The following is a 221,619-nucleotide window of genomic DNA, read 5'->3' as shown; positions in this document are numbered from 1 at the left end:
GTATAAGAAAAGAACCCAAAGATCTGGATTTTATCTAAAAACTAATAACTATAAAATATAACATGTGACAATTTAGAACATGGTTTATGGTTAATAGCAAGAAAGAAAAGATACTCTATAAATTTGGCGCGTTTCATACACACTGTCTTTAAATTCACCATGGGTTTAAATGTTGCGTTTAGCATTGATTATTATAGTCAGCACCATGGGTTTATATGTTGCGTTTAGCATTTCATACTCTAAATACAGCATTGGTTTATACACCTATTTTAATAAACGTTGTCAGCGGGGATGGCAGTTGCCAAATGGCAGTTGGCAGGAGGTGGTAAATGAACTCAAGTAATGCCAGTAGCATTTATTAATAACATTTGATTGAAAGTCGTATCTTTTAATTATATATATTTTTTAATTTGGAGCAAATATTTTAGGATCCAGTCTTTTTCGCCATTTGCACTGACGTTAATTGAAATAGGTGTATGTTGCGTTTAGCATTAATTATTATAGTCAGCAAGCATCCGATCAGTGACTGTTATTGTCTGGTTTTGGTGAAAAAAAAAAAGAGAGAACCAATTAAGAACCAAAACAGCCTGATTTGTCAAAAGGTACATCTATTTTTAGGAATGATAGCAAGAAAGAAAAGATCTCTTCACAAATGTTAGGCGCATTCACAGCCTGATTTGTCAAAAGGTACCGCGATTTATAAGATTGATATATGAATTAAAATTGGTGTCACACAATAAGTCCAGTCCTTATCTCAGTAACGAGAACAGACTGATGACGTGGGAGTGGCATAACCAATAGCAGGTCTACCTCGCGTGGGTCATGTGTAGTACGTCATAACCAATAGCACGTCTACCTCGCGTGGATCATGTGCAGTACGTCAAAACCAATAGCACGTCTACCTCGCGTGGATCATGTGTAGTACGTCATAACCAATAGCACGTCTACCTCGCGTGGATCATGTGCAGTACGTCATAACCAATAGCACGTCTACCTCGCGTGGATCATGTGCAGTACGTCATAACCAATAGCACGTCTACCTCGCGTGGATCATGTGTAGTACGTCATAATCAATAGCAGGTCTACCTCGCGTGGATCATGTGCAGTACGTCATAACCAATAGCACGTCTACCTCGCGTGGATCATGTGCAGTACGTCATAACCAATAGCACGTCTACCACGCGTGGATCATGTGCAGTACGTCATAACCAATAGCACGTCTACCTCGCGTGGATCATGTGCAGTACGTCATAACCAATAGCACGTCTACCTCGCGTGGGTCATGTGTAGTACGTCATAACCAATAGCAGGTCTACCTCGCGTGGATCATGTGCAGTACGTCATAACCAATAGCACGTCTACCTCGCGTGGATCATGTGCAGTACGTCATAACCAATAGCAGGTCTACCTCGCGTGGATCATGTGCAGTACGTCATAACCAATAGCACGTCTACCTCGCGTGGATCATGTGCATTACGTCATAACCAATAGCAGGTCTACCTCGCGTGGATCATGTGCAGTACGTCATAACCAATAGCACGTCTACCTCGCGTGGATCATGTGCAGTACGTCATAACCAATAGCACGTCTACCTCGCTTGGATCATGTGCAGTACGTCATAACCAATAGCACGTCTACCTCGCGTGGATCATGTGCAGTACGTCATAACCAAAAGCAGGTCTACCTCGCGTGGATCATGTGTAGTACGTCATAACCAATAGCAGGTCTACCTCGCGTGGATCATGTGCAGTACGTCATAACCAATAGCACGTCTACCTCGCGTGGATCATGTGCAGTACGTCATAACCAATAGCAGGTCTACCTCGCGTGGATCATGTGCAGTACGTCATAACCAATAGCACGTCTACCTCGCGTGGGTCATGTGCAGTACGTCATAACCAATAGCACGTCTACCTCGCGTGGATCATGTGTAGTACGTCATAACCAATAGCACGTCTACCTCGCGTGGATCATGTGCAGTACGTCATAACCAATAGCACGTCTACCTCGCGTGGGTCATGTGTAGTACGTCATAACCAATAGCACGTCTACCTCGCGTGGATCATGTGCAGTACGTCATAACCAATAGCACGTCTACCTCGCGTGGGTCATGTGCAGTACGTCATAACCAATAGCACGTCTACCTCGCGTGGATCATGTGCAGTACGTCATAACCAATAGCACGTCTACCTCGCGTGGATCATGTGCAGTACGTCATAACCAATAGCACGTCTACCTCGCGTGGATCATGTGCAGTACGTCATAACCAATAGCACGTCTACCTCGCGTGGATCATGTGTAGTACGTCATAACCAATAGCACGTCTACCTCGCGTGGATCATGTGCAGTACGTCATAACCAATAGCAGGTCTACCTCGCGTGGATCATGTGCAGTACGTCATAACCAATAGCACGTCTACCTCGCGTGGATCATGTGTAGTACGTCATAACCAATAGCAGGTCTACCTCGCGTGGATCATGTGCAGTACGTCATAACCAATAGCACGTCTACCTCGCGTGGATCATGTGCAGTACGTCATAACCAATAGCAGGTCTACCTCGCGTGGATCATGTGCAGTACGTCATAACCAATAGCAGGTCTACCTCGCGTGGATCATGTGCAGTACGTCATAACCAATAGCACGTCTACCTCGCGTGGATCATGTGCAGTACGTCATAACCAATAGCACGTCTACCTCGCTTGGATCATGTGCAGTACGTCATAACCAATAGCACGTCTACCTCGCGTGGATCATGTGCAGTACGTCATAACCAATAGCACGTCTACCTCGCGTGGATCATGTGCAGTACGTCATAACCAATAGCACGTCTACCTCGCGTGGGTCATGTGTAGTACGTCATAACCAATAGCAGGTCTACCTCGCGTGGATCATGTGCAGTACGTCATAACCAATAGCAGGTCTACCTCGCGTGGATCATGTGCAGTACGTCATAACCAATAGCAGGTCTACCTCGCGTGGGTCATGTGTAGTACGTCATAACCAATAGCACGTCTACCTCGCGTGGGTCATGTGTAGTACGTCATAACCAATAGCACGTCTACCTCGCGTGGATCATGTGCAGTACGTCATAACCAATAGCACGTCTACCTCGCGTGGATCATGTGCAGTACGTCATAACCAATAGCACGTCTACCTCGCGTGGATCATGTGCAGTACGTCATAACCAATAGCACGTCTACCTCGCGTGGGTCATGTGTAGTACGTCATAACCAATAGCAGGTCTACCTCGCGTGGATCATGTGCAGTACGTCATAACCAATAGCACGTCTACCTCGCGTGGATCATGTGCAGTACGTCATAACCAATAGCAGGTCTACCTCGCGTGGATCATGTGCAGTACGTCATAACCAATAGCAGGTCTACCTCGCGTGGGTCATGTGTAGTACGTCATAACCAATAGCACGTCTACCTCGCGTGGGTCATGTGTAGTACGTCATAACCAATAGCACGTCTACCTCGCGTGGATCATGTGCAGTACGTCATAACCAATAGCACGTCTACCTCGCGTGGATCATGTGCAGTACGTCATAACCAATAGCACGTCTACCTCGCGTGGATCATGTGCAGTACGTCATAGCCAATAGCACGTCTACCTCGCGTGGATCATGTGCAGTACGTGACTTCTTATCTAAGGCAAAAAGACGTCATCATGAAAATAAGACTTTTCTAGGATTTTATTTTTTACTTGCCGGGTTTTATTTATTTATTATCTATATTTTTTTATTTGCCGGGTTTTTATTCATTAATTTCTTCTTTTCTTTGAGGGGAAGATTTATTTTCGCACCATTCTATTCGAGGGTCTTATTGCACGTTTTTACTAACGGCATAGTGGCAAAAGGGTTGATATACCTAGTTTTGCATAATTAGTGATCAACCATGCGATGAATTTATCGCATTCTATATTCAACAAAACAAACTCATTTACTCTTACTCATTACTATAGAGATATAGTTTATTTGTATTAGCGCGAGGGGTATTTGACTATGATAACTAGTTCTTCTTATTCTTCCGTGAGAGCTAGTCGTCTGTGGTGGTATTCGTTATGTGCGACCGATATTCGAATAAGTGCGATAGAGTTTATCCGTGTTATTATTTACGGTTTGTGTTTGCGATATCGCGGTATTGTTCAATATTTCGTATCGCGCCTTTGCCTCTGGGCTCGGATTCTATCCGTGTTTACGTCACCCCTCCATTGGCGAGCTATAGCAGCAATTGCGCTTAAAGCTTTAGCCCTTCGTCGGAGCAAGAAAAGCCATCCTCCCCTGACCCTTGACGGCTGGGCGCACGGCTGGGCACCATGTCCGTGACGTCAAAACATAACTGAGATAATAAGCATGATGTGAGGCTCAAAGGGGGTCCGCCAATGTGCATATGTCTGTTAAATAATTGATGTGGGCATTTCGCGAAAAAGGTTAGTGAATAGTCTAGTAGTGTTCATTAGATCCCGAGCCATACCGAACTCAAAACTATTTGTTGACAATTCTGAAAAGCGTTTGGGGGCATTCAAAGGGGGTTGAAATGGCCCCTTAGTTCCAGCAAGGAAACGAGGCTAAAAAAAAATGGGCATATCTTTATCCAACAAATTCCTATATTTGCTCACAATACTACAAAGAGGTTCAATAAGGGGTGAAGGCGTATAAATCGAACTTTGATGTTTGAGTTTGTTATTTGGTTGTCTGATACGCAATTATGCCCAACAGATGAACAATAATGCACCTGGTTCCCTTGTTGGTGTTTGCCGTACCAAAAAATATGGTATGCAACTAAAGACTAGTCATTTTTTATTTTATTTTATAAAAATAACTGTTTATCTATTTTTGTTTTAGGCTTGTGTGTCAGAGATGAAAGCAGGAAAAGAAAGAGGATTTCCGCCAGCCAGGAGTTATTGAGACAGTCCGGGATGAGCTAACATAACGGCACCCAAAGTCTTTTCTCATGGTACAACATGAAAACATGGATGTCACCTTTCACTTGTCACTTCCACCATATGGCCCCAAGAGCAGAAATCTTGGTGATCAGAGCACTCAGCCAATGATTGGATTTAAGTCTGTGGATTTATTCTCGTCCTCCACTACTCTTATAATCAACTAAGATTCCGGCTCTGGTTTGGAGTCGGACAATGACATGTCAACCTATAGCCTTTGCAATGCTGGCCCCAAACAAGACAAATGTCACATTTCTCTGAAAGGATTTGGCGAAGCAAATCAGAGATGCCTTGATTCAGTTGTTAGGAGGGGGGAATTAGTTAATTGCTAATTTGATATAAGAAAAAACACCCTTGGTTTCCTAGGCGAAACACCTTATAGGGCCATAAAGCTGTCAATGACTATTGAAGTGGTTTATACCAATCTTTGATTGTTGACAATGTAACATCAAGAGAAGTTTCAGTCATGTGTCTCATTCTCATCCAAGTCCAAGTCAAGTCGCCAATATTCACGACTATGTGAAAAGTACATAAGCAATGAATTTGCACAGTAGGTGAAGTCGGTGCAAGGGCTTTGGCAGCTTTACTTGATGGTAGTAGGACAGGTCCTACCATTGTCATAACCAGTCTGTGGCAATATACCAGGGACTGATATCTGCTTTTTATAGTCCAACAGTATAGAAAGAACTTACAGAAGGAAGCAAATCAAAGCCATGAACAGCTCAATGTATGATGTACCAAATACCATATATTAAGAAAAAAAAACATAGTCAAGTCTATATTTGTTTTAGTTGTATTTGTCTAGCTTTAGTAACTATTACCACCATATTTGTGGTAATTTTGATATTATATACATACATGTAGCATTGTAGATATATTTATATACAAATGCTGCTATACATTTAATTCATTTGTTTGTTTTTCTATCATTATAATAACATTAAAATAGCTTGAATAGTTTGTTTCTTCTTAAAATATAAATCGAGAGCAAAATAAGGGTATTAGAAAAATTAATGCACATTACGTTATCCCCAATAAAAGTTTCAAGGGAATTATCAGCAAAGAATTACTGCATTTTAAAGATGTTACTCCTTAATTTTAAAGCAGAATGTGATGTTATTTGAAATCATAAACAAAAATGTGCATTGCTCAATTCAGTGAAAAATCCTAGACATCTTTATATATTCTTAGGTGTCTATTTTAGGTATGCGTCTTTGAAAGTGCATTTTTGAGAAAATGCTCTGGATATACCCCAGTTTACATCAGAAAAACTGGAATGTTCTGCTGTAAACATTTCTTATGAGCAAAGGGATTTTTTTTTCAAAATAAAGACCCTAAAGCCGGTTATGCGGGGGCCTGATATCAATGACGATGGCTCGGTGTGGTGGGTCTCGCACGAGCGAGAGTCTCTGAGGGCAAACGCAGTGTTGCCACTGGTGCTCGAGATGGTAGACCCCGACCAGCGTTACAGACTCTTCACGGTCGTTGGTAAGGCCCCCGCAGAGCAATTGGCGCCAATCACGGAGGAGGAAGGGCGCTCGGAGCACAAGATTGGTGGGTCATTAGTCAAAAGAGGAGACCAAATCGCAGTCGGAGCCCTGGAAGGTATCGATGCGGGTATTTGGGAGAAAGGGCGAGAGTACCTTGTTTACGTGAGATACGAGCTTCGCCCTTTACCTGAGCAAAATGGGGAGCCTGGGCCAATGTTTGAGCGAAAGGGGAGTGACGCCTTCGCTAACTGTGTTGTGAGCTATGTTGCCGACTTCTTGAGGAATCGCGACACCTCGCGCTCCCTCGGTCTAACCAAGACACGAGGCAAGATCCTCGAGCGATTTGACAAGAATCTGGATGCACCAAAGGAGACTTCTTTGAGATGGAAAAGAAGCTCGAGATAAAGCTAGTAGCCGTGGACGCCCTGGGCAACGTTATGTGGGACTCGGGGAAGTACAAGACTAAGGCGAGGGTCACTATCCCTTGCCACAATAACCACGCCTGGGCGGAGCTTTCGACTGAACCACCTGCAATCACGAGCGTCCACGGCCTAGACTTCGAGGCTGAGGGGGAGCTTCGTTCGTTATGTCAGGAGAAGGCTCTAACCAGTGCCACCACAAAAACGCGCGAGGCAAAAGTGCGAGAGGTGCTCATTCGCTTTATAAACAGGGCGATCCCCAGAAGCACGAGGATCTGGCTGTGCGGGCGCGTTATAGTCACGCACGAAGGCAAACTGTACCAATCGGGACAGGACAGAGCGGCTATCGACAGGGCGTTTACAGACGAGACAGGACATGATCCTCAATGGCTCCCTGATGATCACCCAGCCTACCAAGGGTACAACGAAGCTACGCACTCGATGGGCGGCGCAATAGGGTATCGTTTCAAGAAGTGGATCCAAAGAGAGAACATCAGGCCAACGCCTCTTAAATACAGGGACGTCTGGCAAGCTGCACAGGTTGAGTTTAAAGTGTGGAAGCAAGGAAAACTTAGGGGCGCAGCCTCATGCGCACATCGACATGCGTGCGGCGTACCTAGGATGCGAGGACAGTCTCTCCGGCGGCGCCTCGGACGCCATTGAAGTGGTACGGGAATACGGCTTCCCTACGAACGTGTATCGTATCGCGGATGTTGTGGGACGGCCATTGAGCGAGGTTCTTCAACTAACCGGGGTCATACAGCTGACCGAGTGGGAGTTCTGTGAGGCCTCGATCTATGGAGGCTGAGCCCTTGGAAAGCTTGGAATGCAGAGCGGTCAATCCCTAGGAAGCCACCTTTGGCGTAGTATATAGGACGAAGGAACGCATCGAGTTCTTCGTCAGACATACGCTTTGCCGCCATTATGTGTCGGCAATGTACTGCAACAGGTGTATCAGTCTCCAAGAGGCGGTTGCTGTCTGCTCGGGTAGTGCCGAGGCGGTCTTTCTGAGGTCGGTAGGCCCTCGGAGAACGACATTGGCAAATCTCTTAACGCACTCCCTGTCTGCGCGCTACAACTCGAGGCTTCGGTTAGCAGTGTCACCAAAGTTACATAATCCACCCATCGACGACACCTTCGGTGTCATCGACTTGTCTCGCTTAGCAGCGGCTGCTACCTCGTGCATATCACTCCACAACGGTCTGCAATCATCTTATACGTATACGTATACGCGCAGTATGGAAAAAGGCCGCCTAGATGCAGCAAAGCTGCATCACAGCAAGCGGCTAGCTGTGTAGCCGATGGCGAGAGCGCCGGTGCAAATGTACGTCGACTTGGCGTTTTTCTGCGTTTTGCTGGGGATGTAGTAGCCGGACAGCTCAGGAGCCCGCATCGACTCCAGGGATTGTTTTGGTCGGGTCAGGTTGTAGAGTTTGAGCGCGTAGTCAGTGTCGGTGAAGTTTTGCTTTGCGAGGGCCCCTCTATCGCGACTTTGCGCTTGCCAATCTAGGATTTTTTGTCGCCGCTGTTGGTAGCGTCCATAGTCTCGTTGGTATTTCTCGAGGGCCTTGCCGTGCCTCTCCTTCTCAGCTGAGGCAGGGCTCTCATCGTTCGACAGGAACTTTGCGAGGTAGTTGCCACCAACGAATGCAGTCGCGTTTAGGACGGCGCCATCAACCAAAATTGCGATGTAGGCCATCGAGTAGTGTGTGATGCTGTGTACGTGAACACGAGTCTAATACGTGGCCTACACGAGACTACATGGGCAGGATCTTCTGGTCCTCAAGGTAACCCTTCAAAGCGACAGCACCCGCAACAGCGGCAGTCATTTTTGAGTAGTTCATGGCGTTCGAGGAGGGGTCTTTGGTGAAGTCTTCGCGCAAGACCTTGCGCCCAACCCAGCCAATACCGGCCACGGGCCGGTTATGACTGCGGCGTCAGTGATGGTCTTTGTAATCTTGCTTTGCTGCGTCGTCGACATTGCGATGCACGGACGTGCGGATATGGGTGGGGCCCTTTTGTTTAAATGTCTGCTTACTCCATGGCTAACAGCCGAGATTTGCATAGTCCGGGTCGGCTCGCCGGGACGGCAAGCGGTGGTTGCTGTGCATTTGCGGGCGGAGTCACGTCGTCGGTACCTTCGGTAGCTGCTGGTGTACGAGTGAACGCGGCAGCTAGCTCCCGCCTACGTGTGTAGAGGCCGATCAATGACACTAGAAAACCAGCGACCCCGAAAACCAAGCTGGCCGACCAAGCGGAGTTGCTCTCCGGGACTGGTGTGTGTATGCCTTTGGCATGATAGCCCTCGCGTCCCTGCGACTCGCTAGCGACCGGCGACTCAACGTGTTGCACAGCTTTCTTAAGTCGTTCTTCGCTCTGCTAAGTCGTTTCCACTCTGCCAAGCGCCTTCCAGCTTCGACTTGTCCAGGGTGTTAGGATTCTCTCCACCAACGCCGAAGGCGTACGTGCAGGTTCATGAGCAGTTTCTTCCGCAGCTTGTTTGTCAGGTTCCGCGAGATGCTGAGCACTAGTACTTCCTTGAGGTTCCTCCATTTGTGATGCAACTATTTCGTTGCTGGAGAAGTGGCAAGCTTTCAAATGGGCGTCTACTCTAAAGTCGTCGTGGCAGACTCGCCATCTTATGAGTCCGCGACTGCTACCTCGTGTTGACACCGCGTGTCAGCGGCGTTGGTGTTCACGGCTAAAGCCATCAAACGACCGCAGCGTAGAGACAGGCTTCCGCACAATGTGCGGAGCTCGTTGTTGATGATGTCGGGCACGAGGTCGTTGTGAAGATCGACCACGCAGTCTATCGGCAGCGTCATGCCTACTAGCTTGGTCATAAGCTTCAGGAAGCTGTCTGCCAGGGCGTCTGTAGTCCTGCTGGCTAGAGCGGTCTCGTATCGCTTCTCGTACTTCCTCACCTCCTCGGCGCTCATGCGTTTGACGTCGTCGTGAGTCAGGGCCTTGCCTACCATCTCTCTTGACTTCCCCGAGGCTACGAGAATCGCGATCTTCTCCCTCGCGTCTGCTATCTCAGTTTGCTTACCTCCGGTAGCTGGCTGCGCCGAGCAGTCCAACGACTCGACAGCCGGGAGGCCGGCGGCGCCCCCCTCAAGAAGACTCTCGTAGTATTCGTCGCTCATCATGGTACACGTGTGTTGTCAAGTGTGATCAATGCGTTTTCGTGGGCGGTGATTCACTGCGCTTACCGTTCAACTAGGGCGATGGTATAAGGGTGACGCAAACAAAACTCTGAGAACTTTTTCGTCTTGAGGGCCTTCATGTACTCTTTCATCTTCTCTTCTGAGAGCTCCGCGCCGAAGTCATGCTGGATAGCCTTCATGTCCGCCTTGCTCGGGGTATAGAAGACCACCAAGGCCGCGATGTTCTCACGGAACGGCTTCGTGATGCTGGTGAGCTGCTGCGTGATCACCCACACGCTAATATCCACGTGGCGCGCGCTGAACGCCAAGTTGACGAGCTGGTCAGAGAGCCTCTTTACGTCTTTTGAGGCCGCACAGTCGTCGAGTATGATAAGAGCAGCCGGTACACTATGAATCGGGTCTTCCCGCATGACGTCGGGCCCACGATGAGAGCGTTAAATGGGATGTTTTTTGGGTCCATACCGCGCTGCCGCTGACACTTCGTGTCTGTGCTCAGTATTGTATGGACTCTAGCTGTCCGTTCATAAGGTTCATTTGGGCGTCGGCCACCATGAACACGTGACAGTTTACGGTACCCGTGCCGCTTGCCGTGCGTTTTATCTCGAGATGCACACCGTCGCGGGTGTTGACCAATCTGACACCACCCCCATGGATAACACTGTCGTCCGTCGTTCGAAGGTCGACCCACAGAACAAACTTGTTATCGCCATAGAACGACTCGGGGCTGACACTAGGCGCTCCGCTGTGCCCCCCCCCCCCCCCCCCCCGGGGGTTTACTTGCTCGTAGAAGAACGTTGTGCCGTTTTGGTAGGCGGCGGCTGCAGACCGGGCGAGGTTGTCTTCCCTCAGGCTTTCGTATTCCAGCTCTAGATTCTTGATGCCTTAGGATAATTTGGTAGCATCGCTTCCGACTACTATCTGGTCAACCGTTGCGAGCGTGATCTCGAAGAGCAGCGCCTCGGAGAGCGCCCTTGGGTACAGTACGCCTTGGTCCGTCAGCAGAGAATGGTCTAGCGGGATGGTGTACTTCGCCCCGTGGGCGGCGTTTAGAGCGTTCTCCTTGGCGTTACTAGTCGCTTTATCGCCAGCCTTGGAGCGAAGCTTGTGCATGTTTTCTGACTGTTTGCCCTGCTCCAGGCGGTCCTCTCTCTCGACCTTGGACAGGTAAAGCTCCTCCGTCTTAAGGATATCGTAGCGGTTGGTGTCCTGAACGTTTCTCCTGCAAACGTGATTTTCAGGCGGCTCACGAGATTTCGGCCGACGTTGTTCACGACGGTATTATTTGCTTGGCCTGAGATGGAGAGATCGCAACCGACCCTCAAGGAGCCAGGCACGAGCGTGACGCCTTCCGATAGCTTTGGGACCGCCACATATAGCGTCTAGCCGGGGGAAGCCGTCGACGGGTTGAGAGTGACCCGGTGAACAGTTCTCTCGGCTTTCAACCCCAGAGAAGTTCTGGGTGTTCGTTCGGGGTCAAGTTTATCGCTGACGGACATTCCTAGTAGTACAAAGTCACCTGGCTATGGTGCTGACTGTTAGACATGTCTAATATAGCGTAGCATGAGCTATGCGCACGCATCATGGATAATGTTGACGTTGACATTGACGATACCTTGCCGGGTGCGTCCGCCGAAGGCAGGGACGACGAGACGACGCCCCTTATCCCGTTTGACCCCAACGATGGGGAGTCGATCCCAATGACGAGCACGTCATCGCGGGGGGCGGACGCAAACAACCGCTGAAACCTCGTTCACCACAGAGGGTGCAGCGACAAGACTCGGTCTCCAGTCCCTCAGGGAGAAATACCCAGACCTTAACGAGAATCTGATACGGTTCCAGTCAGACCGGAGGGGAAAGACGCTAATACAGCTTCGCAACCTGGACAAAGGAGGTTGGACTAAACCAAGACAGCTGTTCAATGAGAACGGGGGAGTTCGACAGGACGTTGCAAAGCTGAAAGGCTTCAAGCTGACCATGGGGTCCGTGGCAGAGATAGACGCGGTCATCCAGGAGAACACAAAACGAGTCCAAGAGCTGCAAGGGGTGGTAGCCACAGACAGGGAGTCGCCGCCAAGAGGCCCGTGAGCGCAACGAGGAGAGGCTATCCGAGATTGACGAACTAGAACGCAAAAACCGAGAGCTCGAGAACCAAAAGCCGCTAAGAGAGCGCATCAAAGCCATCTTCAAAACGTACGGCTTTACCGTCACCGCTATCGGGTTGACCGTAGCGACGACGATCGCGGCCATTGTGACGTCGCTCAGCAAGTCGCTCTCCTCCGTGGCCAGAGGGGTCGGTAACGGGCTTAAGGCTATCGAGAAAAAGCTAGGCGAGCTTCTCCCTGGGCTAGTAGGCAGCATCGCGAACTTCGTGTTTAAGGCTGCAGGGGAAGCGGTGAAATTCCTTGGCGAAAATGCGTGGCTGCTCATTCTAGCCGTAGCCGCGTTCTTGGTTCGCCGAATGCAAAACAATCATCGAAACAAGTAATACGCCGCGGCCACCGCGAGTGCCGACAACCCCGCCTTTAAAGCGGTGTGGTCACTTTTTTCGCCCGGTCCGGGCGGTGTCATGCTGCGCATACGTGAAGAGGGGGCAGGCGCCGCGCCCTCTGCGTGCACTTTCGCAGGTGCAAAAGCCTTGCTTTCTGCAGTTTATTGTTGTAGCCCACGACGCTTTGCGTGTTTATCACCAGATCGCTAGGCATCAGCCACACTCCTGGTGCGACCGCAAGACTCAGTCTCACCTTGGCCTCCTGCACGGCTAACTGGTACCTTTGCACGCTTTGAGCGATGTCTTTTTCTATGATCGCGTCCTCAAGCAGCTTCGCGAACTCCGCCTGCGCCCCCATGGCCGGCCCACCGGCCCCCGCGATAGAGGAACGGACGTTTACCTGCGCGCCAAGCACTGTGTGGACGAACGCCTCGACCGAGCGATCGAGTCTTCCTAGCCCTGCTTTTCTCAGCCCCTCACCTTTGGGAGGCGCAAACCAGCTATATTGCACACCCCCGTGGTCGTCGTTGCGTATGAAACCCACCTGCTTCCCACTATTGTACGTCCCACCTTCATCGCTAAACAGATTGAGGTGGCTCGGGTACTCGTCCGCCGCCGTGTCGCAGCCACGGATCACGTGCACGTTGCGATACCCCTCCCACGGGTAGAACACAAACACATCGCCTAGCCCGTGGTTCCGCCCGCCTTTCCATCGGAAGTCCGGCTTGCGCGGCAAACCGAACTCTATACATAGACGCAAGAAAGCGGCTTTCTTGTAGGGGTTACCTTTTTGCGTGAACGGGCTGTCGCCAGGCAGGGGGCGCCGAGCTCGTAGAGTGTCCTCCGCGTGGTAAAGTAGACGTGAAACCTTAGAAATCCCCTGATAACAGAGGGGAGCGTGGCGAAAGCGGGGTCGGTTAGGGACACCCCGCATCCGAAGGTTGCGCACCAGACCGCAAAGTTGAGTTGCTGTGGCCAGTACCCATAAGAAGGCTCCGATAGCCACCGGCGAGACTCCTTGGCGGACTTGTGCGTGACTACTGTCTCTTTGAATATGTCTCGGACCCTAGTCGTGAATGATTTGTCCTCAGCCACGTGTATCTCTAGCTGCGTGAGTAGTGGGGTGATGTCTGAGGCCGTGCTCTCCGCGGGGGTCGCGGGCACGGCGTAGAGCAGCTTTTGCGCGAGGGTCAGAGACCTAGGGAAACCGGGTTTTGCGTGTTTGACTTGTTCGGCGGCCGATAAGGCGCCCACGCTTCGTGGCGCTCCGGCAGTGCTCGCTATTTAACAGCTGGTATAATCTCGAGCGGGAGCATCAGATAACGACTATAGCCGCCCTCCCGTCCATCGCTACTCTGCCAGCCGGGTACCACATGGCCGAGTACATCGTGGAAACGATCAACCGCGCTGAAAGCAAGATTCTGACCGCGGAGCTGGTCCCCCTCACCGGGAAGATCGCGCTTATGTCCAGTGGCGTTGCGTTCCTGAATGCCGAGCTTTGCGCACTGTTTGGCCTAGAGACTAAAGGCAATCAGTTGGGGGAGCGGGGCCTCGCACTGCCCTTGGGGGGACCCCCACTTAAGGTGGCTTTGCCGAAAATAGAGGCCCTCTACATCTGCTGCGATATCGTAGATCGCGCGCAATGCCTCTCCTTAGGCAGGCCTTCAAACGTTCTCGCTTGCCTAGGAACCCGCGGGAGACCGCACGAGAAAGTCGTCTATGGACCCGACATCCCCGTTTGCGTCGCAGCAACTTCCTCTGAGTTCGTCTCGAGTATCCAAATATGGGTAAGGGATGACTGCGGTAGACGGGTGGACTTTAAGGGCAAGCTTGTTCGCCTTGTATTAGAGCTAACCTAGCTTCGACGTAACAGACATGGCAAACAGCGACGTTAGCGGTGGTGCCATATACCCCTCGCTTCCCAGTGTCTGCCCGCAAACGCACATGACGCAGGGCGTCGGCGGCGACGTGCATAGCTTCCGACTCCAGAAAATATGTGACACTCAGGCGGTTCTAGACAACGAGATAACGCATCATCGACAGGTGTGGAAAAAGTATAAGCGCGCCTTTGCCGTTACCTATGCTGTGTCTGTGGCATCAGGCATCTCTGCAGGGGCGCTTTCCAGCGCCGGGGTAGGGGTCTCTTTGAGTGGGCTAGGGGTTCTGGTCGGCGGTCCGCTGGCAGGGGTCGCTGGGCTGGTCGGTGTCGTGGGCGCAGGGGTAGTCTCTAGGGGTCTTACGAGCAAGGTGGCTAAACACGAAGACACGATGGTTTTAGCGGAGAGTAAGAAAAACTCGATCAACGAGCTGGTCTCTAAGGCTCTGCAAGACGGGCATATCTCAGACGAAGAGTTTCAGCTAATACTTCGGGAACAAGAGAGATACTACGCGCTCAAGGCCGCTATCAGAGCTCGACACGGCCTCGCATCGCGTGAGAAAAAAAGCAAGAAAGGGCCCTCCCTGGAGACACGCGAAAAGATGAAAAAGAGACTGCGAGAAATTCGCGAGGAGTTCGGGAGCGAGGTGTTCGAGTAAAGCTCAGGTTTAAACGCCACGCCAGCGGCTTTGAATTTACGGCCGAAAAACGGTCATTCCCCGCTCCGTAGGGTGGCGGCCCAACCCAATGCTCGGTATACTACAGGACAGACGGGGGTCTAATTGCAAGGTTCCCACATGTTACCACACAAGGGGGGGCAGCCACCCCCTTTTAGGCTCGCCTAAAGCGAGGCGCTTTAAGCAAACGCTTTAAGAGACCCCTCTCCCACGAGGCCCCCAGACGGTATACCCCAGGCGTTGGGCATGCCCTAGGGCATACAAAAAACAACGGAGAACGGGCTGGGGGCGCGGCGGGGGCGCGGCGCGGGTCCCTCTCGTTTCTATGAAAGCCCCTGCCCGACCTTCCTACCCGAACCCCGCCCGACGTAGATTGGCAATTGCCAATTTCTTTTCTACCCGGACTCCGCCCGGCCATGGAAGACGGGCTGGGGGGCGCGGCGGGGCGCCGCGCGGGTCCCTCTCGTTTCTATGAAAGTCCCCAGTCCCGCCGTAGATTAATGATTGCCAATTGTTTATCTACCCGAACCCCGCCCGACGTAGATTAACAATTGGCAATTGTTTATCTACCAGAACCCCGCCTGACGTAGATAAACAATTGCCAATTGTTAATCTACGCGGGGCCTCATCTGCATGAGACGGGGCTGGGGGGCTCGGCGGGGCGCGGCGCGCCTCCCAGCCCGTTCTATGAAATGACCCAATCCCCCCCCCCCCCCCCTATACATGTTCTCACTAGGAAATATCGATAGAGTCATAAGGTATTTTGGCGTACCTACTTATAAATCTCGTACCTACTCCTTTCTCACCTCAGCGGGCGGCGTCTATTCGTTCTCTTCTCTTTGGCTCATTCTCCTTCTTTAGCTGATCCCCTCTACCTTGCGTTCTGTCTTTCTTCAACGCAGAATGATAACTTCACTATACAAAACAAAAAAATAACTGAATGCCGAAGGATTAAGCGAATATCTGTGGCCGGTTCCTAGAAGGCCAGATAAGAGTTTTCTATAGATAAATGCTTATCCAACGGATAAATCCTTAACAAATCCTATACAATAGATAACTTTTGTCCGTGGATAACACCGGCCCCTGGACAAGAAATGAGTCAAGCACAACTCTATCCACGTGGTCTATACGAGGCGTGATATGCCTTCTGGGTAATCTCTTATTATCGCGGGCTCATCAGTCGCTCAGTCTCCCTCGACCAAGATGGCGGGTCTCGGAGATCTCGCTTCGCTCTCTGTAATTGGTAATTAACAGATTTAAACTAACTCTGTTGTAGCTATTTCCATTCAAGTTTTGTGCTGCACCACTAGCATGATGTAATAGATCTCGCATAATGTAATAGATTTCCTTGTAGAGAAAGACTCGAATGGTGATGTGCTGTGGACCTGGTGTTTTCCCGCGGTCACCCCTGCCTTCCGGCAGATAGTGATGCGGAAATGCTGTCTGAATTCTGAGAAAGGACAGGAGTTGGTATCCTTTTGCTATGGGCAGCTTCAAAGAAAGTGGTATTACCTATATACTACTGACGTGAAGAACTCGAGTGTTATGCCTAAGGTGCGGACAAAACAGCAGCACTGTACAGGGCCCGGAATGATTCCGGGACCTGAAACGGTCCCAGGACCCGAAATGGTCCCCAAAAGTTCCCCAACTGATCTTTTAGGGGGGGAAGGGGGTTGTTGTTTCATTGAATACCCAGATCATAGCACCAAAGAATTTCAAACACTGTCAGGCATTTCAAATTAAGAAAATATTATCAGAATCAATACTCAATTGGAAAATACTGTACCTGTCACAAAAGTGTGAACATCTACAGTATGTCCCCATGTGCTGCAGGATCCCTTGCTAAACTTATGAATACCTCAAAACAGGATTTCGTTCCTTTGTATTAATGCCTTATTCTTTTAAAAAAGGGTGTGAAGTTCTTTTGTAGAACAATTTTTCTGGAGTATTCTGAGGTTGTTCCAGATACCTTTTTCACTACACACATGGAACCTCTCATATGAGCAAATAATATATATATCCCCTACAAAACACAGGGATTGGCTATCGGTTGCCACATCCACCCGAACCTCTCTTTTGCTGTTCTGGCCAAAGTGAACTGACTGCATCATGGTGTGTTTTTATTCCAGGTAACTCATGTCACAGTTGTCTTATTGGCGAAGGTGGGTTATTGGAATGAGTCAGTTAATAAAATGGGCTAGATTAATAAAGATCTTAAAGTGTTTACCTTCCATAATCCAGATGATTAGGGTTAGGGTCACTGGCAGCCAGTACTAAGGAATGACTCTCTATTAGGGTCAGTGAAGGCAAGCTGTCACCCGCATTAGGCAGGTATCAAAGATTTTGGACCTCATTACAAGCCTAATTTTTGCAAGAATGTTCCTACATTCTCTGTATTCACCCACATTAGCCCTCTTGGGTCTTTTCACATATTAACTGTATTTCACTCGATTTCACAAGATTACTGTCCAAGCTGGTGGTCAGCTATTGGGAAGGGCAGTATCATTTGGTGAAAGATTTCGGTCTAAAGGGTGGCAAACTTAGATGTGTTAAAATCATTGAAGAGTTAGATAGTAGAATAAGCTTTATAGGGTTAAAAAGATCCAGGATTAAATGACAGGCCTCACCTTGCATGAAAAGTGTTATCTGTTGAGCCTTATGGAAAACCCTGGATCTAACACCCAAAATTTTGGTCAGGCTCAGTGGAACAGTTCAGACTTGGAATTTTTGTTCTTTTCTTTAACCCCTTTTTATGCTTATTATCTAGTTTGCCCGGCCCCTACCCCTTTTATTGTATAGTATCTACAAACCTAACTGGTTTTGCCACTTATAAGATTTCTAGCTTCAGAAAACAAATTTTCTATTGGGCTCAGAGTTATTACCAACTTTAGAAAAGCCAGTTTTAGATATGATTTAATATCAAAACTTGTATTGTATCTTTGCTAGGATTTCCATCCTGAGAAGTACAGGAGCCTCACTAGACTCTTGAGCTCTGGACTCCTTGATACTGGTAACCCTGCTGAAATGCTGGAGCAGTATCTGTCTGTCTTGACTAAAGGTATCTGCTCTGATAGTGAGGATGGCAGCATGTTTAACCTCAAAGAGTACAATCCAAGGGCTGCATTTTTAGAAAAGTCTCTAAAAGGTGGGTACACATGCAACATGATATAGCAGCAGAATGAACAAGGGTGTGTGCACATTAGTCATCAACTAAAGTAATTGTACTCACAATCCAGTCAGAACATTAAGTAAGGTTTAAATTGTGTCATCTGTGTTTTATGAAATTTAAGACATAAGTGTGGGAGCATGAAAATTACCATCAAACCAGTTCAAGCGTGCCTCCTAGAGTCCCTCTAAGTCCATTATTTGAAATTGCATTTGATTATTTGCAGAGAAGTTTCCAATTTTGAAACGAGTATTCAAATTTTCAAAATAGACTCACTTCTCTTTCTGTTAGTTGCATTATATTGGTGTACGTAATTCTACTTTCTAAATCTTAGTGTAGTAGTGAATACATTAATTGAATTGTGATACTGCCTTATTTATCTTTTCAGATGTTGTTAACATCTTTGGAGTAGAGACAATTCTGGTCTACACGGCCTTGCTTTTAAAGAAAAGGGTTGCTGTCTACACTCCAAGATTGCCGACACTCCTGGACATTACAAGGTCAGCTCTCTTAAGGAGATTCGATACAGTTTCCCGAATTCCCAACCATCCTGTCAATCACAACTCGTATCTTTTGCTACAGGGATCGGATCAACAAACTATTTGGCCATGCCATGTAGCTAGGGATGAACTAATGTAACATGTGATTGCATTGCTATTTCTATGGCAAGGGAACAGTGAACCCATTAAATTCACAATTCGCGAAATTTTGTTGGCTACAGCTAAAATTCTTAACAAATAAGCTATAGGATATTGTACATCAGACATTGGTCGACACTTAGAGGAAGTTTTATTAAAATCTATAAGAGGAATTCTGAGATATTGGCATGTTTTTATTTTCAGTCACTCTGTTATTTATCTACTTTGAAATTTGCCCCTGAAAAAAATCCATACGCAAGCAAGGATTTTATTTTTACCATTGTAATTAGCTACCTCTTATTTCTTATAGCCTACCAAAAATGAAAGCAATCTCTTTTGTTGATTGTTAGTTTTAGGGGCCATTCCGGGGACTATTTAATACTTTCAAAATGAAGAAATTGAACTTTTTTGTTTTTTTTAGCCGCCATGTAAAATTTCGCTGATTAATTTTTTTGTCGTTTTCGTAGAATAAAATTAAGATATTGAGAAACATTCGGGTTAACTTTGAGCTCCATTGAAGGGTTGTAAGAAAGCGATTAGATTTTTTGAAAGTAGGCATTTCAAGCGCTATATGGATTTCTGACACATGGCTTTCTGGCAGGCCAAAAGGGAGTTTAAACCACCTAAACCCTATCCCCCTAGGTTCGCTACTGCCACTTTTCTACCCCCTCTCCTTTAGCTGCTACCTTTTGGTTGCATTTCTTCTCTCACTTTCCTAATCCTATGAATTATTTAATTAGAACTCTACCAGTACTTGTGTGGCATAGGCAAAACTGGTCCATTTTGCACCCATATGTGGATTTAGAGGAGGATGAAATTGAGGAGCTTAAGTCTTCAGTTACTTACATCGCTGGTTTCACTGATGCATCCATAGAGAATAGAACAGATCTTTACGACTTACTCATGAATGGTAAAGTATACAAATTAATGCTCAAACAACGTCCAATACACATTATTTTACAGTAGACCTTTGAGACTTCTCTCACGATAATCACCCCTTTGGAACAAGATAAAATACATAGAAAAGCCGATAATATAGGAGAGTGAGACTAGGTGAAAAGTGTTTCTGTGGGTTGTCCAAAGTGCTCACTCTACTGGACAAGTTTTGGAAGTGATATTATTATTGGAAATATTAGCATTATTAGTTATTATAGAGTATTGTGTTATATCTAATAACTGAATGCTGATGTGACAGCTTATCAAAAGAACTTTGATTTTTTATTTGTTTTTGGGAGAATAATTATCATTTACATTAACCCAAGCTATATTTACCGAGTCCTTATTTGGCTCTGTCAGAAGTCTTTAAGGTCAACAGGCTTATTATTTTTAATTCCCTTTCCCAGTGGCAACTGGTGAAGTCACCATTCCTACCCACGCTAAAGGTGAGGCCTAATGTAAATGTTTAAAATTGCTTGATAGGAAGACTCCTTCCCCCATCTTAAATGTCTTATACTCAGGTAAAGCACAATACTAATAATACGTTTAATATTTGAAGAAAAACTGCATATTTTCCCAAGGGTTCCATTAGGTCCCGGCGGCCGGCGGAAGCGCCAGCTATTTTTCACCGAGCGCCGGCCACTTAAAAAAAAGTCGACTTAAGTTTTTTTAACTAAAAAGATAAAATAACTTCCACCCCCTTCTTATCAATCTCCACCGCCTACTCTGAAAGTTAATGAAAGCCCTGTTTTCCTCACAACGTGTAAAGACAATCTGGTTTTATTTGATTACTTTGTTACTGTGATCACTGGTAAATGGTAATTCTATGTCTACCATGTTTTTAGAGACCTTCCAGATGGGTAAGGTGCACAAAGACATCGCAATGTTCATGGTGGAAGCCAGTAAGAATGAAGAAATGTCCGACCAAGCATTTATTAAGGTACATGCCTATATTCATCAAGATATTAACCCACATGTAGGCGCTTTCTCGCGAAAAAAAACCCTCTTATAGTGTCTACACAACGCCGGCGAAAATCATGTTCCGTGACGTCGCTGCTTTTGCAACAAAAGATATGATAAGAATTTTGGTTGACTCAGATAGAACGTGCAAGGCTCTTGGGCGGTTCGAAAGATTTTGTACGGCGGAAGACACAAAAACGACCATTTACCTATTCTTTATAAATCTATATTAATGTCAGGCTTAAAAGACATTCTGTGGACAAGACTTAAACTTTTACATAATTTTCTTTATATGAAATCAGCTGAATAGACGTGTGAATTGCAGAGGAAACACTGCATTCTCCGCTTACCTCCCCATTGCAGGAATTAACAAACAAAACGAAAGACCTCGTGAACAACCTTCAGAAACTCGGCGTGGATACGGAGGATGGCAAGCCGCCAAAGATCACTTTAGATGGACTCAGGCAGCGCAAGCTGACAGCAATCATGGAGAACTTCCTCTTTAATCTTGCTGCTGCGGAAGGCCTTGTGTAGTCATTTCCTGTCCCGGGAATATTGCATCGTCACTTCCTGTCCCGGGAATATTGCACCGGCGCATGGTAAAGGCGTGTCTACACATTTGTTACGTCAATACAGATTATTTTTGATTGAATTGAAAGATCTAGGAAGGCATAGCTGGGTGTCCATGGCCAAGTGAAGTGAAGCTTTACTAATTTGTGCGACTCGTCACAAGTAAATGAATCTTTAAAGAGTGTGAGATAAAATCGTCAATCATTTTATTTACTTCCTGGTAATTTAATTAGCTAATAAATGAGAAAACTCGCTAGATAATGCTAATAAATGAGACAATTCGCTAGATAATGCTAATAAATGAGACAATTCGCTAGATAATGCTAATAAATGAGACAACTCGCTAGATAATGCTCATAAATTAGACAACTCGCTAGATAATGCTCATAAATTAGACAACTCGGAGTAGTAATTCACTGACCACGGGTCAATAAAGCTCAATCGGCTCTGTTGATAGTTCACTAAATCCGTCTAGAAACTTTTTCCATCCTTATACACACATAGAATTAACCGTTTTCTTCACTACCAACAACAGGGTTAACCGGAGTCCAACTCATGTCGTCATTTTATTGTGCAATAAGCGGCAATTTCAAGATGTACAAATCGTAAGCTTTGGCAAGAGGCTCTAACCCTCCCCCATCCCCCCTTTCCTTTAAAGTTTTCTGTGATTTGTGTATAACCTCGAAATGTCTAAATATAAGAACTAAGGCAGCAAGAGTAAAATTAGCTTTTATATTTGCATTGGAATCAAACTTTTTGTTTCAAAAGTATTCAAAATTGGGAAAACATTTTAAAGGGTGTGTCCCTTTTATCATTACTTCTTTCCAAATATTCCTAATAGCTGCTTGGTAGAGTCGTAGATCTCACAGTCGCAGCATGAGCGAATCGACAGGGTCGTCTCCTTCCATTTCTGCACCAGCACGCTCTTGCCCATTCTCTTGCTTAACACAGGGTCTTCCTTGTAGCCTTCCAGAATGAGACCAGCGCTCTTGATAATCTTCTGTGCACAGTATCCAGCATTCGCGAAACAAAATGGCGTCTCACCCTTCTGTCCACCTGACGCATGTGCGGCCAGTGAGTGACGGCACACGGCTTCATTGAGATATCGCGGGAACTGGTTTGAGGGAAGCGTCGAGATGATGTGACACGTGCTGCACGTGTGATAGCGATTATTCCCCAAAACCCTTGTGCCCTTGCCATAACAGCCCTGCACGCGCTCGCCAGCCATCCGCCTAACACGTGCCTCGCGTCTTCTTTTGCCAGCCCAAGGTACCGTCAGCTCCGGATGGTCGGTTTCTTCTAAAGGCCATTCCATAGTCTTCTTTGCATGTCTGAGAGCCTTGGCGGCTGGAGTTGGTTTTAGCAATTTTGAGTGTTCTCTGATCGGTTTGGTATGGTTGTTTTCAATGTACGGTTGTGGAGTTGGAGTAAACTTCACTTGGTAGCAGGGATGGCCGGGCAAATAGTAACTCTTACCGCATCTACTTTTTATCAAGCTCGGGAGACGCTTCCTCGCGGGGAGGGTCGTCTTTTGGAAGTAGTAGTTAGAGGGGTCCTCGAAGGTTAGTGCTTCGTACAGATTTGCTGCCACATATCGCGGGTTGTACCCACCCACGTCCTTTAGCTTCCTGGTGAGGAATTCCTCAGTGTCGTTCACACAGACCAAACCTTCAAGGCGCGGCAATTCCTTCTCCAAGCAGTCGTACATGACGTAGCTTGTGCACTTGTTGGGCTGCACGATCCTCGCGGACGATGATGCGCGGGCAACCAGGAGACCAAGCAGGAGAACAAGGGCAGTCAGCATAATCGCCTGGGGATAATAATGCAGTACTTAGAAAACACAGTCCAGAAACCATATGTCTGTTTTTTCCCTCAGTCTGCCCTTCGTGTACCAAGCAATTAGTCAAGTTTGAAAAGAAAGGAATATATCTAAGGTTTTATAAAAGAAAGGAATATATCTAAGGTTTTATAAAAGAAAGGAATATATCTAAGGTTTTATAAAAGAAAGGAATATATCTAAGGTTTTATTAAAGGGAAGTAGAAGCAAGCAAGGAAAGTTAACTATAGAAGCACGCAAATAGAGATGTTAGTTTAAAAAAATCATTTTCGTTATTTTAGAAATTGGAAAAAAATACAAGGCTTGTCCATCGTGAGCGGTCGTTTACCTTCATGCTGAGTTGCGTTCTCACCAATCACACCAGTCTTGTTCACCTGAAAAGAAATGCTTATGATAAGACGATTAAATATATCACAGGGGCCACAGAGCAGGATGGCGCGTGGTGTCGGGGGGGGGGGGGGGGGGGGGACTGGACTGGACTGGACTGGACTGGACTGGACTGGACTGGAGAGGCTAAAGTCCTCCTTTTGCGGTTTGATGGATACCGGACCCCGAAAAAAATAAATTGTCGTTTTTAATGAAAACACTACAAAAGCAGTCGAGCGTGTATTTGATTTTAAAATGCTTGGCATTTTTGCATATACTTTTAAAACTTATTTGTCAAATACCATAAATAGAATAGTTATCTTTCTCGCTGCATGGGAAACTGCTTTTCCTAGTGTTCAGTGTTCGGATTTCATCTAGTTAAATATATTTATTCCTTTATTATCAATTTTTCTAACACATCGTTATATTCATTCATCAAACTTCTTCATGGAAACGAAGATATCTTATTTATTTGAGATTTTGTTCAATAATTTGTAAGGAGAAATATTTCTTGATTTCGACACAAGTTCTATCTTTTTTAAAAGTCTGTAGAACAGAAAAGTACGGGCAACTATGAACGACACGCCTTTAAATCACAGTCTTTGAAAGTCTCGGCCACCCACCTTTAGTTTATTTAGGCCTATCGACGTATCGTTAAATGCAGAAAAGCAGCTGATACTTGTATAGTTATAGACCTTTTACCTCGGAGACACAAGACGGGAAATTGTTTTTGTAAGCGGAAAAACCACCGAAGAGTGAAGCACTCAATAAGTGGGTTCAAATTTCTAAAGCCAAGTGAACAATGAGATTAAAGGTCTACAGCCAAGTGACCAATGAGATTAAAGGTCTAAAGCCAAGTGACCAATGAGATTCTTTATGTTCAAACAAATAGTAGTGATCGTGCCTTAAATGTTTTTAGATTCGTCTTCAGCTTACTTAGATAAACAACATTTTGGAGCTAGCAATACTTATCATACGCTTGAATTCCTCTTAACCAGACTTGTTTTGAATAACGTTTTAGACAGAACCACGATTGGCCCTTAGAGGTGTATCTATTCATTTCTAGTTTTTAAGCCTCTAATTTACCACTACTCGATCCAGATCTGTTCTATACTATCCTTTTTTTACTATAAGATTTTAGTATTTACTGAACACCTCCCTTACCCCTCTACTTTACCTTACTCCCTTACTGTGCCCTTCCCTTACCCCTCTACTTTACCTTACTCCCTTACTGTGCCCCTCCCTTACCCCTCTACTTTACCTTACTCCCTTACTGTGCCCCTCCCTTACCCCTCTACTTTACCTTACTCCCTTACTGTGCCCCTCCCTTACCCCTCTACTTTACCTTACTCCCTTACTGTGCCCCTCCCTTACCCCTCTACTTTACCTTACTCCCTTACTGTGCCCCTCCCTTTCCCCTCTACTTTACCTTACTCCCTTACTGTGCCCCTCCCTTACCCCTCTACTTTACCTTACTCCCTTACTGTGCCCCTCCCTTACCCCTCTACTTTACCTTACTCCCTTACTGTGCCCCTCCCTTACCCCTCTACTTTACCTTACTCCCTTACTGTGCCCCTCCCTTACCCCTCTACTTTACCTTACTCCCTTACTGTGCCCCTCCCTTACCCCTCTACTTTACCTTACTCCCTTACTGTGCCCCTCTCTTACCCCTCTACTTTACCTTACTCCCTTACTGTGCCCCTCCCTTACCCCTCTACTTTACCTTACTCCCTTACTGTGCCCCTCCCTTACCCCTCTACTTTACCTTACTCCCTTACTGTGCCCCTCCCTTACCCCTCTACTTTACCTTACTCCCTTACTGTGCCCCTCTCTTACCCCTCTACTTTACCTTACTCCCTTACTGTGCCCCTCCCTTACCCCTCTACTTTACCTTACTCCCTTACTGTGCCCCTCCCTTACCCCTCTACTTTACCTTACTCCCTTACTGTGCCCCACCCTTACCCCTCTACTTTACCTTACTGCCTTACTGTGCCCCTCCCTTACCCCTCTACTTTACCTTACTCCCTTACTGTGCCCCTCTCTTACCCCTCTACTTTACCTTACTCCCTTACTTTACTGTGCCCCTCCCTTACCCCTCTACTTTACCTTACTCCCTTACTTTACTGTGCCCCTCCCTTACCCCTCTACTTTACCTGACTTTCTTACTGTGCCCCTCCCTTACCCCTCTACTTTACCTTACTCCCTTACTGTGCCCCACCCTTACCCCTCTACTTTACCTTACTCCCTTACTGTGCCCCTCCCTTACCCCTCTACTGAAACCCTTCCTTGTACCTTGTTCTGTAATATGAGACGAAAAAACATCATACTGTTGAATCGTATATTTAGAAATTATGTTTTATTCTCAAAATGTTTTAGTCTGAACCTTTACATTATTCCAAATAGGGCACGACTTTATTACAAATGTGGCAAAACCTCATTACAAATGTGGCAAAACCTTATTACAAATGTGGTATGACCTTATTACAAATGTGGTATGACCTTATTACAAAGGTGGTATGACCTTAATACAAATATGGCACGACCTTATTACAAATGTGGCGCGACCTTATTACAAATGTGGTAGGACTTTATTACAAATGTGGCACGACCTTATTACAAATGTGGCACGACCTTATTACAAATGTGGCACGACCTTATAACATTTGCCACGACTTTATTACAAATGTGGTACGACCTTATTACAAATGTGGCACGACCTTATTACAAATGTGGCCTGACCTTATTACAAATGTGGCACGACCTTATTACAAATGTGGCACGACCTTATTACAAATGTGGCACGACCTTATTACAAATGTGGTAGGACCTTATTACAAATGTGGCCTGACCTTATTACAAATGTGGCGCGACCTTATTACAAAGGTGGTAGGACCTTATTACAAATGTGGCACGACCTTATTACAAATGTGGTATGACCTTATTACAAATGTGGCGCGACCTTATTACAAAGGTGGTATGACCTTATTACAAATGTGGCAAAACCTTATTACAAATGTGGTATGACCTTATTACAAATGTGGCACGACCTTATTACAAATGTGGCACGACCTTATTACAAATGTGGCGCGACCTTATTACTCATGTGGCACGACCTTATTACAAAGGTGGTAGGACCTTATTACAAATATGGCAAAACTTTAATGCAAATGTGTTAACCATCTTGCTTCCAACCCATGCAAAAAGTAGTTCAGCAAGTGACCCACTTGTTCGCACGATTTTGTTGCTTATTCACAGTCCGTTTATAAAATTCATCATAGCTAACATGTTGCCATACATCTCACAATCACAGCACGACCTGATGTTCAGAGTAGTCGTCTCCCACTTCGGCTTATAGATATTGTTTCCCAAATCAGGAGCCGGCTCATATCCCGTGAAGATCAATCCCTCGAGCTTCAGAACCTTTTGGCTGCACTCTCCAGCATTTGCGACGCAGAACTGATCCGACGCCACGGCCCCTGAGGCCGCGCCCAGTGAGTGCCGACACACGACTTCGTTAATATATCGCGGGAACTGACCGTCTGGAAGCTGTGTGATCCTATGGCAGAAAGTGCACATATGATACCTACTACTTCCTTGTGTTTGTGTGCCCTTCTCCCAGCAGTCCCCTGCGCCTCCAATCATTCGCTTCATTCGATGACGTCCATCCGTTGAGTCTGGATGGATGATTCGCTTGGGGCCTTCCAAAGGCCATCTAAAACGGCGGCTTATTGGCTGCTGGCCTTCCAAAGGTGGACCGGTTGTGGTTGTGTAGGTCCAACCGGATGGGTCCTCAAACTTGAGCGCTTCGTACAGGTTAGCGGCCATATAACGCGGATTGTAACCTCCCGCATTTTTGAGCTGATCTTTTAGCATCTGCTCGGTGAAATTCAAGCAGATGATAGTTCCTTTTAGGTTGGGTTTCTCCTTCTCATAACAATCGTACATGATGGAATGCGTGCAATCTTTTGGTTGGATGAGGTACTTCGACTTACGCGCCGGCTCGCCTGTAGTCATGTGAGCCAGCCACGCAAGCACCACAACAGTATAAAGCATCGCAGGGAACTGTATCGAGAAAGAACAGTTATAACATGCACTTTTTTCGATAGACCCTCTCTCACCTATTGTCAGGAAACAAGCATGGTGAGCACATTATAAGCTAGTTCAAATGAGGTTGCACCAGGGAATCCATGTGTCATAGCCCGCACTGGCTCATGGGGGCGTTTAAATAGCTTATCCTTATCCTTGAAAACAGGTATAGGAACATAAACGCTACTTCATAACTAGAATTTTTTTAATTTAGGCTTATTTGAGAATTTAATTGACACCAAAGAAGCACTGCGGGATACTTGGATTCTCCAAGTGCAACCTTATTTGGAATAAGTGAATACAGGCGTTACTTTTGCTAGCATTGGCTAGCATATTGCGTAAGGTTGGTGGTATTTATTAGCACTTCTTTCCCATTGGCTAGCATATTGCGTAAGGTTGGTGGTATTTATTAGCACTTCTTCCCCATTGGCTAGCATATTGCGTAAGGTTGGTGGTATTTATTAGCACTTCTTCCCCATTGGCTAGCATATTGCGTAAGGTTGGTGGTATTTATTAGCACTTCTTCCCCATTGGCTAGCATATTGCGTAAGGTTGGTGGTATTTATTAGCACTTCTTCCCTAAATCTAGCGCAGATAATGGTGTAGAGTTCATAGAAACTCAGCACTTTATACATTAGAGGAATATTACTAAACTCGTCTTGATCGTTCAGTAGTGTGAGTCTCTAAGCGTATAATGGATGGTGTTTGAAGTTGTTCTGCATGCGCAAACAACAGACATTTTAGAGATAATAATGATTCATTAAAATGCATTCTCTGTTCCGCAAGCCACAATTAGCCTGCCAAGGCTGACCCGCATCGATGCATTGTGCCATAAAAGCGCAGATTCCAGATTCCCAAGTTTTGCCTAAATTTTAATACTAAGAGAACATTTTATTACATGAGGTGGAATAGGCCTGGAATGAAGATATAGATTAAGAAATTGTTTAGGAAAAAGTAAACTTAAAGTAAAATCAATGAGAACTAGAAGCTATGCAGTAAGTGCTGAATTTAGAAGTTGAGTCATTAATTTTCATAAAGCGAGAAAATATGGCAGTCAACCCGCAATTATGCAAGGGCTTTCTAATACACCACAAGAAAAAAGGCACTTACAATGCTTCCATGGCTACAAGTCTTCGATCTGAGATTGAAATTCTATATATTGGCATGTCTAGGCTCGCAGCTACAGGGATGCGAATAGGGGGTAACACCATTTAAATCAGGATTAGTCGGATATATGGAAGAACTTTGCCTCTGCCCCTCTGTGGAATATTAAAGGGCTGACGACAATGGCTCATTTTTTGTGAAACATATTTAAGTATACAAAAGCAATGGTAACACGCTCTAATGCACATTCTAAATCGGTTTTAAAAAATGTCTCTAAGCAAAGTAAAAAGTACATAAAACTATAAATAGCCTACCTGTTACTTTTTCAAGCCTCAAAAACCAGGTTTTGCCCTTTTGTCTGTAATTTGCTTGGACTAGAATAGAAAATAAACAAAGTGTCTTTGGCATTCAATGAGGCAAGCCTTCTACGATGCGGAAAAAATAGCGTGTAGATATGGTTGAGATAGCAAGAAAAGCACAAGTTATACTAATCAGCCAATCAATGGCGTGGATTTATCCAAAGGTTAGTATTAATACTTAGCCTTTAGTGGATCAATAAAAATCAACAGCAAAGAAACCCGGAAAGAGGTCTTGAAGAAAGATATGAATGCAAATTGACTATTTATTATATTAATTGAGTTTTTGAGCATTAGGGAGCGGTCATTAATTACTGGGAGGGGGCTACGTTTTTGGGGGCTGTCATTAAAGGGGGGGTCACTGGTTTTAATATAATACTGAGCAAGACAGTCATTGTTGAAATGAACATTTTATTCAGTTCACATGTTTCCTACTACTATTGTATATCTAGTTCCATAATTTTCAGGTACCAAATCTTGTCTTTATATAAATAAATTTTGAGAAACCCTCTCATGGTTCAACAGACAAAGCTGCCCGTTCAAATCAGTTAAACAAAACGAATGCTTTAAAATGTTTCAAATGTCTTTGTTAAAATTGTCGACGACGTCGTTTTCTAGCGACACCAATATTTGTTGTTTATCTCTGTGCCACTCTTAAACTAGCGAAAGTAAAGATTCATATCTAAATTAAATAGGACAAAATTGACATGCTAGTTGATCTATATTTTAGTAAAGGTTATATTCAGTTACACTCAGTATGCATATCAAGTCTCTGTGGTTTTAAAGAGATATAATTATTGAATATAAAAATGTGGTGGGGGTGGTGCAAATTTTTGGGCGGCCGGTCTAGGGGGGGTCACGATTTTCTGGGCTTGTATTTAAGTGGGGGCCAAAATTATTGAGCCCAGGGTTTTGCGAAATAGCCGCCCCCCGCCCCCCAGTAATTAATGACCGCGTCCTTAGCTTTGTCAGGAGACGTATATGGTCACGTTATGCGTGACGTCATCGATGACGTCTTTTTAAGCAAAACTATCCCGATGTCATATCTATATTCATCTCTTAAAGGAAACATTATATGACAACCAAACTGGGTATGTGTCATGTTTGTGTCAAGGGGGGTGCAAAAATATGGTCAGGTTATCGCTTTTAGGCAATGCCTAAATCTATATTTTATCATTGTATGACGGACCACGCATTGTGTGTCCGTGTGATGTCTCCAGACGCAATCAATAACACTAGTCTCGCCCTGTAAGCGCACGTCATATGTCTTTCTCAAATCCTACGGTGGTTATTACATTATTAACACCTTCTATAGCTAAAATTCTTTGAGTATTCTCAGTAGCTAGTTTCCTTTTCCTTTCTTTAATGTTGAGGAAGCGAGTGATACGTGACGAGTGAAATCTCTGCAAAGGAGGTCATTACTGTACTGAGGTGTGTTAAAACACCACCATTCTTGTTTTTTGTTTATCATACTCACAAGTATCCCAAGATTCCCATTTCTCTGAGGGCAATTACACTCGACAGAGGGAGAAGAGCTCCAAATGATCGCGTTGTGGGTAGAAAAATAGTCGAATATTGATCGTTGGGGGAAGAAAAGCGTTTTTCATGGTCGCGATCACAGTTCCAGCACCTTGTTATGCTGAAAACAAGAACTACTCTGAAAATTAATAACACGCTGCAAGGAAGGCTACTACATTTGTTCTAGTACTTTTCCCTCCTTCCATCCTTTGGTTGTTTGAATATATTTCTTGCAATCCCAGAATCCCCTGAGCCCGCGATTTTCGTTGCAACTAACCACTGACAGGGGCTGTCTGGGGATGGGTTTGTATTGGATGTTCAAAGAGCTCGCGCTTTTACAGCTGGCATAATTGACATGACTATCAAATGGATTCTATTGTCGATAATATTGGCCTTGCGCTTATTTATAGATTTTTCAACGGCGGCATAGCATTAGTATTTGGCTTCTCTATAGAAGGAAACTCACTTGAAAAAGGATCAGGAAAGGCGAACAAAGCTTAATGTGCTTATCAGCTTCCCTGCAAACTGTCTCAAATATCGGTACGAAATCTAATCGCATCTTTTAGAAAGGTGACTTTAAAATATGTTAATCTCTTGGTATACATGGCTTCAACTCTAAGAAAAAAAACGTTGAAAAAAGTAATCGTGAAAACAGAGAAACATTTACTGTATTTTTAATATACTTCTTTGTTTGTAAAGCCTAGTTTGTATTCAAAAAGTGTTTGTAATTTATGCAAACCGCGCATTTCGATTCATTTCTCGAGATCCCATAGTATAAATAGAAAGGGAAAAGACAGAAAGACACGAAGGAGATTGAATAAAAAACAGAACTATTTCATCTATTATAGAAGTGACGGTTTATAAAAAAATAGGGCCTTTTCTATGTTTGGAGAGGTGATTTATGCAGCGCTGGATGAAAAGCTCTGTCTCACTTTTAGACCCAAGGATATACACAAGTAAACATGCCTTAATAATTCATCGCTTTCAAATAAAATCCAAGAGTCCGAAATGTATTTGTATTTAACTGCATTGGCAGTGTCACTCCTGATTGTTATCGTCAGGTTTCGACGGATCGTAGAAAATTATAACCGTCGACCTCTTCAGTGCTCGTTTCACCATTCTACCAGGCTACACGACTATTTGCGAATTATGCTTGAGGATACGTCAGATTATTGACGAAATAGCCTTCGCGGTCTGTCAAAATTGCTTCTTTAGCAAACAGCAACAAGAAACAGTTTTGGACAGGTAGATCATTTTTTCCATCGGAAATGTAATTCATTCTATAATCACTATTTTACGGCGTTAAGGGTAAACGAGTAAATGCGATAAAGAATACACATTTATCCCTGTTCACCCAGCTTTCACCCTCTCTTCGCAGGCCACTTTAAACAGTGGCTACGTCCCCCGTGTGGATATCCATCGAGCAATAACCACTCCGCAAAAGACGACCATCGCTAGTCACCGCGATAAATCTCATTTTCTAAAGTCTATGTGTCTATTCCATTCCGCACAAGGAGCACAACTCTTGGTTGGAATGCGTTGGAAAGCTCCCCGCGATTTGTGCTAACGCTAAGTTTTTTCTCCACACACCTCAGCGCAAAGAGTCTTGGCATTTTCCGCGAGGACGCTGCAGTCTTTAGCATGTTCCGTCGCGTCCGGATTTCCCTTTTGACAATCGCACTCTATTTTTGCGAATGCATTTCTTCGTCCTTGTCTCGTGCAGTTTAAAAATTCAGACTTTTCGGAGTCTTCATTTGCTTTCGTTTCCACGACCGATGCCATGTTACTCCTTCACACACCTGTGACTTGCGGTTTAACTGCGAGCTCGATGTCTTACTTATTCTATTTCTTTCTCGTACAGTTAGTATTTTATTACCAATACAGGCACAGAACCGCGGCTTGCCAGTCAAAACTTGCTTTACTCATAAGCTGAGGTTATCGCAGAACGGTACGCATACGGAGTCCCACGCCGCCTTGCATGCATTTTCGGAAGCACGCTATCCTCCGACCTGGCAAGTAGAGTAGTTGAAGCTTGCCGAAGTTTTAAGCCACCACTGTTTGTTTGCACTTTTCCTTCTGTGAATATCGATACCGGGGTCAGTGGCATTGATCTCTTGATAACTTATCACGCATTAAGTTTCGGGTCCTCTTTTTCTGCGTAGCTGAAACCTTCAAATTATCAAAACGCCAACACACAGGATTTCTCGATTGTTCCGGTTGAATTTCCAAGGAGGCCAACAAAGTGCGCTAGTTGTCTTCGGGTCTCGGGATAGACTCGCACCTGTCAACACCACTCGTTCCGTGTACGCTAGGTGACGTCACCGTCGTCAAGTCAACCGCAAGCTCACACAGACAAAAAGTAATTGAAATTTTGAGATGTAAACTGCGATGTTAGTACTCGTGACTATAGTTTAGAAATAGCAAAAATACCTTAGATCAAAAGATTTGGACATAACGATTTAAAGACTAATTATTTTGGAGAAATACAGAGCGATACTTTATTTAAGAAAATGCAAAACGCTAAAGTTTAATGTTAGGAGACAAAAAAAATCTAATATCATTTTTCACATCTAATAAGCATATTTAGACCATATCCACATGTAAATCCTATTTAATTAGCTATTTTCTTTTCTGATATGAACAGATTTCAATTCAATCGCCACGGGCAATTGAGATAGTTCTATGGCAGTGCGCCAAGGTTTTACAACAGGAGACACCAACAAGAAAACCAACAAACAAAACAACAAACAACGTTAAATAATAAACACACACAAAGCGTCAGTTGAACTGTGGATATGCACAGACTTTCGTAGATAAGTGTTTAAAAGTGTTAAAAATAACATAAAAAAGTGTTTATATTCAATAATATATAAGAGATACGTATTGACTGGGCTCGGCTTTGCAGGCTGTGGGGACAAACACTTAGAGCTTAATGCTAAGAACCGAGCCTGTGCTTTTACCCTCGGTAACTAGTGTTACTAAGGAAGTTACTAGTTTCCAGGGGTAGCCAGGGGGGTGGCCTAGGCCCCCCCTTTTAGCAGCCAAAAATAAAGTAAATGTATGAGAAATTATCTAAAATACAGGAGAAAATGCCTTGAAAGTCCCTTCTGGGCCCCCTCCTATTATAAGTCCTGGCTACGCCGCTGTGTACCATGGTAAATAGCACTTGCCTGCTTGCGCACGCCTCTTTTCTTTGTACTTCGCTGGGCTGGCGTCCGTACTAGTGACTACATACGTGTGCTACTTACTATTAGTATACAGTACAGAAACTAGTAACCGCTCTTTGCGCCCTCTAGAAATTGTATCATTTTAAATACGTATAAAAAGGAGAAGAAAAGATATGTACGTATAAAAAGGAGAAGAAAATAAACTATTTTCATTGAATAATCATGCCGCAAGGTCTCGAAATATGAGGGTTGCATAACCCTTTTGTGTATAGGGGGGGGGCTGAGTGGTTTCATAGAAAAGCAATTGTCATTGCCAATTGTTAATCTACGTCGGGCGGGGTTCTGGTATATAAACAATTGGTAATGTTAATCTACGTCGGGCGGGGTTCTGGTAGATAAACAATTGGCAATTGCTAATCTACGTCGGGCGGGGTTCGGGTACGCGACTCTTTGGGGCGAAAAAGCGCTGGCCCCCCTTGTGTGGTAACATGTGGGAACCTTGCAATTAGACCCTCGTCTGTCCTGCTCAAGTATATTAAGGCCTGGGTAGATTGCTTTTAGCATCGAATATAACTTTTTGCCATAAACTTTGTTAACATCGCCTTAAATTCGTTCTTTTTGGCAAGATGATTAAAGTCGACGGCCTTAACATTTTCGTAATGTTTTCTTGCTGGTGATGACGTCACACAATAGATCACGTGACAAAATAGTTTTTTTGCCTTTCCGCCAGTAAGGAAAACAGCTTGGACAAAGATGTTTACTAAATATGTGTTGACTTTATGTGTGTCATATGATAGCGTTTTAGCATCCATAATTTTCTCTGCCGTTAACAAGATATTAATTATTTTGTTAAGTCACGTGACCCGCTGCGAATTAAAATGTTGATTTGTGACCGAAAGGCTAAACTTTTCTTGCAGGTTAAGACATCATTGTGCAGATGTGTTTCAAAGGAACATAAAAACATGCAATGTTTTCTTTTTCATAGCGTATCCACCAGCGGAGAATATTTTGAAATATTGATTTGCAAAAGTCACGTGATCGGCTGGATGACGTCATCACTCAAAATAAAATATTACTAATCAGCGAACATTGCCGAGTTTGATGTTTTGACCAAAAATGGTGCATTTAAGGCAATGTTAACCTACTTTAAGGGAACTTTTAAAATTTCAACTGTTTTAGCTTAAGATCCAAGCCCTAATACACTTGAGTGTAGTATACCGAGCATTCGAAGGATGAAGTGCGGAAAAGATTACTGCGGGTGACTAAAGGTCGGCCATGCAAACACGTGTGACCAGAGGTGCATGGACACCTACTGCAAGGTGTACCTCCAAAGGCTACGTAAGGGCAGCCCCCTCCCCGTGCCGTGCGGGATCTGCGGCATAGGGACGCAGTCGGAGACGCGGTTGTGCCGCCCCTGCGGAGCGCATCGTGTAGGGCAGAGGATGAGCGCACTCGTCCTGTCTGACATCGTAGCCCGCGACAGGGGCAATAAGAGACTGGGTGGCACAAGGCATACCCAAACACTCGTCCTGTCTGATACCGTAGCCCGCGATACGGGCAATTAGAGACTGGGTGGCACAAGGCGTACCCAAACATGGACGCTTACATGACGGGGCTTGTCGAGCGGTGGTTGCTGTGCATTTGCGGGCGGAGCCACGTCCTCGGTACCTTCGATAGCTGTGGGTGTACGAGTGAACGCGGCAGCTAGCTCTCGCCTACGTGTGTAGAGGCCGATCAATGACACTAGAAGACCAGCGACCCCGATGACCGAGCTAGCCGACCAAGCGGAGTTGCTTTCCGGGACTGGTGTGTGTGCCTTCGGCATGATAGCCCTCGCGTCCCTGCGACTCGCTAGCGACCGGCGGCTCAACATGTTGCACAGCTTTTTTCCTCGCTCTGTTAAGTCGGTTCCACTTTGCCAAGCGCCTTCCAGCTTCGACTCGTCCAGGGTGTTTAGGTCGGGTCGCGGGTGGTTCGGGGCTCGTGATTCGCTCCACTAACGCCGAAGGCGTACGTGCAGGTTCACGAGCAGTTTGTTTGTCAGGTTCCGCGAGATGCTGAGCACTAGTACTTCCTTGAGGTTCCTCCATTTGTGATGCAACTATTTGGTTGCTGAAGAAGTGGCAAGCTTTCAAATGAGCGTCTACTCTAAAGCCGTCATGGCAGACTCGCCATCTGGTGAGTCCGCGACTGCTACCTCGTGTTGACACCGCGTGTCAGCGCCGTTGGTGTTCACGGCTAAAGCCATCAAACGACCGCAGCGTAGAGACAGGCTTCCGCACAATGTGCGGAGCTCGTTGTTGATGATGTAGTCGGACACGAGGTCGTTGTGAAGATCGACCACACTGTCTATCGGCAGCGTCATGCCTACTAGCTTGGTCGTAAGCTCCAGGAAGCTGTCTGCCAGGGCGTCTGTAGTCCGGCTGGCTAGAGCGGTCTCGTATCGCTTCTCGTACTTCTTTACCTCCTCGGCGCTCATGCGTTTGACGTCGTCGTGAGTCAGGGCCTTGCCTACCATCTCTCTTGACTTCCCCGAAGCTACGAGAATCGCGAGTTTCTCCCTCGCGTCTGCTATCTCAGTTTGCTTACCTCCGGTAGCCGGCTGCGTCGAGCAGTCCAACGACTCGATATCTGCGGCGCCCTCCTCAAGAAGACTCTCGAAGTATTCGTCGCTCATCATAGTACACGTGTGTTGTCAAGTGTGACCAATGCGTTTTCGTGGGGCGGTGACCTACAGCGCTTATTGCTCAACTAGGGCGATGGTATAAGGATGACGCAAGCGAAACTCTAACTTCGAGAACTTTTTCGTCTTGAGGGCCTTCATGTACTCTTTCATCCTCTCTTGAGAGCTCCGCGAGGTAGTCATGCAGGATGGCTTTCATGTCCGCCTTGCTCGGGGTGTAGAAGACCAACAAGGCCGCGATGTTCTCACTTAACGGCTTCGTGATGCTGGTGAGCTGCTGCCTGATCACCCACACGCTTATACCCACGTGGCGCGCGCTGAACGCCAAGTTGACGAGCTGATCAGAGCGCCTCTTTACGTCTTTTGAGGCCGCACAGTCGTCGAGTATAATTAGCGTATTAGTGCCTTCGAAGACAGCGGAGACAAACCTCAGCAGTATGTCGATCTGGCCCGCCTCAGGTGTGACGACAAACAGACGATCGTCGCCCTCGCCGAAGCCTTCGTATGTTTTGTTGTAGACAAAGGTAGAGCACACGAGTACGATGTAGTCAAACTTGCCCCGAAAAGGGCCGCGCAGTTGGTCCACTATGAATCGGGTCTTTCCGCATGACGTCGGGCCCACGATGAGAGCGTTAAATGGGATCTTTTTCGGGTCCATACCGTACTACTGTGCTCAGTATTGTATGGACTCTAGCTGTCCGTTTATAAGGTTCATTTGGGCGTCGGCCACCATAAACACGTGACAGTTTACGGTACCCATGCCGCTTGCCGTGCGTTTTATCTCGAGATGCACACCGTCGCGGGTGTTGACCAATCGGAGGCCACCCCCATGGATAGCACTGTCGTCCGTCGTTCGAAAATCGATCCACAAAGCAAACTAGAACGACTCGGGGCTGACACTAGGCGCTCCGCTGCCACTGACGAACTGCCTCTTCGCCTTCCTCCAGAAATCCGTGAGGCGTAGTCCCTGGCTGAAGACCTTGTTTGGCATGCCGTCGATTGTAACGCGGACGCTTTTGATGTCGGGGTACACGAACTTCTCAGAGTCGCGAGCCCCTGCCGTGTATGGCTCCACAAAGAGGAGCAACAGACCACTCATAGACCTTCGCGGCAGGTGGACACTCTCGTTGATTATGCTGTCCGCCCCTTTGCTCATCACGAAGGTCTTGTGGAGGTTCACTTTGTAGAAGAACGTTGTGCCGTTTTGGTAGGCGGCGGCTGCAGACCGGGCGAGGTTGTCGTCCCTCAGGCTTTCGTATTCCAGCTCTAGATTTTTCATGCCGTAGGATAATTTGGTAGCATCGCTTCCGACGACTACCTGATCAACCATTGCGAGCGTGATCTCGAAGAGCAGCGCCTCGGAGAGCGCCCTTGGGTACAATACGCCGTGGGCCGTCAGCAGCCCGGTGGGCGGCGTTTAGAGCGTTTTCCTAGGCGTTACTAGTCGCTTTATCGCCAGCCTTGGAGCGAAGCTTGCGCATTTTTTCTGACTGTACGCCCTGCTCCAGGCGGTCCTCTCTCTCGACCTTGGACAGGTAAAGCTCCTCATATGTTTTGAAGACATCGTAGCGGTTGGTGTCCTGGAGCGTTTCTCCTGCAAACGTGATTTTCAGGCGGCTCACGAGATTTCGGCCGACGTTGTTTGCGACGGAATTATTCGCTTGGCCCGAGATGGAAAGATCGAAACTGACCCTCAAGGAGCCAGGCACAATCATGACGCCTTCCGATAGCTTTGGAACCGCCACATATAGCGTCTCGCCGGGGGAAGCCGTCGACGGGTTGAGAGTGACCCGGTGGACAGTTCTCTCGGCTTTCAACCCCAGAGGAGTTTTGGGTGTTCGTTGGGGGTCAAGTTTATCGCAGTTTTAAGCTATCGTGTTTAAGGCTGCAGGAGAAGCGGTGAAATTCCTTAGCGAAAATGCGGGGCTGCTCATTCTAGCCGTAGCCGCGTTCCTGGTCCGTCGAACGCAAAGCAATCATCGGAACAAGCAATACGCCGCGGCCACCGCGAGTGCCGACAACCCCGCCTTGAGGGCGGTGTGGTCACGTTTTTCGCCCGGTCCGGGCGGTGTCATGCTGCGCATACGCGAAGAGGGGGCAGGCGCCGCGCCCTCTGCTTACACTACGGCCTTGCTTCGCACCTCGCGGTCGATCCTCGGATTAGTCTCTTGTTGCACCCTAGGATGCCCACCAGCCATGTTATGAGCACCGACTGGCTTTGTCTCGGTGTTGATCTCGTTTGCGCCGAGCGTCATGGAGTCTGTGGCTTTCTGCAGTTTATTGTTGTAGCCCACGACGCTTTGAGTGTTTATCACCAGATCGCTCGGCATCAGCCACACTCCTGGTGCAACCGCAAGACTCAGTCTCACCTTGGCCCCCTGCACGGCTAACTGGTACCTTTGCACGCTTTGAGCGACGTCGTTTTCTATGATCGCGTCTTCAAGCAGCTCCGTGAACTCCGCCTGCGCCTCCATGGCCGGCCCGCCGGCCCTGCGATGGAGAAACGGACGTTCACCTGCGCGCCAAGCACTGTGTAGACGAACGCCTCGACCGAGCGATCGAGTCTTCCTAGCCCTGCTTTTGAATGTGGACTTATTCAAAACTTTCGTACATTTGTTGGCTGTTTGTCAAGCCCTAATTTGGACTTATTTAAAACCCTTTTACACTTGTTGGCTTGTTTGTCAAGCCCTAATTTGGACATTCAAAACTTTCGTACACTTGTTGGCTTGTTTGTCAAGCCCTAATTTTCTTACGTTCTAAACTCTCGTACATTTGTTGGCTTGTTTGTCAAGCTCTAATGTTAGCTTTTACAACTCTCGTATACTCGTTGGTCGCTTGTTTGTCAAGCCTAATGTTGACTTACTCGAAACTCTCGTACACTTTGTATTACTTGTTTGTCAAGAGCCCTTATGTTTGCTTTATTCTCGTATGCTCGTTGGCTTGTATATCAAATTCTAATTTTTACTTTCACAATTTTCGTATGCTCGTTTGGTTTGTTTGCCTAGCTCTAAGTTTTACTTTCACAACTCTCGTGTTGGATTGTTTGTCAAGCCCAATTCGAACTTATCCTAGCTTTCGTATACTTGTAGCATGGCTTGTTTTGTCAAGCCCTAATTTGGACTTATTCAAAATTCTCTATTATTTGTCGGCTTGTTTTACAAGCCTCAATTTGGATTTATTTTTAACTATCGTAGGCTTGCTAGCTTGTTTGTCAAGTCCAATTCGGACTTATTCAAACTCTGTCATACTTGTCGGCTTGTTTGACAAGCCATATTTTGTACTTATTCCTAGTGTCGTGTACCATTCCTGGTTTGCTTACTTATCAAGTCTCATATTGGACTTATTCAAATTCGTATATACTTTGTTTACTTGTTTGTCAAACCCTTATTTTGAGTTATTATAACACATGATTTATACCTATTTACTGGCCAAGAGCCACGGGCCTAGAATATTACCATAAACTCTTTTAAGAGATCCATATTTGCACCATAAGGGTCGTAAGGTCCTGGAGCCCATATTTCCCATACCGCAGGGAGCCCATGTGTAGAGGCCCAAGAGTTTAATCTATACCCCCCTTGCCGTCTCTTCCAGCTTGAAGATATCCGTATCAATGAAATGTACCAGGCCATCGCCCGAGCCACCAAAAAAAGCTTAACCCAAGTCAAACTAACAGCCGCCTTAAGACAAGAAATCGCCTGCTGGCGCTTCCTAGACAATTGGCAGGGATGTTTATCATGGAGAGACGAAACTCACCTGCAGGTGCATTTGTACTCAGATGCCTCAAATTTTAAATGGGGCGGTTGCCTTTTTGTGCCTGGGATGCCTAAAGCGGAAACCAGGGGTTATTGGGACGAAAGCGAGCGAAAGCGACCAATCGCCGAAAAGGAAGCTCTAGCTCTCCTTCGAACCCTAAAGAACTTGCTGGGTCCATACAGAAACACCAGAGTAGATGTGTTTTCAGATAACCTTGTGTTGGTTAACAGCTGGGGCAGACAGGTTTCCAGATCCCTTAAGATCTCGGACGAAGGATATCTTCGAGATCTCCGCCGGGAAAAACCTTTCGATCTCGTTACAGTACATTGCTTCAGAAGCCAACCCAGCCGACGCCCCCTCACGCACCCTCTCGGATCTAGACACCATTTTAAGCCCACAAGCTTCAGTAGAAGCGTCAGTAGAAACAGCTTTTGGCCCCATACCGACGACCTGATGTCCCTACCAGAAAACGCGATGTTCGACCTATCGGGCCGCCGTCTGAGGTTCTTCTCTCCATTCCCATGCGCAGAAGCCGAAGAAACCAATGTTTTCTCGCAAAACCTCGGGAAACCCTGGGAAAACGCGTACGTTTTTCCCCCTTTCACACTTGTTGGCCCTCCCGTCAGATACCTCAAAGCCTCGCAGCTGCGTACTTACACCCTTATCGCCCTGGACATTCCCCCAAGAAAGTACTGGTGGCCCCTCGTTACGCAAAATTCCACTGCAGCCTTTAAACTCGGCACCAAGGGCAACAAACACACCCTCCTGTTCCCGTCCAAATCAAGTAACGCTGCGTAGATCTAGAAGCCTTTACAATGGGATTTGTGGGTTTTCCGCTTTGTGCAAATGTAAGTTCACCGGCTTTCCACACGCCGTAGACAATCATTGACAATGTTTGAATATCCCATTTATTTGCCGTTAACAATAAATTTCTAGCAACAGGCATATTACTTTGTGTTCTTTTTATTTTTAATTGCGCAACTCACACGATTCACACCCCCCTTCTCCACTTAGGTCCTGCCCCTCGTACCCAGAATGTGGGTCCAGGCGGTTCAATGCCCCGAGTGTAGCTACCCCAACGATGAGATATTCGCCTTTTGTCAGCGCTGTGGCTGCAGAAGAGACTGAGCAAGATGAAAGCAAAATGACAAAAGTCCCCTTAAATCTCGAAGCCATTGAAAACAGACTCGACGATCTGCGAGGGAAGATCCGCAAAAAGCCATATCAGAAACAAAAATCAAGCCTCCAAGTAGAATTTGAGCGTTTTTTGTACTCTCTCCCCTCTCAAAAAAAACTCTCACATCTGCCTCTCCCTCGGACATAACGAGATTTCTTGTCTATAAAGATCGTAAGGGGAGGACCAAGGTACACACTCCAAAGTGCAATTACTTTGGATCTACAAGTAAAAGTCACTGCGCATGCCCTAACAGATTAGCAGCAGGTACAGTAGACAGCACTATAGGGAAGTTAAGGTCCATCTTCATCGAAGCAGGAAGGGGGGGGGGGGGGGGCGAATGGAACAACATGCTCGGAGTAGCTAACACAGCCGCACACCACTCTGTAAAACAGTACCTTTCCTCCGTTCGCGAAGAACAAGCTAGCGCATTAATTAATCTTCCCAAAACAGGCTGTTCCAATATTCTTTGACAAGATGGCTCAACTGTGCGCATACCTTAAATCTCCAGTGTTTTCCCCGAGCTGCACCGCGCCCCAACGTTACACTTATGTGCGCGATATGGCTTTTTTTTGCCTAGACTTTTATACTGGGGATAGGGGCTCAGACTTAGGCAGGGTATTCACGAAAGAAGTCGCACTACTCCCGGACAAGCAAGGTTTTTTGTTCCGTCACACTTTTGGAAAGACACTAAGGGGTGGTGGGAAATCCAACACCTTCCAGATAAAAAAAGTGTTCAGACAACAAGGTATGCCCCGTGGCAAACCTAACCGTCTATATAAAACTATGTGATTTGATGGGCATCAACTTGAGGTATGGTTATCTGTTTCGAGTTCTATCCAAAAAGAAGTATCAGACGATCCCTTCGTGGGTTCAGCCATAGCAAACAGACTCTCTTTACACCTCAAGTCGGCTGGTATTCATAATGGTGAAACGATGCATAGCTTTCGTAGCGGATGCTCCATCACTCTCTTACTACTTGGAGTACCTTACGAGGAAATAGCTCGACATGTTGGTTGGTCGTCAGTCGTAACAGCGGAGTACTACACCCAAAAAGACAAAGTAATGAACGCCGGCACGACAGCCTCAGCACTAGCAGCTAGCACCACCCCTTCCATTGGCGAGGCGCCTGCTGCCTCCACATTAACCCGAATATTCTCTGAGAAAAACGAGCTCACGGGCCTCTCCTTGGCTTTCCCCTAAACGTTCCGCTCAATATCATTCTCTAGGGGATAGGGTTTGATTTTCTGAGTTTTTGGGAAAGTATCCTCTCTTTTTCGGTTCTTTCAGCCCTTAGTTTAATAAACGTTAAGCTGTAGGTAGCGTCATCCGAGGTCAACTCATTTCCCATAACTCAACCCCCTATGATCGAGACAATGAGCGGCCTGGTTACTTCAATAAAAATCATTCACTATTTTCATTGAATAATCATGCCGCAAGGTCTCGAAATACGAGGGTTGCATAACCCTTTTGTGTATCTTGGTATTTGTTTATTAAAGAAGCATTCCTTTGACAAGTCTCGTCTTATTTAAAGAAATTTTAACATCGAATCTTCGCCTTTTCACTGAGAAGATACGTAAGCCGGTAAGTCGCTAGTAGATTTCGACCCACCCACCTCCCCTTCGGCGACGCAGCAAACACCGCGTACTGCCGTCCGCCTCCATCCACTCATTACCGAGGTCAACTCATTTCCCATAACTCAACCCCCTATGATCGAGACAATGAGCGGCCTGGTCACTTCAATAAAAATCATTCACTATTTAAAAGCAAAGACCTGCAATGAAATGAATGTATATCAAGTGATTATACCATCACGTCCATGGCATTCTTTTGTTTGTTTTCCATAAAGTCCATGGCATTTTTTGTTTGTTTTCCAAGGAACTCGAACGTTTCCACAAAGGATCGAGCTATAGGGGCAAAACTGAGTGTAAGGTGAGCAAATACCCATAATTCTCGACATGGTCGCGCAACTGTTTATTCAATTATAAACACTGCATTTATTACATACGATTTATACACAATTATTCATAATTCTCATGTATTTGACTGTACAATTCTAGTTATTTATAAGGTTGCCACAGATATTTAATTTGCGTGATGTGTGGAAATCTGAGATTGCTGAAGGTTCGCCACAAGTTCGTCGAATATCGGCAGGCATTCCTCGTAACTACTTAGCTGAACATCGAGATCGTCCTGTAAATAGGGGTGTAAAGATTTTACAAAAAACAAACAACAACACATATCAAGGTCTTCGTAACAAAGACAGGGGTGTCAAGATTTACAAAAAGAAAGCAATGAAATAAAAATAAAAACTGTTTATCATCAAGCTCGCCATTACTGACAAGAAACAATGATAGCAAACAACATGACGCAAAACAACTAAACATAAAACAGCAATAATAATGAAAAGAACCAACAAGATACAAAACAAAAATTTAACATAACAACAACAACAACAACCAGAAAATCTGCACATAAAAAGACATCAGTGCAAAACCAACAGCAATATGTATCCAAGGCCTGATTTTTTTAGCACACAACCATGAAAGAGTGAGGTCTCTGCCTTGCTGGAATAAGTTACATAAGGGGAGGTAGCCATACCATGATATTGCCGAGGGTGAGGTCCCTGCCTTGCTGGAATAAGTTACAAAAGGGGAGGAAGCCATACCATGATATTGCCAAGGGTGAGGTCCCTGCCTTGCTGGAATAAGTTACATAAGGGGAGGTAGCCATACCATGATATTGCCAAGGGTGAGGTCCATGCCTTGCTGGAATAAGTTACATAAGGGGGGGTAGCCATACCATGATATTGCCACGGGTGAGGTCCCTGCCTTGCTGGAATAAGTTACATAAGGGGAGGTAGCCATACCATGATATTGCCGAGGGTGAGGTCCATGCCTTGCTGGAATAAGTTACATAAGGGGAGGTAGCCATACCATGATATTGCCAAGGGTGAGGTCCATGCCTTGCTGGAATAAGTTACATAAGGGGGGGTAGCCATACCATGATATTGCCAAGGGTGAGGTCCCTGCCTTGCTGGAATAAGTTAAGGGGAGGTGCTGCCTGACATTCACGGAAGAAACTTCCCAAGTCCCCGTCCACAGCAGAGTTACAGGCAAATGCTGGCTTCTACACAATAAAGAGAAAATACATAAAAGCATAAGTGCAAAAGATGCACAGTAATACAGACAGAAAATACAAACAGGCAAAAGTTTAATAGCAGATAGACCTTACCAGTTCTACCATGACAAAGTCATCATCCGCTGCCCAGAGACCAGGAGAGGCGTTTGACTGGGGAGGTCTACCATCAACCGACTCTGATGAGCTGTCCTATGATACGACAACAAACTCTGATGAGCTGTTCTATGATATGACAACAGACTCTGATGAGCTGTTCTATGATATGACAACAGACTCTGATGAGCTGTTCTATGATATGACAACAGACTCTGATGAGTTGTTCTATGATATGACAACAGACTCTGATGAGCTGTTCTATGATATGACAACAGACTCTGATGAGCTGTTCTATGATATGACAACAGACTCTGATGAGCTGTTCTATGATATGACAACAGACTCTGATGAGCTGTCCTATGATATGACAACAGACTCTGATGAACTGTTCTATGATATGACAACAGACTCTGATGAGCTGTTCTATGATATGACAACCGACTCTGATGAGCTGTTCTATGATATGACAACAGACTCTGATGAGCTGTTCTATGATATGACAACAGACTCTGATGAGCTGTCCTATATGACAACAGACTCTGATGAGCTGTTCTATGATATGACAACAGACTCTGATGAGCTGTTCTATGATACGACAACCGACTCTGATGAGCTGTCCTATGATATGACAACAGACTCTGATGAGCTGTCCTATGATATGACAACAGACTCTGATGAGCTGTTCTATGATATGACAACAGACTCTGATGAGCTGTCCTTTGATATGACAATCGACTCTGATGAGCTGTCCTATGATATGACAACAGACTCTGATGAGCTGTTCTATGATATGACAACAGACTCTGATGAGCTGTCCTTTGATATGACAATCGACTCTGATGAGCTGTCCTATGATATGACAACCGACTCTGATGAGCTGTCCTATGATATGACAACAGACTCTGATGAGCTGTCCTATGATATGACAACAGACTCTGATGAGCTGTTCTATGATATAATAACAGACTCTGATGAGCTGTTCTATATGACAACAGACTCTGATGAGCTGTTCTATGATATGACAACAGACTCTGATGAGCTGTTCTATGATATGACAAGCGACTCTGATGAGCTGTTCTATGATATGACAACAGACTCTGATGAGCTGTTCTATGATATGACAACAGACTCTGATGAGCTGTTCTATGATATGACAACAGACTCTGATGAGCTGTTCTATGATATGACAACAGACTCTGATGAGCTGTTCTATGATATGACAGCAGACTCTGATGAGCTGTTCTATGATATGACAACAGACTCTGATAAGCTGTTCTATGATATGACAACAGACTCTGATGAGCTGTTCTATGATATGACAACAGACTCTGATGAGCTGTTCTATGATATGACAACAGACTCTGATGAGCTGTTCTATGATATGACAACAGACTCTGATGAGTTGTTCTATGATATGACAACAGACTCTGATGAGCTGTTCTATGATATGACAACAGACTCTGATGAGCTGTCCTTTGATATGACAATCGACTCTGATGAGCTGTCCTATGATATGACAACAGACTCTGATGAGCTGTCCTATGATATGACAACAGACTCTGATGAGCTGTCCTATGATATGACAACAGACTCTGATGAGCTGTCCTATGATATGACAACAGACTCTGATGAGCTGTTCTATGATATGACAACCGACTCTGATGAGCTGTTCTATGATATGACAACCGACTCTGATGAGCTGTTCTATGATATGACAACAGACTCTGATGAGTTGTTCTATGATATGACAACAGACTCTGATGAGCTGTTCTATGATATGACAACAGACTCTGATGAGCTGTTCTATGATATGACAACAGACTCTGATGAGCTGTTCTATGATATGACAGCAGACTCTGATGAGCTGTTCTATGATATGACAACAGACTCTGATAGGCTGTTCTATGATATGACAACAGACTCTGATGAGCTGTTCTATGATATGACAACAGACTCTGATGAGCAAACCACCACCTCCTTACATTTTAATCCTTTACAATTTAGCATATGAAATAATAGATAATAATAATAGTTTATTTAACCACGTAAAAACACCTATATGTAATTAATCACAAACATCTCTGTGTTGTCAAAACTAGATTCTTGACACAATTTAACTAATAACAAGAGAAAACACTTGTTATAATAAAAATCACCTATACTTCGGCTGTGTACAACAGCCTTCTATAGGCTGACTGAAGCTAGCAACTGCACTTACATGTGATAAAGATAATGGCAAGTACTAACAATAACAAATACAAAACAACGGAAATGTTATATGCGCGCATAAGAAGACACTGTCTGGAAACATGTCTAGATTAACTATGTGCCTGCCCTTGCAGAGTTATGGTTTGGATTCTATATCCCAATTGCCCCTCCCTGTCCCGCAAGCTACTCTCATCTCCGTGGACTCTATCAATTATCTGGACCGACAAGTCCGCTAAGATCAGTGGCTGAGAGGGAGACCGATGACCTGGTGTACAGGCACTGAACTCGGATGGACATAGGGGATTAGCAGACTAATATAGAAATTTTTTTTATGTATTTAACAAATTTCCCATAGTTTTCCATGGTATGTACTCTCATACACAAAGATATTCGTCACCGTTTTGATCAAAATGTTGTGGAGTCAAGAGGCGGAAGCACAAACAACGAAAACAGTATTTTGCAAATCAAAACAGTGCACGCTCATTTGAAATGGGGTGTTTTCTAGTGTGTGCGCGAGCGCACCTAATCGGTGTTTGCAGCACAGGCAGATCAATGATGGAAAACTTTAGCTTCAAAACCCTGCAGTCTTCGTTACTTTTAGTGTCCTTTTTAAGGATGGAAAATACATTTACTAGAAAAGATTGAGAACCAAATTTCTCGAATCTGAATCAAGTTTTTTCGTCTCTTTTACTTCAAGTGGACCTGCAAGGATTGTGTGAATGAGGAATCCCGCGGTATGCCCTCTGATTTACTATAGCTAACAACCAATCAGAAAGAGAGATTATGCGCTAAGTGTTGTAGAAATTAACTATTCTAACTAAGATATGATCATAATTGAAAAACCCTTTAAAAAACCTAAAAAAAACAGATAGATAACAAGACTACAGCCAACCCACTTTTCTTTGTAAATAAGATGAGCTTTTCCGCTGTGATGATCCTGAGCTGCGAGTTGAACTGTCTGGTGTGACAGTCTGCTTTGGGCTATCACGGTCACACAATAGTGATGCGAATGGAGGTGTTGACGATAAGACAGGCAATGACTGGAAAATAGAAGACATTTGATAATGAATTTGAGTCTATCACAGTCACATAGTCATATAAAAGTGATTGCTGCTGAAACTGATCGTTACAAACTTTAGTCTTTAGATATACTAGTAATCAAATTAGTAGTGGCTTTCATGTAAGGAACAAGTATCAAGTCAGCACATATTGCATGGTTGGCATGGTTCCATTGTCAGTGACGTTGCTCATGAATTAAATGCTTGATTTCCTTGCAAGGATTTGTTTGTTGGCTAATGATTCAAGTAAAATCAATTGAGCAAGTCATGAAGTTGATGACTAAGTGAGATGCAGCTTGTTACAATAAGCAAAAGTTGTCACAATAAACAAAACTTGTTAAACAAATATTGTGGCCAACTAAATAAACACATCTTGTGTTAACTAAACAATAAACAATCCACAATCACCACACCACCATCACTGCCAGCATCAACATTCACCACCTCCTTCAACACAGAGAGAACTTACCCGGCCATGGCTTACAGGAGATCCTGCAAATGCCCCCTTGGCATGGTGGGTGTTTGGGTTATTAAATGCTTGAGGAATAGTCTTAGACCTTTGAAAACAAATGGAGGACAATTCGTTTAGCTATTCTTGCAATTATAAACTAGTACCACAGTTAGTAATATATGCTGTTCAATAATCATAAAAGTCATACATTGCAATAAAGATTGACTATCTGCCATGCTGTTTTTGCTGTGAATAATACATATAGACTAAAGTTGCAAAATGAGGCATACCTCATGCTCGCTTGGCATGTTTGCGAGGGGTGTGCACAATGCACTGCAGGCCTAGGGTGAGGCTCAGTCACCTCAGTGGCTGTTGCACTTGCAATTTCCTCAGCAATGTTGATCCTATTAACAAGGAGAAATAAGAACAGGTGCTACATACCTCTATCAAGTGGCCACCTCTGGGACTGGGAAAAGTGACAGCATAAAAGATGAAGGTAAATACAGTACTTAAGTTAGAAACTGATGTTTTGGGACTACTAAGGGAGGTAGCTTTATAACATTGTAGAGTACATAAAATAGACTAGACAAATAAAGAACACAAACAAGTATGTTTAATGGCAGTGGACACTTAGTTTAAGTATGTACATTGGGACCAATACTTCAGGACGTCGGAGAAAGACTGCTTGATAGAGGCACCAATGGTAGGCTCTCACCTGCCAGTAGTAGCCACATCAGGCATAGTCCAGGCACCGCAAGGCGTTGTTGGTTCAGGGGTAACCTGGGTGTGCTCCTGGACACTGTAGTGATCACTCTTCAGAGGCATAACAGGAGTCCTGTAAACAAAGCAATGGATTCACACCGCAGCCTCACAAGCAAGCAATGAATTCCCACCACAGCCTTACAAGCAAGCAATGAATTCACACCACAGCCTTACAAGCAAGATATGGATTCACACCACAGCCTTACAAGCATGATATGGATTCACACCACAGCTTTACAAGCAAGATATGGGTTCACACCACAGCCTTACAAGCAAGATATGGATTCACACCACAGCCTTACAAGCATGACATGGATTCACACCACAGCTTTACAAGCAAAATATGGATTCACACAACAGCCTTACAAGCAAGATATAGATTCATACAACAGCCTTACAAGCAAGATATGGGTTCACACCACAGCCTTATAAGCAAGCAATGAATTCACACCACAGCCTTACAAGCATGATATGGATTCACACCACAGCTTTACAAGCAAGATATGGGTTCACACCACAGCCTTATAAGCAAGCAATGAATTCCCACCACAGCCTTACAAGCAAGTAAGAAATTCACGCCACAGCCTTACAAGCAAGATATAGATTCACACAACAGCCTTACAAGCAATATATGAATTCACACAACAGCCTTTCAAGCAAGATATGAATTCACACCACGGCCTTACAAGCAAGATATGAATTCACACCACGGCCTTACAAGCAAGATATGGATTCACACCACAGCCTTACAAACATATGAATTCACACCACAGCCTTACAAGCAAGCAATGGATTCACACCACAGCCTTACAAGATATGAATTCACACCACAGCCTTACAAGCAAGCAATGAATTCACACCACAGCCTTACAAGCAAGCAATGGATTCACACCGCAGCCTTACAAGCAAGATATGGATTCACACCACGGCCTTACAAGCAAGCAATGAATTCACACCACAGCCTTACAAGCAAGTAATAAATTCACGCCACAAGCCTTACAAGCAAGATATAGATTCACACAACAGCCTTACAAGCAATATATGAATTCACACAACAGCCTTACGAGCACGATATGAATTCACACCACGGCCTTACAAGCAAGATATGAATTCACACCACAGCCTTACAAGCAAGATATGGATTCACACCACAGCCTTACAAGCAAGCAATGAATTCACACCACAGCCTTACAAGCAAGATATGAATTCCCACCACCGCCTTACAAGCAAGATATGAATTGACACCACGGCCTTACAAACAAGATATGAATTCACACCACAGCCTTCATGAATCCACACCACAGCCTTACAAGCACGATATGGATTCACACCACAGCCTTACAAGCAAGCAATGCATTCACACCACAGCCTTACAAGCAAGCAATGGATTCACACCGCAGCCTTACAAGCAAGATATGGGTTCCCACCACAGCCTTACAAGCAAGATATGGTTCACACCACGGCCTTACAAGCAGGATATGGATTTACACCGCAGCCATGCAAAAAGAAAGGACAATCTTCTTATGCCAGAAAAAATGTTAAAATATTTTCCCTCACCTGTCAGCCATGGTAAGGTTAGTGCGATAAGCGGCTGACAATGTAATGGAACCAACTGGTGTTCCCACAGAGCCGACATGAATGGTCTGAAACCCTGGAATTCAGTGCAAGGGACATGATTGATGTGAGAGTACAGTAGTTGGTTATTAGTGACACCGTAACCTCTGGGTTTCAAGCCCTCCTGAATTAATCTGGGTCTTCCTAAGATTATTGAAAATCCTGAATCCCGATAATGCAACCAAGATCGGGACAGAAAAATCACAAAAAAAAGTGTTAGGGGAATTATCACAATATTTTAAAACACAATTGTAGCGCAAACACTGCGTTGCACTGTGTTGGGAGCTTGGTAATTTCCTTATCTCATCTCTCTACCATTAATATAGATGTACCTTCTCCAAGCTCTTTGACACGCACATCACCAAAGTAGACTCTGAGAACAAAAAGAGAAAATATCATTAGATAAAAAATATTGTTAATGTAAATATGAGGAAAACAGCACTTTTCAGGGCACTGCCAGGGACGGCTTTTTTGCCAAAGGAAACAAGTTTGACTTATCAGCAATAAAGGGTAGCTACGGTGTATGTTCACTTTATATGTTAAGAGTTTGACTTATCAGCAATAAAGGGTGGCTACGGTGTATGTTCACTTTATATGTTAAGAGTTTGACTTATCAGCAATAAAGGGTAGCTACGGTGTATGTTCACTGTATATGTTAAGAGTTTGACTTATCAGCAATAAAGGGTAGCTACGGTGTATGTTCAAAGTATATGTTAAGAGTTTGACTTATCAGCAATAAAGGGTAGCTACGGTGTATGTTCACTGTATATGTTAAGAGTTTGACTTATCAGCAATAAAGGGTAGCTACGGTGTATGTTCACTGTATATGTTAAGAGTTTGACTTATCAGCAATAAAGGGTAGCTACGGTGTATGTTCACTGTATATGTTAAGAGTTTGACTTATCAGCAATAAAGGGTAGCTACGGTGTATGTTCACTGTATATGTTAAGAGTTTGACTTATCAGCAATAAAGGGTAGCTACGGTGTATGTTCACTGTATATGTTAAGAGTTTGACTTATCAGCAATAAAGGGTAGCTATGGTGTATGTTCACTGTATATGTTAAGAGTTTGACTTATCAGCAATAAAGGGTAGCTACGGTGTATGTTCACTGTATATGTTAAGAGTTTGACTTATCAGCAATAAAGTGAGTTCACCTGTAACACATGACATAATCCAGTCCTTGTTTCCTGGCCAGTCGATATGCTGGTGTTACCCTGGTGACTGATAGAAGTGACTTGAGCAGCATTCCCATGCGGTTGTACACTGTGTAGGTGATCTTTGCATGTGCATCTTGTCTGATAGCAGTTCATGGGATAGATTTTGAGATAACAAAATTAAAATGTGCATTTGCAAAACATGCATTTTTACAGCCCCTGTAAGTACAATTTACAACTCATGATGAACACCATTAGAACGCACCTTTGGTTCATGCCTAGACACCAGTTCTCCAAGACCATTGAATCTCCCTTATACAAGACAAAAACAACATTATATTAAACAACAAAATACAATGAAGCAGTAAATAAGTATTGAATTATTAATTATATATACATATTAATATGTAAAAAGAGCAATATAAATAAACATTATTATTTTCAAATAATAAATGGGGGTTACGGAAAGTACACTTAAGCATTTTGTACAAAGCATGGATAAATTATAAAATATCATTTATACTACATCAACAGCATGGCTTTGAAACCCTTTTGTGTATCACATATCCTGACAAAAACCTTAAACATATGTAATGTCTGACCTCGTTGGTCTTGAGTGATATCTCAATGCACATTGGTACATCCACAGATGTCAATCTACCAGACATCGCTTTCTTAGTCTCATCAGTGATCTCCGGAATATCATCAATGGCCAGATTAAACTACACAAGAACAACAAAAAAATGTTAGATGAGGACAATCTCTAGGGATGAGATGTAATGTCTTTTATCCTTTATCATAGGTGCTAATTATTTTATATGACTTTTATTTGTACACATTTCAAATGTGTTGAGTTGCTCTACTATAAAAAAAGGTACTAGGGTGAGATGGTTTATTAAAGCAAAGCGTATCTTACTCACCCAGTCTTGACCCATAGCATTAGGTTTGGATCTTGTGTGAACCTTGTCGCCAAGTCTTGACTGGACAATGACTTGGACAGTCTACCAATCAAACAATTAATCATTTGAGAGCAGAAACAAATGGTAGAAATAACTTTATGTGGACTTCAAAACAATAACTGAAGAAACCTCTAATCTAATTCTACACTTAAGCAAAAAAGGAAGAAAAACAGCCTTCACAAGGTTTGGGCTTTAAACTAGCAAGCTCAATTTCATTGAAAGTTGGGGGCAACTACAGAATACCCTGTCACAATTGTTCTACAAAAGAACTTCACACCTTAATTTCTAAAGAACAAGGCATTAATACAATGGAACAAAATTATGTGGCGGGGTATCCTGCAATTTAACCGCAAGGGTTACAAAGAATAACAAAGTTCTTGAGGCGGCAGTTGCTTCATGGCATAGTAGATTGTTTTGCATTTATAATTATGTGTTTCATATTTCTGCTATATAACAAAACACTTCAAGGGTACTCCCTTGGAAAATGCAGTTTCCCAAAAAAATTTAGACTTCTTTCAATATAATCGCGGGAAACAAAACTGGCTTCTCCTAAGAGCCCTTGTAAGATGAAGTGTATTGAGCAGGTTCACCCATGAAAGGTATACTATAAATAACTAAAAAATAAATGAATTTATCACCCCCCCCCCCCCCCCCCTAGTATAAATCTTTTCTTTATTGGGTAGATGACTTCAGATGTGTTAGAGGTATAATATGAATTTGCCCAACTTCCGCATTAATTCCAAACTTGAAAACGTGAAACGCCAACAGGAGATCTGAAAGACTTGTATAGCTGTCAACTCTCCTGCATTAGGCGGAAGTCTTAAGATTTTGAACCTTTTCTCAAGCCTTATTACCTTGAAAATATCCATACATTTACTGTATTCTCCCGCATTAGCAATCTTGGTACTTCTGATATATTCACTGTATTTCTCAAGATTTTTCCTAAAGCGAGGTTGTCAGCTATACTTGTCATTAAAAATATAGGGGGACCTTCTTCTCTCAGTCTATCTTTAATATAGTCAAGCCAAAATACCAATTTTCTACAAGCGTTTACGTTTGTTTTGGTTTACAACTTTTTAACGATGCCATTTTTCTCGCCTACCTTTAGCGACAAGAACTTCAGGAATTTTTGCAGATCTTTCTGTTCCTGAGGAGCTAAAATACCACTCATATTTACAATATCCCTCTAAATGTCTACATCTCATAATTTTTTTTTTGTTTTGAGAGGTAGAAGTGACTAATTTAGTAAATATTTCGATCGTCTTTTCGCTCTCTCTGTTGCCGTCATGGCCGCCATGTTGACAAATCTCGCTTTAGTCCACTACACGGCGTTATCCAGCACAGGTACACCATCAAGATGGAAATGACAGGAAGGTTATTTTTTGTATCCATCATGCGTTGGTTTTGCTTTGAAATGCAAGCTAGAATTAGGCTGTCGGTAAAGGTGGATTTAGAAATTCATGTTGAAGAATAGAAAAGTGAAAGAGTGGAAGAAACACAACATTAGAAAAAAGAAAAAAAACATATTTGCATATTTCGACAATCCAATTCCTACCAATTGTGGGGGATTGGAGCACTTTCGCGACTGACAAACCCATACGGCTGCAAAGGAGACTAATCTAATGGTCGTGGATCCAGATTCTCCTAAGGGAGGTGGGGTACACCATAAGATAGGTAGTGCCATATGTAAGGCACAGGCGGTTGATTAGTAATTTTAACTCCATCCCATTCATTCTCAAATTTCCGTCTGGAGCCTGGGAGCTTTATTCAGGGGTCAAGGCATAATGTGCACATGCGTGGCATGAAAATGTTTCCCACATACTGTACCATTATTATTATCATTATTGACATTATTATTATTAATCCAAAAAGCATAAGCACTTAGTGCTTTTATTAAAATAAAAGTCTGTGGCAACGTTTGGAAGTGCATGAGAGATCATTTAATCTGCATTTAAAAAAACAAATAATACTCTCTTTTATTATGTTGAATTTGATTTTAACACTAACTTGGGTTAATTTTAACCCACAACTTGAGGGCTAATTGTGACATGTTTTATTTGTCCTCCTCTAACTATCTCAATGTCCAATGTTTCCCCCTTCTTTACAAACTCATAGACCTCCTTGGATGTTTTAATGCTGTCATTGTTTATTTTGACGATAACATCCCCAGATTTTAAACCAGATCTAAACAAAAAAAATCACAATTAGCAAAAGTAATTAGTAATAAAGGAACTCACAATATCACACAATGTTTTTTTCCCCAGTCAGTACATACATAGAGTAGTAGCTTTTCCCAGTCAGTACATACATAGAGTAGTAGCTTTTCCCAGTCAGTACATACATAGAGTAGTAGCTTTTCCCAGTCAGTACATACATACAGTAGTAGCTTTTCCCAGTCAGTTTATACATAGAGTAGTAGATTTTCCCAGTCAGTACATACATAGAGTAGCAGCTTTTCCCAGTCAGTACATACATAGGGTAGTAGCTTTTCCCATTCAGTACATATATAGAGTAGTAGCTTTTCCCAGTCAGTACATACATAGAGTAGTAGCTTTTCAAAGTCAGTACATACATAGAGTAGTAGCTTTCACCAGTTAGTACATACATAGAGTAGTAGCTTTTTCCAGTTAGTACATACATAGAGTAGTAGCTTTTCCAGTCAGTACATACATTGTAGCTTTTCCCAGTCAATACATACATAGAGAAGTAGCATTTCCCAGTCAGTACATACAGAGAGTAGTAGCTTTCCCCAGTCAGTACATACATAGAGTAGTAGCTTTTCCCAGTCAGTACATAGTCGCCTGAGTTAACAGACCCCCACTCAAAATGTGGTCACTAGCCAACATGATGTACCTGTTAAGCGGTCATACTTTAGGGGGTACTATAGAAAGTCCCCAAATGCAAATCTTCTATTTGGTATGTACATTTCTCATAGCAGTACTAAAAAAGCAAATTGGAGGCAAATTCTATTGACAAACATCAGAGATAGCTAGGATTATCTGCCTGTGAGAATGGATAAAAAATGGAAGAATCAATTTGGAATAAACATAGTGATGTGAAAAAGGGTCCGTCTAATTTTTACTTTTAACATTATTGAATAGGCATACAAAGAGAATCCAAAACTTGTTAAAAATAACACAGATAACAAAACAATTAAATAAACAAAAATAACAACACTTACTTGTGAGCAGGTGATTCAAAGTTAACCTCTGCAACAAAGACGCCACCATTGATGTCCTCAAAACGTGAATCTCGTCTCTGCAGCTCTTCAAGTATCTGGGGGGTCAGGCTAAGCATACTGATTCCAATATACCATCGCTGACGAGGACCCAGCCTTCTTGGGCTAATCCCACCACTTTTTAAACCCCTTCTTTCTGGGATTCCCTTCAGGAAATCTTTAGCAGCATCAATAGGTATAGCAAATGATATTCCAGCAGCAAACTTGACAGTTATCACATTGATGCCAATTACTTCTCCATCCTAATAAAATCAAAATGAAAATAATTTAAGAAAATTTCCAATAAAGTATTGAGTAATTTCCATCAAGGGGTTTTAGAAATTCCGTAACAATTCTGTAACTTTTCCCTGTAGCTTTGGTTTAGTGCCATTTTGTAGATATGTCTAAATCTTGCTATTAGATAACTATTACAGCCTCTGCACTTACTTATCACTCTCCAAATTAACAACTCCCCCCCCCTTATTATAATAGAACAAGTTGCACTCACCAAATTAACAAGTGTCCCCTCCAGAATTATAACACAGTAGAACAAGTTGTACTCACCAAATTAACAAGTGTCCCCTCCAGAATTATAACACAGTAGAACAAATTGCACTCACCAAATTAACAAGTGTCCCCTCCAGAATTATAACACAGTAGAACAAATTGCACTCACCAAATTAACAAGTGTCCCCTCCATAATTATAACACAGTAGAACAAGTTGTACTCACCAAATTAACAAGTGTCCCCTCCATAATTATAACACAGTAAAACAAGTTGTACTCACCAAATTAACAAGTGTCCCCTCCATAATTATAACACAGTAGAACAAGTTGTACTCACCAAATTAACAAGTGTCCCCTCCATAATTATAACACAGTAGAACAAGTTGTACTCACCAAATTAACAAGTGTCCCCTCCATAATTATAACACAGTAGAACAAGTTGTACTCACCAAATTAACAAGTGTCCCCTCCATAATTATAACACAGTAGAACAAATTGCACTCACCAAATTAACAAGTGTCCCCTCCAGAACTATAACACAGTAGAACTAATTGCACTCACCAAATTAACAAGTGTCCCCTCCATAATTATAACACAGTAGAACAAGTTGTACTCACCAAATTAACAAGTGTCCCCTCCAGAATTATAACACAGTAGAACAAGTTGCACTCACCAAATTAACAAGTGTCCCCTCCATAATTATAACACAGTAGAACAAGTTGTACTCACCAAATTAACAAGTGTCCCCTCCATAATTATAACACAGTAGAACAAATTGCACTCACCAAATTAACAAGTGTCCCCTCCAGAATTATAACACAGTAGAACAAGTTGCACTCACCAAATTAACAAGTGTCCCCTCCATAATTATAACACAGTAGAACAAATTGCACTCACCAAATTAACAAGTGTCCCCTCCAGAATTATAACACAGTAGAACAAGTTGTACTCACCAAATTAACAAGTGTCCCCTCCATAATTATAACACAGTAGAACAAGTTGCACTCACCAAATTAACAAGTGTCCCCTCCATAATTATAACACAGTAGAACAAGTTGTACTCACCAAATTAACAAGTGTCCCCTCCAGAATTATAACACAATAGAACAAGTTGTACTCACCAAATTAACAAGTGTCCCCTCCATAATTATAACACAGTAGAACAAGTTGCACTCACCAAATTAACAAGTGTCCCCTCCATAATTATAACACAGTAGAACAAGTTGTACTCACCAAATTAACAAGTGTCCCCTCCATAATTATAACACAGTAGAACAATTGCACTCACCAAATTAACAAGTGTCCCCTCCATAATTATAACACAGTAGAACAAGTTGCACTCACCAAATTAACAAGTGTCCCCTCCATAATTATAACACAGTAGAACAAGTTGTACTCACCAAATTAACAAGTGTCCCCTCCATAATTATAACACAGTAGAACAAATTGCACTCACCAAATTAACAAGTGTCCCCTCCAGAATTATAACACAGTAGAACAAGTTGCACTCACCAAATTAACAAGTGTCCCCTCCATAATTATAACACAGTAGAACAAATTGCACTCACCAAATTAACAAGTGTCAACTCCAGAATTATAACACAGTAGAACAAGTTGTACTCCCCAAATTAACAAGTGTCCCCTCCATAATTATAACACAGTAGAACAAGTTGCACTCACCAAATTAACAAGTGTCCCCTCCAGAACTATAACACATTAGAACAAATTGCACTCACCAAATTAACAAGTGTCCCCTCCATAATTATAACACAATAGAACAAATTGCACTCACCAAATTAACAAGTGTCCCCTCCAGAACTATAACACAGTAGAACTAATTGCACTCACCAAATTAACAAGTGTCCCCTCCATAATTATAACACAGTAGAACAAGTTGTACTCACCAAATTAACAAGTGTCCCCTCCAGAATTATAACACAGTAGAACAAGTTGCACTCACCAAATTAACAAGTGTCCCCTCCATAATTATAACACAGTAGAACAAGTTGTACTCACCAAATTAACAAGTGTCCCCTCCATAATTATAACACAGTAGAACAAATTGCACTCACCAAATTAACAAGTGTCCCCTCCAGAATTATAACACAGTAGAACAAGTTGCACTCACCAAATTAACAAGTGTCCCCTCCATAATTATAACACAGTAGAACAAATTGCACTCACCAAATTAACAAGTGTCCCCTCCAGAATTATAACACAGTAGAACAAGTTGTACTCACCAAATTAACAAGTGTCCCCTCCATAATTATAACACAGTAGAACAAGTTGCACTCACCAAATTAACAAGTGTCCCCTCCATAATTATAACACAGTAGAACAAGTTGTACTCACCAAATTAACAAGTGTCCCCTCCAGAATTATAACACAATAGAACAAGTTGTACTCACCAAATTAACAAGTGTCCCCTCCATAATTATAACACAGTAGAACAAGTTGCACTCACCAAATTAACAAGTGTCCCCTCCATAATTATAACACAGTAGAACAAGTTGTACTCACCAAATTAACAAGTGTCCCCTCCATAATTATAACACAGTAGAACAAATTGCACTCACCAAATTAACAAGTGTCCCCTCCATAATTATAACACAGTAGAACAAGTTGCACTCACCAAATTAACAAGTGTCCCCTCCATAATTATAACACAGTAGAACAAGTTGTACTCACCAAATTAACAAGTGTCCCCTCCATAATTATAACACAGTAGAACAAATTGCACTCACCAAATTAACAAGTGTCCCCTCCAGAATTATAACACAGTAGAACAAGTTGCACTCACCAAATTAACAAGTGTCCCCTCCATAATTATAACACAGTAGAACAAATTGCACTCACCAAATTAACAAGTGTCAACTCCAGAATTATAACACAGTAGAACAAGTTGTACTCCCCAAATTAACAAGTGTCCCCTCCATAATTATAACACAGTAGAACAAGTTGCACTCACCAAATTAACAAGTGTCCCCTCCAGAACTATAACACATTAGAACAAATTGCACTCACCAAATTAACAAGTGTCCCCTCCATAATTATAACACAATAGAACAAGTTGTACTCACCAAATTAACAAGTGTCCCCTCCATAATTATAACACAGTAGAACAAGTTGTACTCACCAAATTAACAAGTCTCCCCTCCATAATTATAACACAGTAGAACAAGTTGTACTCACCAAATTAACAAGTGTCCCCTCCATAATTATAACACAGTAGAACAAGTTGTACTCACAAAATTAACAATTGTCCCCTCCATAATTATAATACAGTAGAACAAGTTGCACTTACCAAATTAACAAGTGTCCCCTCCATAATTATAACACAGTAGAACAAGTTGTACTCACCAAATTAACAAGTGTCCCCTCCATAATTATAACACAGTAGAACAAGTTGCACTTTCCAAATTAACAAGTGTCCCCTCCATAATTATAACACAGTAGAACAAGTTGTACTCACCAAATTAACAAGTGGTCCACCTGAATTACCCACATTGATGGGAGCATCAGTTTGGATGTACTCCATCTCACGGTTAGGCAGACCAAGCTCTCCCCCTCCTCTGTGTACAGTGCTAATGATTCCTGATGTCACCGTGTTGCTAAGCATCAAAGGACTACCCATAGCGACCACCCATTCACCAGGCCTGAGCAATGAAGACGACCCCAGCTTGATGGTTGGAAACTTTATTTGCTGGATAAATAGTGTTGGACATGGGTTATTTGAGCAAGTCAGAATTAAATTAAAGAGAAATGAAAATATCACAAAACTGCCTCTAATCAAACTAATATTGATTTATTACACTGTCATATATGTTAAGGGGAAGAGATTGGTATAATATTGAGGACATCATTGCACCAAGTTAATTAGTTGGATAATTAGTTAGTTAGGTATGTAATTTCTTACACACTTTACTGCTTTCCAGAAAAAGAAAAAAGGGAAAGCGATTGTAAAATCTCATCATGGTAGCTTACTAGAGGGAGCAAGGAGGGGTAGGGTGGGGAGAGCTGTAGAGTGAGACAAGAAATCATCTGGCCAATCAAAAACAGATGTCTGACGATTGCCTCCCTCCAAAACAACCGTTTCTATGTGAAGCTATGGGAACGCCTGGTCATCTTAAGAATGTTTACGTGACATACTTACTTGCCCATTAATTGACTTTAGTTTGATTGCTGCCAAATCCTTTACAGGATCTAGGTCTAGCAACTCCCCACGGAACTCCTGCCCATCCTTAAGCTTAACAGTGACATCTGTGGCGTTCTCCAACACGTGAGCGTTAGTCAGCACCAAGCCATCCTCGCTAACAATAAACCCTGATCCTAAACTACTCGGCCCCCTGTGTCCCCTCATGTAATAACCCGACATTCTTCTATCGGTCACTTCAATGCGCACAACTGCCGGAGCCGCCGTTTCCACTGCATCAGCAATAAAGTTGAATCGCTTGGAAGGCGGGAGTGATCCATTACCTGGGTCTGATCTAGCGTGCACCTCAGAAAGAATGCTTATTTCTTCGATTTCTTTCTGATTGAAGAAGTTTCTTAGTTGGTAGCCTACAAAACTACCGAATATAAGGGAGCCAATATAGGGCCATGTCGTCTTAAACTCCCGTACGTAAGCGCTGTTATTACTAGTCTTTGAGAATAGAGAGCATTGCTGTTGAGCGAAGAAGACTCTTCTCGTCGATTGGAGAAAATACATAGAACGGGAAATTTCCCCGAGTCTCTTGGTGGCGGCCGCCATCTTGTCTATCCGACTCAACACACAGGGAACCCATAGTGGTTTCAACACACACGAGCCCATTTTGGAAGGTAATTACAAAAATACTAGTCTTTATACAAGTATATCACAACATCATGACGCCATAAATTTGAATCCATCAAGTCATCTTTTGATTTACAGGAGAGGCGGTGGAGTCCAAAGTGGCGGTGGATGTGTTTGTACCGCAAAATAATACAAAACGTTTAAAATGTGTAATGTCGTCATCAAGCAATAGATTTATACATGTAACGCTCGATTCATATTTAGGTATGTTAACCGCGCTTTTATGTAGAAAACAAAATACACATACCCGGTAGTAAGGGGAACAAGCAACAATTTGGAATAAACGTAGTGATTTGAAATAGCGTCTGCCAAATTTCTACTTTTAACATTATTGAATAGGCATACAAAGAGAATCAAAACCTGTTTACTATAACACAAATAACAAAACAATTAAATAAACAAAAATAACAACACTTACGTGTGAGCAGGGAATCCAAAATTAACTTATATGCTATCCAACCTTCCGCGCATTTATAGGAAAAAAACCCGATAGTGGTAGCATGTGCCCTCCTGACCCTTTCCGTCCGTCCGCCCCCCTTCCCTGCCCTCCTGACCCTTTCCGTCCGTCCGCCCCCCTTCCCTGCCCTCCTGACCCTTTCCGTCCGTCGTCCGCCCCCCTTCCCTGCCCTCCGTTAAAAAAACATCTTTAGTGTGAACCGGCAATTGTTTATTATTGTGTTCATTTCGTGTTGTCTGGAAAGCTTACTTCAATACTGTAGTTATATCCAAGTCATTAAACTAAGCTCTTTAAAGAGACCAACTTCGTCGTTTTATTTAAAAAAGGCATAATTTACCAAAGGATCAGCTCCGATATAACGACCACTATTTTACACTACTGAAGTGGTTGCCTACAGCAAAACAAGAAGTTGGTCAATGACATATGTCAAGTAAACCGGATAAACTCATCTAGAACACTTGTTTTATATTTCCTTTTACGTCGGTTGATTTTATCACCCAACCAGTGTTGTCGGGGTGCAGTATTTGTGGCTGATTGACGCCCGCAGGGTTTCTCTCTCTACAACTACAATGAGACGTTTTATTCCTGAAAGGTTCTGTTATACCTGTTCGGTCGGGTGAGGGTATATTGGCTTTGGTATGTCCTGCATACGTCATGATTTTATGAAGTATATTCAGTATCTTTAAAAGGCGCAACGTTCTCTAGTATAATCACACTCCTAACTGATCCAGTAAAAGAATGAATGGCAAAACATTACCACGCGTTTTTAAACAAACAATGCTCAGACTAAATGCAATAATGTGCCTCCTCCTTGTATACCCTGCCTGTATGTCTTGCCACTACAAATTGAGCGTTTGTTTTGATAAACCTAGTTGTGAAGAGTTTAGTCTCTAAAAGACACCCGCCTTCTGATTTTATTGTTGTTGTTGTTTTCATCCTCTGAACAGCTGTTGAAAATTTTACTGTATATATTATACTTAACTATATAGCTGAAAAAAGCTTATCTGCCACTCCTGTGAATGGAGTAATGAAAGAAGATCGGTGCCAGTAAAACAAGCTTTCTCAAAAGTTGTTCAGAACTCTATTTTGAGCATCCTTTTGACCTAGGTTGACGCAGCGACCGGAAGCGGGATTGCGCGAAGACAAAAGAAAGAGGGAAAAAGGACGTCTTTTCCAACTTTATGATGTCCGTGTCGCCCTGTGTCCCCGAGGATGTAACAATACCTTTACTTCAAGTTAACCATTTGCATGAAATTTGGCGCTAGGACACCAGATCGTGTATAGCAAAAGTGTTTTGTTATTTTCATTTTTTATTCATTCATCCATTCACTTCTGTAAAATAATTCCTGAACGTGCTTGTTGATATAATGGCAGGTACAACAAGGTAGTGCGGTGTTCCTTTTTGTGTTTCTTTTCTGAATACTTGAACCTTAATATTAAGTGAAAAAATATACTCATAGACCAAATTGATCCCTGAGACTGTCTCCTGCCACATTCACCTGTAAACAAGAGGTGCTTTAAATCACGTGACTCGAGTGTTTTCACGCATGCGTAATTTTAATATTTTCACTCAACGTTCGGAGTCGTGGCGAGAAAGAGTTGTGATGGAGGGAAGATGGTTGTTCGTCTTTTCGAATTTTTACTCTTGTTACCCTTTTTGTTTCCGAAGAATGGTGTAATAGCATTGAAGCTTAGTCATCCAGGTATAGTTTGGTTGAGGTTTTATAATTTTAGACCTAAGCATTATAATCTTTGAGACAATTTTCTGAGCTTCGGTTGTAATGTTTTGTTTCTCTCTTTCGGCAGTGAGTGAATTGGCGTACGCTGGTTCGTACAGTCAAAATGACATGGAAATACCTGAGTTTTACCGTAATAATCGCCACGAGAACGACCCCAGAGACACAGAGCTACGTAGGATATATCTATCGCCAAATAAGAATTCTAGAACACTTGTTCTACGCAGAATTCTAAACTCGAAAACATCGGAAGATCGCATTAAAATCCGCGATGTTGTTTCGAACCTGTCGGAAAGAAGAAAGAATATTACTTCCAAAAAGACTGGGAAAATTATGGAGGATGTTCCACGGAGATATGTTATAGTCTTGGTAAGGATTTGAGTTATACAGAGTACATAAATAAACTCTGATATAACTTTTTGTAATGTTGTATCCGGCACGACCATCAAACTGTCGTGTCTTCTTAGTGAGAAAATGTTTACTGTGTAGGTTGTTTTTATTCAATATCCTGCCCGTTTTTCGTCCCTTAACGTAAGTTTAGGTCATTACAATGGAGATTTGAAGGGTTGATATCATTTGCGAATAAAACTTCCGCTTTTTTTTAGAAAAAAAATTACCAAAAAATATTTTTAGCAACGCTCTGGCACTTGTATGATCTTTCGTCAGATTTTCCTTTTATAAATTTGATCAGGTTGCGCGATCATAAATCGACTATTTTGTGGTTATCTCAAAGGTTCATTTTTTTTGTTTTGTTTACAGCTGTAATATAAGCACCGTATCAAAAAAACTCTTCGAGTTTTACGTTGGTTTGAAATATTTTTGCGACTTCCCGCTAAACTGCTCTAGCCATAGGCGCTCTGGGGATTTGTTATCATAAAGTTTATTATTAACGAAACATCTCCCATTGTTGTGTTAAATTATTTTGTGGCGTGATATGTGCAAACTTTTTTTTTCAAGTCGCTAAGCCAAGGCCATAATGTAAATTCTTTCTTTACATAAGATAAAAAAGGGAATAAGTTCAGGGAAAGCGGACATTTTGGAATATCCTTCTGTGTATTCTCAACTTTAAAATAATTGTTGCATTTTGCCACCCACCCTCTGAGATGTCATTAACTTTGCTTCTATGGTGATTTGATACCGTATGATGCTTAAAATGATTATGTTTCCTGTCCCAGTTGATATAATTATGTAGATGAGTACTTTTAAAAATGAAATCATTTATCCAAAATATAAAGTCGGTATTTTGCCATAATTCATTTGATGATACCGTACTGATACAAGATTACTGAAGTAATGTTATTATAATGTTAGCCATTTGTTACAAGGAAGTGTCATAAAACATAGCAAAATCCAATATTGAACACTTTCTCTCATTTGCCATAAAAAATCTTGTACCAAAGTTTGAACCGTATGGTATAACTAGATAGACTACAGACAAGCTGTAGAAAAACTAGATGGCAGACATGGTGTAGACAAGCTATAAATCAACACAAGGTTGAAAAGTTCATTATGTACTAACAGAGTAGAAGAGGCATTCAAAATTCTTTTCAACCTTGTGTTGAAACATGTCAGTAATTGTGTAATGACATGCTTTTGTTAGAAAATTCCAATAGAAGCTATTTTAATTTCTTCTGACACCATTTTTGTTTAGAGTCTTTTGACACTAAATGTTACAGTATTTAGTTTGGTGCATATAGTGCCAATTTAATTTCATCGTATATTTAAATCTTTGTGAAAGAATGCGAATTATCTTGATAGTCATTTTTTTTTGGCCATGGATTGCTCTGTCATTAACTCCTTCTATTGAGAATTATTTTCATGGTTAAAGAAATCTGACTTATTTGGTTCTATGGAAGTACATTCTTTTTGTGTCATTTGAAAAAAAAAATGCATTTCTTAGTTGACTATTAACAGCATTCATCCTTTGCAAAGAAAAGCCAATTGAATTTAAAAAAGAAGACCAAAAATATTCTATAATTAACTGAGAATTCTATCAGTGCTATTTACAAAGTTTAGAGACGTGCATACATTTCAAGTTCTATTTTTTAAAGAGTTACAAAAAGGCAGCATCACTTCATAAACATACCTGTTTACAAAATTTGTTGTGTCCAGGCTTAAATGATGATCACATGTAGACCAGTATCACACTGTAAATAAATAAAAAAACTTTCTCTTCAAAGAATAATTTATAATATGTGCAGAATTTAAAGGCACCATTCTTACTTTGCTAAAAATATGCAGCTCTTGATAATTATTTTTTGTATAATTTACTTTGAAGCATTTACATTTTTAATGATTAAAACACCCCAGCTGGAAGGTGAAAAGAGAAGAGACTCTACTCACAGAGTATTAGCTTTTCAAGTACAGAAGTCAATCACCAGTTTTCTAAAATGTGAGGCCACAATTTGTTCTAATTAATCTTGCACACTGTAAAAGCATTGCATTTAAACGCTTGTTAATTGAATCATTGTGAGATAGTATTAGATGACTTAGAGATACATCAAAAGATATGTTTAATATCTACAACATTTCTTTTTCCCACAAGAGATATCATTTATGATTTTGGAAATTAATTTTAACCACATATTCTTTTTATTTACTGCTGTTGCTCAAAAATTGTTTCCTCTGTAGGGAGTTACTGTAGGTTATTGGAGATAATTATCTTGTTTTGAGGCTAAATGTGTTTATTCAAGCTGTTCTATCATCCTGATTAAACATTCTTAACTTTTCTTATAGAAATCAATCTCAAACCATTTGTTTAGAGTCACATGTGTTTAATGTAGGGTTCAATATCCATTATGAAGGTGACATATTCTGGCAGTCTGATAACAGTGTCAAGAACCTAGATTACTTAATTACTTTTGAGGTGAAGCTTTACCTATCTTACAATTCAGTGCTGTTTTTAGTGAATTAAGTACATTCAAGCTTTGTTATTACTGGTTATCTACTTAGAAACTTGACTTTGGGATTTGTGAGATGTTTTGATAATACAAAGGATCATCTAAATTTGCTTGCTTGAATTGTTGGAAAAGACTTACAGAGATGGAGAACCCAGTCATGATTTCTTTTCTAAAGGGACTTCAGCTGCCTGGAAAATGTCAACAGAGGTCATGTTAGCTAGGGATATCCTCAAAAAGCTCAATTTTAAGGCTTCTGAATGTTGTATGGAATACTTACAGTGATTTAAATATGTCAAACAAGTGCTAAGCATCTGAATTTTGGTTTGTTATGTGATAAAGATAATGATCTTTAAATGTCAAAATACCCCAAGTCTGATCCACATTCTTAAAAAAACTTCACGAAACTGGTAGTTAGCTTTGCTATTCGAGGCAGGAGGCTTGTATACTAGACTATAAAAACTCTCTGAGTAAATGATTGAGTCTAGATGACCCAATTATTTTCCTCCCACAGAATATTGGTACCAACCAGAAAGAGTTTTCATTATACCAAGAAAAAGCATTCAGTTCAAAACTATCTCAAAGCCTGAAGAGGTATTTCTTTCCTGGTGCTTACTGCAAAATACTCCACAACACCCCGGTAAGTCAAGGATGGAACCCCAAGGGGGGGGGGGATGTTAGCCATAAAAATTTTAGTTATCTTTTAGGTTATAAAATCCTAAAAACTGCTATCCCTTGGGGGATATTAAAATAGTTTTTTGATTCTGCTATCCCTTAGGGAATAATGAAAAGTTTTTTTTAATTTAATTTGGTTTCCCTTAGAGGGTCTAAACCCAATGGTAACCCTCAGCGGTTGAAACTTTTCAATAAACCACAAATCAAGTACTAAGCAGTTTATAATTATGGCTTTATCGAGTTACAAGCTAATGGTAAAGCAATCTTCTAGAATTTAAAATTGCTTTGACCATGCAGAATATAATCTGGTTTTATGGTAGTCCTCCCCCCCGTTATCCCCCGTAAAATGGTAATTAATAATTATTTGGTGAGGCAAGTATGAAGAAATAGCTTATAGCAAGCCCCCTTGCCCACCCCACCCTCCCAAAAAAAGGAAACCTTGTTTTACATTAAAAAATACTATGTGATACTCATATTTTTAGGGGAGAAGGATGGTGGTGAAGTTACTGTGGGTGCCCTTTGTTTGGATGATGAAGGATATCATTGTAATACATATGTTTGATGCTAACATCCCAAAAATTGAATTTTTTCAGATAAGTCTTTCTAAAGTCCAGCTGGAGGTGTACTGCAAATCAACCAGAGAAGTTTCTCTTCCAAACTTTATCCCAGCACCAGATGTCACACGATCTCTAGACACCTTTGAAATGCGGCCCTTTCTAAAGCAGTTCAATGTCACTGCATATGGAATAAAGGTGAACTGCTGATCATTACGTAAAGTCCATAGAATCGATTTGTGTCCCAATGCTGTTTCCTTTTAGTTGCATCCTGCAAATAAAACAAAAGATATAGAAAATATGCCCATGCCCATCCTCGGAGACCCAGGGGTATTTTCCTCTAACGTTTCACTCACGAGAAAAATAACCCCTGGGGAACAGTGGCAAAAAAGCCGTCACGGTGCCTGGGTCCCTTGGGGATTTAAAAAAAAACATGTCTAAAGCTGTCATCGATCAATTGGAGACAAATCACTGTGGGAAATCTTACGCGTTTAGATATATTTTGCCGTTTCGCCAGCTCTGTCTTTTGTTATTTAAGGAAGAAAAAATGGGTTAGCCTTCTCTACTCAGAAATGTAAGGTAATCGGGAATTATTGCCGTGTTTGCGGGGAAACAGTCTCAGATAATAAAAAATGCACGAGCTATTCAGATCGCATTTGCTTGGAGAACAACTCTCCTCGATTACTGGAAGGAATGTATCACAAAAGATGGTTTTACGGACTTTATTTGCACATTTTTTAAGCCAAGGATCTACTACATCCTCTCTGTAAGCTTAAACTTTGGTGCCAAGTAAAATAGATTCACCGCTTCACTGCCGAATGACTCGTGACTACCAAGCATGATCCTTGCTTTTCCCTTGACTAGAATGTCATTGTCCTTTGGGTTGGAAAAAAAAAGCGGTACGTATCCCGATTGAGTTCAGATGGCGAACTGGTCACGGATTATCTACTGGAGAAGACAAGTTTCAAAAACTATCGGGTTCCCTCACACATTTTCAGCATGGCTTGAAAAATCTAACTCTTTCCAAACCCTGTAGAGGTAGTTGAGCAAAAACATCCTGTCGTTTGTAAAACCCCTCTAGGACCCAAAGCTGTTCTGGCTTCAATGAAGACGCTCTAAACATGTTTTTTACCGCTGAAGTGATGTCGGGAATTAGCCGTTCGAATAAGAAGTTGTTCACGCTAGAAGTCATATTTGATCTCTAGCCAACACAGAACAATTTATGTAAATTTTTGGTGCATTGTTTGGGAAGCGCGCCTGTGATTGGTCGACCTCGGGAGGTCGGCCAATCACAGCTCACCATAGGCCTAGATTTTTTTGCCAAGTTTGTTCCTTACTGTTCCCCAGGGGTTATTTTTCTCGCGTGTGAAAAGCTAGAGGAAAATACCCCTGGGTCTCCGAGGATGGCCCATGCCGAGTCACTTATAGGCCAAACATTCCTATGATAGTCATTACCCATTCATGATTAATTAATCATTGCAAGTATGCCTTATTTGGATTTACCCCATTGAAGGAGTCCCCAGAGATGGATCTTGCTGTTTACCAAGAGATGTGGTTTCCTGTGGCAGTGGTAGCAGGGATGAGTGTCCTTCTTATCATCTTGGCCATTGTCTGCCTGGTAAGTATTACTTTAACGAACTCTTTCCAGGCACATTCTGGGTATAAATGCCTTATCATCTTGGCCATTGTCTGCCTGGTAAGTATTAAGGGACTCTTTCAAGGCACATACTGGGTATAAATGCCCTATCATCTTGGCCATTATCTTCCTGGTAAGTATTACTTAAAGGAACTCTTTCCAGGCACATACTGGGTAAAAGTGCCTTATCATTTTGGCCATTGTCTGCCTGGTAAGTATTACTTTAAGGAACTCTTTCTAGGCACATACTGGTAAGTGCCTTATCATCTTGGCCATTGTTTGCCTATTACATTTTAATTTAAAGTTGTTTCAGGCCCATACTGGGTATAAGTCAGGGGTTCTTCCCATCTCAACCTGATAGGGATGCTCATAATTTTTTTACAGGTCAAAATCGGGCCTTTTGAGCGTAGCTTTTTTGGTCATGTAGGTATTTTCAGGGGTATTTTTCTAATTTCCTGACGAGCATCGCTATGTCTTTTACCCTGAAACCTTGCTATGTATTTTTCCCTGAAGACCTCCCTACAGGTGTAAGTGCCCTATCATCTTAGTCATTGTCTGCCGCCTGGTATGTTCCTCTGTGTAATGAACTCTTTCCAGGCTCATACTGGGTATGAGAGCTCTGTCATCTTAGCCATTGCCTGGGTTTTCATAGAATTACTCAATTTCAAAAAATTTTACTTAGCAATCCAAAGTGTTTATTGAAGGAACATCAAGGGTAGAGGGGTAAAGTATATTAAACACACAGTAAAATTCAAGATTTCAGTTTGAAAGGGTGTAAATGGGGGACTGTCCCCTTCCCCATACCTATTTTTATCCACTGGGCACTAGAGAGTTCACCCTTTGGATAAGCATGGGTTGATGTATCTGTGGGTTTTCTATGTGCAGCTTGTGTGTCGCCGGCGCATGTCATCCAGCGCTGAGGAGGAGCTCAAGCAGACAAAGCAGGTGGACCCAGAGAAGCTGCTGTACCCTGCAGTCCACCCAATCAAGACCATGTCTGCCAGTATGATCCAACCAGAGGCTGGGCGAGTGTATACCATTGCTGGCATGCCACCCAAGCCTAGAAAATGGACAGGCTCACATCTCTCATTATCTGATAGGTAAACTCTTGCCTTATTGTACTTATTATACCAGGACAGAAGCCTGTTAGCTCACCTATGTATTCTTATATCTTTAGTTTATTGTGCCTTGTAAAGTGCCGTAAATTATTTGTTATTTGTTTTTTTTCTAGACGTGGTTCTAAAGCATCCCTGGTTCTTGACCTGACATCTTCGTCTACTGACCTTGGCCCGGGTTCACCTGCACCTAGTATACGAGAAAGGTGAGTTTAACCCCTGGCTTGAGTTTGTAGATCATTCCACAACGTGGAAGCTTTGTATTTAAAATTTGCCTTCATTTGTCCTTGTTGCCAGCATCTCTGCTAAAACTCCCTAAAGCGTCAATTTTTAAGAGAATTATCCTGCAAAAGTGGTCTGCTTACTGGAAATATATCAATACTTGTTTATGTTGCAGTCCTGTTGAGGAAAAGCTTTCAGCAAAATCCAAACTGATTACCTTTGAAGAACTTGGAGAATGTGTTGACAATACAAAGCAATTATATGCAGAATTTTGGGTGAGTACTTTAGAGAATAAAGCCCTAAGTATTTAGTAGAAAACAAACAAACAAATATCCATAGGCGCTAGAAAACCTGGGCTAAACTAGCTCCTGGAAGTAATGGTGTTTGAAAAATCAGTCAGTCACCAATTCTGTATTTACATTGAAAAAAAAAACATACAAAATATCAGATGTTTAGATGATTATCTCTTTACATGATTTGTCTTTCAATTTTGAACAAAACCATTAATAAAGATTTGGCCATGGTTTTACAATTGTGCTGTTATTTTCTCAGGAAATTCCAATGAATCACCCTCCAGCAGAGGAGAGATTACCAGGATCGAGTTATCGCAATAGATATCCATCAATCCTACCAAGTGAGTACCTTACCTGAGTTGTGGATTGAGAATTTAGAGGGAATTTTGTGGATGATTATATAATTTACCCCAACAAACTCTGTTCCTCCTCCCCTTGTGCTTACCAGACGCATTCTCAGGATTGACCATGGGTGGGGTGCGCAGTCATAGGTATCATATGGGAAAAGCAAAGTATTTGAAGATTCCTTAATAACAAATGACCCACTTTTTGGCCGCCAAGGGGGGTGTGCGCGCACTGCCCTGTGTACACACCTGTTTACTGCGCATGTTAAAATCTACATAAAGGAGACACCACCATAGAAGGAAGAAGTGGAGTGGTTTCTTTTACGCTATCTTTTTCCTGGTTCCCTACTGTTTGTGTTATTTTCACACATCCATAATCACACGCTCCTTGTCTTCATATCCTTCCCAAGGAAAGGCCAGCTTCAAGGTGGTTTCAGCTCTTAAATAGAATATACAACAATTTATTATTGATTAATTATACATTCAGTCTAAAACTTGCATTGCAATTCACAGATTCGAGGACAAGGGTGTCCCTGCCACAAATTCCAGATGATCCGTTATCTTCCTATATAAACGCAAATGTTTTAAAGGTGAGATATCTGGGCTCTTTATCAGGCACGAGTCACACAGACAGCTGATAATTGTTTGTTCTATTGTTTGCAGGGCTATGGAGAAGAGATAAATGCATTCATAGCGACTCAAGGACCACTTTCCTGTACTGTGAACGACTTCTGGCGGATGATATGGTACCACCACTGTCCAATTATCGTCATGATTACCAAACTAAAAGAGAGAAATGAGGTAGGCTTTCCAGTAGAAGAACTCCCAGCATTTCAGCCATCCTGATCATTTTTTTCGATCGCACATTTTTCTATGATTTTTACTGGATGTTGTGTTGTGTGTACTGATTGAATGTTTTGCCATGGCAGACCAAGTGCGAGCGATACTGGCCCGACCCTACGTTTAGAATGCAAGAGAAGTATGGCGATATTGTTGTTACATTCGACTCTGCTCTTGGTCGAGACGGCTACCAGATCACCTCACTCTACATAAGCCATTCGCAGGTACATATTATGCAAGGCCTTTGACTGCTATTTAAACATCGTTATTTAAAGCCAACTCTCTCTGTTGTGTACATTTTAGCACTTTCAATCTTCGCGAAAAAATCCCGAACTTGGACTGGAGTTTGGACTTTTGAGCTTGTTGGACTGTTTGGACTGTTCAGCTTCACAAATGCTTCCATTTTTGTGACAGCAGCACCGGACATCGTCTGGAAATTAAACCTGTCTCCAAGTGTAATATATTTTTATTGCCTTGACAGTCTTTAGAGTCCCCGCGGCGACTGTACCACTACTGGTACACGGCGTGGCCTGACCATGGGGTGCCAGACTCGCCACGTCAGCTGCTGCAGCTAGTGGACGAGGTGCACCTCGCACAAGACCGAGACGACGGCAAGACAGGGCCTGTCGTGGTGCACTGTAGGTAAGTGCGTGGCATAGTAACACATTCCGGGCATGACATAGTAACACATTCCTGACGTGACACAAAGACCCAGGTGACGGTGCACTGTAAGAGTGCGTGACATGTAACACATTCCGGGCATGACATAGTAACACATTCCTGACGTTTTTGAAGGTTTTAATCAGTATGAATGCATAAAGTGAATAATATGTGCAGAACTTACTCAAAATCCTTTCTCCTCCCAGCGCTGGAATAGGAAGAACTGGATGCTTCGTTGCCACCAGTATCGGCATCAAACAAATTCAAGTAAGTTTCCCCCTTTCTTGGGTCATTCTGCTTGAGCGAACGCTCATTTCTCGCATTTGATAATAAGATTACCTGCTACCTTGACAACACCTTAGAAGCTTCAGGATTCAAGAAACGTACTGGTTCTGTGCGCTACAGAATATGACGGCGCAAGAATAAAAAGAAATGGAGTTCGCCGTCCGTCAAAACCGCTATTCTGTCACGCTGATTGTTTGACTTCTATCGGAGCCCAGTATAGCAAATGTCTCGAACAGGCTACCGAGGGGGTTCTCAGAAAGCAGGGCCTGACAAGGCTAGACCTTTCTTACGACTTTTAAATATTGAGGCTGAAATGACGGAAAAACATGACATGACGCTTCAAATAAGCCCATTTCACATCTAATAAGGAGGAAAATTTCTCTAAGTACTTAGTGAGTAATAGCAAACAAAATATCAAATGCGACTTTTTTAAATTGATGCGACTTTTTGTTAAGTGGCATTGAAATTTGAGCTATTCGTCCCTGATATTTTTTCCTTGATCATCCTTGCGCTGTGTATGGGATACACAGCGCAAGGATGATCAAGGAAAAAATATCTTAAAAAGTCAAAAACTGGGAATATGCATTTCGGTCTCACGTTATTTGTATTTTGAAAATCAAGAAACCGATGGCCATTGTTGGAAATTGTGTCTTCCTTCCCTATCTAGAATTGCGTATTTTTCAGGTTTTTCCGTCGTGGCTAAAAACCACAAAGTTCCTTCCAGCCATTAAGTTCTTCCCCTAATCTTTTCTCCTATTTGCAGAAAGAAAATAAAGTTGATATTTTAAAGATTGTATGCGGCATGCGAATGGAAAGGTACGTTCTTCGTAGAGCTGAGATGAACGTCGTGTCACGTGTTCTTATATTGAATACATGATTACCTTGCATGATCCGCGATCCTCTTTATATTTAATTTTTCTTATCTTGAATACATGAATGTCTTGTAGGGGAGGTATGGTGGAGACAGACTCTCAGTACGAATTCGTCTACCGCGCACTTTATCATCACTGGCGGCAGCTACGCACTTCAGGAGGACGACGCAGTACAGCGGGAGATGTAGTACTAGAAGCCATGTTCGATGACAAGTAATCTCCTACTTCACGCAACTCCGTCCAGCAATGAACACTACTTTGCACTCAAGAGATTTTGTTGCCTGTTACTTGAAATCCATGAATCTGCTCTCATACCGCATTGTGGTTAATACTATTCTGCTCTCTCTATATGAAGTCGTCTGTTACTTGGAATCCATTTTCAAGCACAAGTGATCTACTCATTATACTCCTGAGTGATAAACGCTATTCTGTACTCAAGGATTTTCTCATAGGAAACCTGGATCATAGACTAGCTTAAATTTTCGTGACAAAGCGTATGAACACCTGACTGTCCCACCAGCGTGAACTACAATATCTGTCACGTGATGGTATCACTTGTCATTCGAACATCAGCAAACTTCCTTAGCCATGTCATCGCTTGCTATCAGGTGATCGTATTGCACTTTGTCATGTGATCATCAGAACCCATCACTTGATTGACTTCAACAGGTAACCAGACTACCTTGACCATTACAAGGTCCAATGTTTGGCGCTTTTCCTCGCCAAATTCTTCAGCTAAATGGACCAAGGATGGATAACTGTGAAACACCACATACATGAGCTACAGGCTGCACTTACCTCAAAGCCATATCACACGTGCTACTTACTTATTTTAGAATGGTTATAACGTGTCTTATTTATCAGACCGTGAAGCATACGATTTCCGCCTACCGTCTAAAAATCGGGTTTTGCTGCGTTTGATCAGCTCTAAATGCAGAACTCATAATTTCTGTACTTTAAATTTTGCAAGACATTTTGGCTTATTCTAGTACAATGCTGTTGAGTGGCATCCCAATTTTAAATATTCCTAATATGTTGTACTCTATCAATCTCTACAGGATATATTGATCTTTTATTCACATTTTTAGCCTGGAATCCGCGCTGGTCGCAGAGTCCCAGTTGTAAATGATGGGCGTAACGTGACGTTTCATCATGTTCAAGAAATTATTATTCAAATTATTTATCGCTTGCATGTTTTCGCTTTTTCTCGTATTTAACAGGACATCCATTGTATTGAACTTCCAGTAAATTGCTCAATGTATTTTTCGGAGACAAAGGGGGCACATGCACCCCCACATCTAGGGTAACGCCCATGTTCTGACTCGTTTGAAAGACGCAAATGAAATAATACTTTTAAAATGTAGCTAGACTTGATCACGAGCTTAGGTAAAATATTACTCAAATGCATTTTTGATACTATTTTACTCTTTTTGAAAAGAGCACCTTTCTATTAGAAAACAGAGCGGTTAGTTTTCTCATTGCTACTGTCGTTAATAATTGTTAGATTTAGGCCGTACTGTATGATGCAAATCGTGCGGTTCTTGGGTTGAGTTATTTAATTATCCGTGGCACGACTGGGAGGAATATTATAACGCCCGATTTATACGTTGCGCTCTTGCCATGGCGAATCTAATTGTCTATTAGTATAAACACAAATGCATTAAGTTCAACGTTGATTCAGAAATTGCGCTCAATAGGTTGCAAGTGCTCAATGTTGAATCTGGGGTGGAACTTCTGTTTCACAAAATCAAAATTAATATGCTATTTCATATGACACATCAGCAGTTCGATGTATTAATAGGTGTCGACGTTTGACTGGTGCGGTCGTTCCCAGAACCATGCCGAACTTAACGTGTTAACAATCCAAACAAATGGATTCGGCACGGCAGGAGCGCGACGTATGAATCGGGCCTTAGCCATCTCAAATCGTCCACTAGATATTTATATAGTGGAAAATGATATCTTAAAATCGTAGTAAAACAACAAAATATTATTTCAAAAGACATAAATACAGGAGTTGTATAAAAAGAACTGCGGCAGGAAAAAGCGAAACCTATACTGACCCCTCTGGAAGCAACGATGCACCAGAACGTGAAGGAAACCTCTTCGGAAGTTTTTGTCAATCGTAGCAGTCGTTTCTCGCATCATTATTGACTCACTTTCTTGAACCTTGATTTCTGGTGGCCATGGAAGGTGTGTTCTCGTGGATGACACGTTACCGCAAGAATAACACATTTCAAAAGATAGGCCGGAAAACAGAAGACGTGCTAAGTCATTAGAACCATTCCTATGAAGCTTTTTGCTGTACCGCCGTTCTCCCGTACCAACTCCCGATAGCGTATTTTAGCACAAAAATGGCTATATATAAACAATTTGTCACAAAGGTATTTTATTTTAATCAATTGTACATTTATTGGAGATCCAATCTCCGTCCGGAAAGGAACAAATGTGTATAGGAATGTTTCTCAAGGCAATAAACGAATGTTGTGAAAAGGCTTTAATGCATTTAGTGTAAATGGGACCACTGGAACAGGGTTAATAAGAAGGATAAAGGAGAAACTAGTTATAGGGGGACCCTTTGTCTTTTTTCCAAGATCCCATGACCACCTCGATCTTGTCCGGGACCATGACCACCTCGATCTTGTCCGTGACCATGACCACCTCGATCTTGTCCGGGACCATGGCCACCTCGATCTTGTCCGGGACCATGACCACCTCGATCTTGTCCGGGACCATGACCACCTCGATCTTGTCCGTGACCATGACCACCTCGATCTTGTCCGTGACCCTGACCACCTCGATCTTGACCAATTTCGTCGCACTCGAGATATAAGTGATCGCCTGCTTTATATTATATGTACGTGAGTTTGTCTTTTCGTGGTCGCCCGCTTGCTATTATATCTACGTGAGTTTCTTTTCGTGATCGCCCGCTTGCTATTATATCTACGTGAGTTTCTCACTTCATGATCGCCCAAGTGAGTTTCTCTTTTTGCGTCTCCCAAGAATTCTTATCGACAGCACTCTATCTCGTCGGGAACCTTATAACAGCACTAGTAATCTTTATTGGGAGGCAAATCCTCCCTACCGCCTCCATGAATATCTAGTTGACCTTACGGTGCCCAATCAAGCTGAATGAAATCATTTGTTCTGTGAAAAATATAGTTTATTTGATTACAAAAAAGCCCACCGCCAAATTCGATCAATATTTTCTCCTTCCCTGAGTACACTTCTTAGAATTTTGTCTGAAATTCCTTTAAGTGTGCATGCGCACTGGTTATCGCTTGATTTAGCGGTCCCAGGGCCCCTCGTCCCCCACACTTCGCTTGTAATGCACATAGTCCAAGCCCATCTTCTCCCCCGCGTGGACAAGCACTATCTCGGTCTTAGCGATTATATCTTTGACCGCTTTCTCAGCCGTAGTGCCGCGATGATTTAGTGCCGCCGCCTTCTCCGCGAGTGCGACATACTGCTTTGCTGCCTTCAGGTCGTTACGCGCTTTGTTAAGTTTGGATCTTAGCTCGTTTGGCAATGATTTAAACTTCGTTGTTTTGTCGGCTCTCTTATTTGCTTCTGCTGTCTCGATCTGGGTTAGGCTACTCCCTGAAAAAGATAGCTTTGTTTGAATGTCCTTCGCGGAAAGAAATAGGTTACTTGGCGCAGAAATTTACTAAACCCCCACCATCACCCACCCATTCCTGAGCCACCCTTTCTTCTATTCTAATGTTTCAGATGAGTAAGAAAAGGTTATTCACATAAAGCCAACCAAGTGCAACTTCAGATTATCCTTCATAGCTACGTTGAAACGCGGCTTTTATTGACTGCCGTATACATTTGGACTTTAAATCCCCCCCCCCCCCCCCCCCCCCAAGATACACAACCCAACTCAAATACAGCCTACTATGTCCTGCAAAGCACAGTAGTGTTTAAAAGACGAACCACTGTATTTTCTTGGCGGGCAATCAAGCATCCCCGTCCAGAATAGATCTCCGAGTTTAAGGGCAAAGAAGAAGTTACTAAAATATAAGCTTCGGGTATTTTAACTTGCTTCGCGCGAAGGAAAGGTTTCCGCAAATAGGGAGAAACTGTTTTGTGTAGTCTTTCACAGAGCTCAAATTTGCCGCTCAATATAAACACGCGAAAAACGCAAAAAGAACTGCGAGATTCCTTAATCTCAATGAAACCTTTAAGAACGTCATATGGATAAACACACGGATTTTTTTTCTTGAGAAAACACGTTAATCAATGTTATGTAAACTATATGCAGTGATAATAAAACAATTGATACCATGTAATAATTAGTTAGTCTCTAACACAAAATTATCTCTAAAAAAGGTGACCCATAACAACGGCCCTTAAATACTAACCTTGCTGTTGTGGTTTTATCAGGGCGAACTTCGCGAATACTATCACGCCAAAAAGCACAAATAATGAGGAGTTCATTATCGCGTTCAATAAATACACTCCCAACTCAAGACAAACTCCGAAATTATGGAGCTTATCGAAAAACTCCGAAACTATCGAGCTGTGGTGTGTGCGCGAAAAGAAAAGGGTAAATAGATGAATCTGGTGAAAGTGTTTATATCATTGATTATTTAGGCAGTGTGAAGCAATGTAGCTGATGCGTAACAAAAATCTCTAAAAGGTCACAGGTGTGCGAGACGTATTGAACGACCAGTTGTTTATGGTCAATGTCTGACATACTAGCTGTCACAAGTACTCTATCACAATAACTCTATATATTTATATATTGTTTTCGTGAGATTCTTGTGTATAGTAAGCTCTTGTATAGTCCTACTACCCTCGTAAATATCATAAATGGATTCGCCCCCACCCCTTACCCCCTTAGTGTGAAATAGTTTAGGATTAATTCCCTGGCAACGAGATGCCTGTGAATGCAAATTTGGCGTTAGTTCATCTCCGCTTTACGGAGGAAGTAAGCAGTAACACGCAGTGTCTAAAATACAAGGAAAACACACTCTAATTTAAAGTCTTCTTCGGAGTAGGAGTTTAATTATAGAACTCCTTATCAGAGCAATCGAACAAAAGAAAAAAGATCGATCTATTTGGTGGAGTCACAGACGAGATTATTGGGCTGTGGTTGGATCTTGCATAATATTGAGTTTGACTTCGTCACAGCTTACTACAAGAGATGGATCTCACAAATCGCCCTGGGGTACCTAATAGTCAAGACTCAGAAATAACCAATCCAGGACAGAATGGGAATAATTCTGACACAAGTTTGTGGGAATCGAACGTCAGTGACTTGGTGAATGCAGCTGCGTTCTGCATCGTCATCTTGTTCACAGTATGCGGGAGTCTTCTTATCTTGCTCTCCATCGCTAGAAGCAAACACGTTAAACTACGCATTATAAGACAGTGTTACACCGCTAGCCTTGCACTCGGTAATTTGCTCATGGCTTGTGTCGTTATGCCCGTCAGAATCATCAGTTTCGTTAACAAGCCATTGTGGATGTCAAGTACAAGTTTGTGCGGGGTGTACAGCAGTGTTTTTGTGTTCTGTTGTACCGTGACAGTTCTATCTCTCACTGTTATGAGCATTGATAGGTTTTTCTCGATTCCTAGGTCCGCCAAATATCAGAAATTCCTTTCGAAAGGTCGGGTTATTGCTATTTCCATAGCGCTATGGCTTCTTGCAGCTGTGGTCTCCTTTACAACAGCTGATTTGACTTCAAGCAAAATTCGACCGAGCTGGGACTGTAAGCTGAACCATATATACAACCACATCTTTGTTTATCTGTTTGTGAGCATTGAAGTTCTAACACCAGTGTTGTTAATGCTTGCGGTTCATTGCCGTATCACCAAGGCAACAATGAATCACATGTGCACAGTCGACATCAGCGGCCGCAAGGTGAAGAACCTCGACTACTCTGATGTCCCAACCTTGAAACAGGAATCTGCCTGGGCAAGAGTGGTGATCAAAATCACCCTCAGTTTTATAATCTTCTGGATTCCTCGTTGCATCTTCCTGCTTCTAGATAACAGTAAACATGGCAGCATACATGAAATTGCAGATGGCTCTACAGAAATTCTCACATATTGCTTTGGCGCCTCGCTTGCTATTCTTCTTGCTTCTTGTTCTGAGGAGTACAAGAATGAGATGATGTTGATGGTATGCCCATTTAGCTGGTATCAGCGTAAACAGCACCAAAAAAAGTACACACTGCCTTCCTCCTCCAAAAGGATAAGCCCTGCTGATGTTACTCCCTCTAATTTGTACAGGACATTCTCAAATGATTCATTTCAACTAAGGGAAATTTCAAGATCACAGAGTACAACTGAGACTGATGAACAATCAATGTGTTAAATTCGATTCATAGATCAAATACTCCCCTCCTTTTTTGTTGTGTACCCAAATCCTTTGAGAATTCCTGGATTATCTCTCTTTTATGGCATTGAGTTTGCTAATGGGGTACATAGGCATATTTTTTATTTAAAAAATCTACAATTTGGCAAATATCTTGAATTAAAACTGCTTTTTGGCAGCGGGGTGCTTTTCCTTCCTACACAACCATCTTATCAAAGTTACCACCTAAAAATTGTAAATAGTGTACATGCAAGCAAAGCTATGAAGTAAGTAATCATAATTAATCATTTATTGATGGTGACTGATTATTCTTTATGTTATTGATGGCTTTGAGAAATAGTAGATTTATATAATTATTACAGCAAACCCAAAATCCTTGTCTCATTTGAGAATAGCGCGTAGTCCAACACAAGCGTTTGGGGTCGGTTTGTCTGGTTTGATTGACTATACGTGCTATTCCAAAACAAAGAAAGGAATTTGGGTTTCTGTCAGGTCACGCAACAAGGAATTTGGCTATAAAGAGTTGTATAAAAACATAGTTAAAAGCATGTTGTTGTTAAAAAAATTGGGAATGCAAGATAAGGCCGTCCTCTGTAAGTAACAGTATCAACAGGGACGGCTGAGAGTGAGAGAGACTGGGTCCCATTGCTTGGTTATATTATTTATCACACACCATAATAAAGTGAATAAAAAGTGATGATCAGTTTGAGCCAGTTTGTGTACTATATTGTTCCAGAGTCGCGAATGTCTCTCTTGTCTGTAACGAGAGAGATGCTCAAGGCTCTGGAACCTGGGTAGCTACGTTTCTGTGTGTGTAATAATAACAAATAAAAAGGAAAATAAGAAGAAATATCATAACAAGTTTTAGATGGTTTGACCTCTCCCACCCAATTTTTAGGGCAGTCAAATTTCGCCCTAAAAACACAAAGAAACGCTTGCTACGCAGACTACAGCCAGGGTAAAGTTGTGAGAATTTACTTACCACTTTTGGGGGTTGCTTGCTTGTGATAAAATATGTTCGTTAATCTTGACAGGAAATCTCGCTGGGTACCCTGTCCACTCGACTCGCCCTAGTCTCCTACGGGTAAAATTCAAACCAACATGGACGCCATGTCCGCCTTATGTCCGCCTTACTCACTAAGAACTTAGAAAGTTCACGTGACCTACTGATTTGTGGCCAAAATGGAATAAGGTTGCAACATTGGAATTATGGCAGATGAATTTATCGAAACATATGAGCTACAGACAATAGTCCGTGACTTTCTCAGGATTATTTCTCGTGCAGAGAATGTATCGGAGTTTGCAGAATGTTTGGAGAGAGCATTTGGAAATCTGACAGAGGCCGCTACCATTTCTGGTGTTCGATTCAAGATAGAGTTCCTAGATCGCCATTATGTCCCGTTCATCGAAAGTTTATTGCGTTCAACAACTGTTGGCTTTTACTCGACTTTGGATCAAAAGAAGAAAGCGATTTTTGAAGCGTTCTTTCTCGATGGGATTCCCTCTCAAAGCCTTGCAGTCCTCTTGTCTTCACTGGAAAGACTCTCTAAGTCTGATGATCTTTTATCGGTTACAGCGATACTAGAAAGGTTCATAACCTCATCAAAGCTGGTTGACATCTTCACATACTTCTGCATTGACGGGAATGCTGCGGTAACACAGCAAAGGAAAATCGAGCTCCATCGTAAACAAATAATAACGTTAATTGTCTCTATTCCTGAACGGGTTGCAAACAAACAAGGGCGTAACGCGAAGTTATTGTTTCTGCCTAATGAATTTTCATCAAGAATTGTAGCAGATGTACTTGATGCTTTGACTAAAATACACAACACTGTTGTATCCACATCTTGCCATTTTTCTTTGAGGTTTATGAGTGAACTCCTGGGCAGACTTTCAATGGCTGGCCTTGGTGTAAAACTAATTTCAAAGATATTACCAACTTTAGAGAAACTTATGTCAACCAGCCCCTTTTGGCATAAACTATGTAGTGACTTGGTCACTGGCGTACCAGATCATACCATGGAACCTGTTGTAGAATCCTTAGTAAAACAAGTGAGGCAACAGGAAACACTTACAAAGTTCTTTGGTGAGAGCATTGAAAGTAGACCAAGACTAAAGTACTTACTGACAACCAAATTTCTTTTACTTAGGTACCATGCAGATTCTAATGTTTTGGCAAATATTATTGGGTATTTAGCAAGTTTGGAAAGTCACCAGACTCTAGTTGATACTACTAAAGTGTTATTTGACAACTGGAGCAATAAGAGTGCCCTCAAACATACTCCTTATAATCACCATTTGTTTATCAGTTGTGGCCTAGTGCATGCTGTTGGATATCTTACTCAAGAAGAGAAGGCTGCTCTCAGACAGTCATTGCTTGGGAGTCTACTAAATGGTGTCCAGATTCACCTAGAGAACCCAGTCGCCAGGGTGCGAGAACTTGGCATGGTGGTAGCAGAGGTTCTCACCAGTGCTTTAGATACAGAAGGAGACAAACTTTCATTTGATTATAAAGAAAGTAGTGATAGCAAACTTATAAAAGAGTTTGCAAAGGGCAAAGATGCCATATTTAATAAAGCAAATCTCAAAAATACCCCTGAGGAAATTGCTAATGATTCTGAAGCAGATATTTTTGAGATGACAGAAAGAACAAGCAAGCTTGGAGTTAGTCATGAGCATCATGATGCAGATGATGATGACCTAGAACCCTATGAAATTGAAGAAGAATTCACTGAAGAGCAAAAGGCTCCAAGACATCTGCGTGACTGCATAGATGGCCTACTGGAGAGTGACAAGCCAGAAAAAACAGAAGCTGCACTGCAAGCTTTAGACAAGCTAGTGTGCTCAAATCCAGATGACTTGCCTGATGTCTGTGTTGAGCTTGTTAAGATCCTACTTCATCTACAAGACAAGTTTTCAACAGAAAACTTTATTCTGTTACGTCACAATGCAATGGTTGCTGTGGCTGTTAGGTTTCCTAAAGAGATTGCTGGCTACTTGACTGAGGAATTTTTTGCTGCTAACTATAATATCAGCCAACGTCTTGATATGCTAAGTGTACTTACAGCTACTGCACAATTCCTCTCTGAGCCTCAAGAAATCCAGAATGAAAAGAACATCCCCAAGAGATTTCCTCTACCTAACCTACAGGACTTAGTTCTTGACAAAACACCACATTGGCAGAAGATTGTACAAGAGAGAATAGAATCCAAGACCAAGCGCTTTGCAAAAGGCCCATCAAAGGCTCCACTTAAACAGGTTATGAACAAGTTCTCTAATGTAGCTGGCCACTTTTTCTACCCCCTCATGAAAAACTTTGATCACAAACTGAAAACTCTGGATCTCCTAGGAGAAGACAGCTTTGCCCTTGGAAGACTAGTGCATACTCTAGGTATAGTGATGTACTCTGCTCGCGGAACTCTCGGGGCACGCAACATGGCTGCCACTCTGATTGAATTCACTTGGGCTCTGAGATACCACCCAGAAGCATATATTCGCAGGATGCTTGTCTTCTCTCAGATCATGGTGCTTGTAAGCGTACCTATCACTGTGCTGCTTGAAGACTGTACTAGTGAGCTTCTGGAAATCCAGGAATGGTTGAAAGACTTGGTTCAGAGGGATTCTGACACAGAGGTTAGAGAGATTGCACTTCAAGGATTGTCCGTAATGGAAAGGATTTTCAAGGATGAATGTGCTGGGACCTCAGGATAGTGGAGAGTCTAGTCATTGCAGTTGCTCTCAGGTTGAAGTTCATACTAGTTTAGGAGGGAAAGGCCAGACACTAATTTAACTTAGTAATGGAAGTATGATGTTAAAGAATTTAAGCCTTAAGTGTGGCACCCTCTTACCAACCCCCTTACTGAAGTGTATGCATAGATGAGTTTGAGCCGTGAAAATTGTTATTGCATATAGCCTTGCCTATAGGACCAGCTATATGGTATCTTATTGGCCTATAATGATTTTTTTTTCTCAAAAAAAAAAAAAAAAAATGTCCAAGCCAAGTAACCTGAGAGTATTATTAATCAAGGTCTGACATCAAATTGTCATTCCCTAACTAACACTTTGTGACGTAGACATTGACTTAAGTTTGTGAAGTTATGCCTGGTGACATAACGATCAAAATCCTGGCTACGGGTCTAGTGTGCACCAGGTATTGGTGAAGGAAGGAGTTCAATAAAAGTTGAATAGATTGTGTTGAAAGAAATCAATGTATTGTTTTTTTGCACTTATTCTCGACATTTTTGATGGGTGGAAAAGGGGATAGTCTTAGGAAATTTCTTTTAAGTAAAGATAAAGTATCATGACACTAGTAAGGCTTATGCCTGGAGTAAAGTTGACGCCTAATGTCTCTAGTACCTAGTGTATTCCCTTCCTCCTATTTATATGTTCAAAGTGGCTACAACTCTGATCTCAGAAAAGCTTTCTAATTACTATTCAAAATCCTAGTAATATTCAGAATTCTATTGAAAAGTATCGTATTTTTTTGCGCCTTCCTTCGGCAATCCCGCAGAATCCCGCGAGCTTCGGGCGTCGAGGGATGGGCTCGAAGGCATCTGCGCTTGCGCGAGTCATGATCCAACATGGCGTCCAAGGTGGAGGGTGTTTTTCTTCCTACATGAATTGTTTAGTAGAGAAATGTCGCGTCTTGCCGACTACTTTGCCATAGTCGGAATCGACAAAGACACAAGCTATGGTTAGAATATGACTTTCTCTGTTGGTTTATTTGTGGATAATTTAACTTAAATTTCTCTATTTCTGGGTTGATGTGTAAACTTGACTTCTGCGACTCGATGAAGCTCACTCGTGGTTGTTTCAGGTGAAGGGTTGAAAGGCAAGGTTTTGCAAAGATTTCCACCTCAAGACCGCAAAGATGTCGCTTTTCCGGAGGGTATTGAGCTGGTAAGATAATCTCCATGACTGAGTAGACCCAAGGTTTTCCCGCAATTCGCGAAGCCTTCCTGTACTAAGCCATCCTGTTCATTGTGTAATTGCTTGCGATTGGTTTGCAAGACATTGAATTGAGCAAGCCACAATAAATGGAGGTTAGGTGTATTACGTTCTTAGCTAGCAGTTTTTGATACTTCATATGAAACTTGTGGAGATTGTGCTATTATTTTATTGCAAAATATCCCGTCGTTTAGAGTTTTTTTGGATCAAACCAGACAACCTGATAAGTTTCTTGTGCAAGTCGAAACCGTAAAGAAATCACACTAAAAACAAAAATGAATTCCTGAAGTGAATTAAATTCTTCTCTATTACCGCCAGATTCTTGTTTTAATACGAATGTTTTACTAGCGCAAAATAGATCTTAGCCAAAGATAGTGGCTCAATTTAGCGCGCTCTATCCGATCGGAGAAGTGTATAATTGTGAACTCACATGTTTGGGCAGGTTGCCTACCCGTATGACTCTACAATCTTCAGGGATCACTTGTTTCTAATACGAATAAAAGTACCATGTAATATGCTAACATTTAAACGGTTTATGAGACACCATTGTATATAGTTTCGAATTTGAAAGCTACTGTAATTTACCTTTGGAAACATTATCCTACTATCGTAAATTCATATATTGGTTCTTATAATGAATATATGGAGCTTTTACTGTCGGCTCTACTGATGTAGAGGTTGCGCATTTAAAACTTATGATAAGCGTTTTACATATAACTGACTTTCTTGAAGAAAGCACATCTAATTTGTTTTCAATGAGGGTGTGAAATAATTATTTTACTGCCAGGGTTTTCTGATTTATTTTGTTTGTTACATTTGGCTCAACTTTCTTTGGTCTTCTATTGAACTAGTGAAATGCAGTATAGTTGTAACAAAGCTCATGTCAAATTATCCATATTTAGTCTCTTTATCACCTCTTCACACACACAAAAAGAATTATTGCTTGTGTCAGGTCACCAAAAGGTGATGATGATAGAATGAACACCAGACCACAAACTTTGCAGCTATGAAAGTCAATTGAATTAACAAATTCACTTATTGTTTGAATCCCACATGATTTACAAGACGACTAAATTCTGCCCAAACATACATATTAACAGATCATTGAAATGATCATGAAATGATTCTACTAACATTATGTAAGCACCCTTACTTAATAGAAAGGTCATTATTACTTTCAGTTGGGTATATGCGTTAGCAATAATACTTGTTTATGATTGCATGTTTTTCAGTTCTGTCAACCAACAGGATGGAAAACCAGCTACTACTGTAGGCCGCAGACCTTTTTTGTCTCCGTTCTCACCGACATGGAAGGCGATCACAAATACCTTGCTTGCTTCACATTCTATGAACCGTACTTACCAGTATCTGCTAGGTCCAAGGGGTCACGTGCAAGCTTGTCTGATACCTCGTCAGTAAAAACAGCCACAGATGGCCAGCCTGGGATCACTGTGACAAATGAGGATCTTAGTCTGGAGTCTTATGTACCTAAGACTCTATGTCTTGTTTCAGCAGTCACATACTTTGAGATTCTCAAGGTAGGGTGCTGTAGATCACTGTTTTCCAGGGGGGGGGGGGGGGGGGATGGAAAGCTCAGATATATTAGCATGATGGCAAGTTGGATAAATGTTTTATTTTGCAGGAAGGGAGTGTTATTGGGATATTCTATAGGTGAAAATTGTAGAGAATATATTGCTAGAGGGTCCAACCTGTAGACTTTTGAAATTGTGATTTTGAGCCTCTACCCCCCTCCCCTGTAATAACAATGATAAATGACATTCGTGGCCAATTTTTTGTGTTATTGCCTTGTGCTAAAAGTCATAGAATACGTAGAGTAAAACATCAAATGTAAAAGGCATTGAATAGGTAGTTTTTTTTTTAAGAAGTTGAGAAAATATATCGTTTGCCTTTTAGTTTTGTTAAAAAAAAAAAAAACAACAACAAGATAATACTTATAGCCCACACTGCTATTTTGGGATTTTCTTACCGCAATTGTTGTTGCATTAGGATTTATAATTTTCAATTAAAGTTGGTGTAGCTCCATGAAATTGAAATGATATTACCAAAAAAAATACTTTTACATGAATCTATTTGATTGCTAGAATTGTTTGACCACAATCTACCTGGCATTCATGGCTGGAAATGAAGAGTTGCTGGAGAAGCTTGTCGGCTCCATCCTCGGCCTTGTGAGAGTACCACCTCCTGGCGGCCCGAAACTTGCATTCTCTATCGGCGCTGGGGATAGGCAGACGTTATGCCCCCCTCTGTGTGACACCATACCTGTGACGGGTGTGTCTGTGTCTACCGTTTTCCATCAAATAGGTACTGGAGCCCAAAGTCTACTCCTCTTATCGAATCACAGGTGGCCTAATTTGTTAGTAAACCACCATATAGGGTGGCTTACCTCTACTGAATTGGGTTTGATTCTCAGTTGAGACATGTGTCTTCATGTTTCTGTGACCTGAATTTGACTTGTTGAATGTTTGTAAACTTACTAGAAGCTTGTTTTCCTCGATTCCAGGATGGGCTATTCTTAATACTTGTTAGGATTGTTAGGATTTTGAAATGTGAAATGTAAGAACATGGTTGATACCAAGCGTTACGGTATATATGAATACTGTTCTTTTTACAATACACGTAAGCCAGTACATGACATTTAAATAATTAGCGAATACTCCCCAAATAATTCCCACATGTTTTGCTCTCTAGGCATTCACAACATGCTGTCACTGTTCTGTGCCGCTGTCACAGAGAACAAGATCCTGTTCATATCCAGCAGCTTTGTCCAGTTGACGACAGTTACTAGAGCCATGCTTGCTCTCATGTACCCTCTCAAATTCAGGTAAAGCCCTTATGACAAACATTGAAACGCATTGCTTGAGTGCCAAATTTTATGTCCTTTACTTTTAGAAGGTGTCACCATTTCCAAGGGTGCTTAGTGTCACCATTTCCAAGAGTGCTTAGTGTCACCATTTCCAAGAGTGCTTAGTGTCACCATTTCCAAGGGTGTTTAGTGTCACCATTTCCATGGGTGCTTAATGTCACCATTTCCAAGAGTGCTTAGTGTCACCATTTTCAAGGGTGCTTAGTGTTACCATTTTCCAAGGGTGTTGAGTGTCACCGTTTCCAAGGGTGCTTAGTGTCACCATTTCCAAGAGTGCTTAGTGTCACCATTTCCAAGAGTGCTTAGTGTCACCATTTCCAAGAGTGCTTAGTGTCACCATTTCCAAGGGTGTTTAGTGTCACCATTTCCAAGAGTGCTTAGTGTCACCATTCCCAAAGGTGCTTAGTGTCACCATTTCCAAGGGTGTTTAGTGTCACCATTTCCAAGGGTGCTTAGTGTCACCATTCCCAAAGGTGCTTAGTGTCACCATTTCCAAGAGTGCTTAGTGCCACCATTTCCGAGAGTGCTTAGTGTCACCATTTCCAAGGGTGCTTAGTGTCACCATTTCCAAGGGTGTTTAGTGTCACCATTTCCAAGGGTGCTTAATGTCACCATTTTCAAGGGTGCTTAGTGTCACCATTTCCAAGGGTGCTTAGTGTCACCATTTCCAAGAGTGCTTAGTGTCACCATTTCCAAGAGTGCTTAGTGTTACCATTTCCAAGAGTGCTTAGTGTCACCATTTCCAAGAGTGCTTAGTGTCACCATAAATGCATACCTGATTTATGCATCATCTTTGCACATTTTGTTGTAGCTATGTGTACATCCCTATTCTACCATCCATGAAAGCATACCTGATTTATGCATCATCTTTGCACATTTTGTTGTAGCTATGTGTACATCCCTATTCTACCAGCTGCTCTGCTAGACTTCCTAAGTGCCCCTACACCATTCATCATGGGTGTGCATGAGAGCTACAAGGACAATATTCCAGACACGGTGAGTCTAAAAGGACAATATTCCAGACACGATGAGTCTGCCAGGACAATATTCCAGACACGGTGAGTCTGCCAGGACAATATTCCAGACACAGTGAGTCTGCCAGGACAATATTCCAGACACGGTGAGTCTGCCAGGACAATATTCCAGACACGGTGAGTCTGCCAGGACAATATTCCAGACAGGGTGAGTCAGCCAGGACAATATTCCAGACAGGGTGAGTCAGCCAGGACAATATTCCAGACACGGTGAGTCTGCCAGGACAATAATCCAGACACAGTGAGTCTGCAAGGACAATATTCCAGACACAGTGAGTCTTCCAGGACAATATTCCAGACACAGTGAGTCAGCCAGGACAATATTCCAGACACAGTGAGTCAGCCAGGAAAATATTCCAGACACGGTGAGTCTGCCAGGACAATATTCCAGACACGGTGAGTCTGCCAGGACAATATTCCAGACACGATGAGTCTAAAAGGACTTTATTCCAGACACAGTGAGTCTGCTAGGACAATATTCCAGACACGGTGAGTATGCCAGGACAATATTCCAGACACGGTGAGTCTGCCAGGACAATATTCCAGACAGGGTGAGTCTGCGAGGACAATATTCCAGACACAGTGAGTCTGCCAGGACAATATTCCAGCCATGGTAAGTCTACAAGGACAATATTCCAGACATTGTGATTCTGCCAGGACAATATTCCAGACATGGTGAGTCTGCAATGACAATATTACAGACACGGTGAGTCTGCAATGACAATATTCCAGACACGGTGAGTCTACAAGGACAATATTCCAGACACAGTATGTCAGCAGCCTGTATCTGATCTCTGTTGTCCTCCTTTCAAAGGCATTACTGTCTACCTCTGTGGCAGTTGTGTAATACCTGGAGGGAAATTAAATGAGTTCTGTAGACTCACTATGGTTAGCTGGTGGGCTCCTTCAGAATAACTGAATCTCAGAACTACAGTTGCAGTATTTTCCTAAAAGAACGCAAATGCCAAAACCGATAGGAAAACATACCCAGTTACACCATTTTGCTTTTTTTGTTGTTGCTGTTGCTGTTTTTTATAGAAGCTTAAAACATACCATTTCAACTTTGTGTTGATTTTATTCCTTGACTCTGCGATGCTTCTGCAGACCAACTAGTCATACTACAGCTTGTCTGTATGTATGTATGTATGTGTGTTTGAATGTTGTTCAGGATTTGACATTGTTTATTGTTTACACAGTCTGATGTCATCCTTGTGGATATAGATGGTGGACACCTCTCCATACCAGACAGCGTGAATCTGGCTATATTACCTGAGCCGTTAATGAGCAGAGCTCGCAGGGAGCTTTGTCTGGTAATGCAGTGCTGTCCAGTTGGTTTTATCTATATGAGATAACATGCCAAATAAATGCTTACTGTTTTATATCTCAGGTGATGAACCCACATCTCATATCAGCAGATTATGTCTTCCAGCAGCCACCTCCAAAATCTGCTCTTCCTCTACAGGTCTGTCTGTCTATCTGTTTGTGTCTGTCTGTTTGCCCACCTCTGTCTTTTCGCCTGTTCCTGTCTGACTGTCCCTCTGTCTCTCTGTCCCTCTGAACCTCTCTATCTGTTTGTTTGTTCTGACCCTCTGTCTGCCGGACAGGCTCCTCCTTTCAAAGGCATTATTGTGTAATAACTGGAATATGTTCTGTTGATCCTGTAGCTTCTGTATGCACTTTACAATGGTTGGATCACAGAAGAAACAGTTTTTTTTATGCATACTTGCATTCCTCTCCATCTATCCAATCTGTTCATTGATATTTCTGTTGTTTTTATTTAGGACAAGGAAATCAGAGCTATTTTCCTGAGGATCTTAGCCCAGACATTTGCAGGGTATAGGTCATGCTTGACATTGATCAGAATTCACCCAAAACCTGTCATCACCTTCCACAAGGTAATGCTTTCAAATCACAAACCATGAAATAAAAATTGCAGGCAGACCACAAGGATTACTAAAGGTTACTTAGGGGTCATCCACAGTAAACATATTCAAATGTATCCGGATTCATTTCGCTTAAAATGCATCACTTGATCACTTCATTTTTATTCACTTTCAACAGCGTGTCTGGATTTGCTGGATCTGACCCCTGTGTTAGTGGTGTTGACAGAAGGCCTAGACGTAACAGAAAGTATACAAATTCAAACAAAAACTAAAACATAAACTATTTTTGCTATTATTGTATTTTCAGGCACGATTCCTGGAGCAAAGAGGGATGATAGGGGATGACTTTTTTTCAAAGGTTTGTTGATAATTGATTGTTGAGAATATTACTGAATCTGATCTTCAATTTACAGTACAAGGAATTATGTAATTGAATTCATTTTTGCAGGTGCTGGAGAGCATGTCCTTTTCACAGTTTGTCGCCACTAGGGGACCCCCATACAGAACCTGTGATCTGTTTGACCAGGTACAAAACTATTGCAGCAAGAGTACTCTTTAATCTCACAAGGGTACTTACAGTGATGACTAAAACTATTGCAACATTTTCCGAGGCAAAACCGCAGCAACCGTGTCCAGGATTTTTCCGCAAACCGTGTTTCTGCCGTGGTCGGCCGTGTTGTGCCCTGTTTGGTTATATTTATAAAACCGCGGCCGAAATCAGCAGCTAAGCACCGTGTAAGAGCTGAATGTACATAAGGAGTGATTTGAATTGTATATCAAGAAAAGTCAGTTTGATTTTCAGTTGTTCTGCACAGGCGAGGCAGTAACTTTACTAACTGAATGATTTGAACTTCAAACCCAACAACAGATAACAGCTAAATGTGTAACTTTACTAACTGAATGATTTGAACTTCAAACCCAACAACAGATAACAGCTAAATGTGTAAGCAGCTGCTTCTGAATTGTCACCCAAGCTAGAAAGACTTTAGAAATAGTTAGGAATAAAACGTTTCCTAAGTATATCCTAGTATTTGTGTATGAGGAAACTATAAAAGATTTGATGACTTTCAAATAAGAGTCGAATTTAAGAAATCATTTAGGATTACCCATTATTTCTTTAAATGTTGATCAGAATTTGCGTGTTTCCGTCAACATTCGCATGTTTAGCGATCATTATTTTTTTGTTTATAATCTTTACAACAACAAATTAATCCTCTAGAAAACAAGTTGTCGCACTTTTCACACATTCACATATTTAGCGATTATTTTTGGCATTCAAAAATTCCTTCACATGTGAAAGCGATTATTTTTGGCATTCTGACATTCTTTCTAGAAAATAGTCATTCAGAACTTTATTTCTAATCTTTACAACAAACAACAAATGGATCCCCGTTAAGACAACTTGTCTGAGGTTTTTCACATTTGCGTGTTTAACGAATAGACTTCTCAAGATAGTTTTGTTCAACATTTCGGACATGTTTAGCCGTTATTTTTAGCATTCGAAAATTCTTTCGCCAAAATTAGCTTTCCGAACTTTATCTACAATCTTACATGTAACATCAACAAATGAATCCCTGTGAAGACAAGTGTCAGACTTTTCACACGTTCGCTTAGCTATCAATAGTTTCTTCATGCAAACAGTCTTTCCAAGATATTTGTAGTCTTTACATACAAAGAAATGGATTCCTCAATATAGTTTTGTTCAACATTCACGTGTCTAGTGATTATTTTTAGTATTTGAATATTCTTGAATAAAATCTTACCAAAATTTCTATTTACAAATTGTTTCCCGCGCAGGCAAATTTATCTGACTTTTCACACATTCATGTGTCAAGTAAACATTTAGCGATTGAAAGTTTCTTCACAACAGTCTTCCCAATCTATTTTTAGTCTTTACATACAGAGAAATAGACTCCTCAAGATAATTTTGTTCAACATTTCACTCATTCACATGTTTAGCGATTATTTTTGGCATTCAAACATCCTTTCATGAAAATAATCTTTCCAAACTTTATTTACAATCTTACATTCACAAATGAATCCGGGAAATAACCTTTCCAACCTCTATTTCTTATCTTTACAAAAACAAATGGATTCTAGTAAAGATAAGTTATCTGACTTCACACAATCAAGTGTTTAGCATATACATATTTAGAGATCAAACATTCCTTCTCCCGAAGAATGTCTTTCGAAATAACATTTCTAATCTTTCTAAAATTTCATAGAAGCAGCAATCTAACATTCCTTCCAAAAAAAAATAACACCATTTTTTTTTCCTTTTTAGAGATTGAACTACGCATAAAACTCCATTGTTATCGCAAATTAACCTGTAAAAAAATATCCTATGTTTATTAACAGAAACTGAAATACTCAACTTGCTTGCTAAGCTTGTTGTCCGATTATTTCTATTCATTTAGATAGACAAACAATTTTGTCCTTCCAGAAAGAAACGTTCACAGAAAACCTTTGAGATTAGCAATTGCTTGCATATCAATTAGAATGCTGTTCTAATTGAAACTATGTTTTCCATAAGGCAGACTTTTTTGCTGATGTTACAGCATCCGACCGCAGAGTTGTGACCGTGGTTACCTTGTTTTTGTTTTTTTTTTACGGTGGTTACCCCAGTGAAATGTTGCAATAGTTATAGTCATCACAGCTGTAGATACAAGAGTGACATTGATGGTGTCAAAAAAGTTTGCCATTTTTTTTTTTGGGGGGGGGCTAGAAAGCTGTGGGATATTTTTTGGTTTTGTTTTCTGGGCTGAGCATTTAACCCAGCATTGATAAATTCTATTATTAAAACTTAAAATAAACGAAAATGGTGTCAAGGGAATGTTAACTCATTAAAATCAGGGAATTTATAAAGAGGAGTATGTAATTGAGTATGATTTTTTTTATTCTGGGTATTTTTAGGGATGAAATTGTGATCTCTCTTAGAACCCCTTCCCCTTTTATATAGAAAGCCAAGTAGCCTTTTTGCATTTGATTTTGATGTAATTTACGTCTTTGTTTCTACTTTTTTTGCTTGTAGTGACTTAAGTTGTTCCCTTGTTCTCTCCGCAGCTCACAGCTGAAGTGGAAACAATGATAACAAGTGAATGTGACAATGATGGGGAAATACTGGCAAACATTCAGCAGATAGCTCAACAGTTATTTGAGAATGTAAGTATCCTTTAAATTACATGTTTGTTTGTTGGTTTATGCAGGGCTTCTAGAATTTCGCGGAAAAAACTCAAAATTACGTGAGATTCTTGGCTAAATTACGTGCTAAATTACGCGGAAAATCTATCATTACGCGCTAAATTACGCAAGATTTTGCAATCCATTTTTCTTTAAAAATCTAAATTTTGTGGGATTCTTTACTGAATTACGCGCTAAATTACACGGAATATCAACTGTTACGCCCAAACAACATTTTGTACCGAAGGAAAGCACGAAATAACTTGAAAAGGTTAATTTTTTGCGTGAAAATATCATAGGCGAGTTTTCATTGGCTCCTAGCCACCAGCCAATTAAAAAAAAGTATTTTATTATTAGTCCTAGGCTCTCGTGGTTTAGCAAAGAATGCCTAGTCATTTTATTTGTTTTTGGAAATTCAGTTCGAAATATCGCACTCTTACGAAGAATATTTCTCTTTTTTCACGAGAAATAGAGGTAACAACCCTAAAAGGACAAATCAGATGTGCAATTAAATGTTTTGTCTTTCAAAATTTAGCCAAATTACGCGGGGTTACGCGGAAATTTGTGGATTATGCCGAAAAAGCCAAATTACGCGGGATTACGCGGAAATTTGTGGATTACGCGGAAAAAGCCAAATTACGCGCTTCCGCACAAGCACGTAATTCCAGCCCTGTTTATGATAACATATGGTTTTATATTGGAACAATTCAGTAAGCATTTTTTTTTATAATTTCATGTGTGTGTATTCTACCTACATTCTTCCTACCTAGTGTTTCTACATCTTGTCTGTAGATTTTCTAGTCATACTGTACCATTCTTTCCTGTGATATGACAAGATATACAGGACAAGAATCAAGAACCATCCAGTAGTCAGTCTAATGGGGCAGTCCCTACATCCATACTTGGACTTCAATTCTAGAAGAAATAATTGGGGGGTAGAGGGGGGGTGTAAAATCCAAGTTCCCCCCACCAAATGAATACATAGCACTGCCCCGTCCTCCCTTACTATGTTTTTCCATGACATGATCCCTTGTAATCAATCATTTACCTTATCTACCAAGTAACACACTATGGTTTTACATGACATGATCCCTTGTAATCAATCATTTACCATATGTACCAAGTAACACACTATGGTTTTACATGACATGATCCCTTGTAATCAATCATTTACCATATGTACCAAGTAAAACACTATGCTTTTACATGACATGATCCCTTGTAATCAATCATTTACCTTATCTACCAAGTAACACACTATGGTTTTACATGACATGATCCCTTGTAATCAATCATTTACCTTATGTACCAAGTAAAACACTGTGCTTTTACATGACATGATCCCTTGTAATCAATCATTTACCTTATGTACCAAGTAAAACACCATGGTTTTACATGATATGATCCCTTGTAATCAATCATTTACCTTATGTACCAAGTAAAACACTATGGTTTTACATGACATGATCCCTTGTAATCAATCATTTACCATATATACCAAGTAACACACCATGGTTTAACATGACATGATCCCTTGTAATCAATCATTTACCTTATGTACCAAGTAACACACTATGGTTTTATATGACATGATCCCTTGTAATCAATCATTTACCTTATGTACCAAGTAACACACCATGTTTACATGACATGATCCCTTGTAATCAATCATTTACCTTATGTACCAAGTAAAACACCATGGTTTTACATGACAAGACCCCTTGTAGTCAATCATTTACCTTATGTACCAAGTAACACACTATGGTTTTACATGACATGATCCCTTGTAATCAATCATTTACCTTATGTACCAAGTAACACACTGTGTTTTTACATGACAGGAGCCATCTAGTGATCAACTGGATGACAACCTGCAGAAAAGTCTGAATACCTTGACTCTAGCCAGAGAAGCAGATGGTGCAAGGAGAGAGTTTTTTCCTGCACTTGATGCCTCTATTATTGACCAGTTCATCAAAGAAGAAGGAAATCAGGAGGAATTCACCATTGTCCGACCTGACCCAGAAATTGTGCCTTGTGGGCGGGGATTCACCAGTCGGCAACAGCACTACATGGCAGGGCGAAAGCTTGAGGTTCTCAAGGACTGTGTGTCATACATTTTTGACAACAAGATATCAGAAGCCAGAAAGGTTAGCCCTTGAAGAGTGCACCCCTCTCATTTAGACCACTAGGTCTTGTTGTTAGGGCAAACCAGCGGCTTAGCCATGATTTTTAACAGGAGGGGGCCCAAAAGGCCCTTTCAAGACATTTTCTCCTGTATTTTATATAATGTCTCATACATTTACTGTATTTTTGGCTGCTTGGGGGAGGGATGTGGCTTGGCCGCCCCCCCTGGCCACGCCCTGCAAGCTTTAGAATCCACCATGATTATGAGTTATAGCCCAAGCTGGCTTGTGGATTCACAGGTGGCCAAAGTGTTAAGTGTGTCATTGTAGGAGACCTTTGACTGCTAACATACATGGATACATGGATAGCATCTTTGCTTTTCAGTTTGAATTTTCCCTGTTGAAAACAGATCATTTATGTAGCAAGCTTATTACCAATAAGGGACTTGCACCAAGAGATCACATGACCTTTCTGGGTAGCAAATTCAAAACGAAATAATCAAACAAACAAAATCAGAAATGACTGTGCCCATCACACCAGAAAATGACTAAAAAATAAAATCTTCAAATAAAACTAAACTAAACTAAACTAAAACTAAACCCTTTCTGAAAAAATAAGAATTCTGGCTTTTTTCATAAGCAGTAAATAAGTTGCTTTTTGTTGATGTTATTTTGCAGCTAAAAGGCTGAGCGCACACTAGTTTGCCACCCTTAAAGTCATGTGATCTCTTAGCGCAAGGCCCCATATTGGGCATTTTATTTCCCTCCTTTCAAAGGCATTACTGTCTAATTTATATGTCAGTTGTGTAATAACAGGAGGTACATCAAATAAGCTCTGTTGATTCAGTAGCCACTGTTTACTACTGTATATGCTGTCTTTGAATCACAGATCAACACCAATATTATTTTTATTCTTTCATTTTTTTATACTTGTAATGATGTGATTGTGATAAAATATGCAAAAGTGCGAAAGACAAAGATTAAAAGAAAGTTATTAAAAATAGTGTATTTTTTGTCCAAATATTCATATTCATGAATCTTGTCCATGTTTTCTTGTACTGTATTTTTTCTTGTACTGTATTCAGGGTTGTTTAACATCTGAAAGCGCCTATTGTTTCTGTCCTTTAAAGCTTGCTAGGTTTCCTAACCTGTCTCCTCTATCTCCTCTATCTGTTATTAGAATAATAATGCCTTAAATTGGTGATTTCTTTTTTCCCAAGGCGTTGCCCTCTGTGCTGAGGTCCTTAAAGTCCAAAGGGGCGCAGCTGGCCCTTTGCCATGAGCTGTCATTACGAGCCAAGCAAAACAGGTCTGTCCTTGAACATGACCAGTTTGACTTGGTGGTCCGACTGATGAATAACGCCCTGCAAGAGGATGCAAGCATGGATAACACCGCAGTTGCTGCAGCCTTGTTGCCCTTGACATCTACGTTCTGCAGGGTATGTAGAGGATGAAGCTATTGATGGAGTGACCTGTTACTAGTACCGTATGGAACTTATAGTATTCTAGGTATTCTAAAAAAAGTAATAGTGAATTTAGAGTGTTTTCCTAGTACTATGTTTTAAAAAGTTTTATTATTTTATGCTAAATGTAAATGTAAATGTTTGTATCAGAAACTAGCAACAGGCTGCATGCAGTTTGCCTACACATGTGTGCAAGACCACCCCATTTGGGAAAAGCAGCAGTTTTGGGAGGAAGCCTTTTACACGGATGTTCAGACCCAGATCAAGCAACTGTACATTGTGGAAGAGGCACCACGAGCTGTTGCCGAGGACACCCTAGAAAAACCCGACCGGTCATCGCGCAGCAGCCTGACTCCCTCAGCAAAGCACAGGAGCTTTACTGGCAAGGAGAATATGCTCAGCAAAGAATCAAGAGATTCTTCAGATAGTGAGAGTAAGGTTACTCTTAAACCGCCCAAGTCACCGCCATTTAAGGCGGCACCTAACGCATTGGACATTGCTGCAGAGCAGGTAATTGAGAAGTAATGATTAATTTGATTCCCTCGGAGATCTCAGATGTTTTCTTGGCACCACTAGACTCCTTATAGTATCTGGTTTATCTGTTACGATGATTCCATTCTCAAATGCAACTACTGTATGCTAAGTAGCTTGAGTTTACACCGACCTTGACTTGTCATTAACTGAGAGACGTGAAGCTCTGGGGACAAAACCAAGAGCAGTCTTGTTGAATTGGAATTGCTCAGTAGGGGGTAATTGCTTGGATATATTTAAAAAACACTGCTTATAATAAGCCTATTTTCAGATAAAAAAATGGGCAACTATGAAGCAAGAGGAACGAGATAACCTGATCTCAAGCGAGGAGAGCATAGTCTACAGCCAGGCCATACATTATGCCAACCGCATGGTCTACATGAGAATTCCTCTTAATGCATGTGAGATGATGCCTTCCAAAACGCCAAACACTCAGCCACCCCACAGTGCCGGGGGGTTGAGTACATCTATGGCAGGTGAGAGCCCTTTTTAGTACTAGTTCAGGGAATCACAGGGGGCACGTTTGATGTGATGGTTTCTTGCATATCACAGGGGGCACGTTTGATGTGAGGGTCTCTTGCATATCACAGGGGGCACGTTTGATGTGAGGGTCTCTTGCATATCACAGGGGGCACGTTTGATGTTAGGGTCTCTTGCATATCACAGGGGGCACGTTTGATGTGAGGGTCTCTTGCATATCACAGGGGGCACGTTTGATTTGAGGGTCTCTTGCATATCACAGGGGGCACGTTTGATGTTAGGATCTCTTGCATATCACAGGGGGCACGTTTGATGTTAGGGTCTCTTGCATATCACAGGGGGCACGTTTGATGTTAGGGTCTCTTGCATATCACAGGGGGCACGTTTGATGTTAGGGTCTCTTGCATATCACAGGGGGCACGTTTGATGTTAGGGTCTCTTGCATATCACAGGGGGCACGTTTGATGTTTGGGTCTCTTGTATATCACAGGGGGCACGTTTGATGTTAGGTTCTCTTGCATATCACAGGGGGCACGTTTGATGTTAAGATCTCTTGCATATCACAGGGGGCACGTTTGATGTTAAGATCTCTTGCATATCACAGGGGGCACGTTTGATGTTAGGGTCTCTTGCATATCACAGGGGGCACGTTTGATTTGAGGGTCTCTTGTATATCACAGGGGGCACGTTTGATGTTAGGGTCTCTTGCATATCACAGGGGGCACGTTTGATGTTAAGATCTCTTGCATATCACAGGGGGCACGTTTCATGTTAAGATCTCTTTCATATAACAGGGGGCACGTTTGATGTTAGGGTCTCTTGCATAACACAGGGGGCACGTTTGATGTTAAGATCTCTTGCATATCACAGGGGGCACATTTGATGTGAGGGTCTCTTGCATATCACAGGGGGCACGTTTGATGTTAGGGTCTCTTGCATATCACAGGGGGCACGTTTGATGTGAGGGTCTCTTGCATATCACAAGGGGCATGTTTGATGTTAGGGTCTCTTGCATATCACAGGGGGCACGTTTGATGTTAGGGTCTCTTGCATATCACAGGGGGCACGTTTGATGTTAGGGTCTCTTGCATATCACAGGGGGCATGTTTGATGTTAGGGTCTCTTGCATATCACAGGGGGCACGTTTGATGTGAGGGTCTCTTGCATGTCACAGGGGGCACGTTTGATGTTAGGGTCTCTTGCATATCACAGGGGGCACGTTTGATGTTAGGGTCTCTTGCATATCACAGGGGGCACGTTTGATGTTAGGGTCTCTTGCATATCACAGGGGGCACGTTTGATGTGAGGTTCTCTTACATATCACAGGAGGCACGTTTGATGTTAAGATCTCTTGCATATCACAGGGGGCACGTTTGATGTTAAGATCTCTTGCATATCACAGGGGGCACGTTTGATGTTAAGATCTCTTGCATATCACAGGGGGCACGTTTGATGTGAGGGTCTCTTACATATCACAGGGGGCACGTTTGATGTTAGGGTCTCTTGCATATCACAGGGGGCACGTTTGATGTGAGGGTCTCTTGCATATCACAGGGGGCATGTTTGATGTTAGGGTCTCTTGCATATCACAGGGGGCACGTTTGATGTTAGGGTCTCTTGCATATCACAGGGGGCACGTTTGATGTTAGTGTCTCTTGCATATCACAGGGGGCATGTTTGATGTTAGGGTCTCTTGCATATCACAGGGGGCACGTTTGATGTGAGGGTCTCTTGCATGTCACAGGGGGCACGTTTGATGTTAGGGTCTCTTGCATATCACAGGGGGCACGTTTGATGTTAGGGTCTCTTGCATATCACAGGGGGCACGTTTGATGTTAGGGTCTCTTGCATATCACAGGGGGCACGTTTGATGTGAGGTTCTCTTACATATCACAGGAGGCACGTTTGATGTTAAGATCTCTTGCATATCACAGGGGGCACGTTTGATGTTAAGATCTCTTGCATATCACAGGGGGCACGTTTGATGTTAAGATCTCTTGCATATCACAGGGGGCACGTTTGATGTGAGGGTCTCTTACATATCACAGGGGGCACGTTTGATGTTAAGATCTCTTGCATATCACAGGGGGCATGTTTGATGTTAAGATCTCTTGCATATCACAGGGGGCATGTTTGATGTTAAGATCTCTTGCATATCACAGGGGGCACGTTTGATGTTAGGGTCTCTTGCATATCACAGGGGGCACGTTTGATTTGAGGGTCTCTTGTATATCACAGGGGGCACGTTTGATGTTAGGGTCTCTTGCATATCACAGGGGGCACGTTTGATGTTAGGGTCTCTTGCATATCACAGGGGGCACGTTTGATGTTAGGGTCTCTTGCATATCACAGGGGGCACGTTTGATGTGAGGGTCTCTTGCATATCACAGGGGGCACGTTTGATGTTAGGGTCTCTTGTATATCACAGGGGGCACGTTTGATGTTAGGTTCTCTTGCATATCACAGGGGGCACGTTTGATGTTAAGATCTCTTGCATATCACAGGGGGCACGTTTGATGTTAAGATCTCTTGCATATCACAAGGGGCATGTTTCATGTTAAGATCTCTTGCATATCACAGGGGGCACGTTTGATGTTAAGATCTCTTGCATATCACAGGGGGCACGTTTGATGTTAAGATCTCTTGCATATAACAGGGGGCACGTTTGATGTTAGGGTCTCTTGCATATCACAGGGGGCACGTTTGATGTTAGGGTCTCTTGCATATCACAGGGGGCACGTTTGATGTTAAGATCTCTTGCATATCACAGGGGGCACGTTTGATGTTAAGATCTCTTGCATATCACAGGGGGCACGTTTGATGTTAGGGTCTCTTGCATATCACAGGGGGCACGTTTGATGTTAGGGTCTCTTGCATATCACAGGGGGCACGTTTGATGTTAAGATCTCTTGCATATCACAGGGGGCACGTTTGATGTTAAGGTCTCTTGCATGTCACAGGGGGCACGTTTGATGTTAGGGTCTCTTGCATATCACAGGGGGCACGTTTGATGTTAAGATCTCTTGCATATCACAGGGGGCACGTTTGATGTGAGGGTCTCTTGCATATCACAGGGGGCACGTTTGATGTTAGGGTCTCTTGCATATCACAGGGGGCACGTTTGATGTTAGGGTCTCTTGCATATCACAGGGGGCACGTTTGATGTTAAGATCTCTTGCATATCACAGGGGGCACGTTTGATGTTAAGGTCTCTTGCATGTCACAGGGGGCACGTTTGATGTGAGGGTCCCTTGCATATCACAGGGGGCACGTTTGATGTGAGGGTCTCTTACATATCACAGGGGGCACGTTTGATGTGAGGGTCTCTTACATATCACAGGGGGCACGTTTGATGTGAGGGTCTCTTACATATCACAGGGGGCACGTTTGATGTGAGGGTCTCTTGCATATCACAGGTGGCATGTTTGATGTTAAGGTCTCTTGCATATCACAGGTGGCACGTTTGATGTTAGGGTCTCTTGCATATCACAGGGGGCACGTTTGATGTGAGGGTCTCTTGCATATCACAGGGGGCACGTTTGATGTGAGGGTCTCTTGCATATGCTTAAATAAGTTTGATTCACAATCGTGACATGTTGTGCTAGTTCAGGGAATCACAGGGGGCACGTTTGATGTGAGGGTCTCTTGCATATGCTTAAATAAGTTTGATTCACAATCGAGACATGTTGTGCTCAGTATCGGACTTGTTGGATTTATTTGTGTTACTAGAAGCTTTTGCCCCCCCCCCCCCCCCCCCCACCCCCCGTTTCGCCATGTATGATCACTAGGTACTGTAATGTGCATCTTGGTTAAGACCGAAGTCAATTAACAGAGTTGAACCTTCTCATCAGAGAATAAGGCTAACATGCAAAACGCCTGTTTCCAGAGTGGTGTATACAATATCCTTCAAACTTCAATAGACTTCTAGCCCTGTGATGTATTGTTCGTATACAATATAAGACTTCAAACACTGTGTTGTATTTTTTTTTTTTTGCCCTAACTAATGTCTGTTCTTTCACAGGATCCATAGCTGGTGGGCGTGGTGAAGTCGAGGGCTCTTCACTCGCTGTGGATAAACAGAATGGTGGAGGTAAAGACTTGATTCTGCCATTAGGGAGTTTTCATTAAATATCCAAGGGCAAAGGGGTGATCTCAGCACACCTTAAAGTTTTAGAGCCCCCCCTCCCCCCTGAAAGAAGCATTCAAATATTGGGTATATGAAATAATGGCATGTGTATAAAAAATAATGGCGTGTTTTTCCTAACTCCAGATGATTTGTTTATCCTTAGAGAGTGTAAGCATAAGTGTAACTGACAGTGGCTGGGATAGTTTCCATGATGAAGACGAGAGAGACACTATAGCAGACAGTGTCACAAGATTTGTTGTCCGCTTTGTGGACCGTGTTGGCACGGAAGCCGGGATCCACACAGAGCACATGAAGTCGCTGTACGCCATGATCCCTGGTGAGCTATTACTGGGTTACACAACTTTTGTTATTATTATTTTTCATGTTCACAACAGAAGCTTGCTGTTGTCACCTTGTGCATACAAAACATTCTATTTAACTAAGAAAGGAATCTGGCTAATCTGCAGCTCTGCTTTTCAATTTTTCCGGAGCTCTGCACTCGGATGTGGTCTAGCGGGTATGATGACTTGGACCAGGTCCACAGTCTGCACATTTTATACTGCATGTCAGTCTAAAGCCTTAGCTCCCATCTCTTATTGCACTTCCTCAATTTGGGAACACAAAAAAGTGCTAAACTTAAACATAACTGTGTGAAGCAGTTCCCATCAACACTGACGTGTCACGCGATGTTAAATTGCTTCATACAAACACTTAACATTTACAATCACCAACATCCCTCTCTATATACTTATCAACACCATCGCCTATTTTATCCACAGACATTAATGCAGTCATCAACACCACAGACATTAATGCAGTCATCAACACCCCCTATGTTCATACTAATCAACAACATCACCTATTTTATCCACAGACATTAATGCAGTCATCAACACCCCCTATGTTCATACTAATCAACACCATCACCTATTTTATCCACAGACATTAATGCAGTCATCAACACCCCCTATGTTCATACTAATCAACACCATCACCTATTTTATCCACAGACATTATGCAGTCATCAACACCCCCTATGTTCATACTAATCAACAACATCACCTATTTTATCCACAGACATTAATGCAGTCATCAACACCCCCTATGTTCATACTAATCAACACCATCACCTATTCTATCCACAGACATTAATGCAGTCATCAACACCCCCTATGTTCATACTTATCAACACCATCACTTATTTCATCCGCAGGTGTTGTTGCTATGCACATTGAATCCCTTGAGCCTGTGAATGCCCAGTACAAGCGGCTTGCTCCTCAACGCAAGGTAGGCTTGGCTCTGCTTGTCTACATCCAGTTGATTAGCACTAAAATGCTAATAAGTAATTAAATTTGATGAAAAAAATGTTCTGTTAACTAAAAAACCCTGTGTTTTCAGAGAAGCATTCAACATAAACACTGTGTTGATTTATCTCTTTTCTGTTAATTCAGTTGATATCTAATTCCCTAAAAGGTTTAAAATGTACATATAGTAAGTTTATATAATGAGTAGAAATTTATAATTAATAAAAAACTTAAAGTAAGTAATAACTATCTGATGATTTATAAATGCTACTTGACATTGTAGTACATTTCAGATGCGTCACTCCATAGCTTGCAAGATGGTTGTAGGCAGTGTCATGGTTTACACGGGTACCATAGCGAAACATGTCCAATGGCGTCTATAGCCCAAAAACAATTAGAGCTCTTTTATGTTTGAGAAAATGTTCGTGCCAGCATGGATAAAAAAATAAGATGTTTAAAGTAGATCTCCTGGCTTAATAAACATGGATACGTTCACCACTACTCACATGTTTTTTTAATGCCAACCATTAAAACACCAATAATCCATTTGAACTTATAGCCGATAAACTTAAAGCATTAAAGTAAGACTGTCAGAATAAAAAGTTGCTTTGTTATTATCCATAACCTGTTCATCGAAATGTTTAAACTGCTTTTATGATGAATGCATGATTTCTATACCACATTGGCTGCCTGTGTACTGCATGCATGTTGACCCCAGACCACTGGGCCTGCTGTGCATTGAGGGTGACCGATGTTTCGTTGGTTATTTTATTGGTCAGGAGTGCTGACAGGGTAGGAGCGTGGCTGGCGTGACACTCCCCTAGTATGACGTGACACTGGGCAGTGCGTGACAATCTCTTCCATTGTTTGCCGACAGATCAAGATTATGCGGCCTGCCTTGCTGCCTGGGGAGGAGATGCTGTGTAACGGATTACGGTGCTACCTGGTCCCTGACGGCAGAGAGCTGGGGCGAGGAGGGGAAGTGGGGGGGCCCACGCTATTGCCTGCTGAAGGGGCGGCTTTTTTGACGAATTACAGGGTCATATTTAAAGGAACGCCTGTGGACCAATTCGGTGAGATTCTTTTTACACAAACTCAACCAGTATACCTTGATTCGCATTTAGTTGATTTGCCTAGGTGGGTTTGGGTCGCCCTTTGAAAACAAGGGATGTAGGTGATAGTCTTGCCATCATGTATTAGCTCTTTAATTTACAAATCAGCTGTTCTGATATTTCTTTAAAACCTGCATGGTATAATCCCATGCGTTCTATTCAGCTTCTGAGATGATCGTGACGAGGAGCTTCCCAGTGGGCTCAGTGGTTCGCGAGAAGAAAATCAACGTTCACTACATGCAGCACCTTGAGCAATGGCTGCACGAGTGTGTCCAGCTCAGGTCCAGCACATTCCAGGTATGCCAGGACATTCCAGGGTATTCTAGAACATTCCAGGGTATTCTAGCCCTTTCTAGGTATGCCAGGACATTCCAGGGTATTCTAGTACATTCCAGGGTATTCTAGCACATACCATGTATACCAGGACATTCCAGGGTATTCTAGAACATTTCAGGGTGGGAGAGTCGAATACCAGTTTTTGTTGCATTCTAAAACATTCCAGGGTACTCTAGCGCATATTCCAGGGTATTCTAGCACATTCCAAAGTGTTCTAGAATATTCAAGGGTATTCTAGCATATTTAAGATAGAGGTCACCCTTTTAAGGGTGACTTTTTAAAAGAAGTCTTATTAAAGACTTCCAGTTTGTGGTGTATTGTACTTAATCTTCTGGTTCACGAACACGACTATTTGGGATTTTTTATTTACTAGCATATTCCAGGGTATTCTAGCATATTCCGTGGTGTTCTAGAATATTCAAGGGTATTCTAGCATATTCCTGGATTTCTAGCTTATCCAAAATATCTGACTATCCTTAACATTCGTGTTTCTTTTAGCTGATGAAGCTTGTATTCGATGAGGAGGTGGGTGCAGACGCAGTTCTGATGTTCACCAAGCGAATCAAGAAACTGCGTAGTCCTCTTACTGTGTTCAGCTCCTTCGCCTTTATCGGCAAGGGTCTTGGACGAACCCCAACTGTCGTTATTCAGAAACAAATGGAGCGCAAAGGGACGCTTAGAAAAACGCGCAAGCGCTTTGTAGACCTTACCCACTCAAAGCGCGGCGGGAGCTTTGGGTCTCATCTTAAAGGATCGATGAGAAAACGGAGATATCACGTCAAAGGTTCAAACGATGTACGGAAACGTTCGGGATCTCCAAGTGGCTCGATCACGACCGATGATGAGTCAGTGGTCGACCTTAATGATATTAATGACCTGCAGTTGTATGATGAGCCCAACGCGGTGCAGGGCGTGGATAGACTCAGTAGTATGCCATGCTGCCAGGATTACTCGCGGTTAGGGTTTGGGAACATTCTACGTGCCTCAGCAGGTGGGCCCTGGAGGATATCCATGGTCAACTACACCTACACGGTCTGTAGAAGGTAATACAAAAGTGAAAAAAAAAACACACTTTGGTTTGGTGCGTTGGAAGTGAGTCTCTGCCACCCGCCAATTTGTTATCCTAGTAGTGTACCAAGTGTGAGACAGCATCCATTTCTGTCGCCTGATGTGGGAAGTTGTTGCGATATTTTCAAATTAATTTTGTAAACAAACAAACAGGCTTCAAATTGAGGTAGTTATTTTGATATCTCTTCTTGTAATTTGCCTCACAATATTGGGTGAAAACAATAAAAAAGGCTTACCTGACAAGGGCTGTTTGAGAAGGCTTCTGCTCTCAAATTTAGCAAAAAAAGATAACCTAGCTCTCCTGATGATTAAAGTTTGTCAAGTCCCGTGACTTGCAAAAACTCGAACCTTGGCCCAGTACGCCCCATTTTAGACTTTCTAAATAGGCTGAAGACTTTCTCGATAAGAGCTGTTAATTGGCAGATTGTGTGAAATCGCATTTGCTTCATTCATTTCTCCTAGCTACCCAGCTGTAGTGGTTGTTCCGCAGAGCATCTCAGACGACACTGTCTTGAGAGTGGCTAAGAACCATCGCCAAAACCGCTTCCCTGTGGCCATCTGGAAACACCCCAAGAACAAGGCTACCCTAGTGCGGGCCGGGGGAATTGAGAGGAGCAGCGTGGCGTCCATGATCCGATCCGGGATGGGAGTGGGGGGTAGCATGTCTGGTAACTCTATCCCGTCATCTTCGGTGGAGCAGGAGAAGCTATTCGCAGCTGTCGGTGCGTAGATAATAAACAGAACGCATTGACATCATGTTGATACCAAAAAGGCTGACATTTGAGAACTGCCTGAACTGTTTTGACCAGAGTTGTAGCCTGAAAAAAAACAAAATTCCTCTTGGTACTCTTAGTAATCTGCCTGATATATTGTATAATGCATACCTTGTGTCTCATCCTTGGGTGCTAACTTGTTAAATATTCGGGATCGAAAGATACCGCTAATTGCTTCGATGGATAATGTAGAACAAACTCCAGTCTAGAGAAGGAGTATAGAGAAATTTTAACGATCAGAACGCAAACTACACACCCAAGGTTGTATTCAAGCTAATTGCAATCGTTGATAGCTAAAGCGATCACGATTTATTGTGTGTTTTGTATTAGAAGTCAATCTTGTTGTTTTCCTGCAGTCTCGGCCACTCCATTGTCCAAGAACAAGTCAGTCGCACGGCAAAACTCCCTTCACCATGGTGTTATCCTGAACACCGAGGGGTACTTTAACCAGGACAAGCGCGACGAGACGGACCGCGGCCAATTGGTGGAGGCCACCCTGAAGAAGAAGGGCTGGGAGCCAGCTGCACTCTATGTGCTGGGTGACAAGGCACACCTAAGGAATGTCAAGCAAGAAGCCTATCCCAAATGCGAGTTTGTGCCAGTGGAACTTCCAGACGTCCGTGCAGTGCGTGCATGCTTCAAGAAGTTTCTACGGGCTTGCTGCCCAGCCACTGACAGCCCCATAAGCTTTGTGCAGCAGGTCAACGAGTCTGAGTGGCTGCACCAGCTTTCTGCGGTGATGAACGTGTCTAATGTGCTGGTGGATCTTATTGACATTCAGGGCTCGTCTGTGATGGTTTGTTTTGAGGATGGCTGGGACGTCACCGCACAAGTCGTGTGTTTAGCTGAGATTTGCCTTGATTCTCATTATCGCTCCATCGAGGGATTTAAGACTCTGATTGAGAAGGAATGGTTAGGGTTTGGGCACCGTTTCACTCAGCGTTGTAACCAGGTTGAGTCTGCACAGAGTGGATTCACGCCGGTATTTCTGCAGTTCCTTGATGCTGTGCATCAGGTAAGAAAGGAATATCTTCGGTCATCTCACATCACGTAACGGATTTAGAGCTAGTTTCTTAATTTACAGTACAAAAAAAATAAGGCAAAATTCGGCGCGCGCACGCACCTTATCATGTGTTCTTATATGACTCTGTTCTTATGTAATCATATGTCCTTATGTGATGAAGTGTTCTTACTGTATGTGATGAAGTGTTCTTATGTGATCTATGGTGATATTTTCAGATCATGCGTCAGTACCCGCTCTCCTTCGAGTTCAATCATCATTTCCTGTGCACTCTGGCCTATCACCACGTGTCCATGCGTTTCCGCACATTCCTGATGGACTCTGAGCACGAGCGCTACCAGGCCGGATGGATGATCGAGGAGGAGGGTAAAAGGCGGGGAAAATCACTCTGGGATTACATCGATGCTCAGAATCAAAGGTCGCCGGCCTTTTACAACTTCATGTACTCCCCGGACAACCAGAAGGTTAGGCTGGGAATACGGAAAACATCCGCATCTCTTCAATCTCCTCGTTATCTATACTATATATAATAGGCTAAGGAATGGACTGTGCTCCACCTTTCACGGAAAAACGGCTGAGCTAGCAAACTCAGAAACCATTTCCAGACATTACCAGAGAAGAGGTGTGCAAAATGTTTTTTATTTCAATATTATATCGAATAGAAAAGTTCTAACTCACGCGTTTTTGTAAGCGAGAAGATCACACTCGTAAAGGCGCCATTTTCAAGATTTCACAGAAGCACTAAAATAATTTATTTCCCGAAATAGGACTAATGATCTTCAGACCTCCGTGTCTCTCCAGAAAACACACTAAAAGTATGCAGTAATAATTCTATCTCCAAAAATCTTATAGGAGAAATCTTATTCTAGACAATTTTGGAAGATGTGTAAACAAACCTTCGAGCGCGCGGAAAATCAAATCTGAAAAAGAATTCGAATATTTGCCGTAGTTTTATTGCATAGATAAATTAATTATAGCTAAAACACAACCGTCTTTATATCGTTATTTAGAAAGGCATTATTCCTACCTCAAAAAGAAAGTAGTTTCTTTAGCTCTATCGCGCATAAACAAAACAGTTCGCAAACAAGAAAACGGCAGAAAAGAGCTTTTATTTACAACTGCAAGACTTTTGACTTTTGAACAACTTCAATTCAATCCATTAAAGGACGGTGCATAAACGCTTATTTAATCAGATTGAGATGGTGCACAACACTTCTTGTTTTATCAGATCAATCTCGATATAAGAAGTAAGTACTCTTCGATTTTCTTATATAAGCAAAAGGTTTGTTTATTACAAATAGTTTGCGGTCATTTTTTTTGTTTTTAGCCCACATATCTTTTATGTCACATCGATTTTCATTAAAAAGTATGGAATCGAACACCAAATAACACACCATCGAGGCCAACGAAGCGAGGATAAACGATCCACTCTCTAATTCACAAAACCCAAAAAAGAACGTGCGAATTGGCATGGTTTGAATTTGGTTGTCCATCATACACAGGGTTCCCAAGACGGATGTACGAAAACGTGGAATACTGAAATACGGGCGGTATTTTATAGAAAGCGCCTTTTCACATTTTTATAAGATAAATTAAATATGAGATCAATATATTGGGGACTCAAAAGGGAGGCATTTGTTTAATTAATGTTTACGACGACGCATATTATTCCCTTAAAGCACCAGGAAGCCCAATACGTTAAAGGATTAAAATATACCATAAAAAGTTTTGTACAACAAAGAATTGCTTTTCGTGAATATAACCACTAGTAAATTCTTATTTCACTCACGTAACTGACGTCTCCATTCTTATTTCATAGTCTTTTCCTTACACAGGTGCTCAGGCCGTTTTGCCGAATCTCCAATCTCGTTGTATGGAAATACTACTTGACAGAGAACTTGTCGACGGGCCCTCCTTTCGACGCTGAGCTCATCAATGAAGTTGAGACCACAGTAGAAGACCAGCAGTCTCCTGAACACAAACATGACTATTTCCGACGGTGTATGACTGGTTGCTATGGTGACGTTACACAATTTGCACGTGACCAATGCACGTGGTTCCTTCAGGAGCTGAGTAGGCTAGACGAGGAGGCAGATCATAAGCCCGAGACGTGGAGAGAACTATGGAACAAGCTGGAGTACCCACCTCCGACCCGAATGGTGAGGAGCAAAGGAATATAGCGTGAACTATGAAAAGAGACGTTTTTACAAGGCGTTGGATCATTCAGAAAATGCTGAGAAAGAGAACTTGTTCTTTCTTGTTCCAGGTCACCACTCAAAACACTCGCTGGGCCAAGCAACAGGCTCTCATGCAGCACAAGCGAAGTACCATGGAAGTCATCCTTAGGGTAAGGAGTATGATAAAGTACCATGGAAGTCATCCTTAGGGTAAGGAGTATGATAAAGTATCATGGAAGTCATCCTTGGGTAAGGAGTATAATAAAGTACCATGGAATTCATCCTTAGGAGTATGATAAAGTACTATGGAAGTCATCCTAGGGTAAGGAGTATGATAAAGTACCATGGAAGTTATCCTTAGGGTAAGGAGTATGGTAAAGTACCATGGAAGTCATCCTTAGGGTAAGGAGTATGATAAAGTACCATGGAAGTCATCCTTAGGGTAAGGAGTATGATAAAGTGCCATGGAAGTCATCCTTAGGGTAAGGAGTATGATAAAGTACCATGGAGGTCATCCTTAGGGTAAGGAGTATGATAAAGTACCATGGAAGGATTCCTTAGGGTAAGGAGTATGATAAAGTACCATGGAGGTCATCCTTAGGGTAAGGAGTATGATAAAGTACCATGGAAGTCATCCTTAGGGTAAGGGGTATGATAAAAGTACTATGGAGGTCATCCTTAGAGTAAGGAGTATGATAAAGTTTGTTCTTTTGTTTTCTCAAATAATTGGGTATTTAAGTGTTCCTTGTCCGAAAATTAGGGAACTATTTCATATGAAATGAATATGAATATGTTTGGATGACTGTTTCGTTTTCATTCAGGGTAAACTACAAGAAGAAGACCGAGGTGCGCAGGGTTTCTCTCAGCCGCACAACTTCGTCAAGCACATGTTTTTGACTCCATCCAATTGTGATTACTGCCTGCAGCTGATCATCGGCTTCGTCAGTAAAGGTAATTCGTCAGTAAAGGTAATTCGTCAGTAAAGGTAATTTGTCAGTGAAGGTAATTTGTCAGTGAAGGTAATTCGTCATTGAAGTTAATTCGTCAGTGAAGGTAATTCGTCATTGAAGTTAATTCGTCAGTGAAGGTAATTCGTCAGTGAAGTTAATTCGTCAGTAAAGGTAATTCGTCATTGAAATTAATTCGTCAGTAAAGGTAATTCGTCAGTGAAGCTAATTCGTCAGTAAAGGTAATTCATCAGTAAGGCTCATTGAACTGACCGCTTATAAGAGGTGTAAATATTGTTGGATTTTTTTCTTTTGGATATTCGGAAGAGGCCGTGCGATAAACAAATAGTTGACTGTTATTACGATCGCTGAACGTTTGTGTTGTGTCATCAGGTCTCAAATGCATAGTAAGTACTTCATGTAGGGTTAGGGAGATACTTTTCTATGAAGCACTAACCTAAGTGTTGCGCCGTCAGGTCTCAAATGCACAGAGTGCGGTTACAACTGTCACGAGAAGTGCCAGTCCCAGGTCCCCTGGCAGTGCAAGAAGCGTGATTTGGCCGAGCAGCCTGGGACCTCGCTAGCCAAAAGCACGATCAGTTTGCCTGAGGTAACGAGCATTGACTTAGCGAAATGACCCGAGGATCAGTTGGGGTACTTTTGGGGATCATTTCGGGTCCTGGGATCGTTTCGGGTCCTGTACAGACCACTTTAAGTTATAGCCTGCGTTTCTTGGCATTGATCAAGTCTAACCAAATAGAAGCCATGCTCAGTTTAAGCAAGGCAATTGAACTTTGATTTACATAACCGTTATTCCTATGTAGTTTGCTTTTTAAGCCGAGCGGGAGGGTGGGGGGGGGGGGGGCGTTCGATACAAACTTGTAAGCTTAGGGGGGGCGTTCATTAGATAGGAGGCGTTCTTTAGAAAGGGGCGTCGCCGCCACTTTTCTCTCTCGCTCAATACTGAGTCGCAAAAAGCATTTATTTCCATCGGCTAATTCAAACGAGATACTGTTTCAAATATTTGCCATTTTTTACGTTGCGAGGGGATTAGGGCGAGTTGATAAGCGAATAGCGTGCTAGGGCGATTTTGGGGACGCAATTCACAAACTTGATGTCATACTGAATAAAAGCTAAAAAAAAAATCCACAAACACCTTCCTATATCCACACTAAGCAATTTAGAGACAAAGACGAGAATAACAAGTGTGTCGCAGCCGCGCGTCTACTGTTCATTCCCTTGTATTTACTTCTTCTATGTCTACGGGTCATTCCCTTGTATTACCTTCTATGTCTACGGGTCATTCCCTTGTATTCCCTTTTATGTCTACGGGTCATTCCCTTGTATTCCCTTCTATGTCTACGGGTCATTCCCTTGTATTCCCTTCTATGTCTACGGGTCATTCCCTTGTATTACCTTCTATGTCTACGGGTCATTCCCTTGTATTTCCTTCTATGTCTACGGGTAATTCCCTTGTATTTCCTTCTATGTCTACGGGTCATTCCCTTGTATTACCTTCTATGTCTACGGGTCATTCCCTTGTATTTCATTCTATGTCTACGGGTCATTCCCTTGTATTTCCTTCTATGTCTACGGGTCATTCCCTTGTATTTCATTCTATGTCTACGGGTCATTCCCTTGTATTTCCTTCTATGTCTACGGGCCATTCCCTTGTATTTCATTCTATGTCTACGGGTCATTCCCTTGTATTTCCTTCTATGTCTACGGGTCATTTCCCTGTATTTCCTTCTATGTCTACGGGCCATTCCCTTGTATTGACCGGTGTTCTCTTGCAGAGCGAAGCGCCGAACAAACAGTTACATTGCGGGTACCTTCACAAGAGAGGCCACTTGTTCAAGCAATGGAAGTCCCGCTGGTTTGTACTGGATACGCAGCGTAATCAGCTTCGCTATTATGAGACCCGCGACGACCCCCACTGTGCTGGCTTTATTGACCTTGGCGAGATGATCGCCGTAGTCCCTGGCAACCCGCTCCCAGGTAAACAACATCATAAATAACGTGTAGGTTATTCTAGAGGGCTCGTGTGTAACCGTGTACACAAGGTGAGGTGAGGAAATGTTACGTGACCTTGGATGGCGGATCTCCAAGTCCTTTTTATTTATTCATTTTTGGGGGGTGGGGGAGGGCGGAGCCGTGTTCGGTTTTTCAAACATGATTCGTATTGTGACATGTGTCTGTCACGTATTTGTTACAATACACTTACGGAAAAGCGGGTTGTTTTTAATTTTGTCCACATTTTAAAATACAACTGTTCATTTGCAAAGCGTTTTGCTTCCTGATAATATAGTACTGACCAATCGGGTGTCATTTTTTGAACACGTGATTGGGTCTTTAGACCCGGCAATACATCCAACAAGTCTAAAGCCGGGGTTTGGGTGTGGAACGGAGGGAGGGGAGGGGGATAGAAATAACACCCGAGAAAACACTCGTGTTTTGATTGGTACCAAAGCTGCTCAATGTTTTACCATTTTGCAGATTACTTTATAGTTTGCGTCTAATTTTTTAATGCTAAAAATTTCCAAAAACTCAGCTGAACTTGACAATATTCTGTTTTACGAACTGAGTTGCTGATGTTGCTTTTCTAGGTGCACCTAAAGGAGCCGAGAAAGGAGCATTCTTTGATGTGAGTATCTTTATGGTTTTCCTTCAAAACTCGTTAATCTTGCCTGTTTTTCCGTAACTCAATTTTGAAAGAGGGCAGATTGATAAACTGATGATGGTTGACTATTTCAGCCGCGTACGACCAAACGCGTGTTTACTAATGATGGTTGACTATTTCAGCTGCATACGACCAAACGCGTGTTAACCAATGATGGTTGACTATTTCAGCCGCGTACGACCAAACGCGTGTTAACTAATGATGGTTGACTATTTCAGCCGCGTACGACCAAACGCGTGTTAACTAATGATGGTTAACTATTTCATCTGCGTACGACCAAACGCGTGTTAACTAATGATGGTTAACTATTTCATCTGCGTACGACCAAACGCGTGTTAACTAATGATGGTTAACTATTTCAGCTGCATACGACCAAACGCGTGTTAACTAATGATGGTTGACTATTTCAGCCGCGTACGACCAAACGCGTGTTAACTAATGATGGTTAACTATTTCAGCTGCGTACGACCAAACGCGTGTTAACTAATGATGGTTGACTATTTCAGCCGCGTACGACCAAACGCGTGTTAACTAATGATGGTTGACTATTTCAGCCGCGTACGACCAAACGCGTCTTAACTAATGATGGTTGACTATTTCAGCTGCATACGACCAAACGCGTGTTAACTAATGATGGTTGACTATTTCAGCCGCGTACGACCAAACGCGTGTTAACTAATGATGGTTGACTATTTCAGCCGCGTACGACCAAACGCGTCTTAACTAATGATGGTTAACTGTTTCAGCTGCGTACGACCAAACGCGTGTTAACTAATGATGGTTAACTGTTTCAGCTGCGTACGACCAAACGCGTGTTAACTAATGATGGTTAACTGTTTCAGCCGCGTACGACCAAACGCGTCTTAACTAATGATGGTTGACTATTTCAGCTGCGTACGACCAAACGCGTGTTGACTAATGATGGTTAACTGTTTCAGCTGCGTACGACCAAACGCGTGTACAACTTACTTGCCGAGGACCAAGAAGCGACTCAAGAATGGATCGAGAAATTACAGAGTATGAATATCTGAGATCAATGCAGGTACTATGGGCCAATACTGCGGCAACCTTGGGCCAATGTTAATCCAGTCCTGTGGTACTCGGACAGAGGGAAACAGCGCTGGACAATATTGGTCCAATGTGGGCCATAAGTCTTGACCGCTCTTGATTGGACCCTGGATCAAGGGTTACAATATTGGACCAGCCATTGCCTGATATGGGCATCAGACCTGAGAACAATACGAGTCCGATATGGGCCAGTACTGGGTTTTTAATGAGAGCAGCAATATTGAACCAATATGGGTCAAACAGACCATTGAGACATAAAGACCTGGAAAGGGGTAACAATGCTGGGTTAGTACTTCATGTAATACCCATACCCTAACCCTACATGCAGATCGTGGGGTATTACATGAAGTGCTGACCCAATGCTGAACCTTTGCTGAAGCCCTGGCAACGCTAGTATCATTGGGGCCCTCATCGTTCGCCAAGGAATTGAAACCAATGCAACTCTGTGCGTCGCTATCCAGACGTTCACCTCTATGTGGTGATCGATAATGCATCGCCAAGCCCTCGTGGGTCGCTATCCAGACGTTCACCTCTATGTGGTGATCGATAATGCATCGTCAAGCCCTCGTGGGTCGCTAACCAGACGTTCATCTCTATGTGGTGATCGATAATGCATCGTGAAGCCCTCGTGGGTTGCTATCCAGACGTCCACGTGGTGATCGATAATGCATTGTCAAGCCCTTGTGGGTCGCTATTCATCAGGCTGGGTCCTTACTGGATCCTTCTTACCAATTGCTTGCGAATAAGGATGGTTTTCGGTACTGCTGAAGACTTTTCCGATTCGAGGAACGTTATCTTTGATCCTCGGAGTATCGGGGATTTTTAATTCAAGAATGCAGATATGCATTTACAGCTGTAAATACGCTTAGGTCTTCCATGCCTATCAGATGGACGGGAGACGTTTTATTCGGGACACGGATACAACAGAACTCGATAATAATCTTATGAAGGTCGCTACCGGAAGTACCGATCGCTGCTGTCGCGATACGCAACGCTTTCAGGTGTATCAAATCAATAACTGTAGCGGAAAATTTTTAAGTAATATATTTACGGGCTACTCAGTTGATGGCAAAGGCTCTTGAAGGTGGTAATCAGCCTTCTCTAGATTCTTCCGCATGCGTTGTGATAGCGACTGCTCTGCCGGGAGAGCGCATTCCTTTTTATTACCACGTGACCAGTCATGTGATTTTTACGTAACTAAGGACGATTCTCGCTACGTACAAGCTAGGGCCCTTCATACGCAAATTGTGTTAGCCATTACCATTAAACTTTTTTGTATTACGAGTCCATTTGATAATGATAAGGCTGAATATACAAGCAAAAGAAAATATTGAATAATTATAAGTGGTAATGCCACTATTAATATTAACAGATGATTTTTCTATTTATTTAATTCGTTGAGCCACACACTGATTCGTGATAAACATTTTGATATTACTTGCCTTTTTGTCTCAGGTATTTCTCGCTTCTCTGTTTATATACAGTAACGCATCATTTGCCGATATTAAGTGGTAACTTAACATCTATAAGTGGCAATTTCCCGGACCCTAGTGGTACTGGCTTACAAAATATACAGCCCTAGGGCTAGAGGAGGGGAGGTAAGGGGGGGGGGGGGGGGGGGGGGTAACTATTGATATTTCGTAAAAAAAAAGTTGGACTAGAGCCCACACAGTTTTCTTGTTAGGGTTCGCTTGACGTAGCTTGATGTTCACTTAGCCCTTTCTTATGTTTGCGTTCTCTCAACAGAGCCATAGGGGGGAACAGTTTTAGTAGTGTTTTTAAATATAGGTCTTTATGTCGCTCTAGTAATATTTTTGCTAAAACAAGTTACGTTTGAAATTCAATAAAGACCATTTTACCCAGACAACGTTGCCGCCGTAGTCGTTTCTATCATTCCTATCCGAACAGCGGTTCTCTCTTGCAATTCAACGTGCATAACCCTTCCCCAGTGATCTGCTATGGGTCAATCTTGCTCCAAACTGAGTTTATCCGAGTCTTTATCCCGATTTGAATACTAAAGCCGGCTGAGTTTATCCTGTGTTTTTTCGGATAAAGCACATAATATGCTGTATACTCTTCGAAGTTGAAGATCCACATGTTATTTAAACTCTATCAATGCTACCGCATCGTTCCCATTGATATGCTTAATCCCGTACCAAATTATTGTTTAGGCATGCGCAGGTTTTCCTTGAACCTACATACGTTTACCATTCGGAACGCATTCGTGCCATGAATTGTTTGTAAACAACTTGAGACTTCCTGGTACAAACAAGTAAAAGATACCGTCACAGCAAATAGTGCAGCAAAAAGCCTCATGTCTTTTGAACTTGGAAGATTACCTTGTAACTACGCCCAGTGGAATAACTGCCCCCATATTTCCTCTAGAGTTGCATCAGTCGTACTTATCTGTCACTTTACCTACAACTGTCGAAGCTCAAAATAATCTTGAGAATACCTGAACAGAAAAGAAAGCATTTTATACGACAAAGTAACGCATGTAAATCTCGTTGGTTTAACTGCGCCCATGTGTACTCTCGCGTTGCATCAGTCGTATTTTTCCTTAGCCTTTTACCTACAACAGGTGGCTCCATTGATGCTTTCCGACCCAGAACACACACAACCCGCTGAGACAGCGCGCAACGGTTCGACTTTTGTTACGTTGATTCAAAACGTTACACCAAAATTAACCTCTGACTGTCACAAAACACTTCCAAGTGTCTCCTCGGCCCTCGAGAATTAAGGCTACGGAAACTGCAATGCTTTGAGACGCGGTAAGTCTTGAACCAGTGTAATATTTACCCATTTGTTATTGTTTTCGGGGCGTTGGCTATTGTATTTCTTTATTCTTTAAAAGGTTTGGCGTTTTTGTTATAATAAATACTGTAATAGGGGGCTATTCATGAATAATCGCTGAAGCGGAAAGAGCGAAAAATTTCGCGATTGTGAAAAATTGCGAGAACACTCAATGGAGTATATTAGAGCGGATCCCCTTATATATTGTCTTCCTATTTTAAACATAAAATAACGCTTTGAAATAAAATCTATCAACCGATTTTAACGAGTACGATAGAACGTTTGGGATAATTCCCAGTTCGTAGCCTAGCCGCTCTGTACGAACGGCGGGGGGGACTGTGTTCTATGTAACCCTCGATCTTTACATTGTGCTTGAATTACTCGAATTCTCGTATATTCTGACAGTTCTGATTTTGTTTTGTTTAGATTGAAGCTTGAGCGCGAGACAGAACATGGTCTGTGTAACTACGCTACTGCCTTTTTGCGTTGTGGTCGTCTTAATGGCGCAGACTATCGCGAATGGTAAGTTACGGCTTTCTATATTCAGACAATCATGATAATAATTCATATTTATTCACTTTACCTCACGCAGTCTTTCGACTGATTCAAACATTTCAGAGACGCCTTCAGGCTTGAGGCCTTCAAACCATATATGTTTTTATTTATTTTATTATTTCTTGTAAATTTACGGCGATGTTATGAAGCACGCCATGTTTCCATAGGTCAGCGGCACAATAAAGAACACTAGACATATGCGTAAAGCTGTGAGGAGATGATGCACTGTTTGCACATTCGACAACACGAGTAGAGTGAATCTCACCCTTTTAACCGCGCCTTTTCTAATGGTTTTTCTGTATCATGCTTGCAGGTGATACCGAATTCAGCGTAGAACTTGATCGCCTCATCCGCGATGCCAAAGAGGAAAGCAACAGTTTAGCCGCCGAGATCAATAGCTGGACTGTGGAGCAGACTGACCGGTTATTATCACGTGATATCACAGAAGCCGCGACAGGCCGTAGGCCGAGACGTTCAGTGGAGGACACACTAGAATCGGTGAAGAGAAGCGCTAAGAAAACGAGTAGGAAGGCTAACAAAGGGAAGACCTTGGAGAGTAAGGACGGTGATAAAACAGTCAGTGACGCTATGCTGGATTTAATGAAGGGTCCCATGCGGACGGAGCACGCGCAGGAGGTCACAGCCGAGAACAAGAAGCCCACAAAAGACGAGAAGACGCGCAAGGTACTCAAAAGCAAACTTGATAAGGTTGAGAAGAAGAAGTCGAAGCTAGGCAAGAGCAAGGAAGCAAAAAATTCGAAGAAATCTGTTGTGGGGAAGAAAAAACATGAGAAGAAGGCGGAATCGAAAAAAGCTGACAAAAAAGTCAGCAAAAAGGTTGTACTTATGAAAGGAGTGCAAACTGTTACTATTGATCATAAGACTATGAAGATAATAAAAAAGATCCCGAAATCTTTGCTTCATAAGCTGCTTAAGAAGAGCAAACTTGACAAATACCTTAAGCTTGCGTCGTTCCTCTCAATCGAAGGCAACGTAAAGAAAATGAAGAAAGGTAGCAAGCAGGCTAAGGACTCCGCGAAGAGAAAGACGACAGTTGTCACTAGTGCTGGTGTAATAAAGAAACCAATTAAGTTGGCCAAAGTCATGAAGATGATAAGAGCACACAAACTCACTCCTGCAAAACCCGTCAACAAAAAGAAAAATGACAAGAAAGAACAGACACAGCAGAAAGAAAAAAAGAATAAAATTAATAATGACGTGAAGTCTAAGAGCAAAAGTAAAATTGTTAAGATATTGAAATCGTCTAAAAAGCTGAAAAAGGATGGCAGAAAAGCTAAAAATCTGAAAGACAGTAAAGTTAACATCGAAAAGGCGAAAAACAGCACAGAAGACAAGGGCTCAATAGCGGAGATTGCTCACTTGAAGGAGCAAGTGAAGAGAGCCAACTCCCTGAAGTTCAAAGTCGCCAAAGCGCTGCTTGCTCACTGCGAGACGCAGAACAAGCTAAAGAAAGTGTTTGAAAAGGTGAACGCATCGCTGATGAACGCAGCCAAGCTGGCGAAGGTGATTGGTAACAAGTACGGCATAAAACAGAAAGATGTTGAGAAGATTACCACACTGCATACACAGAGTGCTGTGGAGGAATTCCTTCAGAAGATTTTCTGAGAACTGGAATAGCCCGTCTGACATTCTCGAGCCCAGTCTTCTCTTTTACAGGTCAGAGAAAGTCGGGAGAGGCTTGGCCATAGAGGAGGGCGTGAAAACTCACCGGACGGATTTGCCATCTTGAAGAAAAGACGGTTATTTTATAGAAAAAACGGGGGTAATAATATGAAGCAATAATATACGATTGACAATGGTTTGGGGATCTTTAATCAAAGAAAATTCGATTTTACCTTAATAGTATGTCGACGTACTTTAGAAGCAGAGTATTGACAAGACTTTTTAAATTCCTATTTATTAAGTTTTTTAATATGATTTTTTTGTGGTGTTTGGGTCAAAACGAAGAAAAATAACGTGTAAATATAAACATTTCTCTGGTATAAATAAAGGTCGTGATGCAGATTGCGATTCTTAAATCATTCTTCTTCTTGGCAAACCAAGAGCTCACTCTTTTTTTTTTATATATAGATAGATCTTTAGAGTGAGCAAATGTATTTGTTTTTTCGTACGACCACCAAAATATTGAATGTTAGCTTGATAAAGTTGAGAATGAGTAAGAGAGTTACACAAGATTCCTTCTCTTCAATTTTCTGAGCTTTACATGTTACTACGTTATGCTATCCCGTTCATTTCTATCCATAAAAAAAAACATTTGCTGCTTTAGACAGAAAACGTGCATCTCGATATATCTATCTGGCTCTCATTCGGGGTGATTCGGAAATGATTTCATTCCGAATATTGGAAATCCTTTGGCGCTCGCGGAGGCCGAAGTGAGCTGGGGCGAGGGTGCACCCCACAGGATTCCCGGCTAGCAGGCTAAATTTGTTCATCCGTAAGATACAGTTTTGAGAGTTTACCTCTTCACCGCGCATGCGCACAAAGCCGTCTGGTAGTACCCAGTCGTGTGCAGGTGGCTTGTGCATAACTAATTAGCGCTACCCCAAACAAACACACAAATCCGGCGCTAATTTGATGGACATACAAACAACTCTAGTCATTGGTATTCTAGGAGAGTGTAACATGGGCTGAACCTCGTGGGCGGGCTATTGCTTCCTTGCCTCGGTGACTATGGTGTGGGTGCGGTGTAGGTTGAAGGAGAGAGTCCGGCTTGTAGTGCTTGCCTTGTTTGTTTCTCTACAGTTTGCCGATGTTAAAGGTAAGGCGTCCTTTCTTAGTATCCCGTCGTTATTGTCGATCGTCTTAGTAATCTTTCTAATCATATATTCTATAAATATCCTACTTAGACCACACGTTCGAGCAGTCTAACTTCGTCTGTCAGATCATCATCATTTCATGTTGTCTTTAATTTCGATGATACTTTTGTCATCAGCATAATCATTTGTTTTTGTTTAATCATATTTAAAAAGTCAACTTTGAGCACACTGCACACTGCATGGGAATCTGCTAGTATTTGTAGACTCGAGTATGTCATTCACAAATGAGGAAATTTTTCTAAGACGTCTTTAGAATTCCCGAGTCAGATTACGACGCCGACCACCAAGATAAAATTTCAAAAAGTTGACCAATTGTTGACGAATTTCATGAACAAGCTTTCTTCGTGTTTTATTACTCCCTAAAGCTTTTCTGTGTCAGACATGTGACTAGTGAAGTCTATGCAAATCGGGCATTACGTTCTCGTATCCATATTGGCGGACTTCCTGAAGTTGTCAAGGCGACACGAAAGCGCGGGTCCCATTATAAGACTAAGGATCAATTATTTCCCTCTTCCACTGACCCATACTGTCTTACTTCTCTTTGTTATGTATCCTTGGTTACCAGGGCCTCCACTCTTCCACTGACCCATACGGTCTTACTTCTCATTGTTATGTATCCTTGGTTACCAGGGGCTCCGCTCCGGCAGCCGCGTGACCTTCTTCAGATGCTGAAGGATGCTGGGAATGCCGTAAAGCGTGCGGGCGAGAAAGTGTTGCGAGCTATCTTGCCCAAAGTCATGAACTCCGGCCTGATTCCGGGAACTAAGACCGAGTCCCAGAAAACCACTCAACCTAACGGTCCAAAAATACCGCTGAACACAATCAGCGAACACTCTGTGAACCCCGTTATTCCTTCCAAGAAAAATGAGATTCCTGGAAAGTCTCAAAGCATCACGGACAAAACGATGTTAGAGAAATCATTCATAAGCGCCTTGTCCAAGAACTCTAATCTCGATTCCAAAAAAAACACTCAAGCGCAATCGGATGATCCAAATAACTTAGTTGCAGGACTTCTCAGTTCTGTTCTTGGAGGAAAATCGACTAGAACCAGCACGGTAACAAACGGTGTGAACTCTTCTAGTAAGAGCGCTAAGACAAATGACAGTGTGAACCCCTCTAGTAAGAGCGCTACTGGGACTGAGAACATGGTCGGCGGATTAATCAACTCGGTGCTAAACAAAAAACCAGCCAATATTGAAACAACCCTGGAAAACGAAGCTGTGAAGGAAATAGAGAAGGGAGTCCAACATTTCTTTTACACGTGATTAAAGTATCTCGCGTCTCCAAATCTAATACATAAAATTAATACTTTTTCACAAAGATCCTGGGTTCCAGCCTGGGTGTGTTAAAATTATAACTCAATCGTGATATCAGCAATGTCCTACCACCAATGTCCGGCCACGTTAAGAAAAAAAAAAGTGGTCCAGATAAAAGCAAATGGTCCAAACGATAACAGTATATGTATAGTGCTATGACTGCAGAAATATACTTTTAGTTCTTTACGATTCAAGTCTTCAAGTGTATAGCAGCGCAAGAAATCGGGCATTTCCTAGAACGATCAACGGGACCTGTCGTCGTTGTAGTCGTGTCGCTTATGGTTCGAGAAGATGTTAGGCGGTAGACCAAGGCAAAATATACCTGCTGCTCATTCACAAAAACATTTTTGTTTGTTTGGCTTTCAAAACCAAGAGCAAAATGTTTATTTTCATTGCATCATTGGGATCATGTCTAGCTCATGGCAGGTTGGTTTCATTATAATTAAATTAGCAAAATTCAAAATAAAAATATTTTTGAGATACTATTTCTTACTCTTGAAATTTGAGTGGTTTTTGTTCACGTGTTAATAAGAATTGTTTCTCAAATCGCCTCCATCTTTAGTCAGTCGCTAAAATAACAACAGGTGTTTCCTTGGTCGTTTTAAAACGCTTTCAAACTCGCCCAACGGGTCAATGACTCACAGATGAGAAGGGAACTCTCCGTCGACCCACCGAGCGCTGTGATTGGTTGATTCCGGAAGATGACCTTATCGACTTAGGTGAGAATCAGAAAGACGTCGCGAAAAGGTTTCACGAAAATGGCGTAAAGACAAGAGAAAATTATAAATTATCGTAACGAAACTGAAGCTTGGAAGCGCTTCAAGATTTGGGATTCTCCATTCATCATTGTTTTGGATATGTTTAGGATTTGAGGGAATCCTTTGACAGGTACGTTGTGATATCAAGATCAATGACCCGCGCTCCGACAAACTTGCGACTTTGCCCCCATGTAACCTTGATCACTGAGTCCAGTCAATCTCACTGGAGATGGATACTGATAAATTAAGCTTGTTACTTGCTGGATTGGGCTCCTTACTTTTGTGATGCCTTCTATAGGGATATGACATCGTCCGTAATGACCCAGTGATCATCAATATATGACAATCGTATCCAAAAAAATACCGCCCATTATTTAAAAAAAAAAAAAACAGAAAGTAACCGTAATAAATTTCATTTTTTTATATTGCATACTTATTATTTGAAAAAATATAAACTACAATATATATAATACTGAATATTTTCTTGCGCCAAAATTAAAGATCTTCCCACTGGTGTTAGTGCCACAAAGCGTGCAAATTACATTTTTTACAACCTACGTTATGCTCACGACTAAGAAAGAACTCTAAAGAGGACTAATGGCTGACTTCGTGTCGTCCGCGATGTGTATTACGACATAATTCCATCTGTGGGAATGATTTATAATTCGAGTACGTTCGTTAGTGCTCCCTTGTTATGGATTCTGCGCGTTGAAATACTTCCCTTCTCGTAAGGTGAGTAGATTGAGGTTGTGGGTCGTACATACAATCGTCGAGCGTAACGCCACAAGGAAAGAAGCGGACAAATACCCATAATCCAAAATTCGAACTTTACTGGATATATTATCCTTATCGGGTGTATTTATTAATCCTAGTTGCCATACAGTTCTATTAGGATTTGTATCAAGAGAGAAATAAGATAGTTCACGATGTTTTAAATCATCTGTTTTGGTATCGTGCTTCGATGCGTTTGTTTTAAGTAAAAGGGCAAACCCCTGTAGTTTTAAATTGTTTCGATTTATAAACATTGTCTCGTTTGAAAAGACAAAATGAAACTATTGATGTTATTTTTTGGGAAAGGATTAGTGACATCATCCTGTAATAACTTCGTTTGAAAGTCTCTGTCGGCCGGGGTTTGTAAGTTGGACTCGTCTCTCTCTCTCTCTCTCTCAAGCTTTCACTTGAACTAAGAGTGCATCCTAATACTGCGTATTCGTTAAACCAAGCACGACAAACATATGTAATTTAGCAGTTACTACTGACAACAGAACAGAACTGACTGTGACTTGTACGAAAGGTGTTGACGAGTTATAACACGTACAAAAACGAGAATTTGTAAGTAAGTTATATCTTAATTGGGATTATAGTTCTTCGAAACTGCCTATAGTTTCCAGGAAACGATATTAGCCGGATGCGGGGACATTTCATTGACAGCCTCAAAATGCCTACAAGTTCCTGTCTTTATGATATTTTGACAAGTCTCAATAAAAAAAAACTCCTAATGGTGCGACACTCATGTAAAGAACGATGACACTATTACAATTCATCGTAGTTTCTGTACATTATCGTTAGGCCCTGAAAACAACTACACTTTGACGAAAGTAGTAAAGTATGGCTGGTTTTATGATAGAAGAACGGTGGGTATCATTATGTGTTCCGAGGATGAGGTTCTTTATTTTTCCTTGTATCGCTCTGTCAGGTATTGCATGTCTTCGGTGCCTTTTCACAGCCTTCATTTTTGTCCTGTCAAGTGTTGCTTTGCTTTTGTCGTTGTTTTGTCGTAGTCCTAGGTGTGTTTGTAAAAGCATTCAAGAATGCCCTTCATGTCCTATCGTGCATCTCATGCATCCCCTGTTGTCGCAGGTGTACAAATGGTGCGCGTGGGTCCCACATGGACGAAACTCTTCTTCGTCCTTTTGAGTCTGCTCGTCACCACACACCAACAAGGTATGTCGTCACGCAATCTCCCACAATGTCACATAATACTTTTCGACAACAAAACTTCGCTGTCGATAGCTAGTGTATTGGGCTCTTCTCCACGTGGAATGACCTTAAGTTCGGGCAGACGTTTTTAGTCGTTACTTTATAAAAGCAATCAATAACCAGGGTCCTGATTAGTCGAGTGTCATGAGAACTTGGTTTCACGGTATTTGTATTTTTTACGACAGAATTGTTTGAGGACTCGGTTGACCTTGAGAATGCCGTGCCAGATTTCGAGACGAGTTTTGTGTCGCCCGTTGAGGAGTACGATATCCCGGATGATGGTGCCATCCGTCAAGAGCAGTCCCTTGAGAAAGGTACGGTGAATTCTCTGGATACTAGCCTGTGTAGCTGAAAGTTTTGTTTGGTCATGGAGCAGGTTTTTTGTCCTAAAATTCGTTACATTTATCCGTTAGTTGTTCGATGACCCGATTTTCTGTCTTTCTTCTTCCTCGACCCCTACCCGCTTCCAAGGGGCGTCTGGGATTATAACGTATTGGCCCTGTAATTCAAAACTAGTTAGCAAAGCGAACTAAAGGGCCTGCCACACCTACATGTTTTTATTGCAGCTTGTCTCGCTAAAAAAAGAAGGTTGTTTGACAAAAAATAATGACAAAAAATAATGACAAAAACTATTTCTCATTATGGAGAAATGTATAAATCGACCATGGGCAGCCTTTCCGTGCCCTTTGCACCCTATTCGAACACCTTCTTGATTTTCTGTAACTAGCGTTTGTTTTTATAAAAAAAAAAAAGTAACTGATTATTTTGCTGTTTTTTTGAAAAAGCTGTTTCTACTTATTATCATCAGCCCCTTTCAACAATGACCAGGAGGAAGAGGGCAGTGCTGGCGAGATAACATTGGATCAGCCCGTACCACAATTCAAAAATAACGACGACGATGGAGCTGCTCAGCAAAGTGCAAAAGCCGATGAACAACCATCTACAGACGCCACGGAGAGTGCGGAAAATTCACAGGATGAGGAAGTGGCTACAAACGCAAGTGGAATGCCATCATTAAAAGGCGAGGGCGGGGCTCTTACCAAGGTGGCAGACGGCCCGACTGGGGAGGTTGGGAATGAATCACAGACAAAGGGGAGCTCTTTAAAAGACGATTTGTTATATCCCTTAAAGGACGAATCTGCCGACAGAAGACATTCTATTGCGGGAAAACGCAATGTTGAATCGTTTTCTAAAAAAGGCAAAGTGCTTAGAAAAGCAACTAAACCAGGAATTATACTTGAAGTGAAAAGTAAGGGCACATTATCTGTCAGCAACACTGCGAAGGTCACAGGGACCAATTACAAACCAAAGGCTAGACAAGTTGAGAAAGATGTGGCTAAACAGTCTGTGAAGAAAGCGGGATCTGTCAAAATAAGCAAAGCGGCAAATGTTGGATCGACAAATAACACTATTGGTCAGATGCTGAACATGACGACGACAGCAGGTCAGAAACAAGCAGATCGCAAAAAAAGACAACTCAATCAGGGTAAGGGCAAAATATAAGGCAAAGCTGTGCAAAAACGCGATTATTTTTACGTGTATAGAACAAGTAGATAAAAAGAGTTTTGTGTGATTCCTAAATAAGACATGGAGCCCCAGAGCGAAGAAGCGCGAGGCGAAAGAACTTTTTCGACGTCGTCAGGTATTTTCAACAGCAAAATGCATTAAATGAGTCTTTTCGGCTCAAAGTAAATAGAACCCGCAAGATCGTACTCGGATCTCCAACCCCAACTAAGTCGAGCTAGTTTTAGCTCCCCTTCAAAGTTCGAGACCTTTCAGCCAAATAAATTATGTCTTGATTTGTTGATCTTATTTCCACAGATGACAAAGTTGCGCAAGCTAAAGCCAAACTTCAGCATGCTGAGAAAGCCTCGGATGTTCTTACGAGCATGGAGAAGGAGATGGGACTTGACCCCAGTACTGCTGAGGAAAAGACAAAGAACCTCACTTCAGTACTTAAAGACGAGATGAGCAAGTTCAAGGATCTTATCAACAAACAAGACGACAGCGTCAAAAAAGAGAAGTTTGAAAAACTCGAGAAACTTGCTGAAGAGGATGTCAAAGGGACCAATGATGTAATGAAGTTGATAGTAGAGCTAGAAGTGGCCAAGTACTTCGCGAAACAACGAGCTAGACAAAAACTCGAGCTGGCTGTTAGAGACCGTATAAATAATCCTCCTTCTCGGCCATACGCGAGTCAATTTGCGGACGCACCGCCTGTGTCACCGTACGGCCCAATGATGGGGTATATGCCGCAATATCAACATCAGTATAACATGCCATATTCACCTCAAATGCCTCTTGTCACTCAGCCGCCTCAGCCTTACCTTGATCTTCCACCGGCAAACCCCCAAAACATGGAGTTCAACGACGCTATGCCTCCACAAACAGAACAACCTCCTCCCCCTCCTCCTCCATCACAACCACCACCGCAACAATTTATTCCATCGCCACAGTTCCCCGAACAAGCCCTGCAGTTTACAAATCAACCTGCGGCACCGGTGATGAATGCGCCTTTTGCTGACATGAGTCACCCCTCGGCGCCCTACTTCAATTCTTTCCAGGCCAGACCCATGCCTCAGTACAACATGTATAGATACGGAGGACAAATTACTCCTAATCCTAACCCTATGATGCAGCAACAGCCCCTGCAGTATGGACCGGCGCCGAACAAGTACAGACCGGCACCACAGCCATATAGACCGGCACCCGAACCATACAGACCAGCGCCTTTTAGACCAGCGCAAGTCAAAAAGGTTCACGCAAAGACAGCTTCAGTACACGCGAAGGTGAAGACACGACCTGCCAAATACTACAGCAAGCCCGTAAAATCTCATGATAAACCCGCCAAGAGTTCCAGGAAGCCTGCAAAGGCCTACAAGACGAAGGCTGCTAAGCGTTTGAATTATCATCCAATTAAACCTCCGGTGATGCCAGAACCAGAGCCGTATATTCCCAACGTAATGCAAGCGCAACCTACCTATTATGCGGCCTACATGCAAAACGGATTCAAAGCATCGCCAGGCTTTGGTTGGTACGACGAGTATAGCAGACCACAGCCAGCCCAACAGTACTCTTCCCAAGGGCTACCACCACAGGCACCCCAGCAATACTCTTGGCAAGGACCGCCACCACAGGCAGCCAAGCAGTATTATTCGCAAGAACCACCACCACAGGCAGCCCAGCAATACTCTTCGCAAGGACCGCCACCACAAGCAGCCGAACAGTACTCTTCGCAAGAACCACCACCACAGGCAGCCCAGCAATACTTTTCGCAAGGACTACCACCACAGGAAGCCCAGCAGTATAATTCTAAAGAACTACTACCACAGGCAGCTCAGTATTATTCGCAGTCGTCTCCAGCAGCACAGCTATCACAACCTGCAGAGAGCAAGGTGCCTGATATCTACCACGGAGACTTTGTCGAAAATAAGCGACCGCCCCCCCTTGACCTGAAGAAGATGATGCACACCTTGTTCCAGCTCCACTCGAATCCCGCTCTGTTTCAGCAACGACTGAACGCTGCATATAAACCAGTTGCGTCAAAACCTGTTGAAGTTGAAACCAAACCTGCTGAACCGGAACACGCTGCTTATAAACCGGATGAGCCGGAACAAGCTTTTTTCACACCTGAGTCTGCTTCGCAGATGAACGCACAGTTCAACGATCAGCCAAATCTGGCTCCTTACGAGCCGTTTGCGCGACCGCAACAACCACCCGCCCCTATGCCGCCCCAACAGCAATTGCCATATCAACCGCCTGCTCCTACCATGCAACAGCCTCAACTCCAAGCCTTTGCACCATTCAGCCCACAACCGTCTCAACCCTACATTAACCCTGATGCTTTCCACAACACCTCACCGTTTACGCCAGAGGACACGAGCAAGGGTGATGACGAACAGTACCATGACCAGCCTGCTGCTGTGCCGCCTCCATTCTCCAGTCAGTTTGCAGCGCCATGGCCTCCCATGCAGCCATACGGTAGCTATGACATGTGGGGTCGGTTTGCTATGTCTGGACCTCAACAGCAACAGCAGCAAGCGTTGGCGTGGCAACAAGACCAGTATGGGCCGCAACGGGTCAACTATCAGATGTGTAAGTTAACTGGAACTGAAACCTAGCCTTTAGTTAATCGTCATATTATCGGATATGAACTTGAGGCTTTATGGCGTAATCTAGGCATTACTCACGGTATCCGCCATTATCGGATATGATGATATGTCTGGCGTAATGTATGTCTTTGGGGTATTATTCACGGTCAAGAAAACAGCTCTTAATATTAATCAAGTATTTAACCAAAATAATTCTAAAGATTGGGATTCATATCTTATGAGTAAAAAACAATTGTTCCTATTGAATTCTCCTGTCGGCCAAGTTTAAACCTCAGCCAAAGCTTTCTGTGCTCCAATCGTCACTTTTCTATTTTGAACAAGTTGTGGTAAACAAGTTGTGGTAAACTTGTTTTTCACACAAAGCACATGTGTCCCAACCCATCGCTGTTTTTTGCGTGTGAAATTCAATATCATTATCACCTTTCATGTCCTTTCTATTTTCATGCAGTGGACCCACTTTTGATCCAAGCGCTGACAAAGGTTAAGAACACTCAAAAGGCCGCAGAAGTCGTGAAGAAAATCGAAGATAAGATCGGACTATCGCCACCATCCGTCAATCATATCATTGATGACGTTGAGACGGAGACAAAGAAAGAAAGAGACCAAACTGACCAAGCGATCAGGGATGAGGAGGCTGTACTTGAGAAGCAGGCCAAAGCCTTGAATGATGGTAGCAACAGCACTAAAACATCAAGCCAGGATCTAGAGAAGAAGAAGATGAAATTAGAGGAGGATAGAAAAAGAAATGAGATAGCCAAGCAGAAGTTAGCGTCCATTAGAAAGATAGAAAAGATATTGACCTTCATAGAAACAGCCAGGTGGTCAGCAATCAAACGTGCCAAAGAGCATGTCAAAAGTCTTCAGAAAGGAGGTTTGGAAATCAAGAAACGCGATCTTCACGAATCAGAGAATGAAATAGAGAAGAGGCGTCGTAGAAATAATATCAATATTTGGCTTAAGGGCTCTCGGAATAGCATTAACACGAGTAGATTTTTTGAAGGCGCAAGGAAGCGTAACAAAAATAGCACCCATGCCAGTACATGGCCAAATAGCTTCAAAGACGACTCAAATTCAGAAGGTAGTGCCTCTCGAAGTTCTCCTACCCCGACTGGTAGCTCAGTCATCAAACGAAATCACATTGCTAAGAAGTCGAAGATCGGGGTTCTTTTACTGAAGAAGCTGTTGCAAAGAGTGGATAACTTATATGATATGCAGTCAAAGATCCTTACTCAGCTAATCAAAAATAATGGGAACAAACGACGGAAGAGAAGCGCACTACGGCACCATCACCGTCACAGGCATCGTCACCATCAGCGGAAATAATTACAACGGAGAGACATTTGAGCATACCACCGTCATGGCCATCGGTAATAGAAATACGACAGTTAAAGTGTAGCTCAGCACTCGTTACTCATCGTCATCGTCACCATCAGCGGAAAGGTGTACAGATAGACACATTTATCGTCATCATCATTGCCATCACAATCATTACTGCCATTTATATGTCACAGACACGCTATCAGTCTGTATCACTGTCATATCATTATGGTTATTATCAACGTTATGTTGATACAGTTCTTCCGCCATTAGTTTCGTCGGGGTAACTATAACGCCAAACAAAGCGTTGGTAGCGCGTTGATGACGAAAAAGAAATTAAAGCCACACCAACGTCATATTCGCGTTTAAGTGGTCATACAAATATCATTTTTGGGTTTGGAATGTTGAGTTATAACAACGAAGAAGAGCTTCTCTGTCAATTCGGCGACCACATCGAAATGGTGGAAATTTTTTTAGTTTCTTGGTAATATCATGTACTCTCACAATGTATGAAAGAAATGTTTGAAAGCACCTCCATTATCATTATTACCAATATTAGTCATAGACAATGAAGGGCAGATATGAATAGGATAGACAGTGTATAAATACATCCTTGTTAGAATAATGAACAAAACAGTAACCAAGTTAACACCTAGCTTGGTCGATTTAGAATATTAATTGTTTATTCTAGAAAATAATCCTAGATGACAGTCTCTGGTAAATAAAGCCTTTACGAATTGTATGCGTCGTCAGAGGAGATATAATGCTTTTCTTGTAGTAATGTACACTTTGGGAAAAAAGAATAAAATTTTATAGTCAATGTTACGAACATAAAGCCATGTAAATATCCATGTAAATAAAGAATCATGCATTAAGTATCCAAGTTTTTGCTATTATTGAGCATTTGCTGGCTTTAGTTGCCAGTATACCTCACCCCTAGCAGATTTTTAAACTTTGCGTCATTGCAACATCCCTCTGCCTCCTTGGATCTTAAGTTCCCTAACAACATCACGTGTTGCTCGAAAGTGACGTTATCGGAACCAAACGAAATTGTTAGTTTGATTGTTTATCCATTTGATTAATTTGCACTTACCGTCCAGTAAATTAAAGGTATGTACAATTGCACTCATTCTTACTGAATTAAACTTCTGCGATCAACATTTTTTTTTATGTTTTTAATTTGTCAAGTACATTTACGGGTTGGCTCACGGAGCCCTTTAAAAATTATAAATTCTGCTGAGTCACGTCAAGTGGCAAGTTCTTTAAAATGTCAAAATCTGCAATTTAGCCAAAAATGTAATTGTTCCGTTTAGTTCAGTTCAACTGTTGACGAAGCAAATAGTGGACGAGCTACTTAGCGATAGCTATAAAGCACAGCGACCCGTAGAAAAATCTCACTCACGGCACCTGCTCCGGCATTTCGAGTTACTTGATCGGTTAAAACTTCCAGTAATTACTCCTAAGACGCACTCCAGGGCTTTCTCCGGCAAGTGGCGTTGTTCCGGGGTGATTGTTCGGTCGTGTATTTGATGGTTTATAGGGATAGCAATTAACGCGAAATGAGACGATTCGCGCTGCTTCTGCTTGTTCTGATTAGTTCTGGCTTGGTTACTTGTCATGGTGAGTTTTCAAATGTGATAAGCTTGTTTATCAAATAAGTGGTTACAGAAACAACAGCAGCACTTATAATTGCTGCTTTATTGTTACTATATCAATTTTATTGTGGCTTGTTTTGATCATCTTGTTGTTGTTAAATTCGAGGTAATATTGCTGGTAAAATTAACCGAATCCTATTGTGTCATTATCGAAATGTTTTACTGTGGATTATCAGATACAAATTAAGTTTGCATGAAAAAAGCTATGAAAATAACATTGCATGTTATTTGAAAGTCCGACGAATAGTCAACAATGGTACTTGACAAGCGAAGCACTGAACGATCGGAACGGTAACTAGCGAAACATCTATTATTGATCTTGAATCTCAATTACCTCCTCGGGTCGTTGATGTGCTTACCTGTCTATATATTTGTCACTTTAATTATACCGTTCCCCATGTTTTTAACCGCTGTCTGGATTTTGAGAAGGCAGCCGGTTAACTGGGCGAACACAGGCTTGAAATGAAAGCAGTAGCTTCTACTTTTGTTAATTCCTTATTAAATCGTTACTATTTCATAGATCACAAAAGCTCCCACAAACAACACACAGTCAACGGAAAGTACCGCAGCATAAAAAAGCACAGCAAGACCATTGATGAAGGTCCACCCCCCGACGAAGTTCATGATATAGCGACGGCTCAAGTGAATTCAGGCGGGCAGTCAGCCACAGCACTTGGAAGCAACTCTGCCCAGGTTAGCAACATGGCGAAGGGAGGGCTAGCGGTACAAGGCGGACAAATGAATCAGATGAGACAAGGCGGACAAATGAATCAGATGGGACAAGGCGGACAAATGAATCAGATGGGACAAGGCGGACCAATGAATCAGATGGGACAAGGCGGACAAATGAATCAGATGGGACAAGGAGGTCAGATGAATCCGTTCGGACAAGGAGGTCAGATACAACCACAGATGGGAGGAAATCAGAACAACCCGTATAATCCATATGGCTCCAGCCCGTATAACCATGGCGTTAACAACATGGGAAACCAGTACATGCCTTACAATAGCATGAACGGAATGAAGCAGGGGGCGATGAACTATGGCGGGCAACTTCAAGCACCTCAACAACAACAACATCAACTACAACAACAACAGAAGCCAGAGGAAAATAAGAAAGCCAAAGGCAAATATGAACCAAAACAGCCTAACACACAACCAATGATGGCCAACAGCCCATACCCTAGTAATGGCTACCCTGGAAACGGTTATCAAAGCAACGGACAAAACCAGTGGAGGATGAGCCCTTATGAACAGCAGATGATGCAGCAGAACATGATGGAGATGGAGCAAATGATGAACGAGCCTATGCCAGACATGGGCATGGACTGCGATATGGAGAACATGATGAGCTCGATGACGCCCACTGACATGGAAAATATGATGAAAACACCGTGTCCAGGTCCTGGAAAATCTGGTGTAAAAGTATCCAAACCTGCTCCTGGTGTGACAGTGGTCACGATCAATCCAGCAGATGCACAAATAAGCCCTAGCCCTAAAAACACAGCTGCGGCCCAGTCGACGCCTTTATGTAACAGCCCTGGTGCCAAGAACACAGCTTTAAATACTGCTCAGTCATCGCCAAAAAGTAGCAGTGCAGGTTCCGGAAACACAGTCATCCAAACAGGGCAGTCGAAGGACAAGAAAGTACCAGCGGCAGACAGCCCGATAACAATTCCTTCGAAGGAAGATAAAGTATCATCTGCAGACGATACTATGACAATTCCCGCAAAAACACAACACATAAATAGCTCATCATCTAGCAAGGAGTTAAATACAGAAAGTCCTAAGACAGCGCTAAAAGTACCACAATTGTCTGACAGCACTGCGGACAATGGGAAATTAAACTCGGCATCAGGCGAAGCAGCAAGTACTCCCACAATTGACAGCGCCAAGCTAGGAAGCCTCAAGAAACAAGAAGAGGCTAAGGATGAGGCGCCAGCTGGAGGCGCCATAATCGATTTCTCGGGCTCGCGCAAGTCATTGTTGAACAAAATCCGAACAAAACTCCGCAAAGCAATGGCTAAGATGGCTAAGCACCGGAAAAGCAGCGGCTAAAACTGCTGGGACTGGTTTGGGACTTGGCACAACACGTGTGGTTTAGCGCAAAATGATTCTTTAACCATTCTTTTCAGGACTATTTGTGACAATGGATTCTCTAATACTCTCTAAGTAACCTGACTAAAGCATACGCAGAGGTAATACGGGCACATAGTTATGTGTTTTCCTGACAATGCGTGGCATGTTTGCTCTGCTTGAGTGTGTGACATGGTGTCATACCGAGTAGCCTGGAGTGCGTGACATGGCATTAAACCAAATAGATAGAATTGAAGGCTTAGCTTATTAAACCAGGCACTGCCTGTACGCGAACCAACAAAGTTACCTACCTTAGGCCTAAGTCAATCGGCGTGTCAGCTTCGCACAATTCTTGTTAGGTTAAGGTCCGACCATAGATCGGTCACACAGTAAATGTGAGGTCAAGATGCTTATTAATCCGATTTCGTTCGGAATTAACTTGCGTGCTAACGTCACGTTATCTGTCGAACCTTTCTAGGGCAGCACGGTGATGAGACTCTGGCATGCTGTCGATACTGCTGGAACAAACAATTGGCATGTTTTGCTTCTAAAGCAACATGCGATCTACGCCATGTAGCTTAAGAAGCGTATTCAGGTCTGTCGATGAATTAGAATGTAAATTGTAAAGCTTTCTCTTGGCTATAATCAAAACGGTTCAGATCTGCAGAGGAGAGAAAAAGTACACTTTGTCGAAGAGCTTAGACAGATAGCGAGTAACATGCTAAAATATGACATTTTCTACTAGTTAAATTTTTCGATTTCCAAAATTTTAAGCCTTCTTTAATAATTATTGTAATTTTATTGAACAAACTGAACATATATATATAAGATAAGAGTATCATAAGCTTATTCAATAAAAACATTGAATTTTTTTATGAATACTTTTGGAATTGGTAGAGTTCTATTAAACATTCCGTTCTTGCGTACTTAATTACACATCAAAGTTGTAGCACAGGCCGCATGCCAAAGAGGGTTCGGGCCTCCCGAGCCACACACCCCTACCCCCCCCCCCCCCCCCCCAGACTGCAAGGTCCGCTCTAATTAAGGAAGAAAAATTAAATACCACTTTGAGCTAGCTACGGGCATGCAGGGGGAAACCAAGAATGCCTGCAGGTGGATACATTTGGTGGAGACCTTTCTGCGAACCTTGTCATTTATCTGAACCAAAGAGTTGGGATAAAAAAAAGTTCATGTATCGATTCTTAAGGTAAGTCTACTCGCATCTAGTCGCAAGCTTAAACACCATAGTGCATTCCTTTTAATAGAACGCCTTTTATTGGCAGTAAAAGACAAGGAAGGAATGATGAACAAGGACATGCATAACAAGGAAAGTTTGATGGAGATCAATGGATGAAGATTACGAGTTTAACAAGTGATGGACTCCGTGAAAGACAGGTGATTACTCCCTGTCGGCCAGGACTGACCGGAAATGGGACGTATTAATGATCGTTTATTATCCACTTTGCAGTATGTACACTGAATTACAGTTGCGTTCAGAAAACACTCTTATAACATTAATAGCATTATGCATATCGCACAGTGGCAAGATTGTTGAATCTATTTGTGCGCCCTTTGGGCATTTGAGGGCGCTGCGGCCCTGATCTAAGGGAGTAAGGGAGTATTAAGGAATACTCCGGGGCTAATGGGTATCCACAACAGACCACACCCTTTTGCCAAAAACAAACTAATTGCCAGTGCCAACACAAATATGCAACACAACTGCCCAGAACAGACCCCACGCCACTGCCCAGAACAGACCCCACACTACTGTCCATTACAGGCTCCAAACACTGTTCAAAACAGACCCTACACCACTGTCAATAACAGATCTCACACCACTGTCCAGAAAAAAACCCACACCACTGTCCAGAAAAAAACCCACACCACTGTCCAGAACAGACCCCACACAACTGTCCAGAACATACCCCACACCACTGTCCAGAACAGACCCCACGTCACTGTCCAGAACAGACCCCACGCCACTGTCCAGAACAGACCCCACACTACTGTCCAGAACAAACCCCAACAACTGTCTATACCAGACCCCACAACACTGTCCAAAACAGACCCCACACCACTGTCCAGAACAGACCTCACACCACTGTCCAGAACAGACCCCACACCACTGTCCAGAACAGACCACACACCACTGTCCAGAACAGACCCCACACCACTGTCCAGAACAGACCACACACCACTGTCAAGAACAGACCCCACACCACTGTCCAGAACAGACCACACACCACTGTCAAGAACAGACCCAACACAACTGTCCAGAACAGACCACACACAGCTTTCCAGGTCAAACAATGTTATCAAAACTGGCCAAGTATCATATCGATAATGAGCCAGTACTCCCCAAGTGAACATGCACTTTCCATTTCTGAGTAGCACAAGAGCAATCAAGTGGAAGAAAATATAGATTACGATTAAAACAAAGCAAACTCGATGTATAGAAACCAACACACCGAGTCCCTATGGGAGTAGCTAAGAGTATGGGAATAGCGAGATAGCAATTGCAGGATAGCGTTACATCGCTGTTTTTTAACACATGCAGAAAAAATACTCGTGCGCTCACTTCACGTATAAGATTTTGACAGAAATATGTAGAACATTTGCTTTTATAATTAACTAAAAGTGCTAATCATAAAACTGTCAATACTAATGCCTTAAAATACCTTAACCGTGTTTCAATAAATCTATGACTCCCATATATGACTATGACAGATGAAAATAGCGAGTGCGCCCAGCGACCGCAAACCAGACTGGTCAGTGGTGATTTAGGCCTTGGAAGTAGTAAGTTTAATCAATTCGATATTAATGTATATCAGTATATCTTCCTAATCTTTTAAAATCATTAACAAAGATTAAGTTAAGATCGAGTTAAGATCGAGTTATCTTGTAACGATAAAATAAAACAAACAAACAAACGGCGTTGAACTATGACCTCATGTGGGCGTGGGGTGCGTCACTGTCATGACTCTTCATTCTTAGCCTCACTGGACACACTGACCCGTTAAACTTGGACAAGTGTCACCTGCCAATTACAAGTTTTGGACAGGTTGTCCGCGAATCCTGACAGAGCGTCTGCTTTGATTGATTCAGGGATCACTTGATTCTCCGAACTTTGTTTGTGGTTTTCATTTTTGGAAAAATGATGGGGTCAAGTGCTTTCAGGAACTGAGTCAGAAGCCAAATTTAGCGTGAAGAACCCCGACGTGAATCAAGATCAATGGTGGACAGTGTTTCTCGTTAGCGGGCTCGACATCGAAAAAAAGTTTACTGCTTGGAGTTGTGTCTAGAGTTGCGGTCATTTGTGTTTGTTTTTGATGGTTAACAAGAAACAAGATTAACAAAGTTTAATCGTGAAGTTTGACGATGCGTGGATACTGGATTCTGTGTCTTCTTGTTGGAAAGCTCTTCTGGTCCCAGGGTAAGTAAGGGAAACTTTGCACGATGTGGAAGAGATTGAAACTACAGAAAAGTGGGCGAGATAAATAGAATAACAGTAAGATGACCTGAGACTCTCTCTTAATAAAGCTACCTTACTAGTAGTTACCCTACTAGTTACTGCAATCAAAGTTTCTGTCAGGATAGAATGGCCTGCAATTTTGTCAGAATTTTATCTTATTTTGTCCTCTGTTGTTAAACTGCATTTGTTTATTGTTATTTTTAAAGGTGTCCACGCAAAACCCGGCTTATTTCCTTTGAGTGACTCTCCCGCCCTTGACATCACGTCACCTCAAGACGATTACGAATCTGATGTCTACAAGCGGTCTCTTCTTATAGACGCGGATAAGAGATTTGCCTTCGCGCGAAATCCTGACACTATTTACTCTGAAAACTTAGGAGAGTATCCCAGTTATTTACAAGACGAGGACGACGACCAGTTCGACGATGGACCAGATACTGATCTCCCAAATGTGTGGGAAGATGGTGATAGCCAAAATGTGGAACAATACCAAATCGGCCATGAAGGTGTCAATGAACATGGCGGGGAAAATGACAAACGCAAAATTGACCCGGGTGCCTCAGGAAGTGGTGTTGGAGAAATTAATGAAAACACAAGTCTGGAAGAAAACAGTAGCAATGCTGTCATGACGATTCAAACAGTTGCGAAAGAGAAACGCAAACACGACCAAGGTAACGAAAATCTTGCGAGTCATCGATTAAATGAAAGTCGCGAGAGACACCAAGTAATTTCTAACAATGCCGAAGGCGATGATCCAGGAAGCGGTTCGGGAGATACAATCATGAAAACGAGTGACAGTGGAGATACGATAGCCGATCACACGAACCACAAGCACAGGGAAGGGAGTGATATTACTCACGAGAAACACACAGATACGATAGCCGATCACACGAACCACAAGCACAGGGAAGGGAGTGATATTACTCACGAGAAACACACAGATACGATAGCCGATCACACGAACCACAAGCACAGGGAAGGGAGTGATATTACTCACGAGAAACACACAGGTGGAGACGGCTCAGGCGAGCACGTGAGCGAGGAGGACGCGGCTGCTGAGGACCACAAGAAGAGCCAAGAAAGCGAGGAAGGTAACATCAGCAGCAAGAGTGAGGACAGGTTTACTAAAGATGGGTCTGGCGAGGGCAACAAAAACAGCAATAGCGATGATACTGAAGAAAACGATGATGACATTGAAGAAGGGAGGACGGATGACAGTAAAGACGATAGTGTGAAATTCGGAGAAGATAATAAAGAGAGACCAGATGCCAACAAGGACGATAGCCTAAAATCAAGAGACAACAAGAAAGGGAGAACAGATGACAGTAAGAACGATAGTCTGAGATCAAGAGATGACAAGAAAGAGAGACCAGTTGTCAATAGGGACGATAGTCAAAGTTCAATAGATGACAAGGAAAAGAGACCAGATGTCAATAAAGACGAAAGTCAGAGATCAAGAGATGACAAGGAAAAGAGACCAGATATCAATAAGGACGATAGTCAGAGATCAAGAGATGACAAGGAAAAGAGACCAGATGTCAATAAGGACGATAGTCAAAGTTCAATAGATGACAAGGAAAAGAGACCAGATGTCAATAAAGACGATAGTCAGAGATCAAGAGATGACAAGGAAAAGAGACCAGATATCAATAAGGACGATAGTCAGAGATCAAGAGATGACAAGGAAAAGAGACCAGATGTCAATAAGGACGATAGTCAAAGTTCAATAGATGACAAGGAAAAGAGACCAGATGTCAATAAGCAAAAAAACGAGAAATATATGAATGTAGCATCTAAGGATCACTACATGAATAAGGATAAAGAGGAAAATCGTGCAAACTCGGACGATGACGGGAACGATGAAAGTGGGAACGAAAAAACGAATAGTGACAAAAAGGACGGCAATGATGAAGGTTTGTCAAGTAAGAATAACGATGAGAAGTATGGTGAAGGGAACAAGCATGAAGACACAGAGTTGAAAAGCAATAAAGATGACAAGAAAGATGAAGATACAGCAACCAAGGATGATAGAATTGAGAATAAAAAACCTACGAACGACTATGAAAAACTAGATGAAGAAGACAATCGGTCGAATTCTGGAGTGAACAACAAAGATTGGCAAGAAATACATGAATATGACAAAACGGTGCCGAAGAAAGGTGAAGAAGACAAGATTGATGAGCACAGGGAAGGGACATCCGACAACATCAAGTCAAATCACGGAAAAGAAAAAGATCGTGCACAACTAGACTTGACAGGCAATGATAACAAAAATAAGAATAAAGAATCTAAGAAATACGATGAACAAGGAGACAGTCGCCCAGTCTCAGACATGAGCAATAAAGATCGGCATCAGAACCAAAAGAAAACGGGTGATGAAGAAATCGAAGATGAGACTGATGCTTCAGACAAGGGTGGCGCTAGTGATCAAACCAACAATGTTAATGAGGGATTTGATGCCCCGAATGGTCCAGGGGTGTTGATGACTGATGAGAAAAACCGAGGGAAAGAGAAGGAGCGGAGCGACGCCGGAAGTGCCAGCCCAATGGGTTTTTACGTTCTAAATGGCCCTTGGGGCGTTACAAAAAACGGTGGTGACTCCAATAAAAAAGCTGAAAATGCAGTCAACACTACTTCAAAGGCGACCAAAAGCGAGCATAGCTCGGTTGGCATAAAAAAAGTGACTAAGAGTCATAATAACAAAGAGTCAAGCGATAAGTACGGGCCTGGCGCCGAACAGACGAATAAGCACAATCAAGACACAGTGGACGAGACGAGTGATCATGATAATAATGCCAACCATAAAGGCAACCAATCCCCTGGAGAAAACAAACAAGGAGCCACGACAAGCCAAACCCAGACGACAATACTTAGAAAACCAAAGACAGACGGAAAGAAGGACGAAGACAAGCAATCACCCAGACAAAAAAGTCGAACGGACAATTCCCAACAGGCGGCAAAAGGACATTTAAAGGTAGAAATCAAGAGTAGTAAAGACCAACAGTCACCAGGAAATCTTAAAGAAGGATACAAATCTGAGAAGAAACAAAACGACAACAGTAAAAATAGTATGCATCCGGAAATAGTAGACTTTCTTAAGCTTAATAAGGAGCAAATTGAAAGTGAACGAAATGGAGGATCGAATCAGATAAACCAAGTCAGCGCGAGCAAAGAAGAGTCGGAAGACAACAACGGAGTAAACAGGGATGGTGATGATGATGATGATGTTGATGACGATGATGATGATGATGGCGAGAAGGTGTCGAGTCTTGTCAAAAACAAACACACCGGAAACTTGCTGAACGAGACTAAAAGGCATAGAAAAGCTGGCAAAAATACGCCTGATGACGGTTCTCGACAGAGTTTTTCAAACAAAAAGGCTTCTGGAAGTGCAACTAAATTGGATAGTATGAACACTACAATAACTCAGAAGTTGACAAAGGCGAATCAAACTATCAGCACTTCAAGCAACAAGGGAGAGTCTACTCTAAACAACAACCTTAATGCTTTAGAATCTCCAGAAAACAAATACAAACTCCATGGGCCATCTGTTGACAAAACCGACCATAACACTACCAATAGCGGTAATAGTGGTAAGGAAAATGTTCAGATGTCTGTGTTGGTCCAGAAACTACAAACAAGCAAATCACCCAAACCGGTGATGAAGATCGTGGTGGATAAAAAAGATGAGAACAAAGGAACGAAGCTGCATTCGACTACGATCCACCCTTACACCAAATCAAGTCGAAAGATAAACGACAAAAGTAAAGAGTCTAAAGATGTTTCTGATAGAGTACGTGAGAAGGCTGCTGAGTTGATGTATCTGATCGAGAGAGGCTCAAAGCATCACAAACCACACAAGGTCTCTAAAAATTACAAAAACAAAGCAAAGAAAAATCATCCATCTTCAAAAATCAGCGACAAGTTGAGAGAAGACGCCCCTGGTGGCCCTCCTCCTGTGGCAACACATTTGAAAGGACCACCTGTTGTCTCTGGAATAGCACAAAACACAATGACTGGACACTCGGGAAATCTTGGATCTTCACGTGTACCGTCCACTGGATACGGTGCCAATCCTTACAACAAGCCATATAGCGGGTATGGCCATTATACCGGCTATCAGCAATCTACGGGGTTTGGTTTCCGTCCTTCTCCGTATAATTCAGCTGCGTATCTTGCCTACAAGAATCGTTTGAATACCATGATGAGAGTACGTGCAGCAAGAATAGCGGAGTACAATCGTTATATTGAAAGGATGAAGTACAAAAAGATGCAAGATTTGGCCAGATATCGGGCTGTGTTAAAACAGAAGGGGTATCGTGGGTATCAGACGGCTTATCCGAGCAAAGAGTATTGGGGCTCTATAAGGCAAAGTAAAAATAAAGGCTTTTACGGAAACAAGAATGTAGACAGTACGAGCAACGATTACCTTAATAACCAGGCGTACCAAGGAAGCGGGTATCAAGGAAGCAACAACGCGTATTCAAATAACGGTTACCAAGGATACAGCAATGCTAATATAAATAACCAAGGAAACATTAATTCTTATCAAAGCAACGGTTACCAAGGGAATAACAATATGTACGGTTACGGAGGAAACAATAATGCGTATATGAATAATGGTTACCAAGGAAATAATCTTTATACAACAAACAGTTACCAAGGAAATAATTATTATCAAAATAAAGGATACCAAAATGGGTACAGATACCCCGCCCGCTATGGTAACCCTTACGACGTCCAGAATCTGATGAAGATGGACGAAGGGGAAATGCAGCAGATGATGAAAGAGATGGACATCCCCATGGACGACGACGCGAGCGTGGAAACAATGCCTGCTCCCGCTGACAAACCGGTCAGCGCCATGTATGGCAATACCAGTCCCCAGACCCCTGTGTCCCCTTACAATGCTTTTCCTAATATGGCGACGCAGCCACAGGAAGGCCAATCACAGCAAACTGCCGCTCTCGCCAGTTTCCAAGATTCCCAGAATTCCAAGAAACACGTCGCCCAGGAGCCTTCTCAAAATGTGTCATATGAAGATCTGGAGCATTCTGCTGAGGGAAGCGCCATTAAACCTGGTGATGGGAAGACAGAACAAGAGCCGAAGCATTTGGAGGAAGTCCAACAGGATTCATTGAATCTTACATCAGAAGCGAAAAACTCAGACCATGTTAACAGCAGCGAGCAAAACCCTTCTAACGATTCGTCATACGAAAAAGCACTAAACATAATGAAAAACATGAATCAAGTTCCTCAAGAACCGAAAACGGAGAATAATATATCTACAAACTCCGAAAAGAAGCATTCTGAAACTAACAAGCAATCCGATCTCTGGTCAGACAAAACCTCGATGCCTTCTTGGAAAAATAAACCAATATTCCATCCTCAAGGAGTGGTAGATAATTTCTTCATGAATTCGCCTGTTCTTTTCAAATCCAAAGAAGCGAAGTCTTTCCCGATAAAATCAGATGAAAAGAAGAAACTTGTCGAGACAGTCGCTTTGCTGCACAATATCCATAAACAAGATGAAATGAATGTTGCACCTAACCTGAAGAAGCAAAGCTCCAGAGAAGAAAATGGTGGAAAAAAAGAAAGTGTTATTTCTCTCAAGACATTAAATGGAGGAAGTAAGAAAAGACAGAGATCAAAGAGCAAGGGAAAGTTTGAGACCGTCGGATATTTTGGACCGCATCTATCATATACAGAATCAGTTGTACCCATGCAAAAGCTACTCAAAGAGCTGGACGCGGATTATTTAAAACAAGGGTTCTTCGGGAATGAGAAATCCCGAGTAGTGACAAAAAAGGGTAAAGCGATGAGTGAACGCCTTTTTGAGGCTGCAAGCATGGTACAAAACAGCGTTTATGGGAAGTCGACGCAGGGAATTCACGCACGCCCAACAGAACCCTGGTACCCGAGAGTGCAGCCGACGTATAAAGGAGTTAAGCCTCGCAAAGGTACTGTATACCCAAGTGTTCATGATTTTTTGGCAATTAGGTTAAGGAAGCGGTATACTTTTGCGGATATGACTCTTCTAACAAAAAAGCATTGAAAGCCACTCCATAAATAAGATGCGATTTAACTTTTTTTACCAGTGTCAACTTAGTAGGAGCCACTCTGTGCCAAATGAGCTCTGGCGCAAGATACCCAAAAGTACGGTACCCTTACTCTCCTTTCACGTAAACACTCTTGCCCTACTTAGGCCAGGCCATACACTAACTCTCGTTAGCAATAGTGTTCATTTTCAGGAAGAATTTTTTACCATCTATCATCAAAGAAAAACATCTGCCTTTGGCTCTAGCGAGAGAAATAGGGCTGGGCAGCTGATCTCGTTCAAGTTTCCACCCTTGGTCTTCATTACCCTTTTTCTTTCCAGGTCTATTTGGAGATGTTGATGAAGACACCGTAGAGAAATGTAAGAGCATTGGCAAAGCAGGTAATCAATGCTTATGCTCGTAATAATATTTTGGAGGCTTTTTATAATCTTTGAAGTTTATGCTTAAACAATGATTTCCACTTTGTTCCATAGAGTTTCGGACCAAATGCCCTAAAGGATGGGTAGCGCATAACGAGTTCTGCTACGGCATTTTCACGTCCAAGTCGAAGTTTGAGGTATTTCCGCGAGAATGTGCCAAGTACAACGCCATTCTTGCAATGCCTAAGACGGAAGAAGAGCTAGGCTTCCTCCATAGCCACCTTAAGTCACGCAAAATGAACCACAAGGCATTCCACCTGGGTCTGACGAGGAGGAGCGACTCCTGGTCGTGGGCAGATGATAGCCCTTTTGTCATGAGTCAGTCGTTTAGCGATGTATTCACGGACAAGTCTAGAAAGGGCGTCAGCTGTGGAGTTCTGCGTAATGGAAGGATCCGAAGCGAACGGTGTGAAGCACGTAGACCGTTCATCTGTGAGGTCAAACGAGGTACATACTAAACGGAAAAACGTAGAGACTTACTTTAACACTTGGTACGATGGTACAAACTTAATAACCCTGTTGGCCAATTGCTCAACAATGAAGATCCCTATTTTGGGTGGTATTTGTACTTGCTTCTTACCCTCTTAATGGAAAGCGGAATCGAGGAGAAACCTCTCCAGCCCATATTTATTGGCTGGACGGTATTTTCCTCGCTTTTGCCTCTTTGTCTATGTTGCAACAAAACAAAACTGTTTTCATAGAGGCGTATAATATACCATTTCAACCTTATGTTGATTTATTTTGAATCCACTTTTTAAGACTACCCAGATCACCTAATTTTAATTAAAATTCTTCAGCTTGTCTATAGTTTTTCTAGGCTTAAGAAAATGAACGGTTTTATGAATATCAGGTATGGAGGCTGTGCGCATACTCGCATTCGGTGACAGCCTTACTAAAGGCTTCTACGGGGGAAGTGGCTCCTACCACCCATACACCAGCAAGCTCGAGTTTCTATTAAACAAAGACTCCCATAAGTGCTACATCATCGATAATCAGGGCAAGGACCAGGAGACTGCGGCAAGCATGACTAAGAGACTTAAGCACTACTTGAACAAAGGTATGTCAGCCATGAGCATTTTGACGGAGAAGTACTTTAACAAAGGTATGTCAGCCATGAGCATTATGACGGAGAAGTACTGGAACAAAGGTATGTCAGCCATGAGCATTATGACGGAGAAGTACTCGAACAAAGGTATGTCAGCCATGAGCATTTTGACGGAGAAGTACTCGAACAAAGGTATGTCAGCCATGAGCATTATGACGGAGAAGTACTTGAACAAACTATTTATGCATCTATTTACCTAGGGGTGGTAGAGTGGTTTTCAAAAATCCGTGAAATACTATTTAGTTTATTTAGTACTAATACACTGTAATGTCTTTGTTCTCATGTGCTCTGGTATGCATATTACACTTAAACAATTACATTTTGTTGCACGGGATTTTGAAAACCACTTTAATTGGTGATTTAACACTATTTGTGCATTTAGTTACCAAGTGGTACTCATGGGTAATCATCCTTGGAGGAACTAATGACATCATCCACGACAAACGCGACTCAACCGAGAAGAACTGGGACAAAATAGTACATGACATCATCGCAGCTCATCGCGAGGCACACAAACGAGGCTTCAACACCGTAGTGGTCACCATACCGGAAACGGATTGCGAGGAAACTGTCAACGAGTATTGCCACAAGACACGTGAGGAGAGGAAATACGTCAACGAGCGGCTGCGGCGGTATGCTGTGGAAACAGGCGCGGCTGTGCTTAGCGACCTGGCCATTATGCTGCCAAGGTATTCCATGGGGAACGAGAAGAGAAATTTCTTCTGGGAGACTGGGCTCCACTTGAGACCGCAGGGCTATGACCGCATGGCGGAGATTATTTATGATGATCTTGTGCGTAATCTCCTGGAGTGACGGGTTTCCTGTGGTTAAAGATTGTTCGACTACTATTAGACTAAGACATTGAGTAAAGCTTCAGAACTAAGCTCGATTATATACTAGATTATAATATGAGAAAAATTATTGAAAGGAAACTTACACCAAACGATTGATGGAATAATCATGAAGAATTTGGCGATTAATAAGGACAATTAGTCAGACGACTTTTCAAACGATTGATTGAAAATCATGAAATAATTATCGTTTCGCTTTGCATGATAAAAATGTACTCGGAACAAAACCTAAGCTTTTCGTATGAAAAGAGTTTGCAAACGTAACGTTTTCACGTTAAAAAGTTTATTATTTATTAATTGAATCATGGAATATTAGATAGGAAAGTAAGTAAACATAACAATTTAATTCCCGTCTGTTGTTTTTATTTTTGACCTACCATGTAAACGAATTTTGCATTTCGTATGCTGGATAATTTATCTAGGGTCGAATACCGAAAGTCCATGTTTTGTCAGATTTCGTATCGAAACCTTTGGTAATTACCTTTCGGTAACCCTTGGCGTGGTTATATCAAGCCCTGACCTATCTAGAGCACGTCAAAATGTACCAAAATCATACCCCATCATGCAGAGCCTAGAGCGAAGCTAACTTTCGAGATATCCGCCATTTTGAAAGTGCTTTGTGGCCAGGCAACCTACCAAAGGTTACCCGTGAAATCATGCCCGACCAACGTAAAGCTAACAAACCAAAGAAGACACTGATGAGACAAATTTTGTGAAAAAATGCATAGTTGTTGTAGATGACCTGTTCGTTGAAGGGCTGTCAGAATGTGGCGATGGGTCCATTCGGGGGTGACCGATGAACTGGTGGTTTGCGTGTGGTCTTATGATGTCACAAGCGAGACCAAGCCAGCCGCGTGTGCTTGCACTGTGGAAACAAAGAACAAAAAGAAGAAAATGGCGAATATTACATAGATATACCATCAAACATATACGAATATTTGGTTCACGGTTTTATAAACTCCATGTTTAGTACACTGAAGCCGGTACTCAAGTGATATTTGGTGAGTAAGGAATAAACGATTTCACAAACACAATATTATAGCAACTTTTGAATGTTGATGTTTTGAAAGGGTAAAAAATAACAAGTTCTAGAATATATCCATATTAGCAATGTCTGTTTTTTGTTGAGTTAACCCTGCTAAAAATTTCTCGCCTTTAACCGTATTCACAACCTCTATCAGTTATGGTAGCTCTTACAACAGGTGTTAGACACCTATGATCCCTGTTTGTTTTTAGCTTCTTTAACTGTCACGAATCAATCGCGAAAATATGCATTTTGAAACGGCGAAAAAACTGTATCCATTCTTGCATAAATAGATTAAAATGGCCGCATTTATCACTTCTGTTTTCGGCTTGAGTCGCTTCGTTGTATTTTGTGTTCTTTTTATTACCAAGGTGCTGTAAAGAACTATCTGACAAGTTTTTGCCAGTTCTTTTTGTAGTGAAGGAAGTTATTTTAACCATATTACTACATTGAAACGATGCAATGTGTTCAATGCCTCTGTTCTTCTATCAGGCTTACCCCATAATGCAACTGGCTAGCATCGTGTTCCTAGGATGTCTGTGGCAAGCCGTAGAAGGAGGTCAGTCAACTTACCATAGCGTCACCATAGCAACAATAGCAGCTATTATTATTATTTTCAACGTCATCGTCGTTATCATCGTAACCATCACCATCACCACCATCTTCATCATTATCATCACCATCAACACCACCACCGTCATCATCTTCTCCATCTCCTTCCTGCTCTTTCACGATGATGAGACCTTTGATCATAAACTTTGCTTTTTTAACGACAGTTGAGGTGTACAGCGCAGGGCCTGACGGGAAGCCAAAATGGCAGGAAGATAAGAGTGGATGGAGGGATAAATCAAGTAAGTTGGGCTGAACTTACACGTGACTGTTATCACACCCCCCCTTAAACTGAGAAACAAAGTGTGATAGTCAAACTGTAGTAAAAGTCAAGAAAGCGCAAGTAGAAGAAAGACATGAAAGGTTATAAATGTTTAATCAGCTAATACTTATGCAAACCGCTATTATTATTTTGATAATTATCAATACATCATCATCACATCAAATCACACCTTTTTTACAATTCTAAAACTTTAGGGACTTTTATAGCCGTAAAAATATAAGCAAAGAAAAGAAGCATTATTTTTTAAATTATTTTAGTAAATATTCATTTCAGTAACAGCATTTTCTTGCCTTGTGACAGTTGTGCCGAGACCATCTAAGGAATCTATAGAATCGTACACAAGATCGCGTAGTAAGTACTGCGACCATCTAAAGAATCCATATAATCTTATACAAGATCTCGTAGTAAGTACCGCGTTCATCTAAAGAAACCATAGAATCTTACACAAGATCTCGTAGTGAGTACCGCGTTCATCTAAAGAAACCATAGAATCTTACACAAGATCTCGTAGTGAGTACCGCGTTCATCTAAAGAAACCATAGAATCTTACACAAGATCTCGTAGTGAGTAGCGCGTTCATCTAAAGAAACCATAGCATCTTACACAAGATCTCGTAGTGAGTACCGCGTTCATCTAAAGAAACCATAGCATCTTACACAAGATCTCGTAGTAAGTACCGCTTTCATCAAAAGAAGCCATAGAATCTTACACAAGATGTCGTAGTAAGTACCGCGTTCATCTAAAGAAGCCATAGAATCTTACACAAGATCTCGTAGTGAGTACCGCGTTCATCTAAAGAAGCCATAGAATCTTACACAAGATCTCGTAGTGAGTACCGCGTTCATCTAGAGAAGCCATAGAATCTTACACAAGATCTCGTAGTGAGTACCGCGTTCATCTTAAGAAGCCATAGCATCTTACACAAGATCTCGTAGTGAGTAGCGCGTTCATCTAAAGAAACCATAGAATCTTACACAAGATCTCGTAGTGAGTACCGCGTTCATCTAAAGAAGCCATAGAATCTTACACAAGATCTCGTAGTGAGTACCGCGTTCATCTAAAGAAACCATAGAATCTTACACAAGATCTCGTAGTGAGTACCGCGTTCATCTAAAGAAGCCATAGAATCTTACACAAGATCTCGTAGTGAGTACCGCGTTTATCTAAAGAAACCATAGAATCTTACACAAGATCTCGTAGTGAGTACCGCGTTCATCTAAAGAAGCCATAGAATCTCCCGTTAATGTGTCCCAAGCAGATACTGAACCCTGAACTCTGTACACTGTACCCTTAACTAATCGAACGCGACTGTTTCCAGTTCCTGTTCCAGCGCCTCAGCTTGTCAAGCATATCTATGTAAAGATGCCGCTGACCGACGGCTCAGGTACTGTTTATTCCTTACCTCGTTTCCAGAGCACGTACCTTAGTGGCATGCGCGATTTTGCACACATACGTGCAAATACATTTCGTTTCTGTGCTTCTGCGCATAGTCGACTAAGACCATTTGAATGTGGACAACTATTGCCTGTTATTTTAGCGTATGTGCATCCATTCGTGCTTATGTAGATATCCAACCTGCAAGTTTTGTTTTCTGTCCTTTTCCAGACAAGAGATCCGCGGTACCACATAAATCTTCCAAAAAGAACATCATAGAAAAAAGTACGTATCTGACATTAATAATAGATAAATAAATAAAACTACAGCGTTCACCATGTAACAATCGTTTTTTACCTTTTTCCAGTATTTTTCACTCTGCCTATCGGAGGACAATTTCCAATCTACTTCTCTTCGAGGGTACCACGCGGTATGTTGCTTTCAAATACAATTCGTAAAATTGGAAACCAGTTGTTTTGAGGTCCAATTCGTTATTGGATTGCCGTTTGTATCATTTTGTTTGTTTCAGGTAAAGGACACAAGAAGAGTCAAATATTAACTCCAGGTAGAACACATTTCGTGAGCCTTAACCTGACCTGGGTACCGATAAACCACAAATGCTCGTCTTCTCGCCCTGGGCGCTTATTTAATGGTGTGGGTGGCGAAGGGGGCAGTTATTAGAAGGGGGCGGTTATTAGAAGGGGAAAGTTATTAGAAGGGGGCGGTTATTAGAAGGGGACGGTTATTAGAAGGGGACGGTTATTAGAAGGGGACAGTTATTAGAAGGGGGCGATTATTAGAAGGGCGCGGTTATTAGAAGGGGGCGGTTATTAGAAGGAGGCGGTTATTAGGAGGCGGTTATTACAAGGGGACGGTTATTAGAAGGGGGAGGTTATAAGGAGGCGGTTATTACTAGGGGACGGTTATTGGAAGAGGGCGGTTATTAGAAGGGGGCGGTTATTAGAAGGAGATGGTTATTAGAAGGGGGCGGTTATTAGAAGGGGCACGGTTATTAGAAGGGGGGAGGTTATTAGGAGGCGGTTATTACAAGGGGACGGTTATTAGAAGGGCGAGGTTATTTGGAGGCGGTTATTACAAGGGGACGGTTATTAGAAGGAGGCGGTTATTAGAAGGAGGCGGTTATTAGAAGGAGGAGGTTATTAGGAGGCGGTTATTACAAGAGGACGGTTATTAGAAGGAGGAGGTTATTAGAAGGGGGCGGTTATTAGAAGGGGGCGGTTATTAGAAGGGGGAGGTTATTAGGAGGCGGTTATTAGAAGGGGGCGGTTATTAAAAGGGGGCGGTTATTAGAAGGGGGCGGTTATTAGAAGGGGGCGATTATTAGAAGGGGGCGATTATTAGAAGGGGGCGGTTATAAGAAGGAGGAGGTTATAAGGAGGCGGTTATTACTAGGGGACGGTTATTGGAAGAGGGCGGTTATTAGAAGGGGGCGGTTATTAGAAGGAGATGGTTATTAGAAGGGGGCGGTTATTAGAAGGGGCACGGTTATTAGAAGGGGGGAGGTTATTAGGAGGCGGTTATTACAAGGGGACGGTTATTAGAAGGGCGAGGTTATTTGGAGGCGGTTATTACAAGGGGACGGTTATTAGAAGGAGGCGGTTATTAGAAGGAGGCGGTTATTAGAAGGAGGAGGTTATTAGGAGGCGGTTATTACAAGAGGACGGTTATTAGAAGGGGGCGGTTATTAGAAGGGGGCGGTTATTAGAAGGGGGCGGTTATTAGAAGGGGGAGGTTATTAGGAGGCGGTTATTAGAAGGGGGCGGTTATTAAAAGGGGGCGGTTATTAGAAGGGGGCGGTTATTAGAAGGGGGCGATTATTAGAAGGGGGCGGTTATTAAAAGGAGGCGGTTATTAGAAGGGGGAGGTTATTAGGAGGCGGTTATTAGAAGGGGGCGGTTATTAGAAGGGGGCGGTTATTAGAAGGGGGCGGTTATTAGAAGGGGGCGGTTATTAGAAGGGAGCGATTATTAGAAGGGGGCGGCTATTAGAAGGGGGCGGTTATTAAAAGGAGATGGTTATTAGAAGGGGGCGGTTATTAGAAGGGGCACGGTTATTAGAAGGGGGGAGGTTATTAGGAGGCGGTTATTACAAGGGGACGGTTATTAGAAGAGGGAGGTTATTAGGAGGCGGTTATTAAAAGGGGACGGTTATTAGAAGGAGGAGGTTATTAGAAGGGGGCGGTTATTAGAAGGGGGAGGTTATTAGGAGGCGGTTATTAGAAGGGGGCGGTTATTAGAAGGGGGCGGTTATTAGAAGGGGGAGGTTATTAGGAGGCGGTTATTAGAAGGGGGCGGTTATTAGAAGGGGGAGGTTATTAGGAGGCGGTTATTAGAAGGGGGCGGTTATTACAAGGGGACAGTTATTAAAAGGGGGCGCTCATTTCCATATTCAGACGTCAGCTCTGTATCAATGATAGTTATGTCTTTGCTTATTTTATATTTTCCGTCTTAGATGGGGGGGGCGCTTTTTGAAAGTTGGACGCTAAATCGAGCACGGTATACACAAAGTAAATTAATCATGACTACCCTTTTACTTGTTCTAATAACACGATCACCGCAACCTAATAAATGTGCTTAACATCTAATACGCATTTTAGTCAGACGTATTTTTTCTATTGGTTAAATCACGCGGTCACGTTGTTATATAGGGTTAAGGGTTAGGGTAAAGGGCGCGCGCGTCGCGTTCGAGGGCGGGAAAACATAAGTTTCGAATTATTTCTGTAAAGTCCTTGATTCCCCACTTAATCTAACCACGATTCTTCGTGTCAGTAGCATCATTGCCTAGTCAGGCTGGAATTTTCTCGAGATCTTTTTGGTTTCCATTCTTCCTTCCGTAGAACGTAGGTTTCCAAAAAGACCTTATCTATGGAGACGGCCATTTTATCGTCAGCCTTTTAAATACGGAAGAGCATGGCTCAGGCGACGAACCTACACACCTCAGCAACAAGTACCCTTACGAAGAGGTGACCGACACATGCTAATGATGCTAATTGACACAATAATTCGTTGTTTTTCTTAAATGGTCTAAAAGACCATCTTCTGACATAATTAGAATCGTTTTATCAGATCTTCGTCAGGAGATAACAACAATAGAATAAACAAGAGAACTATACAAAAACCTGCAAATTTACGCGTTTTAACCTAGATGAGACACCGATTGGGTGGAGAAACCGACCATAAAATGATTTGTAAAGAACTGTTTGCTTGATGTGTATACAATGAGTGTTGCTTAGCCATTCTTTATATATAAATAAAAAACAATGCTCGGTGTGTATAACAGTACTAGAACGAGTGTTATTTAGCCATGGTTAATTTGTAGATCAAATAATGAGCTCCAATAGGATGGCTGAGGGTTATTCGCCAAACCCATTAAGATATGCTCCAGTGTACGGACGAGTAGCGCGACCATACTATGGCTACAGGAACATTATCAGCAGAGGTACCGTAACACTAATAAGATGTCTTGGAGATGGGGGTTAATGCACAAAGGAGAGTCATTTGTGGACTCTGGCTTTCGAAGGGGGCCTAAAAGAGATGGGGAGCTTTGACGATACTTAATTGAGCTTAACCCTTATCCCAGACACGATAAGCAGGCTGTACAAGTAAATCGTGGTTATGGACACAGGGACATCGGAGAGGGAGACTATGGGATGATCAACACATGAAACGATACTAGAACCATCTTAATTATTCCAAGGCAGCTGATTAATTATTACTCCGTGTTTACTAGTACTGGAAGATTCGCTGAGAGTTTCTTTCATTTTTTGTCAACACAGCAAATTAATTTTTAATTTTTCTCTAGGTCCTCTACAATATAAACCGTACAACAACAGACAACTAAGAAGTCTCAAAAGATCTATACGCACAAAGCAGAGAAAAAAAACTAAGAGTCCAGGTATTATTCAGTTCTGACTAGAACGCAAGCGCGTACTTAGACGCATGCCACCGCGCCAAGTAAGATGCACAGGTAGCCCGAGCCCTCATAAGAATGTAAATACATAATGGCGGGGGGTCATGAAATGGAGGCAAATGTTATCTGAACAATTGTAAAGTCTTAGTGAATTTTGATTAATATTTCGGTAGCGATTGCGGTCTAGCAGAAACCAGCCTTGACTGGATATGCATCAAATCGTGAAAAAAAATCGTAATAGAGATAAACAGCTTTTACATGGTATCATAGTGAGATTTCCGTGAAAGAAAAATAGCTTTTACATGGTAACACGGTCAGCTTTTCTTTGTAAAAAATCCCCTTACAGACTAAGCATGTTTTATAGCAAGTGGTTTTTCTTCTTCAGATAACTCTCCATCAAGAAAAGCAGTAATTATAAAAGGTAATTAATGACCTGTTATTCTTCGTCATAATCTCGTATTTTATCAGATGATAAATGGGTTAGGTAGGACATCAGGTAGGTTAGTACTTTATATAAGACCCAATGAAATGGCTCTTCCCCCAATCCTAACCAATCCTGAAGTACAGACCTTCTAGTACATAAACCACCTTCTGCAAGCAATTCTTGATTACCTTAATTAAGTTTTGTTTTTATAATGTCTCTAAATAGTACATGAATGAATGAATGAAATTATAATAGAAAAGTATCTGAATAAATAGATGAAGAATACCCCCTCTATCAATTGATCGGTTTTTCTTGTTGTAACTATAGTAACCGACATCTGATTGACATTTGGTTTGATTGACAGCCCCTGACGCATATAGGTCTGGCTTACCTCAAGGTAGGCATTCATGACGCAAACGTCGAAAACAAAATGGCGATCTCTTATTGGCTAGGCATTCATGACGCAAACGTCTAAAAAGGATGATATCTTATTGGCTAACGCAGATATAAGATGTTTACTTCTGATTGGTTAATAATCACCATGACGTAATTAAACCCCACGCATGTTTCATGATTGCATGTTTTTCTTGTCTAATGGCAGATAAATTAAAGACTGTACAAAATGACGGCCAAGAGAGAAACGTCACCTTAAATGAACTCATAGAGAATGTGATCACAAAAATCATGATACTGTTTTGAACATAAATATTGCTATGATGGAAACCAGTTTTATATTTTATGTAAAAAGTTTATACATTTACAGAAAACTATTTTACATTCGATGTGTAACATTGTTCTTTTTCTATTTGAAAACCTGACAGGTGAAAGTTTTGAAGACATAATGGGTAAACTGAGGCCGCGAAAGAAATCTGAAGTTTTAGTAGCTTGATTTGAAATGCAATGGCATATAATGGCTTGTTAGGACATGAAAAAGAAGGAAACATGGGATAATTAGACATCACAGAGGTCCTAATTATTCTTTTGAAAGTACACTGGTAATTCTCTTGCATGTAGTTTTTTACTTGTAGTATTATATGAAAATATGAATAACTCGCACATTTGGAGAATAGTTGTAGATTTGTATTAGTTATATGACGAAAGTAATTTGTAATAAAATGTTTTGGTAAAGTTACATTCTGCAGAGTTTGTTACTGAAGTGAAGATTTGAGGATTAGGACTGAGGGGAGGGGGGTTAGTTGCCTCAATCTGGAACAACAAGTTACCAATATATATATCTTCGTCTCTAACTAAAACTTACCAAAAGCAATTTCCATCCCAACCGACCTTGTTCCTTTCACTTGAATTTCCACTTCTTCGTGCCAAATTCATAAGCTTAACTTATTTTCTATGATTGGTGTCGGGGACACGCCAATATATGACGTCACCCGGTACAACCCTGACAAGAAGTCCATGACAAATAAAATCATTGCCACGGTCCCATCCATGGTTACCATGGTTTCCGCGGACGGTCACGAGACAAAAGGGTAACGTCATTTGATCCGGCAAGCATGTGCGAAGATCATCCACCAGTAAGAGTCGACGCTCACATACGGGTACCTGAACTATACAATACGTCACCGGCACATGTTATCAAAATACCTTTGGCAACAAAGGAGCGGTGATCAAACTGTGCGATCTTCCGGTGATATTTCGGGAGGAATTTTCCATTAAAGGTGAGTACAAAAGGGAGATCAGCAATAATTCTCCCTGCAATCATTATCTTATTCCATCTTGCCTTTATCTTAAAAAAGAAACCCACAATCTTTTGTACCTGTTATATCTTGTTTTAAATCTTGCCTTGGTCTCTTGTTGTTAAAATCTTTATTTGACTTTGTTTTTTATATAGCCTGTGAAAAAACAGTTTTGTTATATCAAAAAGGAAGGATATATTCGGAAGGATTTATTTCACGTTAAAAAGTGAACCTTAAGATTCCCTTGCGAGAAAGGGGGCGTCTATATACTCTACGAAAAGCGTGATTCAAATATTGATTTGGACATTCGTTCACACGTAGTGTCACATACTTTTAAGTGTAATTTTTTCTTCTTCTCATTTGTCCCAGTTACATAATATCAATTGGAAAAGGATTGATGGCTAACAGAGACACAAGTCTGTATCTCCGGGGAGTCTTGGTGGTTTATTGATAAATTTTCCATGTTTCACACACATACCATTACACCTGTTGCGATTTTGTGGAGCGTGGCGCAACCGGAAATAACGATCACGGCATAACCGTCACACACCTACATCCATCCATCACACACCTACATCCATCCATCAAATACCTATATCCGTCCATCACATACCTATATCCGTCCATCACGCACCTATATCCATCCATCGCATACCTATATCCATCCATCACATACCTATATCCATCCATCACATACCTATATCCGTCCAAAACAAACCTACAGCTCTCCAAAAAATCACTAGCGAAAACAGCGAAGTAGATGGAAGCAGAGACATAGCGCGCGCGAAAGTTACATTGAGACGGGGAGGTGATGAAAAAAGAGTTGCTTTTAGGAGAAATGGAAATAATATCCATCCCATAATATCACCCCTCTATTTGGCAGCAGTATTTGTCTCATTGGGTGACGTTTTTTCACAGCTCTTCAGAAATTCAAATTTAAAGATAGGCGGTACTTGCTGCATTCTACCCCTCAGATCAATATGCGAGGGTATTTATCGTTGCTGTGTCTTGGCGCACACTTCGCCGCGTCCAGTGGTAAGTACGAAGCATCAGATAGAGCGGGTAGGATAGTGTGACCTTGGAGGAAGCTTGGAGGGACCTTGGAGTAGATAGGATAGGATATCTACTCGAGGAGTAGATAGGATAGGGTGGGGTGGGGTGGAGGCAACATTAGACGAAGTAGAGGAAGCGACGGGTGGAGTGAGTAAGGATGGTGTCGACGGAATCGACGGGTAGAGAGAATAGAATGGGACTTTTGATTGACAAATAAGTCTCGGAAGATGAGATGCGGGAAGCCTGTGGTAGCCTAGCAGGTACACCCTGCAATGGATCAGCTGAATTCAAGTGAACTGTTATACACATATCAGTTAAATCATTCCTCATGGATACTTTGAAGTTTCTTGCATCATCCGTCATTACTGGTTTTGCTGTATCATCCGTCATTACTGATTTTGATGTATCACCCGTCATTACTGATTTTGCTGTATCATCCGTCATTACTGATTTCGCTGTATCACCCGTCATTACTGATTTCGCTGTATCACCCGTCATTACTGATATTGCTGTATCATCCGTCATTACTGATATTGCTGTATCACCCGTCATTACTGATTTTGCTGTATCACCCGTCATTACGGATTTTGCTGTATCACCCGTCATTACTGATATTGCTGTATCATATGTCATTACTGATTTCGCTGTATCACCCGTCATTACTGATATTGCTGTATCATCCGTCATTACTCATTTTGCTGTATAATCCGTCATTACTGATTTTGCTGTATCATCCGTCATTGCTGATTTCGCTGTATAAACCCGTCATTACTGATTTGCTGTATCACCGTCATTACTGATTTTGCTGTATCACCGTCATTACTGATTTTGCTGTATCATCCGTCATTACTGGTTTTGGTGTATCACCCGTCATTACTGATTTTGCTGTATCACCGTCATTACTGATTTTGCTGTATCACCCGTCATTACTGATTTTGCTGTATCACCCGTCATTACTGATTCCGCTGTATCACCCGTCATTACTGATTTTGCTGTATCACCCGTCATTACTGGTTTTGCTGTATCACCGTCATTACTGATTTTGCTGTATCACCCGTCATTACTGATTTTGCTGTATCACCCGTCATTACTGATTCCGCTGTATCACCCGTCATTACTGATTCCGCTGTATCACCCGTCATTACTGATTCCGCTGTATCACCCGTCATTACTGATTTTGCTGTATCACCGTCATTACTGATTTTGCTGTATCACCCGTCATTACTGATTTTGCTGTATCACCGTCATTACTGATTTTGCTGTATCACCGTCATTACTGATTTTGCTGTATAATCCATCATTACTGATATTGCTGTATCATTCGTCATTACTGATTTTGCTGTATCACCCGTCATTACTGATTTTGCTGTATCACCCGTCATTACTGATTTTGCTGTATCACCCGTCATTACTGATTTTGCTGTATCACCCGTCATTACTGATTTTGCTGTATCACCCGTCATTACTGATTTTGCTGTATCACCGTCATTACTGATTTTGCTGTATCACCCGTCATTACTGATTTTGCTGTATCACCGTCATTACTGATTTTGCTGTATCACCCGTCATTACTCATTTTGCTGTATCACCGTCATTACTGATTTTGCTGTATCACCCGTCATTACTGATTTTGCTGTATCACCCGTCATTACTGATATTGCTGTATCATCCGTCATTACTGGTTTTGCTGTATAATCCGTCATTACTGATTTTGCTGTATAATCCGTAATTACTGATTTGCTGTATCACCCGTCATTATTGATTTTGCTGTATCACCCGTCATTACTCGTTTTGCTGTATCACCCGTCATTACTGATTTTGCTGTATCACCCGTCATTACTGATTTTGCTGTATAAACCGTCATTACTGATTTTGCTGTATCACCCGTCATTACTGATTTTGCTGTATCACCCGTCATTACTGATTTACGCGGTATCACCCGTCATTACTGATTTCGCTGTATCACCGTCATTACTGATTCCGCTGTAACACCGTCATTACTGATTTACGCGGTATCACCCGTCATTACTGATTTACGCGGTATCACCCGTCATTACTGATTTCGCTGTATCACCGTCATTACTGATTCCGCTGTATCACCTATCATTACTGATTTTGCTGTATCACTCGTCGCCAGCGATTTACAGGAGCGCCGTGATTGGCGCAGAGCCGTACAATGAGCCCGAACTACCTGGAGGAAGACATCCCAACGACGACAAGCGATATACGATCCGTGAGTATCGACATATCGACAAGCGATATACGATTTCTTGGTAAAAAGCGACATTCGTTAGGTTCATGAGACAAGCGAAAACGTCTTAACTAAATGGCAATCTATAATAAAACACGATAATTTACAAACTTGTTTTTTCCCCCAGAGCAACTAAACCTCGCTGCTAGACATCGTAACGTGTATTTCGACAGAGCTGGCGCCGACCCGTATGGTACGTCGATTGTTAAGACTGCATTATTAGGGTAGTTTTATATTGTTCTGTTTTTATATTCTTCTGATGGCAAATAAAATGACGTAGTGACTGCGAAGACAGTAATGGAGATGGAAATGATATTGAGAAGAATGGAAATAACTATCTTGATTTGATATGAAGTGTACAGGGTGGATCAAAAGTTTTTTAAATTGGGTTAAAAAACACGTTTTTCAAAACAGCAGCATGACAAGTGTTGCATAAGATGACAATACTTTATTGTAGTGTGTGAATATAAAAAAATCCATAGTGGCCGCGCTTATTTTTATTATACTTTTTATGCGCTTGGGCATAGAGTGAAAACGTCCTTGAAATGTATCCAGTGTATCTACTGATACATTTCGCCAAGAACGGAGGTGCCTAAATAGTTATTTTATCGTCGGATGTGGATCAGTTAAAGTTTCTTGTCCAAAATGCCCCCAAAACTTTCTGACGCCTCATGGAAGGATTATTGGCTGGTCATTTGTCATTTGTTCTATGAAATTTGGCAAGTTTTGTTGTCAGCATTTGATTAGAGTGGCATTAGCTGTGTGAACATGAGTTCCGTTTTGTAATAATGTCATCCCTCGATTCGCATTGAACACCTTAGTTTTAGTAGGATGTTGGGGATGGGAATTCCTCGAATCTCCTCTCTTGTATATTGCTCTGATAATCGCATTTTGGCCGACTTTTGTCAGAACTCTTGTTGTCCCCCACTAAGCTTTGTCAACAAAATCTTACTATGAACACCACCTTTTCGCGCAGCGCTGCGTCTTTTGTAGAAGATTGGCTATTTATGTGCTAGATGACCAGCCTGGTGACCTTAACATTGCTGCAAGGGCTGTAGGATAGTTCATTTTCCTTCTTTACGTGTACCGACGCTCCTAGCTCTTGAAACAACATCGACAATAAAAACATTGTGAAATGTGCATTTATGACTTCGGTGCATGCGTGCAACTTTTGACGGGAAAAAAGTCTTCAAGATCTTAGTGCTTCTTAAGGAAAATTAACCAACATTCGTTACTTTTTAAAACTGGAAATAAGGTTTGTGGTCAAATATTCAAATTTGAAATCGAATAAAATCAACGCGATTTAAAAACTGCACGAACTTTTGCGCCACCCTGTTAATAGCGTAACAATGCTGGATATGGATGTCAATCATGATGATGTCGGTAATTATGATGCTCATGCTACTGTCGGCGATCATTATACGGTTATAATTACTATATGATGATAATAAAATGGTGTCGACAATGGTTATGATGATTATAATGGTGATTATGATATCAATGATATTTGAATGATTTGATATCGTTGACTATAATGATAAAGATTGTGGTTGTGGTAAGAATGATGCTTATAGTAATGGTGGTTGTGATGATGCTTATAGTAATGGTGGTTGTGATGATGCTTATAGTAATGGTGGTTGTGATGATGTTAATAGTAGTGGTGGTTGTGATGATGATGCTTATAATAGTGGTGGTTGTGATGATGATGATGCTTATAGTAGTGGTGGTTGTGATGATGATGATGCTTATAGTAGTGGTGGTTGTGATGATGATGATGCTTATGGTAGTGGTGGTTGTGATGATGATGATGCTTATAGTAATGGTGGTTGTGATGATGCTTTTATTAGTGGTGGTTGTGATGATGCTTATAGTAATAGTGGTTGTGATGATGATGGTGCTTATAGTAGTAGTGGTTGTGATGATGATGATGCTTATAGTGATGATGATGATGCTTATAGTAATGGTGGTTGTGATGATGCTTTTATTAGTGGTGGTTGTGATGATGCTTATAGTAATAGTGGTTGGGATGATGATGATGCTTATAGTAGTGGTGGTTGTGATAAAGATGGTGCTTATAGTAGTGGTGGTTGTGATGATGATGATGCTTATAGTGATGATGATGATGCTTATAGTAGTGGTGGTTGTGATGATGATGATGATGATGATGATGCTTATAGTAGTGGTGGTTGTGATGATGCTTATAGTAGTGGTGGTTGTGATGATTATATTTACTTGTTTGGGGCGCGGTTTATGCTCTGTCAATAGCGTAATTGTGCGTCTACAGGTATTGGCAGTCCTATCATCTCCAGCAGGGGAAAGCGATCCGTTCAACAGTACCCATGTAAATATTCACCGGACTCATTGATATAAACTACCAATGACTTTAATGAGCTACCAAAACACTTTTATGAGCTACCAAAACACTTTGTTTTAATTTTTCATTATTAATAGCGTTATAATGTAAAAAAAAAATCACTTTGATGACGAGCTACCAAAGACTTGATGAGATTTTCGAACACTCTCTCTCACTTTATCTTAAACGTCTAATCTCTGTCGCTTGGACAACAAATTTTGCTCGTTCCCTGAATGGTCTGGGAGGTGTCTAAATACTTAATTGTTAGAATCTTGCCTTGTATGACATTGCAGCGATGCAGACTTATCAAGGATACAACCCTAACGTCAACCAAAAGAGGGATTATATCGGTAGGTATTTATAAAAAAAAAACGGCGGCAACAAGTACTCATTACTTTCAATATTTTTTGCCTCCAAAACATTAACAGCGGCAATAATAAAAAAATAATAACAATAACAACAACAACAATAAGCAACACCATGAATAAGAATTGCCTTTTTTCTACAGCGAAGCTTAACTACGCCGCCCGCCACAGAAATGTGTATCTTGATAACGTCGGCGGCGACCCATACGGTAAAGCCATGTCGGTCACATATTTGTGTATTCTTTATTAATTGCACTAAGAATCAACGGGACTTTTTGGGCGAAAACACCGCGCGCAACATATTCAGCGCTCACGAATAAACCAGAAAGAACTGTTGCTAATTAAATTTTAATGTCAAAAATTAAAAATGTATTCAATGGTTAGGTGGAAGCAGTCCGGTCATCAACGCTCGATCGCGGATTCCCCATCGCCATGGGAGATCCCTGGACCAGGAGAAGAAGTGAGTACGCGCCAGTTGACCCTTTCTTAGTATACTCCGTGGAAAATAAGTTTTTCACATCTTCAGGAAGAAAGGACGTAGAGTTTGGAAACAGCTACAGGGGGATGAAGCCTTTTCTTAGGCCTCTCAACCCAGATCACTCGGCCGTAGGTCCTAGAGGGTTAATACCCCAAAGGACTGATGATTTGCTCATCTGTAGACTATCTAACAGATGCTTTTGCTTTTTTTAAGGAAAACTATCAAGGCAAGACTGGGACTATGTAAGGGATGCTGTTGTTAAACTGGGTTTATAGCAATAAATATGGTTTTAAATTCTAGCGTGTGATTGTGTTTAATTATACTACTATATTACATTTTCATTATTTTTATTAGTATTGAATTCAGGTGTTTGGACTATCCCTATTATGGATATAGACCTGCAAATGGTTCAGAAAGACATCGTCAAAGGGAAGTTATGCGTGAAATCTGTTGGTGCTGAGGGTGGCGGGGTTGTTGAGTAACGCTGACAGTGGGAGGAATAAACTCCTTTTCAAACCATTAAGTATATCCTTCCTCTGAAAAGATGGTTAGGGAACGAGCCATAAAAAGTTTTGACTGATTATACAATATCAATTTAAAACTTTAATAGCAAACTACTTATTTTAACGACATGGTTAATAATAGAACGAACTTTAAGTTGAACCCGAGTTAAATTTTGGTATCATTTTTAAATGATTTATGTTTATACAAAATCCAGAGCCTGTACATTCTTGTACCTGTATATATATATGTATGTATACATTGCTTATTATTATGGTGTTTTCTTGGGGATATTCATCTCGAGGCATCTTTATCATCAATTTTCAGGGAAAGAGATTTCTTGCTTACTAAGCACGTTATAGTTACTGAAGGCTGTGGAAATAAAAGTAAAAAATATCAACAAAACAGAGACTAAGATCCCAAGATTTTTCTCCATTCTAAATCTCATGGTTACCCACTCGCGATCCCAAAATATACCCATGGCGTGACCCATTTCCAAGATCTTACTCATGGCGTGACCCAATTCCAAGATCTTACCCATCGCGTTTCCCATTCCGATGATCTTACTCATGGCGTTACCCATTCAAGATCTTACCTATGGCGTTTCCCATTCCGATGATCTTACTCATGGCGTGACCCATTTCCAAGATCTTACCCATGGCGTGACCCATTTCCAAGATCTTACCCATGGCGTGACCCATTTCCAAGATCTTACTCATGGCGTGACCCATTCCCAAGATCATATCCATGGCATTACCCATTCCGATGATCTTACTCATGGCGTTACCCATTCAAGATCTTAGCCGTGGCGTTACCCGTTCCCAAAATCTTACCCATGGCGTGACCTATTCCCAAAATCTACCAGTGCCATTACCCATTCCGATGATCTTACCCATGGCGTTACCCATTCCCAAGATCTTACCCATGGCGTTACCCATGCCCAAGATCTTACCCATGGCGTTACCCATTCCCAAGATCTTACCCATGGAGTCACCACCAACGACATCAAATATGACATTACGGCGCACAGCAAACCTATTTTGGGAGGCTGCAAAAGTAAATAAAGAACCATTAGTAAGTTATTCTCACGATGGCAAAGTTAAGGAAAGTATCCACCCCTGCTTTAGTAATAGGTGAGCGGAGGGTAATAAGCCACCAGGGAAGTGCGTGGGAGGGCAACTGAGTGACTGACTGAGTGACTGACTGAGTGACTGACTGAGTGACTGACTGAGTGACTGACTGACTGACTGACTGAGTGACTGACTGACTGACTGACTGACTGACTGACTGACTGACTGACTGACTGACTGACTGACTGACTGACTGACTGACTGACTGATAGGAGCGTTCCGTGACACTCCAATTATTTATTCAGTGAGAGCGCTGCACCTTCAATAGTATATGTACCTTGTAACAAAAAAAGGCCCAAAATCTGGATTCCCCCTCTGACGAATTCGTAACAATCGTGACGAAATTTTTTTTAAAGTCGATTACCAGCATTTGGTATATCTTATGTAAGTTATGATACCTAGGTACTTATCGCTGAAGCCATATTCTTCAACTTGCTTCTTTGCATCTTTGGATGGTTTTGTTGTCATATCTGAGCGACGCGCTGTGGTCGCTGTTGTAGCTTGAATAGTCGTTTCCTGTTTAAGAGTCACTTCCGGTTTGACAGTCGCTTCCGGTTTAAGGGTCATTTCATCCTTGGAAAAGTTCGGAGGAGTAGGCACTGGAGGATTGGGATGAGACTCATGAACTATTTTCACATCACTATCTTTTTTGCTGGACTTATCTTTGGAGGTTTCTGCAAAGCCAAAGAAAAGGTTTTAAGTCTCCATGATAGGACTACGATGCCTGATGATAGATAAACAAAAAACCCAAACCGAAAAATAAAAACAAGGGTCACATCCCGTCAATTCTAACCGATCATTGAAATGAAGGATCCCATCGCATCAAATCTAAAAGGGATAACTTGAACCGATCAATGAAATGAAGGGTTCAATCCAATCAATCCTAAAAGGGATAACTCGAACCAATCGATGGAATGAAGGATCCCTTCCCGTCAATCCTTAAAAGGATAACTTGAACCGATCAATGAAATGAAGGGTTGAATCCAATCAATCCTAAAAGGGATAACTCGAACGATCAATGAAATGAAGGGTTCAATCCAATCAATCCTAAAAGGGATAACTCGAACCAATCGATGGAATGAAGGATCCCTTCCCGTCAATCCTTAAAAGGATAACTTGAACCGATCAATGAAATGAAGGGTTGAATCCAATCAATCCTAAAAGGGATAACTCGAACGATCAATGAAATGAAGGGTTCAATCCAATCAACCCTAAAAGGGATAACTCGAACCAATCAATGGAATGAAGGATCCCTTCCCGTCAATCCTTAAAAGGATAACTTGAACCGATCAATGAAATGAAGGGTCAGTTTATCACGTGATAACACACCTCATGGATTTGTCATATCATGTGACACAGTTCATCACGTGATAACACACCTCATGGATTTGTCATATCATGTGACATAGTTTATCGCGTGATAACGCACGTGATGGATTTGTCATATCATGTGACACAGTTTATCACGTGATAACGCACGTGATGGATTTGTCATATCATGTGACACAGTTTATCACGTGATAACGCACCTGGTGTTGTCGTCGTCGTCGCTGTCGTGACAGGGATGGCAGTAGTGGTCAAGTTGTATTTCGCTGACAAGTTTACCGGAAGTGCTAAAGCAAAAGAAAAATAAATAAAACAAAATGAAATAAATGTGACATGTAATTGACTCGTTAGGTGAGCACCGCAAAACATGAGAAAAATCATTAAATGGGAGTCATATGACTCGCTAACACGAAGTCCTGCTGACACACACGAATAGCCTCACCTATTGGCGGCACATCCCGCCTGACCAAACTTCGGGCTTCTCCTGTAAAAATAAATATATATATGTAGAATGACGTATCGTTATGCAAGACTGGTGAATGGCAGGAGGCAAGAACGAGAAATAACTGGCAAAATGACTCAACCTAGTTGATTTATTAGAAATAACTAGCAAAATGACTCAATCTAGTTGATTTATAAACCCGGTTTGGAGGGGGACTCTCCATAAAAGTAAAACAAAAGACGGGGATTATCGTTGTATCTTCGGGGTGAAAAACTCTACCAACTGCTATCCCTTGGGATTCTCTCGATTCTGCTAAACTAAAATTCCGCCTGTAGCTAATAGTTGTGCCTACGCCAAATGCGCCATCTCTTAGGGGTAATGCGCCATCTCTTAGGGGTAATGCGCCATCTCTTAGGGGTAATGCGCCATCTCTTAGGGGTAATGCGCCATCTCTTAGGGGTAATGCGCCATCTCTTAGGGGTAATGCGCCATCTCTTAGGGGTAATGCGCCATCTCTTAGGGGTAATGCGCCATCTCTTAGGGGTAATGCGCCATCTCTTAGGGGTAATGTGCCATCTCTTAGGGGTAATGCGCCATCTCTTAGGGGTAATGTGCCATCTCTTAGGGGTAATGTGCCATCTCTTAGGGGTAATGTGCCATCTCTTAGGGGTAATGCGCCATCTCTTAGGGGTAATGTGCCATCTCTTAGGGGTAATGTGCCATCTCTTAGGGGTAATGTGCCATCTCTTAGGGGTAAGAATTGCTGTTGACCACACCCAAATTGCTATCCCTTTCATTTTGCAAACGACCATCCCCGTCTATTTTTAAAGGAGTGTCCCCCTCCGGGTTAACTAAGTAAGTAAATCACACATACAGTATCAAAGCCTTTTGATATAGTTCTAGTGAATCATACATATTTTACTCACCGAGGTACAATGGAAGGGAAAGACACACGAAAGCAAAAGTTCCAATAATGACGTTCATGTTTGCCTGCCAGCGCCTATTGACAGTGAAAGTTAAATTGATGAAAGGGCGGCATTTCAGTCAGTCAGTCAAACGCTTTTGCATGTGGGTTATTTTAACTAAATTAGTTGCTTTTTGTTGTTGTTTTGCCGCCAAAAGCCAGAGCGCGCGAGTTTGTCACTCAAAAGTCAAGTGATGTCTGCAAGTTCCCTATTTCTTTGAAGGAAAAACGCGCGCATACGAATGAACCTAAAAGAGCTAGAAACAGCTTGAATAGCCATGCTGACATTATCACCTAACGTCACTTTTATGTCTGCAAGTAAAAAATCCTGGGCGATCCTATGCGAGAATTGATTTTTTTTTCAGCATGTAAACCGAGCATGTTCGAGGTACCATTTGGCTTGTCAAGTAACGAGGAGGGGTATAAAAAGATCGTTCTGGTTATTATGGTCTGTCTCCACCAGCAGCTTTCAACTTTTACTACTCGACCAGCAGGTCCTTTGAAATAAACACGGGAGACTTGTCGTCTCCCGTATGGAACTGTCGAGGATTTTTGTTGGTGAGAACTGTTTTTGAGAACTGTTATTAGCAGTCATTCACTAAGAAAAGAGAAAAATGCAATTTTTTTCGTCTCTTACTCTCTTTATAACTCTCAAGCGCAAAAGCATCATGCTACGCGACACATAATGAGATCTTACCGTTGTGTGATGATAAGAGTTTAGTTTTTTATTCTTCAGAGGAATCTCTAAGCCAAAGACGGGTGATGATACGTCGATATTTTGCGCGACTTTTGGCTCGCGCGACAAGTGGTCAACTTGGAGACCTGTCCTCCCTTGAAAGGCGCTTTATTGGAACCCATTCAACTATGACAGAAACCATTAGCATTCAGTAACACCTGTTGATCGTTAAATCTCCAACCCAGCCTAGCGCGGACAAAGGAAAACAGGAAACCCGTATCAAGGGGGCCAACAAAAATTTTAGCATTTCAATTTGGTTCATTTACCTGTTCTATGAAGGTTGTGTGGGGGTCTAGAGTAGACCCTCAAAATCTAGTTATCCGGAAACAGTTTTTGTGGAATATGAATATGTCGATCTCAATCGTTAATCAAATATCTCGGAATTACGTGTCCAGATTTTTTGAGGACTTCTCCCGAATCCTCCCCCCGCTACTAACACACAAAGGCTCAAACCATGTTTCCCGAAAGAAATCATCCCTAATTTTCTCTAATCCCTAATTTTCTCCTTCAATTCCAGTATAATTGCAAAAAACATTGCATCCCGAAAAGCGGGCATTCCTGCGTATTCCCGTATACCCTTCTATAACATAGCAACGCGCTTTTAGCTATGGCACTTGCTATTTTTGACAATACTCAAATTTTCTAAAAAAAAAAGGTCCTTAACAAAATAGATAAAAAAGGCAAATTTTATATTCGGACAGCAAGGTTGAATGTCATTCCCGTTATAAAAACGATTCATAAATTTCCTTTGCCATCAACCACGTAGAGCGAGCATTTTTACACGTCAAATTCAACAAGAGGTCGTCTCCGTAGGAAGGACACCACGAAATGACAAATCGTGTTATTTTTGTTATTTTTTGATAATTATGAGCATCTGACGTTGAGATGTCTAGCAATAGAGTGTGAAAATTTGGCATTTTAATAAAAAATAAAGGTATTCTTTTTAAGATAATTACACGAAGACTTTTACAATATTAAATTGGGACACTAAATCATAAATATTCTTGACAAACTTCGCATGGTTCGCCTCAACAAAAATAGCTTTTCTATTCAATTGAATGTCAAATGTTTATCTTTTTTCGTACTATGGATATTCATTTAGCTTGATAACCTTGCACTGTGAGACACACAAACAACAGCATTTACAAAATGTTAATCATATTAGAATTCGCTTATCTTGGCCTTTTTTCTGTTTGTTTGCTAGCTAGGTAGCTAACAGCCACAGGTTATTTGTATAAGTTTAATATCATATCTACACTAGCTAGTTCATTTTGTGGATTTTCACACGTGCGATTCTGCTTAGCAATTTACAGTCCATCCTGGCTCAATACCGAATGACGATTACGCATCTGTCAAAGACTCGCGCTCAAGAGACCTATATCCGGCGATAAGTATACTGGTTTATCGCCAAAGAATGAGTGAAATTTCCCAAAAATAAACATTCTTTCTACTTCTGTCTAACCTCACTTCTGTTTTAGAATTTTTGCGGAGGTAATCTAGCGCGATAACGTCTGGAGCGAAAATCTGAATTTCTAATCGCAGTTTAGTGGTACGTGTAGCAGCTGGGTCTCTGTTTTGATATGTAGTGCTTGTGAAGCTTGCCTTTTGAATTGCGCACGGTCTTCGACGCGTTCGACTGCGTGCTGCGTAAGCTATTCCACTTTGTGCAGACGACTCTATAAGAGATAGCATCGCTGATTACTCGTGCTTGCCCGCCGAGCAGATATTTTCTTTGTGTTAAAATTTGCTAGAGTACTTTAGCTGGTTCTAGCCGTGCGTCAAAATAATCTCGGTTTGGCTGATTATGTCACGGTAACTTCACTAATTTCCTCCTCTTCCATGATCGCCGACAAGTCTAGGCTACCTACCAAACCAGAGCTGGGCCTTTTGTGTATAGCTTCCTGCCTTCTTGCGTGCTCACATCGTAACGGTTCATTGGAGCCGTTTGTTTGCCCAAACAGCGACTTTTCAGAATTTCTATCAGCATTTCTCCTTTCCGAGGTTTCGTCGTAATCATTCAGCGTAGATTTAGAGCGTTCTATTGCGCGAACATGCGCTTCCTTAGCCGCTAAAGACGGACGCGATGTGTGCTGTTTTCTAAGACAGCAGTAAAACGCGCCAGCAAACATCACCAGTCCGACTGTAGCAACGACGCCTAGGACTGCAGGACTGAAGTTTGGATCACGAACTGGAAATGTCTTTCTTGTCTGGCAGAAACTGTTTATGCAGGTCTTGTTTGCAGCGCAATCCGCGTCTCTGTCGCATTCTTGTTTGTCCCCGCGCTCGGTGATACACGGCTCACGGACGCATCTACAGCGACTTTTAATACATTCCTCACCGTAATCCTGATCACAATCCATATGAGCCGAGCACGAGCCGTCGCAGCTTAGCCGCGCTAGGCATACGTTTTCGCAGCATTTCTTCGCTAAGCCACAGTCGCTATAGACGAGGCAATTCCTCTTTAGTGCAGACCCACAGCAACACAGAGTTGAGGTAATAACCAAGATGTACACAACTCCTCTCGCCATGGCTGCTTCAAACTAACAAGCACCGAGCTCATAACACTTGTATTTAAAGCCACTGACAGGCTACCATGCCGGCTTTTTAGTTCTGGCTCCCGACAGGTGCTATCTACTGAATTATCGGATATAAACGAAATGCAAATAACCGAACTGTCACTCCGGCAACCTCTGTTTCTCTTTTCCTTTCCTCAGGTCTCTAAATGGCCAAAGTATACTTTCATTCGGATATTTGGGAGAGCAGGGAAGAAAAAGAAGTCTTCGTGAGCGCGGTAAACACAATCTAACGTCGCCCACATCTGGCTAACTTGACCAGTGTTACTCTGTTTGTCACGATGTCACACAACCTTGTGGCTACGCAACCGTACGTGCTCATCAATATTTGATTGCGCATAGTACTCATGTGGAATAATTTAGACAGATGTCTATGTGTCTGTTGGATTTTCCATGAATTTTCTTATAAGAAAATGGAAAGACCCCAGTCACCTGGGGATAGCCCTTTTGACGATGGAAAATAAAAATATTTGCTGTTAAATTCGTTTAGCAATTATCCAATTGTCTCAGAATAATAAAGCTTTTCTTAATTGTGCATGTCATTCTTTAATCGTTTTTCTTTCCCTCGTTGGCTTTACTTGCTATTGGTCGATTAGGCACGTGAGCAATGCGACGCGAAGAAAAGAACACAAGCGAGTGGCCATTTTACGTCTGTGTTGAAAACCAATACTTTTTTTTTCATCTAACGACAAAATTTTTCAGAAATGTTCTTGAAACAATCTTAGTTAAATCTGAATGTGCGAATAATCTTTAAAATTTCACTGCTTTTATTTTGAGTATTGAACATTGTCTTAGCAAGGGGTAAGATCATTAATCGATTAGTGTGAGATTTCTTAGTTGTTATATAATTGCCCTTAATCGTTTTTTTGTAGGAGGGTTTCCGTGACTTGGGGGCTGTCAGACCGTGAGGTCAAGGGGCGGGATGACGACTTGGTTGATAATTAGTTTTGTAAAGAAGTAGAGGCTTACAAGCGATTAATGAACTAACTACCGTATAAAAAAACGTTTTCGCGAATATAAGGGGTTTTGACTGAGCCGCAATCAAACGCAAAAAAAAGCTTATAACATAAAATCTCTTATTTTTTCTCAATGATACAACACAGGGCTGGGCTGAAGCCTATGATTTGTGTTCGTTATGCGAAAGCACCTATTTCAAACAAGCTTGCACGCGAGATTCCATTTGTCTTAAACCGTAGTGCTTCATCAAGGGTATAAATGCCTGCCAAGGTGTCATAAAGAAAATAGCGTAATAACTCGAATAGCGCCCCCCTTTTAATAAGTCCCCCACCCTAATAAACCTCCCCTCTCCAATAAGACCTGAAAAATTAAATAGACGCCCCGGGTGGTTATTCGAATCATTACGGTAGGTGTGAAAGAGAAATGTCATGAGGTGGTTATTGATACGACTCTCATCCATCATATTTGTTTGTGGCTGGGGAGACTTGGGAACGGGTTTTAAATAGCACGACAGGAGACTTAACTACGGTAGAACCACTACGATAGAGTCACTCCGTACCTGTGCTGTTTTGTTTTTAAGCAATTGCTTTTCGTTCTCTTTGAGCAAACAATATTGTGTGGTAAGCCTCTCAAAGCGCAACAAAGAAAATGTCAATTGTTAGATTATTTATTATTTTAAAAACAACCCTAGGGGAGGTGAGATAAACAAAGAGTGACGCACTCTGTTTGGCCAATCGAAATGATATCACGGCACGACGAGACTCTGTCTCAAAACATACAACAACTTCTCCAAGGGTGGGAGAATAACGCGTTGAACAAACCATTTATACTGGTTAATAGAGATCAACACTCAACACACATGCTATTCTGTATTCCTCAGTACACGCACGCACATGCTTCAACATTCGAGTGGTTGTTACTTGTACGACCGGGCTAATAGCTATTATTTCGGAAAAAAATTCTAACAAAAGTAAATACACTCTCTCTGATAGTCTTCGGTAAAAAGCTTTCAAGTGGTTAGAGAATTCTAGACCTAGTGAGGGAAGACTGGGCCGACCTAGTCTATGGATATTATTCATCGGGTCTAGGGACAGCAAGCTAAGAACACATGGCTTTTTTCACCTCTTTTTTTGAAGAATTGTTGAATAAATAAAATATTAAGTAAACGACTGATGTCATTTCACAGGGAGTTGAGAATATTGTGATTTGATTTTTACGCATGATTTTTGTGTGTAGCTATAAGGCCAAGGGAATATGATAATGCCAGATTCAATGGGTGCATTATATCGTTATTTTTGTTCTGTTATGGTTGTTTCAGAGGGTCACGAGATTGAAGTGTTGTGTGAGCGTGTATTTAAGTGTCACGGAAGACGAGCATTGCGTTAAACGCGCGCCTAGAGTCGTGTGTTCTGTTACTACCTCTAGGCTTTCGTTAAGGCTTCTGAGCTCGGCAGATGATACTTCCTGAAGTCATGGCCTTCTGAAGGCATGACATTCGATCAAAGACGCACATGGAATAATGTATGGAAAAAGAATAAACTTTAAAGCAGACTCGCCGGATGCGATTCCATAAACAGACAAGCCATGTTCAACTCCGTAGAACACCATGGAAAGAGACAAAAGCAACCGGACTATTATACAAGAGATAACGCCGAATTACGACTCATTTACACAGAACTCCAGTCCTCCTGACATCGAAGAATCATCTGAGATTACTGTGGGGACTCTTGTGGCTGTTGCCATATTCATAATCGTCATTTACTTCTATATCAAGAGGCTGCAACAATTGCCGCGACGAAGACGCCGAAGAGGGTTCGGGAGGCCGACAAGTACCCGAAGAGGGGTAGCTAATGGTTCGGGAATGCCGAGACAGCTCGATAATACCAATGAGTTTACTGGCATAACTATGAGTTCTCTGATAAATATTGATAACAATTACGATGTGGCGATAACACCGCCGTCTTATGAAAGTGTGTTGAACCAAGATAGGGAACTGCCACCTTATGACCTTCCGCCCACTTATGAAGAGGCGACGCTGCAGGCGCACACCTAATGTGAACGACAACTATTTCACAAAGAAAATGAAGGTTTCCTGCAGAGCGAAAGGCCTATTCTATGGACTTTATAGACTTTATACATATACACAAGGCGACCGCGTTCAAGATACCTTATTAGATAAAGAAACTTGATTCTTCTGGTTCAAAATACAGGCCTAATCAGGAGAATATCTGTGAAGAGGGATACAAGAGTCCGGAGTCTCTAATTCAGGGGTAAATAAAGGACCTTACTCTTTAAAGAGGTGCCAAGTGCATCTGCAGGAGAATGCCTACTATTCAGGGGTTGTTTACTTTATTGACTATACAGGAAAAGAGGGTTCTTCCTTAAGGGTAAAGCGTCTTATTTCAGGGATGAAAGAACTGCCTTTGAGAGGTCCTGCCTCGTGAGAATGCCTTTTCTAAGGTCTACATGCTTACTCTGGTGGGAGATATATGTGGAGAGATGGACTCGTTTAGTCTGAAGGGCCAAGAGGAGATTTCCAACTTTGAAAGTTATCTACTTTAGCGGGGTTGCAGTGTCAGAATGTATTCCTAAGGATCAAGATCGTCCAGTTAGGGGGGCTTCAGGCTGACTAGAGTTTCTACTTCCTATAGGTGTCATGTCAAGAGCACTTACTGAAAGAAAAACGTCTTTCTTAAGTTATACCCAAGCCTAAGGAAAAAAATATTTGCTATTCAGAAAATCCCATTTTATCGTTTCGATTATATATAAAATGAACCGTACATATAAGTGGTCTAGTATTTAGACCAAGGTGTTGATGACTGCCCACGTCAACCCAAGTGGCTCAGAAGATGAACGAAATGGAAGTGCCTATTCAAGGAGGAGTTTCTATCAAGGAGAAAAGGCTTATTCGAGCTTAGGGTATTCTGATCGGTGCTTGCTTCAGAGGAGATTTCTAAAGTTGGTTAGTTGAGCTAAGACTTAGTGTCTTGGACAGGCGACGGAGAGTTCTGCAACTGAGTTCTGCAAAGAATGTCAAAACAGGAGGGATCAAAAAGAGTTTTGGGAGCGCTCCAGCAGGCCCGTAGCCATGGGAGGGGGGGGGGGGGGTGCCACCCCACTGGACTAGAAGGTCGGCTCAAATGAAGGAAATCGAGTACCACTGCGAGCTAGGGCGAGTTATCTAAGAGAAAATGGTCCGCTATATGGGTAAACGAACCCCTCCCCCCCCCCCCCCCCCCCCCCTCAAAATCATGGCTACGGGCGGGCCTGTCCGGAGAAAAAGAGTTTTGGGAGACCTCCGTTTCCTTATCACCGGGTTCTAGCTCAAAATGTGTTGGACCCTATGTAAGGATTGTCTGCCCCACGTATTTGTTGAAGCTAAGGGGGGGGGGGGGGGGGGAGGAAAGAGGCGGACGATATCATATTTTACTTGGGCAAACAACGACGTGTCTTCCTTTACAACAAGGGGGGTGTTTTGCATCAGCTGGGATTTCTTACTAAAAAGACCTCTATAGAGCGTTATCTTTATTGGTTTCTAGAAGCTGTCTACCTGTAAAGTTTCTTTTTTTTAAAAGAGCACAAAAGGATAAGAAATGTGATATCAAAAGAGCGAGTTTATACCTAACACAAATGAGTATTTGGTCGTGGAAAGGGTATCTGAGTGAGGAAAGGAAAGTATCTACAACAGTGAGTATGCTTAGAACATACGATTAACATTGTTTATCTTAAGGGGACAAGAAAAGACACATGACAACGAGTCTTCCTAGATAGTGAGGATTTATATTACGGAGCTATCCTAATCAAAATTCTTAACGAGGGAGAGTCTGTCATCAAATCCCGATATTTTACAAAAGTCTACTAAAGAAAACTGCCAACTTCAAATCCTCTGTAATGAAAATGAAAAATCCATAGAGCAGAGGGAAGAATACAGGGATAAAAAGTTCATACCTCATGCTATACGTTGGTCCGCACTGACTATCAGATTCTCAGAATTCTCTTTTAAACGTTTCAGAGTACTGGCGCCTGGTTTGTGCACAATGTTTGTTGATGGGGCTTAAACGTCTTTTTTAGTGGGCAACAAAGAAGGGGCACGTTGACATTCTAGTTAATGCCCGTCGTCCGGAAAAAAGACGCACATGGGGTAGACCAAGAATCAATAAAACAAAATATTACTCTGTGGGCACGAAAATTTAAAATGCACCAAACCAGTGTCTTTTGGACTTATGTGTATGCTTATAAATAAACTACAGCTTATTTGATGACAAGTTTCACCTCTGTTTTCCTATGCTTAAGCCAAACGTAACCAAACGTAACCAAAACCAAAATCTTACTTGAAATGGAAATTATCAATGATTAAAGCTTATGCCAACAAATGCTACTAAGATAAGAAGGCTATTTAGTAACATGGAGCTAGTTCTAAATGACCAAGGCTGGTAAGTCTAAACCTTATGATAAACTTGCACTTTAAGCGCGTGTCATCTTGGAGAGGTGACGTCCAGGAACGACATCTTAATAAGAATTGATAATGCCCTGTTTACAATTCCCGGAGATATTTCAAAAGATTACGACTATGACGTAACCGCCAAAACTTTTATGCCCTTAGCGCCCGTAGATATATCTCTTTTTAAGCGATCTGAATTTGGACGATACCGTTAGCTAATTAGCTTTAAGAGTCTATTAGATGGCCAGAAATGCTAAAATGCTAGTACCGCGACGTTGAAAGTCGTGGTGGCGTATAAAAGTGTACAGATGAAGACTATAGAAAATGCCATTTCTTAAAGTGCGATGTAAATGAATTATGATGTTAGGAGAAACACCTGCTGATTCAATTTTAAGTATTCTTAAGTATAGGCTTTAAACATATTTTCGCTTTAGTTATGAAACCTTCAACATGACTATTAATTGTTTATGGAGGCAATATAGGAATGCTTCCAAAGTTGTCAGTTATTTTTTAGCTTTTTTGTCGCAGGCCACAGTTCTTTGTGGCACCCGCTATTATTAAAATACATTCATTATCACTATAAAAAGAAAAAAAGCTAATTAAACTAGAAGGTCGCTTTATTTATAGAGACAATCTGTTGTTATTTCCCACGTTAAGACAATATGCGTCTCTTGTTAAATATTAAAGCGTGGTATTTTCTTGGCGAGATTTGATTGAATGAAATTTGAATATCTCTGCATTTGTTTGGGCTTTGATCCATGGAAGATGAGCTAGGCTGGGAATTGATGCAAGGCGTAATGTACGAACAGCCACTCCAATACGTGTAAATATGAGTGTTTACCCTTTCCCCCAAATGTGATCGATATTAAAACATCTCCTCACTAAATCCATCATTAACAAAGTAATTCTTGTAATGAGAATTTGTATGAAGATTTCGAAAATTAAACTTGTTTTCTATTGGATTCTCCCAATGATACCAATGGCAAGCATATAACTCAGTATTGAGAATCGCGATTTTGATGAATATTTAAATGAATAGGGTGTGCATCTCTACTCTTCTTCCATCGGTTTTCCTTTGATTTTAAACTAATTCTAATCTTAGATATCAAATCTCTTCAAACATTCCAATCGCATTTTAGCGATTCATTGATAACGGCAACATTTCCACCGTCTGCTCTACGTAAAAGAGAGAGTAGAATACATTCATTTGAAAATCAAAAATTACCAAATGCTTCGTTCTCACCAAAATATATAACTTTACACCTAAACAACTTTAATCCTGGCTGGGTTGAAACTATTGAATGGGTCAGACATGGTGGTTACATTATTATTCAACATCACTGATCAAATCTCAGTGGGATCCCTCTTTGAAAATGAAATGAAATGCGGTTTTGAAACAAGCTGGTAATGGAGAAATGCGATAATACCACTTCTTTTTTTCTTTTCTTTAATATTTAGGCTTACAGCGTCTCCAGTGTCTGTCTGTCGCATCGCTAGCAATAGTAATTCTGCTCCTGGTTCATCACACTTTTTATATATACTTTATAAAAAACGATTCTCATTTCTACATGATGTAAATGCGTTTTGAAATATATCGCGCGCTTCTTTGCTTTGATTAACGCTGTGTTTTGTAAACGCGCAAATGAAGGACAAAGAGATTTTCTCGGGGCATCAGAACACGCGATCTTAAAATAACTCGGTGACTTCTCGTCTCAGAATTCAATATCTTGTTTAAATTAAGGAACATAACAGAGAGTCATACTCCGCAAGCAAGCGCGTTAGTCACGTGACCCGCGCTTTGTCACAGTGAATGACCTTTGAAGGGCTATCCAAGTCGTAGAATCTGATCTTTGTTGAACATTAGATCAGGAGAGCTGCTTCTGATTCTCTTGTAAATGCCGTAATATTGCATTCTGTGACTTCTAAATACCGCATTCATCAGAGTGCATTGCGTCACTGTGTTTTGATTACACGGTTTTATCGAAAAGTAATAGGTTTCACTTGTTTTAAGGGAAATTGCCGCGAAATATCATTCGTGACAAATTTGATTCGGATCAGGGGGAAGCAAATTGCTATGGGTGAACAGTAGAGTGATCTTACGAACTTTTTTACCGGTAACCTTCTCTAGTCTTTTCGGTGTTTACAAATCAAAGTTAAAACAAGATTTACTTTAGAGCCAGTGATTAGGAAAAAACACAAGCCCGAGCATTCTTTGATAATTGAAACACATCTGAAAACTAGACCGCGCGTGGAATTCGACAAAAACCATACCATTCATTATCGAGGAATTAATTTTTTACATTTTGACAACCACAGTTCTTCCCCGAAGAAAAACGAATTGATCTCAAGTGCTAAGCTGTTACTTTATAGTCCTTACTTTTCATATGCGCGCCTCGCTTGTTTGAAAATTAACCATAGAATTAGTGTCAGGGTCGCCTGGGATTTGCTGAATTTCTAATGCAGATAAACTTTAGGAGTTGTGCATTACTAAGTGTGCCACACATCCCAGCTATTGGCTCATAAGACTTTGATTTGAGAAGGGAGAACATCAAAACGACTATTCCCAACACAACATTCTCTTAAGGCAGGAATTATCGAGTAGACACGGCTCAGATACTCTTCCGCTCTCTCCGTAATTATAACACGCTTTTATAGAAATCTCGGCAGAAACGACTTGGACTGGATCCCAGGAATCCCAGCCTTATCTAGCACTTGAGACATGCGCGACTTGAACTGGACGGGTCGACCGAGAAGTCTCGATAGTCGAGGAGCGCATTTGCTAAGATGTTTTTCCGAGTGTTGACTCGATGCGTACAGCTGGTTCATCGTTTTATTTGATAACCATCGGCTGACTCGACTCACACAACCAACGGCATCCAGCTTCTTTCGATCGGATTAACTTTTGCGGCTTGCCTCGTGGATACACGTTCTCAGGGCTGACATTCTGATAGCTCATCACCGTTAGTTTGACCCAAATTGAAGATATGTACCAAGATAGTTGCCTTAAATATGTATGCCGCCAGAGGAGCAGTAAATTATTGAGCGTGTGCAAGATCTCATCGTCAGCGATGTATCATCCAGATGGTTTGTAAATCGTGGCTCGTAAACTCTCGTTATTTCTCTTCTCGAGAGCACACTTGCTGGTGGCATGACCGATCACGGTGTGCCGACGTTATACTGGGGAACTTTGTTAGCGACGATGGTAACATTCGCTTTGTCTTCGTCCTCGAGTACAAATCTTGTACCGTGTGCTGGTATTCTGGAATGTTTGAGTGCCGAAAATACAAGTTCATCGAACGTTTCCTTGGTGTGTTGTAGAGGATTTTGCGTTGAGAACCTGGCGTGCGATGAGTTAAATCCAAAAAATTCAACGATCACAAATAGCACAAGAACAAACGACAGAGACAATACAACTAACACAGCCGTTGTGATTATAAGTAGGAATGGTACAAAGGCGAATAGGAGCCGGGACCACACTAGTAATATTTCTCTACTTAACACGACAGTTCTCGTGTGTCGGACCTCTAAAGATTGTGGATCTTCCATGTTCTGCTTATCGCTGAGCTGCGCAGGTAATACTCCTTCTGCGAAAACATTCGAAAAGTGTTCTTGTGTTGATCTTGAATGTCAAGATGGAAAATGTTATAAACAGTTACCAGCATTTACGCCTCTCCAATATATGCTATTATTTGGTACGATGGGGGAAATAATTGTTGTGATTGTAATAATATTCTTCGTGAAGACTTTTACGGATAGAAGAAGACGGAGATATTTATTAAAATATGGCGTTTGGCCGGAACCTGAAGAGGATAAGGAGAAAGAGAATGGAGAGTCCCAGCCGAGAGATGGTGGGACCAGTAAAAAACTTGAAGTCCCAACTATTACAGTGGAGACGCCGGTTGCTTCAGTTGCAAACGATAGAAAACATAAGCCCGACGTTGAGCCCGATGCTGAGGAAATTAAACCCAATACTACTGAAGAGAGGGACAATCAGAAAGGTGCACATGTTGCAGAGAATGTTAAAAACGCCAAGGGCGATACTGAACAAAACAAGAGCCCTCCCGAACCTGGCGGCAAAACCACCGATAGTCCAATTACGAATTCGACTTTCATGCCTATAGAAAACGAAACAATAAAACCGGACAATAAAGGGTCACCCATATTACGGAACAGGGATTTTCGTGTACCAGATTCCCCCAAGCAGAGATTTAACGTTTATCGCAAAGGTAAAGATTCGCCAAAAAGAATATTGGCTAATGGGAGCCCTGAGAAAATGGGCTCGTTAGGTAAGAAAGGCTCCCCTCCTGCGCAACTTGTAGAGCCTGAGAACTTCAGCGATTATGGGATGTAACTTAGCAGTAATCTTATTGCTGATTGGTTAAGACAAGCGCCTGCTCAGGGCTAACCCACAAGTTCGCGTCACCTCTCTGGTGGCTGCTGGAGCTAATTGTCGTTCGAAGGGTTTCAACTAATAGAACTGCTGAGGGCTGATTGGATGGGCAGATTATAATCAATGAATATCTCAGCATAGAATGCTGTGATGGTATGTGGAAAAGGAATAGCTTGTGGCAAGTCTTGTGTCACCATCGCTATAAGCTTACCTCGATCGCGCTCGATCGAAAAGATCGATGGTAGTAAACCACAATTCCTTTTAACAAAACATAAGTTTGGAATTCGCATCTCAAACACGTGATAGAAACCTAGAGGACCCCCTAATGTGCTAGCAACCGGGCGGGATTTCCTTCGACGAGATTTAAAACAGACAAATTATTCCATTTACGGGAGAGTTTTATGCATGCGAAAAAAGGAGGTTTTAACAGGGCTTTGATGGATACAAAAAGGGTCGAGATATCGATAAAGATATCGTGACACTCTACTCCAGTTTAGATGCACCTGGTATTTAACAGCTTTTCCTGATAAAAGCATACAGGGGAGAAAATTGAAACAAGAACATCATAAAATATACATTAAGTGGGTGTGAATTTGGCGCACCTGTGTTGTGGATGGCCAGGGGAGAGCTGCTGTTTTCACGAGGGCGCGTATCCTCCCAATTCCTGACATGTGTGCGCCGCACGAACAGCATGTAGAACGAGAAAAGAGGAATCGCAGATCACGAATATATGCATTTTCGGCAATGTCAAAGATCAGAGAAATTAATAGCAATAGAGACTAAGAGAATAGCCAAAAATGAGTCGGAATAGATACTTTACTTGTAAATCTTTATTGCACAAGTAAATTTAATCTTTTTTTTACAGATATTTCTGTTTATAAGGAGGGTTATAATTACCCTTTCCATGAAGTTGATACCTGTATTGTGAATCCTTCGTTTTACGTTCGTTTTAGGTTCTGTACAAAAGTCCTCATTGTCTTATTGTTTTCTTTTATTTAATAGTCCGGAGGTTATGTGAAGGAGTCAGTGTTTACAGACGATTTCAATTCATATGGGACTTGCTTTGATTTGTTTAACGTCAACAAACTTATTGCACAGAGCCCTGAAGCATCATTGCCGCACACATATTGTGTTATGCAAAGTATAAGTTTTTTGAATATGCCTTTTGGAATTTTGTAAATAAATCACCTAGGACAGATAGAATAGAGGGGTTTAAGTCAATTTTTCTCTTCAAGAATGTTTCACAATGCACGCTCAGAGTTCCCTTACTAAATTATTGATTGAACGTGACTACTTTGACAAAACACACTTAATCTTCCATTTTGACTTGTGGAATAGCGCACTGTGAAAAACAATTACTTAACGTAATTCATGGGGAAAATTCCATTACAATGGACGCTGAGTCGGTAGTACCACAGGCTAGAAGTACGGGTTAAAATCTTGTTTGTATTTCTAGTGCTATTTATGAGATTGAATAGTAAAACCTAGGGGCTTCTAGAATCCAGTATTTAAATTTTGAGATTATATGTAGTATTTAATATTTATGATTGCTTTACAAATATGCGATTTTCTTACGATCTCAAGATAATATTATGCGAAACAACAAGTAGTTGAAATTTCGTAAATGGACAGTTTGTAATAAAACTGACCTGGACTATAAAAGGGAAATATGGCTACACAATCAGAGGAATAAAACAATTTTGTTTGCTTCCCTGTGTGTTTATTTTTGTTTTTATTATCATTATCTTTCATCACTAAAGCCCTAAAAACTCTGGAAGGAAATTCTTCAATTCAAATTCGTATGATTATAATGGTTTTCTAGAGGATCTGTAAGTTTCTCCCAGTAAAAAGAAAGAGCCTGCAATATCATCAAACTACTAAAGATCTGTCTTAGACTTTCTAACGCAACCTACACATATTCCCTGCTTTATTTTTATTAACATTTAGTATAATCCACAGTAAAAGATACATCTTTTTACCAGCATGGCCCGGTTTTGAATATAAAAATGCTGCTACTACTTTAGTAAAAATTGTCAATTGCATACTACTAAATCCCGATAAAAACATAAATTGCAGGTTAAATGTCATCTGGTTCATGGGATGAGATAAAAATAAATAAAATACAAATAACAGAATGACGGCCGGCAGTGACGAGACCAGCGCTTTACCCCCTGACCTATTAGTTAGTAACTTCTATGGCGACAGTACAATACATACACTACGATTTCATTGTAACCAATACAATTTACATTGGTAACCAAGGTTACTTTACTTAGTAACTTAAACATTGACAATTAATCATAGGCGACTTTAAGCGACTTTAGAACATTAGCCAAGATTTTCTTGTGCAACTATGGGCGACTTCAAGCGACTAAAGGCGACTTTAGAAAATTAGCCAAGATTTTCTTGTGTAACTATTGGCGACTTCAAGCGACTATAGGACCCAGAGTAGGCATTCAGGTAGAATGTGGTGTTGTAGTTCTTGAGATGCAGGTGTGTCCTCACGGTCTACAGAAAGATGATGAGAGGTTTCTATTCGAGAGGACAAGCAGATGGACGTGTGTGGCGAAAGCAGTTCAATAACTCAGTTGGCGGGTATCTTTCCCGGGTAAGGTCCAGGGCCTCACGGTAGAGTTGGGGAGTAGCATGGTTCAAGCTGTCGGTTGGTTCATCGCGTGTAATGTTTCATATCTATGGGCTGTTTGAGAGGTATTTAGGCATCAAGGATAACGGCTTCCAAGTTCACAAGTTCCTCAGGTGTAATGTGGAGGTGTTCAAGTTCTTGAGATGCAGGTGTGTCCTCACGGTCTACAGAAAGATGATGAGAGGTTTCTGTTCAAGAGGACAAGCAGATGGACGTGTGTGGAGAAAGCAGTGCAATGTTCAGTTGTGGGTGAGGCTTAAAGATGTCGAGTTGATGTCGAGTCGTACAAGCAATTCAATAATTATTTTAGGTCGATACTAGTGATAAAGTTTTCCTGTATTCCCCGCGCAACTAAAACACGAGCCATAGTTCCCTCTCAACTCTCACGGGCATTTGGAAGTTGAACTGCATTTTTGGGCTTTTATTCCTTAGTCCAATTTGCTTTATGGAGGTCTAAATTTGTATAAAAATTCGGCTGTTATTACTTTAAGTTAAATCATGGTAATTGGGATTCTCAATCCCAATTTAAAAAAAAAACATTGCAGTTTTTGATGTTATCTGGGATGGGTAAGTAAAAGAAATTATGAAAAAGGCGTGTAAAAATTGAGCGGCAGCAGTCGCTACCAAGTTCACAAGTTCCTCAGGTGTAATGTGGAGGTGTTCAAAGTTCTTGAGATGCAGGTGTGTGCTAACGATCTACAGAAAGGAGATGAGGGGTTTCTGTTGGAGAGGACAAGCAGAAAGACGTGTGTGGAGAAAGAAGGGCAATGTTCAGTTGTGGGTGAGGCTTAAATATGTCAAATTGATGATCGCACAAGCCTTTTAATCATATCTGCTTGATATTCGATAATGTTGTCCTCTATTCCCTGCGCAACCAAAGCACGAGCCATTGTTCCCTCTCAACTCTCACGGGCAAAACTGGAAGTTGAACTGCATATTTCTTCTTTTTTTGGCTTTTATCCATTAGTCGAATTTGCTTTATCGAGCTCTGTTTTTAATAAAAAAAACCGGCTGTCATTACTTTTAGTAAAAGCAAGGTTATTTTGAATACTCAATCCCAATTTATAAAATATACATTGCAGTTTTGAATGTCATCTTGAATGGGTAAGTTAAAGAAATTATGAAAAAGGCGAGTATAAAAGTTGAGCGGCAACAGTGACTTGAACTCTGAACTTCTAACTTACGAGACAAGAGCTTTAACGCCTTACCTACAAGGGCCTGTTCGCCTTGTGCTTACGTAACAAGACAACTATCGTGTGATGATGCGCCTCTTGGGACACTCCGCTTGGGTGGCTACGACTAAAACTATAGCGCACAGATATCTCGCTCTGCTCTTTCATAAGCAGTTCAATAGCTCAGTTGGTAGAGCGCCGGGTATCTTTCCCGGGGTAGTTCCAGGGCCTCACGGTAGAGTTGGGGAGTAGCATGGTTCACGCTGTCGGTTGGTTCATCGCGTGTAATGTTTCATATCTATGGGCCGTTTGTGAGGTATTTAGGTATCAGAGGTAACGGCTTCCAAGTTCACAGGTTCCTCAGGTGTAATGTGGAGGTGTTCAAAGTTCTTGAGATGCAGGTGTGTATTTACCGTCTTCAGAAAGGAGATGAGGAGGTTCTGTTCGAGAGGTCAAGCAGAAAGACGTGTGTGGAGAAAGCAGTGCAATGTTCAGTTGTGGGTGAGGCTTAAATATGTCAAATTGATGATCGCACAAGCAATTCAACAAATTCAGGTCGATACTAGCGATAATGTTGTCCTGTATTCCCCGCGAAACCAAAGCACGTATTTCACACTCAACTCTGATAAGCATTACTGAAAGTTGAACTGCTTTTTTTTTTAGTCGAATTTGCTTTATTGTTTCCGAAAGGCCCAGTTTTGAATTTAAAAATCGGATGTTATTTTTTTAGGTAAAATCATGGTAATTGGCATACTAAATCCCAATCAAAAATGCAAATTCAATATGTTTTGGATGTCATCTGGGGTGGGTAAGTAAAAAAAGGCGTGTAAAAATATAAGCCGTAGCACTGACTTGAACGCTGAACTTCTGATTTACCAGACAAGCGCTTAAACGCCTTACCCACAAGGGCCTGTTCGCATGTTCGCCTTGTGTTTGTAACAAGACAACTATCGTGTGATGATGAGCCTCTTGGGACACTCCGCTTGGGTGGCTACGAATAAAACTATAGCGTACAGATGTCTCGCTCCTCTCTTCCGTAAGCAGTTCAATAGCTCAGTTGGTAGAGCGCCGGGTATCTTTCCCGGGGTAGTTCCAGGGCCTCACGGTAGAGTTGGGAAGTAGCATGGTTCACGCTGTCGGTTGGTTCATCGCGCGTAATGTTTAATATCTATGGGCCGTTTGTGAGGTATTTAAGGCATCAAGGGTATAACGGCTTCCAAGTTCACAAGTTCCTCAGGTGTAATGTGGAGGTGTTCAAGTTCTTGAGATGCAGGTGTGTGCTTACCGTCTTCAGAAAGGAGATGAGAGGTTTCTGTTCGAGAGGTCAAGCAGAAAGACGTGTGTGGAGAAAGCAGTGCAATGTTCATTTGTGGGTTAGGCTTAAATATGTCAAATTGATGGTCGCACAAGCATTTCAATCATATCTGCTCGATATTCGATAATGTTGTCCTCTATTCCCTGCGCAACCAAAGCACGAGCCATTGTTCCCTCTCAACTCTCACGGGCAAAACAGGAAGTTGAACTGCATATTTCTTCTTTTTTTTGGCTTTTATCCCTTAGTCGAATTTGCTTTATCGAGTTCTGTTTTTTAATAAAGAAACGGCTGTCATTACTTTTAGTAAAAGCAAGGTTATTTTGAATACTCAATCCCAATTTATAAAATATACATTGTAGTTTTGAATGTCATCTTGAATGGGTAAGTTAAAGAAATTATGAAAAAGGCGAGTATAAAAATTGAGCGGCAACAGTGACATGAACTCTAAACTTCTAACTTACGAGACAAGAGCTTTAACGCCTTACCTACAAGGGCCTGTTCGCCTTGTGCTTACGTAACAAGACAACTATCGTGTGATGATGCGCCTCTTGGGACACTCCGCTTGGGTGGCTACGGATAAAACTATAGCGCACAGATATCTCGCTCCTCTCTTTCGTAAGCAGTTCAATAGCTCAGTTGGTAGAGCGCCGGGTATCTTTCCCGGGGTAGTTCCAGGGCCTCACGGTAAAGTTGGGGAGTAGCATGGCTCAAGCTGTCGGTTGGTTCATCGCGCGTAATGTTTCATATCTATGGGCCGTGTGTAAGGTATTTAGGTATCCGAGGTAACGGCTTCCAAGTTCACAAGTTCCTCAGGTGTAATGTGGAGGTGTTCAAGTTCTTGAGATGCAGGTGTGTACTTACCGTCTTCAGAAAGGAGATGAGAGGTTTCTGTTCAAAAGGTCAAGCAGAAAGACGTGTGTGGAGAAAGCAGTGCAATGTTCATTTGTGGGTTAGGCTGAAATATGTCAAATTGATGGTCGCACAAGCATTTCAATCATATCTGCTCGATATTCGATAATGTTGTCCTCTATTCCCTGCGCAACCAAAGCACGAGCCATTGTTCCCTCTCAACTCTCACGGGCAAAACTGGAAGTTGAACTGCATATTTCTTCTTTTTTTTTGGCTTTTATCCCTTAGTCGAATTTGCTTTATCGAGTTCTGTTTTTTAATAAAGAAACGGCTGTCATTACTTTTAGTAAAAGCAAGGTTGTTTTGAATACTCAATCCCAATTTATAAAATATACATTGCAGTTTTGAATGTCATCTTGAATGGGTAAGTTAAAGAAATTATGAAAAAGGCGAGTATAAAAATTGAGCGGCAACAGTGACATGAACTCTAAACTTCTAACTTACGAGACAAGAGCTTTAACGCCTTACCTACAAGGGCCTGTTCGCCTTGTGCTTACGTAACAAGACAACTATCGTGTGATGATGCGCCTCTTGGGACACTCCGCTTGGGTGGCTACGGATAAAACTATAGCGCACAGATAGCTCGCTCTGCGCTTTCATAAGCAGTTCAATAGCTCAGTTGGTAGAGCGCCGGGTATCTTTCCCGGGGTAGTTCCAGGGCCTCACGGTAGAGTTGGGGAGTAGCATGGTTAAAGCTGTCGGTTGGTTCATCGCGTGTAATGTTTCATATCTATGGGCTGTTTATGAGGTATTTAGGCATCAAGGATAACGGCTTCCAAGTTCAAAAGTTCCTCAGGTGTAATGTGGAGGTGTTCAAAGTTCTTGAGATGCAGGTGTGTCCTCGCGGTCTACAGAAAGATGATGAGAGGTTTCTGTTCAAGAGGACAAGCAGATGAACGTGTGTGGAGAAAGCAGTGCAATATTCAGTTGTGGGTGAGGCTTAAATATGTCAAATTGATGATCGCACAAGCAATTCAATAAATTCAGGTCGATACTCGATAATGTTGTCCTCTATACTCCGCGCAACCAAAGAACGAGCCATAGTTCCCTCTCAACTCTCACGGGCATGACTGGAAGTTGAACTGCATTTTTTTCTGCTATTATCCTTTAGTCGAACTTGTTTTATCGAACTTGCTTTGTCTGTCTTTTAATAAAAAAAATTAGGCTGTCATTACTTTTCGTAAAAGCAAGGTTATTTTGAATACTCAAGCCCAATTTTTAAAATACACTAGCAGTTTGAATATCATCTAGGATGGGTAAGTAAAAGAAATTATAAAAAGGGGGCTAAAAATTGTGAAGTAAAGTAGCACTGACTTGAACTCTGAACACCTGACTACAAGACATGCGCTTTAACCCCTGACCCACAAGGGCCTGTTCGCACGTTCGCCTTGCGTTCGTAACAAGATAACTATCGTGTGATGATGCGCCTCTTGGGACACTCCGATTGGGTGGCTACGGATGAAACTATAGCATACAGATATCTCGTTCCTCTCTTTCATAAGCAGTTAAATAGCTCAGTTGGTAGAGCGCCGGGTATCTTTCCGGGGTAATGTCCAGGGCCTCACGGTAGAGTTGGGGAGTAGCATGGTTCACGCTGTCGGTTGGTTCATCGCGCGTAATGGTTGATATCTATGGACTGTTTGTGAGGTATTTAGGTATCAGAGGTAACTGCTTCCAAGTTCACAAGTTCCTCTGGTGTAATGTGAAGGTCTTCAAAGTTCTTGGGATGCAGGTGTGTGCTAACGATCTACAGAAAAGAGATGAGGTCAAGCAGAAAGACGCATGTGGAGAAAGCAGTGCAATGTTCAGTTGTGGGTGAGGCTTAAATATGTCAAATTGATTATCATACAGCAAATCAATAAATTCAGATCGATACTATCTAGCGTTAATGTTGTCCTGTATTCCCCGCGCATCCAAAGCACGAGCCTTAGTTCCCTCTCAACTCTCACGGGCAAAACTGGAAGTTGAACTGCATATTTCTTCATTTTTTTTTTTGCTTTTATCCCTTAGTCGAATTTGCTTTATCGAGTTCTGTTTTCTAATAAAAAAAAACGGCTGTCATTACTTTTAGTAAAAGCAAGGTTATTTTGAATACTCAATCCCAATTTATAAAATATACATTGCAGTTTTGAATGTCATTTTGAATGGGTAAGTAAAAGAAATTATGAAAAAGGCGAGTATAAAAATGGAGCGGCAACAGTGACTTGAACTCTGAACCTCTAACTTACTGGACAAGAGCTTTAACGCCTTACCTACAAGGGCCTGTTGGCCTTGTGCCTATGTAACTAGACAACTATCGTGTAATAATGGTCCTCTTGGGACACTCCGCTTGGGTTACTACGGATAAAACTATGGCATACAGATATCTCGCTCCTCTCTTTCATAAGCAGTTCAATAGCTCAGTTGGTAGAGCGCCGGGTATCTTTCCCGGGGTAGTTCCAGGGCCTCATGGTAAATTTGGGGAGTAGCATGGTTCACGCTGTCGGTTGGTTGATCGCGCGTAATGGTTTATATCTATGGGCTGTTTGTAAGGTATTTAGGCATCAAGGGTAACGGCTTCCAAGTTCACAAGTTCTTCAGGTGTAATGTGGAGGTGTTCAGGTTCTTGAGATGCAGGTGTGTGCTCACGATCTACATAAAAGAGATGAGGAGGCTCTGTTCAAGAGGTCAAGCAGAAAGACGTGTGTGGAGAAAGCAGTGCAATGTTCAGTCGTGGATGAGGCTTGAATATGTCAAATTGATGATCGCACAAGCAGTTCAATAAATTCAGGTCGATACTATCTAGCGTTAATGTTGTCCTGTATTCCCCGCGCATCCACAGCACGAGCCATAGCTCCCTCTCAACTCTCAAGGGCGAAACTGGAAGTTGAACTGCATTTTTTTGCTGCTTTTATCTTCTAGTCGAATTTGCTTTATCGAGGTCTGTTTTTTTATAAAAAAATCCGCTGTCATTACTTTTAGTAAAATCAAGGTTATTTTGATTGAATACCCAATCCAAATTTTGAAAATACACATTGCAAATCAATGTCATCTGGGATGGGCAAGTAAAAGAAATTAGGCATCAAGGTTAGGGACTTCCAAGTCCACAAGTTCCTCAGGTGTAATGTGAAGGTGTTCAAAGTTCTTGAGATGCAGGTGTGTGCTAACGATCTACAGAAAAGAGATGAGGTCAAGCAAAAAGACGCGTGTGGAGAAAGCAGTGCAATGTTCAGTTGTGGGTGAGGCTTAAATATGTCAAATTGATGATCGCACAAGCATTTCAATCATATCTGCTCGATATTCGATAATGTTGTCCTCTATTCCCTGCGCAACCAAAGCACGAGCCATTGTTCCCTCTCAACTCTCACGGGCATTTCTGGAAGTTGAACTGCTTTTTTGTGCTTTAATTTTAGAGTCGAATTTGCTTTATTGTCTTTTTTTTTAGGCAAAAGCATGGTAATTGGCATTACTAAATCCCAATTAAAAATACAAATTGCATATGTTTTGAATGTCATCTTGCGTGGGTAAGTAAAAAAAAGCGTGTAAAGAATAAGCAGTAGCAATGACTTGAACGCTGAACTTTTGATTTACGAGACAAGCGCTTTAACGCCTTACCCACAAGGGCCTGTTCGCATGTTGGCCTTGTGTTCGTAACGAGACAACTATCGTGTGATGATGCGCCTCTTGGGACACTCCGCTTGGGTGGCTACGAATAAAACTATAGCGTACAGATATCTCGCTCCTCTCTTTCGTAAGCAGTTCAATAGCTCAGTTGGTAGAGCGCCGGGTATCTTTCCCGGGGTAGTTCCAGGGCCTCACGGTAAAGTTGGGGAGTAGCATGGTTCAAGCTGTCGGTTGGTTCATCGCGCGTAATGTTTCATATCTATGGGCCGTTTGTAAGGTATTTAGGTATCCGAGGTAACGGCTTCCAAGTTCACAAGTTCCTCAGGTGTAATGTGGAGGTGTTCAAGTTCTTGAGATGCAGGTGTGTAATTACCGTCTTCAGAAAGGAGATGAAAGGTTTCTGTTCGAGAGGTCAAGCAGAAAGACGTGTGTGGAGAAAGCAGTGCAATGTTCATTTGTGGGTTAGGCTTAAATATGTCAAATTGATGGTCGCACAAGCATTTCAATCATATCTGCTCGATATTCGATAATGTTGTCCTCTATTCCCTGCGCAACCAAAGCACGAGCCATTGTTCCCTCTCAACTCTCACGGGCAAAACTGGAAGTTGAACTGCATATTTCTTCTTTTTTTTTGGCTTTTATCCCTTAGTCGAATTTGCTTTATCGAGTTCTGTTTTTTAATAAAGAAACGGCTGTCATTACTTTTAGTAAAAGCAAGGTTATTTTGAATACTCAATCCCAATTTATAAAATATACATTGCAGTTTTGAATGTCATCTTGAATGGGTAAGTTAAAGAAATTATGAAAAAGGCGAGTATAAAAATTGAGCGGCAACAGTGACATGAACTCTAAACTTCTAACTTACGAGACAAGAGCTTTAACGCCTTACCTACAAGGGCCTGTTCGCCTTGTGCTTACGTAACAAGACAACTATCGTGCGATGATGCGCCTCTTGGGACACTCCGCTTGGGTGGCTACGAATAAAACTATAGCATGCAGATATCTCGCTCCTCTCTTTCGTAAGCAGTTCAATAGCTCAGTTGGTAGAGCGCCGGGTATCTTTCCCGGGGTAGTTCCAGGGCCTCACGGTAAAGTTGGGGAGTAGCATGGCTCAAGCTGTCGGTTGGTTCATCGCGCGTAATGTTTCATATCTATGGGCCGTTTGTAAGGTATTTAGGTATCCGAGGTAACGGCTTCCAAGTTCACAAGTTCCTCAGGTGTAATGTGGAGGTGTTCAAGTTCTTGAGATGCAGGTGTGTACTTACCGTCTTCAGAAAGGAGATGAGGGGTTTCTGTTCGAGAGGTCAAGCAGATGGACGTGTGTGGAGAAAGCAGTGCAATGTTCAGTCGTGGGTGAGGCTTAAATATGACAAATTGATGATCGCACAAGCAGTTCAATAAATTCAGATCGATACTATCTAGCGTTAATGTTGTCCTGTATTCCCCACGCATCCACAGCACGAGCCATAGTTCCCTCTCAACTCTCATGGGCGAAACTGGAAGTTGAACTGCATTTTTTTGCTGCTTTTATCTTCTAGTCGAATTTGCTTTATCGAGGTCTGTTTTTTTTTATAAAAAAATCCGCTGTCATTACTTTTAGTAAAATCAAGGTTATTTTGATTGAATACCCAATCCAAATTTTGAAAATACACATTGCAAATCAATGTCATCTGGGATGGGCAAGTAAAAGAAATTAAGCATCAAGGTTAGGGACTTCCAAGTCCACAAGTTCCTCAGGTGTAATGTGAAGGTGTTCAAAGTTCTTGAGATGCAGGTGTGTGCTAACAATCTACAGAAAAGAGATGAGGTCAAGCAAAAAGACGCGTGTGGAGAAAGCAGTGCAATGTTTAGTTGTGGGTGAGGCTTAAATATGTCAAATTGATGATCGTACAAGCATTTCAATCATATCTGCTCGATATTCGATAATGTTGTCCTCTATTCCCTGCGCAACCAAAGCACGAGCCATTGTTCCCTCTCAACTCTCACGGGCATTTCTGGAAGTTGAACTGCTTTTTTGTGCTTTAATTTTAGAGTCGAATTTGCTTTATTGTCTTTTTTTTTAGGCAAAAGCATGGTAATTGGCATTACTAAATCCCAATTAAAAATTCAAATTGCATATGTTTTGAATGTCATCTGGGGTGGGTAAGTAAAAAAAAGCGTGTAAAGAATAAGCAGTAGCAATGACTTGAACGCTGAACTTCTGATTTACGAGACAAGCGCTTTAACGCCTTACCCACAAGGGCCTGTTCGCATGTTAGCCTTGTGTTCGTAACGAGACAACTATCGTGTGATGATGCGCCTCTTGGGACACTCCGCTTGGGTGGCTACGAATAAAACTATAGCGTACAGATATCTCGCTCCTCTCTTTCGTAAGCAGTTCAATAGCTCAGTTGGTAGAGCGCCGGGTATCTTTCCCGGGGTAGTTGCAGGGCCTCACGGTAAAGTTGGGGAGTAGCATGGCTCAAGCTGTCGGTTGGTTCATCGCGCGTAATGTTTCATATCTATGGGCCGTTTGTAAGGTATTTAGGTATCCGAGGTAACGGCTTCCAAGTTCACAAGTTCCTCAGGTGTAATGTGGAGGTGTTCAAGTTCTTGAGATGCAGGTGTGTGCTTACCGTCTTCAGAAAGGAGATGAGAGGCTTCTGTTCGAGAGGTCAAGCAGAAAGACGTGTGTGGAGAAAGCAGTGCAATGTTCATTTGTGGGTTAGGCTTAAATATGTCAAATTGATGGTCGCACAAGCATTTCAATCATATCTGCTCGATATTCGATAATGTTGTCCTCTATTCCCTGCGCAACCAAAGCACGAGCCATTGTTCCCTCTCAACTCTCACGGGCAAAACTGGAAGTTGAACTGCATATTTCTTCTTTTTTTTGGCTTTTATCCCTTAGTCGAATTTGCTTTATCGAGTTCTGTTTTTTAATAAAGAAACGGCTGTCATTACTTTTAGTAAAAGCAAGGTTATTTTGAATACTCAATCCCAATTTATAAAATATACATTGCAGTTTTGAATGTCATCTTGAATGGGTAAGTTAAAGAAATTATGAAAAAGGCGAGTATAAAAATTGAGCGGCAACAGTGACATGAACTCTAAACTTTTAACTTACGAGACAAGAGCTTTAACGCCTTACCTACAAGGGCCTGTTCGCCTTGTGCTTACGTAACAAGACAACTATCGTGTGATGATGCGCCTCTTGGGACACTCCGCTTGGGTGGCTACGGATAAAACTATAGCGCACAGATATCTCGCTCCTCTCTTTCGTAAGCAGTTCAATAGCTCAGTTGGTAGAGCGCCGGGTATCTTTCCCGGGTTAGTTCCAGGGCCTCACGGTAAAGTTGGGGAGTAGCATGGCTCAAGCTGTCGGTTGGTTCATCGCGCGTAATGTTTCATATCTATGGGCCGTTTGTAAGGTATTTAGGTATCCGAGGTAACGGCTTCCAAGTTCACAAGTTCCTCAGGTGTAATGTGGAGGTGTTCAAGTTCTTGAGATGCAGGTGTGTGCTTACCGTCTACAGAAAGGAGATGAGAGGTTTCTGTTCGAGAGGTCAAGCAGAAAGACGTGTGTGGAGAAAGCAGTGCAATGTTCATTTGTGGGTTAGGCTTAAATATGTCAAATTGATGGTCGCACAAGCATTTCAATCATATCTGCTCGATATTCGATAATGTTGTCCTCTATTCCCTGCGCAACCAAAGCACGAGCCATTGTTCCCTCTCAACTCTCACGGGCAAAACTGGAAGTTGAACTGCATATTTCTTCTTTTTTTTTTGGCTTTTATACCTTAGTCGAATTTGCTTTATCGAGTTCTGTTTTTTAATAAAGAAACGGCTGTCATTACTTTTAGTAAAAGCAAGGTTATTTTGAATACTCAATCCCAATTTATAAAATATACATTGCAGTTTTGAATGTCATCTTGAATGGGTAAGTTAGAGAAATTATGAAAAAGGCGAGTATAAAAATTGAGCGGCAACAGTGACATGAACTCTAAACTTCTAACTTACGAGACAAGAGCTTTAACGCCTTACCTACAAGGGCCTGTTCGCCTTGTGCTTACGTAACAAGACAACTATCGTGTGATGATGCGCCTCTTGGGACACTCCGCTTGGGTGGCTACGGATAAAACTATAGCGCACAGATATCTCGCTCCTCTATTTCGTAAGCAGTTCAATAGCTCAGTTGGTAGAGCGCCGGGTATCTTTCCCGGGGTAGTTCCAGGGCCTCACGGTAAAGTTGGGGAGTAGCATGGCTCAAGCTGTCGGTTGGTTCATCGCGCGTAATGTTTCATATCTATGGGCCGTTTGTAAGGTATTTAGGTATCCGAGGTAACGGCTTCCAAGTTCACAAGTTCCTCAGGTGTAATGTGGAGGTGTTCAAGTTCTTGAGATGCAGGTGTGTGCTTACCGTCTTCAGAAAGGAGATGAGAGGCTTCTGTTCGAGAGGTCAAGCAGAAAGACGTGTGTGGAGAAAGCAGTGCAATGTTCATTTGTGGGTTAGGCTTAAATATGTCAAATTGATGGTCGCACAAGCATTTCAATCATATCTGCTCGATATTCGATAATGTTGTCCTCTATTCCCTGCGCAACCAAAGCACGAGCCATTGTTTCCTCTCAACTCTCACGGGCAAAACTGGAAGTTGAACTGCATATTTCTTCTTTTTTTTGGCTTTTATCCCTCAGTCGAATTTGCTTTATCGAGTTCTGTTTTTTAATAAAGAAACGGCTGTCATTACTTTTAGTAAAAGCAAGGTTGTTTTGAATACTCAATCCAAATTTATAAAATATACATTGCAGTTTTGAATGTCATCTTGAATGGGTAAGTTAGAGAAATTATGAAAAAGGCGAGTATAAAAATTGAGCGGCAACAGTGACATGAACTCTAAACTTCTAACTTACGAGACAAGAGCTTTAACGCCTTACCTACAAGGGCCTGTTCGCCTTGTGCTTACGTAACAAGACAACTATCGTGTGATGATGCGCCTCTTGGGACACTCCGCTTGGGTGGCTACGGATAAAACTATAGCGTACAGATATCTCGCTCCTCTCTTTCGTAAGCAGTTCAATAGCTCAGTTGGTAGAGCGCCGGGTATCTTTCCCGGGGTAGTTCCAGGGCCTCACGGTAAAGTTGGGGAGTAGCATGGCTCAAGCTGTCGGTTGGTTCATCGCGCGTAATGTTTCATATCTATGGGCCGTTTGTAAGGTATTTAGGTATCCGAGGTAACGGCTTCCAAGTTCACAAGTTCCTCAGGTGTAATGTGGAGGTGTTCAATGTCTTGAGATGCAGGTGTGTGCTTACCGTCTTCAGAAAGGAGATGAGAGGCTTCTGTTCGAGAGGTCAAGCAGAAAGACGTGTGTGGAGAAAGCAGTGCAATGTTCATTTGTGGGTTAGGCTTAAATATGTCAAATTGATGGTCGCACAAGCATTTCAATCATATCTGCTCGATATTCGATAATGTTGTCCTCTATTCCCTGCGCAACCAAAGCACGAGCCATTGTTCCCTCTCAACTCTCACGGGCAAAACTGGAAGTTGAACTGCATATTTCTTCTTTTTTTTGGCTTTTATCCCTTAGTCGAATTTGCTTTATCGAGTTCTGTTTTTTAATAAAGAAACGGCTGTCATTACTTTTAGTAAAAGCAAGGTTATTTTGAATACTCAATCCCAATTTATAAAATATACATTGCAGTTTTGAATGTCATCTTGAATGGGTAAGTTAAAGAAATTATGAAAAAGGCGAGTATAAAAATTGAGCGGCAACAGTGACATGAACTCTAAACTTTTAACTTACGAGACAAGAGCTTTAACGCCTTACCTACAAGGGCCTGTTCGCCTTGTGCTTACGTAACAAGACAACTATCGTGTGATGATGCGCCTCTTGGGACACTCCGCTTGGGTGGCTACGGATAAAACTATAGCGCACAGATATCTCGCTCCTCTCTTTCGTAAGCAGTTCAATAGCTCAGTTGGTAGAGCGCCGGGTATCTTTCCCGGGTTAGTTCCAGGGCCTCACGGTAAAGTTGGGGAGTAGCATGGCTCAAGCTGTCGGTTGGTTCATCGCGCGTAATGTTTCATATCTATGGGCCGTTTGTAAGGTATTTAGGTATCCGAGGTAACGGCTTCCAAGTTCACAAGTTCCTCAGGTGTAATGTGGAGGTGTTCAAGTTCTTGAGATGCAGGTGTGTGCTTACCGTCTACAGAAAGGAGATGAGAGGTTTCTGTTCGAGAGGTCAAGCAGAAAGACGTGTGTGGAGAAAGCAGTGCAATGTTCATTTGTGGGTTAGGCTTAAATATGTCAAATTGATGGTCGCACAAGCATTTCAATCATATCTGCTCGATATTCGATAATGTTGTCCTCTATTCCCTGCGCAACCAAAGCACGAGCCATTGTTCCCTCTCAACTCTCACGGGCAAAACTGGAAGTTGAACTGCATATTTCTTCTTTTTTTTTGGCTTTTATACCTTAGTCGAATTTGCTTTATCGAGTTCTGTTTTTTAATAAAGAAACGGCTGTCATTACTTTTAGTAAAAGCAAGGTTATTTTGAATACTCAATCCCAATTTATAAAATATACATTGCAGTTTTGAATGTCATCTTGAATGGGTAAGTTAGAGAAATTATGAAAAAGGCGAGTATAAAAATTGAGCGGCAACAGTGACATGAACTCTAAACTTCTAACTTACGAGACAAGAGCTTTAACGCCTTACCTACAAGGGCCTGTTCGCCTTGTGCTTACGTAACAAGACAACTATCGTGTGATGATGCGCCTCTTGGGACACTCCGCTTGGGTGGCTACGGATAAAACTATAGCGCACAGATATCTCGCTCCTCTATTTCGTAAGCAGTTCAATAGCTCAGTTGGTAGAGCGCCGGGTATCTTTCCCGGGGTAGTTCCAGGGCCTCACGGTAAAGTTGGGGAGTAGCATGGCTCAAGCTGTCGGTTGGTTCATCGCGCGTAATGTTTCATATCTATGGGCCGTTTGTAAGGTATTTAGGTATCCGAGGTAACGGCTTCCAAGTTCACAAGTTCCTCAGGTGTAATGTGGAGGTGTTCAAGTTCTTGAGATGCAGGTGTGTGCTTACCGTCTTCAGAAAGGAGATGAGAGGCTTCTGTTCGAGAGGTCAAGCAGAAAGACGTGTGTGGAGAAAGCAGTGCAATGTTCATTTGTGGGTTAGGCTTAAATATGTCAAATTGATGGTCGCACAAGCATTTCAATCATATCTGCTCGATATTCGATAATGTTGTCCTCTATTCCCTGCGCAACCAAAGCACGAGCCATTGTTTCCTCTCAACTCTCACGGGCAAAACTGGAAGTTGAACTGCATATTTCTTCTTTTTTTTGGCTTTTATCCCTCAGTCGAATTTGCTTTATCGAGTTCTGTTTTTTAATAAAGAAACGGCTGTCATTACTTTTAGTAAAAGCAAGGTTGTTTTGAATACTCAATCCAAATTTATAAAATATACATTGCAGTTTTGAATGTCATCTTGAATGGGTAAGTTAGAGAAATTATGAAAAAGGCGAGTATAAAAATTGAGCGGCAACAGTGACATGAACTCTAAACTTCTAACTTACGAGACAAGAGCTTTAACGCCTTACCTACAAGGGCCTGTTCGCCTTGTGCTTACGTAACAAGACAACTATCGTGTGATGATGCGCCTCTTGGGACACTCCGCTTGGGTGGCTACGGATAAAACTATAGCGTACAGATATCTCGCTCCTCTCTTTCGTAAGCAGTTCAATAGCTCAGTTGGTAGAGCGCCGGGTATCTTTCCCGGGGTAGTTCCAGGGCCTCACGGTAAAGTTGGGGAGTAGCATGGCTCAAGCTGTCGGTTGGTTCATCGCGCGTAATGTTTCATATCTATGGGCCGTTTGTAAGGTATTTAGGTATCCGAGGTAACGGCTTCCAAGTTCACAAGTTCCTCAGGTGTAATGTGGAGGTGTTCAATGTCTTGAGATGCAGGTGTGTGCTTACCGTCTTCAGAAAGGAGATGAGAGGCTTCTGTTCGAGAGGTCAAGCAGAAAGACGTGTGTGGAGAAAGCAGTGCAATGTTCATTTGTGGGTTAGGCTTAAATATGTCAAATTGATGGTCGCACAAGCATTTCAATCATATCTGCTCGATATTCGATAATGTTGTCCTCTATTCCCTGCGCAACCAAAGCACGAGCCATTGTTTCCTCTCAACTCTCACGGGCAAAACTGGAAGTTGAACTGCATATTTCTTCTTTTTTTTGGCTTTTATCCCTCAGTCGAATTTGCTTTATCGAGTTCTGTTTTTTAATAAAGAAACGGCTGTCATTACTTTTAGTAAAAGCAAGGTTGTTTTGAATACTCAATCCAAATTTATAAAATATACATTGCAGTTTTGAATGTCATCTTGAATGGGTAAGTTAAAGAAATTATGAAAAAGGCGAGTATAAAAATTGAGCGGCAACAGTGACATGAACTCTAAACTTCTAACTTACGAGACAAGAGCTTTAACGCCTTACCTACAATGGCCTGTTCGCCTTGTGCTTACGTAACAAGACAACTATCGTGTGATGATGCGCCTCTTGGGACACTCCGCTTGGGTGGCTACGAATAAAACTATAGCGCACAGATATCTCGCTCTTCGCTTTCATAAGCAGTTCAATAGCTCAGTTGGTAGAGCGCCGGGTATATTTCCCGGGGTAGTTCCAGGGCCTCACGGTAGAGTTGGGGAGTAGCATGGTTAAAGCTGTCGGTTGGTTCATCGCGTGTAATGTTTCATATCTATGGGCTGTTTATGAGGTATTTAGGCATCAAGGATAACGGCTTCCAAGTTCAAAAGTTCCTCAGGTGTAATGTGGAGGTGTTCAAGTTCTTGAGATGCAGGTGTGTACTTACCGTCTTCAGAAAGGAGATGAGAGGTTTCTGTTCGAGAGGTCAAGCAGAAAGACGTGTGTGGAGAAAGCAGTGCAATGTTTATTTGTGGGTTAGGCTTAAATATGTCAAATTGATGATCGCACAAGCAATTCAATAAATTCAGGTCGATACTCGATAATGTTGTCCTCTATTCTCCGCGCAACCAAAGCACGAGCCATAGTTCCCTCTCAACTCTCACGGGCATGACTGGAAGTTGAACTGCATTTTTTTCTGCTATTATCCTTTAGTCGAAATTGCTTTATCGAACTTGCTTTGTCTGTCTTTTAATAAAAAAAATTAGTCTGTCATTACTTTTCGTAAAATCAAGGTTATTTTGAATACTCAAGCCCAATTTTTAAAATACACTAGCAGTTTGAATATCATCTACGATGGGTAAGTAAAAGAAATTATAAAAAGGGGGCTAAAAATTGTGAAGTAAAGTAGCACTGACTTGAACTCTGAACACCTGACTACAAGACATGCGCTTTAACCCCTGACCCACAAGGGCCTGTTCGCACGTTCGCCTTGCGTTCGTAACAAGATAACTATCGTGTGATGATGCGCCTCTTGGGACACTCCGCTTGGGTGGCTACGGATGAAACTATAGCATACAGATATCTCGTTCCTCTCTTTCATAAGCAGTTCAATAGCTCAGTTGGTAGAGCGCCGGGTTTTTTTTTCCGGGTAATGTCCAGGGCCTAACGGTAGAGTTGGGGAGTAGCATGGTTCACGCTGTCGGTTGGTTCATCGCGCGTAATGGTTGATATCTATGGACTGTTTGTGAGGTATTTAGGTATCAGAGGTAACGGCTTCCAAATTCAAAAGTTCCTCTGGTGTAATGTGAAGGTGTTCAAAGTTCTTGAGATGCAGGTGTGTGCTAACGATCTACAGAAAAGAGATGAGGTCAAGCAGAAAGACGCGTGTGGAGAAAGCAGTGCAATGTTCAGTTGTGGGTGAGGCTTAAATATGTCAAATTGATTATCATACAGCAAATCAATAAATTCAGGTCGATACTATCTAGCGTTAATGTCGTCCTGTATTCCCCGCGCATCCAAAGCACGAGCCTTAGTTCCCTCTCAACTCTCACGGGCAAAACTGGAAGTTGAACTGCATATTTCTTCATTTTTTTTTTTGGCTTTTATCCCTTAGTCGAATTTGCTTTATCGAGTTCTGTTTTCTAATAAAAAAAACCGGCTGTCATTACTTTTAGTAAAAGCAAGGTTATTTTGAATACTCAATCCCAATTTATAAAATATACATTGCAGTTTTGAATGTCATCTTGAATGGGTTCGTAAAAGAAATTATGAAAAAGGCGAGTATAAAAATGGAGCGGCAAATGTGACTTAAACTCTGAACCTCTAACTTACTGGACAAGAGCTTTAACGCCTTACCTACAAGGGCCTGTTGGCCTTGTGCGTATGTAACTAGACAACTATCGTGTAATGATGCGCCTCTTGGGACACTCCGCTTGGGTTACTACGGATAAAACTATTGCATACAGATATCTCGCTCCTCTCTTCCATAAGCAGTTCAATAGCTCAGTTGGTAGAGCGCCGGGTATCTTTCCCGGGGTAGTTCCAGGGCCTCATGGTAAATTTGGGGAGTAGCATGGTTCACGCTGTCGGTTGGTTGATCGCGCGTAATGGTTTATATCTATGGGCTGTTTGTAAGGTATTTAGGCATCAAGGGTAACGGCTTCCAAGTTCACAAGTTCCTCAGGTGTAATGTGGAGGTGTTCAAGTTCTTGAGATGCAGGTGTGTCCTCGCGATCTACAGAAAGGAGATGAAGGGTTTCTGTTCGAGAGGTCAAGAAGATGGACGTGTGTGGAGAAAGCAGTGCAATGTTTAGTTGTGGGTGAGGCTTAAACATGTCAAATTGATGATCGCACAAGCAATTCAATAAATTCAGGCCGATACTAGCAATAATGTTGTCCTCTATTCCCCGCGCAACCAAAGCACGAGCCATTGTTCCCTTTCAACTCTCACAGGCAAAACTGGAAGTTGAACTGCATTTTTTTGCTGCTTTTATCTTTTAGTCGAATTTGCTTTATCGAGGTCTGTTTTTTAATAAAAAAATCCGCTGTCATTACTTTTAGTAAAATCAAGGTTATTTTGATTGAATACCCAATTCCAATTTTGAAAATACACATTGCAAATCAATGTCATCTGAGATGGGCAAGTAGAAAAAATTAGGCATCAAGTATTCCCAGAAATAAGGGACATTAGCCAGCGGTTTCTCTGGGCTCACATTTTGCTAGGCCCGTGAGGAATAACAGCGGTATCACAAATAAAAACGAGATTCCGGCCATTACAGTGGCTTTTCTTTTGTTGTTACACTAGAAGTTTTTAATCAGGTTGACTAATATTCCAAATAAAAGTAGTATTAGCGGTATTTAAACGTGCAAGGGGCATCTCTGATTTGATACGTCCAATGATAATGGAAGTGCGGCAGTCTTGCTGAGGTTGGAAAACATTAAATGCGCAAAGTAAAAAAAAAATGTATTTTAGAAAGGCTTTATGCTTCCCCTGTGTCTATCCCAGAAAGCCGTGGGGCCGTTTAAAAACAAAATGGAGAACGGACGAACGAAGAGAAATTGTTCTTGCGGAGCGCACCGTTTTCCTTGCTTCAGTCTGTATCTTAAAGACAACAATAATGGTTCCTGAACTAGGCATAACTACATCAAATGTTATTTCTTCGGGAACAAGATTGGAAGGCGCTACTGCCTATTTTATTGGCCAATTTGATGGAAGGATAGTCGATTTACCAATTTCGAGTCCTGCACCTGTGATGCGGCGAACAGTTCTACCTTTTAAACGACTACTTTTATGCCCGATTTCAATAAAATTACAGAGAATGTATGGAGGATTGTATGCTCTCAAGCGAACAAAAGTGCAATGTCCAAGGAACAATTATAGCGCTTTCTCTGGCATCGTTTGAACGGAAAGTGTATCACTCGAATGGCAAGGTTTTTTTTCGAGTCCTGCATCGTGAGCCCAAAATCTCTGAAACGAGAAAATTTGATAAATTGTGATGTCTCCTTACATTTCCTTATAATAAATGGCAGCCATTTTGACATTGTATGTGCACTACGCATGCGTGGCGGCCATGTTGTCTCTTATTTCTGGGAATGGTTAGCGACTTCCAAGTTCACAAGTTCTTCAAGTAGAATGTGGAGGTGTTCAAATTCTTGAGATGCAGGTGTGTGCTCACGGTCTACAGAAAGATGATGAGAGGTTTCTATTCGAGAGGTCAAGCAGAAAGACGTGTGTGTGTAGAAAGCAGTGCAATGTTCAGCCGTGGGTGAGGCTTAAATATGTCAAATTGATGATCGCACAAGCAATTCAATACATTCAGGTCGATACTAGCGATACTGTTGTCCTCTCTTCCCCGCGCAACCAAAGCCCGTGCCATTGTTCCCTCTCAACCCCCACGGGCATTACTGGAAGTTGAACTGCATTTTTCTTTTCCATTTTTCTCTGTTTAGTCGAATTTGCTTTATCGAGGTCTGTTTTTTTTTTAAAAAAAATCGGCTCACATTACTTCTAGTAATCAAGGTTATTTTGCATATTCAATCCCAATTTTAAAAATACATATTGCAGTTTTGAATGTCATCTAGGATGGGTAAGTAAAAGAAATTATAAAGAAAGGCGTGTGAAAGTTGAGCGGCAGCAGTAACTTGAACCCTGAACCTCTGACTTACGAGACCAACTCCTTAACCACTGTCCTGCAAGGGCCTGTTTGCCTTGTGCGTACATAACTAGACAACTATCGTGTGATGATGCGCCTCTTGGGACACTCTGCTTGGGTGGCTACGGATGAAACTATAGCATACAGATATCTCGCTCCTCTCTTTCGTAAGTAGTTCAATAGCTCAGTCGGTAGAGCGCCGGGTTTCTTTCCCGGGTTAAGTCCAGGGCCTCACGGTAGAGTTGGGGAGTAGCATGGTTCACGCTGTCGGTTGGTTCATCGCGCGTAATGTTTCATATCTATGGGCTGTTTTTTTATGGTATTTAGGCATCAAGGGTAACGGCTTCCTAGTTCACAAGTTCCTCAGGTGTAATATGGAGGTGTTCAGGTTCTTGAGATGCAGGTGTGTGCTTACGATCTTCAGAAAGGAGATGAGGGGTTTCTGTTCGAGAGGTCAAGCAGATGGACGTGTGTGGAGAAAGCAGTGCAATGTTCAGTTGTGGGTGAGGCTTAAATATGTCAAATTGATGCTCATACAGCAAATCAATAAATTTAGGTCGATACTATCTATCGTTAATGTTGTTCTGTATTCCCCGCGCATCCAAAGCACGAGCCATAGTTCCCTCTCAACTCTCACGGGCAAAACTGGAAGTTGAACTTCATTTTTTTTGCTGCTTTTATCTTTTTGTCGAATTTGCTTTATCGAGGTCTGTTTTTTTAATAAAAAAATCGGCTGTCATTACTTTTTGTTAAATCAAGGTTATTTTGATTGAATACCCAATCCCAATTTTGAAAATACACATTGCAAATTAATGTCATCTGAGATGGGCAAGTAAAAGAAATTAGGCATCAAGGTTAGCGACTTCCAAGTTCACAAGTTCTTCAAGTAGAATGTGGAGATGTTCAAAGTTCTTGAGATGCAGGTGTGTCCTCACGGTCTACAGAAAGGAGATGAGAGGTTTCTGTTCGAGAGGTCAAGCAGAAAGACGTGTGTGGAGAAAGCAGTGCAATGTTCAGTTGTGGGTGAGGCTTTAATATGTCAAATTGATGATCGCACAAGCAATTCAACAAATTCAGGTCGATACTAGCGATACTGTTGTCCTCTATTCCCCGCGCAACCAAAGCCCGTGCCATTGTTCCCTCTCAACCCTCACGGGCATTACTGGAAGTTGAACTGCATTTTTCTTTTCCATTTTTCTCTGTTTAGTCGAATTTGCTTTATCGAGGTCTGTTTTTAAAAAAAAAAATTGGCTCACATTACTTCTAGTAATCAAGGTTATTTTGCATACTCAATCCCAATTTTAAAAATACATATTGCAGTTTTGAATGTCATCTAGGATGGGTAAGTAAAAGAAATTATAAAGAAAGGCGTGTAAAAGTTGAGCGGCAGCAGTAACTTGAACCCTGAACCTCTGACTTACGAGACCAACTCCTTAACCACTGTCCTGCAAGGGCCTGTTTGCCTTGTGCGTTCGTAACAAGGCAACTATCGTGTGATGATGCGTCTCTTGGGACACTCCGCTTCGGTGGCTACGGATAAGAGTATAGCATACAGATATCTCGCTTCTCTCTTTCGTAAGCAGTTCAATAGCTCAGTTGGTAGAGCGCCGGGTATCTTACCCGGGTAAGTTCCAGGGCCTCACGGTAGAGTTTGGGAGTAGCATGGTTCACGCTGTCGGTTGTTTCATCGCGCGTAATGTTCCATATCTATGGGCCGTTTGTGAGGTATTTAGGCATCAAGGATAACGCTTCCAAGTTCACAAGTTCTTCAGGTGTAATGTAGAGGTATTCAAGTTCTTGAGATGCAGGTGTGTGCTTACGATCTACAGAAAGGAGATGAGGGGTTTGCTGTTCGAGAGGTCAAGCAGATGGACGTGTGTGGAGAAAACAGTGCAATGTTTAGTTGTGGGTGAGGCTTAAACATGTCAAATTGATGATCGCACAAGCAATTCAATAAATCCAGGTCGATACTAGCAATGATTTTGTCCTCTATTCCCCGCGCAACCAAAGCACGAGCCATAGTTCCCTCTCAACTCTCACGGGCAAACCTGGAAGTTGAACTGCATTTTTTTGCTGCTTTTATCTTTTAGTCGAATTTGCTTTATCGAGGTCTGTTTTTTTAATAAAAAAAATCGGCTGTCATTACTTGTAGTAAAATCAAGGTTATTTTGATTGAATACCCAATCCCAATTTTGAAAATACACATTGCAAATCAATGTCATCTGAAATGGGCAAGAAAAAAAAATTAGGCATCAATTAGCGACTTCCAAGCTCACAAGTTCTTTAGGTAGAATGTGGAGGTGTTCAAAGTTCTTGAGATGCAGGTGTGTCATCGCGGTCTACAAAAAGATGATGAGAGGGTTCTGTTTAAAAGGACAAGCAGAAGGACGTGTGTGGAGAAAGCAGTGCAATGTTCAGCCGTGGGTGAGGCTTTATTATGTCAAATTGATTATCCTACAAGCAATTCAATAAATTCAGGTCGATACTAGCGATAATGTTGTCCTGTATTCCCCGCGCAACCAAAGCCCGAGCCATTGTTCCCCCTCAACTCTCACAGGCATTACTGGAAGTTGAACTCCTTTTTTGTGCTTATATTTTTGAGTCGAATTTGCTTTTTGTCTTTTTTTTAGGCAAAATCATGGTAATTGGCATTACTAAATCCCAATGAAAAATACAAATTGCATATGTTTTGAATGTCATCTGGGGTGGGTAAGTAAAAAATGGCATGTAAAAACAAAAGGAGTAGCAATGACTTGAACGCTGAACTTCTGATTTACGAGACAAGCGCTTTAACGCCTTACCCACAAGGGCCTGTTCGCATGTTGGCCTTGTTTTCGTAACAAGACAACTATCATGTGATGATGCGCCTCTTGGGACACTCTGCTTGGGTGGCTACGAATAAAACTATAGCGCACAGATATCTCGCTCCTCTCTTCCGTAAGAAGTACAATAGCTCAGTTAATAGAGCGCCGGGTATCTTTCCCGGGTAAGGTCCAGGGCCTCACGGTAGAGTTGGTGAGTAGCATGGTTCACGCTGTCGGTTGTTTCATCGCGAGTAATGTTTCATATCTATGGGCCGTTTGTGAGGTATTTAGGTATCAGAGGTAAGGGCTGCCAAGTTCACAAGTTCCTCAGGTGTAATGTGGAGGTGTTCAAGTTCTTGAGATGCAGGTGTGTGCTCACGATCTACAGAAAGGAGATGAGGGGTTTCTGTTCGAGAGGTCAAGCAGATGGACGTGTGTGGAGAAAGCAGTGCAATGTTCAGTTGTGGGTGAGGCTTAAATATGTCAAATTGATGATCGCACAAGCAATTCAATAAATTCAGGTCGATACTAGCGAGAATGTTGTCCTGTATTCCCGCGCAACCAAAGCTCGAACCATTGTTCCCTCTCAACTCTCACGGGCATTACTAGAAGTTAAACTGCTTTTTTGTGCTTTAACTTTTAATCGAATTTGCTTTATTGTCTTTTTTAGGCAAAAGCATGGTAATTGGCATTACTAAATCCCAATTAAAAATACAAATTGCATATGTTTTGAATGTCATCTTGGGTGGGTAAGTAAAAAAAAGCGTGTAAAAAATAAGCAGTAGCAATGACTTGAACGCTGAACTTCTGATTTACGAGACAAGCGCTTTAACGCCTTACCCACAAGGGCCTGTTGGCCTTTTGCGTACGTAACTAGACAACTATCGTGTGATGATGCGCCTCTTGGGACACTCTGCTTGGGTGGCTACGAATAAAACTATAGCACACAGATATCTCGCTCCTCTCTTCCGTAAGAAGTTCAATAGCTCAGTTTGTAGAGCGCCGGGTATCTTTCCCGGGTAAGGTCCAGGGCCTCACGGTAGAGTTGGGGAGTGGCATGGTTTACGCTGTCGGTTGGTTCATCGCGCGTAATGATTCATATCTATGGGCCGTTTGTGAGGTATTTAGGTATCAAAGGTAACGGCTGCCAAGTTCAAAAGTTCCTCAGGTGTAATGTGGTGGTGTTCAAGTTCTTGAGATGCAGGTGTGTACTTACCGTCTTCAGAAAGGATATGAGGAGGTTCTGTTCGAGAGGTCAAGCAGAAAGACGTGTGTGGAGAAAGCAGTGCAATGTTCAGTTGTGGGTGAGGCTTAAATATTTCAAATTTGAATAATATCTGGTAGATACTCGAAAATGTTGTCCTCTATTCCCCGCGCAAACAAAGCACCAGCCATTGTTCCCTCTCAACTCTCACGGGCAAAACTGGAAGTTGAACAGCTTTTATCTTTTAGTCGAATTTGTTTTATCGAGGTCTGTTTTTTTAATAAAACAATCGGCTGTCATTACTTTTAGTAAAATCAAGGTTATTTTGATTGAATACCCAATCCCAATTTTGAAAATACACATTGCAAATCAATGTCATCTGAGATGGGCAAGTAAAAGAAATTAGGCATCAAGGTTAGCGACTTCCAAGTTCACAAGTTCTTCAAGTAGAATGTGGAGATGTTCAAATGTAATTGAGATGCAGGTGTGTCCTCACGGTCTACAGAAAGATGATGAGAGGTTTCTGTTCGAGAGGTCAAGCAGATGGACGTGTGTGGCGAAAGCAGTGCAATGTTTAGTTGTGGGTGAGGCTTTAATATGTCAAATTGATGATCGTACAAGCAATTCAATAAATTCAGGTCAATACTAGCGATAATGTTGTTCTGTATTCCCCGCGCAACCAAGGCACTAGCCATAGTTCCCTCTCAACTCTCACGGGCATGACTGGAAGTTGAACTGCATTATTTTTCTGCTATTATCCTTTAGTCGAACTTGCTTTATCGAGGTCTGTTTTTTTTATAAAAAAATCCGCTGTCATTACTTTTAGTAAAATCAAGGTTATTTTGATTGAATTCCCAATCCAAATTTTGAAAATACACATTGCAAATCAATGTCATCTGGGATGGGCAAGTAAAAGAAATTAGGCATCAAGATTAGCGACTTCCAAGTTCACAAGTTCTTCAGGTGTAATGTGGAGGTGTACAGGTTCTTGAGATGCAGGTGTGTGCTCACGGTCTACAGAATGGAGATGAGGAGGTTCTGTTCGAGAGGTCAAGCAGAAAGACGTGTGTGGAGAAAGCAGTGCAATGTTTAGTTGTGGGTGAGTCTTAAATATGTGAAATTGTTCATCGCACAAGCATTTCAATAATATCTGGTCGATACTCGAAAATGTTGTCCTCTATTCCCCGAGCAACCAAAGCACGAGCCATTGTTTCCTCTCAACTCTCACGGGCGAAACTGGAAGTTGAACCGCATATTTCCTCTTTTTTTTTGGGCTTTTATCCCTTAGTCGAATTCGCTTTATCGAGTTCTGTTTTTTAATAAAAAGAACGGCTCTCATTACTTTTAGTAAAAGCAAGGTTATTTTGAATACTCAATCCCAATTTATAAAATATACATTGCAGTTTTGAATGTCATCTTGAATGGGTAAGTAAAAGAAATTATGAAAAAGGCGAGTATAAAAATTGAGCGGCAACATTGACTTGAACTCCGAATCTCTGACGTACGACAAAAGAGCTTTCACTCCTTACCTACAAGGGCCTGTTCGCCTTGTGCTTACGTAACAAGACAACTATCGTGTGATGATGCGCCTCTTGGGACACTCCGCTTGGGTGGCTACGGATAAAACTATAGCATACAGATATCTCGCTCCTCTCTTTCATAAGCAGTTCAATAGCTCAGTTGGTAGAGCGCCGGGTTTCTTTCCCGGGGTAGTTCCAGGTCCTCACGGTAGAGTTGGGGAGTAGCATGGTTCACGCTGTCGGTTGGTTCATCGCGCGTAATGTTTCATATCTATGAGCCGTTTGTGAGGTATTTAGGCATCAAGGCTTCCAAATTCACAAGTTCCTCAGGTGTAATGTGGTGTTCAGGTTCTTGAGATGCAGATGTGTGCTTACGATCTACAGAAAGGAGATGAGGGGTTGCTGTTCGAGAGGTCAAGCAGAAGGACGTGTGTGGAGAAAGCACTGAAGACCGCCGTGGGCTCGCCCTCGTGGGGAAAAGAACGAGGAACACTGTACCACGTACCTTGGAGAAGGGGAGTCGTGGTGTTGCAGGCGTACCCTAAGAGATCGTTCTTTAGAGTTTCGTGATAAATGTCTGTGTGGTTTCGAGCGGCGGTCATGACCGCGTGGGTGCGAGGGGGAATTGGACGGCCTGGTTTGGGTGGTGGCATTTCTTTTTAAGCGCTGCGCGGGGTCTTAGGGTCTTGTTTTGGTGGGATGGAGTGGCAAGATGAGTTGCAAGCGTTCCTCCAAGACCTGGAGGACCGTGAATCTCGTCACGAACCGTTCCATGAACCGTTAAGATCTCCTTTAGAGTCAGCGGAGTCTTGGGAAGTGACTGAGGGGAGGGACTCTTTATCCCACGGTGCCGTGGGTCCGTTGTTTGACTCGGTGGATGGCTTGTTTGATCACTATTTGGATACGATGGCTGCGCCGACACCTCAGGTGGGTGGGGGAGGGGCTTGGGGTACGTCACCACCCCCACCCTCGTCTAAGGAGTCGTATCGGATCGAGCATGTAAAGACTCGAAAGTAAAAAAAAATGTCAACGTCTTGTTCGGACTATGTGGTGCGATTGGACCTACCGGAGCTACAGCGCCTCCAAGAGGCTTTGGACGATGTGGAGGGCATGCTTGGCCATGTTTTGGACGAGACGTTGGAGGGTATGAGGGACTGGAGAACCCTATTGCCCTCCCCTTCATGCATCGTAGCCAATTGACCCCCACAGGGTGGTGGGAGTGATGGCTAGCGTGGCCCAGTCTCATAGGGAGTCGCGTTGAATGGTCAGTTTGATGTCCTTTGATGTCCATGTGGTGGGCACTCACATCCCCCGTGGGGGTGGACGGAGTCGTTATGGTCAAGGCCCACGCGGTGTGGATTTGGAGCGATGGCAGAACTGTGGCTCCGTGGTGCGCATCCACCATCGGGATGGGATGAGCGCGGCGCGGGCCATCGTGGTGGGGTTGGCCCACGTGAGGGTGGACCCCCTGTTTGCGAGCAAGAAGATCTACGAGCCCAGCAAAGGGAGCCCGAGCCTCCCTATTTAGACGGAGCGTGCGCGGGCACTTCACCTTGCTGCGAGGGTTCCCCTACGCGCGTGCACCTTGGAGGAGATCGCTCAATTCCAGACGTACTTGGCCCCTCAAGGGATCCAACTGAACGTGGTGTCGAGGTCGCATTTTAACAGTTTGGTCAACACTGGGGAGGTTCGGGATGTGGTGCACCGCTTGTACCTGTACTACGCCGAGGGGCACTACGACTATGTCACCAAAATCCATCGGGTCTTGGGACACACCTATTTCTGCAAGACGTGCAACAAGGGCTACTCGTCTCCCCAGCACCCTTGTCACGGTCTGTGTCGGAGTTGTGGGGTGGTGGGGTGCTCCTTACCGGTGGTGGGTCCTGATGACCAAGTCCAACCCTGGGATTGGAGAGACTGTTCCGACTGTCACCGCTACTTCCGCAGCCACGCCTGCTGGGAGGCTCACCGCGTGGTCAAGTCGCGTCCCGATGGTCGTGGGGGAACCGTGCAGTGGTCGTAATGCCAGCGGTTTCGACGGTGCTTGGACTGTGGGAAGGTGCTGGACCTACACAAGGCAGAGCCCGACAAGCCCCACGTGTGTGGGGGATACCAGTGTCGTACCTGTGGCGACGTGGTGCCTCCGGACCACTTGTGCTTTATGCCTGTGGGGGAGGCGGTGACCCTGAAGCGCAAGGACGGTTTCCGCTACATCGTCTTCGACTTTGAGGCCCAACATTTGGCGGCGGGGCATGTGGTGAATTTTGCTGGCGTACAGAAGATGTGTCACGTGTGCTGTGAGTGGCCCACGGACGCTGGGGACTGTCCCCGTTGTGTACCTCGAAGGTACAGTTTTAACACCGCGGAGGCGTATTGTGTGTGGCTGTTTGGGGGGAGCAACGAGAGGTACACGTGTTTGGCCCACAACTTTAAAGGGTACGACTCGTACTCCATCCTCGAGTACTTGATCCTTCATGGGGTCAAGCCTAACGTGATCCTCAATGGGGGAAAAGTGATGTGCCTAAGTGTCCCCGAGTTGAAGGTGACGATGAAGTGCACCTTAAACTTCTTCCAGATGGCGTTGTCTCGACTCCCTAAAATCTTTGGTTTTGAGGATGTGGCTTGCAAAGGCACCCCCCATTTTTTCAACACACCCGAGCACCAAGGGTACAAGGGTCCGATCCCGGACCTGAGCTACTATGACCTCCCGAGCAAGTCGCAGTTCAAAGCGGAGGCCTTGAGGGTATGGCACGCGGAGCAGGTGCGCCAGGGGGTTCGATGGGTGTTGAAGGACCAGCTGGCCGAGTATTGCCACCAAGATGTCGAGGTCCTCAAGCGTGCCGTCTTGGCCTTCCGTCGACTGGTGTTCCCCTTGACCACCGTGGACCCCTTTGAAGACTGTGTCACGATTGCCTCGTTGGCCAGCAGGGTCCTGCGCACCTTATTCTTACCTGAGGACACGGTGGCCATCTTTCCTAGCTAGGGGTACCGTCAACACGATGTGCAGTCTTCCAAAGCGCTCCTTTGGCTCCAGTACCGCAGCCAGCGCGATGGGGTGGCCCTCCAGACCATCTTGAGTGCCCAAGGCGAGTTTCGGGTGGGGTCCTACAAAGTGGATGGGTATGCGGCGGCCACAGGGACGGTTTACGAGTATTACGGGTGCTTTTACCATGGCTGGCCCCAGTGTTTTGACCCAGAGACCCTGAACCCCCACAAGCATCTGACCATGGGGGAACTGCACACCAACACGTTGGACCGGCGTGAGGCCATCCTGGCTCAAGGGTACGAGATGGTCGAGGTCTGAGAGTGTGCCTTCGACAAGGTTCTCCAAGAGGACCCGACACTGGCGTCTCTAGCCGTCGCCATGGAGAGAGCGGTCCCCTTAAACCCTCGGGACGCCTTCCTTGGGGGACGGAGCAATGCGATTACGTTAATCCAGGATGTGAAGGACCTTCCCGAGGGGTGTGAGATTCGCTAGGTGGACTTTTATTCCTTGTACCAATGGGTGAATTTCGACGAGCCTTACCCTTTGGGCCACCCTGAGATCATTAATGAGCAGTTTGAGGAGGATCTCACGGTCTACCGAGGGCTCCTCAAGCTCAAGATTCTCCCTCCCAGGGACCTGTATTTCCCTGTGTTACCTGTTCACCTACGCCACAAGCTGGTGTTCCCCCTTTGCGCGGCTTGCGCCAAAGCCGTAGTGCAAGGAGCGTGTCCCCATACGGAGAAGGAGGAGCTTGCCCTGATGGAGACCTGGTGCCACCCAGAGGTGGGTGACGCGCTGCGCCAGGGGTACCGGGTGTTGACCGTCTATGAGATTTGACACTGGGAGGAGTGGGACATTTTGTTCCGGGACTACGTCAAAACGTTCCTCAAGATCAAGCTGGAGGCTTCGGGGTGGCCTCCCGAGTGTACGACGGAGGCCCAAAAGGAGGACTACGTGAGCCGGTACGAGACTCCCCAAGGCATTAGTCTAGACCCCAACCAAGATCGAGAGCAACCCCGGGTTGAGGGCCATGGCGAAGCTGCTCCTCAACAGTATGTGGGGTAAATTTGGAGAGCGCCCCAACCGTCGCCAAACCGAGTACGTGGATGAGCCTGCGCGCTACATTGAGCTCCTGATGGGGGACACCGTCGAGGTCAAGGATGTATTTGTGGCCAACGAGGGGATCCTCCAAGTCTAGTATGAGCTGCAAGAGGGGTTTGTCACGCCCCAACGCCACACCAACGTGGTGTATGCGGCGCTGACCACAACGTATGCACGCCTCAAGTTGTACGCCGTAATGCGCCAGTTTGGCCCCCGGTGCCTGTACCACGACACCGACAGTGTGATTTACGTCGCAGCTCCAGGAGCTTGGGACCCACCCTTAGGCAATTACCTAGGCGACTTGACGAGTGAGCTACCCCCTGGGGACGCCATCGTGCGGTTCACCCCCACGGGACCTAAGAGCTATTCCTACGTCACACGCATCGGCGTCTCCGATAGCAAGGTCAAGGGACTGCACCTCAATGTGCGGAACGCCGATGTGGTTACGATGTGTGCCATAGAGGAGTTGCTCGAGGAAGGGATGAAGGGTCTCCGCTTGGTCTCTGAACCGCTGTCCATTCGGCGAGACGTGCGCCAAAGGACCTTACACACCACCCCCTCCCGTAAGACGTTTCGCATGGTGTACAACAAGCGTGTGCTTTTTCCGAATGGGGTCCATTCCCTTCCTTACGGGCACGTAGGCTTGACCAGCTCATAAAAGAGGGGACTCCGTAGACCCCTCGACCATTGTTTAGAACGATGCCGTGCTGTGCGCCAGACCCCACCCACCCTTTTGTACAGTGTCTCTCCACGTGGGAACGGCTCCGCTGTATGCTTGCGTGTTGTCGAGGGCACATCGAGATCCACGCCTCCCAACTGGATGGCCCCCGTACGAGAAACGCGGCCCTCCCGAAAAAGGGGACCGCGAAGAGGTCCCCGCCCCCAACCCGGACCAAGAAGGCTTGGGATGCCCTCTTCCACAGGACGTACTACAACCCACGGAGTGCGGGGAGCTTGGGGGGTGTGACCAAGCTGGCGCGGGCCGTGAGGGAGAAGACGGGTCCGAGCCTGAGCTACGTGAAGAATTGGTTACGTTCACAACCCACCTTCAACCTTCACGCGCCCGCGCGTAGGACCTATCTCCGGCAACGGGTGATGGTGCAAGGCATGGACGAGCAGTGGCAGGCCGACTTGTGTGACATGCAAGCGTTCCACCGGGACAACAATGGGGTCAAGTACCTCGTGACGGTGATTGATGTGCTCAACAAAATCGCCTTGGTGGTTCCCCTGAAGGACAAGACGGGAGGTAGCCTGGTTGAGGCGTTTACCACCATTTTCCGAGGGGTCGTGTTCTCGAGAAACTCCAGACGGATGATGGGACCGAGTTTCGTAACCGGGTGTTCCAAGCGTTTCTGAAAAAGCGAGGGGTTCGGCACTTCTCTACCAAGAGCGAGACCAAAGCCAGCGTGGTGGAGCGGTTCAACCGAACGGTTAAGGGATGGATGTGGCGATCTTCACCACGAGACCAACTACAACCACTCGTACCACCGCAGCATTCGGAGAGCCCCCGCGGAGGTGGTGACCCCCGACGATGCCCAAGACGTGTGGGCCACGTTGTACCCAGAGGCCCCTGGGGCTGAGGCCATCACTGGAGAGAGAGAGACGAAGAGGGAAAGGAAGAAGACCAAACCCTCACCGCGCTTCAAGGTGGGGGATCAGGTGCGCCTCAGCAAAGTGAAGAGGACATTCAGCAAGGGCTACCTCCCCAACTGGACAGAAGAGGTCTTCAGGATAGGCCAGGTGTATGACCACACCCCGCCCCCCACGGCCTACACCCTCCACGAGTGGGACGGCGACGCCTTGGAGGGGCGCTTCTACGAGCCGGAGTTACAGAAAGTGCACGTGACCGAGACCCAACATTTTAAAATCGACAGTGTGGTGAAGACCCGGAAGCGTGGGGGCCGCAAAGTGTATTGGGTCCATTGGAAAGGATGGCCCGACAAATACAAGAGCTGGGTTCCGGCCACGGAGGTGCATAAGGTCCTGTGAGACCCCTCCACTCCCTCAGTCTACCCTAGGGGGAGTCGCGGAAACACCATGGACGAGGACTCGAGCAGCATGTACGTGACCCTCTCGAGCAACGCCGTGGAGGGGGCCGACGCCGCCAGCCACATCGGGGATTTCACCCTCAAGGCCCCAGACAACATTTCGATTCCCAAAGATGGGGAGTGAGAGGTGGGATTGCCCCAGTTCATCTACCCTCAAACGTGGAATCAAGTGGATCCCGAGTATGAGTACACCCTTTGGATCTTCCCCAGCAACGCGGAACCCCTGCAACCCGGTGAAACCACCCGGAAACACCTCTGGCAGAAAATCACCGCTCGGCCTGGCCTCTCGACATTTACAAGAAAGTCACTCTGGCCGTGGATCGGTGGAACCAAGCCCGCCGGTCCGTCTACAGAACTCAACCAGCCCTACTTCGACGTCAATGTGGGACGAGACGCCTGGTGGCCCGTCCACCCGGAGGTAGGGATGGGTAAGGTGGAGATAAAACTGCCGCAGTTTAACCAACTGCTCGTCCCTGTAGAGCTGGCCCGGGTTCTGGGGTTCACCCACCCAGCCGGGCCTACACGGTCCGTGACAACCCCCTCGAGTACAAAGGCATGGACATTACCCTCAACCAGGCCAACACCAGTCCCACGTTCCCGGACCACTACTACTCCACCACCACACGCCGCCGCACGGACCCCACGAGGATCCTGGACCACTACGCTCTAGATCCCCCACCCATTGGGTGGTCTTCCAAGGGGCCACCGATAAAGCGGCCCACGCTTGGGGCAACCTAGAAACCTGGGAGAGCCAGTCGATTAACCCCAACGTCTCCGCCAAGAGGTACTTCCAAAACCTGCACATCTACACGAATCTCACCGACGGGAACTTCGTCTTTGGCAGCCACGCCCGTCACCTCCTTAGGGTGATTGTCCCAGACCCACGTGACGACGGAAAGGCCCAACGGGGTGGAGGACGTGGGACATGGAAGCGACGCCGGGTGTGCCAAGACGCTTTTGGTCGGTACTGCAAGAGGGTATAAACCGTACCCTCCCGCTCCCGGCACGTCCAGTCCACCTTTCGCTGGAGGGCAGTGAACACAGCCATGGGCATAGACCCCTTCTCCACGGTCTGCGCCAAACAGGGCGTTGACCTCTTCTCCGTGCCCAACACCGATGGGACCTTGGCCATGGGCAAGTGGAACCCCTATGCTCCCGCCGAGACCATCACCCGCGACAAAATCCTCTTCTACATCCCTGCGGGTGGGGATTACATTGCCCTCGAGAAGACACAACTGCACCTCACGGTCCAGATTAGGAAACCGGACGGTACCGTCCTGGGAGCCGACCAGAAGGTGGGCTTCGTCAACTATCCCCTCGCTGCCCTCATCAAGCAGGTCACACTGCACCTGAACGGAACGTTGGTCTGCAGCCAAACGGACACTTCCGCCTACCGGGGCTACATCGAAGCGTTGACCGAGTACATCAAACAGACACAGGAGACCGCCCTGTCTCTGGGACTGCGACACCCCGGGGGCCGCGCCCATGGAGTCCTTCGACGTGACGGCAGCAGGGACCAACAAAGGCCTCGTGGAACGTGCTACCTACACCGACCTGGGGGTAAACGTAGGACTCCGGGGTGTCCTCCACACCGAGCTCTTCCAATCGGACCGGTACCTCCCCGACGGGATCTCCGTGAAGCTCAAGCCGGACCTCAACCCCGACGCCTTCGTCCTCATGTCAGAGAACCAGAACGAGATTGTGAGGATAATCGACGCTCAGCTGAGCCTCTTCCACGTGACCCCCACCTCTACCCTCCGTCTGTCCATCGAGGGGCGCCTGATGGGCGCGAGGAAGGCTTCCCCTAGCGAGGAAGGGGTAGTCCACAGTGCCCCTGAGACCATCAAGTTCCCTGTCCGGCCCCTGATCATCAAGACCCGAGAGATCCCGCAGGGACTACGATCCACCAAGTTGCAAGACGTGTTTGTGGGGGACCGCCCAAACCGCATCTTTGTGGCCTTTGTGGACAGCGAGGCGTACAACGGGAGCTACCGCCACAACCCGTTTAACTTCCCCACCAACGCGATCAAGGTTGTCGTGGACGGCATCGAGATACTCGCCCCTCAATAAAAGATGACCGACGGATGGAGTGCCGACCTCTACTACAACACCCTGGGGGCCATCGCTGGAACCGCCAACCAATCGATGGGATTGGTGTCCACCACCCGCGGACAACGCGGCCTCAGGGTTTGCCCACCTACAGCATAAAGGCATCGTCGACATCTACATCGACTTTACACAAGCCACGACCAAGGCGTACACCGCACTCACTGGCGGTGAGCTCGAGCGGACCGTCCAGGCCGACGCCCAAAGGCAGCTGGTGTACGACATCCCATGAAAACCCAAGACCTGCACGAAAAAGCCCTGGCCGATGAGGCCCTCGCGCCCCTGTTTCAAGGCGTCCGTCCCGCCGACCGTCTCCCCAAGCACCCACACCACGTCCCCACCCCGTCCGCTTACATCGCCAAAACGGACCCCAGCACCCGCCCTGGGCAGCATTGGGTGGCCCTCTTCTTCACCCACGACACCTGCGAATGGTTCGACAGTTATGGGTACCCACCCCACGTCAATGGTCCCCACTTGGCCGCCGCGTGCCTCCTCCGGAACGCCGTCACCTACAACACCCAGAGCCTTCAGTCTCCGACCTTCGACCTCTGTGGTCAACATTGTCTCTTCTATTTACGCCACTGGGCCCGAGGGATCCCCCAAGACACCGTGCTCCACACCCACTACACCACAGACCCCGAAGCCAACGACCTGATGGTCCAGCTGGCTGCTCAAGCCTGTCTCAACCAGACCTGTCCCCGGAACACCTGTCAACAAAGGGCCCGCCCTCAATGCACGTGTAGTCCTTGTTCCTAAGAGAGAGAGAAAACCAATAAAACACAGGGAACCAGGGTCTCCTGTCTCTTCACTTTTTTGAAAAAGACCCTCCCACACCCCCTCCCCGCATTTACTCCCGACGATGGAAGACGAACGCATCCACACACCGTGCAGCCTGATGGTGGTGGGGCCTAGCCAGTGTTGAAAACCACCCTCATCCAACAACTCATCCACCACCATTATTATTATTATAATAATAATAATAATAATAATAATAATAATAATAATAATAATAATAATAATAATAATAATAATAATAATAATAATAATAATAATAATAATAATAATAATAATAATAATAAAGACTTTATTTAAAATGAGGGTGACACATAATAGCATAGCTAATAAACTTGTGGCCCTCCCTTAAATATATAATATATACAAATCCGACTATGTTATAAAAATTCTAAAAATACTATATTAAAAATTAACAATAAATAACAAGAATTATATGATAAAATGGTGCAAAAGACACACGTGATAGCCTGTAAAAGGTCCGCCATACCTTCTTCACCCATGGTGTTTACCTTAATATGCTAATGACGCTGCATGTTGAATCGCTCACTCCGATTTTGCATTCCTGTCCCTCACGTCACCCCACCTGTCACCTGTCACTCTAAAAAGACGACACCTGTCTCCGACAACCAACCCAAAAGACCCCACCAAGCGCTACTCCGACACACATCATCATCACGTCCAACCATGACGAGCACGTCACCCTCCGCGGCGCACCAACACCAAAACGAAAAGAAAACCCACGAACCTTAATTCGCTATTTGGGAGCAACAAGGTGAACGCATCCTGGTCCGGCGGTGTGTCGACCCCGATCACATCCACCACTTTGCCGAACAACTCTACAAACACATCGAAGCCGAACTTCGCAGCCTCGCTCAAGGACATATGGGGTGCAAGAAACGCAAAGCCTTGAACCTGTGCAGGGATATGCTCTACTAGGACAACTCCTTAAACGAACCCTCGAACTCGAAACCTACCAAAAAGCGAAACGACCATGCCCGGACTCGTCCCTACCCTCACCACCCTAACCTTGGCTTTCTTCACGGGAACGGCACTAGCGCTAGGCCTCTACTGTGGAGGACGTCTGGCTCTCACGCTACTCGCTCGGGGCCTCCTACACACCCTGCAGCCCACTCCAGTCCCAGTCCCAGACCAAGACCAAGACAAGGACACCACCATCGTAAAACAACGATCTTTTTATTCGTCATAACCTATCCTGTTCATAACACAATTCTAATAATAAAACAGAAAAACACAACCGGTCTAGTGTGTAGCGGAACTGTTCTGATCCAAGGTACGAACCTCAGCCTCGCGGGCCTCGGTCCGTACCGTCCCCTGGAGAAAGACTCGGGCTATCGCATCCCCTCCTCCTCCTCCTCACTGCTCCCACTGCTGGACCCTAACCGCTCGTAAGCCCTCAGGGACCGCCCAAGAGCCGTGGAAACGGTCTACCAGGTGCCGTGACGCGAACCATTAAAAAACGCGTGCAAGGCTTCCATGAAGATGTCCGGGTCCCGCAAAATCATCGCGTAGATCTCATGCGAAGGGGGTGGGGGAAGCGGCTCAATCCTCCTGTGCTCCCACTCGAAACGAAACCCTTGGAATAACGACCGATGCAAAGGCCACTGCACACCCCACCCCTTGTCCGCACACGAGCACGGGTCCCAAAGACGGTCCCACAGCGAAGCCGCATACCATCGGCGAGGAAGCAACACCCCCGATTCACAACTCGGTCGCTCCCCCTCACGCACCAGGCGTCGAAACCGTCGTTGACACCCCCACTCGGGAAACAGCACCCCAAAATAAGGATCCTCACCCCCCGTATCGTACTGAGGGTAAGTCCGGCGAAAAATCTGCCAACGCTTAAACGCAGGAAGCAACCGCTCCGCTTGCTCGCGTCGTTGATCCGCTGCCACCGTCCCCTCAGGCCGCCGCTCCAAACGCCCCTGACGCCGTCCCCAGAGCCTCGGACTGCCGCACCCACAAAATGCCGGAACACTTCAACAAACGACCACGACAATGCGGGCAACGGAAAGGAAGAGAAGACGTGTGGCAGTGCACCCAACCCCACAAACACACCCCATGACAGGGTTGCTTACAGCAAGGCAGCAGCTCAATCACCTCCTCATCTCCCTCACGACACACCCACAGTCCATTACATCCATAATCTCTAATAAGGGAGCACAGCACTTAGAGTTACCCCGCTCTGCAAGGTCCTCCAGCTCGGGATCATCGTGATAGCACATACTGTACTTATAAAGACGTTGCAAGACATCACCATGACCTGTTTTGGGATGACACCAACACAACAGACGTTTGTTTCCTAACTCGGGGAGGTCACGCAGCAACGCCGACTTGTAAAGCAATACATCTGACAGGTAATGATCAACCACCTCCTGACGACTTCGCTCCACATTTCCTTCCCTCATACGGTGAGGATTCCGCCACTTGCTCTCCAAAAGCCCGCGACCTCCACGACCAATGTACACTCCCCCTGGATGCACCACGTAGCGTAGCCCCGACGCCCCAGACGGACCGACGACCCACCCCTGCTCCACACGATGCACCGTAGGAATCGAACGCTCCAAACCTTCCCTAACGGATGGAATCATATGCGTCCTGCGCCAAACTCTAGCGTACCGGTAACACCGCAAAACAACGGACGCCCCACATCCACCTCCTTCTTCACGTCCAAACGATAACAACACAGGTAACGACTTCGCGTTGGAGCCGTAAGCACCGGACTCTCGCTCTCGCCCTCGCTCGCTGCCGCCATCGCCGCTTTTTTTTTTCTTGTGACACTGGGACAACACAGGAATCCCACCACGACCCCCAGGCTTGACAGCCCTTGACACCTCGTCTTTGACAGGATGCCACATTCCACACCTTGAAAGGTTTTTGACAGGTTGACACATTCCCCACATTCCTGAGCCGACTCAAATGAAAATATGCATAGACCTGTCGACTCAAAGGCAAATCTGCATAATTATTCAGACTTGTCGTGAGTATTGTTACTACTCTTATGCGTTCGTAACAAGACAACTATCGTGTGATGATGCGCCTCTTGGGACACTCCGCTTGGATGGCTACGAATAAAACTATAGCACAAAGATATCCCGCTTTTCTTTTTCGTAAGCAGTTCAATAGCTCAGTTGGTAGAGCGCCGGGTATCTTAGCCGGGCTAGGTCCAGGGCCTCACGGTAGAGTTGGGGAGTAGCATGGTTCACGCTGTCGGTTGGTTCATCGCGCGTAATGTTTCATATCTATGGGCTGTTTGTAAGGAATTTAGGTATCCGAGGTAACGGCTTCCAAGTTCACAAGTTCCTCAGGTGTAATGTGGAGGTGTTCAAGTTCTTGAGAAGCAGGTGTGTGCTTACCGTCTACAGAAAGGAGATGAGAGGTTTCTGTTCGAGAGGCCAAGCAGAAAGAGAAAGCAGTGCAATGTTTAGTGGTTGGGGGGCTTAAATATGTCAAATTGATGATCGCACAAGCAATTCAATAAATTCAGGTCAATACTAGCGATAATGTTGTTTTCTATTCCCCTCGCAACCAAAGCACGAGCAATTGTTCCCTCTCAACTCTCACGGGCAAAACTGGAAGTTGAACTGCATATTTCTTTTTTTTCTGCTTTTATCCCTCAGTCGAATTTGCTTTATCGAGTTCTGTTTTTTAATTAAAAAAAGGGCTATCATCAATTTGAGTAAAATCAAGGTTATTTTGAATACTCAATCCAAATTTATAAAAATATACATTGCAGTTTTGAATGTAATCTGGAATGGGTAAATAAAAGGAATTATGAAAAAGGCGAGTAAAAAATTGAGCGGCAGCACTGACGTGAACTCTGGACTTCTGATTTACGAACCAAGCGCTTTAACGCCTTACCTACAAGGGCCTGTTCGCCTTGTGCTTACGTAACAAGACAACTATCGTGTGATGATGCGCCTCTTGGGACACTCTGCTTGGGTGGCTACGGATAAAACTATAGCATGCAGATATCTCGCTCCTCTCTTCCGTAAGCAGTTCAGTAGCTCAGTTGGTAGAGCCCCGGGTTTCTTTCCCGGGTTAAGTCCAGGGCCTCACGGTAGAGTTGGGGAGTAGCATGGTTCACGCTGTCGGTTGGTTCATCGCGCGTAATGTGTTATATCTATGGGCCGTTTGTGAGGTATTTAGGTATCAAAGGTAACAGCTGCCAAGTTCACAAGTTCCTCAGGTGTAATGTGGAGGTGTTCAAGTTCTTGAGATGCAGGTGTGTGCTCACGGTCTACAGAAAGGAGATGAGGGGGTTCTGTTCGAGAATTCAAGCAGAAGGACGTGTGTGGAGGAAGCAGTGCAATGTTCAGTGGTGGGTGAGGCTTAAAGATGTCAAATTGATGTTCGTACAAGCAATTCAATAAATTAAGGTCTATACTAGCGATAATAATGTCCTGTATTTCCCGCGCAACCAAAGCACGAGCCTATGTTCCTTCTCAACTCTCACGGGCATTACTGGAAGCTGAACTGCATTTTTCTTTTTCTTGTTTCCTGCTTAGACGAATTCGCTTTATCGAGGTCTGTTTTTAATAAAAAAAATCGGCTTACATAACTTCTTTTAATCAAGGTTATTTTGCTTCCCTGCTAGCAGAGGCCTCTTTTCTCTGTATTTCGCTGGACTGGCGTTTGCGAGGAAAAGAGACCTCTGCCATGGGTCGCAATTGTTTTCGTTGCGCATGCGTGAGCGTTTCTGAGCGACCGCATGACGTGCCAAAACCCGTACCATCGCGCGAAAGCTGTCACTATGCTAATATGCTTTGCATGGGTTTTGTCACAAATTATGAATCAAACTGCGGTT

The 221,619-nt window shown here is 42.8% G+C and overlaps 22 protein-coding genes and 4 long non-coding RNA genes across 39 annotated transcripts; 17 read left to right on the top strand and 9 right to left on the bottom strand.

Annotated features, from left to right (window-relative positions):
• Positions 1–16,210: 16,210 nt before the first annotated feature.
• On the top strand, positions 16,211–21,523 carry LOC5510536 (DENN domain-containing protein 10). 3 transcript variants are annotated; one of them, XM_032379720.2, is made up of 9 exons: positions 16,211–16,307; positions 16,419–16,618; positions 17,194–17,226; positions 18,011–18,209; positions 18,619–18,730; positions 19,609–19,778; positions 20,212–20,250; positions 20,650–20,744; positions 21,128–21,523. In XM_032379720.2, exons 1-9 carry the CDS (start codon positions 16,268–16,270, stop codon positions 21,296–21,298), a joined length of 1,059 nt encoding a protein of 352 aa, XP_032235611.2. In that variant the 5' UTR covers positions 16,211–16,267; the 3' UTR covers positions 21,299–21,523. The 3 variants fall into 3 exon arrangements, with proteins under 3 accessions (XP_032235611.2, XP_048584913.1, XP_001631005.3); XM_048728956.1 differs by having other exon boundaries at positions 16,260–16,307; positions 16,407–16,618; positions 18,011–18,122; XM_001630955.3 differs by having other exon boundaries at positions 16,260–16,307; positions 16,407–16,618.
• A 358-nt stretch (positions 21,524–21,881) lies between these two features.
• Positions 21,882–24,298, bottom strand: LOC5510534. The gene is made up of 3 exons (XM_001630927.3): positions 24,161–24,298; positions 23,500–23,545; positions 21,882–23,144 (listed from the first exon to the last, which is right to left on the bottom strand). Exons 2-3 carry the CDS (start codon positions 23,503–23,505, stop codon positions 22,149–22,151), a joined length of 1,002 nt encoding a protein of 333 aa, XP_001630977.2. The 5' UTR covers positions 23,506–23,545; positions 24,161–24,298; the 3' UTR covers positions 21,882–22,148.
• A 2,174-nt stretch (positions 24,299–26,472) lies between these two features.
• LOC5510525 lies at positions 26,473–29,191 on the bottom strand. 2 transcript variants are annotated; one of them, XR_007311904.1, is made up of 3 exons: positions 29,042–29,191; positions 26,651–27,599; positions 26,473–26,496 (listed from the first exon to the last, which is right to left on the bottom strand). XR_007311904.1 is itself a non-coding variant. In XM_001630926.3 (2 exons), exon 2 carries the CDS (start codon positions 27,588–27,590, stop codon positions 26,787–26,789), a length of 804 nt encoding a protein of 267 aa, XP_001630976.3. In that variant the 5' UTR covers positions 27,591–27,599; positions 29,042–29,191; the 3' UTR covers positions 26,561–26,786. The 2 variants fall into 2 exon arrangements, 1 of the variants encoding a protein (XP_001630976.3); XM_001630926.3 differs by lacking the exon at positions 26,473–26,496 and having other exon boundaries at positions 26,561–27,599.
• Positions 29,192–30,675: 1,484 nt separating this feature from the next.
• LOC125567922 lies at positions 30,676–33,988 on the top strand. Its single transcript, XR_007311905.1, has 2 exons — positions 30,676–31,141; positions 33,246–33,988. It is a non-coding gene; the product is annotated as an uncharacterized LOC125567922 (long non-coding RNA).
• Positions 33,989–40,974: 6,986 nt separating this feature from the next.
• Positions 40,975–42,662, top strand: LOC116608291 (protein G1-like9). Its single transcript, XM_048728879.1, is given in 4 exon segments — positions 40,975–41,052; positions 41,219–41,486; positions 41,489–41,692; positions 41,820–42,662. Coding segments are annotated over 4 exon segments (825 nt in total). The 5' UTR covers positions 40,975–41,050; the 3' UTR covers positions 42,171–42,662.
• Positions 42,663–43,337: 675 nt separating this feature from the next.
• Positions 43,338–54,362, bottom strand: LOC116617831 (autophagy-related protein 13). 3 transcript variants are annotated; one of them, XR_007311987.1, is made up of 14 exons: positions 53,926–54,357; positions 52,785–52,865; positions 52,467–52,586; positions 52,130–52,176; positions 51,865–52,005; positions 51,041–51,081; positions 50,652–50,745; positions 49,048–49,167; positions 48,623–48,736; positions 48,351–48,438; positions 47,720–47,863; positions 44,613–44,708; positions 44,047–44,507; positions 43,338–43,571 (listed from the first exon to the last, which is right to left on the bottom strand). XR_007311987.1 is itself a non-coding variant. In XM_048729217.1 (14 exons), the coding sequence occupies exons 1-14, from the start codon at positions 53,992–53,994 to the stop codon at positions 43,464–43,466; spliced, it is 1,389 nt and encodes a 462-aa protein (XP_048585174.1). In that variant the 5' UTR covers positions 53,995–54,353; the 3' UTR covers positions 43,338–43,463. The 3 variants fall into 3 exon arrangements, 2 of the variants coding, with proteins under 2 accessions (XP_048585174.1, XP_048585175.1); XM_048729217.1 differs by having other exon boundaries at positions 44,382–44,507; positions 53,926–54,353; XM_048729218.1 differs by lacking the exons at positions 43,338–43,571; positions 44,047–44,507; positions 44,613–44,708 and adding an exon at positions 46,173–46,220 and having other exon boundaries at positions 53,926–54,362.
• A 378-nt stretch (positions 54,363–54,740) lies between these two features.
• Positions 54,741–61,458, bottom strand: LOC116617828 (serine protease HTRA2, mitochondrial-like). Its single transcript, XM_048729219.1, has 4 exons — positions 60,701–61,458; positions 60,020–60,250; positions 56,005–56,303; positions 54,741–55,007 (listed from the first exon to the last, which is right to left on the bottom strand). The coding sequence occupies exons 1-4, from the start codon at positions 61,355–61,357 to the stop codon at positions 54,842–54,844; spliced, it is 1,353 nt and encodes a 450-aa protein (XP_048585176.1). The 5' UTR covers positions 61,358–61,458; the 3' UTR covers positions 54,741–54,841.
• Positions 61,459–63,396: 1,938 nt separating this feature from the next.
• On the top strand, positions 63,397–76,460 carry LOC116617826 (receptor-type tyrosine-protein phosphatase R). Its single transcript, XM_032380857.2, has 16 exons — positions 63,397–63,538; positions 63,642–63,940; positions 66,983–67,108; positions 67,737–67,895; positions 69,211–69,315; positions 70,219–70,433; positions 70,565–70,654; positions 70,846–70,945; positions 71,223–71,304; positions 71,821–71,897; positions 71,971–72,108; positions 72,237–72,371; positions 72,629–72,789; positions 73,014–73,074; positions 73,856–73,908; positions 74,040–76,460. The coding sequence occupies exons 1-16, from the start codon at positions 63,451–63,453 to the stop codon at positions 74,179–74,181; spliced, it is 2,031 nt and encodes a 676-aa protein (XP_032236748.1). The 5' UTR covers positions 63,397–63,450; the 3' UTR covers positions 74,182–76,460.
• LOC5511498 lies at positions 76,337–78,571 on the bottom strand. Its single transcript, XM_001631834.3, has 2 exons — positions 78,329–78,571; positions 76,337–77,564 (listed from the first exon to the last, which is right to left on the bottom strand). Exons 1-2 carry the CDS (start codon positions 78,402–78,404, stop codon positions 77,251–77,253), a joined length of 390 nt encoding a protein of 129 aa, XP_001631884.2. The 5' UTR covers positions 78,405–78,571; the 3' UTR covers positions 76,337–77,250.
• Positions 78,572–78,683: 112 nt separating this feature from the next.
• LOC116617829 (octopamine receptor beta-2R-like) lies at positions 78,684–80,998 on the top strand. The gene has a single exon (XM_032380859.2). The coding sequence runs from the start codon at positions 79,114–79,116 to the stop codon at positions 80,287–80,289; it is 1,176 nt and encodes a 391-aa protein (XP_032236750.2). The 5' UTR covers positions 78,684–79,113; the 3' UTR covers positions 80,290–80,998.
• Positions 80,999–81,397: 399 nt separating this feature from the next.
• Positions 81,398–84,493, top strand: LOC5511524 (telomere length regulation protein TEL2 homolog). Its single transcript, XM_001631867.3, has one exon. It carries the CDS (start codon positions 81,499–81,501, stop codon positions 83,998–84,000), a length of 2,502 nt encoding a protein of 833 aa, XP_001631917.3. The 5' UTR covers positions 81,398–81,498; the 3' UTR covers positions 84,001–84,493.
• Positions 84,494–84,836: 343 nt separating this feature from the next.
• Positions 84,837–117,290, top strand: LOC116617823 (myotubularin-related protein 13). 2 transcript variants are annotated; one of them, XM_048729338.1, is made up of 32 exons: positions 84,837–84,982; positions 85,106–85,188; positions 86,469–86,774; positions 87,339–87,558; positions 87,946–88,078; positions 89,008–89,116; positions 90,351–90,464; positions 90,542–90,616; positions 90,936–91,049; positions 91,345–91,395; positions 91,486–91,563; positions 94,101–94,199; positions 96,059–96,364; positions 97,561–97,779; positions 97,954–98,313; positions 98,606–98,810; positions 102,836–102,904; positions 103,104–103,277; positions 104,154–104,227; positions 105,122–105,317; positions 105,520–105,653; positions 106,191–106,735; positions 107,223–107,482; positions 107,890–108,548; positions 108,773–109,018; positions 110,390–110,713; positions 110,821–110,901; positions 111,553–111,682; positions 112,155–112,288; positions 113,475–113,676; positions 114,285–114,322; positions 115,297–117,290. In XM_048729338.1, exons 1-32 carry the CDS (start codon positions 84,925–84,927, stop codon positions 115,387–115,389), a joined length of 5,889 nt encoding a protein of 1,962 aa, XP_048585295.1. In that variant the 5' UTR covers positions 84,837–84,924; the 3' UTR covers positions 115,390–117,290. The 2 variants fall into 2 exon arrangements, with proteins under 2 accessions (XP_048585295.1, XP_048585296.1); XM_048729339.1 differs by having other exon boundaries at positions 114,817–115,341.
• Positions 116,792–117,855, bottom strand: LOC125568041. The gene is made up of 2 exons (XR_007312042.1): positions 117,766–117,855; positions 116,792–117,685 (listed from the first exon to the last, which is right to left on the bottom strand). It is a non-coding gene; the product is annotated as an uncharacterized LOC125568041 (long non-coding RNA).
• A 202-nt stretch (positions 117,856–118,057) lies between these two features.
• LOC5511522 (nucleolar protein 58) lies at positions 118,058–120,799 on the top strand. Its single transcript, XM_001631866.3, has 3 exons — positions 118,058–118,197; positions 118,646–118,741; positions 119,088–120,799. Exons 2-3 carry the CDS (start codon positions 118,672–118,674, stop codon positions 120,398–120,400), a joined length of 1,383 nt encoding a protein of 460 aa, XP_001631916.2. The 5' UTR covers positions 118,058–118,197; positions 118,646–118,671; the 3' UTR covers positions 120,401–120,799.
• Positions 120,800–121,337: 538 nt separating this feature from the next.
• LOC125568040 lies at positions 121,338–123,412 on the top strand. The gene is made up of 2 exons (XM_048729343.1): positions 121,338–121,553; positions 122,242–123,412. The coding sequence occupies exons 1-2, from the start codon at positions 121,466–121,468 to the stop codon at positions 122,874–122,876; spliced, it is 723 nt and encodes a 240-aa protein (XP_048585300.1). The 5' UTR covers positions 121,338–121,465; the 3' UTR covers positions 122,877–123,412.
• A 116-nt stretch (positions 123,413–123,528) lies between these two features.
• On the top strand, positions 123,529–131,972 carry LOC5511521 (proteoglycan 4). Of its 3 annotated transcripts, none has more exons than XM_048729341.1 (6): positions 123,529–123,646; positions 125,546–125,629; positions 125,851–125,979; positions 126,474–127,151; positions 127,487–129,760; positions 130,226–131,972. In XM_048729341.1, exons 2-6 carry the CDS (start codon positions 125,554–125,556, stop codon positions 131,098–131,100), a joined length of 4,032 nt encoding a protein of 1,343 aa, XP_048585298.1. In that variant the 5' UTR covers positions 123,529–123,646; positions 125,546–125,553; the 3' UTR covers positions 131,101–131,972. The 3 variants fall into 3 exon arrangements, with proteins under 3 accessions (XP_048585298.1, XP_048585297.1, XP_032236747.2); XM_048729340.1 differs by lacking the exon at positions 123,529–123,646 and adding an exon at positions 123,653–123,815; XM_032380856.2 differs by lacking the exon at positions 123,529–123,646 and adding an exon at positions 124,193–124,417.
• Positions 131,973–132,499: 527 nt separating this feature from the next.
• Positions 132,500–135,704, top strand: LOC5511520 (transcription activator MSS11). Its single transcript, XM_001631863.3, has 2 exons — positions 132,500–132,714; positions 133,270–135,704. Exons 1-2 carry the CDS (start codon positions 132,654–132,656, stop codon positions 134,805–134,807), a joined length of 1,599 nt encoding a protein of 532 aa, XP_001631913.2. The 5' UTR covers positions 132,500–132,653; the 3' UTR covers positions 134,808–135,704.
• A 1,729-nt stretch (positions 135,705–137,433) lies between these two features.
• On the top strand, positions 137,434–147,077 carry LOC116617824 (putative uncharacterized protein DDB_G0282133). Of its 2 annotated transcripts, XM_032380854.2 has the most exons (7): positions 137,434–138,258; positions 138,504–139,100; positions 139,170–144,257; positions 144,677–144,736; positions 144,830–145,222; positions 145,626–145,832; positions 146,263–147,077. In XM_032380854.2, exons 1-7 carry the CDS (start codon positions 138,204–138,206, stop codon positions 146,691–146,693), a joined length of 6,831 nt encoding a protein of 2,276 aa, XP_032236745.2. In that variant the 5' UTR covers positions 137,434–138,203; the 3' UTR covers positions 146,694–147,077. The 2 variants fall into 2 exon arrangements, with proteins under 2 accessions (XP_032236745.2, XP_032236744.2); XM_032380853.2 differs by having other exon boundaries at positions 138,504–144,257.
• LOC125567881 lies at positions 145,486–147,443 on the bottom strand. The gene is made up of 2 exons (XR_007311869.1): positions 147,213–147,443; positions 145,486–146,701 (listed from the first exon to the last, which is right to left on the bottom strand). It is a non-coding gene; the product is annotated as an uncharacterized LOC125567881 (long non-coding RNA).
• A 108-nt stretch (positions 147,444–147,551) lies between these two features.
• Positions 147,552–155,507, top strand: LOC116617830. Of its 5 annotated transcripts, none has more exons than XM_032380863.2 (14): positions 147,552–147,732; positions 148,248–148,314; positions 148,532–148,606; positions 148,948–148,998; positions 149,966–150,031; positions 150,253–150,306; positions 150,389–150,451; positions 150,551–150,586; positions 152,879–153,004; positions 153,361–153,480; positions 153,844–153,936; positions 154,337–154,372; positions 154,740–154,772; positions 154,977–155,190. In XM_032380863.2, exons 2-14 carry the CDS (start codon positions 148,260–148,262, stop codon positions 155,072–155,074), a joined length of 906 nt encoding a protein of 301 aa, XP_032236754.1. In that variant the 5' UTR covers positions 147,552–147,732; positions 148,248–148,259; the 3' UTR covers positions 155,075–155,190. The 5 variants fall into 5 exon arrangements, 3 of the variants coding, with proteins under 3 accessions (XP_032236754.1, XP_032236755.1, XP_048584685.1); XR_007311867.1 differs by lacking the exon at positions 154,977–155,190 and adding an exon at positions 155,197–155,301 and having other exon boundaries at positions 147,556–147,732; positions 154,703–154,772; XR_007311868.1 differs by having other exon boundaries at positions 147,556–147,732; positions 154,703–154,772; positions 154,977–154,995.
• A 396-nt stretch (positions 155,508–155,903) lies between these two features.
• Positions 155,904–162,865, top strand: LOC116606013. The gene is made up of 9 exons (XM_048728731.1): positions 155,904–156,048; positions 156,985–157,101; positions 159,257–159,352; positions 159,498–159,563; positions 161,655–161,711; positions 162,017–162,073; positions 162,232–162,297; positions 162,473–162,548; positions 162,780–162,865. The coding sequence occupies exons 2-9, from the start codon at positions 157,047–157,049 to the stop codon at positions 162,826–162,828; spliced, it is 522 nt and encodes a 173-aa protein (XP_048584688.1). The 5' UTR covers positions 155,904–156,048; positions 156,985–157,046; the 3' UTR covers positions 162,829–162,865.
• Positions 162,866–162,896: 31 nt separating this feature from the next.
• On the bottom strand, positions 162,897–167,780 carry LOC116606012. Its single transcript, XM_048728730.1, has 7 exons — positions 167,627–167,780; positions 166,892–166,965; positions 165,966–166,007; positions 165,727–165,810; positions 164,596–164,871; positions 164,050–164,115; positions 162,897–163,439 (listed from the first exon to the last, which is right to left on the bottom strand). The coding sequence occupies exons 2-7, from the start codon at positions 166,947–166,949 to the stop codon at positions 163,384–163,386; spliced, it is 582 nt and encodes a 193-aa protein (XP_048584687.1). The 5' UTR covers positions 166,950–166,965; positions 167,627–167,780; the 3' UTR covers positions 162,897–163,383.
• A 781-nt stretch (positions 167,781–168,561) lies between these two features.
• On the bottom strand, positions 168,562–170,584 carry LOC116606011. Its single transcript, XM_032368533.2, has one exon. It carries the CDS (start codon positions 170,191–170,193, stop codon positions 169,468–169,470), a length of 726 nt encoding a protein of 241 aa, XP_032224424.2. The 5' UTR covers positions 170,194–170,584; the 3' UTR covers positions 168,562–169,467.
• Positions 170,585–185,844: 15,260 nt separating this feature from the next.
• On the top strand, positions 185,845–187,061 carry LOC125567958. Its single transcript, XR_007311934.1, has 2 exons — positions 185,845–186,249; positions 186,738–187,061. It is a non-coding gene; the product is annotated as an uncharacterized LOC125567958 (long non-coding RNA).
• Positions 187,062–209,919: 22,858 nt separating this feature from the next.
• Positions 209,920–211,581, top strand: LOC116607312. Its single transcript, XM_048728867.1, has 3 exons — positions 209,920–210,687; positions 210,793–211,056; positions 211,237–211,581. The coding sequence occupies exons 1-3, from the start codon at positions 209,920–209,922 to the stop codon at positions 211,579–211,581; spliced, it is 1,377 nt and encodes a 458-aa protein (XP_048584824.1).
• A 3,797-nt stretch (positions 211,582–215,378) lies between these two features.
• LOC125567900 (uncharacterized protein F54H12.2-like) lies at positions 215,379–215,963 on the top strand. The gene has a single exon (XM_048728866.1). It carries the CDS (start codon positions 215,379–215,381, stop codon positions 215,961–215,963), a length of 585 nt encoding a protein of 194 aa, XP_048584823.1.
• Positions 215,964–221,619: the final 5,656 nt, after the last annotated feature.

The sequence above is a fragment of the Nematostella vectensis genome, chromosome 6 (genome assembly GCF_932526225.1).
Source record: "Nematostella vectensis chromosome 6, jaNemVect1.1, whole genome shotgun sequence".
NCBI classification, from domain to species: Eukaryota; Metazoa; Cnidaria; class Anthozoa; order Actiniaria; family Edwardsiidae; genus Nematostella; species Nematostella vectensis.
Note: the sequence above shows the minus strand (reverse complement) of the source record. Positions and strands in the feature narration are given on the sequence as shown.

Coding starts and splice junctions, on each gene's coding strand:
- LOC5510536 (XM_001630955.3), top strand. CDS start 16,268: ATGGCGGGTCTCGGAGATCTCGCTTCGCTCTCTGTAATTG. Junction 16,308..16,406: donor CGCTTCGCTCTCTGTAATTG/GTAATTAACAGA, acceptor ATAATGTAATAG/ATTTCCTTGTAGAGAAAGAC. Junction 17,227..18,010: donor CAGTTGTCTTATTGGCGAAG/GTGGGTTATTGG, acceptor TATCTTTGCTAG/GATTTCCATCCTGAGAAGTA.
- LOC5510525 (XM_001630926.3), bottom strand. CDS start 27,590: ATGCTTTATACTGTTGTGGTGCTTGCGTGGCTGGCTCACATGACTACA.
- LOC116617831 (XM_048729217.1), bottom strand. CDS start 53,994: ATGAGTGGTATTTTAGCTCCTCAGGAACAGAAAGATCTGCAAAAATTC. Junction 47,864..48,350: donor CTCCTGTAAGCCATGGCCGG/GTAAGTTCTCTC, acceptor TCTATTTTCCAG/TCATTGCCTGTCTTATCGTC. Junction 43,572..44,381: donor TCACCCTTGGCAATATCATG/GTATGGCTACCC, acceptor CCCTATTTACAG/GACGATCTCGATGTTCAGCT.
- LOC116617828 (XM_048729219.1), bottom strand. CDS start 61,357: ATGGGCTCGTGTGTGTTGAAACCACTATGGGTTCCCTGTGTGTTGAGT. Junction 60,251..60,700: donor TAAAGTCAATTAATGGGCAA/GTAAGTATGTCA, acceptor CTATTTATCCAG/CAAATAAAGTTTCCAACCAT. Junction 55,008..56,004: donor TTTGAATCACCTGCTCACAA/GTAAGTGTTGTT, acceptor TTTTTTGTTTAG/ATCTGGTTTAAAATCTGGGG.
- LOC116617826 (XM_032380857.2), top strand. CDS start 63,451: ATGGTTGTTCGTCTTTTCGAATTTTTACTCTTGTTACCCTTTTTGTTT. Junction 67,109..67,736: donor AAATACTCCACAACACCCCG/GTAAGTCAAGGA, acceptor GAATTTTTTCAG/ATAAGTCTTTCTAAAGTCCA. Junction 70,946..71,222: donor AATTATATGCAGAATTTTGG/GTGAGTACTTTA, acceptor TTATTTTCTCAG/GAAATTCCAATGAATCACCC.
- LOC5511498 (XM_001631834.3), bottom strand. CDS start 78,404: ATGAACTCCTCATTATTTGTGCTTTTTGGCGTGATAGTATTCGCGAAG. Junction 77,565..78,328: donor GATAAAACCACAACAGCAAG/GTTAGTATTTAA, acceptor TATCTTTTTCAG/GGAGTAGCCTAACCCAGATC.
- LOC116617829 (XM_032380859.2), top strand. CDS start 79,114: ATGGATCTCACAAATCGCCCTGGGGTACCTAATAGTCAAGACTCAGAA.
- LOC5511524 (XM_001631867.3), top strand. CDS start 81,499: ATGGCAGATGAATTTATCGAAACATATGAGCTACAGACAATAGTCCGT.
- LOC116617823 (XM_048729338.1), top strand. CDS start 84,925: ATGTCGCGTCTTGCCGACTACTTTGCCATAGTCGGAATCGACAAAGAC. Junction 104,228..105,121: donor GGCTTGCTCCTCAACGCAAG/GTAGGCTTGGCT, acceptor GTTTGCCGACAG/ATCAAGATTATGCGGCCTGC. Junction 108,549..108,772: donor TCCTTGATGCTGTGCATCAG/GTAAGAAAGGAA, acceptor TGATATTTTCAG/ATCATGCGTCAGTACCCGCT.
- LOC5511522 (XM_001631866.3), top strand. CDS start 118,672: ATGGTCTGTGTAACTACGCTACTGCCTTTTTGCGTTGTGGTCGTCTTA. Junction 118,742..119,087: donor GGCGCAGACTATCGCGAATG/GTAAGTTACGGC, acceptor TCATGCTTGCAG/GTGATACCGAATTCAGCGTA.
- LOC125568040 (XM_048729343.1), top strand. CDS start 121,466: ATGGTGTGGGTGCGGTGTAGGTTGAAGGAGAGAGTCCGGCTTGTAGTG. Junction 121,554..122,241: donor ACAGTTTGCCGATGTTAAAG/GTAAGGCGTCCT, acceptor CTTGGTTACCAG/GGGCTCCGCTCCGGCAGCCG.
- LOC5511521 (XM_048729341.1), top strand. CDS start 125,554: ATGGTGCGCGTGGGTCCCACATGGACGAAACTCTTCTTCGTCCTTTTG. Junction 125,630..125,850: donor CGTCACCACACACCAACAAG/GTATGTCGTCAC, acceptor TTTTTACGACAG/AATTGTTTGAGGACTCGGTT. Junction 129,761..130,225: donor ACGGGTCAACTATCAGATGT/GTAAGTTAACTG, acceptor ATTTTCATGCAG/TGGACCCACTTTTGATCCAA.
- LOC5511520 (XM_001631863.3), top strand. CDS start 132,654: ATGAGACGATTCGCGCTGCTTCTGCTTGTTCTGATTAGTTCTGGCTTG. Junction 132,715..133,269: donor TGGCTTGGTTACTTGTCATG/GTGAGTTTTCAA, acceptor ACTATTTCATAG/ATCACAAAAGCTCCCACAAA.
- LOC116617824 (XM_032380853.2), top strand. CDS start 138,204: ATGCGTGGATACTGGATTCTGTGTCTTCTTGTTGGAAAGCTCTTCTGG. Junction 144,258..144,676: donor AGGAGTTAAGCCTCGCAAAG/GTACTGTATACC, acceptor TTTTCTTTCCAG/GTCTATTTGGAGATGTTGAT. Junction 145,223..145,625: donor CATCTGTGAGGTCAAACGAG/GTACATACTAAA, acceptor TATGAATATCAG/GTATGGAGGCTGTGCGCATA.
- LOC116617830 (XM_032380863.2), top strand. CDS start 148,260: ATGCAACTGGCTAGCATCGTGTTCCTAGGATGTCTGTGGCAAGCCGTA. Junction 148,999..149,965: donor ATCGTACACAAGATCGCGTA/GTAAGTACTGCG, acceptor GACTGTTTCCAG/TTCCTGTTCCAGCGCCTCAG. Junction 150,587..152,878: donor GAGTCAAATATTAACTCCAG/GTAGAACACATT, acceptor TTCCTTCCGTAG/AACGTAGGTTTCCAAAAAGA.
- LOC116606013 (XM_048728731.1), top strand. CDS start 157,047: ATGCGAGGGTATTTATCGTTGCTGTGTCTTGGCGCACACTTCGCCGCG. Junction 162,074..162,231: donor CCAAAAGAGGGATTATATCG/GTAGGTATTTAT, acceptor TTTTTTCTACAG/CGAAGCTTAACTACGCCGCC. Junction 162,549..162,779: donor TCCCTGGACCAGGAGAAGAA/GTGAGTACGCGC, acceptor GCTTTTTTTAAG/GAAAACTATCAAGGCAAGAC.
- LOC116606012 (XM_048728730.1), bottom strand. CDS start 166,949: ATGAACGTCATTATTGGAACTTTTGCTTTCGTGTGTCTTTCCCTTCCA. Junction 165,811..165,965: donor GCGGGATGTGCCGCCAATAG/GTGAGGCTATTC, acceptor CTTTTGCTTTAG/CACTTCCGGTAAACTTGTCA. Junction 164,872..165,726: donor GACGACGACGACAACACCAG/GTGCGTTATCAC, acceptor TTGGCTTTGCAG/AAACCTCCAAAGATAAGTCC.
- LOC116606011 (XM_032368533.2), bottom strand. CDS start 170,193: ATGGCGAGAGGAGTTGTGTACATCTTGGTTATTACCTCAACTCTGTGT.
- LOC116607312 (XM_048728867.1), top strand. CDS start 209,920: ATGCCTGTGGGGGAGGCGGTGACCCTGAAGCGCAAGGACGGTTTCCGC. Junction 210,688..210,792: donor TTGCCTCGTTGGCCAGCAGG/GTCCTGCGCACC, acceptor CTTTGGCTCCAG/TACCGCAGCCAGCGCGATGG. Junction 211,057..211,236: donor AAGGGTACGAGATGGTCGAG/GTCTGAGAGTGT, acceptor GAGATTCGCTAG/GTGGACTTTTATTCCTTGTA.
- LOC125567900 (XM_048728866.1), top strand. CDS start 215,379: ATGGAGTCCTTCGACGTGACGGCAGCAGGGACCAACAAAGGCCTCGTG.